The sequence below is a fragment of the Eretmochelys imbricata genome, chromosome 8 (genome assembly GCF_965152235.1).
Source record: "Eretmochelys imbricata isolate rEreImb1 chromosome 8, rEreImb1.hap1, whole genome shotgun sequence".
Lineage (NCBI taxonomy): Eukaryota > Metazoa > Chordata > Testudines > Cheloniidae > Eretmochelys > Eretmochelys imbricata.
Genome location: NC_135579.1, coordinates 84,240,293 through 84,528,650, shown reverse-complemented (window position 1 = coordinate 84,528,650; position 288,358 = coordinate 84,240,293). Strand labels below are relative to the sequence as shown.

General features: G+C 41.6%; 1 protein-coding gene across 2 annotated transcripts; it reads left to right on the top strand.

The window, feature by feature from the left end:
• Positions 1-97,746: 97,746 nt before the first annotated feature.
• Positions 97,747-201,651, top strand: ST6GALNAC3 (ST6 N-acetylgalactosaminide alpha-2,6-sialyltransferase 3). 2 transcript variants are annotated; one of them, XM_077824741.1, is made up of 4 exons: positions 97,747-97,775; positions 98,259-98,660; positions 196,255-196,362; positions 201,465-201,651. In XM_077824741.1, the coding sequence occupies exons 1-4, from the start codon at positions 97,750-97,752 to the stop codon at positions 201,649-201,651; spliced, it is 723 nt and encodes a 240-aa protein (XP_077680867.1). In that variant the 5' UTR covers positions 97,747-97,749. The 2 variants fall into 2 exon arrangements, with proteins under 2 accessions (XP_077680867.1, XP_077680868.1); XM_077824742.1 differs by lacking the exons at positions 97,747-97,775; positions 196,255-196,362 and having other exon boundaries at positions 98,239-98,660.
• The last annotated feature ends 86,707 nt before the right edge of the window (positions 201,652-288,358 follow it).

Here is a 288,358-nt window from a genome sequence, read left to right as displayed (position 1 = left end):
TTTATTCACAAGTCAATGGTATTACTATAAAGCCAGCAGTTCTTGGCCTGGAAAAATGTAAACTCTTACAAATTTGTTTTCCTGCCAAAAAACACCTGGGGGATAGTTCCTAGCAAGATGCAATTATCTGAATAAAGTAACTACAGACTCAGGGCCAAATTCAGCCCTGATAGCGAGGGTTCTACCCATTATTGTAGAACAGACCCAGAATCTGTAGCAACCTGCATGGATCTTAGCGGGAAGAGCCCAGGTTTCAGGAGGGAAAAGTTTAGAGAAGAGCAGGATCGGCTGTAGGCATGAGCAAGGCAAGCACGTGCTTGGGGCGGCACAATTCCAGGGGTGGCATTCCGGACATTCTTCTTTTTTTTTTTTTTTTTTTTGCTTTGGCAGTTGCACTCTTGGAGCTTGGGGTGGCAGAAAACCTAGAGTCGGCCCTGGAGAAGATTCCAGGAAGTCAGTCTGTGTGTGCTGGACCTCTCACAAAAACAAAACCTGAATCTCTTCTGGTTTCTGGCCTGATGTGAAACTCTGACATTTCGGTTTGTAACGAGGCAGATTTTACCTGGTGTGAGAGATTTGCATGGCTCTAGTTACAGGTTGGAAGTGAGGTCCATTTGCAGAGGCTGGGTGTAGTAGTTTGCCCAGAATCTTTCCCTCTGTCTATGGTTTTCTAATGTACACCTCATCATTGTGGTTAAGGACTTGGGGCCAAAAACATATAGGTGCCTAAAGATGCTGTCTGGCACTTAGTGAGATTTTTGAAAAGCACCTGAGCAGGTTAGGGGCTAACTCCCATTGAAGACACTTTGCCTGACTGCTTAGAGCTATGTCTCATTTTCAGGGCCAGATTGTGGAACCCTTCATTGATACTGGTGAGCACTTACTCACAATGGTGAGTGGGGCTATTTTATAAGTATAGGGTTCACAGTCTGGCCCTAAAAGTACTTAAATTAGATAACAAAACAGTGGTGTGGAAAGAGGGCATCTTAAAGTCACAGAGCAAGAGAGCCCCTGTATCTACAGAAAAAAGAAAGGCAGTGCTTGTGGCACCTTAGAGACTAACAAATTTATTTGAGCATAAGCTTTCGTGAGCTACAGCTCACTTCATCAGATGCATCAGTCACTCTGGTAGAACATGAAATGGTCACAGGGTTACCGCCGAGCAGCACTTTGAGGATTTGGTTCAGTCAATCACTTCATTTTATATAAACTCCTTTGCCACACCATAAAAGCAATTCAAAGGTATGTTTCCTTGTGACTTTCTCTCTCTCCCTCCATCTTCCCTGTGGCAGTGTTTAGCGTTGGACCTGTACTGTACAGTGTAAAAAATTTGCAAATAGGAAGGAAAATCTGGCATCTGGCACACTGGGCTGCAGTTCACAATCTCAACATATGTCCTTGATTTAAATCTGGCAGATAGTGTTTCAAGGCATGCAGCCATGCACCATTTGATGTTGTATTATGCCATATATATCATTACATGCCGCATACCTCTTTGATTGCCAGAGTTTGTAAACTAAGAGGATGGAATGGTGTCCCAGTGTATAACAGGCATACAGAGCCCTGACATACTATTTCATATGTACTGGCAGTGTTCACATGCAGAATCCATAATGCATAATATTTTTAATCAAAATCTAAACTCTATGAAAGGAAGCTTTTGAGGGCTAGATGTAATCAATGCAAAAATTGTACTGGTATTCACCTACGGTGCAATGTAAAAGTGTGTATATGCACAGATTTGCTTATTTTATGTGCGTGCACACACAGACACACACTCTGCACTGAGTACTACTACTGTTTTTTTAATCCAGTGGGATCAGAAGCTGAGAGAAGATTTCCAGTATTTTAGCAATGAGAAAAACTGAATGGAGGCTAAGTCATTGAATGGAAATATATTCCTCAGTCCTGGGCAGTAATGGCCTTCTGTGCAGTGCTGGGTCATTCTGCTGAAATAACTCTCTTCAGGCTGTGGAAATGACATTGCACTTCATCTTTATTTGAATTTCCACATTTTTATTTTAGCTCAGATACTCTCCTGTTTCTTGTAATCTACACTGTGCTGTCTGCCACAAGGTAAAGCTGTTTATGCAGGAGACAGACCTTTCTCTGGAATTGGTTCCAGACTGTGGGATGAACTCCCACAGGAACTAAGATCCATCACAATCTTCCCACCTTCCACTCCATGTGCAAAGAGCACTTTGACTGTGCCTTCTGTATTACAAATACAGAGCAGGCATAGTAAAACAAAAAACCCTACCAGAACTTAACACTAATGTGACTCTTCCGCCAGGAGCTTAATGGAAGTAAAAAGGCCTGGTTCAATACATCTAGGGTCCCTCTTGACGAATAATTATACTGTCTCAAGCTGCCACCTAGAAACCGGGGGAAACGAAATGCCTGGACAAGCTGAACTTCCCCACTCACAGGCATTCTGAGACAGTGTACAAACGAGGACATATTTATTAAGGGAAAGGGACATTATCATAAATTAGAAAACCCAGCAACAGACTATATATGCACATAAAGATTAAAATACCTCTCCTGCCCCACAGTAATTTCGGCAGCAGTCCTCTAGCTCCCTTCTTGCCCACTGGTAATAATGGCCCATGGATGATAATAACATAGTCCTTTGGCAGCACCACCTCATCTCCCCACCAAATCCTACTCACGTTTGGGATCAGCATGTGCCGTATCCAAAGCTCTGTTATTGGGTCAGTCTCAAGGGAGCTGCTTCCCTGGAGATGCCACCACCTAACTCAGTTTAGCGACTCACCTTTATAAAAGTGTTGGTAGGTGAGACCTCACCAGAATTCTCTCAGGTGCGCTGCTGTCCTCTGCGCCATCCTTTGCAGCAAGCCCGTCTTGTCTTTCGCAGCAGTCCCTATGGGAGAGGAGCCAAAGGCATGTCGGACCTCTGAACAGAGCCCTGGCCTCTTGAAAATGAGCTCTTTGCCCCCAAAGTAAGAACTCTTTCCCTGGTAGAGGAATTGTGGGTAGGTAGAATATGCAAATGAAGTTCTCCGTGGCAGCATTTTTCCTTTACACCAATGGGGGTAGTAGAGAGCTCTTTCCCACTAGATCTTCTCGCCATAGGGCTTACACTGCACTGGACACACAGTTATACCCCTGGGGAGAAGACAAGTGAGAGAGAAAACAACCCACACATAATGAACTTTTGCCATGTCCGTGAATGCACTACTGGAAGGTGGTAGGATACTAAGGTTCATAAATAGTTTCTAAGGCCAGAAGGGACCATTGTGATTATTTGCTCTGACCTCTTGTATAGCACAGGCCATAGAACTTCCCCTAAATAAGTCCTGCCCTACAGTATATCTTTTAGAGTTTTAAAAATGGTCAGTGATGGAGAATCCACCATGACCCTGGGTAAATTATTTAATGGTTATTTTACTGTTACTGTTAAAAAATGTGGTGATGAGGCTAGTATAAGAACCTGTATAGAATAGAACTAAGCCAAGACAGAGCCTGGGCCTTCTCTCTCTCTCTCTCTCTCTCTTTTTAAATGTTGAAAGCACCTAGGAGATTATGGACATTACCACCAGAATAAATAACAAAAATCCACACAACGGCATCACTCTCAGCCCAGTGAACATAGACTGGGACTGGGAATTGAACCCTGGTGTCCTGCATGAGACAGCTGGGTTGAAATTAATAGCTATGTAATCAAGTCAGCAATTGCTCACTACCATTGATCTAAAGATGCTGCAATGCTGACAAGAAGACCGTTGCACCAGCGTTTGCTGGACTCTGAGACCAGTAAGCTGTAGTGAGTGGGAATCAAACCCAGGGTCTCCTGCATGGACGTTATCTATCCACAAACTCACTGAGTGACATACTAAAATCTGGTAATCTGCAACAAAACGAAAACCACATATTTTCAGAGGAGAGGCAGGATGAAAAAGAGATACTGACTGGTAGAAGAAATAAGCAAAAGAACAAAAATAAGACATGAGAGAACAAGACCAGAAAACATGAAACAAAAGCAGAACCAAATCTACTAATAACTTATGAGAATTGTCAGACAGAAAAAGAGAACAAACATGAGAGTGCAAGAGAGACAGTAATGAGATGAGGAAAATAAGGCTCCAAATGAAATCTGGTAATAAAAAAACTGTCAGACATCAAATGAGCCAACATATGACAGAGAGAGCCAGGAAGAGTAAGAGCAAGGGGATCTTTGAAGGATTAACCTAACGAGATGCTGCCTCCAAAGGCAGTTTGAAGAAAAGTTGATACTTCCCCTGATTTCTAATGACCTATCACATTCTAAGAAAGACCTTTGTAAAACAAGAAGATATTTTTGAAAAATTTAAAAAGCGTGCAAAAGAAATTGATGGAACTCATGTTACCTGCAGGAAAAGGCAGCTAAAAACAATAGGGTGAATGCAAGCAATGAAACTGAGTCTGATGAACACAGGAGGAACATGGTCTAAAGGTTTGAGCACCAGACTGGAAATATCAAAGCTCTGACACTGAGTCCTCCAAAGTCTTGGGCAGATTACTTAACCTTTCTCTGCCTTAGATGCTCCATTTGCAAAAAAAGGGATTATAATACCTACCCCACTGAGCTGGTTTGAGGAAGAATTAGAAAACTGTTGTAAAGCCTTTGACTGTGGAAAGTATATCCTAAGTATTAAGTGTACTGAATAGTGTAACTGGCACTGAAAATTATAGAGGAAATCTCTGAGCTTCTCTTCAAAGATCAAGATAAAAGAATATTGGTGTGAAACTGGGCCATGTGTTGCTCACTTTGCTCACAAGGAGTTCCCTTAGCTCCAAATTATTTGGGATTTGAAAGAAAGAGACCACAAGGTATTTCAGTGGATTAGCTGAAGAAATCCAGAAAAGGCCCTACTGCTCAGATTTCTACAACTTAAAATGAAATAAAACCAGAAAACCCAATAATTCTGCGTAATGTTGGGATTCTAAAAAATCTGTGTTCTTTAAAGGCCCATGCAACAAAAAATTACATGCAGATACTTCCAGTACTACTGGGTACATACTGCTCGCTTCACTACCAAACATGCTCTAGTTTAATGTAAAAAGCAATCATCATGATGATCCCTTCTAAACTGAAGAGACTATTATTGGTGCTATTTATACATCAAAACAAAAACTATTCTAATTTAAGGCCTGATTAAAACCCATTGATGTCTACTGGTGTCTTTCTATTACTTCACTGAGCTTTGGATCAGACATAAAACAGCAGTTCCCTTGATCAAACTCAGGAATTAGCAATATTTTAAAACCGTATATTTTCTTTAATCTGGTTTAATAATTTTAATGGCTTCAAGTCATGTATTGTCAATCAATGTTTTATGTGTTGCAAAATTACCCAGTTAAATTTTGCCTTTTTGTTTTGTTTGGCGACTCATTCATTAAGTTATTCTGATTTTTGATAATGTGTTTGTAGGTATTTTCCAAATAGTTTGGACAAAGATGGCAGGCTTTGGTGGGGTACAAAATAGTTGCCTGGCATATTTGATTAGTTGTGGTGCATGGCTGATTGAATGTTTTCCTCCCGTTGGAGAAGTTTCAGCTATCCAGTCAGGGAGAACAAACACTGACAATGAGTTGAACACACCTGTTTGCATACGGAAATCGTGGCTTCTGTGGTCTTTGTACAAAGGACATGCATGTGAACGAAATTTTGTTTATTTCTGAACATTCCCACAAACTACAAGAGGCTCAGACTCAGGCTAACTAAGCAGCCGTTCAGACTCTGAATCCATGTTCATGAGCATTTTTTCTGGGGTCTGAATTCTATGTGAGTCCTTCTGTTGTCTTCAGTGGGCTTTGAATCAGGCTCCATATATCTCTACTTCTAACCCATATGTTCCAGGTGTATGTAAATTAAAATACAGTTCTAAAATTCCCCCACCCCAAATTTGTTTTTTAAAAAAGACTGGTTTTATACCTGATACAATGTTGTTTAATTTTAATTGTATAGTCCAGCCCTGTGGGGGATATAACTGTACTCCCTAGTAGCCCTGGCAGTAAAGGAAGAATCGCTGCTGATTTGTTCTGCTTCTGCGTCTTGTCAGCTCCCCCAACCCATGCGGAAGGAGGCATGTCCTCCTGCTGACGGCCATCAGGAGAAGCAGTGGTGTCCACTGCTGATGAGCACCTGTATGTGTGGATCCTGATGAGCACCAGTATACACTTCCCAGTGCCATTAGCACCAGAGGCACCTAGCTGAACAGGAGCAGTAATATCTACCTCTTCCCAGCTTCCCTGGTATTTTTTGGATAGGCTGGGAACGAGTCTGATGCCAAAGGATGCAGACTGTGTTTAGTCTTCTGCTACACAAGAAGTTGCCTAAAGCCCCCTGCCAGCAGCACCAAGTCCTTCTGCAGGAACTCTTGACTTCTGCAAACTCTTCCCCTTTTACTCTGAGCATACTTCTGCTCAGCCAAAACACCTTCCCAGCTGCAAGCCATCCCTGATTGAAGCCACATGTCAGCTGACTGCAAAAGCAACAATCTCTCTGCAACACCACCTTGAAGCTGTTGCTATGATCTCGCAACTGTTCCTGTGGCTCCCATTCTTCCTCATTGATGTTCCCATTTGCTGCGCCCCCATTGCTCTTTGGCAACAGCAGTGTGGCTGTCAGCAACCTTTTGAAGTTGTGCCAGATGTGGCTGCCAGACCATATGTGGAGCCTTGTGCCAAGCGCAGAGGTGGTTCCAAAGGATAGTTGTTCGGATGCTGGTGCCCTCTACCTCCAATATGTGGCCACACCACAGACTTCTTGCTCCAGGTCTGAAACATGGTCAGTGTCTTTCTTCTTCTTGAGCATCCCTTGTGTCCTATCTCTTTCTCAGTGCTGCTCATATTGATTGCTCAGTTGAATTTGTTTTGTTTTAATCCCTTGCATCCATACTCCCCCAGCCCCAGCAACCTCTCCCTTTCTCCTAACACCCTCACTCCCATACACACACAGCCAGAGGATGGCCAGGTAAGCGTGTCTGATGCAAATGCTTCCTTTCATGCAGGCTTATTTATAGTCACATGACTGACTCTTGTGAAAAACCCATTGCATAAGTGTCCATGTGTTTTGGATCGAATCGCATTTTGGATTTGGTAAATGTGTTGGCAAATAACCTTTCCCTCACTACACCCAGCTCTGTGAGGATAATGGAGAAGGGTGAACTATATCTATGGAAGGATCAATCATCTATTTTTACAAGAGAAACTAATGCCTTTTCTCTTTCTTGAAACTTAAATGGGAATATGACCAGTAACCACATGTCCCTGGCTATGTGAAAATTACTGGTAATGTGACATTTGGAGAGCTCTTCAGAGGACACTCAGAGTCACAGTGAAGAATGAATAATAGAAGTGAGACTTTCCTCTGACGGATTTATCATAACCCTAGTCATCAGGTATGATGCACTTAAAGTACGTAAAAAGAAAAGGAGTACTTGTGGCACCTTAGAGACTAACAAATGTATTTGAGCACAAGCTTTCATGAGCTACAGCTCACTTCATCGGATGCATCTGATGAAGTGAGCTGTAGCTCACGAAAGCTTATGCTCAGATACATTTGTTAGTCTCTAAGGTGCCACAAGTACTCCTTTTCTTTTTGCGAATACAGATTAACACGGCTACTACTCTGAAACCTGTCATTAAAGTATGTAAATTTTCTCAAGGCACCTTACAATTAGATACTTGTAAGGTAATCTATAAAAACCTTTGAGTCTTTGAATGAATGAGTGATCAGCAGGAGAGAAGAGAATTCCGAAATGTAACCTTACAGCAAGGTCAGAAATATGTTTCCTTCAGATAAATATCTGCTTTTTGTAGTTTTGCTTCCAATTTACAAAGTCTCTTTCTGCCTATTGTGTGCTCTTCAAATGAAAGATCCCTTAGCAACATACATAAAAAGAAGCTGAAATAAAATTATTGAGGAGCTCAAAGATCTGGACGCAAGGCAGCACCCTGATGAAATGCACATCGTATCTGGAGATGACAAAGTTAAAAATGTATGTGACTGTATTGGAATTAAGCCACCCAGGGTGCTGTGTGCTTACAAAGAGTTGAAGATTACTGCCGGCAGAAAGATGCCTTAAGGATTAAACTTTTGATGGTGGCAATAAATAATGTACATAATTCAAATGCTGAGTGCAGAAGAGACTTCAGTCAGCAGAGCCTTGCTGAGACTCCTTTTCACATTGTTCTTTCCATTCACATTCTTTCCGCTGTTATTCATAAAACTAGTGGAGCCTTCTCTAGAGAATTTTATCGAGGAGCCATATGTACACTTTGGTGCAGTTTAAAAGCAAACACTCCACTTCATGGCTAAGTGAAAAACGCAAGAGATACGGAACTGGCAGGGTCAAGTCCCAAGGTGAGCACTAGAGCATTTCACTGAAGAATTTTCACCCTGAGTTATCATGTAAATGATAATACCATTTCTAAAATCCCCGTGGAGTTGAAATCAATAAGGCAAGAGTGGTACTACATGTTTGTGGTTGTTGGGTTTGTTTTTTTTGTAGAAGGTAACTGTTATGCTGCATCTTAATCTACAAATAATTCCACTGTTTAGATATATAGTCTATACAAAAATACTGTATTAAGACAATACTGCAAAGAGAAGCACTCAGAAGTCAAAGAGCGACAAAATTAAGGTGGCCTGTGCAACTTTAACTCTGCCTCCTTGTGTGTTGGCTTTCAAATGCAGCCTATTATTCTATAATGACAAACTGATTTTTCTGCTGAACAGTTGTCTCGTTCAGTGCACAGGATAGATGATGCTTATTAAAGAAGGCGACTGTTCAATATCTACTTTCATCCTGATTGTTCAGTGTGTGGCCCCATACCTTATTACAGTACACTAGCCAACCCCTGCACTTAAGAATTACATTTTTTTTTCCTTATAGAACTCTCATCACCACAGTATCTGACCACTTCACAAAGAACAAGTTCATCCTTGAAATACCCCTGTGAGGTCAGACATTATTATTATCAGCCCCGTTTTACAGAGGCAAAACCGAGGCATGAAGAGATGAAGTGATTTACCCTGGTCATGCAGGAAGATTTAAAAGACAGGGACTGTTCAGCTTGGAAAAGAGGCGACTAAGAGGGGATATGATAGAGGTCTATAAGATCATGAATGTGGTGGAGACAGTGAATAAGGAAGTGTTATTTACCCTTTCACAGAACACAGGAACCACGGGGTCACTCGATGAAATTAATAGGCAACAGGTTTAAAACAATCAAATGGAAGTACTTCACACAACACTGTCAGCCCATGGAACTCATTGCCAGGGGATGTTGTAGAGCTCAAAAGTGTAACTGGGTTCAAAAAAGAATTAAATAAGTTGATGGAGAATAGATTCATCAATGGCTGTTAGCCAAGATGGTCAGGGACATAACCCCATGCTCTGGGTGTCCCTAAGCCTCTGCCAGAAGCTGGGACTGGACAACAGAGGATAGATCCCTCGATACTTGCCCTGTTCTGTTCATTCCGTCTGACGCATATGGCAGTGGCCACTGTTGGAATACAAGGTACTGGTTAGATGGACCTTTCGTCTGATCCACTATGGCTGTTAGTTCTTAAGTGTGTTTCCGAGGTAGGACTGGAACACAGATCTCTCCAAGTCCAGTGCCTTAATCATGAGAACCTTTCCCAGTAGGCCCCTGCCTCATTTGCTTTACACCATTCAATTTCTGCAGGTTGTTCAGGATCCCAGATCAACTGGCTACATCAGCCTGCCTCATTCTTTATCCAATGTACAAACCTGACTGAGGCAGGGGTCCTAAGAATAAAAAATGTAATTGTGCAATAGACAACTACATTCTAATGCGTACACACACTTGGGGATGAGAGAGTTAAAGCTGTATATTTGAACTGCTACCTGTATGGAGGAGGAGTTTTTACAATATTCAAATGTGTGTGTGGCATCTCAAAACACAGATGAGAATACAGAGGGTCTGATTCTCATTTACATTAGTGCTGCTTTACACTGACTGCTCTGGCAGTGTAAATCAGCCTTACAGTGGGTGTAATTCACATTTATGTTTACTCCCCACTTTAAGCCCCTTTACGCTGCCAGAATGGTGTGAAGTGGATTTAGAATGAATGAGAATCAGGCCCATAGCATTTGCTCCAGTTTAAATATGACGAGTAGATGAAGGGGAGGAAGAAGAGGGGCGACAGCAATAAAATCACATGGTTACTAAGTAGGACGCCTGCACCTCATGATGGAGCAATGTTTTTCGTTGAGAGAGAATTGTTGGCCCACATCTTATGGGCATTGTGGAGAAGTGGGTCTGAAAGAGGTTTGAAACGAGAGCAGGTTAATGGCTTGACTAGCCAGTTTAGAGGGGGCCTTCAGTACGTATAGATCACATTTTTAAATAAGTCACTGAAGCAACTGTGGGGGAGGCAGACAAACTGAGCGTTGTTTCCGGTATTATTGGTGGAGCAAAGGGCGTTGTGGTAATATAAGAGTAAAATTTTCAAGAAGTACTACTGACTTTCTTTCAGAGTAGCAGCCGTGTTAGTCTGTATACACAAAAAGAAAAGGAGGACTTGTGGCACCTTAGAGACTAACCAATTTATTTGAGCATGAGCTTTCATGAGCTACAGCTCACTTCATCGGATGCATTCGACTTTCTGTGGGATGTAGACACTCTTGAAATGTTACCCTACGTCTTGCATTTAGGCAGGGACAGAGCTGTGCAAGGGCAAGAATGTAAATGAGCTAGACAAGTAGGAGGCAATGGAGGCATTCAAAGGGAGGGTTGATGTGATCAGGTTGGTAGGCAAGGAAGGTGATTGTAGAAGATGTGGTTTTGGACTGGAAAGGATAGGTGGGTGTTAGGGAGGCCAGAGAAGAGGAAGATAAGAACATGGATGAGAGTTTCAGCTATATGGCCGAAGAAGAGCGCATAAATAGCTCTTTTAAATATGCAAACAGGTTATAGAATTTTTTTTTGCTAGTTTGCAGAATGCTACTCCTAAAACCCCTGGTGACTTATAAACATGTCAGACGTTCAGGAACATTCCCAGCTTAGTCCTTTGGTTTCACTGTAGCCAGTGAACTGGCCATCTCTTCGGTACACGTCTGCTCTGTGATCAGTATATTTGGCAGTCCCTTTACAACTTTAAGGGACAGCTGCACTGAGTAGCTTGAATGATAGAAATGATGCTGTACTTTATTTTTCCAATTTATCTGATCATTCAGTACAGTCGAATACATGTTACTTTATTTGTAGAGTTGGGTGCCTCACTCCACAAATCCACCATAAAATGTAATCGAATTCAGCTATTCTAGTTAGACAGTGAATGGCAGAACATAATGATACTGCATTACCAGGCTAGTACAGTATATTGTAAAGATATTACAGTCTGATCACTAGAATGGATGCTCAATTCCATGGTCTTCCAGGCATTACAACTAAGTCACTTGTAATTCAGTATCACCTGTGACTTTTTTTTCCCCATGTTGTGATTTTATCATCACTATCAAAATCTGACACAAGCCTACATATGTACTTCAGAATCACCAGGGCAGAAAAGTCCAGTGTGCTCACTGTAGAAATCCACCCCAGCATGCAGCAGAGAAGAAAGTGTGTGTGTGTGTGAGAAAGAGAGAGAATGAAATTTTCTCAAAAATCCCCATTAGCGAATTTGAAAATTGTTGGCTCCTATATGGGCCAAATGCCTGATCCAGTGTTCTTGGGTGAGAAAATTACAGCAGGTTATCTTGGCATCTGTGATACTCGTGTGTGGACTCTTCAGAAGCACAGCACAGTTGTTATCGATCAAATTGCTTTATCAAACAGGCCTCCATGGTATCAGAGGAATGCTTTCATGGGAGGTACAGAAAAGAAAAAAAAATTCTGAAATGCTTGGGTTCTTGCTTTGCCGTACAGGTAGGCAGGCATGCTGTATTCATACGTGCAGAGCACTGGAAATGCATATACTGCATCCTCACAAAACACTTTCACTCAACAATGCCCTCCAGCAGCTGTAGAAATCAGAAATGTAAGTCTGTAGGTTGTAATCCTTTAAGACAGCCTTCTCAATATTGTGGGCTAAGGTATAATCAGAAAGCATTTCCAGAATTCACCAAACCAATCGGGAGCTTGCATATCCCTGCACATTAAAGCCTGCTTGTTCAAGATGCTATTGTTACATTCTTCTACTAAAATATGACTTGAACAATGTCAGGCTCTTGCATGTATATATTTTTTTCCTCTTTAGAATAAGTTTAACAATAGGATCATTTTTAAGTTAACTATCAAAGTGTGGGAATGGTTGTCTCCAGTGAATTTGCTGTTTTCTTGATTGATTAAATGTTGAACATTGTAGCATCCTCATTTCTCACGTATTTGAACTGGATCAGCTTCAGTTCAAAAAACATTTCAATTCACCAGTTTTAATCACATAGCTTCCTTGAGGATATATTAAGCACATTGATGGTATAAGGAACATATGTAGCCCTTTCAACATGTGCTGTATGTCTTCAAATTTAGGATTTTTTTCTTCAAAGAGCTTTTTTAAAAATAACCCTCTGCAACAGACATGCCAAACCCACGAAAAAATGCAGAAATTGGGCTTGTTTTTGGCTTAATTGGCTTGTGAGTTGCTTGTTGGCTAGTTTTTGGCTTATAGCTTTGTGATGTTGAACTCTATATGTTTATGAAAATATGCTTAAGTGTAAATATAACATAACTGAAATATGCTTTATGCTAGATATACCTTGTAACATATCTTTGCAAAGGTTATGACCTACTGAATATATTCATTCTATCTGTATGCATATATCATTTTTATATCTGAAGTTATGAGCGTTGGCTCTATGCTTGTATCTGAAGTGTTTGCTGTAGGAAACACATAAGGAAGGTTTGGCCAACATATTGTGAAGGAACTATTCAAATAATTGGAGTACTTAACTCACAGTGGATTTTGGGAGACTCCAATCCAGATCTGAGCTTTCCTGGGAACGTTCAAACTAACATGTAAACAATGGTGTCGGCTTGCAAAAAGCTGAATCATTCATGGACATGTGACTTGCCCAGGTGGCTACAAACTCCATCTTGTTGCTGTGATTTTGCACAGAAGAACAAAGGGGTTTCTGCCCACAAGAGAGAGACTATAAAAGGCCCTGGAAGCCTCTCCATTTTGCCTTCAGCTGGCTCAAGAGATGACCTCTCCACCCCAAAGAGAGGCCTGGAAGAAACTTGAACAAAGGACTGTAACCATGGGCATGTGAGTGGTTGCTGGACCCAGGCCATAAACTACAACGTTGGTCTAAAAAGGATTGTACCTGAGAATATCTAGGGTGAGAAGTTAGTATTTGTAACTAGATACTTAGTGTATTAACAAAAAGAAAAGGAGTACTTGTGGCACCTTAGAGACTAACAAATTTATTTGAGCATAAGCTTTTGTGAGCTACAGCTCACTTCATCAGATGCATGTAGTGGAAAATACAGTGGGGAGATTTTATATACACAGAGAACATGAAACAATTGGTGTTACCATACACACTGTAACGAGTGATCAGGTAAGGTGAGCTATTACCAGCAGGAGAGCGGTGGGGTGGGAGGAGGGGAACCTTTTGTAGTGATAATCAAGTTGGGCCATTTCCAGCAGTTGACAAGAATGTGTGAGGAACAGTAGGGGGGGAAGTAAACATGGGGAAATAGTTTTACTTTGTGTAATGACACATCCACTCCCAGTCTTTATTCAAGCCTAAGTTAATTGTATCCACTCTGCAAATTAATTCCAATTCAGCAGTCTCTCGTTGGAGTCTGTTTTTGAAGCTTTTTTGTTGAAGAATTGCCTCTTTTAGGTCTGTAATCGAGTGACCAAAGAGATTGAAGTGTTCTCCGACTGGCTAGCCTTGCGTATTTTGATTTATTTTACTTAGTAATTTACTTTGTTCTGTCTGTTATTACTTGAAACCACTTAAATCCTACTTTTTATTCTTAATAAAATCACTTTTGTTTATTATTAAACCCAGACTAAGTGATTAATACCTGGGGGAGCAAATCACTCCCCTGTGCATATCTCTCTCTAAGTGTTATAGAGGGCGAACTGTGCATATCTCTCTCTAAGTGTTATAGAGGGTGAACAATTTATGAGTTTACCCTTTATAAGCCTTATACAGAGTAAAACAAATTTATTTAGGGTTTGAATCCTATTGGAAGCTGGGTGTCTGGGTGCTGGAGACAGGAGTTCCTGCTAAGTGGTTTTCAGTTAAAGCCTGCAGCTGTGGGGACGTGGTTCAGACCCTGGGTCTGTGTTGCAGCAGGCTTGCATGTCTGGCTCAACAAGACAGGGTTCTGGAGTCCCAAGCTGACAGGGAAAACAGGCTCAGAAGTAGTGTCAGCACATCAGGTGACAGTCCCAAGGGGGAGAGAGTCAGGGGTGCACAGCAAGCCCACCACAGTCCCAGACTGCATGCTGGGGGGATCTAGTCACATAGAGTGTGGGGGTTCTTAGGGGTTGGCTTGTTTTGGCCTTGTTTGGAAATGGGATTAGCTTGATTTTTGGCTTATTGCGAAAGTCGGGGTGCTTATTTACCACGTGAAAATTGGCAACTGCTCTGCAAGTATCCCCTGCGTTCGTAGTGTGATAGAGTACGGCAGCTCCCTCTTGGTGCTTACATAATTGAATAATCCATATTTGTGCTTAGCTAATATCCATTATAGATCAGTTTGCAACTCTGACCATGGATCCAGAAGAGGATACAGTCCAGTGGGGTTCACACTCTTGAGTGTCTTACAAATTGCTGGGACTTGATATATTTAACTTTTCACTGTTTGGTCTGGGAGATTTTAAAAGTTAGATATTTTTGAAAATTTTCCATCCCCTCCCTGTAAGTTCCTTTTGAGCTGACTTTTTCTCTTTCACACTGATGTAAATAGGAGAGTCTCCATGGAAATCAATGGTATTACATTATGTAAAGCTAATATTTATGAAGGGAGGATAGGCTCTACCTTAGAATTTCACATAGAATAAACTCTCGTGCAATTTTTGTGCTATTTGCTAGCCAATGCCACACAGTTAATAAACATGTGCATTGTTCATGTACGTTACATTACAACTTTTTACTCTAAATTTGCAGTACACTTATCAAATGAATCGCACATTTTGAGTTGCTTGAGCTAAAGATACATACTTTAAGATAATCTGTATGTATATGATAATTATTTGTCACATGAAAATCAAAATATGATTTCAGCATTAAGCTTTTCTGTTTAAAACATTGTTTCCTGTAGTTATTGTCTCCATGTACAGTATTGTAATGAACTAGTAATGATTGTGTACCGTTGCCTGTTAGTAGATGGAATTAGAACTGTATATCATGGACTCTCTGTGGGCAGTAATCCAAGGAAAATCTCCTTTGCCTCAGAAGTTCTATCCTTGTTGTTGTGAAGTGATTTGTGCCTGTGCTGTGCGGTACAGTTAAAACTCTCCATTCCTTTGTGGCCCTGGATTTCTTACAGTATTTAGCAAAGCCAACACAAGGCCAGAATTAGAGCATTACAGCATATTTTACTCAATATGTGTCAAATACATTGTATCACATGTGTCTCAAATACCATGTATATGTTACATGGCACTAAGTAACTACCCCAAGAAAATACATTTGGTTCAGTGGTTAACAAGTTGGTTCGTATTATCTTATTGTTCCTATGGTTTTATAGAGAAATGAAGGCAGCCTAGGAATACTTATAAACAGTTGCTAAGAACATTGCAGCTTAATTTTACTTTCCTGACTCAAAGTTTACTGAAGAATAAATGAGGAAAATCTGTTCCTTAAAAAACTCTTCAGTCTGTCCTCAGTAACGATTCAGATACAAATCATAGTGTTCAAGGGCCCAAGATGGAATTACCTGTGGTGACCTGATCAATGTCCAGTTTTAATAGGAAATGAGATACAAGCAATGGGCAAAAGAAAACTCATCTCTGACCACAGAACTGGAAAAAAACTCCAGGATGATGGCTACAACACTGCTTCATGCCATGGTCTAGGTCCAGTGATCCAAATCCATGAAGTGTGGGGCCAGGTCAGAATGAACGGTTATCACCCATGTAAACTCTGACCTTGACTCCTTAGGGATGCTTCTGATCTTATATAAATAATTGCAAAGGGGTAGGTGGAGAGTCTGAGCCCATGTGCATGCATGCATTTTAGCTCTGGCACTTGTTTCTCTAATTTGTGATCCACCTGGAAATCAAGATGGCATTTAACTTCCATTATTACAATGCTATGTGTAGGTGATACCGAGCGTGGTTATTTTTCCTCTGAGACTTCCCTATTTAAATACTGTGCTTTGTAACTGTCTGAAGGGAAGACACTTTGGTCTGGGTATGAATTTCTGTTCACTCTAAGTCATATCTTCTTCAGGGGTTAAAAAATAAGGTACCCTGTTACTTATGCTTCTAGGAATTCACGTCTCATTTCGTGGGACCATTACTGTATATGAAATTCTTGACCCCCCCCTTTATTCCTTTTGTCAGTGTGTACTAGCCCATTGGACTCCGTATGTATCTACCAAACCGCCTAAAAGACCAACCAGAAAAGCAGCACAATTTTTCCAAAAGGCCAGCAGATCAGAATAAGGGTTGATTGCTTTGTAGAAGTAATGTGCAGCTTTCACAGTAGAGACCTTTTAGTTTTGGGGGGTGGTTGTTCGTCCTGCAACTTCAGAAATGCGGGGGGGGGGTCGTGCCTTTTGTGGCAATCATTTATATTTATACATGTGTCTGGGCGGCCCCGGCTGGTCAAAGCACCAAAGTGCATTGAAAAGGAGTAGTCTGGGCACAAGTCCAAAGAAATGGGGAATGGAGTGGGGGGTGGAAAGTCTTTCCCTGGATTGCAAACCCCTAACTTTTGAGACTTGTTTATATTGTTTTATATCAACCGCTGAGCTTGAGCATAGTGTGTTTCCTATTACAATGGGACCAACAGAAAGACATGATTTGCTTGAGACAGGCAGGTTTAGGCTATTTTTCACGCTTTACAGGAAATGCATTTTTGTTCATTGACCAATATTAGGAGCTGACTTCCAAAGGTGCCTCTGTCAATGCACCCGCAACACTGTGCACGTGCTACTTGGACACTAGAACTTGCACAGGTAGCATATACACATTTCATCTCCCACACACAGATGTTAATGCTCAAAAAGCACTTGAGCAACAAAGAAAGGGTATTTTAAAATGGTTTTGTCCCTCTGTGTGGCATGCTTCCTATTTGTCACTACAGTGCCTCACACTTAATAGCTTTGCTAATAAAGAAGAAAACCAATTTCACTTGGGTAGATTTCCCACAGAGATAGCAAAAGTATTATTTGCTAGACTTGGCAATTACAGCTTTTCCAAGAAAAAACTGCAAACTTTTCAGAAAACCAACCCAAACTACTGCTTGGGAAAAGGATATAAAAACAAGGGCACGTGAAGTAATGAAGAAATAGCAAAGTTACACCACAGTGTTCTTATTAATCTTTCTCTATTGCATATACTTAAATCCAGAGATTGTTAGAAGTTAAATGACTTGCCCAAGGCCACATGATTTGCTAGTAGTTTCTTAGAAATGGCAATAGCATCCAGGAGAGCTGACATTTAATTCCCTGCTCTAATGATTAGGAACACTTCCTTTGAAAACCAGTGCATTCTTTGAGTTACACAATACATTCCTCCATATTTTAATTATCTTCACCTTTTTGTTCCAGAGTTCAATGAATGCATGTAGTTTGTTTATACATCCATTTTTTATTTGTTTAATTAAAACAATCATTTGATTTAGATCTACCCACCACATCACACTTATTTAGTTTGCTGCTGCTCCTTTGAAATGCTCATAGGTGTACTAGAAAACTGATGGATTCCCAATTCGGTCACACCTAGCAGCTGGAAGATCAAGGTTCGCATCTGGTCAAAATAGTGATCCTTGTCATGTTTAAAAGATTATCTGTTAATGACCCTTTCACACAAGATCTGTTGGCATCTATATGGGGAGATGATTTACGCTGCCTAAAAATAATCTAATCACGAGGCAATTTTACTGTTGTACATTTAAAAAAAGATGATGGAAAGCTCAGTGACCATGTCTGTCCATAGTATCATTCTGCATAGAACTGTGTGATCAAATTAAATCTTGGATGAATATTAAAAACTTCTTTGGTGGAACAGTAATTTATTTTTAATCTCATTCCAGTGAAGTTGGAAGGCTCATATTTAGGAAAAAAAGTTTTGAAATTAATTTCTCCCCTGCTATTCATTACAAGGCAATAGCATAAGTTTGACCAATGCACCCTTATTTTCAAGAAATGGCTGGGAGTGGTGATGGGACATTAGATGCGGGGCGGGGTTGGGGGATTGGCTCTAAATTGCTATAGAGAATTATTTCCCAGGTGTCTGGCTGGTACTCTTGCCCACATGCTCAGGGTCTAACTGATCACCATATTTGGGGCCAGGAAAGAATTTTCCCTGCATCAGATTGCCAGAGACTGTGGGGGGTTTTTCACCTTCCTCTGAAACATGGGGATCGGGTCACTTGCATGTTTAAACTAGGGTAAATGGTGGATTCTCTGAAACTTAGTCTTTAAATTATGATTTGAGGACTTCTGTAATAGACCCCTAACCTCTGATTGAGTTACTGGAGTGGGTAGGTGAGGTTCTGTGACCTGCAACGTGCAGGAGGTCAGACTAGATTGTCATAATGGTCCCTTCTGACCTTAAAGTCTATGAGTCTAAGTGTGGCCCATAAATCAAAGTGCAACATTTGTGTAGAGTTACATTCTTTGGTGAATGGCATGCTGTAGCTCTAGCAGGAGGAAGCTCTCATTGCTTGAGTTTTGTTCAATGTGAAGAACTGTGGAAAGGCTGGATTAATTTGTATTTTGAGTAAAATGATTTGCTCTCTGTAGGGTAGGTAGCTATGTACTGAAAGGTGCTGGCTACATTCTTTGTGTGCGAGTGTACATTTTGAATACCCAGGAGATGATTTCTTGCCTGTGTAAAGTGAGCTTCCATTTTGTCTTTCACTCAGATGCAAAATATTAGTGAATCCATGGAGTGCTGTTTCTCTCTCTCCACTACAACAGATGCAGGGGGATTGTGGTACTGTTGCTGGTATTGGTCCCGATCCAAATTCCACTAGTCAGTGGGGGACTTCTCCATTGATTTCTATGGCATTGGATCTGGCTCACAGTATGGAAATTTTGGTTCATGAGAAAAGTTAGTTCCCTTGTGTTTCTGCTGGCGTCTGAGAACCAGAACCATAGACACCAGGGGAAGAAAGGCGGCACATTTTCCCATTAGTGATTATTAATATTTAAACTGATTTTTGTTTCTTTTTATGTCACAAATTCTTTCTTTCTTTTTCTTTAAAGCAATGCATCAGACACTATGTTTTTTTTGTCTTTGTCTTGCTTTTGGGAGATGACTGCGGTTGTGTTCACTAAAAGTTTGGTGAGAAATGGGAAAAAAGGTGTATAATACCAATAGTGTATCTTCCCCAGTAATGCTTTGTACAGTTTCACCTGAGATAATCTCTGGCACAATCTGACAGATAGCGTACAGGATAAATTATTTAGCATGAATATTCCTCTTTTAACAGTATATTTTTGAAGTGGGTTATGTAATGTGACATAACTATAGACCTGGGCTTCTTCCTACCCTGCCTTCAGAGGCTTTCTTTCTCCACAGCTCCTTTGGGGTTGACTCTTGTTCCAAGGCAAGGATCCCAGGGCTTATTCTCTCCCCTAGGTTTCCTCCTCCCTTCCTCTCTGCTCCCAGAGAGTCACTGCATACTCTGTCCCTGCAGCCCTCTTCTTCGAGTGCTTGCTCATGTCGATTCCATTTTAGATGTGTGCGCATCCACATGCACAGTCATCGGAGATTTTTTTGCCTTAGTGGTATCCATAGGGTTGGTTGTGGCACCCCCTTGAGTGCTGCACTCATGCACTGGTATATTCAGCACTGCCAGCCCTATGTCCTCTCAGTTTCTTCTTACTGCCCATGACAGTTGGACAGAGCACCTCCTCTTGCTTTGCAAGAGCATTAGCAATCCTTTACAACCCATTGTTCTGTCTCCTTTGTATATAGTTTGTAGGTACTTAGTTAGACCATTAACTTAAGTGTTAAGTTAGTTTAGTAGTTAGAGTCCTGGCTGGGACTTTGCTCTCCCAGCTTCAAACCATGCTCATCATGCAGCAGACCGATGCCTACCAGTGACCCCCATGAAGCTGTTTGAAGTGCTTGGGAGAGTCCCATATAAAGGACATGTGCAGGATCTGCAAAAACTTTCATCCTAGAACCCAGAAGGAGCAGGATATCTGCTTGAGGGCCCTCCCCATGGAGGCTGCGCTTCGTCCTGCGTCAGAGCCCTCCCAATTGGACTGGGCGGGGAGAAAACCTGGATTTGTGCTGGAAATGGCCCACCTTGATTATCATACACATTGTAAGGAGAGTGATCACTTCAGATAAGCTATTACCAGCAGGAGAGTGGGGTGGGGGGAGAGAAAACCTTTTGTAGTGGTAAACACCCATTTTTTCATGGTTTGTATGTATAAGAACATCTTCTGTATTTTCCACAGTATGCATCCGATGAAGTGAGCTGTAGCTCACGAAAGCTTTTGCTCAAATAAATTGGTTAGTCTCTAAGGTGCCACAAGTCCTCCTTTTCTTTTTGCCAATTGGACTCCATCCCTAGCATCATGGCATCGGTGCGTAGTGTGCCGCTGGCACCGGACCCTGCCTGGCACTGTTCCCCCCTCACTGGTGCCTAATAAGAGGCAAGGAAGAAGGGCTTCTTGGCACCAGAGGGGAAGGGGGCTTCGGACAAAGGACCTATGTCAGGATACGTGCCCGCCCTGGAGCTTCAAGGGAGTACCACTGCGGTCAGACCCCTTATCCCAGACAGGGATCTACCTCTGACTTTTAGGAGCAGTAGGGGACCCCTGCTTCTTCTAGGGCCTTTGCTGCCTGAAGAGGCCCCACCAATTAAAGGACAAGTAGGCTGGCCGGCACTGCAGACACCACGCCAGGTGCCAGACTCAGCTATGGCGCCAACATCCAAGGGCAGGCCGGTCATGGGCCTGCTCCACAAGGCGGTGGAACATCCTCGGTCCCCAGATCACAGGCATCGATCCCCATCACCATGGCCCAGGACCCTGGCATCGCAACCTCCATTTCTGGTCAGAAGATCCTCATCCCTGATACCGTGCTCTCCCCCATGAGGCATGGGACACCGGAGTCAAGGCATCAGTCCTTGTACCCTCAGTACCGGTGAGCCTCCAGCCAGAGATCGCCACAGTGCAGGTCACATTGCCTCGATGGTCTCCTTGGGGTCGATCCCACTTGTGCGGGATTGCTCCTGGTCGTGGCACAGGTCTCCACCTCCTCAGTACCACTCATTGGGCAGGCACTAATCCTCACCCTGTTCCTGCCAGTTGCCGACAAGGGTCAGTCAGCAGACTCAGGCCTCCACAGCTCCATCCTGATCACCGGAGAGGCAATGTTACAAGTCGGAGCAGGAGTTCAGCCCCTCGCCAAGGAAGGGTGAATCACCGCTGACCCACGAGACCGGCACAGCGTCCACGGCGGCAGAGTGACATCAGGGACAGTGCTCTTCTCAATGGCCATACTGGAATCTGTGGGGCATACCCGTCGTGCTGGTCCCATATTCCCACCATTTCTCCCTGCCCGCCTCAGACAAGCGGCCCCCGGCACCACTGGCACCAGAATCAGAGCACGGTGCCGAATCTGGTGTGGGGGCTGCACAGCAGGCTCTGACTCCAACACCTAAGTAGCCATCCTCAGAGAAGGAAGGGGAAGCTGTCCCTCGCCCTGCAGTGCAGTTGTCATCTCCGGACAAAGTGGTGATGGGCCCCTCCCAAACAGGCAGTTCCCCCAATGACATCAAGGAGCACCAGGCCCTCCTTAGAAGGGTGGCTACCAACTGGAACTTGGAGATTGAGGAGTTAGCGAGGAGTCCAATGACCTCTTTCATGTTATTTCCTCTACCCCCCCTGGCCTGGGTCGCGCTGCCCATCCACCCAGGGATCCTTAAAATTGCTATGGTAGACCCCTTCTTCCATTCCGCCTACTTCTAAGAAGGTGGAAAAGAAGTACTACATCCCTGCAAAGGGATTTGAATATCTGTACATGCACCCTCCAGCGGTGTCTTTGGTCATGTCCGCTGTCAATGAGAGGGACAGGCAGGGTCAGATGAGTGGCACATGGAAAAACAAAGACGCCAAGAAACTGGACTTGTTTGGCAGAAAAATTTATTCAGCGGCCAGCCTGCAATTTTGGATGTCTAACCACCAGGCCCTGTTAGGCAGGTACAATTTTAACCTGTGGGACTCCATTAGCAAGTTCAGTGAGGCCCTCCCACAGGACTGAGCCCAGGAGTTCACCACTTTAGTGGAGGAAGGCAGAGCAATAGCGAAAGGTGCCCTCCAAATGGCCTGGGACGTTATGCAGTCAGCGGCCAGGGTGGTTGCTTCTGCAGTGGTGATGATGCGCAGCTTCTGGTTACAGTGATCTGGGTTGTCCCAGGAGATGCAGACCACTATTCAGGACCTCCCATTTGAGGGGGCAGAGCTCTTCTCCGAGCTCACTGATTCAAGTCTCCACAGCCTTAAAGACTCTTGTGCCACCTGCTGCTGCTTGGGCCTTCATACTCCTCAGGAGACGAGGAAGCCATTCCGCCTAGGTCCTGGGGGACTTCCTGGCCAAGAACCTACAGGAAAAAGGACAGAGACAAGGGGTTTAAGCAGTGACACCCTTCATCTTCCCATTCCTCTGCCCAGCCTGGCCCTTCCAGAGGCCTAGGAAGCCATCAGAAGATATTTTAAGGGTGTGCCTGAGTCACTTCCCAGGATCCATCCTCCTGCTCTTTCCTCAATCCCCTGTGCCCTTTCCAGTCAGCCTGGTTGCAGCTGACCTCAGGTTGTTGGGTGCTCAACATAATCTCTTCCGGCTACAGTTGCCGGCAAGAAGGAACTGAGAGGGCATAGGGCTGGCGGCGCCTAATATATTAGCGCATGAGTGTGGCACTTAAGGTCTGCCACAACCGACCCTGTGGATACCGCGAAGGCAGAAAATCACTGACAGCTGCGTATGTGGGAATTCACACACCTAGAATGGAAAGGACACGAGCAACGTATCTCGAAGAACAACAGTTACGAAAAGGTAGGTAACAGATTTTTTCTGCTGCAAACTTCCTGGCTTGGTACCTTATCTAGCTTCTCCGTCACTTGGACATCAGCAGTTAGTAATTTATAAATCTAGCCTGACTCTCCTCCATGTGTGGCCTATATGGTTAGTTGGCCTTATCTGAGCCACCTTAACCCTTTCAGGGCTGGTAGGGGGTGAACATACCACTGCACCTAAATAAAATGGCAGATTTTCAAAAGTGCTTAGGCCCACCAGCTAGAACAATGGGAGCTGCTGGGTGTGAGGGCAGGTTTTCCGAAATATTCTTCCCTTAAGTTACTTACAAAAAAAATCTTGAAAAATAGTGTCTTACAATATCTTAAATCGTTAGAAAATATGTTAAGGGCTGTTATAAGGAGGACTGTGATCAATTGTTCTTCATGTCCTTGAAGGTAAGACAAGAAGTAACAGGCTTAATCTGCAGCAAGGGAGATTTAGGTTAGACATCAAGAAAAACTTGAATTATAAGGGTAGTTAAGCACCAGCATGGGATTCCAAGAGAGGTGGTGGAATTCTTGTCAATGGAGGTTTTTAAGAACAGGTTGGACAAATGCCTGTCGGAAATGGTCTTATGTCTACTTTGGCTGGTGGTTATAGAGTTCTTTTGTTGTTGTTTGTTGTTTTTTATGTCCGTGGGTTGGAACCCAGTGTAGATGGAGGGTCTGGGTTCCTCTACCAGTCACTTGAAAATGGCACAGGAGTGTTGGAGGTTCCACCGGACAGCTTATCCAACGAGACTTTGATATCCCAGAAGGGGAGACCATATACTGACCTAGCAGAGGGTTGAGTCACGGAGAGCATCCTGAGTCCTGGAGAGCAAGAGGGGCCACGGGGTGAGTGGGTAATGGAAGGGGGCACTGGACTGGAGGAGAGCAGATCTCCAGACCCATCCACAAGGGGGAACCCCAGAATTAAGTGAACCCTGTGACAAGTTCCTACATGGGAACTGTTGGGTGCTGAGCTCTTCTGAAAATCTTCCCCAGAAAGTTTTGTGTAGGCTTCACAGTCACTATCTTACCCTTATTATTAGTATCAAATCTACTCAGTTGCTTAAGGCTTCACAGGTGTTTTGGGACATTAAAAACAACAACAAAATAACCTTCTGAAGCAAATTACTGTTCTTAATTAGAGTGAGGCTCTTCAGAGATGCAAAATAAATTAATGATCAACATACTTCCTGCTGTCTGTAGAGGACACTCCATCAGACCTGATTACAACAATGTGTTACATTTTCTTTATATAGCATCTTTAATCCAAACAACTGGGTTTGGGTAACACAAGGTTAAATGTATTAATAGGGCTGCACTGTACAGGCACCAAGTGTACAGATAATAACAGAACACAGAAATAACACATAGCCAAAAGTCAACAACTAGAACAAATAAGTGAACTGGTTGTCTCGAGTAGGAAAGAATGATTGGGTTTACAAGAAGAGGTTAAATAATTCAAAGAAATTGGGTTAAATTGAAGGAAAGGGAATCCTTTCGAAAGGGGACTTAAAACAGAGTGGGTCAGATAAACAGAGAGAGAGAGCGAAGAGGAAATGAAGTTTAGAAATAGTAATAATGGAAGAATGAATTGTAGTGAGTAGATGAAGAGACCAAACAGGAAGGTGGGGAGTAACTGGAAAAGAAAGAGGGACAGAAGCAGTGTGGGTTAAATGAAATAGTGAATGTTTTAAAGCAATAGTACAGATGAGTAAGTAGCCATTGGGGAGACATGTGAATACTGTGGCGAAGCAAAATTGAGAAGTGCCACGTGGTTTTGGAATGATTGGGGGAGCTGTGGAATGGCGGGGGAGAAAAAAAATCTGTCTTTATGCTTTGAGCCAACAGAGAGGGAGCAAAATCAACTGAAACACAAGTGGTAATATTGGTGGCAAAAAAAGAGCTACTTGAAGAAACAAGATAATGCAAAATAGAAAGTAATGGAGTTGTCTCTTTCAACATACAAGTCTGAAATTGCAACTTTTAGCCAAAAAAGCTTGGCAGCAGCCTAACAAAACTAGAGCTGAAGCTACTTAGGCCTATTTTGTGACTCGGGGGGGAGAAGGGGTTGTTACACATGTAAAACCAAAGAAATTGCAAACAGATATTCCGATTGCCAGCATATTCCATTTCTTATTTAGTGAAATAAGGTAAAAAAAAAAGAGATCTAATGAAAAAGGAAGGGCATCATTAATTTTGGAGTTTGAAAGCAAATGAAAAATGATCAGCTGATCGGTGATATGCAATTTGTTCCTTTAACTCTTCCAATAATGTGTGAATGTCACATTACATAATGTTTACAATGATTAAACCTGGAGATGAAATGAGATAGGATAGATCTTGTGTTCCTCCTTTGACTAGCAGACACCTTGTCTCATTAATCTCTCTCAGTATAGCAGACTTAGATTAAACAAACAGCATTATTTGTTGAGATTTATGGCTAAAAGACTTGCAGGCACATGAAGGAAATCTTGCACTACTATTTTCAGAGTGCTGGGGGATAATTTTTATGATTTGTGGTACTAGCAGCTGACCATAAAATACTCTTGTAACTTGTAATGAGTGTACAAACTAGTTCAAAAAATTTAATATTCTGACAGCAAAATTGAAAATGGTAAATGGTTGATGGCCAGCCTCACAGTAACTTAAAGAGCACTCTGCCATTTTTAGATTCATTATCAAGAGTTGCTGTTGCAGCAGCACTGTGACTAAGCCACAGATACACAAATACAAATGAAGATGCTTGGAAAAAATAATTAAAAAAAAGTTCTGCTTCTTAAAGTGGCCAGAAATGGCATTTCCCCATCTGATGTACTTGCTCCATGAGTACCGTCCAGTCAGATGTACTAATGTAACTGACAAAACGTGTTCTGTTTATAGTACTGTAGTGCTTCTACAACTGCAAAGTGTGAGCTGGCTTTGAAGGGAAGATGTTCTTGTGGTTAGAGCACTGGATTGGGCCTCGGGATGTGGGTTCAAATTCTGGCTCTGTTTCAGACTTTCTGTGGAACCTTGGCCAAATTTTGCATCTGCCTGTGCCTCACTCCCCCATCTGTGAAACAAGAATAAAACTCCCTTACCAGAAGGAGGCATTCTGAGGGTAAATTCATTGTCACTTATACTACTGCTTTAGTCAAGAGTGGTGAAAAGGGGCCTGAATGTAAAGGAGACCTGGGGTCCATTACTATTTGTGAGGCATTCTAATACTACAGAGACCATGTAAGTAGATAGAATCTGCCTCCTGAATCTTTAACAAAAGTATACAATTAATGATGAAGCTACCCAAGATCCATAAACCTGGAAATCCTGTATGCCTCATCATCTAGGCATTGGCACCCTGACAGCAGGATTGTCTGGCTCGTAGACTCCCTCCTCAGGCCCTACGCTACCAGCACTCCCAGCTACCTTTGAGACACCACTGACTTCCTGAGGAAACTACAATCCATCGGTGATCTTCCTGACAACACCGTCCTGGCCACTATGGATGTAGAAGCCCTCTACATCAACATTTCACACAAAGATGGACTACAAACCATCAGGAACAGTATCCCCGATAATGTCACAGCAAACCTGGTGCCTGAACTTTGTGATTTTGTCCTCACCCATAACTATTTCACATTTGGGGACAAAGTATATCTTCAAATCAGCAGCACTGCTATGGGTACCTGCATGGCCCCACAGTCTGCCAACATTTTTATGGCTGACTTAGAACAACGCTTCCTCAGCTCTCGTCCCCTAATGCCCCTACTCTATTTGTGCTACATTGATGACATCTTTATCATCTGGACCCATGGAAAAGAAGACCTTGAGGAATTCCACCATGATTTCAACAATTTCCATCCCACCATCAGCCTCAGCCTGGACCAGTTCACACAAGAGATCCACTTCCTGGACACTATGGTGGTAATAAGCAATGGTCACATAAACACCACCCTATACCGGAAACCTACTGACCACTATTCTTACCTACATGCCTCCAGCTTTCATCCAGACCACACCACATGATCCATTGTCTACAGCCAAGCTCTACGATACAACTGCATTTGCTCCAACCCCTCAGACAAAGACAAACGCTTACAAGATCTCTATCAAGCATACTTACAACTACAATACCCACCTGCTGAAGTGAAAAAACAGATTGACAGAGCCAGAAGAGTACCCAGAAGTCACCTACTACAGGACAGGTCCAACAAAGAAAATAACAGAATGCCACTAGCCATCGCCTTCAGCCTCCAACTAAAACCTCTCCAACACATCATCAAGGATCTACAACCTATCCTGAAGGACGACCCATCACTCTCACAGATCTTGAGAGACAGGCCAGTTCTTGCTTACAAACAGCCCCCCAACCTGAAGCAAATACTCACCAGCAACCACACACACCACACAACAGAACCACTAACCCAGGAACCTATCCTTGCAACAAAGCCCGTTGCCAACTGTGTCCACATATCTATTCAAGGGACACCATCATAGGGCCTAATCACATCAGCCACACTATCAGAGGCTCATTCACCTGCACATCTACCTATGTGATATATGCCATCATGTGCCAGCAGTGCCCCTCTGCCATGTACATTGGTCAAACCGGACAGTCTCTACGTAAAAGAATAAATGGACACAAATCAGATGTCAAGAATTATAACATTCAAAAACCAGTTGGAGAACACTTCAATCTCTTTGGTCACTCGATTACAGACCTAAAAGTTGCAATTCTTCCACAAAAAAACTTCAAAAACAGACTCCAACGAGAGACTGCTGAATTGGAATTAATTTGCAGAGTGGATACAATTAACTTAGGCTTGAATAAAGACTGGGAGTGGATGTCATTACACAAAGTAAAACTATTTCCCCATGTTTACTTCCCCCACACTGTTCCTCACACATTCTTGTCAACTGCTGGAAATGGCCCAACTTGATTATCACTACAAAAGGTTCCCCTCCCCCCACCCCCACCGCTCTCCTGCTGGTAGTAGCTCACTTTAAGTGATCACTCTCCTTACAGCGTGTATGGTGACACCCATTGTTTCATGTTCTCTATGTATATAAATCTCCCCTCTGTATTTTCCACTGAACGCATCCAATGAAGTGAACAGTAGCTCATGAAAGCTTATGTTCAAATAAATTTATTAGTCTCTAAGGTGCCACAAGTCCTCCTTTTCTTTTTGCGAATACAGACTAACACGGCTGCTACTCTGAAACCTGATGAAGCTTTATTACTAGTGAGAAAGTAAGGGGCAGAAAAGATGCAGCTTGCTTCTCATATCCTAGAATGAATTTGCACAGCTGGCAGTTAGAAAAAGCCTCTTGTAGCTCAATCCTACAAGATATTGAGTTCCTTTAACTCCTATTGAACTCAACAGGGATTGAGGATGGTCAGAACCTGGTAGGATTAGGCCCATTAACTTCAGTGGGAACGGAAGGAAGCTTGATTTTTAAACTGCCATTAAAAGTCTGTGGGAGTGAATAAATGTGGAATCCCCAGAAGGACATTTTCCCAGTGTCCTTTTCTGAATTTAAGTGCACTTTGAGCCTCATCCTACTTTCATCAAAGTCAGTAGCACAAATACCTTTAAATTCAGTGGGAGCCGAATTGGGCTCTCTGTTTCAGCTAATTTTACAGTAGCTAGACTTGCTGGTGTGGTATTTGTATTCAAAGAGTATCTTATGTCTTTGACTAAAAACTGGTGAAAAAGATTTGTTAGAGCTCCTTGTTGGTTGAAATACCAGCTATGAGTCTCCCGCCACCCTGTTTCTATTGTAGTAAATGGTAAAACCTCCTATAGACTGAGAACAGCTTTGGGCCCTGTTGTAGAAATCTAGCTGTGATGGGGTTCCGGGGGTGCAACCTGGACTGTGGGACCACTGAGCCTTCCAAAACCACGAGCAAGCTTCTGATAGGCATTGCACTTCCAAGACATCCCCAGGCAGGGACACACCCAACTGAGTTACGTGAATGGTCTCCCAGCCACTCGTGAATCAACAATAGAGAAGCTCCAGCCAGTTCTCACCCAGGTCCTGCCCTACACCCCAGAACTGTAACAGCTTGCACTGGTCAGAAGCCTGGCCAGTGTAAGTTCATTACTCAGTTTGCCACTTCTTCATAGGAAAGTGGGCACGCACCAGCCTTTGTAACCTGAGCAGATTTCCTGAGCACTTTAGACAAACTCATTGGTAAAGATAAAACATTAAAATAAGTTTATTAACTACAGAAAGATAAATTTGAAGTGATTATAAGTGGTTGGCATAAAGGACAGAGATAGTTTTAAGAAATAAAAATAGAAACAAGCATTCTAAATCCTAAACTTTTAGTCTAAGCAAGTGTTGAAGCAAACAGCTTTTTCTCACCCTGACAGATGTTACAAGCTGGTTACAGTTCCTCAATACACAGGCTGGGACAACTGTCCAGCCTGGGACCAAACTTCCCCACTTCAAAGTCTTTGTCCTCCAGAGGTTCGTCCAGGTGTTGAAATTGGGGGCGGGGGGGAGGAAGGGGAGAAGAGAAGAGGCCAAGTTATGAAGTCGCTGTCTCTCCTCTATATTTTCTTTGAGCTTGCTGGAAAGACCTTTGCTGTGACATGGGGATCAGGCAGTCCCCATTTATGACTGTCTGCCTGTTGATGGCTACTCCTTTATTGTAACTGAAAGGCTGGTTGTGGGTTCACACCCTCACAACATATTTCAGTAACACATATAGCAATATTTCATAACTTCACATATAATGATAGCACATACAATCCAACAGGATATTAATGTTCAACAGATCAAGACTTTTAAAATGATATCTCACAAGATATACTTTGTACAAAACATATCATTCTAATATGACAGTGGTGAATATGGGGGTTCTAGGGTGCTACTTTGAGGTACAGAGTGACACACTTGCCAAGTGTGATTTCCTTCAAAGTTTGAGCAGTTCCATAAATGAGATGCATTTTCTTTATATCTAGCACTTCTTAGGTTCTAGAATGGATAACTGTCCAAACTGATTTTGAATCAAAACCTTATTAGACAGATTAGTTGTCCAGTATATAGATTTTCCACAGGATTTCACTTCTGCATTAATATATGCAAAGATGCACTTACAAAAGAAATATACATACCTTTTCTAAACTGAAAATACATACAACGAAAATCCAAATCAGTTAAATTGTTTTCACATTAAAATAAAATAAAAGTCTGTCACGTCCAAAAAACCTCTCTGCATGCTATGGTCTGCTTAAAAAATGAAAATCTTAGGTTTGATTAGATTAGCCCTGGAGTAACCTACACCAAATAAATCTGTCTTCCTTTCATGTGATTTGTCAGTGTTTATAGCAGGTTTGTACACACAGCTTTCACCATTATTTTCAAGGCAATAAAAGCAGCCACGCAGAGAAGCCACCCATAAATGTCAGAACCCAGAGATATTTTGTTGCATTCCAAGGGCTTTGAAGGTCGAGTTGAATTCCGTTAGCTTACCCAGAGTCAGAATAGTGTAATATGATGATAGAGTATTTAGGTAGGATATACATGTTAGTATCCCTATACCATTCTATTGAAATAACACCTCAGTGATGGAGTATACTTTACTACATGGAGGAATTTTCCTTGGAAAATTCTGTTAATATTTATGATTTCCTTTTCCCCTATTGAGATGATTTGCTGAAATGATGTATCAGAAATAACAAAATCATGTTTGTACAGTACTTAGCACAGTGAAGCTCTGACCCTGGTCATGGCTTTTCTGTGCTGCTATGTTACAAATAATAATAATAAGGAAAATATGCCCAAATTATCTATATTTAAAAATATCTGAATGTACATTCTGCTGTACAATTGAAACTTTGTTTTGCTTCAGGATGATGATAACCAGTTCATCACTGCTGAATTTTTATATTACTTACTGGGAAATGCTCCAGCCTGTCATTCTGGGCAGTAACTGGCAGTGTATAAATAAGACCACTTATAAACAAACCAGTAATTTAGACTATTTCAGGAAGGTTTCACTGAAGCATTTTCTCTGAAAGAGGCCCAAAGCTTGAGTGTCATGGGATTGGTGGCTCAGTGTTTTGCAGTGTTTTACGTAACTGTATCCTGCCTCCATGTTCTCTTGTGGAGATATTTTTCATTTTCCTTTTTTTCTCAATCATTCTAACTTTAAATTGACCTTTTGAATAGATAAATAAGGTAATCCATACACATTCTGTGGAGTGGAAGGGTATAGTTTCCCTATGAATCAGCTTTAAGTATATGTGGATCAGGGTAATGGCCTAAGAACATCCACCTCTAGATTGGGGACAAGGATTTGGAAGCGACTGCTTCAGAACATCCATATTAGGTTCACCCTGAGCCTAATGCATGCTAGGGTAGGACTTGGGAGCATTGTCAGTGCTATGTGAATGCTTACAAAGAGCAGATTTGATCAATAAAGCTCATAATTAAGGCCCTACTTGAATCATGGGATGGTTGTCCAAAAATTACAACTGAGTTTCAGACAAGTCATGGAAAGTTTCAGAAAAGTAATAATGGACCTTATTATTGGCGGTAATAAGTCCCATTATTACTTTTCTGTGATTTTCCACTGTTGGCCCCACTGGGCTGAGAGCGGGGAAACCAGCTGTCAAAATTGCTGCGGAAGCCTAATATTGTGGGATCCACAATCTCTGCAATATCACGAATTAAGTATGGCCTTACTCATAATTTAATTGAGCCTCATTGCCTGGATTAATGCTTTCATTGAGTCTCAGAACCTTGATTTAAGGAGCTCCCTAGTAAACTGGAATATAAGCCATCAACTTCCCAAATAATATCTGAGCAGTTACTATTTTCTGTAACTACAATACTGTATATTCTTAGCTATCTAGAGTCTCCCTTGTGGTGACTTGTGATAACCTTTAGCTCATACCGTCGGAGAAAAATGAACAAGTAAAGGGAACAAAATTGTGCTCAACAGACCAGACATTTTGCATTTTACATTCCTGCCTCTATGCCAATTTCTTTTGCAATCATATCAGCAAGGACCAGTTAAGCAGGGTGAGGCCATGTCTGTATGCAAAAAGTGAAACCTCTAAAGAACATGGAGGTGCTATAGGAAATGGTACAAGTGATGCAGGAGGTAGTTCTCCCTTATTTGTCAGTACTGAACAAAGTGCTAGGGGTACAGTGTGCTTGTGGATGGGCTCTCTTTCAGGTGACATTTAAACTTAAGTCCTGACTACTTCATTTTATTTATTATTTACTTAGATTGTAAGCTCTATAGGGGCAGAGATGCTGCATGTGCACGTGTATATAGTACCTAGCACAATGGATCTCCAGTCCTTGATTGGGGCCTCCAGGCTCTACGGAAGCATAAATAATATTTATTTGTTGATGTGTACAAGAGAAACAAAGTGTCAGTCCTCAGTTCTAGATGCCTGTGTCCAAAAGTGAAAATATAATCAAATCAAATGTCAGGCTAACAGCTACTACATAACCTCTGAATGGGAAAATAACCTACCAAAATAAAATCAAGCCCAAACAATATCTCCATCCCTACAAACATCAGCCCTTCTTTTGCTCCATTTTCCCACAAGCTTGGCATAGTTAAAAATCCTATCTTCGTCTTTTGTGTGCGTCAGATGTCGATATCTAAATTGTTCAGCCTTCTAACTGCTGCATCATTGAGGGTTGCAGTCAACCTTCCAATCTTGTCATTGTGGGCTCCTCCACCACGTGCTTGACGATCTGCATCACTGCCCCGCAGTCACACTGTGAACATAGGGCTAAGCCAAATTTCTGCATTGTGGCAGCCACTCTGGCTGTTCCAGTGGGCAGTCTGTTAAGCCTAGTCCAGGATTTGCATCGCAGGTTGCAAAGAGGTTGGTGTGACTTAAGGCTTCTGAAGTTCGTCTCTCTATCCCAGAGTTGCTGCCACCCTGTAAGGACATAGCTGCTGGCCCTCATATGCCATTTTTCATCTGAGATTGGCACTGGAACCGGCAGCACTGTATATAAATGCATGAATGACAGCGCAAAAAGATGTTGTGAAGTCAGCTGTGGCAAGTCAGCAAGAATTGCAGTGTATGTGGTTTTGTTGTGGAGGCAGCAGATCATCTTGTCAGAAGTAGGCATTGCTTATTAGCACCTACTGGAACTACTGTCAGTCTTGTGTGCCATAGGTTATTTTAAGTTTTAAGGATGATGACATCTCATCAAACTTTTGGGGGCAGTACATGAGCCAACACATATAAATTAGATGTTAATGTGTCTAAGGCAGCCGCTAATGATACTGATTGTTGTATTCATCTCCGAATCAATACACATGTCAAGTTTAAAATCCCATGACACTGAAGTAATGTGATTTGTGCATCTAAATCCTAGCTTTGGAAATCTCGACCATGGTTCTTAGCTCTGCTGCCTTTGTCAAATTTAAGCTCTGGTGATTATGTTCTTGCTACCTTGATTTCCCCTGCAATTTGAAATTCTACACTTCTTTTGTATAAACTACTGTGCATTGCTTTTGTGCAATAGTTAGAGCTGTCACACACTTCTCAAAAGTGATGGATGAAGTGATCTTGATGTCTCTCTTTTTTATCAGCTTAAGTTTTGCTTAAAACAGCAAGAAGAAATTTTAGGCTCCTTCAAGATGAAAGACGCTAAAATTTTAGAATGATCTATATGAGACAGCATTCTCTTCAATAATATAGACGGCAGGATATACATCATTGGCACAAAAATTGCAACTTCAAACTACACAAGTACCAATCTCAGCTTCAATTTCACTATAATTAGGTCTCACGTTTTTAGAGGCTGTAAATTATTACTTTTGTCCATTGATATTTCAGGCAGATATGCCAGAAGTGAGACGTGCTTTTAGGCAATGAGTGACGAAACATCCACCAGATTTTTTTGCCTGGTGTAATGTTGGTGTAGATTTGTTTTTTAAATAGTACCTTCCCATTTCTAATGAAATATGCCAGCAGGGACTGTTTAAGCATGAGTTAAGCTAGAACAGTTTTTATCCAAAGATGACTTGTTCCAGGATAATTAAATTTGATTGTCTGATGAGGAAAAAATGGCTGTCAATTCTTTTTGAATAATTTTTTGTTATCTTTCTTTTTTTTTCCAAGTGAGATCTGTGACTAAAATCGGATTGTATGTCTCTTCTTCTAGAACAGCTGTTCTCAAACTGTGGGTCGTGACCCCATTTTAATGGAGTCACCAGGGCTGGCTTAGACTTGCTGGGGCTTGGGCTTCACATCACAGCCCTGGGTGGCAGGGTTCACATTACAGGCCCCCTGGCTGGGTCTGAAGTCCTTGGGCTTGGGTTTTGATCCCTTCCCCACCCGGGGCGGTAAGGCTCAGGCTTTGGCTCCCCCACCTGGAGCAGTGGGACTTGGGTGGACTCAGGCTTCGGGCCCCCGTCCTTGGGTCATGTAGTAATTTTTGTTGTCAGAAGGGGGTTGCAGTGCAATGAAGTCTGAGAACCCCTGCTCGAGAACAAGCTGGTAATCTGGTCTGCACTTGAAATTCCTGGGGACGCTGACTGTCTGGACATGGCCTCCTTGAGGTCAAACATGAAAACTGACCACTTGTTTCCTTATTCAGATAGCAGGTGCACCCTCCATGTTGTATTGCTGCAGAGAGTGTGTCCAGAATTAGCTTTCAAAAGTGCTGACTTCCTAAAGTGCAGTGTGGTGCATAACTAGTTTGAAGAGCCAGAACAGGATTCTTGCCAAATAATAGGCAGGGCAAATCCTCCCATTTCTTCCACTGCTGAGTGGCTTTTAAAAAGAAACGGAGGCCAATTTTCATTGTTAGCTTCAAGTCCTACATGGCAGTCAGAGAATAAACCAAAATAGAATATTTCAATGCAGAAAGTGCAAGTTTTCCAGCTGGCAGTATGCGGTAGGTTTCACTTGTCCAGATTTCTGGCTTTACTGTTTCCTTTTATTTTTGCTATAAACTTTCCCCAGCAAGTATAAGTAAGCTGCTGTCAAATGAGGCTTCCCAGCAAAAGGCATTTTCTCACGGATCTACAGCCTATAAACATGGGGCTATGGGAGCATTCCCCCCTGCCCTTTTTGTCCGTCTATAGGTTTATTTGTCCCATATTTACTTTATTCTTCTGAGGTGGAGCGTGTCTGTGCAGAAGCTGGTATATCTGGGGGTTGTGTCTCGGTGCAGTGTTTGGCAGAGCTTCAGATAAGTAGTCAGCATTCATGACCTTGTAAGACTTCATTGCTGTTGCTGTACACATGGAAGCCAGCTAGAACTTCAGTCACAAATGGAGATAGACCTCTCATTCTCTTGTTCCTAGAGCACTGACCTCCTACCAGGTGAGCAAAAGGTGGTCCTTTAGCTGTAGCAGCACTGGGGGTTCATATAAGTACCCAACTGAGCATGTCTGATATTCTATCCAGCACAGCATAGTTGTGCAGAAGCACATTAAGCTTTTAATAACTGCATGATCTCTCTCTTTTTTTGCTACATCCAGCTCTTACCTTTCTGTCTGATCTATTTTGTCTGTGTATTTTTCTTGTCAGACGCCTAAAATTCAGACCCTACCAGTACAGTCATGCAAAGGAAATCTTCCTAGACAATGTACCTGCTAATGTTAGTGGCTATGCGTGGAAGTGAAAAGCATTTTGTTTCCCTGGTTTACATACTGTCAGGCCCATTTCTGGTAGCAGAGTTCAACTTTTTTGAAAGGGAACCTTAATGGAAGTTTCAGCAGAAACAAAATTGCAAGTCAAGCATCTGACAGAGCATATAGAACGGATGTCAATTACTGTAGTTAGTTTGCTCTTAACACAAACTGCCACAAACGCTTACATGTTTCTATCCAGGAATCATGTGGCTCACAAAAATAAGGGATTTCTGGAAAGCTAAGTGTTAAAGCTAAGAGGGAGGCTTTTTTCCTATAAACTGTTTCTCAGCAGGTGAAAAATAGCTACAATTAGGTGGGTCTTCAGTAAGTAGTAGCAACTATTTGCCAGGTTGGAAGAGCCACAAATTCTTGTACCAGCACTTCTATTTACAGGGAATGTTCTTCAACTTGTATGTGTGTCTGAAAGCTTGTCAGACTGTTGATAAGTGGGCACTAATCCAGAGCAAAAGGCAGCTGTGCTGCAGAAGCTATTTTTTTTTAAATAGTACCACAACATCTTGCTTACTGCAGCATCACGTAGAATTCATGTTAATATCTGCGCAAAGTGCATTTATAGTTACTGATCAAGCTTCACCACAGTTCTGCAGGAGCACATCAATTAGTCAACAATAGCAAATTCAGAGAAATCACCCTTAATGAAGGGAATGATCTGATATCAACCTTATTTTATGGAAAACCAGATCTTGTGCATGTATTTCCAGAGCCCAACTTTGAAAATGTGTCTCCCTTTGCCATTTTAATAAGTTAGATGCTAAGTGGTAAACTAATATTTTTTAAGTTACTGGACAGATTCCAGTTACAGATCATCTAAAATGAAATACTAGACCGATAGAAAGACTGTCTTGCTTAAAAGTTCAGGTTGCCCTTCTGGCAATGCAGGTTTGTTTTTTTTTTGTCATGCAGATTCAGTTGTGAAGACTACATATTCATATTATATTTGGGAGGAGACTCTTTGTGTTGTATTTTCATGGGTCAGCAGTATTGATTGACTACTCAAAAGATTGCAAATGCCTACCAGCTGAAGCTAAGGTTCTATGTATGGAAATAACCAGTGACCCTAGAATATGGCAGTGAGCAAAAACAAAGATGGTTGTTGGAGAGCTGGAATGGTTTTTAAGTCTTCGAAGGAGCTATTCATAATAAGACAGGAGTGTGTTGATAAAAAGGTTTTGAATCATATTTAAACAGTGGGTTAATAAGGAAAAAATAGTAATACAGATTAATTCTTAAGAAGACATTGCAGAATTGAGTCTGCTCAGAACCTTCATATGACCTTTCAAATACAGTAGATCTTCCATGTTGTCAGTAGCTACCAGTGTGGTGCTCCATTCTTGTTCGATGATGTTAATAGTCGGCTGTGTGCGTGTTCCCTCTGTGTGCTACCCCAGTTCTGCGCAGATAGCTAACACAGCAGACCCTGAGAGAACCCTCAAAAACCACAGACTCTAGTAAGGTACGAAGGAACCCGAGCCAGGTTTATTGTCAAACAAAGCACAGTAATCGTTCCTTATACACTCTACAGGGCATACTACGAATTTGTGCTCCCTGGCAATGGACACAGCTCAGTCAGTGGTGGCAACGGACACTCCCTGGCAATGGACACTCCACTGCCCCCTAGGCTGGTCAAAGATATGCTTTCCAGGACCTACTTTTATACTGTTGCAGGACCGATTACTCATCATAGTTCAAACGAATCTATCCATCATGTTGTACTTTTGACCCTGTCTTTAAGATGCACCTGCCTGTTCCTTGTTATGTCTACGGAGTGTCTTGCCACCGTCTTGGCACAAGTTTCTCTCATTAGCCCTTATGCGTGTGTGTGTACGTGCCTCTAACAACCTTTTCTTGCCAACATCTGTGCGTAGGACCTGCCTCTGGCTCACAGCCCAGCTTTGCTTATCACTGCCTGGAGGTACTTTGGTTCAGGCTTTACTTTAGTTCAGGCTTCAGGCCTCAGACTGGGCCTCTGATACAAGAATTCATGTTTCAGGGCCTCTGCTTACTACATTCCATTTTATACTTAAGTTGTATTTTCCAGATATCTCTCTTCTATCTACAGTTCTGCTTTAAAATTTCCCAGTTTTCCATTAAATAACTTTATAATATTACTTAAGCATGTATGGTATTTCCTATAGGAATACTGCATGTAACACAATTATCTAGTTATCTAAATGTTGTTTAGTTATTTGGGGCTAAATTTAAATAACAGCAATTATCATACACATAACAATCAAGGCTTTTAAGATTGATCACTGTACATCTTCAGTTCCTTGGACAATGACAAGTATGCCAGTTCTCACTTCTGGGTCCCTGAGTTGTGCACAGTTGAGGCAGATGAGATCAAAAATCATGTCTTTAGAATTGTGTAGAAGCTCAGCAGTGACAGTTTTACTGATTTTTCAATGCCCTCTGCAGAGGTCAATGCTCTTTATTTTGTTTTTTCAGCTGTGCCAGCTGTCATGTTTCTATGATTCCTACTTCTTTGCTTTGCGTGCGTCCATTTATTGGATTTAAACACACTGACCTTTTTTTCCCTCAGCCTCTGCTGGCCAGGTCACCTGCTGCGAGATGGCTCGGTCATGTTGGTCTCATAGATAATGCAAAGATGTGAGGTGCTCTAGCTTCAGCAAGAAAATGTCTTACTTTGTAAAGGAGACCAATACCATTTCTGTCCCAGTTACTTGATACTTCAAGGGACTTTATTTAGTTCAGAGTTAGAAGAGTATTCTGAGGTTGCTGGTCACTCTCAAAGTGAGAGAGGCAGAACCCTGTTTCATGAACGCAGCTGAATTGACAAAAGATAAAACATTTGGCAAGACAGAAGGCAGAGCCTGCTGGGCAAAGCTTTCTTCTTTGAATGTCAAGAGGCTACTGACTCTAGTAGCTCCAAAGGGGTCCTTGCTGCCATGGAGTGTATAAAACTGGTCCCAGTGCACCCTCACTAATGTACAAGTAGTCAGTCTTCAGGCAAGCATCTGACCTGACGTAACAGCTTAAAAACCCCAAGCAAATATCCGAAACCAGTAAGGGCTAGAGAGCTTCCTCCTTCCTTTCCAGATAGTCATCCACAGTCACGAGGCAGGGTCTGACTCCAAGACATCTTTGTTGCAAGATCGCATCCCCAAGGAAATGAAAGAGTAAAGAAGTACTTAGTGCCCTGGCAATCTTTTTTCAGCCAGAGAGTTCAGTATTCTGTTATTTTGTCAATCCATATAGCATTCATTATAGAGATCTCTTATGTATAAAGAACTTTGGAAATGGGGAACTTGTCAACGGAGCAACTCATCATTCCACTGTTCCCAAGAGATTGTTTTGCCATCTTGTTGCTCAAATCCTCCTCATTTGAAGGAAGTGTTGTTTGTTAAAACTGGTGTAAGGAGAGTCATAGATCAAAACTATAAGCAAATAAACCCTCATGCTGCTTTTGTCTTCAGTTATTCGAGGTCCGATATTAGCAAGATGGATAATATCAGCCCTTGTTCCTGCTCCTGCTCTTTTCCAGGCCTGTTTTCATGCTAGCCAGCCCCTGCTTCAGCCTGCATCTTCTCCTGCCTCAGGTGGCCACCTGGTGGATCTGACACTTTCTCAAAGTATTATAAGCTTTACCCAGGGTCTATAGTTGATGATGGCACTTTTGGTAGAAAGGTTCTCCAGGCCATCACGAAGGTCTGGCCAATATTTGTTTTTATCACACAGTTTCTATTTCTGCATAGGTATTATTGGGTATTTCTGCTCCTTAGAATCATAGAATATCAGGGTTGGAAGGGACCTCAGGAGGTCATCTAGTCCAGCCCCCTGCTCAAAGCAGGACCAATCCCCAATTAAATCATCCTAGCCAGGGCTTTGTCAAGCCTGAACTTAAAAACTTCTAAGGAAGGAGATTCTACCACCTCCCTAGGTAACACATTCCAGTGTGTCACCACCCTCCTAGTGAAAAAGGTTTTTCCTAATATCCAACCTAAACCTCTCCCACTGCAACTTGAGACGATTACTCCTTGTCCTGTCCTCTTCTACCACTGAGAATAGTCTAGACCCATCCTCTTTGGAACCCCCTTTCAGGTAGTTGAAAGCAGCTATCAAATCCCCCCTCATTCTTCTCTTCTGCAGACTAAACAATCCCAGTTCCCTCAGCCTCTCCTCATAAGTCATGTGTTCCAGACCCCTAATCATTTTTGTTGCCCTTTGCTGGACTCTCTCCAATTTCTCCACATCCTTCTTGTAGTGTGGGGCCCAAAACTGGACACAGTACTCCAGATGAGGCCTCACCAATGTCGAATAGAGGGGGACGATCACGTCCCTCGATCTGCTCGCTATGCCCCTACTTATACATCCCAAAATGCCATTGGCCTTCTTGGCAACAAGGGCACACTGCTGACTCATATCCAGCTTCTCTTCCACTGTCACCCCTAGGTCCTTTTCCGCAGAACTGCTGCCTAGCCATTCGGTCCCTAGTCTGTAGTGGTGCATTGGGTTCTTTCGTCCTAAGTGCAGGACCCTGCACTTATCCTTATTGAACCTCATCAGATTTCTTTTGGCCCAATCCCCCAATTTGTCTAGGTACCTCTGTATCCTATCCCTGCCCTCCAGCGTATCTACCACTCCTCCTAGTTTAGTATCATCTGCAAATTTGCTGAGAGTGCAATCCACACCATCCTCCAGATCATTTATGAAGATATTGAACAAAACTGTCCCGAGGACCGACCCCTGGGGCAGTCCACTTGACACCGGCTGCCAACTAGACATGGAGCCATTGATCACTACCCGTTGAGCCCGACAATCTAGCCAACTTTCTACCCCCCTTATAGTGCATTCATCCAGCCCATACTTCTTTAACTTGCTGACAAGAATACTGTGGGAGACCATGTCAAAAGCTTTGCTAAAGTCAAGAAACAATACATCCACTGCTTTCCCTTCATCCACAGAACCAGTAATCTCATCATAGAAGGCGATTAGATTAGTCAGGCATGACCTTCCCTTGGTGAATCCGTGCTGACTGTTCCTGATCACTTTCCTCTCATGTAAGTGCTTCAGGATTGATTCTTTGAGGATCTGCTCCATGATTTTTCCGGGGACTGAGGTGAGGCTGACTGGCCTGTAGTTCCCAGGATCCTCCTTCTTCCCTTTTTTAAAGATTGGCACTACATTAGCCTTTTTCCAGTCATCTGGGACTTCCCCCGTTCGCCACGAGTTTTCAAAGATAATGGCCAATGGCTCTGCAATCACAGCCGCCAATTCCTTTAGCACTCTCAGATGCAACACGTCCGGCCCCATGGACTTGTGCACGTCCAGCTTTTTCAAATAGTCCCTAACCACCTCTTTCTCCACAGAGGGCTGGCCATCTACTCCCCATGCTGTGATGTCCAGCGCAGCAGTCTGGGAGCTGACCTTGTTAGTGAAGACAGAGGCAAAAAAAGCATTGAGTACATTAGCTTTTTCCACATCCTCTGTCACTAGGTTGCCTCCCTCATTCATTAAGGGGCCCACACTTTCCTTGGCTTTCTTCTTGTTGCCAACATACCTGAAGAAACCCTTCTTGTTATTCTTGACATCTCTTGCTAGCTGCAGCTCCAGGTGCGATTTGGCCCTCCTGATTTCATTCCTACATGCCCGAGCAATATTTTTATACTCTTCCCTGGTCATTTGTCCAATCTTCCACTTCTTGTAAGCTTCTTTTTTATGTTTAAGATCCGCTAGGATTTCACCGTTAAGCCAAGCTGGTCGCCTGCCATATTTACTATTCTTTCGACACATCGGGATGGTTTGTCCCTGTAACCTCAATAGGGATTCTTTGAAATACAGCCAGCTCTCCTGGACTCCTTTCCCCCTCATGTTATTCCCCCAGGGGATCCTACCCATCCGTTCCCTGAGGGAGTCGAAGTCTGCTTTCCTGAAGTCCAGGGTCCGTATCCTGCTGCTTACCTTTCTTCCCTGTGTCAGGATCCTGAACTCAACCAACTCATGGTCACTGCCTCCCAAATTCCCATCCACTTTTGCTTCCCCCACTAATTCTTCCCGGTTTGTGAGCAGCAGGTCAAGAAAAGCTCCCTCCCTAGTTGGCTCCTCTAGCACTTGCACCAGGAAATTGTCCCCTACGTTTTCCAAAAACTTCCTGGATTGTCTATGCACCGCTGTATTGCTCTCCCAGCAGATATCAGGAAAATTAAAGTCACCCATGAGAACCAGGGCATGCGATCTAGTAGCTTCCGCGAGTTGCCGGAAGAAAGCCTCATCCACCTCATCCCCCTGGTCCGGTGGTCTATAGCAGACTCCCACCACTACATCACTCTTGTTGCTCACACTTCTAAACTTAATCCAGAGACACTCAGGTTTTTCTGCAGTTTCGTACCGGAGCTCTGAGCAGTCGTACTGCTCCCTTACATACAGTGCTACTCCCCCACCATTTCTGCCCTGCCTGTCCTTCCTGAACAGTTTATAACCATCCATGACAGTACTCCAGTCATGTGAGTTATCCCACCAAGTCTCTGTTATTCCAATCACGTCATAATTCCTTGACATCACCAGGACCTCCAGTTCTCTCTGCTTGTTTCCAAGGCTTTGTGCATTTGTATATAAGCACTTGAGATAACCTGCTGATCGCCCCTCATTCTCAGTATGAGGCAGGAGCCCTCCCCTCACAGACGTTCCTGCCTGTGCTTCCTCCCGGTATCCCGCTTTCCCACTTACCTCAGGGCTTTGGTCTCCTTCCCCCGGTGAACCTAGTTTAAAGCCCTCCTCACTAGGTTAGCCAGCCTGCTCGCAAAGATGCTCTTCCCTCTCTTCGTAAGGTGGAGCCCATCTCTGCCCAGCACTCCTCCTTCATGGTACACCATCCCATGGTCAAAGAATCCAAAGCCTTCTCTCCGACACCACCTGCGTAGCCATTCGTTGACTTCCATGATTTGACGGTCCCTACCCAGGCCTTTTCTTTCCACGGGGAGGATGGACGAGAACACCACTTGCGCCACAAACTCCTTTATCCTTCTTCCCAGAGCCACGTAGTCCGCAGTTATCCGCTCAAGGTCATTCTTGGCAGTATCATTAGTGCCCACGTGGAGAAGCAGGAATGGGTAGCGATCCGAGGGCTTGATGAGTCTCAGCAGTCTCTCCGTCACATCGCAAATCTTAGCCCCTGGCAAGCAGCAGACTTCTCAGTTTTTCCGGTCAGGGCGGCAGATAGATGACTCAGTCCCCCGGAGGAGAGAGTCCCCGACCACCACCACCCGCCTCCTTCTCTTGGGAGTGGTAGTCGGGGAACCCCCAACCTCAGGACAGCGCATCTCATGCCTTCCAACCAGTGGAGTCTCCTTCTGCTTTCTCCCCCCAGACGTATCATCTGGTCCACTCTCCGCAATGGTACCTGTGGAGAGAACATGAAAGCGGTTAGTTACCTGTGTCCGCATTGCTGGAACCCGGACATTCCCCCTTCTTCTTCTGGAGGTCACATGTTGCCAAGCTTCTTCACTGGCCTCTTGGCTCCGCTGTGCAACCTGCTCTAAATCTTTAGAGCTTTGTGCCCGTAGAAGCATATCCTGACTTTTGTCCAGAAAATCCTCAGATTCTCGTATGCAACACAGGGTCGTTATCTGTTGCTCCAGACCTTCAATCTTCTCTTCCAATATGGAGACCAGCTTGCACTTTGTACAGACAAAGTCGCTTCTGTCCTGTGGAAGAAAGACAAACATGGCACATCCAGTGCAGGTCACAACAGCTGAACACCCCCCCTTCCATATCACCTTCCTACCTCCTTGCTCCAGTGCTTCCCTGCTGGTCATGTTCCAGGAATAAAGCATGGCAGATATATCCTGGTCCAAAAATACCCTTTCACCTTGTCTTGCTAATTTCTATTCTTAAAAACAGAGCTGTCTGCCAATCTCACCCCATTCTTTTTTCTTCCCAAGGAGTGGAATCAAAAATCCACTAGCCGTCTCATGTTGCTCTTTGAGTGTTTTCAGATGAACTTTCACATCTAGATGCAATGCAAGTAAATCTCCAGCTATAGATTTGTTGCAAGTGGCTTTTGACATGCAAGTATATTTTTTAAAAAATCTCTTTACTAGGTAAGCATTTTTTGTGGTTATGGCATTTGCCAATTTCCAGTGTTACTCCTGTTATACTTTTTAGTAGTTACAGTTGAGATTGTATCTTTGGAGAGTTCGAGAAGAGTAGTCCCTGAATGACCATTAGCAGCTCTAGGCAGCTGTTCTCACAATGCCAAGGAGAGATGGATGCTGGAAGAAAGGACTGGAAAGCAGGTCTGTTTTCAAGAACAGAAATCAGCAAGGAGTGATGAAATATTCTTCTGAAGGAATTTCACTCAGTGGTCTTTTGTGACGGAAAGTGACACTTGAACAAGGTGCTCAAGACTATAAAAGACAAAATAAAATAAATCTGGTTTTACATACAGTAGTTCACAAAATGAAACAAATTCGGTAAATGTAGCCGTTATTGTTTTCAATTGGAGATATACTTGAGTAAAAATCAAATGAAGCTTGAAAACCTGCAGCACTACAATAAAAGTAGTAAAATGTGCAGGAGTATTTTAAAAAAAATCAAGCTCTTCGTTATAGTCATAAAAGTAAGTATTGTGAAACCAGTACAATATTATACCGTATCATGTCATTTAAGAGGCTGTAAACATACATGTTAATCTTTACCTCTCACTTGTCCTTCCAGGCTCACTTTTACCATGTATTCATGAATATAGCGGATAGAAAAAGGTCTATAAAAATCAATTTCTCTACAAAATGTATTATTTTAAACTGCTTTTTGGAGCTTGGAATTGTCTTTTTTAGTGTCTTATACTGCACCAAGCTCACTGTTGGCATTTTACAGATGATAAAATAATACTAATAGCCATCTTGTCAGAAAGCACTGGTCTAGTGCTTAGATTAGGGAACTGGGAGTGAATTTTGTTGCTGATTTGCTGTGTGGCCTTGGGCAAGTCACTTAAGCCTTGGTTTATATATCTGTAAAATGGATAGAATAGCATTTAGCTTTGTACCTCACAGGAATACTATGGGATTTATTATTACTTGTAAAGTGTTTTGAGAGACTTTGCCATATATTGTTCTGCAAGTGACAAATTTTGCTGGTTTAGTATTGGCTCTGGATCTAGGAGTTAGTGTGGGGAACACAGAAAAGCAGATACTACAGACCTTTGTAGAATTTATTACAAGTTGTGACACTGCTTTGTCATAGTGAAAATGCTTTCTTTTTTGTTAAATCTGTAAATCACTACTAGCCCTGTTAGACAACTGTATACAGCACAAAATACTACAGATCCATTTAAATGTGTTACCAATCCAGCAGAAATGATGAAACTGTAAAATGTTGTTGTCACATCGATATTCCTTATCAGATCATAAAAGAAAAACAATTCCACCTCACTCAGAAAACTGTCAAATTCTTGCTAAAATAAAACTAATGAGTCACACCGGTAACTGGTAAATCCCCAAAATGTGGGTAATGCAATGGTTATATATGTTGAACCACATTAGAAACCATACGATCAAATATAGACACACGCAACACACACGTTTCATCATTAATGTTTTATTTCCACAGAGCTTTCCTCAGAATCCTAACCAGCAAAATAGTATGATAGTCCTGTGATTATATAGCAACATATAAAAATTCAAGCCTAGAAGGAATGATTCATCATGTCTACTGCATGATGCTTATTGATTTTGATATACATCCTAGACAGAATGATTCTGATTGCCAAGAAATAACAAACAAAATTGGGATTATATTATGGATATTGAATGAAAAAAAAAAGAAAACGAGAAAGAAAAATGGCTAGTGCCTCAGCAGCTTCCCTGTCTGAGGTAACCACAAGCATTGCATTGCATGTATTCAAATCCCTTCAGTTCATTCAATTTTATCAGAGTAGCCATACACATAAATTTTTCCCTCAGTGAGTATCCGCTTTGGTTACTGAGTGAAGTTAACAAACAAAAGCCTGTTGGCCACTGTAAACGAATATGGTAATTTTCTTCTAGCAACTCCCTGCTAGATTAAAGTCTAGCACTGTTGTAAAAGGAATAAAAGCATCTGAAAATTAATATAGCTTGAAAGTCATTCAGCTATGAATCTGTTAAAAATCTATTATCTGCTATATCTTGCTACGGAACATGTTTAAAACTAGATATTTTTTAATTAAAATGCCAAGTGCATCAAAATGCCTATATTAAATTAGTGAGAAAAGTTTATAGATTGACTGGGATTTTCATATAGGTAACGTTCCTGTCAGAGGAAATAGATTCTAAAAGTTTCCATTGTTAAAGGGCTGTTTGCAACTACCTGAAACGAAAAATAAAGCAGGAACAAGATTTCTCCCTATTGTAATTTGCTAATTTAATTCTGTATTGGTGCGGCAAAATTTCAGATGATTGGTTTTGCAAGTGCTTAAAATTTTGATATGCAGAAGCTTTGAGATTAGCAATTGTGCAGTAAGCTATAAATATGGCTCAATCCATATTTTTAATGACCCAGTGTGACTTAAAAAGCCTTTTAATACAATTCTAAATTGTAAATTTCAGGAAAGGAGAAGTGACAATGTCTCTTTTTTAGCAGGGGGAGTTCACAAGGAACACTACAGGAGGAATACCGATGGAAAAATTTTCCTGAGTGGCTGGAAAAAAGCCTCTTTAGAGGGGTATACTTCTGTTTAAAATGACAGGCAGAGCATTTTTTAGGTATTGATCATGTGCCTGTTTTTTTTTTTTTGCTTCTTAAGAAAGCTAGAAAGTTAGGTCAGTAGGGTCTTTTTCTGCTTGGGTTTTAACCAGAGCCATTCTGAGGGCTGTCAGTTCTGGTCTTCCTTGGTTTCGCTAGCAGACTTGTTGTAAGAGGGTGTGTCTTGGAGAATGGGTGCTTGTGGTTCTCACACCCTAATGAAACAAATGAATATGCTGAATCTTTAGCAAAAAAAAGAAAAGAAAAAAAAAGGAAAAGGAGTACTTGTGGCACCTTAGAGACTAACCAATTTATTTGAGCAGAAGCTTTCGTGAGCTACAGCTCACTTCATCGGATGCATACTGTGGAAAGTGTAGAAGATCTTTTTATACACACAAAGCATGAAAAAATGGGTGTTTACCACTACAAAAGGTTTTCTCTCCCCCAACCCCACTCTCCTGCAATCTTTTTCTTTTTGCAAATACAGACTAACACGGCTGTTACTCTGAAACCTGTCATTTAGCAAAAAAGTTCCTTTCTTCAAAAAGCTAAATAAATATAAATGTGTGTTATCAAAAATAAAATAAATATCCAAATTTAATAGTTTGATTAAAAATCCCTTCACCTCTCTTGTGAGGTCGTCATGGCACTCTTTCTCCAGACATTGTAGAATCTTCTATGTAAAGACATGCTCTGCATTTCTAATGCAGAAAAATTCCTCCCTCTGACTTTTTTTAAAGAAACCTTTTAGTCTTTGTAGGAAAGCCAGCTGGGGGTGATTGCAAATGGTGATAACTTGATTCTCACGACTTGGTTGAACCTTCCACACCCCCTCCAAGGAGTTATTAAAGGTAGTCTCTGACTTTTGTTTTTGCTGGTGGGTTCTCCTCTGCCCCCTCAACACCTGTGTGAGTGGTGGGCAGGGCCTCAGGGGGGAAGAGGCCAAGCTGGGGCAGGGCCTCAGGGTGGAGCATGGGCAGGGTCTCAGGGTAAAGAGGCCAAGCACGGGCAGGGCCTCGGAGCAGAGTGTGGGTGGGACCTTGGATGGAGTGGGGTGGGGCCTTGGGTTGGAGCATGGGTGGGGCCTTGGGCGGAAAGGGCAGAGCGCAGGCGGGGCTTCGGGATGGAGCACTGGGTGGGGCTTTGGTGGAAGAGGCTGAGTGGGGGCAGGGCCTTGGGTGGAGTGCAAGTGGAATGGGGGGTGGGGCCACAGTCTGGCACCAGGGTCAACAAAAGATTAATCCAGCCCTGCGGGTGCTGAGCACCACTGTTTTTTTCGGTTGGTGCTTGAGTCCCAGAGCACCCACAGAGTCAGCGTCTATGATTAAAGGTCTTCAGTAAAGCTGGAAGGTAGACAGCTATCTATTGGTGACATCTGTTGGTGGTGGAATAGAATACAATGCCATGTCTTGTAGCTGTGGTTTTTTTTTTCAAACAAGGCTTACAGATGTAGTGAAAACATGTATTCAAATAAATTCTGGCAATCCCCTTTAAATTGTTGTATTATTTAGTGGGGGGAAAGTCTTAAATGGAGTAAATAATGCAACAAATTTATACCCCCTCATTGCTCCCTGGGTATCACTGTGCTGCACAGCCTGGCCACTCAGAACTGTTAAAAGCTTTCATTTGTAACCTAACAGATCCTATTCCATCTGGAACAGTGGAATGGCACATGTGCCCACACTAGCCAGCTTGTTGCAATATAACGTAAATCTTTTGTAATGCACTTGGTGAGAAGTTCACAGGCTCTTAGGGTTCTGGAAGTTAGATCAGCTATTCTATCATACGCCTATTCTGCACTTCAGACTTGCTTGCTTTAACTTTTTTAACAGTTTATGAATAACTTGCCTCTTATTTTATTCACTAAAACTCATCACTGGAGGGAGCACCTCTCCTGGTTTCCATTCTCCCCTCAATAACCCCATTCTCTCTGATTTCCCATCTCGACCTGTCTTGCCTCCCATTATTCATCAAACTACTGTGTTCCAAGATGTCAAAACAGACAAATCACCTAACTAACCCACCATAACTATACTGCCAACTGCGGTGTATATGGGAATAGGATAGTAGCTCTTTATATAATCTGTGAGCCGTCTAGTGGTGCTCACTGTATTCTGTGTTCAGAAGCCACCAGAACCCTACCAGAGCAGTAGTGTATATATTAAGCTAGTCCTTGCATGTTGTATATATTCAGTAAACATGGTTATTTGGACCCCGCCAAGCTCATGTTGTTCTTTTATATGATGTTTTCTGTGTAAGGAGAAAAACACACAACACCAACATAACCCAGAACTGAATTTTAATTTCTCCAGTCTGTTGAATCAGTATGTAGTCAAATGAAACTCCAGGTGAGGAAAAGATTATATCTTGTGTCCTCTCATTCTTCCATCTCTCCAGCTACCCCTGTACAACAGCTAGCATCCACACATAATAGCCACTGCAGATCTGCGACTTGGGCTAGTTGCAACTATTCTGGATTGCAATTAAATACAGACATTAGCAGTCAGATTTTGATATCCATCATTAAGAGAAAAATGTACTTTAAAGACTGTACCTTCTCAAGGTGCTTGATTTATTTCTTCTTACTGAAGCTCCATTTATATGGCTGTTTACAATGATGGAATTACTTTCAATAGAGTGATTAAATAGAAGCAAACGAGGTAAAGCAATAAACCAGTGGGAGTAATATATAAATACCTCAAGCCTATAAATGGCATATTCCTCCAACAAAACCTTTAAACAATGTTTTCTGTAAACTGTATAGTTCTGTTGTGTCTAAAGTCCTTAGCCACTTGCACTAGCTGGGCATGCTTTTTCCCTAAGTAGTTTGGAAGCAATTTCTCTGCTCTCGTTAAAAGTACAGGACTCATCAAATTATATGTTAAGTCATTATGTTGAAATGTGTCACCATCCTGCAGCTGTAATTAATACTTTTTCCTGGTTAGAAGACTAGGCGGGTTCAGGTCTAGGTGGATTAGAGGTGAAAATCAGGGTTTAAGTGGCCACTCAAGAGACCTTTTAAATTATTAACAATTGAGGTCAACTTGTCCTTGGTAATAAGGGCTCACTTTGTCAATTTGTGAGCCTGGAAAGAAGCAGAAAGTCTGGTCCACTTATTCTAAGGAATGGACGGGTCAGATTCTGATTTCAGTTAGAGTATGTAAATCCAGGGTAACTCCACTGACTTTATTGGAATGATTTAGAATTAACATGTAATAAATGAGATCAGAATCTGTTACGAGAAAGGGACAATCATATATCACTTTAGCCTATACAGATATCATGTGTATTTTCTTTCAGTGCATCAGCTTTGTGCAAAAGTGGGAGGACCAGTCATGTATGCCATGCAGGGGAACTACAGATTGAAACTGTTCAAATTTTGATTTTAAAGTGACATTCCAAGATGGATTTTTCCATTGTTCAGCCAGCTATATAGCTGGTTAATATTTTTGCCATTTTGATTAAAAATGGGATGAATTTTTTCACAAGAAATGTTTTTATTTTTTCAACCAGCCTTAGGCAAAACTCTTAAAGTGACGGAAATTCAAGTTTTAAGATGCAAAATTATTCAGTTGCCTATCTTACTGGGATCTAGCAGCCTTAGCAGTTACGGCTCCCTGCACTAGGCACAAGCAGATAAAGCTTTGAAAAAGGGAAAGACTACTTACCATGGATATTGCATATATAGATTTGTTGTTGTTTGAAACTGATCCTTATATTTTTAGTAAAACGCTCTTTTTTTCCAATTTTAGAGAAAGTCCATTATTGCAGTAAGTTCCGTAGCAGCATTCCTCTTCGTCATCATTTTTCGCCTTACCAATGAAGTAAACTTCCCTTTGATTTTAAACTGCTTTGGACAAACTGATGTGAAATGGATGCCGTTTTCCGACAAACAAAAGCGGCCTCTCAGAACTCACTATGGATATATAAATATAAAAACACAAGAGGTAAGAACTTCTACTAGAGCAATGGCTAGAAAGTATGTAATCAATAAATTTGGTAACTAAATGAAGCATTTAAAAAACAACAGAGCAAACCATGTGCTCAACAAACCCCCATCTCACTGGCCGCAGATAAGAGTTTTAACTGTCCTGACAGAAAATGTCCCACTGAAAAATCTAAGTAGGTAATATTTTTCAAAACCAAAGGAACCTTCTAAAAATTCAGATAGTTTAAACTCTGTAATCTCCATAACCAGAGCTTTAAAAGAACAGTGACCTGAACTCAAAATTCTGGGTAGTTCTTTTCGGGAGATGGCTGGAAAGAAGGGCACCATTCAGCAAAAGTGTATGAATAAGAAAGCCAGCATCAGATTAGTGTTTTGTGTGGTTTAATTTAAATATTGCATTAATACTTAGTATACAGCAAGTCAGCTTATTTTGAAGATTGTTGGATTTTCATTTCCACTTGTGTGTCATATAGTGTTTTAATTTGTGTTATTTCATCATTTGCAAAATGTTTGGTTTGGGTCTTGTTGATAAGCCATCTTGCAAAGATTCCAGTTTACGTCAGCTCCAGTACTTTAAGGACTCTGATGCTATTGGCACTCTTGGAGGTATTTCTGTATTATTATTATTGTTGTTGTTGTTATATTTATTATTTGTTTTTATTTTACTGAAATCTTCTCCACTCTGTCTTCAGAATTTGTTTGCTATTTGTGCATAAGTGCAAATCATTGAAATAAATTCAATAACATTAAAACATGAATCTGTTTTACAAGCTCTTCCTGATAGTTATTCCTTTTTTACACTGGCAAGCAATAAAATGCTTTTACAGTCTTATTGTCTTTGTTTGGTTTATTTTGCTTAAGGAAGTAATAATTATTAGATTCATGTACAGAGTACATTGAATATGTCTTTTTTGAGAATGAAGGTATTTTTTCCCCCACTTCGTGAGTGCAGCTGTTTTTCGTTCAGTTTTCTAACTGCACGGGATAGGTTAATTGTTTCACCATTACAGTGTCAAAGGTGAAAACCAGAGCAAGAAATTGTAGTTTTGTAGGGAGTTACATTTAAAAGCTTTTAACGTTTGTAATGAATGTAGTGTTCATGAAAGATGCAGAATTGAGAGCCCTAGAGTGCATTTGCCTACAGAAATGCACAGGACAAGCAGGAGGAAAGAAGTCTTCCTGAGCCAGTGAGTGAAATCCTGGCCTCATTGAAGTCAGTGGGAGCTATGCCATTGACTTAACTGGGGCCAGGATTTCATCCAGTGTGCCTTAAACCTAAAAGTGATTGAGGAACTCATTGAGGGCGAAAGGGCAGTTAATTCTCCATGCCAGCTAATAAGGTGGGCCTGTCTCCTGACGCTGCCGACTGCCAACTGTGGTGGTGGGTTAGAGATGAGGACACTATGTGAACTGGATGGAGGCCACCAACTTGTGTAAATTAAGCCACCAAAATCATTTGGTCGCTGCCAATCTGAGCTGGATTCAAACCGGCAGCCTTGGAGGAGAAGGGCTTAATATCCTATTGCCATTGCCCTGAACCAGCTCGTTCTCCAAGAGGTTAGGTGTTGGATGCAGAAACACTGGTAGCTCCACGCTTACTGATTGTTTCCTTAATGTATTTCAAAAGTACATTTACCCTGCCGCTGTGAGGTGTCCTTCCCAGTGAGGGTGGAGAGACATGTGCTACCCCTGCTTGAGCTAGTGTGCTGAATATAACCGCGTGGCACAGGCAGCTGCTCAGGCTAGACACCCAAGTATTTACCCTGGGGGGCGGGCAGGATTGTGCTTGGGCAGCTAGCCTGAGCTGCCACTATGGCTACGCTGCTAGTTTTAGCTTGCTAGCCTGCGTGTCTGTGCTGGGAATCCCAGGTAGATGAGCCCATACATCGGAGATGGAACTGAGTGGTCTGATAATCGGTGACTGATTAATCGATTAGCAAGACATTATTCGCAGTGTAGCTGAGGCCACGGAGGATTTTTTTAATTAGTAACTTTAATTGTTTTCCCCCTCAAACATGCAGATTACATTAATATTTGCTAATTAACAGTGATGAGGAGGATACTGAACATGCCTTGCTAATTGTGAATACTCTGCTCTCGAATTAATTATTCCCTGTGTGAGGGAGATTTTTGTGTCGGCTGTGTGAAAAGCTTTCATGCCGCTCGTCTTTGTAGTTCTCACAGCCTTTTTAGACTAATAGTTTTTATTTTAGAGTGATGCATTAGAAGTAAAAATGAATATGTATGTATATGCTGTACCCTATATCTTATAATGATTAGATACCCTTCTGCCTTATTGGTGGAATCCTAAAACAGCAGTTGTCTCATCCAACAAGATGCTGAGTTCAATTCCCTCTAATTTCAGAGTTCAGATGTTCTTGTGGTGTTCTGTGCTGCTAATGTACAACTTCAAGCATTCTATCTGTCTCTGCCCTCCCACATCCCTAGTGCATGCACCCTGTATACTTCCCTGTCTCCTTGTACCCCATCAGATCCCCAGTCTTGTCTGCTGCCATTCTATATTCTCTTCTATGCTCCGCCTTTCTGATAGCTCCTTGCACTTCTTTCATACCCCCCACTCCATTTCCCTTCCCCTTCTCTCCCCCACAGCCTCCCATTCTGAGGCAAGGGAGCATGCTACATACTTCTTTGCATACATCCTCTAGTACCCTGCCGCCCCAGAGTTACTGAAAGGCACTCTTCCTAAGTAAAGCAACAAAACAGAACACATTATGCCATGCCATTTCAGCCATCTGTCAAGACAAAAAGGCGAGAAAAATGTTTAAAGATGAACTACACATACACTTGAAGATATTTTTCCTGATGTTTACCATATTCCCTCGCCCCCCCAAAAAGCTCAACCGTAGGATGAGCTATAGCTGTGAAATTTCAGGCAGTTGGTTTCTTTTGGGGGATAACTGAATGTGATAGGACTTGGAAAATTGGGCATGTTATGAGAAAGTAGTCACTCAGTAATTAAAGTTAAAGCTATCTCTGATGCATAATAGGAAAGTTTATACAATCAGTAAGTGGTGACATAAACATGTCTATCACAAAATAGGTACATTTTAAAGGGTGATGCATGTATATCACTTTGAAATGTGAACATCTAGCAGAATGTGGCAGCAAAAGGGATATTTCTAGTTCATTGTGTGTGGGAATTAGTAACATAATGACATGAAATATTTTTTGCAAAAAATAACAAACATTTTAAGATGAAATATAACTAGATTACATGGGAGTACTTCGATTGTGGTGAGAGATGTGATTTAACTATCCTTAATTAAGGCTGTACATAATACAATATTGTTGCTATGGTTTCCTTGAATTGTAGCTATAGCAACAGCTATAAAAATTTGGTTTTGTGTTCAGTAAACATACTATATTTAATGTAAATCGGATATTAAGTGTTATTGTCCTGACCTGTTATGCTAAGACACACTTTAGTTTTTCTGACTAATGCAATATTTCTAAAATATAAGGTCCCAAGTTTGCATTCAGGGGCTCATGGATTTCAGAGAATTTGCTGCAGCAGCATCCAATCCTTTCCCACTTTAATTCAAAATGGAATGGAATGGAATGTTGCCCTAAGAAACAATCTGAGAAGATCCACTCAGAGATATGTCCCCACACTGGCAGGACCACCTGTGGGAGGCTAGAGCTAGCTGCTTCCACACTGGCTCTGGACCCGGCCCCCAGTTCCTGATAATGACTCCAAATGCAGCTGTCTCCGGTTCCCTGCATGAGACTCGGCAGAAATGTTAATATGATCATGTTATCTTTTTTTTGACTAACTTCTGCTAAGCCCAAAGGAACAATTTGCATCCATCCATTCCAGCCAGTATCTTCCTGTTCACCCCACCTACACCCGAGTCCATGAAGAGAGGCCTCTGGGGGATGCAAGGAGTGGATGAAGACTGTGCTTTGGAGCCGCTAGGCCTGCTTCCTTTGGAGGCCCAAACACTTCGTGTTTATCCTTTCCCCACAGAGCATTTACAGAAAACACACATTTAATTTAAAATTGTATTTACTACTGGAAAAAAGCTCTATGATTAGCCCAGAGAGGAAAATGCACTCTCCACAGAACCAGTGCTGCATGGGCAACAGCACTGCCACTCCCTCCAAACTGATCTGCCACTCTGCCTAAAACCTGACCTGGAGCGTTTACTTATACAGATCAAAGGATAAATTCAGTCTCATGCTCATTTTGAGCCCCATCTTCCTGCCAAGAGAATTGGTATTCATTATAATAATGGTTTCAGTGATGTGATCATCTGTCGACTGTGACCTGCGTGAAGACCACCTACTGTTTACAGCGGCCAACAAGCAGCTCTCAGTTGGTAACCAGTGATGATGGTAACTGTATTCATTCCAATCCCTTGAACCATCTAGTTCCATTACAATTGACTGGGTATTATAAAACTAGACTGGACAAAGCATATGAGTATTCTATCGGGAATGGTCTTCCAGTGACAAGGAGATGGATGGGTTGGATGACCTTATAGGACTTTCCATCTCTAATTTCTTTGATTCTATATCTCAAGCTTTTTTGTGACAATTGTGTTGAAATCTACTTTTTGAGAACCATCTTCTGCCTGTTTGTGAAAATAACCTTTTCTCCTTGCATTTTTATTTTAAATACAGCAAGTATAACTTTAAGATATAGTGCTGCAACACTTACTTAATTGAGGGCTGTTGTCATTCTGATAGCTTCCTCCCCTGCCCCCAAAAGCTCATGTGATCTTACTTGCAGTGTATCATAACCAGGTACAAGAGAAACTGCTCTCAAAAATTGCAACCCCACAAAGAGATCCTGCCAAATTAGTGAACACCATGTATTTAAATAGCAGCTTTATGACCTCAGATTTAAACACATTAACAGTGTGAAGCCTGATGCTAAGCAAGTCTAAAAGTATGTAAAGTCATACGATTGTAAACCCTGAAAAGAGAATTTTGAATAGTTTATTTTATTCCACGATCAGTATTCATGGAGTTTACCATTTTCTTATGGATAGCAAATCTAGAATATAGCCACAATAACACTTTAAACTCATTATAATAAATACATCCAAATACTATACACAGGCTACACAGTGGGGTTGGAAAGGTACATTCTCAGATGGTCTACAAACTCCTACTGTAAACAAAGACTGTGAAAGATTAATGTTGTTGTCCATACAACTACAGTCATAACTCAGAAAGGAAGAGAGTGACTCCTTTGCTTTCAAAGTGCTTTCATGAACTGGACATTGAAAGTATAGAAAACCTGTGTAGAACAGGATAGACTGTAATAGTCATGCTTTTCTTTAAAAAATCCCCAAACAACTAAAATAATCCTTTTTAATAATGCAGTGATGTCTAGTGAACAAATCTGGAATGATGTGCAGTTCCCTAGTGCCTTTTGTCCAAGGATCTCAGAGAAATTTTGGAACATTAAGCAACCCATTTTACGCTCAGGCAAACTGAAGCTAGGGTGACCAGATGTCCTGTTTTTTATAGGGACAGTCCCGATATTTGGGGCTTTGTCTTTTATATAGGCACCTATTATCCCCCACCCCCTTTCCCGATTTTTCACACTTGCTGTGTGGGTCACCCTAACTGAAGCCCAGTGACGTCATAGTTTGCCCAGTGCTTAATTTGTAATGAAAGAGGTGCTCAAGCCTATATTTTACATTCCTAACTGGTGCAGCAAACCCCAAGGGGGTGCTGGTGCTCTGAACTGCCAAGCCTTGAGGTGCTGGGGCTCAGCCCTGGAATAAATTAATCCCTGAGTTTGCCCAAAGCTACACAATGGGGAAGTGTTGGAACCAGGCATGTAGTTCAGAAATCCTGACTCCCAGTGAGTAGAAAGATTCTTAGATTCCAAAAGAAATGCTTGCTTTGCAGGCATGTACCCTAGAGCACCAGTTCTGATCAAATGTTTTACTTTTACTTATTTCAGTGTTTCTTGTTTATCTTATTCCACCACTTTGTCTCCATTTTCTAGTGCTAGATACATACAGAACCGTTTTCTGACATGTAACTGTCCCAGCCGAATGAGTAATGTAATGCTGGAATGATTGATAAATAATAATCTGGAGTTTCACTTTCTGGGTAAAGATGAAAGCAGGAGGGCAGTGCATGGAGTGGTTAGATGAGCTTATATTTGTTGTAAGTATTATGTAGAAGTCAGCAGAGTAAATTCAACTTTCATGTTACAATGTCATTCTGGCTCTCTTGAGAAAGTATTTAGGGGAGTTCATCCCTAAAGCAGCTGAAGAAGCACTCACTGGCTCAGAAGAGGCAATATTATTCTGTATATCAATTAGCTTTTTTTCCTTTCTGTAAAGAGGTTACACTATCTTTTTATAAAAAGAAAAGGAGTACTTGTGGCACCTTAGAGACTAACCAATTTATTTGAGTATAAGCTTTCGTGAGCTACAGCTCACTTCATCGGATGCGTACTGTGGAAAGTATAGAAGATCTTTTTATACACACAAAGCATGAAAAAATGGGTGTTTACCACTACAAAAGGTTTTCTCTCCCCCCACCCCACTCTCCTGCTGGTAATAGCTTATCTAAAATGATCACTCTCCTTACAATGTGTATGATAATCAAGTTGGGCCATTTCAGCACAAATTCAGGTTCCCCGCCCCCCCCCCCCCCCACAGCTCCACTCTCCTGTTGGTAATAACCAGTTGGAGAACACTTCAATCTCTCTGGTCACGCGATTACAGACATGAAAGTTGCGATATTACAACAAAAAAACTTCAAAACCAGACTCCAGCGAGAGACTGTTGAATTGGAATTCATTTGCAAATTGGATACAATTAACTTAGGCTTGAATAGAGACTGGGCGTGGCTAAGTCATTATGCAAAGTAACCTATTTCCCCTTGTTTTTTCCTACTCCCCCTCCACCCAGACGTTCTTGTTAAACCCTGGATTTGTGATGGAAATGGCCCACCTCGATTATCATACACATTGTAAGGAGAGTGATCACTTTAGATAAGCTATTACCAGCAGGAGAGTGGAGTGGGGGGAGAGAAAACCTTTTGTAGTGGTAAACACCCATTTTTTCATGCTTTGTGTGTATAAAAAGATCTTCTATACTTTCCACAGTATGCATCCGATGAAGTGAGCTGTAGCTCACGAAAGCTTCTGCTCAAATAAATTGGTTAGTCTCTAAGGTGCCACAAGTATTCCTTTTCTTTTTGCGAATACAGACTAACACGGCTGTTACTCTGAAACCTATCTTTTTATAAAAAAGGTCACTCAAGGGAACGAGATTATATTAAAATAAGAACATTAGCAGTCAGTAGGTGGTGGGATTCTCTAGAGACTGAGCGTGCTGCAAAAGAATTGCAAAACATCTGATAATGTACTTATCTGACTCTGAAAATAAAGGAGCTGATTCTCAGCTGCTGTAAATTGCTGCAGATCTGCCTTAAGAAGAACATTCTCATACGAGATTTTCCAAGTAAATGGGAAAAGAATTATGTGAACGCAAACCAAATGTAGACTTTTTTTTAAAAATGATAGAAGTCTGTTGACCATGTTCATCCATGGTGTAATTTTATTGACATCAGTGGAGGCACAACAAGTGTGCATTTGGCCCAATATTTACTGTCCAGATGGATATCCCAATAATAAATAACACTAGGAGGCCAGTCCAGATTTCCCACTAGGCACATGCCTAAGAGTGCCGGCATTCTAGGGGTGCCTAATAATTCAAATATTGCTGCTGTCCATCCAGCAGGGGGCAGGGCCGAAGGCAGAGACGGCCCCATGCAGCCCTGTTGGAGCACTCTTCGCTCAGCCCAGCACACAGAATCATCTACCAGCGGGTCCAGTGAATGTGGCTGGGGGGCAGGGCTTGGAAGAGTGGGTCTGTCGGAGGAAGAGTTGTTGGGGGTGCTGGGCAGTGGGAGTGCCCAGTGAGTCTGGGGGCTGGGGTGCTAGAAAGTTGTAGTGGGGCAGCGTGGGGGGTGGTGGGCAGTGGGGGCGGGGAGTGTGTTGCATTGCATTTTAAATGCAAAACTATCTAAGGCAATACGAAAATTGACATAAGAGGTTGGAACACAGGCTATATTGTGTATTTGCCTACCACCTGTGGAGATTCTATCATTTCAGTACCAGAAAGTGCATAGTTATCGAACATATTTCTAAATAATGAGGAGATAATTGGTCCAGTCACAATAGGCTGCATTCCTATAAAAATTCCATAACTAAACGAAGAAATTCACAAAGAAAGTAAGCTCTGTAAGCTTAAAAGTTAGTTTCTTTTTAATGACAGGTTTCAGAGTAGAAGCCGTGTTAGTCTGTATTTGCAAAAAGAAAAGGAGTACTTGTGGCACCTTAGAGACTAACCAATTTATTTGAGCATAAGCTTTCATGAGCTACAGCTCACTAGATACAAATATCACCGCAAATTACAAAAGGGGCTAAAGACATGAAATACCAAAGGAACAGTGGAAACACTAAGGAGTCTTTGAGGAAGATAAAGCACACATCAGGCAGCTGCTACACGATGCAGAAGGCAGTAGCTGTGGAAAGAACCCTGGAGAGTAGCATCAGACTTGGGTTAAATGAAAACACCAGTTTTACAGCAGTGTAGCTCACATGACTTCAGTGGAGTTGTTTCTCATGTGTGCTGGCGTAAGTGAGAAGAATCAGGTCTTCGTGACCTTGCATCATAAAACCCCACATAAACACAACTGACTATCATAGAAAATTGCTTGACCGTTAATATTTCACACATGAATGGCACCCATTCAGTCATTTCTTTCAGGATCTTGTCTTTTGTAACGCCTTAAGAATTGAAGTGATTTTTAAAAACATTTCAATTTATTGTCTCTTCCTTCCCCGCAAATGCTCTTCTGTTTTGTTTATTCTCATCTCACATCTCTTCAGACTCAGTAATTTCCTTATTGCAATAATGGAGACAAAACTACATACTGTACAATGTTCTTCTGAATGTCTTACAAAGTTTCAAAAATAATTTGTTAAGGATCTATAGATGGTTTCAACGTACAATCCACTGTATAGACTGTTTTAATGAAGATCATGCCCAGAGACATTTTCTTTCAGGGGTGGATAAAGTTCATTTGTACTAACTACACGAGCATACCAACCCAAGCCCTGGGAGTCCTTGGTACACTCTTCAAAATAAAATTTATATGTAGGACTCAAACAGTCACCTCTGAGAGCGCAACTGCAGTATTTGTATTCATGTTCATTTGTAACACACATTCAGAGAATCATGGATTCCAAGGCCAGAAGGGCCCAATGTGATCATCTCGTCTGACTTCCTGTCTAACACAGGTCATAGAATGTCCCCAAAATAATCCTTACAGCATCACTTTTAGAAAAGCTTCCAATCTTGATTTAAAAATTGTCAGTGATGGACAGTGAATCGACCACTAATTACTTTCACCACCAAAAATGTACACATTTTCATTTCCACATTTGAATTTGTCTAACGTCCGCTTCGAGCCATTTGATAATGTTATACCTTTGTCTGTTACATTAAAGAGACCAATATAAAATATTTGTTCCCTATGTAGATACTTATAGACTGTAATAAAATCACCCCCTTAACCATCTCTCTTTTAAGCTAAATAGATTGAGCTCTTTGAGCCTATCACATATTTTCTAATCCTTCAATCATTCTGATCGCTCTCCAGTTTATCAACATCCTTCTTGACTTATGGGCACCAGAACTAGACACGGTATTCCAACAGCAGTCGCACCAGTGCCAAAACAGAGGTAAAATAATCTCTCTACTCCTACTCAAGATTCCCCTGTTCATGCATCCCAGGATCACTTCAGCTTTTTGGGCAACAGCATCACACTGAGAGCTCATGTTCAGCTGATTATCCACTCAAGCCCCAAATCTTTTTCAGAGTCACTGAAGATTGTCTCCTGAGTAGTTTTCTAACCATGGTATTTGTGAGAAAATGGCTGGCACTCTGCCTACCTGAAGGAATCAGTATAATTTTTTCCCCAACATTCCCTCCTCGTAAGGGCAAAAGGATAATCTTGAGAGCATGCTGCAAGGACCACCAAAAACACAGGCTGTTATGAACCAATGGAAGGAAGTGAGTTCCAAAGATGTGTCCTCAACAGAAGGCATCCTGCGGGCAGACCCTTTTTCATTTATAGTGACGGAATCTGTGCTGACCACAGCTATGACAGAGTTTCATGAGGAGAAAGCTAGGGTACAGGCCAAATGTCAAATCAACAAATTCAAAAGAGTTAAATTTGATTTACATCAAGTCTGAATTGTGTGGGTCAGGTGGCGGACAGGTTTTTTGTTTTTTTTAAAGAGTAGACGCTACCCCCAGTGAGATCTGTATTGTCAGGTCTTAATTCATCTTTCCCATAAAGAATCTGGGGGGATGGAAATAAGACTTGCCTCCTTAATAACCACAGACTGATGGACTAGATAAGTGTTTTGATTGAGCCTTTGCAGTTGATGCCCAATTACGTTGGAATATGTTTTTGCTGTTCTGACTAGGTTGCATATATTGAGAGTTTCCACAGGGTTTGGTCACCTTTTTGAGATGTTATACAGTTAGCCAATGGAAGATTCATGTATGTCAGAGCATGACCCCTAAAAGTAGTGTGGCCAGTTGTGTTCTCCACCTGATAAGTATGTTGGACAGATCTCCAAATGAGAGAGAATGTGAGAATTGGCTTGAGAGCATTTGGAAATGTCTAGAAAAACAAAGGCCTGGGGCAACTGGTCAGCTCAGAAGAGAGAACTGAAGCGGGGAGACAAAAGGCTTATGTTACAACCATCAGCAGAGAGTATGTTTCTAGCAAAATGGCAGATGTATCATAGAATATCAGGGTTGGAAGGGACCTCAGGAGGTCATCTAGTCCAACCCCCTGCTCAAAGCAGGACCAATCCCCAATTAAATCATCCCAGCCAGGGCTTTGTCAAGCCTGACCTTAAAAACATCTAAGGAAGGAGATTCCACCACCTCCCTAGGTAACGCATTCCAGTGTTTCACCACCCTCCTAGTGAAAAAGTTTTTCCTAATATCCAACCTAAACCTCCCCCACTGCAACTTGAGACCATTACTCCTCTTTCTGTCATCAGCTACCACTGAGAACAGTCTAGAGCCATCCTCTTTGGAACCCCCTTTCAGAAAGTTGAAAGCAGCTATCAAATCCCCCCTCATTCTTCTCTTCCGCAGACTAAACAATCCCAGTTCCCTCAGCCTCTCCTCATAAGTCATATGTTCCAGTCCCCTAATCATTTTTGTTGCCCTTTGCTGGACTCTTTCCAATTTTTCCACATTCTTCTTGTAGTGTGGGGCCCAAAACTGGACACAGTACTCCAGATGAGGCCTCACCAATGTAGAATAGAGGGGAATGATCACGTCCCTCGATCTGCTGGCAATGCCCCTACATATACCTCCCAAAATGCCATTGGCCTTCTTGGCAACAAGGGCACACTGTTGACTCATATCCAGCTTCTCGTCCACTGTAACCCCTAGGTCTTTCTCTGCAGAACTGCTAGTGAGCCATTCGGTCCCTAGTCTGTAGCGGTGCATGGGATTCTTCCATCCTAATTGCAGGACTCTGCACTTGTCCTTGTTGAACCTCATCAGATTTCTTTTGGCCCAATCCTCTAATTTGTCTAGGGCCCTCTGTATCCTATCCCTCCCCTCCAGCGTATCTACCTCTCCTCTCAGTTTAGAGTCATCTGAAAACTTTTTGAGGGTGCAATCCACACCATCCTCCAGGTCCTTTATGAAGATATTGAACAAAACCGGCCCAAGGACTGACCCTTGGGGCACTCCACTTGATACCAGCTGCCAACTAGACATGGAGCCATTGATCACTACCCGTTGAGCCCGACAATCTAGCCAACTTTCTATCCACCTTATGGTCCATTCATCCAGCCCATACTTCTTTAACTTGCTGGCAAGAATACTGTGGGAGACCATGTAAAAAGCTTTGCTGAAGTCAAGGAACACCACGTCCACCGCTTTTCCCTCATCCACAGAGCCAGTTATCTCATCATAGAAGGCAATTAGATTAGTCAGGCATGACTTGCCCTTGGTGAATCCATGCTGACTGTTCCTGATCACTTTCCTCTCCTCTAAGTGCTTCAGAATTGATTCTTTGAGGACCTGTTCCAGGATTTTTCCAGGGATTGAGGTGAGGCTGACTGGCCTGTAGTTCCCAGGATCTTCCCTTTTTTAGGGGAAGTTATAAGGTTATGTAAGGTCCAGAGGAAGCAAGGTGAGTTAACTATAGTCAAAAGAGGAGCAAATGGATTTGGTATAATAACTTCACGAATGAGAACAAAACAGTGGAAGATAAAGATGGGTCTTCTAGACCAATTAGCAGAAGAAGATGAGGCCTAGGTAAACTGATCAGGTCAGTGGGAGGCAGGAGAAGCTGCCTCTAAACTTAAAATGCTTTCACTCTGCATCAGAACAGAATTTTTCTTATTGCATCTAATGAAGTGAGCTATAGCTCACGAAAGCTTATGCTCAAATAAATGTGTTAGTCTCTAAGGTGCCACAAGTCCTCTTTTTCTTATTATGAAGATCATACCTGTTCATAGACACAACTTGGTAATTTAAGGATGATCTGGCTGGCACTGGTGGCAAATAAACATCCTTCTTGGAGTTTCATCGAGTGTTGCTCAGTGGGACTCACAGGTCAGCTGAAACAACAATGTCCCATCATTTGCGAGCTGGACTCCTGCCCATCTTGGCTAGTTTAAAAAAAAACCCCAAAAAAACAGTAGGGTGTGATATTGGATTTTTTATTGACCAAAGCTATTAATGCTTCCTTTCAGGTAGGCAGAGTGCCAGCCACTTTCTCACGCATGCCGTGGTTAGAAAACTGCTCAAGAGGCAATCTCTTGATACTGAAAATCTTGCCAATTATTGTCCAGTTTCAAAGCTGCTGTTTTCTTACTTGAAGGCCCTTCTCTTTGGAATTTGCTGTCGGTGGCCATCTGTCACAGCCGAAGCTTGGTAGCTTGAGATTCTGCTGCCAGGCTCTCTTCTTTAGTCATGCTTTGGTTTAACATTTTGCTTTGGTTTACTTACTGTTCTCTCCATTTTTAGCGATTGGATGTTTTTACCCAGGCAAGGTTTTTATGGTTTTATTTGGTGTTTTGATTGTTTGAAAGATGTCCCTTTAGAGTTCTGTGTGCTTATAACTGCTGAACTGCACCTCGATACTCTTAGGCCAGGTCTGCACGAGGAAGAGTGTGCTGGTCTAGCTATCCCAGCAAAGCCTACTCGTGCAGACAGGTCATACTAGCAAAAAAGTGCTTTTCCCAGGAGGGTTTATACCAGTTCCTCTAGCAAAATAAGCTATTCCAGCAAAAGCACTTACATGTCAGTATAACTGTGACTACACTAGGGCTTTTGAGGGTATAAAAATGTCACAAAACCTCCACCCCTAACTGACATTACTATACCAGCAAAAAGTTTCTGTTGTAGGCTAAGGCTTGTATAACAGATCACAATATGTATGACAGAGATGCATTATATATATAGCATGAGTCCTGGCTCGAGCCACTTACACCCTACTGAGTAAGAGACAAACAGCAGGGTAGAGGGTGAACTCTAGAAAGTGTGCCTGGGTCCCAAAAAATAGCCAGTTCCTGGATTACCTCCTGAGATCAGTGTCGGGGGGAGGTAACACTATTAAATAAAATTCCCAAATCCAGAATACGAAATTACTCCAATCATTTTGGCATTGGCTAGTCACTTAATATCAACAATTCATCCTTCATTCTCTCACCACAGCGGTGCCCCAGACTTAACCTTGTTCACACCAGCCTTCTGTACGCCAATCAAGAATGTTGTTTTTGAATGTGTAGCTTTGCAGACCTGCCTGTAAGGACCTTGGGTTTTGGATTTCAAAGTGATTAAATGCCTCAGGGGGCAGGTCTTGGATCAGTACTTCTCCAGGGGAAAAAAGTTGAACATTATCCTGCTGCTGTGATGTGCTGGAATGGACTGTCACAGGTCCTTTATTAAAATTCCACCACTTAAAGTGGCTTGGTTTGATTTTCCTGGTTCTGGAGCTGACCCCCTTCTCTGGTAATGTTAAACCATTCCTTTCAGATGTGACTTATTCCTAAGATTCAGAGAAATATTGCTAGAGAGCAAGGAGGTTTTTTTGGTCTTTGGAGCTTACTGTGTTGAACCAATGATTATTTTAAACGTTCTGAGCCCAGAATACCTCAGATTCCTCTGAATACTCCCTTCGACGCCACAGTTTTATAAACTCTTCCAATGAAATGCACTTAAATTTTAGAACTGCACATGCAAATCAACTTTAGTGGAAACTATACACATGGATTGGAAGAGAGAACTTGACCCATAGTATAACAATAACCCAAAATTTGGTGACAAAGAAGAAATTATGTAGTTGATCAAAAGCACACTTAATTTACAACCAAATTTATATTTTTCAGTTTGGGACATAGCATCATCTTCACATAACAAATTTCACCTGGCTTCTGATAAAGCTTTGTGTAAGGTCTCCAATTTCTGTCCCATTTCCCTTCACTTCCAAACCAATTTCATGCACTGTCTACAACGATTGCCTTGTTTCTTTCATCAGTTTCCATCTTGGCTCCCCTGCTGTCTGGCTTCCCCCCTCTAACTTCACTGAAACTGTTCTCACCAAGGCTTATTATGACTTCCCCTAAAAATACCATGTAGAATTACACAATCATTAGGACAGATTCTGAAATACTGCACTGATATTCTGGTGGTAAGAAGTTGCGCTTAACAAATGAGCTTCTGCACCAACTTTAGTTTGAGTGATTCCAAGTATAGTCCCAAGTAGAATTAATTACAGTAATCTGGTCTGCCAGTGACAAAGGCATGAACAATTGCAGTAAGAGCGGAATAGGAAAGAAAAGTTTGCAACCAGATGTAAGTGATAATAAGCTATCTTGGCTTTTGCTGAAAGATGATTGTCCAGCAGTAATTAGGAATTTAACTTGACTCTGAGATTGCTAGTCTCAGTGACCAATGGCAGAAACATACCCTCAGTTGGTAGGACACATTTCTTTGCAGTGTCTTTTGGTTGTTTTCTGTAAACATTACCTCTATTTTAACTGGTTTGAGACTCAGCCAGTGTACCCTCAGACACTGGGAAAGGCACACAACAATCTGGATCCAAAGAGAGAAACAAAAAGCTTCTAGAAGACTTCACAGACCATGCTTCCTTACTAATCATCCTAATGGCATCATATATACATTGCCTTAGAGTGGAGACAAGATTGAGCCTTGCATAATCCCAGATGAGAGCACCTTTGAGGTAGAAGCCTTGCATAATCCCATGGGCTCTCCGTCAGAGATAAGAACAAAACCACATAAGAGGAGAAAACAGACTTCCATAGCTATGGAGATTGGTGATAACTGAAAATGAGTAGGCAAAACTGACAAAACAAAAGTATATTAGAAGTCATTTCCAGCTATGGGTAAAAGTGATATTGTACTGTGCTCAGAATGAGGAGTCTCCACTTTGACAGAATGCAAGGTAAATTTTGTGCCAGCTAAAGCTAAAACATTTGCAGTGTTTTGTTTGTTGATTATCACCTAGGAACTAACATCACGGATCTCCTTCCACTTATCATTAAATAGCTTACACTCATTCTAGCAGGTGTTAGCCAGTCTGCTTTTCATTTCCTGAGGAAGGAAAGGCCTTGTAGGAGGTCATTATCTGAATGGTACAAATACCATTTTCTGAAAAAATAACCATGATAACAGAATCCTAAAAAATGATTTGCACATTTCCTGGATTAGTATATATCTTAAGGCCTCTGTTTTTCCTGATTTTTAGTCCCAACCCCTTCTCTGAAATTACACTGTGTCCCCAATATAAATAACATGAGGAATGTATATACCTTTGACAGTTTGTGCTAAATAGTTTTAATGCATACATATGTAAAGAATCTAGAGATAAAGACTGAATAGATCTTCTAGGTCATCTCCCTGCTAATGCATGATTGAGCCATTTTGCACATTTTGAGTATTTTATGCAGTCTAATTTTAAATGTAACAAGCAATGGAGATTCTGCCGCATCTCTTGGAAGATTGTTTCACATGCTAGTAAATCACTTTTTCAGCTTTTCCTGATATTGTAAAATTTCCCTCTCAGTTTTGTCCTATTGCTTCTAGCTACACCCTTTTAAATATATTAAATATTCCTACTCCTTCTCCATTGTCTACACCAATGTTTATAGACTTGTATGCATGCAGTTGTATCCTGACTTCTTGAAAACCAATCCCTTGTATGAAAATTCCAAATTACTAAATTCCAAATATTTCATCTATTGTTTTCCCTTCATCCACTAATTTTGTCATTCTACTAAAAATCAAATTTGTCTCGCAAGGTCTTTATAATCGTATATATATTTGTAATGTCAACAATGCATATCACTGACAAGTGTTTGTACATGTGGGTGCTAGTAATTAGCTAATTTTCTGTGATGCATTTTGGTATTCATTCAAATTAGGAAATTGCTAAAGGATTTAAGAACGCAGCATTTGTGTTTCCTTCTAGTATGAATATCTCATTCCATTGCCATTATTTACCTCTAAATACTGTGAAGTATTTGCATCCCTGGGTGAGCTCCTTAGCTTCCGGAATTTTGTGCTTATGCAGGGTCTGATAATCCTTGGATATCTTTGTCTGAAATAATAGTTGTCATCTATGTACATAGATGATATATAGTCAGCAGCACTAGTGTACATGAGTTTCTAGACTCCTTAGTTTCATCTGCATCCAATAATTTCTGCAAATGACACGCAGCTTCTTCCTAGTCTATGGGGAAAAGTATCCTGGATGTGTCTTGGAAAGGCTCTGTTTCTTTTAAATAGATGTGATGCTTTATCAATTGTAAACCTGAAATCCCATTGATATTGATAGAATGCTTGGTCACAGTCCTTTGAATTTCTGGTTACTGTCTTTCTAGCCTAGGAACAAAGCTGACTCAAACAAGGTGAAGGAAAATTCATTTAAACTGCTGTTACACTGAGTCCTGTGCTTGGTGGTATTTTAAATCTCATATTTGTTTGCCAATAGCTAAACGGTTCAAGTTTATCAGTAATGTTCATGTCTATAGTTAAGCACTTCCAGTAATATGATGGCTAGTTTCACTTTGTATCAGAAAATGAATCTGACATGAGCTTTGGTCCCTATGTAATATCTTCCTGACGTCTTAATGTTACTTTCAGCAAAATGTTTACCTAGGAAATCAGTGCATTTACAGCTATCCAAAAATGCATCCTATTTTGCTAAGATGCAGGTGATCCAAACAAATCTGGATGCTATTTAAAAGTTTCACTCTTAAATCTTCCTTTATGGAAATATTCTGTAGAGGTTAACAGTGATAAAACCAATATGATTCTACAGAAATGAAATAGGGTACCATAGAAATCACTATAAAAAATAAGTGATTTCACTGGAACTAGTCCCATGCTTAAAGTTAAACATATCCATAAATCTTTATAGAAGGTGGCCCTTTATTTGTATACCTCATTGTATACCACTGTCTCCTATGCATATGCACTGTCCCATTTTCAGTCCTATGTATAGATTAGTCAAAGATAACAGTATACTTCATATTTTATTTTGGATTCTTCCATTCCTGTTTTATCTATCACAGCTGTAAATAAAGTAGCTCCTCCTTTGAGACCTGCCCAAGGCTACAGTGGAAACCCTATTTTATCAATACCTGAAATAATGCATATTCTCATGGAAGTCATAAGGGAGTTTCTCTTGAGGAATCCAATGAAAAAACACAAAGCTGGAATTCTTTCCTTATCTGGAAAGCTCTTCTGATTTTCTTTTAAATCAGATTTCCTGCATGAAGGTTTCTTTAGAGGCTGGTGATTTCTGCCCCCTCCCACCCATTCTTTGGTTCAAAAATGGAAAAAAAAAATACTGGTTTAATTGAGGTGAGGGTGGGAGAAAGTCAGTGTTGTCCCTGCTCAAAATGGAGCACTTCCTGGAAACCCCCCAAACTGCACTTACCTGTTCCATGCACTGTATCATTCTTTTATGTCAACCCATGATATAATCCCTCCATTGTTCTTTAAAAAATCATTGCATTTTGAGACATTTAAAAAAACCCGGCATGGCAACTGTGTATAATTGCTCCCTTCTCTCTCTCCATTTGAAATCTTGCCATTTATAGGTTCATGCTGTAGAGACTGAACATGGCTGTTAATTGGATCTCCTTTTTCTAATTAGAATGCTAAGATATAAACAGAGTAGATGGTCCTCCTCTTATTATTTGTATCATTACAAAGCTGTAAACTCCACCACTGCGGTCAGGCTCTTTCACCGTGATGCCAGTAAAAAAAATTGATAATGGTTAGGCTTCTGGTGAGCTGAGATCACTGCCTATTATGTTGACCAGTAGTGTCTTGTTGTTTCCTTGTACTCTCCTGTCTGTATCCATCTGTTGTCTCCTGTCATATACTTAGATTATGAGCTCTTTGGGTTCAGGGACTCTTTTTTTAGTCTGTGTTTGTGCAGTCCCAATAACAATGGGGTCCAAGACCTACTCCTAGGTGATACAGTAATACAAGTAAATAATGATAAGATTGTAACATTTTTCTTCTCTCCACCCCAACTTTTTAGTTTTTGCACTGTGCCTCTCCCCCAGGCAACATGGTGAAGTGTATTTGCAGAAGAGAAAGAGGCTAAGTTAAATTTTCTTGGATAGTTTTGGGTTTTTTTTGTTTTTTTTTTTGTAAATTCCACTTCAGAGTAATAGTACTTTGCAAAGGCAATGTGTTTCTGAACATGCTCAATATTCTCTACACAGGCATTACATATTAATGGTTTCCTCTTGTGCTTATGCCTGTAACTCTAATTATGCCTAGAATTACTGTATACTTTTTGCTAAGTGAGAGTGGTTTGCAAAGTAAGGAGATCAATATCAGTGACATAATTTGGAAAGGTTTCAGAGTTGCAGCCATGTTAGTCTGCATCAACAAAAAGAATGAGGAGGACTTGTGGCATCTTAGAGACTAACAAATTTATTTGAGCATAAGCTTTCGTGGGCTACAACCCACTTCATCGGATGCATGCAGTGGAAAATACAGTAGGAAGATATACACACACACCCATGTAAAAATGGGTGTTGCCATACACACTATAATGAGAGTGATCAATTAAGGTGAGCTATTAGCAGCAGCAGCAAAAAAACTTTTGTAGTGATAATCAGGATGGTCCATTTCCAACAGTTGACAAGAAGGTGAGAGTAAAGTGTGGGCGGAAAAGCAGCATGGGGAAATAGTTTTACTTTGTGTAATGACCCATCCACTCCCAGTCTTTATTCAAGCCTCATTTAATGGTGTCCAGCTTGCAAATTAATTCCAATTGAGCAGTATCTCATTGGAGTGTGTTTTTGAAGTTTTTTTTGTTGTAATATTGTGACTTTTAGGTCTGTAATTGAGTGACCATGGAGATTGAAGTGTTCTCCGACTGGTTGTTGAATGTTATAATTCTTGACATCTGATTTGTGTCCATTTATACTTTTACATAAAGACTGAGGTTTGTCCATTGTACATGGCAGAAGGGCATCGCTGGCACATGATGGCATAGATCGCATTGGTAGATGTGCAAGTGAACGAGCCTCTGATAGTCTGACTGATGTGATTAGGTCCTATGATGGTGTCCCTTGAATAGATATGTGGACACAGTTGGCAACGGGTTTTGTTGCAAGGATAGGTTCCTGGGTTAGGGTTTTTGTTGTGTGGTGTGTGGTTGCTGGTGAGTATTTGCTTCAGGTTGGGGGGCTGTCTGTAAGCAAGGACTGGCCTGTCTCCCAAGATCTGTGAGCGTGAGGGATTGTCCTTCAGGATAGGTTGTAGATCCTTGATGATGCGCTGGAGAGGTTTTAGTTGGGGGCTGAAGGTGACAGCTAGTGGTGTTCTGTTACTTTGTTGGACCTGTCCTGTAGTAGGTGACTTCTGGGTACTCTTCTGGCTCTGTCAATCTGTTTCTTCACTTCAGCAGGTGGGTATTGTAGTTGTAAAAATGCTTGATAGAGATCTTGTAGGTGTTTGTCTTTGTCTGAGAAGTTGGAGCAAATGCGGTTGTATCGTAGAGCTTGGCTGTACACAATGGATCATGTGGTGTGGTCTGGATGAAAGCTGGAGGTATGTAGGTAGGAATAGCGGTCAGTAGGTTTCTGGTATAGGGTGGTGTTTATGTGACCATCGCTTATTAGCACTGTAGTGTCCAGGAAGTGGATCTCTTGTGTGGACTGGTCCAGGCGGAGGTTGTTGGTGGGATGGAAATTGTTGAAATCATGGTGGAATTCTTTTCCATGGGTCCAGATGATGAAGATGTCATCAATGTAGGGCAAGTAGAGTAGGGGCATTAGGGGAGGAGAGCTGAGGAAGCGTTGTTCTAAGTCAGCCATAAAAATGTTGGCATACTGTGGGGCCATGTGGGTGCCCATAGCAGTGCCGCTGCCTTGAAGGTATATATTGTCCCCAAATGTGAATAGTTATGGGTGAGGACAAAGTCACAAAGTTCAGCCACCAGGTTTGCCGTGACATTATCGGGGATAGTGTTCTTGACGGCTTGTAGTCCATCTTTATGTGGAATGTTGGTGTAGAGGGCTTCTACGTCCATAGTGGCCAGGATGGTGTTTTCTGGAAGATCACCAATGGATTGTAGTTTCCTCAGGAAGTCAGTGGTGTCTCGAAGACAGCTAGGAGTGCTGGTAGCATAGGGCCTGAGGAGGGAGTCTACATAGCCAGACAATCCTGCTGTCAGGATGCCAAAGCCTGAGATAATGGGGCATCCAGGATTTCTATGTTTATGGATCTTGGGTAGCAGATAGAATACCCCTGGTTGGGTTTCTAGGGGTGTGTCTGTGCAGATTTGTTCTTGTGCTTTTTCAGGGAGTTTCTTGAGCAGATGGTGTAGTTTCTTTTGGTAACCCTCAGTGGGATCAGAGGGTAATGGCTTGTAGAAAGTGGTGTTGGAGAGCTGCCTAGCAGCCTCTTGTTCCTATTCCAACCTATTCATGATGATGACAGTACATCCTTTGTCAGCCTTTCGTTCCCATGGGTATCTATTATGTGCTTAGCAGTAGCTCCCACTGAGCCAGAGTTATTTGTTAGGATCAAATGTGGTAAGGACATCACAGTTATGCCCTACTCTTTTGAAAATTGCTATAAGATCATTACCTTTTGTGTGGGTGGTCCCCACTGATGGACGCAAATGACCTTCATTTAATGTCTTCTGTGAAGGCAGGCAACTCTAACAGTGCAACAGCATCCCCTAGGCACTCCATTGCAAGGTCAGCATTGGATATGAGCCCATATCTTGGCATGAGATGTGCACCTCTGGGCTTCCAGCACAGAGGCAACGTTGCTGCCAGCTCTGCTATTTTGATAATCGTGGGAGTTGGGTTTGGAATATAGGAGCACAGAAATGGATCTAAACACAGCAGCTTCTGCTCTTAAAAACAAATAAAACCAAATCCTAGTCCTTTAGTAATCAAATCTTGTTTTACAGTTTGGTAGGAATAATTTACTTCATTAATGCAATTTTACAGTACGCTCTAAACCAAATTTTATCCCAGAGCCAGTTCTTTTGGCTGGTTAATAAAACCTTTAAAATACAGTTTACTTCCTAGAAACGCTGCCACAACATTAACTATAGCGATGCTGGTAAGGAATTCTGCAATGTTGCGCGGGTCAGTGCTTGTGAGCTGCATTTTCAAAGCAGCATATGTAGATTTGCATGTGCACAAGTCAGATTAGCACTAAAACGTTAGGTTCGTGTAACTCTCCATGCAGTACTTCGGGAACATAGTGAAGATATTTACTGCTCTGAAGCTCATGTTCGGAAATATGAACAGCTGTGCTGCAAACAGAGAACACACATCTGAAGTAAGACAAGCATACAGAAAATTACGTTCTGGCAGTTAACATTTTTATTTGTACACACTGCTATACAAAGCTGAAAGGAAATATCACTCTTCTAGGATTAATATGTTTTGCAGAGCTAATGGGAAAAATAACCTTTCAACAGAGGAGGTTTTTTGCTCATTATAGGTTTGTTGGTTTTTTTGCTGCTGTTCTTATGATGTTGATCTATAACAAATAAAATTAGTATAGGAAACTATTGTCATTTTGCTAATTATATTTTGCTAGCAGTACAGGTGACCACTTTATACTTTTTCATAACCAAATTAATCTATTAGTCTAGAACATCTATATATAGAGAGAGTGATGGAAATATTTTGTGTTTTACTTTAACACATTTTCAGGGGGCTCCTAATCTTGGTACTTACCGTGCATTAGAGATGTATCTTTCAGTCTGTCTAGGTTATTTTCTTTTCTTTTGCTCATAAATGGTCAGAGTCATAACTCCACTTATTTCTATTTATAGGGAGCAACTGGGGTTTTTACAGTGACATCAAAAGGGGACTCCATAATAATAATACTTGGCCATTATATGTAGCTTTACATCTTCAAATTCTTTACAAACAATAACTGAGTTCTCCCAGTGCTCCCTGGAGGATAAGTAGCATCCTCTCCATTTTCCAGATGGAGGAAAATGAGACAGAGGTTGTGACTTATCCAGAACCATACAACAAATCAGTAGCAGTCTGGATTAGAGTGCAGAACTTCCTGACTTCTAGTCCTGTGCCCTGAACAGTAGACCTGCTACCTCGTTACGCTTAAGTAGGGTCCCTTGTATTAGAGGGGAGCTCCATCTTCTTTAAAAGGAACAGGAGTACTTGTGGCACCTTAGAGATGCATCCGATGAGGTGGGCTGTAGCCCACGAAAGCTTATGCTCGAATAAATTGTTAGTCTCTAAGGTGCCACAAGTACTCCTGTTCTTTTTGCGGATACAGACTAACACGGCGGCTGCTCTGAAATCTTCCTTAAAGTTGATAAACCCTTTCTGTTTAAAGGTTGACTCTTCTAAGTGCTCCAAAATCCTCGGGGTTATTCAGGTTGCATTGAAATGTGGTGTGCTTCATGGGGTATGGTTGATGATCCATACGTGGGGTCATTTGACCCGGGGGTTCCTGAGATACAGCCTCCCCTCTCCCCCAATAAACAGCTTTTCTAATGGTTGGCATATTCTGGCAGGGTTTTCTTGCCCAGACCTAGAGATCAAATCAGGGCTCTGATTCTGGCACAAGGGTTTCACTCTCTAGAGGCTTACCTCCCTGCACCCCCCACCCCCAAGAATGCATGGCTTCTGCTAGCCCTTTGGGGGATCAAAATTCAGAACATTAGCAGCAAAAGAGTTTGGCTCGCCAGTTAGATTCTTAAATAAGGCTCAAGCACCAGATTACACTGAGCATGTGCAGAGAGAGAGGTTGAGATTTGTAGGTGTAAAGCTGTCACTGCATCGGGAGGGCTCAAGGGGTAAGCAGTAAGCCATTGATCCTCAACCCATCCAGCCAGTGACAGTTTAAGTTCCACCTCAGGCAGAAATCTGGAAAAGGTCAGAAATATATTGCTAAAATCTGATTTGGGGAAGGGAATTATTTTGGGGGAATGTATTTGAAATATTTTTGTTTTAAAAAAAATAGACATGCAAATGCTTCCTGGCAAGGGAGGAGCATTTTAGGAGGTGGTGGAGTGGGGGAATAGAGGGATTTGGGGTTGCATCATCATGGGGAAGAGGGATTATGGGGAGTGAGATAAATGGGGGGGATGGATGGTAGAGGAGGGGGGAGGTTTGGGGGCTCAGGTGATGGGGAATGACACTGGGAAGGGGACACGAGGGTGAGTGGCTGGGTGCCTGTCAGCTCCACTTTCTCCCCTTCTCTGTTTGTGCTGGGATATGGGGACTCTCCCCTTCCAGGGGCAGGGTGTGTGTGCTTCCCCCCAACCCCAGTCACATGAGCTGGGTTATAGGAGGGCTTGCTTTTCTGGGGGTGTTTGAGCCTTGCTCTCCACCCCTCTGTGTGTGTGCCAGGATCTGGGGTGGGGGCTGCTCATTTATGGGGGTCTGAAATATTTTGGGTTTTGATTTTTCACTGTAATGGACAGGTGCTACCTGCCCTGTGCTCAGACATGGAGCCTACTCCCTCAGCAGCATTCCACACTTCTACAAGGGGGGGGTCGGCTGCTGGGGAGTAGGCTCCATGTTTGAGTGAGCTATTCTAGTGAAAAGTCAAAACCCAAATATTGTGCTTCTGAAATATTGCCACTCTATGGGAGTTGTCGTTTGGGTGCCTCCTGTTTCCATTCTCCTTTAAAGGCCTGGCTTGCTGGTCAGAGCACATTTTCTCCTCTTGGAGAGGGAAAGTGGTGCATCGTGTTGGTCACATGGCTGTGGTGTATTCTAGGAGATGTCTGGCTGGGGAGCCTGCCCCACAAAGGGAGAATGGGAGCACGAGGCACCCACATTACAATTCCTATGAGACACCATGGTGGCACTTTTTAATAGAAGTGTTTCCATTTTCAGACATTCAGTTTTTCCATACAAAAAAAAAATCAAAAAGCAGACATTTTTCCATGAAAAATTATATAGAAAACCCAATTTTCTGTCAGAAAATGGTTTCAATGGACAATGTCCAATAAGCCCAACCCATTAGCCTTTCATCTCCAGAGACCTGCCTTCAAATCTGATCGTTTCATCAGTGAAAATTAGTTTGATCTAATGTTAGTCTCAAGGGTTCAGTAAAACAGGAAATGATCACAACTGGCATAGCAAATTAGGACTGAGATGTCTTTGCAAAACATTTGGAAAACTTATATTGTCTTTGCCTAGAGCATGTCTGAATTTGTCCACTGCATCACCTTAATTTCATGAGACTTATAGTCACCCAAATCATAGGTGAGCTTGGAAGACCCAGCTTTTATTAAGGATGCCTGACACTTCCCATTAAAAGACCCTGTTTCAGGCTGAATGTTTTGGGAAAGTTTCAGCCAAAATGGTCCAGCCATTTCTGAGAATGGAGTTAGGTAAAAATACATTTTACAATGTTTAAATAATTCTGGTAACCCTACTTTGGAGAGGCTCTAGCGCCCCCTTTTTTGGAGCAGGGACTTGAAATTTGACAGCAGAGTGACCTTTGTCTGGGACGTTCCTTTTGTTGTGAAAATCTGGTCTAAATTTTGCCAAGTTTGGGAAAAAAAGATCTGTTTGCACCTGCTCAGTAAAGTCATTTTTAGAGTTTAGCAGCTAAAATTTCCAAAACTGTAAATGCTGTATATAATGGAAACCACTTCAAGTCCGCACTCCTCACACCTTTAGTTCCAGCACCTATGCTTTTGTTTGTTTTAAACCTGCTGCCTTGTAGCTCACTGTTCCTCGGCTCCTCCTCTGTAAACTGGCGATAATTACCCCCCCACACACATGCACACCTCATGGGGCATTGTGAATATAAATGAATTCATGTTTGTGAAGCACTCTGAAATGACAGTGATGAGCATCATAGAAAAGCCCAGGAGGAAATAAATAATTAAATAATTCTGTCTTCAGAGCTGGATTTGACTAGTGTGCAGTAAATGAGGCTTGGGACCATGCATGGAACAATGAGGATAAAACAAAATATTGAATAGCTGCTCATTAATTGTGCACTATCTATCCTGTGCACTGAGTGAACACTAGCATGTGGTCATGTAATTAAAGACAGTACCATAATGCATTTACTCAAGGGGCCAAACAAAGACTGCACAAGCAACCTTAATTCTGACGTTTCCTAATTTTTCAGTGCTTGACTTTACAATGTTTTTAACATAGTTCTTTTCTGTGTGTAATATATATTGTAAAACAATTCTCCACCTTCCTTCCATGCCATGCTGCCAATTAGATGAGCAGTGTAGTTAGCTGGACAAACAGCGGTATCACAATGGCCCTCAGATAGCTAAATGGAGATTAGCGAACCTGAGGCTCTGACAGTATTGAAGGCCGTGCATCTTTGGGGAGTAATACATCTTATTTGCTTATTATTTCTAAGAGGTTAGTAATTTTTGTAGTGTAATCTTTTCGGTCATTGTTCTTGATCATCCTATTCCAGCATTCCTAATTTTGTTTCTGCATTCATTCATTCTTCATAACTTATTGTTAATGGGGGTGAATAAAATCTCTCTCTACAGTTGAGAGCTACATTCATGAGACTTGTATGACTTCAGCCCAAGTAGGATCTGGCACTGACCCTTGTTTTAGATGATTATTTAATTTAGTTTACATCAAAACACTGTTTGGAATCATGATTTGTTTCCAGAAATCAGCCTTGGAAGAAAGGCATTGCCTTCTTGTGCGATCTTTAAAAATGATTCAGAGTGTTAGCAAAGAACAATAAAGGTGAAATAAGAAGAATAAGGGGAAATTGTGAAAGAGGAAAGCCGGGGGAGTGAAGCACAAGATTAATTTAGGCTGACTGTACTGAACCCATGAACAAAATCACTCCAGAGCTTTCAAACGTAGGCTCCAATCTGACTTCAGTGGAACTACTCACATGAACAAAGCTACACACTGACTGTAGAACTAGTTGTGACTTGGACTACATGTCCATGTGAAGGAGTACGAGCCTCCCTTTTGCCTCTGTGAGGAGTATGTAGACCTTGGAGCTGAGCACGTAGAAATAAGTGGGTATGCCTCACCATCCTCAATGGGTGTAGGTGGCAATATGCAGACATTTGGCTCCCCACCACTCGCTGCTCAGTATAGTTGAACCAAAATGGGTGGGTGTCTTCACTGTTACTGGTATAGGCTAGGGTCCATTCCCCAGCTTCCAAGAGCACAGAGGAAGCAGGTATTGTAACTCAGAGGTCTCTCTCTGAGTCAGGTAATTCCTTGGATGACTTCTCTGTTCTGCAGCTTAAACACCACCCCTTGCTCAGGAATATACTGTGACAAAGTTCCAAGCCTGTAATTGCTGGTCCCATGCTTCTTGGCAGATCCAGGGGCCTCAGAAACTCACTAAGGCCCTTCCTTTCACAGTGTAGTGGCCAGAGTCACAGCCTATTGAGTTACTTTCATCACAGACCAGTATGGGAGATGGAAAGGGGAAAAACCCCACAGTCTGTTGCTCCATAGAGCTCAGTAGGCACAGTTCACCCTCCTGAATGGACTGAGTCTTGATTCCCCTCTCAAGGGGATCTCTGTAGAGTATGGGGGGAGGGGAACCCGGGCCCACCCTCTACTCCAGGTTCCAGCCCAGGGACCCTAAGGATAGCAGCTGTTGGTGGCTTTACCTCCACCGCTAAATGCTGCTTTGATTCCCTGGGCCACTTCCCCCATGGTCCCCTCTTCCTAGCTTCACCCTTACCTCAAGATACAGCAATGCTGCTTCCTCCTCCAGCTCCTTTCACCTGGGCTCTCCTGAGGAGGACTGGAAAGGAGAACTTTTAAGCAGCCTGAGTGAGACCTTGATTGGTTCCACCTGTCTCCATTAGCCTAATTACCTCAATTGGTTAATTGGCATCAGGTGTCTTGATTGACCTGGCGTGACCTTTGTTTGGCTATCCAGGGAACAGGAACCTGCTCATCCTGCGGCTGATATACCTGCCTTCCACCACTCTCTTATACCCTTCTGGTCTGACTCCGTCACAATACCTAATGTCACAGTCTACCCCTAAATGTTCACAAGATCAAGGCCACAGTGTTCAAAAGCTTGATTTTGACACTCTTACCCTCATTAAGTTGTACCTTGAAATTCATGAGGCTACTCATGAAGTAAGGTGATACTCAGCATTAGCGAGAAAATCAGAGTCTGGGCCTAAATGACATGGTCAGTGTCCTTAATTTAACCTTCTGTATCTTCCTCCTCCCCCCCCCCCCCGTAAGCCAATCCTGTTTTCTTGCACAACTCAACTTCCAACTAAAGTCAAAGACTGCAAGAATGAGCACAAGGAATAGTGGGGTAAGGGATCCCTATATCTTGCTTCAAACATTATGCAATGTGTCAATATTTCCTGCTGTTACAATCAACCTCTGTCTACTTAAACACTTAGTACATGGCAAGCCGGAGTGTAAATCTACCGTACATTAGCCCTGCCATGCATAAGTGTCTGTGTGCTCCTGCCGCTGTGCACTAAAAGTGTGCTTTAATTTACTCCCACTCAAAAGAAATTAGATCAAAGTGCACTATGGAACTTTTAGTGTGTGGCAGGTTGGTGCAGAGTAGATTTACACCACACTTGCTGCAAACTAAGTGGTCATGTAGATAAGACCTAGCAAAGCGCTGTTGCGCAGAATGAAGGAAAACATTATTTTTATTTTAAAAGAAAAGTGAATTCTATTTCAATAGAGTATTGGACCCAGTGAAGGGTTAAATAACTTTAAAATTACAAGCAATAATCTGCAAATGTCCTTTTAATGTAATTAATTTACAAATCATTTTAATTTCGGTTTGGATCTGCTCTAATTGTGCTCAGTGTTAATTGCTTTAACATACTGAAATCATGCATTTAAAAATCTCCAAGTTGCATTAACAACTCTTTACAAAATATCCAGAGAGGTAATGAAAATAAATGACTAACTCTGAAGTTATATATTGACTCTTTTATCACTGTTTATATCTGTTCTATCAGACTTTTTAAAAAGATAAGCTTTCTACTTTAGAAAAGCTATGACAATGGAATAAAATCATTTGACAATGAATTACATTATGGCATAGCCTACAATTACTGTTTTATCTCACATGAAGTGAGAAATATTAGTGCCTTACAGTCTTTTTTTAAAAGACTTGCATTGTTAAAGGATCTGACAGTCTTGGAGTAATATGTACGCTACAGAAGCATTATTATTTTGATACACAGAAGTGCTATTTTGAGCTTATGTCTCAATTTCCTGATACATTTTTCACTTTTATAGTTATTAAGGATTTGTGGAATCACATACTCCTGTAACACCCCATTCACATGAATTGGAATTGGAAACGTGTTTGAACTTCACGCAGAGGTTCAGATGGTAACATGCAAGTCAAACTAAAGGACACTGAGGGCTTTGTAGTCTAACCAGCCCTGCTTTTAAAACTTCTGTTTGCCTGTGTTGTTTCTGTTTAGAATGTTAATATCTCAAATTTCTAAGTGGCATCAATCCTTTTTATTTTTCTGAGGATCTTAGCTACAATAATTTAGCTCTGTGGGATCTTACTTGATGTCTTAGATACCCACTGAGCAAAGCACTTAAGCAGCTGCTTAAGTATATTCCGCAAGGGCCTGATCTGGTAGTCCGTGGAAAAATTACCATTGACCTCAGTGGCCTTTGGCTTACTATACATATGCTGAAGTCCTTTGGAATTTTAAGCATGTACATAAAATTAAGGTTGTGCTTAAGCATCTCACTAAAGTGACACCTCCATTCTTAGAGGGAAAAGTTTAGGAGCAGATAGCTTCATTTACACCAGCTGAGGATCTTCCCTCCCTCCGCTCCCACCCCCCCACCCGTTTTGTTACATCTTCTTTCACAACTTAGTTCCACCCTAAAGCCCTCTTAGTGTGGTTGATTTCCTGCAGTATTTTTTCATTCTCCTTAATTTCCTATAATCAGGGAGACAAAGCTACACACTACAGTTTCCTTAATGTGGTCCTGATATTGCCTTACAGTGTCAGAAAATAAGATCTATTGAAAATATCCAGAACAGATGATGCACAGGTGATTTAAATATATAATACATGATCATCCTGGAGTCCTTCCCTTGCTTAGGACACTGTATTGTCCAACGGTCAGACTTTCCTTTCATGGTTTAGTCTATAACATTATTATTGCCCTGCATCTTGGTAGCTTATACTTCTCCCTACTGTTCTACATGAGCTATTAAAGCTATGAGTTTAATCTACCAAAGCAATTGTGAACGTTCTGGGTTTTTATATTTATATGTATGGGAGAGGTGCCCAGAGCATGAGATAAGTACCCATGTGTATACATTCAAAGACAGAAAGCAATAGAGGTCAACTTATATACCAGCGGTGGCTGACCTGTGGCTCCGGAGCCACATGCAACTCTTCAGAAGTTAATATGCGGCTCCTTGGATAGGCACCAACTCCGAGGCTGGAGCTACAGGTGCCCACTTTCCAGTGTGCCAGGGACTGCTCACTGCTCAACCCCGGCTCTGCCACAGGCCCTGCCCCCACTCCACCCCTTCCCACCCCCTCCTCTGAGCCTGCCATGCTCTCACTCCTCCCCCCCCCCAAGCCTCCTGCACGCCATGAAACAGCTGATCGGGAGGTGTGGGGAGGGAGGGGAGGCGCTGATCAGCGGGGCTGCCGGTGGGTGGGAGGCTTGGGGAGCTGATGGGGGGCTGCTGACATATTACTGTGGCTCTTTGGCAATGTACATTGGTAAATTCTGGCTCCTTCTCAGGCTCAGATTGGCCACCCCTGCTATATACACTCATGTCTTGATTCTCCATTTTCTGGGTATACAGTTATACCTGTCCTAAGTGAGTTCAGAGTAGGTGTAAACTACCACTATTATACAATCACTGGAGAAGTCCTAAGTGGTGGTGGTATTCAATCACACTAGTTTTGTTTCATTCCGTCCACAATCATCATTTATTTACATGTTTTGTTGTGATCGTAAGCCTTTTTTGGCCGGGACCTTTTCTGTAACTCTCTGTAAAGTGCCTAGCATTCTAGGCAAATAATAAACACCCATTATAATACATTTAGCAGAAACTATAATATTTAATAAAATGACATTTCTTAGACATGCAAAAAGCTTTCAGATATGAAATATACGGAAGATCATTCATTTAACTGCCTGTTAGAGATCGCAGGAAGCTATGTCACATTCTAGGGCTCTAGGCAATGCCCAGTTGTGATGATAACAGGTTGAAGATCATTTGTTTCACTTATGAAAATATCACAGACATGTTGTACCCCTTATTATTTTCATACTTTTGTGAGGTGCAGTGGTTTTTGGTTTGGGTAATGGTTACATATTATGTAAATTAAGCTAATGTGATTCTAATAGAGAATATTTGGTACTACAGGTTTTCCACATTTAGACTTTGAACTGTTTCTTTTACAGAAATGCTTGCAAAATTATTTATAATCCATTCCGATTGCTTTCTTCCTGAGTGCCATGCTTGCTTTCTTTAGAAATCAATCCGTTGGATGGAACAGAATCAGATCACCTTCTGAAATCCAGATGCATTGTCTACTCTTTCAGTTTTTTTCTACTAGTGCAGTGATTTCAAGCCACTTTGTTGCATGTGATCTTCCTTGGAAGAACCTCTCCTGACTGACCCATGACCCCCTCCCTACTGTACACAGATTTTACAATGTTTTGTCATTCTGGCAGTTGGCAGGAGCAATTGCCACTTGCTTTAGAAAACCTTGTGAGAGGAAAACTCTGTGAGGTTGCACTTATGGAGCTTCCCCTAGAACCCATGGATCCCTCAAGACCCACAGAAGCCACATGGTCTTCCCTATGGAGACCTTCTGCTCCTACAGGAGCTCTGGAGTCTTTGCCCTCTCTCTGGTTCCCAGGCAGCATGGCTACAATCAAGCAATGCTGCCAGGTTCTCCCTTCCTGGAGCTACTCCTGGAAACTCCCCATAAAGGAGGATGAACTTTACACTGTGTGTGTGTGGGGGGGGGTGAACTAGTGCAGTCTTGAATTGTAGGATTCTAATATCCTTACTCCAGTCGAGTTGTAGCTTACTCCAGGAATAGTCCCATAGATTCCAGTGGGTCTGTTCCCAGAGTAAGGTACTATTAACATGCATAAGGATATGAGACTCTGGCCCTCCGAGACCAACAGACAACAAGCTCTACTTCACGTTTGCTAGGTATTTGCTGCTGAAATAGACTCGGGTTGCCAGTTTTGGTTCGACATATTCCTGGAGGTTTCTTCGCATGACATGATCTTTAATTAAAGATTGATCTTTAATTCCTGGAGACTCCAGGCCAATCCTGGAGGGTTGGCAAACTTAGAATAGTCATATTTACATTTTTTTTTAAAACATCAATTGAAATAAAAGAGATTGTAGCGTTCAGCCCCTCTGAAAACCACATCACCTACCTAAAGTGCCTAAAAATTGAATTAGGTGCCTACGTTTAGACTCCCAAGTTTGAAATATTGGCCTATATATTTTTTTCCCTCTTGCTGTGTGAGCATAACCTGTAGGCTGCCGTGGTACTTAATATTTTGAATTATATGATTTTGTCAGAGAGAGATACAGGCAAAAAGAACTGATTTCACCAGTGGTATTTCAGCATCTGCAGAACATTATACCTCCACTAGCAAACAGCATTTCTGCAAGGTCTAATTGCCTATGCATTAATTTACACACAACTTGTAAAATCTGTGTGTAACAGTGCCATGTGGTAGTTGCCAATATTATTACAGGGAAGTGGAAGATTCCTCTCCACCAGGCTGAGGAGTTCCTCCAGAGGTTGCTTCAGCCCAGTAGTGCTACAGGTCCCCTTTGTGGCTCTCCCAAATCCTTACTCCCCTTATGTAGCAGAAACACAGTGGTTCCATTTCCATGAGTTTTTTTATTGCTGCAGAGGGATTAAAAATAGTTTTATATGAAGAGGACGCTGAGAATATGACCCAGATTTTGGAAGCAAAGCGGAGAAGAGTCTAACGGAAATGTGCAAACACATGTACCCATATTTTTGGGTTCAAAACCCACTTGTGTGCACAGACAGGAACCTTGAAATCTGCGTTCAGCACTAGCTAATCACCACTCTAAGGCTGCAGCACAGTCAGATATACTGGGTACTCTTTTAAAAATAAGTAACTTGAGGCTGAGTTAAGCACACCGGAAAGCCTGGGTCTAATTGTTTTTAATTGGCCAGAGCCTAACAGAGGACCAGAATCTGAGATCCTTATTCATGAATGGCACCTTATTCCACAAGTAGTCTTGCTAACTTCAGTGGGATTACTGATGGAGTTGATACTGTTCAGTGTAAGGGTGATAGAATCTCACCCATTGTAAACTGACAGGCAATATAAGTGCACCTCAGTCTTTGAAAGACTGCTATACATCTTCTATTCTAAATTATGAGGCTTCTTAGGTACTGTTGCGTCAACCTATGTGGTAACTGTGTGGTATGGCGTACCCAGGAGGAAGGAGCCCCCCCCATTTATTTATTTAGCTCGATACATTTCAGATCAAAGTTTGAGGGGCTTTTAGATCTGATATTTTGGCCCGGGGTCTTCTGTCATCTTCACCTAAACAAGATTTGAGCAGAGGTCTTCAGAGGTGACAGGCTAACAAATTAACACTCTTCTTGTGCATCAGTCCACTTCTGATTCTGGGTAAAACCTGAAAGTGAGAGGCATATGAAAACATTTAAAAATAAACCAAAAATTACCAAAACATCCTTGACTTCCTAAAAAGTTTGAAGCTTGTTTAAGTTTGATTTGGTTTTGTCTGGATGGAAGGTTGGGTTGGTTGTTATTTCACTGGATTCTGCTTTTCCATCCCTAGTCATGCTGAACATGTATCTTGGCTGTTGAGTGACACACTGCACGGCTCAAAATTAAATCTGAAATGAAATATTAGCCTGGGTAGTGAGCATAGGTGCTATTGGGTACTCTCAAAGTCTAGCACATGTGAAGACTGCTATTGTCCAGGCAGGTATTCTCTTTAGGAAGTTGACTGCATCTATTCATTTCACTAAATGTTCATATATGTCACATGGCCATCAGGATATATAAACTTTTGCAGCTATAGCAATCATTTGTAGAAGCCAAAGGTCATGCTGAGAACTAGATTACAGCATAATGATCTCATTTTGGGAATGTGATTTCCCCTCCCCAGCCTTTGGGGGCTGAGTGTAGAGAGTAGGGGAATGAACTGAAAGCCAAAGTGATGTTTGCTATGGAGAGAATGCTAGAGGAAGAAGGTAGAGAAGGCACACTTGGCTGGAATACCAGGAAAGTGAAAATGGCAATTATTTTTATTTCAAAATGTCTCTGAGACAGAAAGGGAAGAGAAAAGTGGAAATGCAGATAGAGACAGGACAAGATTTCTAAATGCATTTCCCTCCTCCCCTCGCCCCCCAAATAATACTGTTGTAGTAAGAGATGGCTGGCAGGGGATTTTATGCCCCAACCAGCACTTGCAAGTGCTTTTGCTTTTACAAATAACATGTCAGAGACTTAGAAAGGAAGAGCAGGAGACAAGTAAGGTGCCCCAACAGGTCACTTCTAAGTGTTTTTTGTCCCAAAAGTATTCGAAAGACCAAGAGAGAACTTCCCCACCCCTCCCTCAGGTATTTATTTTCTTATGTGATTTGACAGAAACTAAATTGGGACATGAAGGGATGCTCTGGAGAATGTCCTGATTTCCCAAGGTCAAGAGAACAAAAGTCATGTTTCTTTCCCCTCCTTTGGTTTTCATCTGATTTGACAGAGCTGCAGCAAACTTACTTTTGGGAAAGTAAAATAGAACTTTTAAGTGGTATTTCCTCATGTTTTATAATATATTTATATCGGGAAGATAAAAAGGGGAGAAAAGACTTTCATTTTCAATGTAGACCAAATCTCTGTGAACTGTGAATGAAATAAAAGGAATCCAATAAAATTCCGAAAGCAGGGAGGACTATAGTCTCTCTGCAGGACCTGGAACTGAGTGTGAGCTGAAGAGCATCTTACAGTCACTGCTGCTGCTAAGGCCATTACCATAAGAAACTGTTCAGTGACAGAGCATCCTCAGTCAGTGCTGAATTCCAGCTTGACAACAGTCGTTCTCAGACAATAACCCACCACTCAAACCCATTTCCTCGTCTACCTCCTCAGTAATGCTACTTGGACATGATACTAGAAGAAGACCTAATCTTTCCCCCACCCCCATCCCAGTCCTTGAATCCCAGTACATTAAAAATGCATTGAATTTACACTCCAGGGGCAGGAGGAGAGGGGCACCCTAGTCAATCCTCACTGAGGAAATTGCCCTATTACAAAGCAATGTAAATGAAAGCTGCTCTTGGACTGCTCTAATACATGCCAGGCACTAGTCCTGCCTCTGGCTATGCCCAGAATTAGGGGAGGTGTAAAGCTAGCCTAGAATCACCTTTGCCTCCTCCACTCCAGCTGAGTTGAAGATTAAACCTTCTGTTCCTACAGCAGTAGTTTTCAACCTTTTTTCATTTGTGGACCCCTAAACATTTTTGAATGGAGGCACTAACCCCTTTGGAAATCTTAGGCCTAGTCCGTGGACCCCCAGGTTGAAAACCACTGTTCTATGGTAATGACAACTTTTTGTGGACCTCTTAGACGTTAGTCTGCAGACCACAGACTGAAAACCATTGCCCTGCAGTATATGTTTGTCAAGCTGCAAAGTCTCAACACAGGGACTCTGAATCCCTTTGTATTGCAGTCAATCAGTCTGAGCTAGAGTAATCACAGGACAGTTACTGGGAAAGAAAAACAAATGTGCTTCTACAGAAGAGGAAGAGTGGGGAAGGAAATAAGGAGCAGCATCTTACTGGTGTTGGTCTCCCAGGGAAAGACCATTTATACCTAGTAGGGGTGAAAGGCTGATGTGGTGACTTTGCATTTAAAAAGTTTAAAAAGGACAGTGCTAAGCTTGAAATCCAACCTGGCACATTAACGTCAAGGGGTATGTTTCTCTCTTTGACGACAACTACAAAATAGATTGCTCAGGTCAGGTACAAGGTATGGCAAGAAATCCCCTGCAGAGCTAGAATGCTCTTGCAAGACCCGGAGGCACTCATAAACCAAGTGCTCTTATCATGCTGTTCTTATGTTTATGCTTCCTGGCCCTGAATATCAGCAGTACTGTTTGGGATATTGCCCTAAACACAAAGGTGACTGGTGAAGGAAGAGGGTAACGTTGCTCTTGTGGTGAAAGTGCTGGACTAGAAATCTCTATCACAGACTTCCTGTGTCACTTTCTCTTTGTGCCTTAATCCCCCATCTGTAAAATGGGGATAATGCCACACAGAAGTGTATTAGGCTGAATTCATTAATACTTGTAGGTGCTCAGGCACTTTGATGATGGTGTCATAGAGGTATCTATATAGACATTTCTGGCATTCAGAAAAAACAGTGATCTCCTGTCCCTATGAACTATTCCTCTCTGCCACAGAAAAACTTTGAAAAGACTATGTGCTGCTATAGAGCCAACAAAAGCTTTGTACATGTTGAATACTAGCCAAAGGCAGAATATTAGAAAATCTGATATTAGCTTTTAGTGGAGGGGCACTGGGATGGTGGTACCTCTAGTCTGAGTAGTGACTCATGCTCTGGAGGAGCAGGATTAGTCTGAAATTGAACTCTCATCAGTCATATAGCTAAATGTTATTCTCTCTCTCTCTCTCTCTCCATCAACAGAAAATGCTGTGTGCCAATGGCTTTACTTAGGGCAGGGAGTCAGAATCAAAAGTTTTCAAGGCAATTATGAAACTATTTTCTTTTCCGTGTCTTCTCTCCTCCTCGAGATAGTCATCTAGATTCGGATACTGATGTCAGCTGTGGCATTCAAGTAGTATCCAGCAAATAAAAAATGAGTTACAATCATGGGATGAGAACTTTCACACTTGGTCAAGGTTGTCGGGTGCAACTGAATGACAGAACAATTTGGCAGAAAATGAGAACTTTGAATCTGAACACTCCTGAACCTGGAGAAAGTTCACTTTCAGATACAAACCTCACAGCTTAGGCCTATGCCCATCTCAAAATTTCTGCAATGGTTGCATAAGAGTGGGATGCTACACAGCTGGGCACCATGAGAAAGACTCAGCAAGCAAAGGAAAGCATTTTGAACAGTGTAGCAGTAATATCAAACATTTGACCAAAGAGATTCTTTTGCTAGAAGGTGGTTGGGATCCCATGCTGCTTCACTGCAGTTTTCAGACCTTGCCTTTGATATTCTGTGCCTACCATTAGTGATGACTAGCATCAGACACATGTGGTTTCACCTAAACTGCTGCTTGATCAGCCAAGTTAGAGAAATGGCCTAATAATTCCTTGAGCTTGTCCCCATGAAGGGCATAGTCCTTAAATAGAGGATGTTTCAGACATCAAATTTAACTATGCTGTTACTATTTCTTAATTCTCTTGGGGTGGAGAGGTTCTCCCTCGCTGTGAAGTATCGTTAGCTTTAATGAAGCTTTCCTAGGATCCTGAGAGCTTGGAAAACTTTTTATGGTTTGTTTGTTCTCAAGCAAACTTTCTCTCCCAGACAGGTTTTTTTGAAGCTCTCCCAGCTGCTGAGAGCATTTGCCATGGCACTGGCTGCTGCTTGAAACTGAATTTGTTTTGGCAATGAAATAAAACAAAGCATTAAACTGTTGTGTTTCAGCAGTGAAACTGGTGCTAAATGAATAAGTGTAAAAATAAAGAAATTATCAGACATGCGGGCATCTGGAATTAATTTGTGAGGTATATTGGCTATCTCGGCAGTTAATTACATTTTGATTTAAAATACACGAGTGGGAGTAAACCATGATGTGTTTAATAGTTTGTCACTATATCTAGGAAGCCCAAGCTGCATTTAATCCACTTCATGTCAAATGGTTGCCAGTAAAAGGTGTCATGGGAATATCCAGTCTTGGCAAGATAACTACCATGCTATTTCCCTTTTACTTATTAATCCATATGTAAGAAGGAGAAATGGTCAGCTATCCATGAACAGCAGCCAGATGCTTTGCCCTTTTCAAATGTACTCCAAATGAGAATGAAACCATACTTCTTGTTGTGCCCATTAGATAGCATTATCTCCATAGAATGCCAATTCATATCTCCGTGTGCTATGTGTGGTTCTTACATATGGGATTTTAATAACCTTCATGCTGTGCTAAGAATTCATAAGCAGGGTTGATCGAGGAAAGAGCACCACAGGACTTTGTTTTTCAAAACAGCAATAATGAAAAAATGGGGTCTGCAGCATTTCTGTAAGGATCTTGTGACAGAATTAGCAATGTGTCTGCTGCTAAAGTGTAGTTGTTACTAGGGCAGGGGATAAATACAGTACTTAGTTGCTAGATATCTTTTCAGAATCAATTTTTCTCATCCCACATTTAGCAGCTTCCATAACTTTCTACTGTGTTATAGGTCCAGATTTGCTGATCTGATTGCATAGGATGTCCCCCTATTTTTCCAGAATTTAATGCATGTTGTATTCTGATTTCTTATTACACATCCCTATAGATATGACTTTATGTTCTCCCCAGCTAATGAGCTACAGTTTATGCTAAATGACCCCTGGCTTGTTGCAGTGCCTTTGGGTTATAAGTTAGAAAAGAATTCATCACGCTGGACTAGTTCTTTTCAAACTGCTTTTTATCTCATCTACCGTAAATTCAATGTCCATTGACTTGACGTGTGCAACCACAAATGCATCAGCCAACACTAGTGCAAGCACAGCGATTACCAAATGGCATGTAATAGCAGCACAGTCATGCCCTCTTTCCCCAGGCACTACACGGGTTGCTTTCAGTGCTGGAGGCCCCTGGATCAATCCCCGATGAGTTGGCTGAGATGTTGGCCATCACATAAACGCTTCATTTTCACACTGCAGTCAGTATGAACCAGCCTCAGAAATAAGGATCACAAGAATGAGTCCCACCCAGAGTTTCCATGTGGCCCTATGCTACACTACTGCATGGAGCACACTGTGTGGCAGGTACTGAACCCCAGCTGTAGAACCCAGCATTGTGACTGGACAGAACAGAGTTTCAGTTAACAGTATGATTTATTTAATGTAGGCCCTTTGGAAGATTGGAAGTCTGATGTTCAGTCTAAACAAGCAACTTTCAGAATGTTTGGGACAGGCACAAACTATTTGCCTGTCTGGCAAGGTTTCAGATATTTGAAGTAGAGATTCATTTGCTTCATGGAGTTCCCTGGCACATTTTTCATGTCCACCGGGGGCCCTCAATATTTTTCTTTGCTACCAAATTTTATCATCCACTGGTGTGCTTTTTGTTTAACCGACTTTCCTCTGTAATGCTCTCCTGTGTGTGTGTGTGATTGTGGCAGGCAGAAAAAGTAAAAAGGAGCACACAAGGAGAAAGACACACTTTAGGTTTCATTAACTATTCAACTCTCACTCATTCACAATTTCAAAATGGACTCTGAGTAAGAAAGGGAACATTTTAAAAGTATCAAAGCCAGCTAAATGACTTGGAAATATATTGAAGATGATAAAGGGGTTTATATTTTCGCACTTCTAATCAGTAATGTATAAAATTAAACATTATATTAGTCAGATTAGTGATTGCTGGGCAGAGTTAAGGTTATTTAAGTTATCATGACTTCATATTTTCCAATATTTTGTTGGTTTTTAAATTTTTGTCATCACTTAACATTTCCAAACTTTCAGTGTTTGTTTGTTTGTTTTAAAAAATTCAGCGTTCCTTTATTTTTTTGTGGTTTTGTTTTTTGTTTTGTTAACCCCTTTAAGAAATTGTTGTCTTTGTGACTTACTTTGGTGTAATTTTTTTTATGTTGGTCTGGGGTAATATGTTTATATATTTATTTTGATTTGTATCTTTATGAAAATATGCCTCTCCCAGACTCAAGCAGTGTGTGTGTGTTTATGTACACACTCATGGTCATAGTGGCAGCTGGATTCCAGAAATGTTGCTGGTGAGGCTAAAGGTAGAAAGATCCCTTTCTGCACACAAATATTCCCGGTATAATATTGAGGGTAAGAGAAAAGTTTATGGCCAGCAGCAAACATGTATTTCCTTGTTAGATAAGGTGTCCAGCAATTAAAACTCTGGACTCAGAAAGCTTGTTAAGGTTTATTTTGTCAAATGAAAAATGGTATTGGTTTAACAACTGTTGTAATAAACCTTATTGTTATTCTTAGCATAGATTTTTTTAATTTCAGAAAAATGGATAATTAGCATTTTAGCTTATCACTTTCTCTCCATGCATCCAAATAATTTGATAGATGGACCACCAAGAGTGACTAAATTAAATAATGGATCTAGACAGCATGGTACTGAAATAAATTAGAGATGAGGCTTCTAGCCTGTTAGCTGGATTTCCACTTTTTGAAAATAATGGGAATACAATCTAGTTCTTTCTTGAGTTTTTGTTGCTCAGTCTAATATCACTTTCTCAGCTCAAGGCACAAATAAATTGACCTGAAATAAAGTGAAAACTTCATTTTAGAAGTCGTATAATTTGCTGGTGGAAAATTTTCAGACCTATTCAGATGGGAGACATAACAGCCAGTCACCCTCCTGCATCTGTAATTTGGCAAACTAAATTCCTAGATAATGGCCCATTATTAATGACAAGTACTGCTAATAGGAAGTTATTAGAGGAAAGTGAAATCAGAACAGATCTTCTGCATATATTATATATTTTAGTGCTATCTGTGGGCATTTACTATAAATACAAATTAAAACCAGTAGTTGCAAAATAATCTCCCCTACTCTCCACCAGTATTTTAAATATGGGTCAATGTCTTTCTGAGCCATAGTCAAATAAAATTTCCGGGTTTTTCCCCCCTGATAATTGACTTTGTTCCACAGAGTGACAGTGAATTCTTTGTGCAGATATTTATTGCTAGGAGGTTGGTCTTCAGAGGAATCAAAGAGCTGTTATGGAGAGTCATCTTGGCCTTGGTTGTCTTCAAAAACCTCATTCTATAGTACACTCTGTAAGGGAGGATTATGTGCTATGTGTTACTTTAAATTGTACTGGGCTACAATGTGAGATATCAGATGTGAGAAATTATTTTTGGTCCTCTGATATTGTGATTCATTCACAATTCAGTCCATGCACTAACAGTATGTTCCTTCACACTCTGTATCCTTGAGCTGTAACTGACATTTTACCTCCTGGTGCTTTGTACTGTTTTTCTAGCAAATATCCCTGTATAAAGAAGAAAGAAATGTTCATATCTGCCTGATAAGTAAAACATATTTAATTTTATCACTAGTATCTCATGAAAAAATCAAAGAGTTACAGTGCAAAGGATAACTTTATAAGACAACTAAAATTGTGGCATTAATTGAAAGGAGGCTCTAGCTCCAACCTGTTTCACCAGTACCATGTATTCTTTGGACAGTATTGTTGCAAACATTGTAGAATGTTGCAAAAGAGCTTTAAGCAGTTTTTTGACAGATGCCATTGCATGTTGAAAATTGATTATTTTATGTTTAGAGTTGTTAATGCAATTTGTTGTAACAACTTCTTACTTAAATTGTGTAGTATTGTTACCTTTATTCAGCACAAGACCCAACCAGTCCTGCAATGCTAATGAGGGCAAATAAGCAACATAGTGGGTGTTAACATGAATGAGTTATTGGCTTCAGCATGCACCAAGAAAGCATTTGTCTGGAACAATTCCTGGCTTTTGATATCACAGCCCTATGATATTCCAAAGGCTGTATATTTGCAAATGAGTGATAGATGGAGTTGGGCAAGCATTTTGGTTATTTACAGCCATAAGCTAGAACATTTGAATGAAATTAGGCATGTTCTAGAAAAGAAATTTGTTGGGTTTTGCTGGATGAAAAGTTCAGCTTTCTATGCAATAGTCATTTTAATGCTGTAACTTACTAAGTGTCTCTGGTTTTTGTTGGCCCTTTTACCTTTTCCTGGCTCCACTCCACTTTTTCTGACTTTCCTATAGAACATTTATTTCTTTGCCTGTTTCATTTTAAGTGTCTGCTCCCTCTATTTTTCCCCTTCCCTTATATTCCATCCCTTTATATCTCTTTGTCTTTCTAGCCCTACATTGTACTGTATACTCTACATTCTCCTTTATATATTTTCTCCCAGTTCTTGCCTAAAAGTCTCTCTCTCTCTCTTTCTCTCTCTCTCTCACACATAAACCCTGTTTCCATCAGTCATCCACCAACACACTTACCTATAATCATACCAACACCGCCTTGCCCTCAGATATAGGGCTAGAAAGGGTTATCAGCTACCTAACAACCAGGGGACCAAGCTAAGAAGATGATCCTACTGACCAGGGAAAAAAAACAGTTAATAGTTCCAGTGCCTATCCCAGCTGCTGCTCAGAGCTTTCTCAAGCTCTAACAGAGTGAAATTTACCTGATTCTTATCAGTTTCAAAGCCGTCCATGCTGTTCCCAAGGGCAGTGGCAGACACTGATGACATTCCTGTCAGCTGCTGTTAGGAAAGCTGTAAGCAGCCGCAGAGGAACTGGAGCCGTCTGTCTGCAGACTCAGAAAGATGCTACTGTTTACACTGTGGTTTTCATTTGGAAGGTTTTCTTCATAATCACAAGGGTAAAAATGGTAATTTTTTTAAAACAAAAGGCTTATATTCTACAGAAGATAATGGCATTCATGGGGAAAGCATCAAGTGTGTTCCGAGCCCTGAGGCTGCCTGCCCTGTACAATGGCAGCGTAGCTGTAATAAAGTCATGCTGCCAGGTTTGCCCACAAAACACAGCAACAATCCATAAAATACCAGTGCCCTCTTCTAGCCAAAGTAAAGGGGATGATTTGGCCCTTTTAGGGTATGTCCACACGGCAATTAAAAACCTGCAGTTGGCCCTTGCCAGCTGGTTCAGGCTCAGGGGCTTTTTAATTGTTGTGTGGACATTCAGACTCGGGCCAGAGCCTGGGCTCTAGGACCCTGCAAGGTTGGAGGGTCGCCCGAGCCCGAACATCTGCACTGCAATTAAACAGCCCCTTAGCCTGAGCCCCACAAGCCCGAGGCAGCTGACATGGGCCAGCTGCAGGTGTCTAATTGCAGTGTAGACATACCCTTAAAGAACTGTTATCCATGAATAATAGTCCTGTGGCAGCTAGATCCATGTCTGGAACAAGAACCTTGTGATCCTTCTTTATTCAGCCCTTTGTTGAAAGACTATTCCCATTAGGAAACTGTTTTACCTCTCGCCTCCAACTCATACAGTTCAAATAAAAACTTCCTCTTGCACATGTAGTAACTATGCAAGTACAATTGACAGAGACACACACCTAAATAAAATACCCTAGTCGCTTGTGTCTCAGGAACAGCATTATAACAAAGGGAACATTATGTTCTATATCATTTAGAAACTGAGACACATGTTGACACATGGCTTATTTCAAAATACTGTCCAAATGTTAAAATGTTTATGAATTTTAATATTACATTTTATGAAGACACAGACACAGCAATGCCCTGAGCTAGGAGCCAAATCAACTGCTGGAGTTTTAAAAAAAAAAGCAGGAGGAAAAGGGGAACAACCATGCAACCACAGTATAATCAGATCTGGGGCTGCTTATTATTATTTGATGTTAGTTATAGATTATTATTTTTATATGGTGCTCCTGAGAGCTATCAAATTGAAAATTCTGGTTTGTGAACACGCAAGCAAATTGAGCATTGCCTCTCTTTCTTTCCTTTAAATGTGCTGAGTATTCTCTAGGAGAACCCTGGAAATTCTTTGCTCCCAGACGTCTGCAGAAAGTGACTCAGCATAGATTAAAAACAGCTTAGTTAATCATTATTGAAATATGGGAAAAATTAAAATACATTTTTTGCTTGTAAAGCACAGAAAAGCAATAAAAACAATGCCAGACGGTTAATGCCTCTTTTGTACCTTTCATTTGAAAGACCTCAAAAGAACATCAAAATGAATAAAGGCAAAATCTATTCCCTATTGGCATCATTATACATGTTTGTATCCTTTAAAACTAAAACTCTAAAGACATCCATGAAGAGTAGAGGAATAAATGGCTCTGAAATGAGAAATGTATCTCTGGAGCTTTGTTCAACTGGCTTTGTTAGAATTCACTCAAATTGGACGATTACAAGAAAAGATCTCATTTGTTTCAGCATTGGGGGAATAAATTAATATGTGGTGAACTGCTAATAATTGTCCCTTTATATTTTACATGTGTATTGTCTCCAAATTACAAAATTACTTTCTCATTATTAAAATAACAATGGAAAAAATAAATCTGCATTTCCTTAACATCATTAGTAATTGAGTCAGGAGGCTGACAGAGTAAAGCACAGAGGAGAGGTTGAGTAGTACACTGTGGTACACTCAGAGTCAGGGATGTTTTTGCATATCTTGGGCCAAATTCAGCTTCATGCCAGTGGGAACTACATCTGCTTAGCTCCAGGGCTACATTTGGTCCCATCCGTGAGTAAATTTGGCTGCATCTCGTCAGCTGTAGTTAAGATTGCTCATGACCTTTTTTCTAATTCTCCTTGTTTCATTATTTAATGACTTGACCTTTGATTCTGTGGAGCCACTTCAGTGCTAAGTACAAAGATTTAATAACTAGAACTGGCTGATAAGTGACCTTTATTACACAGACATTTCTCTTTGTTAGAGAAACAACACTGTTTTGCAAGTTTTAATTCACAGTTTTAATTATCTTTTCTATTGTCTGTAAGCTTGCACAGAAAATTGAAAGGTCAAACATTTCATTTTCCTTACTGATTAAAATGCAAGTGCTCCTCAACTGTTACAATGTATCATTCAAAAAAGATGGGACAATTTGTCAGAATCATGCCCAGCTAACATTGCTGAGGAGTTTTATATAGTTCTGGGAAACAGCACAATGAATCATTTTTACAGAGGCAAAGCAAATTATTGAAGATAATAGCTCAGAGAGACACAGAGACAACAGTGTTTAGGGACTACAGAAGTATCTAAATAGAGAGGGTGAGAAGAAAAGGTGAGTGGTTGTCTGTGGTCATTTGTTTTCTTTAAGTAATATAGTATCTAGATATTATGTAAATGTATTTAGGATTTGTGGAAGTTGCCAGATTATACCTTTGATTTAAGTCTTTTAACTAAAGAATATATACAGTATCGGTGCAGGCTTCTACGCACTGTCCTGCCAATGTACCTCAGCCCTGACATGGGATGACCAGCTCTAAAGGTGAAGAGGGCATTTTGTTCTCCATTCAGTTCAGTTCTTATCTTCTCTGCTAAGGTTGCCGACAAGCTAGTGTTTAATCATGATAGTATTTTTTGGGATGTAGACACCTATACATAGTCACTGCTAAGTGTAGAAAGGTCATCAATGGGGTAGGTTTTTGTAATTCTCTCATCTCCATCTCCCCCTACTCTCCCTCCCCATTTTCATGCACCTGTAACTAGAAATGCTGTCCCTGCTTCTTTCTTCTCTTTGTGCATATGACACCCTGGAGTTTTGCCACTGAGTTTAATGGAAAGAGGATTGGTTTCATATAGCTCTTGGAGGGTTAGTAAAACACAGGAATGGTAATATAGCATATTGAACCAGAAAAAGAGTTATAGAGCAGCTGTACAAGAATTGTTGAAACCATCATTCTAAAAGGTGACAATTATAAATCAGGACAACAGGTTACTGGGATACTTCCACAGAGGGCTACAATATACAATGAGTGAAAACTGATGCATATTCTGTAGTTAGACCACAGAGGGTCTGATTCCAAGCTATTGAAGTTGATTGAAAGATGTCCATTGATTTGGATCAGGTCCACATGGAGTGCTGAGTTAAGTTTTCATTGACTTTCCGTGGAGCTGATTGCTTTTAGAAAAGATGCAAATTAGAACAGCTCAGGCAATTCCATCTTTTAAAAATATTCGTTCTGAGAAAGGCTAAAGAGACTAAGCCTCTTCCTGTTGAAAGAAAGCAGATTGCAAGGTAACCTACTAGATAAGCACTCCGAATTATGAAAGGATTTGATAAAATGGAACACGATAAATGGATCACAACAAAAAGGTTAGAAAACTGAGGGACACCATTGCAAGTATAAGTGTATGACTTTTATTGAGGCAGAACAGTGAATAGAAAACATGGAATAAATTTCCAAGTGAGACCATCAAATCAAACAATTTAAATGAGTTTGAGAGCGCTATACATTTTAATGAAGAAGGAAGGACACTGCGAGAAAGCAATAGCATGAGGCTGAGACAGTTTTAAACAGGACTAGATTCTTGAGCCAAGTGATCTTTTCCCCTCCAGCAATTCCTTGTTCATTAGTTGTTAGTTTGAACTTTCATCCTAAAAAATATAAATTAATCTACCGAGACTGCAACAGTCATTTCATGCTCGTATATGGGTTATGCTTATAGATTTCTTTAGTTCATCCATCCATGTACTCTCAAAGTATTTTAGGGACGATTTCTGTAACTAAGTGGTAAACAGAAAGGTGGTTGTGTTCAGCTGCATCTCCTGGGATTTCATTCATGCTGCCAGAGAGCTATTCAGGACAGCTCCCAAAGACTACAAAATGTACAGCATTTTCTAAAGAAAATATTGTTGATACTTTTGTGTGCAGTCAAGCATCCTTCACTCCTAGTGAAATGAAGAAAAGACATTTTAAAAAACAGCCAGAGCACACCAATCATTCCAGCACAAGCCTTTACATCTGTGTTTAAGATTACTTCAGGGGCCCGGTGGGTAGAACCTTTGTTAAGTTACGTATTTGTTACACATAGGAGGCACTGTTATTGTTATCATTTGGCCCTCTCCTAACCTGTTTGTCAACTTCTGACCTCACCATTTTCACATCTATGGCATTACAGTTCGTTGTCACAGAACAGATTGTGACGTCTTAGTTGGTTTCTTTCCAAGTCTGCAATTGTCAAATGTGGCTGGGACACGGATTCACATCACTGAAGTGAAAGGCTCCCACTCTGCTGCTAGCCATCCTTTAGAGGGGCAGGTAGCATGCCATAAGGCTGATGGCTCAATACTCACTGGTGTAAGAAGGCAATGGAGACATTGACTGCCAGCAGAGAGGAAAAGAAGAGATCAGGTCACTGATCAAAGATAAAGTTGGAGAGGATCCATAACCTTGGCTATGGGATGGATGAAGGACTAACATCAGCCCGGGTTCACTAAGCATCTGTAGACCTGGCCAATTCTTGTAGAACTGGTCTGCATTCAGGTGGATTTAGGATTCTAGATTCACATGTCACATGCTTGAATTACATATAGTGCTTTTCGTCTTCTAGCTGTTTATAAATATTTAGGGCTCAATTCTACTCCTCTTGGGCATCAGGGGATTGTCTCACATGAGTCAGGCAAACAGTATGTGAAACAGACTAATTCCCCCCAACAGTATGTGAAACAGGCTAATTCCTCCTGTGAGGTAGGAACCTATTGCTATTCCCATTTCATGCAGAGAAGCAGAGTCAGAGAATGTGCTCAGGTCCACAAAGAGAGTCTGTGAGAACCAGCATTAGAAGGACTCGGGTGTTCTTGGTTTGGGATCTGAACCTGCACTATTGAATTGAATGGAAATTTTGCCATTGACTTCAGTAGGCATAGATCAAGCCTCTAGCTCACAGGTCCATAGTCAACTTGTATCTCATTGGCTCTTTCATGGGACATAAGTGTCCTCGGAAGAGAACCTGTATACATATAATAATGTGCTCCAGACATAAGGAGCTGTTTTATAAGGGCACAGGCACATTTTCCCATATATTCATAGGCTCAAGCTACAGTAGAATGCCTGCTGGAGAGCCACTTCAGAGCTGACTTTTATCACAGATTAAATATCCATTCATCCAAACCTATCGATGAAATATGCAATCCGTGCACAACTACATTTCCTTCATTCTTTTTTCTGTTTTTAAATCTACTACTGACAACAATCTCTTACAAGGGAACAAAACATCCATCTAACTATTATTTACATGTTTCTTATTTCAAATTCTTTTTAATTGAAAGGAAAAAATATATAGTGGAAGACACATGATTACTTTCCAGTTGATTTTGAAATGAGGAGAATAGAAGCAGAAGATTAGTGTGTGCTAATTCGTTTGGTAGAAAAGGATCTCATTCAGGGCTTAGTAACTATAGACTTTACTGCCCGCTCCTCTACACAGGAATTGATGTGCTTTGAGAGAAATCTTGCTCCCAATTTGTTGGACTATTTACTTCTTTTAACTAAATTTTCCATCTCAATGTGTAAGACCTGTCATCTGTTTTGTTCTCTCTCTCTTTCAGCCTCTCCAGCTAGACTGTGATGTCTGTGCCATTGTTTCGAACTCAGGTCAGATGGCTGGTCAGAAAGTGGGAATTGAGATTGACCAGTCTTCCTGTATATGGAGAATGAACAATGCTCCCACCAAGGGTTATGAGGAGGATGTTGGGAAGAAGACGACCATACGAGTGGTCTCACATACCAGTGTTCCCCTACTGCTCAAGAATCCTGAGTACTTTTTCAAGGAAGCCAATAGCACGGTCTATGTCATCTGGGGGCCTTTTCGAAACATGAGGAAAGATGGCAATGGCATTGTGTACAACATGCTGAAGAAAGCTGTTGACAGCTACCCCAATGCCAAAATCTATGTGACAACAGAAAAGCGCATGAGTTACTGTGATGGGGTATTTAAGGAGGAAACTGGAAAAGATCGGTAAGTCCTGCCTGTGAAGAGGTACTCTGATGTTAATGACAAAAGATAGGCAAGAGAAGGCCATCTTGCATGCCAGCTCTTCAGTGAGCCCCCAGATATGTTTTTAATGGATTCATATATGTTTTTGACTGTTCCGGGCACTTGATGAGGTAGCAGACAGGCCCCATTTATCCCACCTTTGCTACCTTCTGTTATTTCCGTTTTTGTTGGCCTGGATCCCAAAAAATATTGGATACCTTCCTAAAGCCTTTTCAGAGCTGTGTGTGTTGTTTTCAGCTCAATTTAATATTGATTAAATTGACATGTTATTCAAAGAGGGGAGGCCTACACATCATTCCTACACATACAACCTCAGGACAAAGGGAAGAAGAGGTCGTATATTTACCTCTCTTGTCAAGATACTCTGTCAAGCTTTACCTCAAATCCAAATAATTCTGTTTCAGTTAAAATAGATGATCAGGCATATCACCAAATGGCTAGTGTTTCTAGTAAAATTATACTAAAGTTATATACCACTGGCTTGTGGAGAACCATATGTGTGATTATGCTGCTCCAAGAGGGTGCTATATGCATGATGGAAGGTCAGTGAATTCCCCGTGTAGAGTAGAGAGTGAGCTCTACAGAGGCCATCTGCACAGCAGCATGTGGTGCTGGGGCTAGAGAGGGCTGAGGTAAGATTGGGGCTGGAGGATCTGCCAGGATCTATCCCCATCCCATCCATGGAACTGTGTGCTGGGGGAAAGGCTTCTTTAGTCCTTCACCCTGCACTTCCTGCATCCCCCAACCACATACGCATTAGCAATCAAGTAACATCCCTATGTCACCACAAAAATTGTTTCCTATTATTACTTTTCCACGTAAAACTATTAATTAAATGTATCGTTAGCTTCATTTAATGTGATTTGCCGGGGGAAAAACAAGGAAAGCAAGCATCATGTCACCAGCTGGGACTCCTTGTACCCCAAGACAACACTCTACAAACCACTGGTGGTCTGCGGCCCACAGTTTGGGAACTACTGACATGCATCATCATTTAAATCCTCAATACGTGTTTTGTTGTGCTGCTTCATTCAGGGGTCTGGGTATGATAATGAAGGCTATTTGGGATCTGTTCTGCTTACTGAAGCAGCAAAGAGCAACAGCTCCCTGGATGAGAAAAAAATGGCTTCATGTATCATGTCAAACTATTACGATGTTGATACAGACTCTTTCAGGTACCTCAGCCAAATATTCCTTCAGTTCCTAGGAGAAACATCAGCGCTTGCTTCCAATATTAGTTTAAACAGTGCTCAGTTTTTACCATGTTCCAAACAAGAAATTTGGAGGGAAACCAAGTTCTGCTCAACTTTAAAAATATACAGCGTGAGTTGTAACTGGATTTATTTTGGGTTTAATCCTAAAGTACTGCCTTTACGTATGGTGTACATTCCCAGTGCATAGTAAGATTACAACAGATTTCTAGTTTGTTAATCTTTTAGTGAGCTTTCTGTTTCTATATTCTGTTGATGTAACGTCTCTTGAGGAAATTAATGGGACTTTAAATGTTCTCACCATAATAGTGCTCGCATTCTATTCTCAGAGTTATGAAAAGTATCAAACAGGCATGGTGTAGCCACTTATAGGCAAATAGATTCTGCTCCTGCACCACAGAAGTTAGTGGGAGCTTTGCCATTGATTTCAATAGGCATGGGATCAAGCCCATAATTTGTCTGTTTACAGTTCAGTTATTGGTCAATGGAAGAAATGGGGCTAGACCCATTATGGATTAATAGCAAACAACCTTCCTATTTTCAAAATGAAGTAATTTTTGTTCTACAGGGACAGCATAATATCTTCTTGAAATTGGCTTCCTGGATCTGGAGATTGGTCTTGACACACAGTATTGTGAATTTGGGCAGAGGCTTGGTCATTCAGGGTGGTGTGAGAGTTCATCCACTCTGAGTAATTGTTGTATATAAATAATATACATTGGCAGACATTCACAGTTTTGTATTAATGCATTTTAGTGGCACTGCCCTCTGTAGTGCTGTAAATCTGACAGTTTCTCGCAATACTTTACTGCACTTTCCTATATTATGTACATAGAGTCAGATGAAAGGAGAATTTGAAGCACATTTGAAGAAATGCCAGCCAATAACTAAATTTTACATCATTATATTCATTTGAATCCAGGTGAGTAGTTATAAAGGCAGTTATAACTTTCCCTGTACTTTAGAAATGTAAGGGAAAACCTTATAAACTTCACTTAAGGTAATAATAGAGAAAACTGTAGTCTCCATTAAAGCAACAGAGTCAATTTTGGTCTGATAAAGTGCACTGAGCAGCTCTAAATAGGTTTTAATTAGCTGCTGCCAAAGCTGCACCACCCTCAGGGATGGGTACAATTAATGAAAACTAGCAGCAAATAGATCAATGTTACCAGATGTTATTGCCTTAGGTGAAGGTGATGAGGAGGAAGGGAGTGTCTTTTAAGGATCATTTAGAAAACAGTCTGCACTGAAAGTCACTTTCAGAAAGCAATAATATAATGAATCCTGAGTTTGCTAATATCACCTAGATCAGTCTAATGTGAACTCCATTTCTATCTATACTGCAAACAGCTCAGATTAACAACTCAGTGTGGTGCATATTGTATAGTGCCTTCAGCAAGATGAGTTCCGCAATCTGGGGCCAGCAATGCTGCAATAGTGTTCCTGTTCAATTACACACACAACCATGGGACCATCAAATGGAGTGGCTGCACAGTCAATGATGCACACCAGTGGTGATATTGGTTACTACTGGTATGAAATTTTTTAAGAGAGAAACCTAAACTAAGCACAGCTTAACCTGGTGGTTTTATTCATGGTTTATACATGTAACAACATAAAAAGCTCCATGATCCCAGATAGAAAACGTATTTCAGTGTCCTGAAATTCTCATTAAAAGTCACAAAATAAGAGGACTCTAAAACCTGGCCTGTTTTGTATGCAATTGACTTCCCATACACACCACCTGAACTCTCTATTACACTCATACCCACACAATTCAGTTCAGTGACACTCTATTGGCATGATTAGCTATGCAAGTGTCCCTAAAAAAGATCCAATGGTCCATGTTTTCAGCCAGGGAATGCAAATAAAACAACTGCCCCCACCCTGCCAAAAAAAAACCAACAAACCCTCTGCTCCTTAGTTTGAAGGGTTGTTTTTTGTTTGGTTGTTCGTTTGGATATCTTGGGTAACCCCTAAAGCAACTAAATGGCTTTTGTGCTTCACTTTCAGAAGTTCTCAGCCGCCTCTGTGCTTGTGCCAGATGGTGCTGCATATTAGGTTGTGAGAAAGCTGTTTTATCATTTGTGGCAGAGAGACGGATCATTCTGCTCACTTACTTCTGAATCTTGATTCAGAATTTGGGTGGGGTGTTCAACCTGCTATTTTGTGCAGTTACTTGTTAATTATTTATTATCTTGGCAATATATGAGCCTTTTATTATAACGCTGTCATTTAGCTCTCTCAAATTATATTCATTTACTGTTCAGATTGACACTGTTAGATAACTGCAGTCATCACAGCTCACCTCAACTAATATGTGGTTCTCCATGTGTCTGATTAATCTATACAAAGCCTGAGCTAGTGAGGATATCACTGAAATTAAGCAACAAAAGTACATCATGTTGCTGCCACTTATATTGTTTACTTCATATAACAGTCTCGCCAAAGTAATGAAGCTAGTAGTGGGCAAATATCAGTGCTTTAAACAATTTCCCTGGATGTTGGCTTGAATCAAATACTGGATTGCTTGGAGCGTGTTTGTGCCCCTTTTGTATTTGCTTTCCACAGATACACTAGTTTACCATCAGGAATTGTCAAGGTTCCTTCCCCACTTTGAACGCTAGGGTACAGATGTGGGGACCTGCATGAAAAACCTCCTAAGCTTATCTTTACCAGCTTAGGTCAAAACTTCCCCAAGGTACAAAATATTCCACCCTTTGTCCTTGGATTGGCCGCTACCACCACCAAACAAATACTGGTTACTGGGGAAGAGCTGTTTGGAAACGTCTTTCCCCCCAAAATACTTCCCAAAACCTTGCACCCCACTTCCTGGACAAGGTTTGGTAAAAAGCCTCACCAATTTGCCTAGGTGACTACAGACCCAGACCCTTGGATCTTAAGAACAATGAACAATCCTCCCAACACTTGCACCCCCCCTTTCCTGGGGAATGTTGGATAAAAAGCCTCACCAATTTGCATAGGTGACCACAGACCCAAACCCTTGGATCTGAGAACAATGAAAAAGCATTCAATTTTCTTACAAGAAGACTTTTAATAGAGATAGAAGTAAAGAAATCCCCCCTGTGACATCAGGATGGTAGATAACTTACAGGGTAATTAGATTTAAAACATAGAGAACCCCTCTAGGCAAAACCTTAAGTTATAAAAAGATACACAGACAGAAATAGTTATTCTCTTCAGCACAATTCTTTTCTCAGCCATTTAAAGAAATCATAATCTAACGCATACCTAGCTAGATTACTTACTAAAAGTTCTAAGACTCCATTCCTGGTCTATCCCCGGCAAAGCCGCATATAGACAGACAGACCAGACCCTTTGTTTCTCTCCCTCCTCCCAGCTTTTGAAAGTATCTTGTCTCCTCATTGGTCATTTTGGTCAGGTGCCAGTGAGGTTACCTTTAGCTTCTTAACCCTTTACAGGTGAGAGGATTTTTTTCTCTGGCCAGGAGGGATTTTAAAGGGGTTTACCCTTCCCTTTATATTTATGACAGGAATACTTGTGGAAATAGAATATGTTAGGCCAGAGTTACAAGAATCGCTTTCTGAATATTCTGTATGTGAAGTTGTGAATATTGCTACTGGAAACCTGGTTCTAAGAGCTGGAGTCTGCAACTCAGGGAGTACAAACAATAACTCGTGACCTATGTGTATGAAGTAATATATTCTAGATGGATTTTAAAAGAAGGTTTTTTTGTGTTCTGTGTGCATCTCCTCATAACAAAAACTGTAAGGAAGGTGAAAAATTAAGTTACCTCCTTCTTCTGTTTTGAATGTGAGGGGATTGTTTTAAGAGAATGTTATTTTTTTACAGAACCAGGTAGACGTTTTATTAGATAGTGGAAGATGCCTACAGATCATAACTAAATAGAAAATATACAAATGTTTGAGTAAACATTTTTTTTTGGGGGGAGGAGTTTTTGTGGCTTTTGTTCAAGTATATTCATATCCTCCAGACCTAGGCCCTGAGCCTGTATCATTAAAGCCAATGGGAACTTTGCCATTGACTTCAGTGAACATAGAAGCTTCTAACCATGTTCCTTTCTACAGTGCCAGTGTTCCAGACACATGTCTCTGAACCTGTCCTGAACCATTCCTTGGCCCCTCCATCCTTTTGTTTTATAAAGGAATTTCTTCAAAAAAGATTAATGGCTTTGTCCATCTTAATTCATATAGTGACTAACAGTTTCATTGTCAGTTAAGACTCCTTTATTACCTGAAAAAAGCAAGGTTATAAAGCATGAAAGCTTAATGAAATAAATGGATTGTTCATTATAAAACACTTAAATCTCAACCCGTATCACTGGTTGTGGTCAATCACAGGCCTGGTAACAACTGTTCAGGAGTTTTATGCTCTCTGTATTTACTCCACCATGAACTGATAAGATGCCATTTGCTTCTGAATATGCTAGATTTATTCCCTGTAGCCCATTAATAGCTGCATTTATGTTTCTTTATGAAGATTTTCCTAATTAAGATAAACATTTTTCTCTATTAGGCAGATGGAACACAATTGAAGGAGCTCCTTTTTTATGAACGTGCCAGTAAATCTGTAAATACTACATAAAGCAATAGCAATTGCATTAAGAAACACAGCAATCACTGCATATACCAATTATGTAGTAAAGCTAAATTTTCTAACAAAAAGTTGATCAGAAATAGCTAATATTTTTGTGATAAAACTGTGGTAGGGAACGGATTTGTGTGTGTGTGTGAGAGAATGTACTGATTTTGTAATTATTGTTGACCCGAGCCATAAAATTATTTGTTGTTACCTGATGATGTAAGCCAAGCATTATATCATAAGTAGATACTTGATCTTCCTCTGTGCATTTTCCCCTTTCCTTTGAATGTATCTGTTGATTTCTGAAGAACAAAATACCACTTAATCTACTTTTCTGGTTGCTCTCTTGGTTTTGGCAAGCCAAATATTAAATCCTTATTGCAGTATGGTTCATTCTCTTATCTACATGTGCCTTCCTCCCACAGCACCCAAATTTTCTATCACTGATACCATAAATTCAGCTCTGCTGGTCATAGCAACATCGGGAGTGCTAGCATGGAGAAGGTCCTGTCTGCAGTTTTGCCGACTCTGAGAAAGGTTAGACAATATAGTGGTAAATATGCCAGCAGCCCTAGTAGCCGTGTGTACTCTAGCTCTCCCACCATTGCTTCTACTGGTGGAGCTAAGTGATAGTAGTAATTGTAGGAAATTTGGGAGGAAAAAGGTTAGTATAGGCACAGCTTATATGGAATTTTTGATATAATTTGTTGAAACTTCGCTGGACCGACTCCCATAATATTTCATGACTTTGCAGCTCACCATGGCGAAAATGATTTTCCTTTTTAAGGTGCCTAAATTAGAGCCATAGGAGTTGTTTAAAAAAAAGGGATAAATTCAGATCTTTCTCAAGAACATAACTTTGTTGCCAGGTGAAATGCAAGTGTCCTAAAACCGTAGTCGTTGTTGAAAGTCTTCGCTTATCATAATACATAATACACCATGATACAATAGCTGAGATACACTACTTAGACTAGAAGTTAAATGCAATATCACAATTACCTTGGTGTGATAACTGTTGGTTATTGTGGGCTTCTTAATGGCAGTCACCTGAAGTGCACTGAGTCACATGTAGCATTTATGCTTCTATAGCAACAACTTCATTCATCTACAGGATTTGTTAAAAGAAAACTCACTGCAATCAAACAAACTGCTGAGACTCACATAAGGAATATTTGTTACAGAAATGCCATTCAGGCCTTGAAGGCAGCCCATCATGGGAGCAGGAAAAACTGACAGAAAAGTGTAGCTCTAGATAGAAAAGGTTGTGTTTGATCTGACCACTCATTAATCAATCAGGTTCATTCCCCAACAACCAGTCAGGCTTGTGTGTACACCACAGAAACTTTCAGTGATGATGTGAATAAGGGCTAAAAGTGACCTAACTCCAACGTTTTTGGGGGATGTACCTGTTGTACCAAATCTACAGAGGATCCACCTCTCTACCAATCTTTGTGTAGACAGGCAATGGTTGAGAAGAAAGATTGCTCAACAACGAAAGCTAGAACTGCCAAGGAAATAGGTTAGCCAGAGCCCAATTCAGACTTTCTTTTAAATTCAGACTTTCAATTTAAAAATGTCTGAAGAGAAACTAAACAAAACTACACTGAAAAATCAATGGGCATAAAAACTAATCCTGTGTGAAACTTCACACTTATTGTCCACCTATTTCTGGAGAAAAACAAGAATTTATGCTCCATTTTAGAATGCAGCCCTAACTGTGAAGCTGCTATCAGTATACCTCTGTGATGTATTTCTGTCTTAATATAGGCAAAAAGATTAGTTTTTCATGGGTTAAATATCTATTCCATACAAAGAATATATGATACAGTTTCAGAACAGTGACACTAATGTGTGCATGTGTTTATGCTGTAGATGGTATATACAACTACACTTTCCGGGATATACAACTACACTTCTCCCCTTGATGTTCTTTTGGGATATAATACAACTTGAAGTGAGACAAATTTAACTGAATTACAGTAATGTTTCTTCTGGTTAGATAATCAAATTATCTAAGCTTGTAAAGGCGGGCATAGTTATGGATAGTGTGCACAAGAGGTACCAGGTGTAGCGTTACTCAAGTATTAATGTCTTCAGGAGATTTTGGAAGTTGCAACAGTTTGAGAAATATGACTTCTTCTGCAGGGACTTGGTCTGCACTAGCAATTTCTGTTAGTACAACTATGTTGCTCAGGGGTGTGGAAAATCTACACCCCTGAGCCACACAGTTATACAGACCTAACTCTCTTTCCCATCAGCATAGGTAGCGTCTTCACTGAAGTGCTGCAGTGGCACAGCTGTATCAGTGCAGTTGCATCAGTGTGAACTGCACTGCTGGAGCCTTTTAAACGTAGACAAGCCACTAGTATGAGTCTTCAGAAGTGTCCACAAACTGTCGGCGTGCTGTCTCAGATATTGATCAGTATATCAGGTGATCTGGGTGACAGTGCATGTGAACGTGAAACATCATGGACTCATCCCAAGCAGTTCTTGTTTATAATACCATTAAGTATGATTCATACCCCGCACTGTGCATTAATATCAAGTAAAAATACAACTGCAATCAAGGAAAATGTTCCTAAATGCCCATATTTTTTTTATTTTTGTAAGGTTACTCTGGTTATCCTGCCTGATCCTTGGAGACTCCTTTTTCTTTATTTTTATGTTATGGAAGAGTCATCCTATAAACATCTCCTTTATGCTACTGATACATAGGTTAAAGAGAGAGAGAGACATTATTTACCTGTCCAATAACTTTCTCTAAATGATTCATTTAAATAAAAAATAATCAAGTGATGCTTGATGCAAAACATTCGTAGATAGCTGTAGAAATTACCATGATGCCACAACTAGAGGATTATCACATCAGGATGAAAATAAGCGGCAAGAGTAGATGAATGCATTAGAAACAACGAGTCTATCCCTAATTACAGAAATCTCCTTAGCTTTAAAAAATAAGGAAAAATAAATTTCAAAAATAGTTGCTAAGTACTGAAGTGTTTCTTCATAAATTGTTTCACAGTTTTCATAAGAACATAAAAATGGCCACTCTGAGTCAGCCTAATGGTCCGTATAGCCTAATATCCTGTCTTCCAACAGTGACCGGTACCAGACACATCAGGGGGAATGAACAGAACAGGGCAATTATTGAGTTATCCAGTCCCAGCTTCTGGCAGTCAGAGGCTTAGGGACACCCAGAGCATGGGACTGTGTCCCTGACCGTCTTGGGTAATAGCCATTGATGGACGTATCCTCCATAAACTTATCTAATTTTTTTTTTGAACCCAGTTCTACTTTTGGCCTTCACAACATCCCCTGGCAACAGGTTCCACAGGCAATGAGTTTCCATGAGGTATTGGCTGCAGTTTACATTCACAACATATTCTGAAGCTCCTGTCTCCTAAAGGTATTCCACAAATCTTCCATTTGAGTATTTCCAAGCACTTTACAGACATTAGTTGTTTAAACCTCAAAACATCCCTATGTGTCAGGGAAGTATTTATCCCCTTTTTACAGAGAAAGAAACTGAGGCTTAGAAAGATTAATCAATTTTCCCTGAGAAAAGGGACTCCAGGAAAGCAGTGGCTACTACTGCTTAGAAATTCACGCAAAAAAGCCTTTTTGAATTTTGCGTGTGTCACCATGACAACTTCTCAGTCTTCTGCTATTTCATGAACAACCAAAATTTCAGAGGAACAAAATCACCTGAAAAGTACTGGCAAAATGGTTTTCTTGTTCAATAAATGATAGTCACCAAATTTGTTCACTTCTATTATTGTGTTCTATGTAGATTTCTGTACTGTGTTGATCACTGTAGCTTTTGTGCACCTAACAGGAGTGCATTAAGCAATATAACTAACATCTATCATGTGTGATTTATTCCCTCATCCTCTCCGCAGAGGAACAATTGTGTGTTCTGGGTTTTTGGGGAGGTTGTTTGGGTTTTGGGGATTGGGTTTTTTGGTTTTTGTCCACACACTCTATGAATATATTCGAGAAGGCAGGGATGAGAAAGTGCACCTTGAATTCGGAGCAGAAGGTGATGACATATGTGAGGGTTCTTAGTTCCTGGGGGAGTTCATTCCATAGTCTCAGACGAAGTACTGAGCGAGCTTTGTCTCCTGCCCACATGAGCTCCACCCTTTTGGTGGATCTTTCCACTGTGCCGGAGGAACAGAGTTGTTGATCACTGTCTTCATCTCAGTACTTTAGGCGATATTGTAGGCCTGCTGGGTCCAGACCATTCAGCACCTTGAAGTTAAGGACTGAGACTCTCAACTTGATTTAATATTCTATGGAAAGACAGTGGAGAGACCGGAGGACAGGTTTGATGTGTGTGCAGTGTCCTGGGCTGGTGAGGAGAGGCACTACAGCTTTCTGTTCTAAGGGCTGATGGCTTCATGCCCAGATATATTGCATTGCTGTAGTCCAGACAAGAGATGACAAAGGCATGTATAACTGAGGACACATAATTGTTCACAGGGTGGGACAGAGTGTCCTAGTCAACCAGAGATGAAAGAAAGCATTATTTATGTGCTGTTATTTGAGAGGTGAGACATTATAGTCGGTGTGTTAGGCGCACAAAGAGTTCAAATGATTTGTTCAAAATCACTCAGTTACTTAATGGCAGATGAAGAAATACATCCCCAGGAGGACTTGCTCTTAATCCCCCTTTACTCTGAACACTAGGTAACATTTCTGTTAAAGGAATAATTTTAAGAGTTAGGAACTTCCCACACCCCCTTATACTTTTGATGGACAGAATGCAGAGTGTAGGGCTGCTTATTATTTTTACTAACTGTTAATGTATTGAGTGTAATGAGTGGACAGGACTGGGATTATACATCAAACTATTAGAATGTTCATTTCCCTTTGATCCAGACATCCTTAAAGAGGAAGTTTGGATCCAATTCCAAAAGTTATGTCTTGAGTGTGTCTTTATTCTCCATTTTTGAAATTTCATCAATAGGCTTGACCCATGTTAGACTAAATTCAGAGTGGTATGAGCAGCAGTAGATCGAAAGATCTCAGCTGAGTTGCTCCTTGCTTGCACATATTAGGACTGAGATTGGCCAATTGCTTATATGTTTTCTTCATTGTTATTTTACAATTCTCCCTGTGGCTGTAATATTGATTTTGAAACTGTGGCCGTCATTATAGTAAAATGGAGGCATTAATAATTTGATCTCTATGGGTGGATTATAATAAAAGGCATTATAAATAATTGCCCACTAATGTGAAAAGTGGAAATACATTCAGTATTATATTACTCATAATGTAATCATTAAAATAACAATTATGTGATAATGAAAGGACTCATTATGCTTTAGTTTATCTTTACATAATGTTAATAGCTAATGAAAATGTGAAGATTATATCTAATTAAATTTAGCAGTATCTACTGCAATAGTTGCAAAGAGATGATCTTTCACAGAAACAGTGGATTCATATATACTAGTGAATCTCAAGTCCATTTTCAGATATTCAGAAATGTGACCACTTTATAATCAAAACTGTAACTGATTTTATTTCTGTTAAATGAACTGGAAATGTGTAACCTTCATGAACCTTAATTTATTAAGGGTCCTTGAAATTACATTGATGTGAAGTTCTGAATAAAGGAGAACAAGAATCCTGTAGAATCAATTGTACTGAATCAATCAGTGAACAAAACAAATTCAAGTAATTTTTCTTAGTCTAGAAGATTACCACTGATATGCAAGAGGAATAGAGAAAATAGCCTAGCAATGTGTGAGTTCGTGGGATTTGTGGTCTCTTTCTGTTGGTGAGAGAAAAATTAATTGAATTAAATTTTAAGGGTTACATGCACGTATTTGCAGAACTATAGTGACTTTGTTTTAGTATTGGTACAACTAGTTGTTATTCAGTTTTTCTGTTGTAAACCCCTAAATCTGTAAACAAGCTCTGCACTTGAAATTTATTTTTTCTTCTATATTCACAGAATCATATTCCTAGACAAAACTGCTGTGTTAGGATAGAGAGTACATATCAGTAATTTAGGGTCAGATCATTAAAAGGATATTAAATTATCCCCAATATTATAACTCAGGAAATTCAGAGTTAAGGTTAAATTTAAAAGAAATCTGAACATGTTAAAATATGGAAATGCACAGTTTGGGCACCCAAACAACCTTAACTCTGCCACATAGTGCCCATGCAATAATCACTGGTTATGAATAAGACATTTTTGGGTTTGTGATCCCTATTAGAAGAAAATGATTATTAGATGCATTAGATTTCCCCTTCCCTTTTCTCTTCCCCTTCCCCTTGTGTCACTACAGGTGACATATTGTGTTTCATACATAACAAAGAGGTTGAAACCTTGTTATAAGTGCAAAGCTCAACTCAGCCTTAACTATGGACCAGCGACTGGCACCTCCAGAATAAATTAGAGATGGAAATGGCATATTAGGTCACCTAATCTATTCCCCCTCAAAAAAGAAGAATTTGTCCATATTATTGAAGCTATTTGAGCTAGGGGTTTAAACATTTTATTTTACTGATTTTTGTAGTTTTTTCCCCCACTGATACTAATGGAAAATGTCTTCAGTGTAACACTGGAAATTCCATTCGCTCTTATTGTCATCTTTGAGAGGCAGATGTTCTTTCTTTCTTTCTTTCTTTCTTTCTTTCTTTCTTTCTTTCTTTCTTTCTTTCTTTCTTTCTTTCTTTCTTTCTTTCTTTCTTTCTTTCTTTCTTTCATTTTAGTCTTTTACTGATGATCTTTTGTCATTCTTTCTGCCTCCTTCTCTCCCCAGTGCACATACACACCCAGGAGAGTCTTTAGAATTGTGGGAAACTACCAACCAAGTAGCCCCTTCTCTGCTGCAGTTATACAGCAACCTGGCATCCCCTTCAAAGGCCAAAGAAAGAGATAGAGGAGCCTCTCCAACCCAGAAGAAAAATGAGGAAGAGGACCAAGAACCACCAGCTTCACTCCACATCACATCTCACGACATTCCAAAAGATAAGACTGGCAGGAGGTCTTGAGGGTGATTGGGAAGGAAATAGAGACAGAGAAGAGCAGCTTCTGCTTGGGGCTGCTCCTGGGATGTTCCCCATGGAGGTTTGGGTTCTTTGTTTCAAATTGCCGTGCTTACTTGCAGGGGTTGTTTTCCACTTTAAGTTCCTGTAGGTGAGGTTCTGTGAGAAATAGAATCTGAGTCAGTGAGGTGCGGGATGGCTGACGCCTTCATGCTCCTACCCAGCAGCCATGATAGGTCTATGTGCATTAACATGTAAACCCTGAAGCAAGTTCTAGTCCACCAAGTTCTGCTGAGACTAGGTCATCCAGCTGTATACATAGGTGACTTCAACAGCCACTATCCTGACTGGGATCATCTAACAATGATCTTGCCCTCATCCATGATGCAAAGCAGGAGTGCCCCTTCCACTCCACAAGATGGTCTCGTGAATACTCTCCTGGTTTGTGCTTGGTGTCTCTCCTGTATCACGTCAAGTCTTGGAAGACATTCCACACAGCCAACACAAATCTTCTATTACCCACATCTGCTGATAAATCCCCGTCATTAGAACCTTTAACAAACCAAGATGGAACTTCAGGAAGAAGTTCACAGATGCTCTAGAAAAAAGTGTCATCTGCATACTACCGCACATCATCCCAGTCAAGCTTTCATTCAATTCCAAAGAGCCATCTTCAAAGCCGTTTGCATATCTGTACCACACAACAGCTGTCCAGTCTACACACCATGCCTTGATGCTGAATGTGCTAAACTTCTCAGTCAGTATGAATTCTCTGATGATGCAGATTTGCTGGTCCTCTGACTGAGTCACTGGATGCTGCTAGAAGGCACAATTGGAAGAGACGACTTGGAATCTAGATGTCACTCACTCAAGTCAGAAATGCTGGAATTTAATTCGTTGTCTCAGCACAGCTCAGCAACCATCGGCCTAAGCCAACCAGCTGTTACACCAAACCAACCTGCCAGCCATCTGCTGAATGTGTCAAAGACCCCAGATGAGAACATGTCAGATGACAAGTCCATGATGAATGGTGTCAGCTCCATCGGAGAAATGACTCTCTGCAACTCACGGAGCTGTTCCCAGCCACAGACTTAGACAAAATTCTGAGTGATATTAGAATCATAGAATCATAGAATATCAGGGTTGGAAGGGACCCCTGAAGGTCATCTAGTCCAACCCCCTGCTCGAAGCAGGACCAATTCCCAGTTAAATCATCCCAGCCAGGGCTTTGTCAAGCCTGACCTTAAAAAATATTAGGAGCAGCACTGCTGCTGGCTATGACAATATATTGTTTGTGTTCTTAACACATCTCAGGACTTGTGCTCGTAAGCAGCTGGCACAGCTCTGCACATGATTGGTCAATGAAGAGCAACTTTTGAAGACCTGGTGAATGTCAAAAGTCATTGCTCTCCTGAAACCACAGAAAGACCCACATAGTGATGCAAGCTATCAACTGATATCTCTGTTGTCTGTGTCATTCAAAGTGCTGACGCATCTCATTCTTCTATGCATCGCCCCAGAAATGGAGTCAGTAGACCGAGTCAAGCAAGCGGGCTTTCGGAGAGGATGGAGCACTGTGATGAAGTGCTATTGACAACATTAATCAAAAATGGCTTTCTGAAAAACCCGAAGGCAAGAGCAGTATTTCTGGACCTGACAGCCGCGCATGACTAAGTCTGGCTCATGGTCTGGCTCTCGTTCAGGAGCACTCCCATCGTGGCTAGTCAACGTCACTGACTTTCTCCTCCACAACAGACGTTTCCAAGTACACACGGGAGACAAAGTTAGCGCCTGGAAAAGGCAACAAATCAATCTACCCAAGGTTCCGTGCTGGCACCAACACTTTTCAACCTACACACAAATGAGCTTCTGCTTATCCAGTCCTGCAAGTTCACACACACAAATGATATTTACTTAGGCATGCAAACATAGTCACTCCAAGAACTTGAAGATGCCCTCAATGCCAACTTGATTAACATGGCCAAATCCTGTAGTCAGCGGCATTTGCAACCAAATATGACCAAATCAGATTTGAATGTGTTCCATCTTTACAATGCCAGAGCAGACCAAGAACTGAATATCTTTCTCAGTGGACCTGTCTTGAAACACAAATCCTACCCAGTCTACTTCGGAGCAACCCAAGATAGATCTCTCATATCTTTATCATACAAGGAAAACTGCAGCTAAGGCTCAATCGCATAACAACCTTCTAATCAAATTGGCCAGCACTTCATGGCGAGCAAATATGCAAACTCTCCAGTCATCTCGTTTAGCCATCTGTTACTCTTCAGCAGAATATTGTGCACCAGTCTGGCTCCGTTTGTCTCACATCAAGTTGGTTGAGACACAACTGTATTCAACCATGCCTACTGTAACTGGGATGATTTGACCCACACCAGTACTGTGGCTCCCCACGTTAAACAACATCACTCCTCCACATATCTGTCATGAGGATGCTACAGCCAAAATGGTTGAGAAGAACAGAGCAAGCCCGAGCCTACCACTATACACATTCCTCTTCGACCATCCAGGAGCGCACTTGTGGTTAAGCACCCATTGTGGGCACATTTGCCTTGCCCAGATTTCTCTGTGATGTTTGTGGCATGAAGAGGGGTCTGCAGCTGATGTCAGTAACCAGTTTCTTATAACTGACCCGCGATGTTCCCTCTAATTTTTTCCATCCGTGTGTGGAATAAATTTTGTTATGTGTACCGAGGTATGTGCCTATGTGCGCGACCAGTAGAAACAAAACACCTAGATATAATATATATTTTTTAAAAGTTACCACAGAGATAATTACTTCAGCCAGGACAGGTTAGGCATTTTAGAACTCACTACTCAAAGAATTAAATTTAAGTGTAAGAGAAATAAAAATTATGAAATGCATAGACCAGTCAAAACACTAAAATAAGACACTTTGAAAGAATAAAATTACAGAGACTATATGTGCATTGCAGGAAGTACCAAGAAGTAATAACAACAATAATACAGGTATGTGTTGGGAAGTGTGTGAAAGGGACAGAGACTCTCTCTCTGTGTGTGTGTGTGTGTGTGTGAGAGAGAGAGAGAGACTGTGTGTGTGTTGGCTGCTGGGGAAAGCCGTGCACTGTCTCTTTAAGACACTCACTGAAAGCTCTCCTGCTCTGTCCTGAGCCCTGTTGTCTCCCCTCCCCTGCTCTGTGGAGATGGGGTACAGGGGGAAGGGGAAATAGAAAGAGAGACTGTGTGAGCTGGCTGTTGGGGAAATCTCAGAAACAGTGCATTCACTATCTCTTTAAGAAAGGCACTCAACCACTCACCATTCAGACACCAGACCGCAGCAGCTCCAAGTCCTTCTCAGCCAGGCTGTCCCCTCTGCCCTGCTCTGCGGAGATGGGGTACAGGAGTGGGGAGAGGGGGACACCCTGACATTAATACACACCCCCGCACAGTCAGCAGGAGGGTTCCAGCTCTCAGGAGCAGCTGCAGGATGGACCAACGTGGTGGGAGGGGCACCTGAACACATGCTGCCGGCTGTGGGTGCTCTGCTAATGAGCTGGGCGGCACTTAAATCTCTCCTGTGCAGCCACCCAAGCTCGCAGCTTACAGGGAACACAGCTGACCCAACCACATGTGTACCTGGCTTTGATTTGCGACACTGTTCATGAGCCCTTCTGAACAGATTTTGAATGGGCCGGAGTCAATGTACAGCCAGTCTTCACACCTGGGGCCAACAAGATGACCCCACATGTGGCTGTGGCTAAAGACAGACAATTTCTCACATCACTGACAACTGCCCTCTGGCCAGGTTTGATAATGGTCTGAGGGCGCTGCACTTTGCTGATGAGGCAGCCATAAATTGGCTTGACAAGCTCCACATTTGGTAAGAAGACATAAGCCCAGTGGAGACAAACATCACAGGAAGTTCCACCGTGGAAGGTAGGCTTACAGCTTCCCTCAGAGTCTGCCTGGACCAATTACGGGCTATTTAAACCCAGGAGGAGTTCCAGGAAGCATTGGATGCAACAAGGTGGGACTGCCCTGCTAGTTATAGTGATGGATGTGCTGCATGGTTTGCTCTTGAACTCCTGACCCCAGCTCTGGCTCCTGGTTCTTTGCCCGGCTCTGACCTTCAACACTGTTCCTGGCCTCTGACCATGACTGCTCTGAACACTAGGCCTGGCCACCCAAGCATGGTTGTGGCACTGTGAACCAAACGACAGCGTAGGGTTTGTGAGTCAAACCATGCAGGGTTGCACATCCCTAATCAAAACATAGTTATTTTGTCTCTGAGTCTTTTGTTGTTGTTTGGGAGTCTGGAGAGCTCAATAGCTAGCTTAGATGTGTTTGTCAGGAACCCTGAGGTCTGGCTTCCAGCAATCCCTACAGCTTTTCCACTCTTGTGCCTCTCCCTCTTTGTACCTTGTCTGTTCCTTTTGGGCTGGTTGACTCTAGTCACAATGTGTAATGTTGTCCGTGTTCTTTGCCTGGTAATGGCCTCTTCCTTGTTTATATTTCTATTTTCATGGGCCCATTGTGCTTGTTTGGTTTGCCATGTTTCTTGGGGTTTTCTTTAATCTTTATTTCCTTTTGGAGTCCTTTGTTTTATTGATATTTTCTACATTTTTTCCTTTGATTTCCTTCGCCGTTGTTTGTTTTTAGCCCTGCTTTATGTCTTTCTTGATGTCTGCGCACTCCCCTTTCTCTTTGATACATGTTGCCTCTGGTTCACTGACCGTTCTCAGCACACACTCTCTAAAGTGGCTCACTGAGTGGGAGCTGCATGGCAGCTGATGAGGAACATAACAGTGACTGAGTTATTGGGATGGAGCTGCCTTGCTCTGTGCAATCCAAGCTTTTTCACTTGAATCATAGGGAACTGGATTCCTCTCAGTGGCTTACACAGGTTGGTTCTGAGAGAGCAGGCATGAGAGCCCTGATCTAGAACTGGACATCTATAGTTACTTGAGCTGGGGTGGAGAACAAGCGAGGAAGAGAGAGAATTTTGTAGTGGGATGTGGAAGCTGTGACACTGTGGACCAACTTACATTATTTAAAATTATTTAATCGTGGTTGTTGATAGGATGAATTAAAGGAGCAGGGAGCTTGAATGTTGATCAGAAGGCAACTGTATGTCCATGCTCATTTTTATAATAAAAAAAAAATGAAAATTGAGCAAAATTTAAGTTCATTTTGGTCATGCTACAAAGCCCTAAGCTTTGCCATTTCAAGGCATTTCAAGTACTAAATGTGTATACCTAATATTGTCCTCTCACACTCTGTGTCTTTGGTGTGTAGCACAGTAAATGCAGTCACGGAAATACAATTTGAGACTTGGGTATGTCTAAACTGCAAAGCATATACAAAAGCAAAAACCCACAGCAGCAGGTCTCTGAGCCTGGGTCAAATGACTCAGGCTCACAGGGCTTACCCTATGGGGCTAAAAATAGCAGTGTAGACATTCCCACTTGGGCTGGACCAAAGGCTCTGAGACCCATTATTCATTCCCGTTGCCCAGCAAGCTGTGTGTACCGTTTACAGCCTAAACTCAAACATGCAGATTCTAAGTTAGATGTAGAAGGCAGGAAGGGAAATACAACCTAGAGGGAGCCACTATAAGGTGGATGCATAACTGGTTGGAAAACTGTTCCCAGAGAGTAGGTATCAGTGGTTCACAGTCATGCTGGAAGGGCATAATGAGTGGGGTCCCGAAGGGATCAGTTCTGGGTCTGGTTCTGTTCAAGATCTTCATCAATGATTTAGATAATGGCACAGAGAGTACGCTTATCAAGTTTGCGGACAATACCAAGCTGAGAGGGGTTGCATGTGCTTTTGGACAAACTGGAGAAATGGTCTGAAGTAAATAGGAAGAAATTCAATAAGGACAAATGCAAAATACTCCATTTAGGAAGAAACAGTCAGTTGCACACATACAAAATGGGAAATGACTGCCTAGGAAGGAGTAGTGTGGAAAAGGATCTGGAGGTCATAGTGGACCACAAGCTAAATATGAGTCAACAGTGTAACACTGTTGCAAAAAAAGCAACCATCTTTCTGGGATGTATTAGCAGGAGCGTTGTAAGCAAGACACAAGAAATAATTCTTCTGCTCTACTCCGCGCTGATTAGGCCTCAACTGGAGTATTATGTCCAGTTCTGGGCAAGTTTCAGAAAGATGTGGACAAATTGGAGAAAGTCCAGAGAAGAGCAACAAAAAATGATTAAAGGTCTAGAAAAAACATGACCTATGAGGGAAGATTGAAAAAAATGGGTTTGTTTAGTCTGGAAAAGAGAAGACTGAAAGGGGACATGATAACAGTTTTCAAGTACATAAAAGGATGTTACAAGGAGGAGGGAGAAAAATTGTTCTTCTTAACCTCAGGGTAGGACAAGAAGCAATGGGCTTAAATTGCAGCAAGGGAGGTTTAGGTTGGACATAAGGAAAAACTTCCTGTCAGGGTGGTTAAGAACTGGAATAAATTGCCTAGGGAGATTTTGGAATCTCATCATTGACTCACTTGCTCTTAAAAATCTCCAAACACCTGTCAGGGATGGTCTAGATAATACTTAGTCCTGCCATGCATGCAGGGGACTGGACTAGATGACTTCTTGAGGTCCCTTCCAGTCCTATGATTGTATGATTCCTAAATTTCAGATTGGGAAGAGCAGTACTCTAGACTGTCAAAGATTCTAAAGCCTAATAGGAAAAGCTCCAAAATTAAGATTAAATAATCTCCTGTCGCTGAAATGGTTTAGTGTGTGTGACTATGAACATCTGTTTGATCCAATGATTTTTGCCTCCAATGTGTTTGCCTCCTCCAGGCTTTGAATACTGCAAAGCATTCTAGATGCGTCAGCCAATCCAAAGCACATCACCCCTATCTGAGTGAGGTGAGCTATCATGGGTACATCACACCTTTGCTCAGATACACTGGATGCCGGATCAAGTTTTGGTTCCAGTCTTAAAACCTGAACAGTCTGGGAACCTGTTGTTGGCATTCAGCTGGAACACTTTTGCTGTCAGTTTCTAGTTCCAGTAGAGGGCACTCTCTTGTGTTCCATAGAGCCTGATGTTGGCAGTGAGTCTTCACTGCAGGGCATGATGCAAGTCAAATTGGGTTTGTTTGGCTTTTTTTAATGCTTCTAAATTATGACATTCTGAGGACAAACAGTTTGTGGCAGTGGCTTTTATAGTTACCCTTCATGTAACTATAGATATAATTTATTTGGTTTTAATTTTTGCAACACCGCACGACTACTAAGAGAATTAATGTTTAAGTAAAGTCTAAATAATTGATGACTGCTTTATTAATCAGGTGTCTTCGGCATAGCTGAAAATGATCTGATGGCACAGCCTCTAGCAATGGGGGGAAAAGGATTTCCTTGTGATTATTATCATTATAATACACCATAACTGAAAGATTACAAAATTGATACTTTTAAAAATTAATGTAGCATGAGTGAGTGGGCTCTCTAGCATTCATATATTTCACTGGTACTTGTGGGAAAATGGTTTGTTTTACTTCCTGGCAGAAAACTGCTGATTTTCTAACAATCATATTAGAGAACACAGTCCCAGAACGGACCTTTATCCTTATGCTTTACCCTTTCCTGATGCATTCGGAGAGGAGCCAGAAACAAAAGAAAGCTGCATTCATTACTGAAAGCGCCTCGGGAAAATCTGTTTGGCCAAGCAATTTTGCATGAAGCCAATGGGAAAATATTTGACTGCAAAGACCATATACTCTTTCCATCAATATGCAATTTTCTGGATCCATTTATCCAAATGATCATTAAGAAATTAGTAAATCTGTCATGCTTTACATCTTCAAAGTGCTGCAAGTTAAATAAATAAGACTATTTTAAAGAGACCCAACTTAAGTTATAAGGCAGTTTAAAGTGCAATGTATTGAAAACAGCAGGAAACCTCAAGATAACAGTCATACAGCTTCATCCACCCCACACAGGAAAGTGGAACCTGCAAATTTAAAATCATGTAATTTCCTCTAAATTTTTCCTTGGAAGACAGATTGCTCTGCACATCCTTGTGGAAAAAGCTAGGCGTTCCATCCACCTTGTCCCACTCACCCCACGAATCTCAGCACTCCAGTGTCTCCATTTAAAGTCATCCCTATAGTGGAAAATAGTTTGTGCAAAAATGTGTTGAAATATTTTTGCCAAAATGTTGGAGTTCAGGAAACTCAAAAGCAAGCCAGTTTGATTGAGGGACTCTTTTTATGACAATGATCTCACCCCGCTCCAGAAAAGACTCTACTGTATAAGTTGCTTAAAATTCTCTAGCCTTAATTTGGCTGCATATCCTCAGGTACTCATAATGACCTTATTGATGCGCTTATTAACTTAAACCCACTGTGCCTCACTTTTTACTATTGCCATCTAGTGCAAATAGCTGTTTTACCCTGTAAGCATTTAATAATGTACCATAAGGGCCACATAGAGGCAGTCAAGTTTTGCCCTGCATTTGGGCGGTGTCGCCGAGCACTATACTACCCCAATGAGAGCATAAGCTGGTGTTGAATCTCCCTGAAGTACAATGTCTCCTGGAGCCACATGGTGCACAGGGGCGCATACCTGCTTCACCATACTCCTACAGTGCAGCATGTCCTCCATTCTGGGCAGTGCTGGGTGTGCGGTCACGGACCCTCTTCCTCCCTGCCCCACTTGGGTATAATTTGCACCACGGGACGTCTAACAGCTCCTGTGATCTGCTATCGAAGGCTGTGCTCAGCTTTGCAATCAGTAGGGTTGCAAGCAACCTAATTGCCCTGAAGAGACTAGCTTGCCCTGGACTTTCCAGACCACACCCTTCCTCCCCAGTATAAGGTTAAAAGCCTCTCCATCCTGTCTTGAAAAAGCAATGGGCCTGGCAAATTGAATGTTGGAATATCCAGGGGGGTTTCTCCCCTAAAGAGGCCCAATATTATTTTTATTATCAATTCCCATTTGTAATTCAGATGTTTATCTCTTGTATTATCCAACAATGTCGTCAGTCTCTCCTGGAGTTTGCTATCCTGTAATACACAGTAAATTTATCATCTACTGTATTCCCCTTGTCTTCAGGCTCAATTGTTATGTCAAAAAGGTGACAAATCTCTGCTGGCTGTTATGCAATGCTTTCCTCTACACCAGATCTTCAGAAATAGATTGCCTTACTGTGTGTTCATTTGTTTAACTTGGGCAAGAAGTCAGGAAAATAGGTTGATCGCTTTCCAGGTCCTGTCTTTCCTTTCATAGTATTCTTCCTTGAATTAGATTCTAACACTGTTTAGGACTTTTGCCAGGCTTTTCGTCCATGAACTTCAAAGCACGTGCAAAGGTGGATCATAGTTATCTTCTGCATCCTACCGGTATTAAAACTTAAGCACAGAGATATTAACCAAGTTATCCAAGGTCACATAGCAAGTCAAATGGCAGAGCCAGCAATGCATCCCAGAACTAAGATTTGCAAATATAGGAGCTTAAAGTTAGACATCTAAATACAGATTTTAAAAGTACTGAACATTCAACAACCCCTGTTAAATATACCAAATTGATGAAATTGTAAAATCTGAAATATATTCTATAGACTCCATAATATGTAGTAAGCCCAATACTGCATTCCTTGCCCACCCAAATTCACATTGACCTTAGCGGGAGTTTTGGGAGGATCAGGCCAATTAAAAGTACATTTTTATAAACAGTGAACAGCGGAATTCTCTTCCAGTTCGTTGGAGATCGCACATATTCTAAATAACTGGTGACTCTAAACAGCCCTTGCTTCTCTATTTCAATGCCAAAATAGACTTTTTATAATCATTTCCACCTTTTTGCTTGTTTACTATTGCCTATTTGCCTATTTACTTGTTTCAGGCTCATGCTTTTCAGGGAAGAAATATACCCCAGGATTTGCAGAGAAAACTCACAAAGAAAAGTCAAAGTAGCATGGCTGTATCCCAGGTGTTGCATTTCTGCAAGTTTCCAGTCATCAGTGTTGCCTATCCAAGAAAATTGCTAAATAGCTCTGCTACATCATTCCTCATTTGCATTAGAAATTGCTCTAAGCAATAACAAAATTATCTCCAAAAAGTGGAAGCATTTTATCATGCAGGTATGTGATTTAATATACAGCAGTACCTACGTGAAACTGCACTTAACTTTTCTTGAGCTCATCATAAAAATCATTCTGAATGGAAGCATTTAAGGTGATGATGATTCAGATTAATTCCTTTAGAATAACATGACTGGAATCAGATACCATATTTCTCTTTTCATTAGGCATTTTTGATGGATGAGGCAAGAAAATACAAGCTGTTGTAAGTGATCCTATAGCATGAGATGAGTGAAAGTAGCTGAAAAAAAGCCTGATGAAGATGGTTCACAATTGTGTTGCTATTCTGTTGTGGCACAATGTACAATGATCTCAATGAAAACAGACATCTATCTATTCTGTTAAATCAGCATTCTAACAGTAGCAAAATGGGGTTATTAGAACTGGTTCTCAACCACACCAAATTCATCGATTTATATAGAGTTGCTAGATGGACTTTTGGATTTAGACCAGGTTCCTTCCCCCCCGCACCACCATATATTGTTGGTATTCAATTGTTTGTGTGTGGTACTGAATGTAGTCTCTCGTTTTACCAATTCTTTATTTTTCATTGTATTTATCAGCAGTATAGTATAGACAGTAGAAAAGGCACAAACATAAGGGGTAACATTTTCAGAAGTGCTTAAGTCATTTCTGAAAATGAGACTTAAGTGACTTTAAGCTTAGGCACTTCTGAAATTTTTCCCCATGGTGTAGTTAGCTAGTAGTAATTATAAGGCTGATCTCCGATGGCTTCTTTGCTTGGAAGTACAGAGAACTTCCACCAAAAGCAATTGGGTCTGCCTGAAACTGTTGCTAATGTTTTTAATAAATGTGATTATGGTATCACTCTATATTGCAGGTAAGACAGTTTTGTAAAACTCCAGTGGGTAAACGTAAAACGGATATAGCATGGACACAGTGATAATGCAAGCCCTGCTAATGTGCCTTCCCTTGACCACAGCTGGAAGTGTTATCATGGTGATGGGTGTACTAAATTACCTAGATCCTATACATAACATAGAAGGCATTGCCTCAAGAAGCTCATGGTGGGATTCACAAGGGGGACTTTTGCTGTGACTAACCTTGCTGCCTAGAGGAACTCACAGCCTGAGTTAGGCACCTCAGCTCCCTATACAATGCATGGAGAAAGTTAGGTGCCTAAGAATGGGACTCCAAAGCCAGAGTGCTGAGCAAGGAGCTGCCTAACCTAACCAATAAGAAATGCTGAGCAGAAAGGTGTGGCTTAAGCCCCACCCCTCAAGGGGAATTAGGTGCTTCAGCCCTGGTCTACACTTAAAATTTATATCAATCTGACTACATCGCTCAGAGGTGTGAAAAATTCATACCCCCGAGTACCACAGTTAAGCTGATCTAATCCTCAGTGTGGAATTTTCTTCTGTCAATTTAGCTGCCATCACTCGAAGAGGTGGATTATCTACAGCAGTGGAAAAAACACTTCTATCAGTGTGGGAACCATCTACGTGGCAGCATGGTGGAGGCATAGCTGCAGCTATGCTGTTGTAGAGCCCATAGTGAAGACATAACCTAAGTCTGGGACCAAGGGATCCGCCTTTCCCCACTCGGAATTCACAGCTGTGAACACTCTCCTGGAGTTAGGCACCTAAAGCAGGTCATTCCTTTTGCAAGAAAAACAGTGGAGGTGGTGCATCCTTCTCCTCTCCCCTGCCCATCACTAGCCCCGTAATTAGAGCGCTCGTTCAGAATGGGGGAGGCTTATGCAGGAGTTAGGCTTTAAGCCATTCTCAGGGCTTAGGCAGCTGTGCACATGTCTAAGCATCTCAGGGATTTTAACTGCGGGATTTGTGGTGGCAGCTGTGCAGGGGTTTTGTGAATATCAGTGGCACCTAATTGTTGGACTTGGGTGCCTAAAGCGGCAGCTAGGCTCCTAAGTCCCTTTGTGAATCCTGTCCTCAATCTCCATGCCCATTCTTTCCTTGGTTTCTCTGATTAGGCTACCAAAAAGGGTATTATCTGTGGGATGATAGTTTTGTGATAAGGACACACCATCTGCTATAAACCACCCATTTATCTCACATGGACTATAGAACTGACATTCAGTGGTGGTAACTTTCTGTCAGTGTAGACTTTTGTGTTAGATTCCTGATCAACTTTGAAGAGCTATGTCTTTCTCTCTCTTTAAACATCTTATTTTAAAGTAGCTTGATTCATTTTAGTGGTCATGAAAGTGATGGCCTAATAGCACTGACTAAGGTATATACCTTTCCCAGGTATATTCTGGGAAAGGAGTTGGGTGAGCTACCCTTTAGACCTGATCTACTATAACCCTGCTGTTCTGGTCTTTGGCTTCTCTCCTGAGCAAAGACTGCTGAGCAGAATAAATTAAAGAGTACTTTTATTATGTGACTGAACCATCACTAGGGATTGCTGAAACTGTCAAATTACAGCATTTCATTTAGTCTAGATTTGACTGAAAGTCTCCCCAGGTAAAGGGCTAGTTTAAGTGCTTCTACATTTAAACATTTCAGATAAAACATACAGTAGCAATGTGTACAAGTCACTAAATATTTTAAAAAGCAAAGACTGCAAAACATAACCCACAAAATGTGATATGCAAAAGCAATGAAGTGAAGAGAGCAGGGAGGGAAGCCAATGAGCCAGTACTATTGGTTTCAAATTTAAGGTTTACATGAAAGTAATATCTGAAGTGTTTAATATGCAGTCATTGATTCTTCTAATTCCTGGGGCAGCATTTGCTGTTTTCAGTACAATTTAACTTCAAATTGTCTTACAGCTTCACAATTTAAAATGTCATATCAGTCTAGCACTGAACAGGTCTGAGAGGTTGCAGGCTTAGAGCGAATGTTTAGGCTTTTTTCAGTAACATCTTTCTCACTGAATACATACAAAATTGCCTGGCCGTAGACTTTCTTAAGGTATTCCATGCAATGAATAAAATGTTCCCATTTCCCTGGCTTGTTTCTGAAACAGCAGAAGAGGGCAAATCATAATGGTACAAATTTGTTGGAGCAGTCTAAGTTTGTGCTCTCTAATTTGATGGAAAATCAGCGGTTATCTGATGGGAAATAGAACAACCTATTTTTTCATTGCCATTTAAGTAAACATTGAAAAAATCTGAATTCTACAGGGACCATTAGCGTATATATCAGTGCAAAGCATTTTTATGATCCTTTGTATAAAGGATGATATATAAAAATTGTAACCAATCAAATATTTTTCTGGTTGTGAATTATAAAAATACTGGCCTCAGAGAAATAACTTTTTTCCCATTTTTAGTGTCCAGAACATTAAGTTTCAGCTCTACGTAAGACTTCTGCTAAAACTAAAGAACTGGCTGGTTCTATAACAACTGCTTTGTTAGATTCACTGTTATAAACCGTCTTTTACTCAGGAGAGACATTTGGGCAGGAATGTCTCAATGAATGGCCAGTGCTATTATCATGACTACATACTCATAGCCATCAATGTTTAAACCACTGACAAAGTGTATAAATGCAACATAGACCATAAGACATGGAGTTTTTAATGGTGAGCAACTCTGAATGATCCATTGTATGATCTGTAGCTAGGGTGACCAGATGTCCCAATTTTATAGGGACAGTCCCAATTTTGGGGGCTTTTTGTTATATAGGCACCTATTACCCCCCACCCTCTGTCCCAATTTTTCACACTTGCCCTCTGGTCACCCTATCTGTAGCATTGGTGTAGTTGCTTTGATATTAGTGCTACAGTCATAAAAATATTAGCCCCTTGATGTCATACGTTTCTTGACACAGAGCACTAATGCAAAATGCATTAGCTCTTGAAAGCAAGAGCTCCAAACCCACTGAGTACCCAGGGCTTGTATTAAATGTGGTTAAGAGACTAGGGTAGCATACTTATTTTAAATATAAAATATAGATACACTAAGAGAAAACTACATTAAAATAACATCAAGGTTGAGACACAAAACCACCAGTGCAAATCCATTCTCAATTTAGGCTGCCATAGCAACTTAAATTGGCCACTTAGTACCTACTGGCTAGTCACTGCAAAACATAGTTTCTAACAAGTGTGTGTGTCATTGTTTAGCATATTTTTGTATATAACCCAAGTTTCTTTGCCAATAGTGTATCGGAGAGACATTATTTTTCACACTATTAGAACATGAGTACGTTCTTCTATTATGCCATGTTAGCCCTTGTCTGGTCAACCATTGATTTTTGCGGATTAATAATTTTTGGTGAATTGCAATTATATAAAACTGGATTTTCAACTGAGTGGCACACTACACCGGGGAGAAAATAACGTATCAGTTTTGCAAAGAAAGTGCTGTACAAAATAGGAATATCATCCTGTAGAAGTTTGCCCAAACATCTAGATAATTTGTTCCTATTATGGTGATGATTACATGTGAATCTCCCTGGAATTAACCACAATGAGTAATATCAAGAGGGTTTTTTTTAATGTTAATACAAAATTCCCACAAATGTGGTATCTAAGGTTACTAAATTTCAGTAATTGGTTACCAGGATCTAGAAAAAGCTTTTTACATGGAATAGTGAGATTATTGTTGTATATGAGGGCACGTTGGGCAGATATGGTATAAGAAATTTGTTGAGAAATGGACGAAAATGCATTTCACTAATTATGTGGCAGTTGAGGTCATCTGGCATTCTAGCTAACACCCCTGATTTTTAAACATGTAACCACTGCTGGCTGAGCATTCAACTCTCAACTCTAGAATTGACTTCCCCACACTGGTCTGAGAGCACCTGACTTGGTCAGCTTCTTAGGACCAAATGCAAGGCGCAGCTCTTTCACCAAGCTCTCACTTGTGGCAGTGGTGGGGCTACTTGGAGGTGTGGTGGTGCTGTGTGTTTGCGTCCAGGAATGTCTTTTTCTTTTCAGCTAGTGGTGTTGACTAATGTTCCTGTGCCCTCAGGTATGTGTGTTGCTCACTTGAAAAATCAAACTAATGTTCACTCTTGTTATGCTATTAGATCAGCTGTTCAGCAACTGAGGGGAGCTAGACTGGGCTGAACCTTTCCCTCGGTGCTGTTGGTTCTGTTCTTGGAAATGTTGTCTACTGAACCTACAGAACCCCAGCAGGTTAAGTAAGAGTATCAGTATACAGAAAAATGTGGGTGGGTGAGCAAAGTTGTGTCATTATATAGAGCATTATATGTGATAAATTTATATCCTTCAAAGTTGGTGGTGTGGGGGGAGTGGAGCATATAGACCTATGAAAGTTGGAGCATAAACTGAAGTCTAGGAGGTCAGCTGCCCCCTTATGCCATAGCAAATTATGCCCCTGAGGTTAAGAATATGGCTGGAGATGTGTTAGTCTTACATTCAGACTGTAGTTTAAATGCAGCTAACACTGGAAAGGGTGAAATAACTGCTCACTAAATGGCTCCTCATGCAGCAGCTGAGCACAGACCCCAAGTAGAGGCATTCTGTTAGCACCCTTGGGAGTGCTAGGTACCTCAGAGGTGTAGTGGGTGCTTGAATCACGGTCCTGCTCTCCCCTCCATACCAGCCAACAGCGTAGCTTCACGGGCACTTCCCCTGTACTTGTGGAAGCTCACAGTGGCATTGTGCCACCACTGAACCCATAGGATCACACACTCTGATCCAATAAGGCAGCTTTGTGCTGCTACAGCTCTGTAGAGCTGCTCTAAAGATGATTTACCTGGCACCTGAAGGATCATCCCAACATATGGATATTCATGGGTGCCACAGCCACTATGGCGTGGTACGTGAAGACTGTGTAGGGTGCGAGTGCAAGAGAATGGAGACGTGGCTAGGTCACCTTGGCATTCTCAGGCTGCCGGAATGGCCTCGAGTCCACAGGAAGCCAGAGCGACTTTGAGCTCAGATCGACCCCGGACTTGAGGAGCACAAAGGTACACCTTCCTGCCTGCACAGCACTGAGCATTCCTCAGCGGCAGCTCAGGATCTGGGTCAGAACATTTTGCCTGTTTTTCTCTGAGTGGAGGAAACATTGCTTTAAATTAACCTTTATAATAATTAATTAGTTCCAGCTGGCTTTGAGGATGAGGCGTGGGGTCTCTCTCTTACTTCTCTGAAACATTATATCCTTCTTGCCAAGCTGCTTTATGGTAGAATAGCTGCAGTCAGAGGCAGATTCTAAATACAGAGATTTGGAATTGTGTGTTCATTGGTCTTTTCCACAGAGACTGTCATGGTCTCATAGATCTGGCTGCTGTCTAAAGAAATTAAGTCCAACTTTATTTTGTTTAAAGACGCACACTATATGCATGGCCAGAACTGCTGATATAGGATATCCAGAAAGCTGTGTCCATCTGTCCTTTTTTTCTTTTATCAGTAAACCTGATTCTATGGGGAATGCATTTTTACACAGCAGAGAGAAGGGAATATGTTTCCGCATTGCTCTCATTGATCTGGGACACCAGATGTCTTTTGAACAGGCCCAGAATAACATGTTGTCATCTCCAAGTCACTTTTATGTCTGTATTTATTGTAGGTGTGTGATCGAAAGCACTCCTGTATTCACACCCTATGCACTATTGCTATAATCCCTGTGCAAAATATACCTTGCGAGATATCGAACACACTGATCATTAATATTCTTGTGTAATGTATGTACAAAATGAGTATTAAGCATTATGACCATAAGCTGAAATTATGACCAATATGTGTTTACCAGACAAGTCTGGGGAGGGGGTATACAGGTTTCCCAAAGACAAAGGACAAGCTGACACCTCTAGTCAGGTGTCATCAAAGATGATGCACAATCACTAAGGCTACGTTTATGTCATGGGCATTTTTAATAAAAGTCATGGACAGGTCACGGGCAGTAAACAAAAATTCACCTGTCCATGACTTGTACTATATACCCCTGACTAAATCTTTGGTGCTCTGGGACAGAGGGTGGCCCAGGGTCGCCAAGGGGTGCTCTGGGGTGGAAGGAGGCCGAGCAGCATGCGTGGCCCAGGACCCCCGCTGCTGCTGTGGGGGACACAGTGGCCCGAGACTGCCCCAGCAGCGGCCGGTACAGCTGGCCATGGGGCTGCCCAAGCTGCTCGAATGGTCTTCAGGTCAGCTGCACAAGTCACGGAATCCATGACGTTCATGACAGACTCGCAGCCTTAGCAATCATCTGTCAAGTGGCCATGCTTTGGCAACAAAATGGAGGCAGAAGCAGGTGGATCTGCATTTTAGCAAATAACAACATGGAACTTCTTTCACCATGAGATTTCTGTCTCCAACCTCACCACTGGAATGAACTTTATATAGGGGTAATCTTCAGGAAAATGCATTTCAAAGGATGACTGCTATGAAACTGAAGGACAAAAACACCCCAGGTTGTCTCTCTCTCTCTCGTTCACTTAAGGTGACAAAGAAACCAGCCTTTTGACTTTAGGAGGGTTTCTGAGCTGATAATTTGGTCATCCCTGTTGCTTGGAACATGTGGTAAGGATTTAACCTTGAACCAAGACTAGCTTTTAAAGTTTTAGCTGCTAGGAAGCATTTTATCTTTCTTTATTTTTCTTGTAGCTATTTCTGACTTTAGTACCTTAAACTTGTACTCACTTAAAACCTCTGTCTTGTAGTTAAATAAATTTGTTTTATTTTTAATCTAAATGAATCCAGTGTTGAGTTTAAACTGAACTGTTTGGTGACGTCTGTTAAAATAGAAGACTGTTGAATATTGACCCTTTACAGGGGCAACAGACCATTTAATATGTGAACTGAACAGGAGAGGGCTGGACAGTGCAGAACAGACATTTGGGAAAAATTCGGGACTGGGAGTGTGTTGGGGTCACCCTTCAGGTAGTAACCAAGGCTGCTGGAAGGCAGAGTGCGACTGGAGTATTGTTGACAGGCTGCTGGGGTAGAGTTGCTGGACCAGAGCTATAGCTATACAGAGACACTCAGGGTTTAACCTGCATGCTGTTAGGCTGTGGCTCTGGCTGGGAACTAAAACAGCAAAGCATTTTGAGGCACACCAGGTTGCGGCGCAGGCAGTGACAGAACCACTCTCTGGTCTGGACTGCACCCCAGAATGTGCCATCATGACTAGTAACTCTTGACCCAAAGACATAATCCTAGTGAAACTAATACATATTTGCCCTCTTTCTATAAGAAAGATGAGTTTGATTTTATGGAAGAGAAGGGTTGGGAAATTAGATGGCATTACTTGATATCTTTCACTGCATTTGTGTATAACAAATCTTAATGATTAATCTTAATCTTGATGGGCTTTTTTTTTCTTTTAAATGAAATTTAGATGTAAGATTAATGTTACTATGAACCCACAATCAAATGCAGCCACCTCTGCAATGAAACACAGAAGCTGTTTAACAGCACACAAGCATTTAAGAATGAAAGTGAAGAAAAACCATACTATTGAAACTGCAGGGAAAGCATAGATCTGAAGGATGTAGTTACTACAGCTGGTTGAAAAATGGGGATTTTTTTCATGAACTTTTTTTATGGAAAGTTAGTCCCTGTTTTTTACTAAAAATTTTCCAATTTTTTGGGGGGGGGACATCTCTAGTAGTTACGCAAATGTGAACTGGGTCAGCAAACTGGGACTAACATCTCTACTCATGCAAGAAGCCCCTGACTTCTTTAATGGCCCCAAGATGGCAAAATCTTGATTTTATGGGAGATATCTCCAAAAGACAGCAGGCCTAATTCTTCTTTAACTTACACCAGTGTTATGCTGATGTAACCTGATTGACTTCATTGGACTAACTGCTGACTTATACCAGGTTAATGAAGAGAGAGTAGACTCAGCCACAGAACCTCTAATAGCACAAAGAAAAGGAGTACTTGTGGCACCTTAGAGACTAACAAATTTATTTGAGCATAAGCTTTTGTGGGCTAAAACCCACTTCATCGGATGGATGCAGTGGAAAATACAGTAGGAAGATAGATAGATAGATATATATACACACACAGAGAATATGAAAAAATGGGTGTTGCCATACCCACTATAATGAGAGTGATCAGTTAAGGTGAGCTATTATCAATAGGAGAAAAAAAACCTTTTGTAGTGATACTCAGGATGGCCCATTTCCAACTGTTGACAAAAACGTGCAAGTAACGAGGGGGAAAAATAAGCATGGGGAAATAGTTTTACTTTGTGTAATGACCCATCCACTCCCAGTCTTTATTCAGGCCTAATTTAATGGTGTCCAGTTTGCAAATTAATTCCAATTCAGCAGTCTCTTGTTGGAGTCTGTTTTTGAAGTTTTTTTGTTGTAGTACTGCCACTTTTAGGTCTGTAATTGAGTGACTAGGGAGATTGAACTGTTCTCCGTCTGGCTTTTGAATGTTATAATTCTTGATGTCTGATTTGTGTCCATTTATTCTTTTACGTAGAGACTGTCCGGTTTGGCCAACGTACATGGCTGAGGAGCATTGCTGGCACATGATGGCATATATCACATTGGTAGATGTGCAGGTGAACGAGCCTCTGATAGTGTGGCTGATGTGATTAGGTCCTATGATCGTGTCCCTTGAATAGATATGTGTTCAGAGTTGGCAACCGGGTTTGTTGCACGGATTAGTTCCTGGATTAGTGTTTTTGTCGTGTGGTTGCTGGTGAGTATTTGCTTCAGGTTGGGGGAATGTCTGTAAGTGAGGACTGGCCTGTCTCCCAAGTTCTGTAAGAGTGAGGGATCATCCTTCAGGATAGGTTGTAGATCCTTGATGATGCACTGGAGAGGTTTTAGTTGGAGGCTGAAGGTGACAGCTAGTGGTGTTCTGTTACTTTCTTTGTTGCGTCTATCTTGTAGTAGGTGACTTCTGGGTACTCTTCTGGCTCTGTCAATGTGTTTCTTCACTTCAGCAGGTGGGTATTGTAGTTGTAAGAATGCTTGATAGAGATCTTGTAGGTGTTTGTCTCTGTCTGAGGGGCTGGAGCAAATGCGGTTGAATCTTAGAGCTTGGCTGTAGACAATGGATGGTGTGGTGTGTCCTGGATGAAAGCTGGAGGTATGTAAGTAAGTGTAACAGTCAGTAGGTTTCCGGTATAGGTTGGTGTTTATGTGACCATCGCTTATTAGCACTGTAGTATCCAGGAAGTGGATCTCTTGTGTGGACTGGTCCAGGCTGAGGCTGATGGTGGGATGGAAATTGTTGAAATCATGGTGGAATTCCTCCAGGGCTTCTTTTCCATGGGTCCAGATGATGAAGATGTCATCAATGTAGCATAAGTAGAGTAGGGGCATTAGGGGACAAGAGCTGAGGAAGCGTTGTTCTAAGTCAGCCATAAAAATGTTGACATACTGTGGGGCCATGCAGTGCCGCTGACTTGTCCCCAAATGTGAAATAGTTATGGGTGAGGACAAAGTCACAAAGTTAAGCCACCAGGTTTGCTGTGACATTATCGGGGATACTGTTCCTGACGGCTTGTAGTCCATCTTTGTGTGATGTATGCCATCCTGTGCCACCAGTGCCCTTCTGCCATGTACATTGGCCAAACTGGACAGTCTCTACATAAAAGACTAAATGGACACAAATCAGACGTCAAGAATTATAACATCCAAAAACCAGTTGGAGAACACTGTAATCTCCCTGGTCACTCAATTCCAGACCTAAAAGTGGCAATACTACAACAGAAAAAATTCAAAAACAGACTCCAATGAGAAACTGCTGAATTGGAATTAATCTGCAAACTGGACACCATTAAATTAGGCTTGAATAAAGACTGGGAGTGGATGAGTCATTACACAAAGTAAAACTATTTCCCCATGCTTATTTTTCCCCCTCATTACTTGCACGTTTTTGTCAACCATTGGAAATGGGCCATCCTGATTATCACTACAAAAGTTTTTTTTCTCCTGCTGATAATCGCCCACCTTAACTGATCATTCTCGTTATAGTGGGTATGGCAACACGCATATTTTCATGTTCTGTGTGTGTGTGTGTGTGTGTATTTATATATGTTCCTACTGTATTTTCTACTGCATGCATCCAGCGAAGTGGGTTTTAGCCCAAAAAAGCTTATGCTCAAATAAATTTGTTCATCTCTAAGGTGCCACAGGTACTCCTTGTTCTTTCTGCTGATACAGACTAACACGGCTGCCACTCTGAAACCTGTCTAACAGCACAGTGTGCCAGTGCTGGGATTCTGACCCAGATGGTAGAGTGCCACCTACTAAATTATTATCAGCACCATTTCTTGTAAGTTCTGGGAATGGAGAAGTAAGAAAGAGGCTGGCTGGCCGTTGATGAATGCTCTGTCTGTGTGGAGATTATTTGAAAGCTCCAGTTAAACCTTTTATATATCGAGAGAGAGAGAGAGGAATATTGCAAAGATCACTTTGCCAAAATAAAAAATAGAAATATCCAAGGGATGGCTGCTCTATTACAAATGTCACAGTTAGGAGACAGTGTATACAAAATAGGAAATGTTCTATCAAGCTCAGCAAGTGGTTTATCAGTGATAGCAGTAGACACATTCATTATAGTGCCCACTGAGATATGCGCACATAAAACCCCCTTTGCTTGAGTTAGGGTACTAAACTTAAATATTATATGCCAATTCACATAAACTATTGTTACAAAATCGATACACATTCAATCAGTACTAACATATATACTGACTGAAAGATAAGGGGGAGACTGTCAGTTTTCGGAAATTGAAAAAGGCAGCAGTATCTTCATATCGTTGATTAAATGTGTGAAACTAACTAAGAAAATAATCTGTAAAGAAAGATGATGTGATACGGTCATGTTGTGTCATCAATTTGTATTAAATCCCAAGGGAGCGAGAGACTTTGAAGATTTGCTTTTCATTATTGTATGAATTAATGCTCAGCAACTGAACTGAAAGAGGTGTGCATAAGAGTTAGTTCTCTCGCTAACCATTTGGAATTTTATTCTATACAGAGAAATTAGATTTTAGAGTGATTATATGAAAGACTTTCTTCTGTGAAGCAAGACTATAATGCCAGTGTTATCCCTTCTTACTGGGTTTTTAGATTAGGTGGGATTCTTACATATTGCTTAATTTATCTAAATTTATCATCTAAAATTATTTTCAAATGACAAACTGAATTAATCCTTTGTTAAATGCAAGAAACTGTTGATGCAATATTATGGTTGAGGCTTCAATTGCTTATAAAGTTGTAGCTCATACAGCAAGTGTACATATGCCAAAGATGGCTCACTTCCAAGTATTATTTATTTCAGTTTATAAAAGTACACTAATCCAGTGCACTAGGCATATACACGGTTACTTACTTACAAAAATACAATCTTACCCCATGTCACCAAAAAAACCTTCTGAATCCAGAAACTTGCAACTTCTGAACTCATGTCTGCCACATCCTCCACACACACACTCACACTCTCACTCACTCACTCTCTCCCACTCCCACTCAACCCATTCCTTTGGGAAAAAATCCTGTATAAATAGATGGGCTTTGCAGTGTGCTCTGAACATAGCACACTCACCCCCTGTTACATTAAAGTGGGAGAATTTGTTCCAAAACCACAGGCCTTCTACTTCCTCCCACCATTCTCCAGATGAATTCACCTAGTCCCAAAGTGTGGTGGTGGTGATTGGATGTGGGCTTTTTGATATAGTACAGTCAGCAAAATCAGATGTTACAGGAGAGTCTCTACTCAGAACCGGCACATGCCCTCATCATCAAGTCTCCATTGATACATACCAGGGAGTGGCTACTCAGAATCCAGACATGCATTCCGGGCCTGATGCAAAAATCCTTTAAACTGTCAATGGAAGGTGTTGGTATTGCCAACCCCAAGCATTCAAAAACTGAGTCAGCACCACCACCCCGAATTCATAAGATAGGACTAAATATGAGATTTAAAAAAATACGTTTGGGGGTCTTTTAATTTGCCTTCTGGTTTTTGAGCCTTTAGGGTTGATATTTTCCACTTTTTCTGTGAAAGCATGAGGGCCAGAAAATTCCTTTTGTTTTAATGAAAGCTGAGATCCTAAGGTAATCAGATGACGCCAGGAGCTGGGGCTTTAAGAATAACACCAAACATTGCAAGGCTCACAATAAAATTATGAGCATTGACAACACTGGAGTCTTGCCGTTGCCGTCAAAGGACTTTGGACGAGGCCATCAAGCAGTAAGTGAAGTCATGCTGCAGTAAAGATAGAGTTTTTGTGGAGGGAGAGCTATCATACCTGTGACAGGGTTGGGCCAGATGGCTATAGGAGAGTGATAGAAGGCAGATATATTAGTCTCAGGTTAAGTAGGTCCCTTTTCCCTGGGTAAGGTAACAGGGAAGGTTCCAGAACAATCAGGAACCTTCTGGAAACAAGACAGGCAGGCTGATTAGAACACCTGCAGCCAATCAAGAAGTTGCTATAATCAATTAAGGCAGGCTAATCAGGACACCTGGGTTTAAAAAGCTCACTTCAGTTTGTGGTGCGCGTGTAAGGAGCTGGGAGCAAGAGGCACTAGGAGCTGAGAGTGAGAATGCATACTGTTGGAGGACTGAGGAGTACAAGCATTATCAGACACCAGGAGGAAGGTCCTATGGTGAGGATAAAGCAGGTGTTGGGAGGAGGCCATGGGGAAGTAGCCCAGGGAGTTGTAGCTGTCGCACAGCTGTTCCAGGAGGCACTCTAGACCGCTGCATTCCACAGGACCCTGGCTGGAACTTGGAGTAGAGGGTGGGCCTGGGTTCCCCCCAAACCTCCCAACTCCTGGTCAGACACAGGAGAAGTTAACCTGGACTGTGGGTTCATGAAAGTGGCCAAACTGAGGGCTGCCGTGACTCTCCAAGGCGAGCAAATCTGCCAATAAGTGCAAGACCCACCAAGGTAGAGGAGGAACTTTGTCACATACCATTTTGTGGTAGAATTATAGAGGGCTTTCCTATACCATACAGCATTGAAAAGCCTGGAAAATGTACCTCAGTTTTTTCACATCAAACTCCCAGTATTGATCTGGCTTTCATGCTATTTTGGGTTTGAAGTCAAAGGAGGCAGATGAGTTAGCTTTTCTTTTTGCCCGTCCTAGGAATATCCAACAGAGAAGCTGAAATAGGTCAGGGGTTTGGTCATTCAGGGATCAGTTAAATGTTCAGCTCCCCCCAGCCTCTAGATGTGATTTTGCTAATAAACTTGTGATTCCTACAAAACTCCTCACGCTCCAAAGCTGGCATTCCTCACATTTCAACGGTAGCCTCTTGGACTATTTTCTTGTGGCACGCAGCCAGCATCACTTCCTGTGTGTCTGAGGAAGGGGTTTCAAAGGCAATATAGAAAAGCAAAGCACTTCAGTCTGAACAGTGTGAATGTCCTCCATAAATGTTCTTTTAATAACCCTAGCAGAACCATTCTCTCTCCCCTGCCCACACCACTTACCAGGGACAATAGCAACTGATGAATTTATTAACAGAGTTCAGCCAACAGTACATTTCACCACTAGTAGCCTATTGCTTATATCAATTCTGCCATATTTAATGGCTTTGTCCTCAGATGATGATTTAAGTGCTGTTAGACGGTCTCTGTTGGATTATCATCCCGACAACTGACAACAGAGAAACAAGAGTGTTAAACCTTAGAGCACCATATATATGCAGGTGTACACATTCAAAACTGCACTACATGGCACTGACACCCTGCCAGGGAAAATAACCATAAACAAACGTGAAACACACCTCATTATTTTTCACAGACTCTGCTGAGTGAAATGTAAAGGCCTGTATAAGAGGCTTTTAAAAAATCCTATTATTTCCTGACAATCTTCCGATGGTCCCTTTGTGATAGTCTTGCTGAGATACTCAGTTGGCAGTGTCACTTTGGCATTAGTAACGTAGCTTGAGGGAACTCTTGCTCACTGATGCCAATGTAAACTGGCATTTCAAAATCCTTACCGGTAACATTGGTGTCTAATCCTCAGCCTGCCTCCACCTTTAGATTATTTGAAAGCAAACTTCTTAGAGGGAGCAAACATACCTGATCCTGCCATGTCTGCAATCCAACCCCCCAATCATGCCCTCTACCTGTAATGCTATTAATACCTTTGTGTTTGTATCATTATACATCAAAGCCAAGGTATAAAAATGGATGCCTGAAGTTAGGTTCCTAAATCCATATATAGGGTCTTAAATACATGGCCTGATTTTTCCAAACCAGAAACTCCTTGTTCTTGTTAAACTTGGCCACTATTTTTTTTCTTTTTATGCCATTCAAAAATTAAACTATGATGAAGCTAATGATACAATAGAAAATACTGATCACCAGTTCCCCACTAGACAATTAAAAGAAATGCGCTTTAAATATCAAGGCAATTAATTTTGAGAACTCATTTTGTTTGTGCAGAACCTTCCTGCAAACTGATTTGAATGCCAGGACTAGGTACATTGTTTTAAATGTAATAGTGTCCTCCACTGGATATGCAGAGTATGTGATTTTTCAGATACTCACAGGTTTGTTATTTCTAAATCAAATGACTTCAGGTATCTCAAAGGCGCTAGCCTCAAGGAGTAAATCCATGGCAAGTTTGCAATTTTAAACCTAAAAATCTGAGGTGCCTGGCTCTCACATGGGTGGGTGAGGTGGAAAGGGTGGAAGGCACTAATAGCCTTCTCCCACCTTCTGTGCAGGGGTCAAGCATAGCTGCACTCCCTCTCCCCTACCAGTGCTGGGACTTCTTCCTGCCAGTGCTAGCTAGGTGTACCTCCTATATACTTACTCTGCTCCTCGGCAAGTTCACTCTTGCGCTGGGGTGATCCCCCCTCAGTTAGGTTTTATAACTAAACTGGACTGGGGCTTGTGGCACAAAGTGGCTGCCCTCAAAGATCTGGCCCCTTAACTTCCTTAAAGTTTAATAGGTTTGCAAGCTTTCAAGAGTCATGTTTCTCTTTGGACATGCATGAGCACAATGTCCCATCTCCTAAAATCAGACCTGCATTTTGAACACTTCCAAACTTGAGTGTGTTTACATCTCCAGTTTAGGTTCAAAATTCTGTTTTCTGCTACTCTGGTGTGAATCTGATAATGGGATTGCTCTGGAATTTACACAGTTGCAACTGAAAGTGAATTGTGCTACTTTCAGGGTCAGATTTCACTCTTCTCTTCCCCAAAAATATGTCTGGAGTGCTTGGATCTGGAGTTCTGCCTTATCTTTAATTGTTGCAATTAGCTGTTCTATTGTGTGCATGATAAAGAGCCTGTAATTTAGGAGGTACGCACCTTCTGTGCAGCCCCACTTGTTAGAAGCTAGCACAACGGAGAATGAAGAGTGTAACATCACTAATCTCTACAATTAAAATGTGTTTGGAGAGGGCATTAGCACACAAATGGTGAGGAGGTTTTTTACCTATAGTAAAATACGTCACTTCCCAGCTTAATTAATCAGTTAAGATTAGTGCACTTTGTAATCAATTCCAAGAGTGATTGATGCATGCCATACTAATTGCAACAGTCACATGAAGCATGTCATATACACAGTCATTGTACAGCTGAGTCTCACGTTGGGTTGCTCATAAGGACTTAATGGCAGAAATATTTTAGAATTGCAATCAGGGAAATTGTGTCTCACAATATGCTTTATATCTTGCACATCTTGGTTAGACGATACCTCCCTCCATTTCTGATCCCTCCTTCTGTTCCTCCCCTCTGGTTCAATAGTTGGCAAAGTAGCCCATTTCCAAAGGTTTTCTGTTGCTGTGGAACAAGAGGTATAATTAAATTGTGTCCCAGTAGTGAAGGTTTCTAAATGATGATGAGCCAAAACTAATTGTATTGATTTGTTTATTACTGGCTTAGGAAGCTCATCAAACAAATGGACTGAAAACTATTTCCATATTCTTATCTGGTTGGTAAACGAGAAACAAATAACACTTCCATATGTCTGTTTCATGGTGTCACTGCATTAATGCTAATACTGATGACAGACTCTAGCAAAAGAAGAGAGATTATCCACCCTACATTTTTTTTTCCTATCAGGCCTGTGCCATGTTGCTTTCCTCACTGTGGCCCTAGGAGGAGCAAAATGAAATTGATATTGTTTGTTTCTTTTAAAAATGTTCCTATCATTGAAAGTTGCAAAACTGTCAGCACTGGAAAGGTAACTCTTCTACGAACCAGGTACATTATATGCAGCAGTGGGGCAGGCTCCTCATGGTAACCAGACAATGGGCCTCAACACTAATTTAAGGGGACCATCTTTAAAGGGGCATCTCCATGCACATTCATTCTTTGCAAAATAAATACTCCTGTTAATAATAATTTTTCATTTTAAAATGAATTTGCTTCAGAATCCCATGTCCATTCTCTGCAAAGATTTGGGCAATCAAATCGGGTACAAATATCTGCAAAAAGTGAATGTCAAAGTTGGATGCATGAGTGTTCTCAGGAGCGGAGTTTTAAATTTGAATCTGCAAGTAGTCGTGGTGGAAATGCTCATCCCGTTGTGGAACATGCACAATTCCATGTGATTAATCACAGCTAGCAGCACAGTTGAAATTTTGGTGATCAAGTACCCCGATCAGACCACAGAACAGAAAAACTAGGAAAGGTATTCATCAAATAAACTCCAGTATGACCTTATCTAAAGACCATAGAAGTCAGAGCTCTTTCCATTAACTGTAGTGGGGTTTGGATTAGGCCTCTAATAAAGATATTTGAGGTAATCCACAAGCAGACAAAAGGCTAAATTTTTTGAATAAATTATTTATTGTGAATTTATAGATGAATTGTAATGTGTGTGACGTGGTGGCCTGCCTATTTAAGAGTCAGGAGACCTGGGTTAGCCATCCCTGTTCAGTCAGCCCTGCCTAAGCCATAAAAACCTGCTTCACCACCTAAGGGGGCTGGACTAATTGGGGTAGGTGGGGTCAGGTGACAGCCTGAAACACCTGGACTTCATAAAAGGACTGAGAAAGCCCAGTTTGGGAGAGGAACTACAGGAAGTGAGCTGGGCTCCTGTGGTGGACCCTGAAGCAGAGAATGGAAGGACTCCAGGGAAAGCAGCCTGAAGATATTCGAAGACTTGAGCTCTTTGTTTTATGCTCTCCTATTGTCTCTGAAAAGACTCAGCAGTAGATCTTTTTAACTGCTTATATACAGTCTGAGCTTGCAAGGTGTTGAGTTCCTCGTCTTCAGGCTGATATGTCTACCTGCAGATCGAAGCGTGCTTCCCAGCCTGGGTAGACAGACCTGCACTAGCTGTGCTTGAACTAGCAAGCTAAAAATCGCAGAGTGGCCGCAGCAGCATGGACAGCTGCTCAGCCTCACTTGCCCAACCCCTTGGATACGCAGTTAGGTGGCTAGCCCGAGCCACCTCCACGGTGCTGTGGCCACGCTGCTATTTTCAGCATGCTAGCTTGAGCGGAGTTAGCAGATGTCTGTCTACCAGCACTGGGAAGCACACTCCCAGCTGCTGTGTAGATGTTCCAGGAGTGTCAGTGCTCTATCCCAGAGCAGGGAAGACTGAAAGGTAAGCCAGAAAGGCTGAGACTGTGAGGGACTGCAGGGAAGGAGCCCAGGAATCAGGGCTCTGTCCCAAAAGGGACTGGGAACCAAGCCTGGGCTGCAGAGGAGCCCAAGCAGGACAGAAGAACATTTTTGTTTGTTTGGGGCATTTGTTACCCCAGAAGGGGATTGAACTCTGAGAATGACCCAGCTAGAGAGCTGAGCCACATGAACCCCTGGGCAAGAGAGGAGGGGAAATTGAGACAGGGAGTGCCTGCAGTGTCACGCTTGGCCAGCAGAGGGTGCTGCAGGGCAGGCACGCCCTATGGCATGGTTTATTTTGAGGATGTGCATTCCTGGGCACAAGGGATTTGAGAGCAGGCTCTACTTCCTTGAGCAGTCGGGGGCTGTACCCAACCAAGCAATTACAAATACTGTAACATTAGTTAAGTCTGTTATTTATTTACATGGTGTGGAATTATCCCATTCATTTTCAGAAATATAGCCTCCTTTTGCCCCTAACGAGGCAGATGAAATTATAAGTGTTAACCTTGACATCAAATCTTGTATATACTGTAGAGCACAATATATTGTGGCAGCTTAGGCTCAACTAGCAGGTTTTGCTCTAGAGAGGATTCAATACAACTTGGAGGCAGAATTACCCTTACATCCCTTGAGAAGCTGATCCTGTCAGCTTGGCAGAGCACTGCTCAAACTGCTGCAGTGCATATTATGTCTAGACTGTGGAAAAGTTAATAACGCTGGAAGGTAGAGGGAATTATGTGCTACAGTTATTAAACTTTCACCTTTATGATGCTTTAAAAATCATAAAACACATTTTAAACTATGTATGCTACATACAGGATAGTATTACTGTGTGGAAAGCTACTTTTTAGTATCATGCATAGCACAGATGTCAGCACCTCTCTTCGTATTCTGTGATGCAACAACAGCAGCTGAGGAATGGCAGTTTACCATTCCCTTTATTTAACTTAACTGTGAGAATGTTGTCATTGACTTCACTGGAAGCAGGATAGGGCCTTTTGCAACGTGGTACCATTTGTGATGATAAACCATCCCCACCCCTCTTACATTGCACTGTATAGTGTCTTCAATGATAGCTGCAGTGCTTTATAAACATTCATGCCTTTAGCCTTGCAATTCCCCTGTGAGGTGTATTATCCCACTTTGTAGATGAAGGAATGGAGACACTGACATTGACTTGTCCGAGTTCATACAAAGTTGATGACAGTGAGAAACAGAACCCGTCTCCTCACTGCATCTGGTGGTTTAATTATAAGGCAACCTTTCCTCCCTATTAGCTGTACTGTCATAATGCTAAAAGAACAGGAGTACTTGTGGCATCTTAGAGACTAACAATTTTATTAGAGCATAAGCTTTCGGGGGCTACAGCCCACTTCGTCGGGTGCATAGAATGGAACATATAGTAAGAAGAGAGATATATACATACAGATAAGTTGGAAGTTGCCATACAAACTGTGATTGTAGCTAATTAGTTAAGATGAGCTATTATCAGCAGGAGAAAAAAAAACTTTTGTAGTGATAATCAAGATGGACCACTTAGACAGTTGACAAGAAGGTGTGAGGATACTTAATTTAGGGAAATAGATTCAATACACGTAATGACCCAGCCACTCCCAGTCTCTATTCAAACCCAACTTAATGGTATCTAGTTTGCGTCTTAATTCAAGCTCAGCAGTTACTTGTTGGAGTCTGTTTTTGAAGCTTTTCTGTTGCAAAATTGCCACCCTTAAATCTTTTACTGAGTGGCCAGAGAGGTTGTAGTGTTCTCCGACTGGTTTTTGAATGTTATTATTCCTGATGTCCGATTTGTGTCCATTTATTCTTTTGCGTAGAGACTGTCCGGTTTGGCCAATGTACATGGCAGAGGGGAATTGCTGGCACATGATGGCATATATCACATTGGTAGATGTGCAGGTGAATGAGCCCCTGATGTGGTTAATGTGATTAGGTCCTATGATGGTGTCACTTGAATAAATGTGGATAAAATTGGCATCGGGCTTTGTTGCAAGGATAGGTTCCTGGGTTAGTGTTTCTGTTGTGTGGTGCGTGATTGCTGGAGAGTATTTGCTTCAGGTTGTCTAAGCGAGAACTGGTCGGTCTCCCCAGATTTACAGGATAGGTTGTAAATCTTTGATGATGCACTGGAGAGGTTTTAGTTGGGGGCTGAAGGTGACAGCTAGTGGCGTTCTGTTACTTTCTTTGTTGGGCCTGTCCTGTAGTAGGTGATTTCTGGGTACTCCTCAGGCTCTGTCAGTCTGTTTTTTTCTCTTCAGCAGGTGGGTATTGTAGCTGTAAGAATGCTTGATAGATATCTTGTAGGGGTTTGTCTCTGTCTGAGGGATTGGAGCAAATGCGGTTATATCGTAGAGCTTGGCTGTAGACAATGGATTGTGTGGTGTGTCCTGGATGAAAGCTGGAGCCATGGAGGTAAGTATAGCGGTCAACAGGTTTCCGGTATAGGGTGGTGTTTATGTGACCATCGCTTATTAGCACAGTAGTGTCCAGGAAGTGGACCGCTTGTGTGGACTGGTCATATTGCTGCCACAGGGACAGTAGAACAGGAGTATTAAAACCAGCTGTATGGCTCAAGAAGCAAAACTCTGAGTTGATTCCAGGTTTTAACAAAACACCTCAAAATTTGAGGATTTTCAGAGCCCGGATTTACATTTGGTCCATTTTAAAGATAAGGGCTCTTTGAAAAGTTTCAGTCTGTTTCCTGGTTCAAATTATTTATACCTCTAAAATATATAAGCACATACTGACTTCTGGTATGGTGATCATCAAAATCCACCACCATATCTACTACATTTTCATGTTCACAGAAAAATAATGACATTGTCAGTTATTTCTAATGAAAGCATTCTGAATATCTGTAACAATGAACAATCTGTCTATTATGGCCATGAATTTTTATCATATAACATCTTAAAAACTTTTTAAAACCCTCACATTTAAAATGGTAGATGAAGTCAGAGCTCCAGGAGAAACTATTATTGATCTCCCATGAGCCAATCCAGAAGCAGCGATTTCCATATGGCATGTGATTTGGCTGCCCCTTGAGTTCAGATAAAACTGAACTCTCAGCCATTTAGCATGCAGACATTTGCATATGTAATCTAATTTGGTTAGCAGTGCTGCATAACTCAACTCTGTGGCCACTGTAGAGGTTAGCAATACAGTCTCAATGTCTGTTCTCATCTCATCGTGAGCCACTATCTTTTCCTTCAGGGAATGATAGTAAAATAAATATATAAATATATGTATAAATTGAGTTCAATCCTGCAACAAGCTGAGTGCCTCCTCTGAGCTGCCAAATGCACTCATATCCAAAAACAATAGGAGTCGGGGGTTCTCGGCGCCCAGCAGGAGGAACTCAGCACGTTGCAAGCTCAGACTGTACCTACACAGTTAAAAAGATCTACTGTCATGTCTTTTCAGAGACAATAGGAGAGTATAAAACAAAGAGCTCAAGTCTTTGAATAATGGCTTTTCATTTTTGTTTGCTCTTGTTCACATTGCAACAGGTGCAAATGAGTAGTGTGCAAGGCCGTAGAGAGCCAGATGCATTATCTGAAGTCTATGTGGGTATTCACTCTACCTACTGTACCTGAGAACAGAAGTTAAGTAGTGGTTACGTTTTCTTCAAAGATCAAGGGGCAAGGAAGGCCATGATTTGGTACCTTTCTGAATAACTCAGAAATGAAGGTTGTGCAGTAGAGATGAAATCTCTGTTCTCTGGTTCCACAGGCAGCAGCAGTTTCTTTAGGGAGATGCCATTCCTGCACAGCAGACATCATCCCATGGCTAAAATAAGGACTTCTTGTGATGCTTCAACTTTCTGAAAACATTCTTGTGAAGAAAACTCAAGCTGGGATTTTCAAAAGGCCTAGATCTGCTCCTACTGATGTCAGAGGGAGTTTTACCATTAACTACGATGGGAGCAGGGTACGCCAACACAGAACGCTTCTGGAAATCTCATCCTTTGTCAGCAGAATGTGTTTGACTATGCAAACAAAAAGGGAGGGGAATAGTAGTGAAGGGAATCAGCAATGTATTTTTCTGTATTTGCCCAGCTTTTTCAGTGACATCAAGGGACAAGTTGACTCAACTGTAGAGTTTCTAACAAACCAGGCAAAATTCTAACGTAGTGCCCAACAGAATTTGGCCTGTTAAATTTCACTTAGGTTGACAGAATGAGCAGGGAAAAAAACTTGAGTATCGAGCACAATTTTAACTGAGAACAGTTGTGCTGGAAGATTAGATATGTATGAAAAGTAAAACACCTTAAGTTCATGGAAAGTCTTTCAGATGAGAAACCAAAGACTAAAAAACCAATATTTTATAAGGGATTTTAAAAGTTTAGTATTATCTAAAGGAGAGCATTACAAAAAATCTAATTTCCTACCTCATCCTTCCTAGGTTTGCCCTTATTGGTAACTCAAAAACAATAATTGAGCCTGGCTGTTCCTAGGGTTCTAGAACCAATGCTGTCTTTTGGCCCAAAGAGACTCTTCCTCACCCCCTTTAGTCAAAGCTAATTGGACCTACCTGTGAGCATGACCCAGCAGTAATGATCCTGAATTTTCTGCAGGGGTTGGTTGACTGAACAAAAGAGCCATGTATTCCTACATAGCAGGGGTTGGCAACCTTTCAGAACTGGTGTGCCGAGTCTTCATTTATTCACTCTAATTTAAGGTTTTGCATGCCAGTAATACATTTTAACGTTTTTAGAATGTCTCTTTCTATACGTCTTTAATATATAACTAAACTATTGTTGTAAGTAAAGTAAATAAGGTTTTTAAAATGTTTAAGAAGGTTCATTTAAAATTAAATTAAAATGCAGAGCTCCCCGGACCGGTGACCAGGACCCGGGCAGTGTGAGTGCCACAGAAAATCAGCCCGCGTGCCATAGGTTGCCTACCCCTGCTATATAGGGTCTTCGAGTAAGTCATCCTGTCACAGTAACATATAGATTTAATGAATGACTCTGGAGGAAAAGGTCAATAGTCAATTAAGGAGAACCACAAAGATTAAGCAAATGATCTAGAAGATAGAGGAATTTACAATTCTCAGCTCCCTTTCTTAGGGTTATGAAGACATCTTTCATGAGAAGAAAGAGAAACAGAGAAACTGCAAAATTCTTAAAGATTGAATAAAATAGTAAGTTCAGTGATATATAAACAGGTCTATAGACAAAAATTCTGTAGGCAGAAACTGTCCACTGTCATGCTAAGTTTTCCACTGTTAAGTGATATGGGTCTTGGGAGAATTGTAATTTCTATTGGAGGCTAACAGACCTAAAATGAGACAGAATACACAAATCAACTGAAGATGCTGAAAGACCAAATGGGGTGGAAAATAAGAAAGCTTTTTCTTGCCAACTTAAAAAGTGCATACCATAGCAATTTCACTGTCTTCCAGTCAATGGAAGGCAGGACTCTGAATGAAAAGAAATCTAATGGGTTTGTTTCTCTGCTGCCTTGCACCTTGTGTTGTCATAAACCTCTGTGCAAAGAGGACGTACAATGGTGCTATTCTGGTTTGTTGGTATATGCACCATAGCACAGATGGATGGTCTGGAAATGTGAGAAATATTTAGACACATTAAAAATGGAGCAGTAACTTGTCCTTTATATAAGCAAACAATACACTATTTCTGACATTTGGGGAAGGAAGGTCTGGCAGAAGGAAAGGTTTTACATTGCTTTTGGAGACTGTGGTACTTTGACCAGGACAAATGAAGGGCATATACAGGTTTCATCTCAGAGTATTTAGGCAATCAGCATGAACCTGTATTGTCCCTTCTAGATCTTTGCATGAGGGGAAACCTTTCACAAGCAGATTCTTCTTCTCTGCAGCACTTTTCCAATTCTTCCTCCAGATCCTGTTTCGGAGACTCTATGGGTTTATAGCCTGGGGGGTAGGGGGGCTAAAGGAAGGAGGAGGAGATTGGGCAAGTGGGGGTGGGGTGGGGAAGAGTGGACAATCTAGGCGAGAAGATGCAGATCACCCTCCTCCCTCCCCTGCCCCCCAAGTCATGGGGAACTTATTCAGAAACCTTTCTGCAGCCTCATTAGCCCCACCATGCAGGTCCCAGAGGCACCTGTGGCTGGGGACAGATCCTGTGGAAAGGCACCTGGGTCTAAAGTTGATGCATAGATACAGGTCTCTGTGAAGCTGACCCTAGCCGCCTTCAAATTCTTGGAGTCACCAGCTTTGGGGGCAGACCCTACAGCCTGTTCACACAGAGACAAAGCCTGCTTCCCTGTTGAATAAGTTGGGAAACAAACTCCACAAGGGACTCCTTGCTGAGATTCCCTCCTCAGAACGGTCTCCCATAGGCTTTACCATAGGAAGGGATGGAGTGGGCCTTTGAAAGGATCATTTCACATTTCTGTACACCAGGACCCCTAATACATATGTATTGTAATAATATGCATTTTCCCCATCAGCCCTCACACTCTGTCTCTAGCCACACCTTCTGTTGGCAACTGCAAAAACAATTTCTTGTGACTCACTGGCAGGATTTGCATTCACTTACAAAGCTCAATTCTGTAATAAACATTTGGGGATCTGAGTGCTTTCTTCACCTTTCCCTACCAAGGGAAGCATTTGGCCTCAGGCCATATCCTCAGAGCATTTTTCTTTCTCTTTTTGTTTCAGTCTTGCCTAGTCTCTTCTTGTAGACCATCCACATTTCCTGTTCTACGATGAATAATTCAGGTGAATGAACAATGAACTGAAACATGTGGACAATGTTCCAGGACTTGTCCACTTAAGTTATGCACGAATTGTCTTGAAATAAGACTTGGGCTCTGAATCTTAGGTGCTTACAATGTCAAGTAGTGTTGCAACATGATAGTGAGCAGCTGTGTTCAGTTCCAAATACTCAGGCATGAAATACATTAATAACTTTTTCCTTGACATATAATTGAAGATGAAGTCTCTAATTTGAAGTGGTATATTGGCCTAATGCTAATGAGTCGTGTCATTACTCTAGATTCTTTTAAGTTGAATTTTCTTACATTGGCTCAGCACAGTAGAAATTAGTAGCAGCTCCCATTAGTTCCATCTGTGATTCTACAAGCAGCAGCAGTTACCGGTTTCAGGTTTCTACAAGCCATTCATTTGGCTGGAAGTATCAGAGTCACTACTTCATTTTTAAAAGCATCCCTACTTTTCAAAATAAGCTGCTTTCCCCCAAAGTTCCATCAATAACATCTTAAAAATTCATTTGCGATTTAAATTTCTCATAAGTATAATCCCTCCTGCTGTGTTCCAGAACACTTCCTTCATATTTAATTGCTATAGACACTTTAGTTACTAATTAAAGTGTATTGTTTATGATGATGCATTTCATTAATAGCAGTGATAAAAAATGTATGTTCTAGCAGAAACTCTGCATGTTAATTGCAGCCTTGGGGCAGAACTCACCATTAATATAAGAGGGTACATTTCCACAGACTGTGGGGTTGCTCTCCTAGATTCCTGCAGTGAATTTGCCCCTCACTCATAATCTGGAAAAACAGGTGCAGGTTTGGAAAGAAACACCATTAGTCAAAAGAACCTTGGGCTCTGGAGTGCTGAACTGAAGTAAAACTTTCCTGACTTGTAATGAACAGGAAGGCTAGCTTTAGAAACACCATCCTAGTCATTTGCAGAAGACAACTTTGTGTAAAGCAAAAACAAAGAATTGATTGATCAAAGAGGTTTTAATCACAGATGTGAACCATTGCACCAGAGACTGAGAGACTACCAAACTTATTGCCCATTCCACAGAGTAAAAAAGATGCAGGCAAACACTGAGCTACAGTACCTCCTCCCATGGAGTAACTCCTGGGGTGAGGACAGAAAACACCGCAGAGGACCAAAGAATGAGCAGCATTTAGCACAGATTCTAAGGACCTGAAGGTGAATGATAGCCTGAATAGAAATTGACACCTTCCAATCCCATGGATCTTGAAGAAAGGAGCTCCTAGATCTACAGAGGCTAGAACCATCCTGCATGGACAGCTGTCCCTCCCTCCTACTCTCGAGTCCAGCAACAGCCTCAAAGAAGAGTCCTCTAGGGTTAATACTGCTTCAAGTGGCATTGAGACCTTGTCTACCCTGGGGCTTTTTGAAACAACTTAACTGCAGCTGTGTGTTTGTTTCACATTGGAGTAAGCTGCACTGGCACAAGTCACTTTTTACAGCAGTGCACCCCATCTATACCAGGAGTTTGCCCTGGTGCAGCTCCACTATGTGTTGACAAAACCCACACAAAGTCTAACTCCCTCTTGGATTTCCAGACACATCTTCAAGGAGGAAAGCACTGAGAGCAGAGGGTTGTCTTATGTGCTCCTTCCCACCTTTAAGCCCCATGGAGAAGCCTCTACAGATCCCAAAGTTAAGGGAACAGTAATGAACAGGTTGCATTCTCCCTCTTCTGCACTCCCAAGTGGTTTTTCACATGTGCACCTCCACTTGCATAAACAGATGTGGTGATGTGAGCTTCCATTTCTTGCTGGCAGTACATGCCTGCACAAGGTTTGTTCTGCCCCCACTGAAACCAGATGGAATCTTTCTCCTCACTTGTCTGAAGGATTTGATAAAGTGAGCCATTTAATGTCATGCAGTCATTCATTCGATATAGCCACAAACCGAACCTACACTGTACTAACATATATAATGCAGTTGGCAATGTGCTAAATAATGACTGCAGTCTTAATGAGGAGTTTCTTTGGAAACTGAGAATTATTCTCCCAGGTTAAAGCTGTATTGAACTGATAGGGTAAGCAAACCAGCCCAGTACTGGGCAATGTGCCAACCTGCAATGTGCAGACTACAGTATCTGTCCTAAACAATACTTCCACCAATGGTGCTCACCTCCTCATCTCTCACAATGCAGCCCTTTCAGCTTGGAAGGAAACGTTGGTCTCCTGGTGGCTGGCAAGTCTAAGTTGGCCTTGTGAGTAAGAACTGTTTCTTTTGTGCCTTGGCAGAGAAAGAATTCAAATAGATGTGATAATGGCGTTGCATTCAGCATATAAAGATCATTGGATATAAACATGGAACAGAATGTATTTCTGTTTCACAGACAATTGCATTTAAAACTTGTTACTTTGTTGCTATTGTAATGCTTCAACCTCAGACCCTGCATTTCAACATAAATGTTGGCATTTCACACAAAGAATTCTAAGAACATCTATTATCTGCCAATAGCTGAGGAATTCAGCAGAGTGCAGTAAGACATGATGGTATTCTTCCACACATGGCTCTACAGAGAAGTCACAAAAGAGATTATTTTAGAAGAATTTATTGGGTTTTTATTTTAAAAAAGGTCCATTTTATTAAAAGATTTTGTCATGGGCTGTGACACACTCAGGAAGGGCTACCAAACGTGTATAGGAAGGCACAGAGATCTCATCTATATTGAAGACATACTAAATCTTGGATTAGAAGCTCTGGATTCAAATATTACCCAACAGTTTTGCCAAATGTCATCATAAATTAAATATTACTAAACAGTTTTGAGCAACAGTGTAGCTTATTCACTAGAAATGTAGGCCAAGATTTACAAACATGGGTATCTAAAATTAAGCGCCTAAAGCCATATTTAGGTATTTAAACGAAGACTTTTAAAGGTTCAACTAACAGATGCAGCCACTTCCAATGGGATTTCGGCAAATTAGGTGACAAACTGCTAATTGTGCCTTTGAAAAGCTCCCCCTTAATAAATGGCCTGATTTTCAAAAGTGCTGAGATCCAAGAGCTTCTATTGGACGATAATGGGTATTCATCACTTATGGAAAATTAGGCCATTTAGGGTATGTCTATACTGCAATTAAAAACCCACAGCTGGCCCTTGCCAGCTGGCTCGAGCTGGCGGAGCTGGGGCTGCGGGGCTGTTTAATTGGATAGACATTTGGGTTTGGGCTGCAGTCAGAGCTCTGGGCCTTTCCCACCTTCCAGGGTCCTAGAGCTTGAGCACCAGCTTGCACTCGTAAGTCTACACTGCACTTAAACTTCTCCTTAGCCCGAGTCCCATGAGCCTGACACAGCTGGCATAGGCCAGCTCTGGGTTTTTAATGCAGTGTAGACATACCCTTATATAGGCACCTAGATAAGTATTTAGGAGCCTGAACTTGAGACCCCTACTTTTGAAAATCTTGGCTATAGCATTCTAGTGGCCAAGGTTTTATTTTTTGATACATAGCATAGACCATATCCTAGAAAATCAGACTTCTGTCTTGTGTGTTCTGTTCAAATTGTGGCTGTAATTCTAGGATGGAGTTAGTGTCTTTGTTTTGCTATGAAGGCTTACACAAATTTTGAATACATCTACATGTTATTTAAAATAGCAAAAATCAGCTTTCGTTTTAATTCATAGATCTCTCAGGTTTTCCACTATGTAGCAGCTGTTGTAGTACGAATCTTTCCACACTGAATGTAATTAACAAAGCAGCAGGACGAAACATTCTTTTCAGGGTGAGTTCCTAACGGGAATGTTTTGTTCTCCAGTCCAAGCCAGAGATGATATTCCATCTTTGAAGACGTATTGGATGAGTTTGAGCTATAGCAGATCCCTGATTTATCATCATTTCTGCTTTCATCAGTTCAAACCCACTCTTTATCCACACAAATTCCAGCCTTGCAGTCCTGTTTCTCTTTGTCTTCTCCCCTTGCTTAGAGAGTTACACAGTAATGATTATCCTACAACTTCTAGGAGGGGATCTTGTGAGATACAGACTGAGCCCATTGAGCACCTTTTATCCCTGTGCTGGGGACTAAATGCTGCTTCTTCATGCTCCAAACTCCCACTATCTATTGTCCTATTATACCTCCCAAACACAGCTTGTACAGTCTGACTGGGTTAGCGTGAGTAGCTGAGCCGTTAGACTGACAGCAGAAAACAGTCTTTTGTTTATACAGTACAGCATGACAAGTGTGAAATGATACACTGTGACCTCCTGAATGCAAATGTGTGACATTTTAGTTGTTGCTGTTTTCTGAGCCAGTAGCTACCCAGGGCATTGTAATGAATTGGTGAACACCACACTGAAATTCATCCACAGAGCTCAGTGGCAAGGTGCTAATGCAATCCTCCTTACTATGTTTGCTCACATGCTATCAGTAGGGATGCTGTATGGCAAAAGCAATCCTATTTCTAATTCAAACCAAACAACTGTGTTTTTTAGTCTAATCTATGAAAACAAATAAAGGCCACTGAAAAGGTAATTTAACTTCTGGTTTTCAATTCTTATGCACCATACAAAAATTGGATTATAATGAAGTTATTCACATTTTCTTGTGTCACATAATGACCTCTATATCAAAGAATGAAGTCTGCATAATTGAGAAGATGGACCCACTTACAATAATGTGAGAATCCATTAACAGGAGGCTAGAATAATGCTAAAATGATAGCATTTGATGTCACCTATTTAAACTAAAGTACTAGACTGTTTCTTCAGATTCTGGTAAAGGTATTATATGCACAACGTGGAATATAAATGTTCATTTGCCAGCTGCAATAGCACAATGATCAGGGGCCGTCCAATAACATTTTATATAATAAATAGGAGTTATTCTACTCTAGATATACAATAACTTACAAATATCCCTAAAGTGCATGCTACTTGAATGAATAAATTATCTATTGTAATAAATCTAGTTATTTTTATGCTAGGATCTCTGCAATAATTAAAAATACCATAAATAATAACCACAAATACATTAACTGCCTTTGCAAAATAATTGCCCACCATAATTATCTGTTGATCTTTGAGCCTATCAAATAACTATTGGCATGTTTTAAAGCTCATAAATAATTGTATTCCTAGCAACAAACGCATTGCACAGTGTCGGTAATTCAGCTACCATTGCAGTACAAGTCAGCCCTGGACTGCAGCATGTCTCCCCCTTAGAGGTATAGCAGTTGTATCCATTGCCACTTTGTTAAAATACACATTTACGAATGACAGCTGAATACCAAATGCTGTCCCAGCCAGTCAGAATATTTTTTGGAATGCAGTTATCTAGCACTATATTGCGGGCAGTTATTGCTTTCATCCTGCATTTTGTCTTTACCATGACTACAGATGGAAATTTTACATGAATTCAGGGAATCCAAACCTGAGCTGGAAAAAGGAAAAAACTCTTATCTGAAACCTGCAGGTAGTAAAACCTACTTCAGTGCATTTGCTTAAAATGAGAGAGCGCTGCAAGCTCAATGGTAATGTAAGCATGAGAATACAAAAAACAATCTAAAAATGACAAAACAGTCCTGCTTACCTTCACTGAGTTATAAGTATCCATGTATGGATGTGTGTAATGTATTTTTATGGGCCTTGGAACAAATTTACAAACCACTGCTCACAGCAGAATTTCCAAAGCTTTTGCCTATACATGAGTGGTAGCTCTAGCTACAGCATAGCCAGCTGACTGGAACTTTAAATCTTACTAATTCTGCTACAGTATCCAGACCAGAGAGATGTAATTTCTTGAAGCTTTATATCAGACGTGGGGCCGAGCACTACAAGAAATACAGTGTTGTGGCAAGGGTTAGCGTCCTGTCTTTCATAAGATCTTGCATGGTTTTCCTGCCAACGTTAATTTCCATTGGGAATGGTAACTTTGCAGCTGCAGTAATGTGTGGCACACCAGTGGCAAATTCTTGTCTTTGGAGGTTTACGCAAGTCATTATTTCAGAATAGATACTCAGGAGTCACAGCTGGCTAATTAATGTAGTACTAAGGAAAGCTAGGTTTCAGAGTAACAGCCGTGTTAGTCTGTATTCACAAAAAGAAAAGGAGTACTTGTGGCACCTTAGAGACTAACCAATTTATTCGAGCATGAGCTTTCGTGAGCTACAGCTCACTTCATCAGATACATACCGTGGAAACTGCAGCAGACTTTATATATACACAGAGAATATGAAACAATACCTCCTCCCACCCCACTGTCCTGCTGGTAATAGCTTATCTAAAGTAATCGTCAGGTTAGGCCATTTCCAGCACAAATCCAGGTTTTCTCACCCTCCACCCCCCCACACAAATTCACTCTCCTGCTGGTGATAGCCCATCCAAAGTGACAACTCTTTACACAATGTGCATGATAATGAAGTTAGGCCATTTCCTGCACAAATCCAGGTTCTCTCACTCCCTCACCCCCCTCCAAAAACCCACCCCCATACACACACAGACTCTCTCTCCTGCTGGTAATAGCTCGTCCAAACTGACCACTCTCCAAGTTTAAATCCAAGTTAAACCAGAACATCTGGGGGGGGGGGAAGGAAAAAACAAGAGGAAATAGGCTACCTTGCATAATGACTTAGCCACTCCAAGTCATTATGCAAGGTAGCCTATTTCCTCTTGTTTTTTCCTCCCCTCCCCCCCCCAGATGTTCTGGTTTAACTTGGATTTAAACTTGGAGAGTGGTCAGTTTGGACGAGCTATTACCAGCAGGAGAGTGAGTTTGTGTGTGTATGGGGGTGGGTTTTTGGAGGGGGGTGAGGGAGTGAGAGAACCTGGATTTGTGCAGGAAATGGCCTAACTTCATTATCATGCACATTGTGTAAAGAGTTGTCACTTTGGATGGGCTATCACCAGCAGGAGAGTGAATTTGTGTGGGGGGGTGGAGGGTGAGAAAACCTGGATTTGTGCTGGAAATGGCCTAACCTGACGATTACTTTAGATAAGCTATTACCAGCAGGACAGTGGGGTGGGAGGAGGTATTGTTTCATATTCTCTGTGTATATATAAAGTCTGCTGCAGTTTCCATGGTATGTATCTGATGAAGTGAGCTGTAGCTCACGAAAGCTCATGCTCGAATAAATTGGTTAGTCTCTAAGGTGCCACAAGTACTCCTTTTCTTTAAGGAAAGCTAGAAAGTGACCCCCTTAACAGCTTTCAGGAACCCACTGTTACAATTCAGCAAACTTTTCAAATTGCAGTCCCAATAAAATTGGGACTTTTTTTTTTTTGCTGATCAAAATATATTCAAGAAATAGAAGCCTCTTGCCATAAGAATCTGCCTTCTCATTTCTGACACAGGTTTTCAAATAACTGTGCTGGCCTAGATACCAAAATACCCAATGTGCACATGCTGTTAAGGTATTTACACATACACGTGCCAGGCAGGTATGTTATTGTCCACGTATGTGCTGAAATACCTGACTTACACACATACATTTGGTATTTGCATGAAAATAATTGCATATGCCTAAGTGAAAACCTGGCCTTGACTGATACCAAGGTGCAGTGTTTGTGGCTTTATGCTTCACTTCCATTAAGTTTGTTGTAACATCACAATTATGAATGTCCCAACTCGTGCTCCCTGCCGCAGCCCCACGCCAGAGGAGTTCAGTGCCCCCGCTGATTATTGGGGGGGGGGACCTGTGCCCCTGCTTACCCCCCCCCTTGTGTAGGCCCCTATCCCTTCTTAACTAAACCCACCCAAACCAAAAAAAAAACATCACAGAAGTAGCATGCCATCTTCCATCATCACATGGTTCATGCTGTGTGTTAGATCCCTTTCCTTACCCTCACTTAGTCTTGTCTAGTGATATTGTAATTCTTCAGGCAGGGACCATCAACTACTGTGTTCGCACAGCACCTAGCAGTGTGGATTCACTTTTGTTTGAACTTTAGGCCTTACCATAAACAAACATACATGATCAATAAATATTTAAACATATGGTGCAGTAGTTAGGATACTACATCAAACTGGTTCTCTTCCCGGCTCTGCTAGCTGCCTCACTATACAATCTTGGGCAAGTCACTTAAACTCTCTGCACTCAGTTTCCACATCTGTAAAATGGGGATGAAAAAGCTGGCTCACCTTTGCAAGGTGCTTTCAGGGCTGTTGATGAAATCTGTAGTAATTATTTGTATTTATTTTTTAGCATAAAGGAAATGTGAACATGCACATCTGTAGAGGGAGAAAGAGCTAACGGCTGCTTGGCTCAGTGTGTAGTTCTAATGTGTATCAGGTGATAGTTGCCTTGTCTGTGTCCTTATTAAGGGCTTGATCCAGTGCCCATTGATGTCAGTAGAAAAACTCCCCTTGACTGCAAGTGGGATTTGGATCAGGCCTTCCTTAGAGTGCAAAACAAACAGCTGTAACCTTGCCATCTGTCCCTTTGCTATGTCAGTATTTCCGCCACACCCATGTTTCATTCTCTCATATACCTGTGCACCTTGATGGCAATTTTTAGTCATGAATTCATCACATTTTTTCTTCATCTGGTCTCCTGTGGAAAATTCTATGCAGATGTTGGCTAACAACAATACCTGGGTTTATTTAATGAGTTCAGTTGTAATGACAAATGTTTTCTAAATGTGGTGGAGCAAACTGGAAATCTTGTCATTCCTACCGTGCTAAAGGTAGTAGTGAGACGCTGCTGGTTGTAGAGCACTGGCTGATATAGTGCTGTTTTATAGCAGCCATTTTTCTGTCTTTTCTGTGATATTCTGCCTTTATGTATACACCCACACCCCTATATACTTTTTGATGGAGATGAAGTACAAAACAGACACACAGTGGCAAATACTCTGCACAGTAATAGTAGCCAGGAAGAGAATTACTTATTCTTCTTGATATTATTGAAACAGCCCCTTTTTGACAGGTACTGTGCAGCCCTGTCTTAGTAAATCTGAGGCAAGATTTGCAAGGATATAAACGTAAAGCACCAAGAAATTACTTCAAAAAGTACCTGTGCATAAATATTGGCATTAATAATTAACAACAATGTCTTGGTCTGTTGAGTTGAAATCATATAATAAAAAAATAATTAAAACATTAAAACTTTTGTTCTTTCAATGGCATGTAATGAATTGAGAACCTCATTCTGCAAGTGGATAAAGAATGCTTAGAGTCACCTTTAGTTTCTTTCTTCATGCAAAACACGGAGATAAAAGATACAAGAAACCTCTCCGGGGTTCTCTTCTTGATTAAGTAGGACCTAATCAACACAGAAAAACAGCAACAGTTCATATAGCTGGTAATTAATTTCCACCTTTGTGGCTTACATTTACCGACTGTCTCCATATTTGCCAGATAAAGTGCCTCTTTGAACATTAAGCTTCTTTGGTTAGAGCCAAGGTATGAAACCAGATTTAAAGATGTGCATCTTCCTATGACTTCTGCTTGCAAAAAAAGAAAAGCCAATTAAGTGTGAGGATTAAGCAAGCAAAAATATTTGCCCTGGGATTTACACAGGTAACAGAGTTGGAAAGAGGGGAGTTTGTGTGACTCTTTTCATCATTAGATAGGGAATTTGTTTTTCACTAGTTGCTCACTCTTTGCAGAGCACTCTTCCTGCTTTTATGCACAGGACCGTCTCATATTCTGGGTCATCTTTTGCCTCCAGACAGTAAGGTCCTGATCCTGAGAAGTGCTGAACGTCTTCCAAGAGGAGCTGAGTGCTGTCAGTGGGCATTAAGGCTGCCCCTCAACATGTCATGGGCTCAGCACCTTATGGGATCAGAAAAACAACTCATAGAATAGTCAACAAGTCCTGTGACTGGGATGAAGTGTCAAAACATTCCTCCTAATAGAGGGGGAAAGTATTCTTCTTCGTGTTGTGTTGTGTCTATGCATCTGAAAGGTCTTGATGAAGAATTTTACAGGCAAAACCCTCCTATCTGACCTGCATGGCAGAATACTGATCTGCAAGGGGAAAACTTGTCCCCCTCTGACCTGCCCTGCAGAACTAGACTTTGTCCACAGAGCATCTCTCTTCCATATTCTGCAGTGTCTGCAAGTACAATATGTACCAATGACCTCTAATGCAGATCAGAGGAGAATTTTGCCTTCAGTGAGGATAAGCCAATGTGTTGCCTTTCTGCATTTGATTTTAAAAACAGAAATAAATTGGAGAGGTTTCCCATTTAGATCCATCTGATGGGTAGCTACATGGCACAATTTAATAAAAAACCATCAGGAATGTGGATTCAGACAGCTGTATTCATAACATGGTTGTGCTTGTCAGAAGCAACTTAATAAAGTTGGATTTGGCAGAGGAAATAAAGCTCCCCCCCCCCTTAAGCATTAATGTGCTTTTGTTTTGAACTTGTCAGTTTGATTTGCCTGGGAGCTTGGTTTTGATTTTCCTTGAAGATTTCTAGTAGCAATAACTGTTTCGAACAGGAAGATTCATGTGAACTGACTGCCATTTTAGACTTCAAATCCTACAAAATGAAAGGAGACTGTATCTCGGATGTGAGAAGAAAGGGCTGATGCTTCTGTGTGATGCACATCAGTTCTAACAAATACATTTTCAAGATTAATAAAAAGAGTGGTTGCCTGTGTGTGTGTGTGCGTTAGGGGTTTATTGATAATTTCTTCTCAGTATTCTGGGGAGATGCTGTCAATACTCCTGACATTCTGCTTAATCAAGATGTGACCCTCCCATGCAACCACACAGTGTGTTTACATTATAGACAGGCTTTTTTGAGAATTTCATTAAATATTTAACAAATGCCACTAAATAATATACTGTGACCAACAGTGCTGTTGGCTATGAAGAGGAAATCAATCAATTTGTTCTCTAGTTCAGCAGCCTTCAATCTAAAGCCAGGCATGTGAGCTGTGTATATAAGGGGGGAAACAAACTGCACCTTGAACAATAGATAAAAATCAGATCAATAATAGTATGTTCAGTTTTGTTTCTAAATTGCTGTTGCTTGGAATGTGCCAATGGGCAAGTTCAATAACAGAACTCTGGGCTTGGAACAAGAGGTTCTCAAGCTTCCCCATCATGTTTGCAAATCAGTAAATACTTTGAATCTGTAAGTATTGCACATCAAAAAGCCAACCTGCTGTAGCAGAGGCTCTTCAGGATAGGCTGGGAAGACTATGCTTATTGTCAAATATAGACTTTAACCCAACGATTTTTACAAGCTTTATGGTAGTAGCCATTCTTCACTGGTTCAAGAGACAAGATGGGTGAGGTGTTGTGTTTTATTGTCCCAACTTCTGTTGGTGAGAGAGAAGCACTTGAAAAACGTGTCTCTCAACAAAAGTTGATCCAATTAAATATATTACCTCACCTCCCTTGTCTCTGTAATATCTAGGAACCATCATGGCTACATGAATGCTGCATTCACTGGTTCAAAGCATTCCTTTTCCTTTTCATGCTATGGTAATTCGTGCCCTATAAATACTTAAGCAATTAAGATAGATTAGGGATGGGACCAAATTTTGGCCTTAGTTACAATCATTACATCCATTGGGAATTGCTTGGAGCTGTCTGGGTATAACTGAGGGGAGAAGTTGGCCCATTGACTGCAGTAGATATTTCTTGAACATGCTATCTAGGTGTCAGGGAGAAATCCAATCTGAAGCACACACAGTAGCTCCGCTGAATGCTGGGAATGTCTATAGGTGGGAGAGGAGGAGTGGGAACCTCTGCAAAGCATTAAATGAATCTGACTGAAGTTTGTGTTTGTAGCTAAACCCCAAATGTGGTGAGTTTTCACATAACTTCAAGTTCTACTGCAAACATTTCATGCAGCTCTAGACAGAATGCATCTGACAACTCTTTACAGCTTTTAACCCAAACATATTGCCTTTGTGATTTTTCCAGGTGTGATACAGTAAACTACATAGATAAAGGATCCATGCATGCTGTTTGTTGACATGTATATAAGGAGAGGTCAAAGATAGATGGAAAAAAGCAGAGGGAAGAACCAGTCCTTAGAAAATAAAAATATTTTAGTGTGAGTCCCAGCAAGGTGAAACATCTCACTTCCAAAGACGTCCTGAGCCGGGAAGTGAGAGATCACCTTATACTGTACCAGCCACATTATCCTACAAATTAAAATCTAACAACACACATTGGGAACAATTACACACATTTTTGAGGTCTTTACACAATAAGTTTATATAATCTGTCCACCTAGCAGCAATTCTTGCAGACACATGATAAAATTTATATTTTCCCCCCTTTGATACCACAAAGACTGCTTAATCAGCCATGTTGAGCAAACAAAATTAAGTCCTCCTGGTGCCTTTTGCTGTCTACGGATGGATGGAAAGGAATTACTGAGGCTCTCTCTTTAGGAGCCAATTTCTTTAGATAGTATATATATATCCTCTTAAGACAAAGTTGTAAAGTGCACGCAGATTAACAGCCACTACAGTATACTCTTTTAATGGACTTTTAAAAAAGATTTTAAAACCCATTTAAATTACATTAAAATATGTTCATATCCCTATAAGCATGTACAGTCAAGACTGGTCCTAGGGTTGTATGACCCACACAGTTAACTGACACCCTCTTGTCCTTGGCAGCTAAGGTGCTGGAATGGTGACAATAGAATCCTTTTTTCCCCCTCCCAAAAAATAAGAGGAGGATGGAAGTGGTGAGAGCTTTTATGGGAGCTCAAGGACCCGTGATAGAATGAGGGGAGGAGGGATGGCTGAATAACCCACTCCTTCACCCCAACCAAAGCAATTCTCCACCTTCCTCTAAAGAAAAGTAAGATGAGCATGGTGTGCAGTTGGAAGAGTTATTCAGACCATGTAGTATAAGTTTGTTGCTCTATTTTGTGTATTTAGTTCCTCAGACTATCTCCATCCCAGCATGAGAGTTGTCCATAAACTCACTGCAATCACATCATAATTTGGAATCTCTGCAGGAGACCGAACTCACGTCACCAGAGTGCATCATGTCTACGCATGTATCAATGCACAGCTACACATGCATGCAGCTGTTCCTGGCCCACACTGAGATTTTTCAACGTAATATATTAATAAGAGCACTGGGATTTTTTAAACATATACAGGAGGGAAAAAAGCATTACAATGAGGTTAGGAAACCCAGCAGAACACTGACACAGAAGTACATTACTTAGTGTGCAGTTGCATTAATGAACCATTACTTCAAATCCCAGGTTTGCCAATTGTGTCACTGTTCGTTTATCAAGGCAGAATCATCTTGGATGTGAATAGAATGCCTGTATAATAGATAACTGCTCAATCCTCCTGTACCAAATATTTCCTTGAGCCCATTACAAAAGATTTATTTTTAAATTGGATTTTGTTTTACAGCTGGACAGAGCAAGACAGTGTTTGTAGAACAAATGGTGTTAAAACCCCCCAAGGGGCTGGCTGACTTCAATAGCAACCAAGACTACTGCTTGAGCCCACTGATGCTCTTTTAATGAGTACTGCTTGTCAGAGGATCATATCTACAAGTTGCTGTATAAAATAAGTTTTCCATGAGTTTATAAAGCAGTCTGTCTTTTGAAATGGATAAGGCACCGTACTAATCTCTGCTGCACAAAATAGACACTGGTTTGAACTAAGGGGGGGCACATGACAACCCAAAGTGTGAGACGGTTTTTCTTCTCTTTATTTTTCAAGTTATTTCCCTCTTCCATGAGGGACTGTGTTGTGTTTGTACACAACAAGCTCAATAAATTCAAGGAGAAAAATGCTGAAATATGCATTTCAAAATTACCAGCAGGACAGTGGGGTGGGAGGAGGTATTGTTTCATATTCTCTGTGTATATATAAAGTCTGCTGCAGTTTCCACGGTATGCATCCGATGAAGTGAGTGTAGCTCACGAAAGCTCATGCTCAAATAAACTGGTTAGTCTCTAAGGTGCCACAAGTACTCCTTTTCTTTTTGCGAATACAGACTAACACGGCTGTTACTCTGAAACCTTGGTATGAGTGAATTAACAGAAGTATGACAGGTTGCTTATTTAGCAAACGGGGTGGACAGTAAGATAAAACCTTCTTATGTGACAAAACATACCAAAAAGTCTGTTTGTCTCTCGTAAACTATTCAAGATAAATTGAGAAGGCTCCCAGGCAAATCAAAATGACAAGTTCAGAACAAAAACATGTTAACTTTCTTTTTTTGTAAAAAAAAAAAAAAATTTAAAAAAATGCCTTCCCTTTACCAAATCCAGTTTCGTTAATGTTGCTTCTGACAAGCACAACCACTTTATGAATACTGCTGTCTGAGTCTGCAGACCTGATTACTTTTAAATAAAACTCTTCCGAGTAACTACTCTTTAGATGGATCTGGACCTGAGATCACAATAAAAGGACAGCATTTAGGAGCCTTGCCATCAGTCTATTCTTTTCACTATATAAAAATTATTGCAGTTTAGGTTATACCTTTGAAAATCACATTTCTCACCAGAAACAGCATTGAGTAATTGAGTACTGCAGAATTTAATGTTCAATACTGAGTTGTTTGATTAGACCCACATTTTATCACTCATACTATTAGCATCAGTGATTTTTAAGCCACAAGAATATATGCTTGGATTTGATGTATGGAAAATTGGAGAAATCAGGTTCAAAACACTTACTTTTCTCTTCAAGTATCAATGTCCCATGCATATCAAAACAGCTCAAATCACTGAACGTTCTGGTTAAAAACTGTAGACAAACTTCATCCGCTCTATAAAAATGAACTACCAAAGTTAATACAGATTTGTTCAGAGCTTTGAACAATATAAGTCATGAGTCTTTTACACAAATTCAGACAGAACAGAAATAGAAGCCACTTAAATGTTACCATTGGTTGTGTTGGGAACACTGGGGCATGGCCACTAGGTAACTCAAGCTGTTGTTCAGCCTCTCGGCACTGGGTGCCGGCAACAGTTGGACTCAATCTTACCAACCTGGATAGGTCTGAAATACCAACTCGCAGTGGATGAGGCCTACAAAGCCTAATTTGACCCTAATAAAGAGAGGTTATGACATTTGCTTTTGTCTATTCAATTAAACGTTTGTATTCACTTTTTTCTCTGACCAAAATCATAAATGTGCAATTCTGTTTTGCTCTGAAAGTCAGTTTCAAATATGGCAGCTCTTTTTCGCAATGTACAGATCTTACATCCATGCTGATAAAATCATGAACTAAGGATAATAACCAGAGAACTCTGACACAAAAATGTGTTTTGTTAGACATCTGGGTTGAATGCTTCACCTCTATTAACCTGTATTCCAAACCAGCGGAGGGCTGGAAATGTTTATTTACCATATAAATGCAAACCAAGCAGCTTTTTCCTGAGAGCAAAAATGCTGTCAAACTTTGTTTGCAAGTAGAAAGTCTCATGTAGTTTGCTACATATAATTTGCCAAAGTTACTTACCTTTCTACATGCTGGGCAGACAGTAAGTCAGAGTTCCCTCAGGTATATCATCAATTGCTGAAAAACTGATATTCTACTGTGGTCATTTTTGGGGGGATTCATAGTTAACTTTTTTTTTTTTACAAAGTCTGAAGTTTGTCCCAGATTTTAATACTGTATGTAACCAGCTCTTTTCTGATGCCGTCTTACATATGATATAGAATATGCTATTGCTAAACTTTCCCGTTAGCAGCCTTTAACATATTATCTGCATGTTTCAGCTGAAGTAAAACAGGAAAATGTTTTTTTAAAAATAAGTTTTCACTTTCATCTTTCCTAGCTTGTAGTATATACGTTATCAGCCTACTCCTACCCCCATATAAAAAGAGGGTGAGATACAGAAGAAAAATTTTCCTTTAATATCTGACTGAAATACCAGGAAAAGCTCTCAACAAATAGACTCAGACTTCAAATCCTGAAGGGACCATCATGATTTGACCTAGTCTGACCTCTTGAACATTGCAGGCCACAGAACTTCACCCACCCAACAAGAGCGTTGCTTGTCAGGTGACTCTTTGCTAACATTATACAAGGTATTTTAGTAGAACAGGAAGCAATATTGTCCCTAAAGTTTATCTCTCTCCGCTTCACTGTGGAGCTTCTGCCTAAAACTTCCCGCTGGCTCCTTGCTGCATTTGTCAAGAAGCAATATACATAACCTTACAGCTTCAATTCTGATGAAATTGAGAGTAAAATATTAGAAGCAGCATTCAAAACAATCTTATCAGCCTATACATCATCATTAGCCTGGGACAAGGAACAGAAGGTATGAGAAAAGGATAGATTCAGTAAATATGGAGTGGGTGGCTAGTTAGGCCAAGCATGGAGACCTGAGGTAGCGGGACCAGTAAATAATGATAAATGGAACGTTCTTTTCTGAGGTATTTCGAGCATGGACAGAGAGAATGGAGTTATCAGCTTTTGGCAACCAGTCTCCATATGTGCTTTGGAAAAAAAACATCCATGCCGGTTGGTTTATTTTGTTGCGTCCGTTTGGTTTGGTTTGGTTTTGCTTTCAGACATTCAGTGTAAGACTTTAGCATCCCCAATTCACATAGTGGTAGCCTGGCATTAGTTGTGGGAGGTGTCCATCATACCAATCACTGAAACCCTGGTGAGACACCATAGAGAAGGGGATAAAGTCATTGCTGTCATCTCATGAGCCCTGTGTTCTCAGGCAACTGACTAGAGATAGGGAAGTTTAAGTTTCTTTTGAATTATGTGCTGCAAAGTTAATTTTTTATGCAAGTCTCTAATTGATGGTTTACTTTCCTTTCTGCAGTTACAGTATCTGATAGCATAAGGCTCTGAGAGCCAGACATAAATGGAGAATTCACCAATAGAAACTGAAATATTAGTCTCCCAAGACTCCCAATGTACAGATTTCTTTGGCTTATAAAAGAGACATCAGTCATGCCTCCACTCAGAACCACCTCCAGCTGATTTCTTAGACTTAGTCATAGGCAGCTGGTAATAACTCCAGTGTGCAGATCATATGTTACAAGGGAGATGCCAGGGTGTATGCAAGGATTAGTTCAACTGACCTTTTTTTGGCAGATGTCACAAAAGATGTAAAATGACTCAGCAAATTCCACAGAGATAGATCTAGCTGTTACATTCCTTCTTCTCTACTAATTCCTTTTCTCATTCTCTTCTCTCAGTAACTCTGGTATAATCTATTCCAACAATAAACAATTGAGTAATATTGTAGTGTATCAATGTTTAAAAACTTTTCCTAGCTTTCTTTTTTAATGCTTGCCCTAGTACAGTTTGCCTCTGTCCCATCTATAGGGTAATGGTATCACAGGGTACCACTGGCCTGTTAAGAGATAAGGAGGCCAGTGCAGCTGTGACTCTGACTTCCCAGTTGGGTTTTAAGAGACAGCATCTGAGCTACAGACATGGAAGATCCCAACAAAAGGGAGAGTCAGTCACGGAAGGGTAGGTGAGCACTGCCTGCGAATGAGCGATCAGCAGGTGATGGCTGCCAGAAACCAGAAAGTCCCAGAGAGAAGCTGTGGGTGGTTCCTGGGGGAAGGTTGAAGGCAGGAAATCAGTAGAGGGGTTTGCCGAGTCACTTCCCCAAGCTAGAGAGCCAGGGCTGTCGGCCAGAGAATAGCAGAGGGGCATCTCCACACTGGAGAGCTGGAGACAGAGAAACAATGAGACAGCCAGGGGACTGAACGATGCTCCACTGGTGAGAATAATCTCCCCGAAGAGTGGCTGTGGGGATTTCTGCTGGGAAGAGTAAGCTTGCAACTCCAGCTGGAATGGCTGGGGCTGTCCTGGTAAAAGGATAGGAGAGGACTCAAGAAGAGCCCAGGTGGATGGAAGATGCTAGAGTGTGGTATGTGGGGATGTCATAGATTCACAGGGTCTGGGCTATGCCCCAGCCTGGAACCAGTCCCTTGGGAGTGACCCCATTAGTAGGCCGGTCCACAAGGATTCTCAGGGTTCCACAGGGGCAGGCCTGTGGCCTCCTTGACTCCAAAAACTGGGCCTTCAGGCACCAGAGATTCCTGTCTCTCTCCAGGTCTCTCTGCAGCCAGCCCAGCCAAGCCAGATTCCTTCAGGAAACTTGTTCCTCCTTCTGGGTGCAGTGCTCCAAGTAATTGCAGCAACACCAAGCAGCCTTTCCAAAACAAGGTAACCTTTTATTAGCCTCCTGGCATACGGAATCTAAAAATCCTTAAGTTAGCGCAGAGAAAGAATCAAGGCTTAAGACAGAATTCAGACTAGCCTATGCCAGGGCTTCACCCAACCAACCTGCTGTAGATTCCATCTTGGCTTTCTTTCTCTGTCTCTCTTCCTTTATCTTAGTCCCAGTTCAGAGCCTTATGTCTCTGAGAGCTCAGTTCTAAAGACAGCCACCAGACACCTCTCCCATTGGTTCTCCAGCTTGGGGCCTATGTTGTGCATCCTGCAGAGCAGTGGGGGAAATCTCCTTCCTGTTGGTAGCTAGGTATGAATATCCCAGCCATTGGGATTTCCATAGTCTCTTCAGGCTCCTCCATTCTCATAAGTAGACTTTATTCAGTTTGTTAATGACTCCAGTCTCCACCCAGGCTGCTACGTGAGTCAAACACTTCATCCCTTCCCTTTACACTCAGTGCCTAGCAACACAAAGCCCAGAGGGAAACTGAGGCACACATATGAATCCTAAAAATATTAACAGTATTCCCACATTCAAACACAGGGGCATTGAGGGGACTAGACATTGTGAGGTTTTAAAGGGTTACATGTACCAAACATGATAAATGGACTATATTTGGGGACTTTTGTTATGGACTGCTTTGCACTATGTTTTGTAATAAACTGGCCCCAAGGCAGGAGAACCTGATATGGTGTTACTGGGGGCTCTGAAGGAGGAAAACTGAAGCAGACATGCCTGTTCTGGCACTCCGGGTGGTGCTGCCCTATACAAATAGCTCTAGTTTAAAAAAAAATTTTTTCAGAAGTATTAACAGTGAAGCTATAAAAGAATTTCTGCTTGATGCCAAAGTAATATTAGCATTGTTAGATTAACCAGTTCTTCACTCAGTCTTATGTTTTAGTGGAGCTGGAATATGAACCTAGTTCTTTCAATGGAACTTCATGTATGACAGCTAAGCTTGAGGTAATCGTGACTCATTAATTCAAGTCATGTTGGCCAAAATTATAAGGTTAATATTTCATAGATATAATCCCATGTATAAATCATATAATGAAAAATGTTCATTTTCCTTTGGACCTTGAAATGTGATCACTTTACCTTCTTACAGCAGTTGCTTTGACTAGCTCTGAATTTCATTCTTCATTGAAAGTGAAATTTCAGAAAAGTTAGAGGACGTGAAGTTGTGACTGGACAACACGCTGGGGAATGCGCTATAGATTTATTGTAGTAAATGTTTCATTGGCTTGGAGGAGGGAGTGGAAGATCTAATAGGTCTTTTCCATGTCTTAGTTCTAGGATTCTGTGATATCTGACAACCCTGGCTTTTGAAAAGTGTGTTTTTTTAATAGACACACACATAACATCAGTGAGAGCTAGACACGTGCCTGGCTGAGAAAATAGACCTCTATAGAATTGTGTCAATGAAGCATACTATTCTGAGTGATCATTTCCCCCATGTTTCAAACCCTCATTCAGTTGAAGCTGAGAGCTGGGTCTCTTTGGGAAACCAGCTGGATAGATCACAGTGAAGCACAATGAAAGAGGATGTACTTTTATTTAATCTTGTTTGAAATTCTTGACTTTGAAAGCTTCACAGTACATTCAGGAGAAGGTGAAGGTTTTTCACTGCACCCAAAGAATTAACAATCCATATCTCATATGTTTGAACATAGTTGTTCCTCTTCAGACAATGTGTTAACCATTGTTTAAATTCTGTAAATAATTTGCAAGATTAATATCCATTTTAACTGTTAATCTGCAAGTCTGTGACAAACCATGAACTATATTTTTCCCATTAGAGAACCATCACATATATGAACTTTGATGTTTCAGGGGTCTCTGTGTTGCCTATTGTACTGTGGAACTTGACAAAGTGCATTTGCAAACTGCATTTCACTCTCATACTGTAGATATTATATTTTACACTTCAGACAAACTACTTTAATATGATGTACATTGGCAAATGGATTGTCTTGTAGTTAATACAATGGATCTCCTGAGTCAGGAGATATAACTTCTGCTTTGCCAACCACTTTAGGTCTGATTCTATGCCACAAAAGTCAGTAAGAGTATTGCTGTTGATTTCAACGGCAGCAGGACAGGATTTATGGACAAGCTTCTCTTTGCTTCAGTTTTCTCATCTGTGAATTGGGTAACAATACCTAATTAGTGACAGATGTGTTGTGTCAGGGGCTCTGGAACAGGGGGGGACCAAGGGGCTATGCCCTTCCACTTTTTACCAGCCATAAGGGCCAGCAATGGGGGGAGTCTGGGGGGGGGGGAAGAGGTGTGTGGGGGCAGGGCTTTGGGAAGAAGGGGCGGCACAAGGGTGGGGCCTCAGGGGAAGGGGTGATGCAGGGTTGGGCCTGAGGGAAAGTGCGGCACGGAGGGTGTACTACAGTTTGGGTGCCAGCAGGCCCCCCTCCCACAAACTTTTAGGGACCTTCCACCACTCCTGTGTTGTATATTCATTTGAGTTCGGAAAGCAGTTTGAGAAGTTTGGATGGAAAGTGTGACAGAAATGTAAAGATTACTATACATTTTAGAGTATTGCAAAACAATATGAAAGTAACTTAAAACAATTCAGCCTGACTCACAGTAGACAGCACTTGAAACTTCGGAGGCTGTGGGCATCTATTCATGCGGTCATACAGTCGTGTATATATAATGGTACTAATTTAATACCAGCCCAAATTGGGTTGCTTGGGAGGATATATAAAATAAATTTTCTCAGACATTAATTTTGTCTGGCATTTTGGAAAAAGTAGAACTTAATGAAAACAATGGCTCACTTTCTAAAAGACCATCTCCAGGAGTGCATCTATTATCAGCCTATTATCAACTCTTGCAGCAGAGTAGACATCCATGGTAATATTAACCTCCAGCTATTAACTGTGGTGCCGGATATCTTTCCTCCCTCATCCCACTATTGACTTTTAGCCAGGTTAAAAGTCTCAGGAAAAGTACTGAAAAGCTATCGCCATTATTTTCTTAGGGAGGAATGGTTCCTTATTAGCAGCTCTCTTGTGTTGGCTATTGTGTTCCATAGTGTTGTACAGTATTTGCCTCGTGGGATATCATAGAGACCGTTCTTTTTAAGATGAATACAGTTACACATATAAACTATGGATGGGTGAACGGTATAACATCCTTATGCAGCTGATCATGCCCTACCTGCTACTCGTGCTTCTGGGATAGACTTCTAGTATGCTGGTATTGTAAAGTGGATTACAGTGACATATTGCACCATGGTAGCAAGTGTGCTGAACCCAAACTTGCAAAAAGGACCAAAGAGGACCAACTAGGACAGGCTCAAATTGTTTTTGAAACCATTTGCCCAAGGATAATTAAAATAGCCAACTTTCTGCTTTCCTTTCCCAGACTCGCTCATAGAAAGAAAATTGCAGGAAGCAGCCACTTGAAAAGAGTTTTCCGCCATTTGAAGAAATGATGCCTTTTAAGGCATCCTATCTGAGCTGCAATATATTAACCTATCCCACTGACCAGGGATAGAATGGAACCGAAACCAGTGCTTATTAGCTGTAAGCCTGGCTTTGCAACTGATTTCCGTGTGCGGCCTTAGGAAAACAGAGACAGAGAAGGTTAACATAGTAACCCATATGTTAACTGGCAATAATCATCCTTAGATATTTATGTGGCCTTAGGAAGATTGTTCAAGTCAGTGTTTGTAAGCTGCTGAGAAGGAGGTATTTCAGCAAAGGATGTCCCAACTTTGGCCCATAGAATGCTGAGCAAGATCCCATTTTAACTTTGTGAATTTTCACAAACACAAACTGATGCTTTTACTAGTGAAATAAGCTGTTTAACAGGAAAGTGGAAACATTTTGTATTTATGATCTCTTTTCCTAGGAAGGTAAGTAAAAATGTTTCCTGGGAAGAAGGGGAGAGCTTCACACACATCTTCTGACTCTTACCTGATCCTTCTCCACAGTGGTTGGGGACCTAGTGAGTTGACCTTTGGCATCGTCTCAGCCAATGGTCTGTACCAAATGCTTTTACTCCAGCTTCCAGCAGCCACTTAAAACTCCATTGGCTTTGAATAAGTAGTTTGTGCATTGCGACAACTGCAAGTCATTCCCAAGTGAGTGAAAATAAATGACATTTCAAATTAATCCTTTGTGTATGCTATTTTTTCACAACCTCATTGCAAGGCCTAGAGGAGAGTTATCCTCTAGAGTTAACAGCTATCTAGCTGTTCATGTTAAAAGTCGATGAACCTTACCATCAGTCTTACTATCTTGATTGAAAAAGCCACCTCTAAATTTAGCTGGTATCAGTTACTTTTGAGGCTCCCAACAATTGCTGGAATTTGTTGAGTTATCGTTTTAAACAATGATTCTCTTAAAATTGTTCCATTTGCATCTCATCTTCTCCTTGGTAAATTTCTTAAATCCGTTTAGCTACCAAACTGAAGCATGACAATACTACAATGTTGCCATTTAAAAATTCAGCATTTCCCAAAGTGACACCACAGTATCAGTTGTTAGCCCCATTTAACAGGTGGGGAATTGAGGCACAGATTTTTCCCTTTTTTTAAAAACCTGGTATTTAAGCTTTAATTTAATAGCTCTTCAAAGCAGTGCATTGGCAGTATTTACAGTGGAAAAGCAATATGAAACCCTTTTAATACTATTTCCTAACCTTTTCCCACCCTTGCCCACGTGCACCCATCACACACATACACACTAACTACTCTATTGTGTTATAAACCCACAGGTTTAAACATGTTCAGTGAAATCGAACACTGGCCTAAGGAGATTGACTAGTGTCCTCCCCAACACTGCCTATACACACAAGCTGCAAAGTGCATTTGGTATTATGGAATGTGACAGGGTTGGGACTCACCACCGCAGCGCCTCCTGTTGGTACCTCCTGGGAATTAGCTCAGTCCATGTGGAGTGCCCTCCGCTGGTGGTGTCCCATCCATCTCTCGCCCTCTGTTGGCATTTGGACCCGAGTTGCTTCCTTCTCGCAGCATCCTCTTCAGGACACTGCCCTCCGGCAGTGCCCCCCTAGTCCATGCTCACCCCCTTGCGGGGAGGCAGGGATTAACAGAAGTCCTTCTGCTTCGCCCCAGCCACCATGGCCAACTACACCCCCAAAGTCTAACCCCTTCTGTCAGGGGCCGGGTGCAGTCCGCTATGGCCACTTCTAATGGCCGGGTGTAATACAAGGGGGAAAAGGGAGACTCAGGCCGGCCCTCTACTCTGGGTCCCAGCCGAGGGACCCTCTGGTGGCAGCCTCCCTATCCTCCTTCACTCCCCTTGTCGGCCTCTCCTCCCTGGGCCGCTTCCCCTTCAGCCCCTTTGCACCTTGTGGGCCCTTCTATCAGGGCCTGCAGCCTGGCAGGTACCGGACTGGAGTTCCCTTCTTCTCCCCTGCGCTGCGCTGTCAGAGGTGCTGGTCTCCTCACTCAGGAGACAGACCTTCCCCTTTGAAAGTCTGGGAGCAACTGCCTGCCTCTCGCCTGGGCAGCCTTTATAGCCTAGCCTGGCCCTGATTGGCTGCCTCTTGCTCAGCCCTGATTGGCTCCCCGCAGGCCCTCTCTGACTGGCTGCCTGTTTGCGCAGCCGCTCTGGCCTGCTGTAGCCCAATCTGGCCTGGGGGTGGGGCCAATGTTCCCTCTAATTTTTAACAGGCCGTGTGCGCAAAAATTTCTTCTGTGCTGCCGCCGAAGCAAAAAAATAAATAAATAAAAGCCACCGCCAAAGCCGGAGTGCATGCAGTGTTTGGCCATGTGCGTGGGGTTTAAGATCTGTGTGCGTGCACACACGCACACAGCTTAGAGGGAACAGTGGGTGGGGCACCGCCCCACCACATGGAACATCAATATTTTTAGGGAAAGTGAAGTCTTAAATCAGAACAAAGTATTCTGATATGAAAAAGGAGATTAAATTACAGTTTGTGTGAGTCTGAATTTTTATTTGAAAACAAAGGGCTGTAAAGTAATCCATCATTCACTCTTCCAGGAGGAACATCTGATGCAATTAACTTAGAAGTCGCCTTCTTTCCTGCTATTGTAACTTCCCCAGATTAACTTTCTCCATCAAATAAAAAACAAAATATTTCTGCTGCCTACCTTTATAATTTTTAATGAGCCAGCCACACTTACGATCGTTGCTGGGATCACAAAGCTAGCTCTCAGTGTTACTATCAGTGGGTCTCTTATGCAATACTGAGTGGGACACATTCCACTCAAATAGCTCCACACCACCACTACTCCCTAAATCAGCTCCCCTCAGATTTTCTGTACATAGGAGGCAAACACCCTTAGCATCTGAACTAGTTCCACTTCTCCTTGCCTCCCCCAACTCCATCTTTTTGGGAGGATAGCCCTACCAGTCATTGACTTAGCTCCTGCTCCCCTTTCATTGACTGCCCACTCTCACCAACAGGAAGCAACAGATGCGGGAGATTAATTTAAAAGGTAGTTTAACTCACCTGTCTTTTGGAGATTCGGGCTGTACCCAGAATAAAAATCCTTCCTCCTTTTACCGGATAGTGCAGGTTCAATGGTATTCTTTGGCATCCAGGAGAGATTGGATTTTCTGTAGTGTCTCTTCAATAATGTGCAAGTGTCCAACAGCATCTGGAAGAGGGCAACATGACATTTCTCTAAACCAGAATTCCATAACCCTCCGAAGTGACCAGGGTCAACACTGGTAAAAGGGCGCTGGTCTCCTTTCCACAGAGAGATCCTCCAACCAAGGTGGGCAGAAGCTGACTACTGGCTATATCTTTGTAACCTTTTAAAGCCCCAGAGGTTTTTCTGTTTGTGCACAGTGCTCCCAAATAGGACCCTCTGCTTTCAGGAAAGGGAGCTGAATGCTCAAATCCTGTCTGTTATGAGCTGGCCTAGAGTGATACACTGGCCTTTTGGTTGGTGTCTTTCTTTGTGGAAGAAAGCTGTAGAGCTCTGCATTAAAGGATTTCTGGAATAAGTGGTGTCTTTCAGAGTTTTGGGGCTGGTGGCATTAGCTTTCATCTTCAGCCACAGTTACACAGCAGGGCCTTAAGTTTCTGTTTCCTGATGAATGCCAGGTGCTTACAGCCATGTGTGCAAGCATCTATCCTGGAGGTGGCTACTCTATTGCTCATTTGACAGAAAGAGGTACTAAGAAGGACATGGCAAGGAAACACAGCTTTTTCTTTCAAAAATTCATTGAGCAGACACTGAGGGAAGGTGTGCTGCAGCGAACAACCAAGAGGCACATAGTGATCCCAGGGAGGAACTGATGGCTTCTCTACAGGAGCACAGAACTATACCTCCCATTATAGCCAACATCGAGCTATTTCCTGTTCGTATGAGGTGTATGGAACCCAGGGGAGAATCTCTTACAACTGGGACCTTGGAGAAAATCTTGATACAGTTCTTAACAGCTGATTAGAACAGTAGTAAAGTTTTCTATAAGTGTATTTTTATGGCTTGACTGCCATTGATTGAAGTACAGAATCAGTGCATTTTCTGAGGCAGTTAGAATCCCTGTTTTTGATAATAGTAAATTCAAGAATTATCAGTCTAATCATCTAGACTGTACACTGTCAGTGTAAGCCAATATAGTGATGGATTCATTTAGTTTAAATGGTTTGACATTTCAAATGAAACAAAGTGATTACATTACTCTGTTCTAACAGGAGAATGGTCTTTCACTTCAAAAATAAATGCCCCAATTTCCCCTCTACATGTTATATTCCTTTCACTGACATTATCTCTTCAGTAATTCTCAAACTAAGCTAGACACGGTTTGGATTTGTTGTCATGAAAGTCCTTATGTAAGTAGCTCTTTAGAAGGCATGACCCATATACCTGATACACAATTGAACACTTGTCAAAGGATGCAGAGCTGTTTCTGGACATCAAAGTTACAATAACTCATTTCTATTTGATTTGTTTTAAATTCCTTTATGCATATTAACAAACTTAGGCATTTAAAAAAATTGTTTGTGGGCACTTTGTTATAAGGCAGACCACTCAAGAGTATGAAATATCTTTTAAATATCTTTTCAGGCAAACTGTAGAATTCAAAAGTGCTAACTGTGCCAAAAATTTATCCTCTTGCTGCAGAGAACCCCAGGTAAGCATGAATAGCTACACTGCTATAAGGGATACCAGATTAAAAATTAACAATTCAATTGCATGGAATATTGAAGATAGCATCACAATTAGCTTTATAAAACGGCACCATCCTTTATGAAGCTTTTTCTTTGGCTCTTAATGCTATTTGTCTGATAACCACTTGCCAACAAAGACATTATATGAATTACAATGAGTTATACAAAGCATCGGACAACTGTAATATTCTATTGATTTCCCCTTAAAAAATATCCTTCATTTTGTGCCCCAAATACATAGCTAAAGAAGTGGAAGACCTAGACTATAGGCTTAGTCCAGATTTGTGTGTATATATTCACAAGAAATCCAAATTAAACTACGGACATTACAGTGGTTTTCTGGGAAAATAAATACAGAGCAAGTGTGTTCCATTACAGATATTTTTGTACAACTCAGTTCATTTGCCCCCAAGCAGACATTTCTGAGGTCCAAAGCTAAGATCTGATCTTCTCCCCAATAAGGTCTTGCAGCCAAGAGGTTTTTCCAGTAGTAATTCATAAAATATGCCTAGACTATAATAGAAGTCTGCATATAGCTATTTTTCTTGCAGTATTAAGGTTCTCTTTACCATGTCCTCATTTTATCTAATCTACAGTCTACATCCATTCTGAAGAGATGAAATAATGAAAAGCAATAAGTTAAACATTTGACACACATGGCAATTCAGTGCAGTGATTCATTTTATAACATTATCTAAGCTCTGATAGAAATGACTCAGGGATCTTCCTGGTTTGGCTACTTTTGAATTAATTCTAATCACCTCTCTTATACCCTCCTCCCCCGAGGACCACCCAGTTGTGCACAGCGACGAGTGCCTCCTGTAGGGTACTGAACATCCTCAACTCCTGTGAGTGCCATAGGTGCTCAGATAGATGTCAGCAGTGATGGGTATGGCTTAAGAACTTGAGGGAACAGAATTCAGCACTCAGTACTTTACAGAAACCCACAGTACCGTACAAGATTGGGTCCCAAGCTCCTAGCAAAATGGGCTAGTCCTGAAGTCCTTACACAGCTCAGGTTCCCATGGAAGACACCAAGAAATATTTAGATGTACTTAGGCACAAACAGCTTATCTGGTGCAGCGACTGTGTGGTGCCCTCTCAGGCCTTGTTATATCCCCAGTCTCTGGAGCTCCACTGCCTTTGAGCATAACATCAGTGCAGAATATTAACCCTTCTGAAAATCCGTGTAATGCAGACAAACAATGGCAGCTGCCAGTTTAGACACAGCATAAACTTTCTGAATCTACGAGACTGAGTTGGTGTATCTATATAATACCATTTACCACTATGCTAACCACTTGGCTTTTAAATAGTCTTCAGTCTTTCCAAGAGGGGGCACAGCACTTAGGCAAACCACATTTCCATATTCCTTTTTGGTCTGCAAGTCAGCATTATCTAATTAGGTCTACTTCCTGTGGCTTGTTCAGTCTCACTTATTAGACATAGTGGAAAATATTTCTAATAATAATCCACCAGAAATCTGCCTCAATATCTAGTGTTGGTCTGCATATAACAGAAATCTTTTCATTTTAGTTTTAAAGTATTGCTTCATTCAACAAGCTGGCTGCTGGCTGACATACAATCTAACCTAAAGGCTATGGATCAGCAGGTAAATGCAGAAATTCCATTAGTGTTCAGACCTGGGGTTTATGCCTTTCCTTTCAAATGAAATCAAAATCCTACACATGAATAGGTAAAGCACAGAATATAGATCCTTTCTTAAAACCATCTGGTTACCTATTGCGTGAGTCCGAAAAGAAAGTAGTTTCTGCATCTTGTAGATACGGTGTATCTTGTGCTCAATGTCTCTGACAAGGATAGTAAATAGCAGACATTAAAGAGATCCATTTTGAGGAAAAATTAAAACTGTGACTAATGTTATATAAGAAAAAGTGAAATCCTGCTCGGGTGCAAAGACAGAGAAATTCAGATATGTTTAGTATTAATAAAAACCACTCCAAGCTTGTATAATTCTGAATTCCTTACGTAAACCTGAATTTAAAGTCATAGGCTAACTTGCGGTGCTTAATCTCTGCCAGGGCTTGCAAGGCTAAGCCCTGGCAACTCCAGGCTTGGCAGTGCATAGCCTGGGCATGTCTGAGCTTGTCACATCTGTTATGAATGTAAAAATATTGCGTGAGCCCCGGCACCTCTTTCATTACAAATTAAACACTGCTAACTTGTCAAGGCTTTAGAGGTTCTGGCACGAACATCCTCATTTATTGCCAGGGTGAGGAATTATATAGGCATAGTGAGATACTGCATATTGCAAAATGTTCAGAATGTTTAGGAAAACAATTTCCTTTCTAAACAGAAAGATAAAACAGTAATAAAGGGAAATTTCATTCCCTTATTACAGAAGTATAGATGTTTGATCAGTAATCATACTGCCTACCCAGCTTTATATATAAAGACAAAAGATTTATGAATGAACATGATACCTGAAACTGTAAAGTTACTGTTTGCTACAAAGAAATGTATTAATGTGAAGTACTTCTAAACACTTACATCCATATTTTGACATAGCATATGTAGCAAATCTCAAAACTGATAGTGAATGGACCTTCGCAATTGGTTTGAACAGAAAGAAAAAACAAAACATGGGTGAATATATACATTCTTGTATGTATTAGACATGGGCCTAATCCAAAACCCCACATACAAGCAACCCCAAATTTGTGGCATGTTCAAATCTGCATCCAAATTTTGTGGCTCAATCCCTTTTCTAGTATGTGTATATATTACTCTAGAATTCTCCCACATTGTGTTTTGATCCAAAGTGTGGGGCTATTGTGTGGTTGTCTTTTCAGTATAGCAAAGGATTCTCACTGAGCAAGGGGAGGAAAATTAATTGTGATTAGATATTGTGTTCCCACTAATAGATATGGTTTTGTCTGTCGCCTTAAGACTCATTTCTGTCAATTCAGCTGGGGAAAGTGTTTCACTTCTTTGTCATTTATTCAGTGTAATTTTTCCCTCGTAGACCAGCTCAATTTTTGTCATTGCAGTGAGACATTATACAGGAGTGAAAGTTATTCATTTGGTGAGCCTTCTATTTTCATGCAAGTATAAAGCATCTCTTTCATTTGACTTTTGAATTTCCTATTTTTCTTTGGCTGTGGGTTTGACAGCCTCTGGGTTCATTTCGTACTAATGTTATGTGGTAACATTTATGCTTATCTGGGAGCTTGCTGCCCCTCCTTTGATTCCTATCTAATGCTGTTGTGTCCTGATAGGTGGTGGGTTTCTGGTTTTCCCAATAGAAATGTATCACAGTTGCCATAGGGAATACAATAGACGCAGCTGTCCACATAGTGTGATAGGATTTTGCCACTTTGCCTTATTTGTTCAGAACAGTAGATGTTACACCAGTTGACTCTGAGCAGACAAGTTAATAAATTGAAGCCATAAAATGCCTCACTAAAGTCATAGCAATACTGTGATTGGCTAAGACCCTAAGACAAAATCAAAATGACCATGGTCTTTCCTATGTTCTCACAGCACTCAGCAGCTGGAAGACTGGCTTAACTGGCCCCATCAATATTCCCCTGGAGTAAGAGGATCTTTGGGTGGTATACAGCAAGCCTGGTGGCTCTATGATGGCCCTTCTCCTGCCCCTGGAAGAAGGGCTGTAGCCAAAGAAAAGAGAGTGTGGCTAGACTGGATTCTCCCTGTCCCCAGCTGCCAGAAAAGCTACCCTAAATTGTGCTTGGTGACTGACCTAGTGCTGAGAAAGGCCAGGATCAGGAATGCATAAAGGTGATTTAGACCGGTGTTTCTCAATCGGGTACAGAGAGGTCTTCAAGGGGTTCATCAGTTCATCTAGATATTTGCTGAATTTTACAACAGGCTACATAAACACTAGCGAAGTCAGTACAAACTAAAATTTCATACAGACAATGACTTGTTTATACTGCTGTATATACTTTACACTGAAATGTAAGTACAATATTTATATTCCAATTGATTTATTTTATAATTACATGTTAAAAATGAGAAAGTAAGCAATTTTTCAGTGTGCTGTGATACTTTTGTATTTTTATGTCTGATTTTGTAAGCAAGTAGTTGTTAAGTGAGATGAAACTTGCACTATACAAGACAATCAGACTCCTGAAAGGGGCACAGTAGTCTGGAAAGGTTGAGAGCCACTAATTTAGACCACATTTGCCCACACCCCACTGAGTTGCAGGTTGCAGATCCAGTAAATCCCAGCATCAGCATGGCCAGATGTCTTGGTTTATGTAGCACCTTTTTATCAAATTGCTTTACAAACTACACGGGTGCATGAATCCTTTCACATGCTATGGAGATGTGGCCACTTCAGGGGTGGAATGTGGAAGCTGTTTGGCAGCACAATAACAAGGTGCGGCAGCATAGGGGAAGTGAAGAATACTGTACTTAGTTGAGCACCTCCAACATCATTTGGGGACATTGATTCAGTGCCAACATACAGAGGAGAATTCTCCTACTGAACCATTTCCTAAAGCATCCTGGATTTTCCTTAAAGGTCTCTTATCCAAGTATTGACCAGAACTGACACTTCTTAGCTTGCAAGAGCTGATGAGATAATAATTCAAGATGGCACGACTGCAGGTGTGTGATAAGGAGTTACAGTGTTAAGAAGAAACAGGCACTACCTTGTACAGAAAATTAAAAACACTCAACAGACATTAGTCAGTGTATAAACATACTCCTTTTCGATACAGACACATTACAATGTATATTTAACTCTCTATAGAGTATACGTAAGTATAGATGCAATAGATCATGGTATGTGGAGGTATGAAGGATTTATTGGCCCGCATTTAGGTTGACCTGCATTGTTCATAGCCTTGCTATTTGTGAGTAGTGTCATCATCCCAACGCATGCTAATAAAATCTTCATACCATATCACCAGGGGTGAAAATAATATTAAATTCTTGCTGGAAGGGGCGGGGCCTTAGGTGAAAGGGGCAGGGCCTTGGGCGAAAGGGGTGGGGCTGGCAGTCAGCCTCCCCCAGCCAAACCATCCGCACTTGGCCTTGCCCGCATCACCCAGGCTCCGGCAGGGATTTCAAAGGGCCCGTGGCTCCGGTGGCTAGGTGTAAATCAGTGTAGCTCCATCAGCTGAGGATCTGACCCAAAGGCTTCAGTCTCCCTTCCCCTAACTTGATCGATCAAGATCGGAGTACAGTTTCACTCTGGCCTTTCTCCCATATTCAATGTAGAAAATTACAAAATACATTTTTAGTAGTCTCCATTGCCAAGCAGCAGACACATGCTGCGTCCCTTTTGGAATTTGTCTCCTATTCACTTTTTCTGTTTTTGTTTTGTTTTTAATTAAAATGGTTTGTGGGGAATTATTTATTAAAAATACACGTTACTTTCAGCCAAGGGTAGATAAATGCTGTTCAGTATCTTGTCTTGACAAGGTAAGAGCTAATCGGGGAATTTCTCTTGTGTTCACCAACAGTAGATTTCTCTAAAGCACACAGCTAGGAGTACTAAGTATTGTAATACTGAAAGAAAAGGGTGGGAAAACCTATCAAATGAATTCACTCTGGGGATGCTGGATTAACTGGAGCTCTGTTTGTTTTACATCCTCCTTGGAGAAAGAATGTGCAGCATAAAAACGTCAGGTGTGTGGTTTCAGTGTATTTTAAGAGAAGTATTTTATTTGTGTCAATACACTATTCTTTTTCAACTTTGCACATTTTTGAGCTTAGGTTCTTTTTTAGTTATGAAAAGGGAGAGCCTCAACCCTGTTCCAGCCCCTTTCTGCCATATAAAAGGACCCCAGCAAAGTAAAGAAACCCACAAATCCCCTGGGGCAGAAACTGCAAAAGTCAGCCATAAGGCGCCTTCCAAGGAGGCTTGCACAAGCCCTGGTGAAGGGGGCATGTCAGGGGCAGGGCTGGGGGCAAGAGAAGCATGGTAGGGGGTGATTGTAAGTACAGGGTACAGGACAGAGCAGTGCAAGAGATTGCAGGCAGGGCTGCAGCCCATAGGTCAGACTAAGGAGGCTGCCATAACTTAGGGTATGTCTACACTGCAATCAGAGATGTGTCTGCAGCACAAATAGACATACCTGAGCAGTTTAGGATTACCACCTTCAAGAGTCAGAAAAACTAGCCACTGGCCACTCCCACCACTCCCCACCAACTGAAAGAATCCCAGCATTGACTATAGCTAATTATTACTAATATGTTTTAGAGATCCGTTTTACACAAAAATAAGAAAGAAACTGTGTATTTTTATATTATTTTGTCACTTTTCTTACCTTGTCCTAAGATAAAAGTTTGCAAACTTTGCACATCATACCACCCCTTAAGTCTTTTTGAATGTGTATTTGATTTTGCTGGTGCCAGCAAATTCTTATTTTTAGTGGCGATGTCACAGAATTCCAGCAATGAGTACTTGAGGTTGCATCTAATGCAAAGGCTGAGGCATCTAATGCAAGAGGCCCAGCCAGGGAATTATGGGTGCTAAGGGGGCGGTGCCAGGAGCTCTGTAAAGGGCTGTGGGTGATCAATGCCTGAGGAGAGCTGATAGGTGCTGGGTGTGTGGGGTTTGAGGATAGCGTGTGCCTATGAGACGCAGGTGGATTGTGCAGAAGGCAGGGGGTGCTGGGTGTCTGGGAAATGCAGGGAATAAGTGTTGGGTGCCTGCAGGAGGTGGGAAGGCGGGGCATCTGCAACTCTCACCCCTTCCCCAAGCACACCAGGAGAGGATACCAGCCAGCCACCTCTACCTCTTACCTGCTGAGCCCAATGGAAGACTGTTTGCAGCCAGGAGACTTCTCTGCGCTGCTGCTTCCTGACAATCCCGTGCCTCCAAATATGGTGCCCCTGTCTGGTGCATCAAGCACTGGTGCCTCCCCAAGCAAGGTTGCCCAGTGCCTGTCAGCCAACCTGAACTCAAGAAGACCCCTCCCCAAGTCCTCTACCTCTTCCACTTCTGGTTACTGAGCCTCCATCACTCCTTCCAGAGCAGGGAGCTTAACTGCGCTTTACTATCCAGTGGGGAAAAAACAGCGTTCAGCACATATTTGCCAGCAACGGGCAAGGCAGTACAAAAACTGGTCAGGCTGGCTAAAAACGAGCCACCCTGGCAACTATACATTCAGCCAGCTTAGATCTAGCTAACTCAAATAATAGCAGTGAATGCCATCACAGCGGTGGTGGTACAACCTTGCATGGGACCCTGGGGATATACTCAAGTGGCTAGTCTGTGCTACTGCAACTGAACACCTATCTTTATTCTAGCTAGCTAGATCAAAGCGAGTCAGGTATGTCTATATGTGCTGCAGTGACACCTGATTGTTGTGTAGACATACCCTTAGACAGGCCACGAATGTCTGTTCAACCACTAGGTGAACATTATGTATAAAATATGGTATTGAGACAAACCTCAGCCATACCTGCCAGAGTTTTAAAGGATCTTATGATGAATACATCTCGTGCATATAAACCTCTGTAGCTAGTCCATATCTGGTACAGGACCATGATGTGGTGTCAGGAGTAAACTACAAAAAGAAACAGAAGAAACAAAGCACGAAGGATTGCTGGATCTCAACATGCCACTCTTCAATGCCTCAGAGATCTTCAGCTTTGCCGAAACCTTTGGAATGGACAGAGGGGAAACAATATTTTGCAAGCAGTATTTTTCAAGATTGTTGCCAAGCTCCACAAGGAAACTGTTGATATACAGGTATCTTCTTTAATTTATGCTATGGGCAAGCAGGCAGAGCTCCTTTGATTTTACTGAAGACCATCACAGAGATTATCATGAAAGGGTTCTGGTTATGCTCGTTGCATACTTTGTACCTCAGAGAAGTGTGATTTATTAAAAAGCATGTTTTCACCAGCGAATTATAGAGCCAGGAGAAAATGTTGAATGTTTTATAAGAGCTCTGCATACATTGGCTGAAATTGATTTGGGGAATGCAAAATATGAAAATATTAGAGACAAGCTGGTTATTGGGTTAACAGATGAAAACCTTTCACAGCAGCTAAAATTGAAGAGGGATTTGACCCTAGCCACAGCTACACAGAGAGCAAAGCAATCTGAGCTGATGAGATAGCAAAACCTATAACAACTTGACAAGCTTGAAAAACCTGAAACAAGTGGAGAAATGATGAACAGACACTTGAGTGTTAAAAGTCATTATCATAAAACCCCTGATGCAAGGAGAGAGAACTTCCAGGGGGCTAAGAGGGACAAATTCCAGCCTACATCATCCACAAGGTGTGGAAAAAGTCATATCCTAAGAGATGATGCATGTGCAGTCAGAGGCAGATAGTGTAATACATGCATGGAATATGGACATTTTGCGGCTGTATGCCATACCAAAAAAGTCAAGGAGTTGACTCATATTACAGAAAATCAAGAGCCATTGTTTCTGGGATCTATCACTTGTGGTGAAATAGATCCTGCCTGGAGAGTGAAACTGAATATTCATGACAAGACTATTATTGACTTTAAAATTGACTCAGAAGCTGATGTCACAGTCATCTCAAAAGGAATTTACAATCACATTCAACCACTTCCAGAGCTCAAGTCACCTGCCTCATCTCTGACTAGCCCTGGAGGTATGTGACCAAAGGATTAAAGACCAACAACCCTCTCAGCTGCAGTTTGGCAGCCACGATGGGGGTAGTGAGAAGGGAGGAAGTACTCAATGGAGGATTTGATGATACTGAACTTTATAAAGGAGATTTAATATGAATCAACTTAAGAGACAACACTAACCATATAGTGTACAAATATCCCAATCAGAGGGACCTTGGAAGAGACTAGCTGCAGATTTATGCAGATTCACAGGACATCATTACCTGATCGTCCTGGACTATTTTTCCATGTATATAGAAATTGTACTTGAAAATACATAACATATTGCAGTGTTATTCAGAAACTGAAATGTACTTTTGCTCACTTCAGTATTCCAGAACAACACTGCTGCAGAATTTAAATCATTCTGAATGAAATGTGATTTTGATCATATTACTAACAGTCCACATTATCCACAAGCAAATGGAGAGGCTGAGAGGGCTGTTCAGATAGCCAAGAAAATCCTACAGCAGAAAGATTCATTCCTTGCTCTTCTGAGTTATAGATCAACACCAATAGCAGCATCTGGGTATAGTTCAGCACAACTCCTTATGGGAAGACAACTCAGAACTACTGTTCCAGCTTTGGAAAATAACCTATTTCCAAAGAGGCCGGACTTGAAGCGATTAGTCAAATCAGGTAAAAGGGCTAAAAGAGCTTGTGAACAGATGTCACTCAGAGAACTGCCAGGTAAAGAAATTGTGGTAAAGAAAAAGAAATCAGCAACCAGAATGATCTGAATATGAATGTGATCATGACCAACAGTAAACATTTCAACAGAAACCATCGACATCTACAACTTGTTCCTCAGAAAGAACAATCAACAGAGCAAACTCAGCAGATGCAGAACAAGAAGAAGACTCAAGGATTCCAAACTGGCCATAGCCAGTTGTTACAACTAAAGGACAGCCTGATAACCAAGTTGTTATGCATTCAGGTTGTATAATTAGAAAACCAGTATGATTCAGAGATGCTTAACAGACTGATATGTATTGAACCTCAAGACAACATGATAGTGTAAGTATTGTAAAGGTTAGGAATGTAGAACTCAAAGGGGGAGATGGAATGGAAAGCTAAATTGTATTATACTGTTCAGTCGCTATCTGGCACTGTGGACAAAACACCATATTTAAACAAACCTCAGCCATACCTGGCAGAGCATTAAAGGGTCTCATGATGAACACATCTGGTATGCATAAGCAAGCTCTGCAGCCAGGCCACATCTGGCACAGAAGAACATGACAAACACTGTCTAAGTTATGCCAGGGACCTCTTCAACATCCTGAGTAGCCCAGGATTTGGAGGGTGCAAAGGTGAATTAAAGTCACTTTATCACCACCACCCCCGAGGGCTGCACGTCTTAGAGATGCAGCACAGAATTTCAAACTAAATCTTCAGTGATGACAACAGTTGTTGAGGGTACAACAACTGTAATTTTCTTACAACAGTGTAAAAGGAGGGGGTGTCAGACATTCGAGAAAAGGGAATGGTACAGAGTTGAGACAATAGAGGTTATTCTTATTATACCAATATTAATCCGTGGGGGTTTTCCAATCATTTTACACTACTTTAGCCAGTCACAAGATTTCTAAACAAGTTCTTTGTTAATTTCACTAAATCAGGATCCTTTCTTTACCGCTGTTACCAGAATTTTTTCTCTTTTTGGGCGTGGGGGGAGGTGATGAGAGGGAGGGCAAAATCTGTTCCTGAAATAACTTCTATTAGTTTTTCCCTGCATCAGGTCAGAAGCTTTTCAGTTTGAAACAATCCTAGAAGATGTGAAGGTGATTCCCTAGAACATGCCATTCCCTCCAGCATTATGTTGTGAACTTTAGGCCACGTTCAGTGCAGCTGCTTTGAGCCAAACAGTCAGTGCTGCAGCTGCAAAGCCAGGTTAATCCATGTGCAAGGGGATCCTTTGCTGGCGCAGAGCCTCTTACATTACTCTCCCTCCCCACTGCTGGCAAAGCAGGGAAAAGTGGACATAGCCAAAACAGAGAGCATGGCCTTTTGTGACCACCTCACACCCCCAAATTGGTGGCTTCCAACCCTGGGGGCCACTTGCAGCTGCAATATATTTGAGTCACTTAAATCACTTATTTTAGAGTAAACTGGGTCACAGCTTCCTGATGCTTCAAATTACGCCCTGTAAAATGGGGGAAACAATACTTACCAACTTAACGGGGGAAGCTTTGTGAAGCACTTTGAAATAATGAGTGAGCCTCACATGCAGAATTTATAAGTGATCTGCACTCAGAGTGTACGATAATGTGTGGTACAAGCACATAGACAGATGTGAGATCCTTGAATGAAAGTTGCTATACATGCAACAGCATAAATTAGCATTTATAATTAGTGGTGTCTGTAAACTGATAGGATTTGTTCAAGATATAAATGATATATTCTTTCTTAGAGCACATTAATACGTGGCATCTATTAAATGGTGCGATTTGCCCCTAGTGTGGAAGGCTTTGCTACACAGCTGCAGGTGCTACCAGAGAAACAGGGTTGTGTGTCCTTTGTTCTCCTGGAGTGGGTCATTGACCCAGCCAACACAGAGTGGGCCTAACACATGGGGTTGCAGCCAACTCTCAGGCTTGAGCAGTATCCTGGGAGGGATGGAGCAAATTTCACACCACCTTTCACAAATTTCACAACACTTCCTCAGTTCTCATCCCCTAATGCCCCTACTTTACTTGCACTACATTGATGACATCTTCATCATCTAGACCCATGGAAAAGAAGACCTTGAGGAATTCCACCATGATTTCAACAATTTCTATTCCACCATCAATCTCAGCCTGGACCAGTCCACAGAAGAGATCCACTTCCTGGACACTACAGTGCTAATAAGTGAAGGTCACATAAACACCACCCTATACCGGAAGCCTACTGACCACTGTACTTACCTACATGCCTTCAGCTTTCATCCAAACTACATCACCTGATCCATTGTCTACAGCCAAGCTCTAAGATACAACCAAATTGCTCCAATCCCTCAGACAAACACCTATAAGATCTCTATCAAGTGTTCTTAAAACTACAGTACCCACCTACTGAAGTGAAGAAACAGACTGACAGAGCCAGAAGAGTACCCAGAAGTCACCTACTACAGTACAGGCCCAACAAAGAAAGTAACAGAAAGCCACTAGCCGTCACTTTCAGCCCCCAACTAAAACCTCTCCAGCTCATCATCCAGGATCTACAACCTATCCTGAAGGATGATCCCTCACTCTCACAGATCTTGGGAAACAGGCCAGTCCTCACTTACAGACAGCCCCCCAACCTGAAGCAAATACTCACCAGCAACCACACAACAAAACCACTAACCGAGGAACCTATCTTTGCAACAAAGCCCGTTGCCAACTTTGTCCACTATCTATTCAAGGGAGACCATCATAGGACCTAATCACATCAGCCACACCATCAAGGGCTCGTTCACCTGTACATCTACCAATGTGATATATGCTGTCATGTGCCAGCAATGCCCCTCATTGGCCAAACCGGGCAGTCTCTACGCAAAAGAATAAATGGACACAAATCAGACATCAAGAATTATAACATTAAAAAACCAGGCAGAGAACACAACCTCCCTGGACACTCCATTACAGATCTAAAAGTCGCAATATTACAACAAAAAAAACTTCAAAAACAGATTCCAGTGAGAAACTGCTGAATTGGAATTAATTTGCAAACTGGACACTGTTAAATTAGGCTTGAATAAAGACTGGGAGTGGATGAGTCATTACACAAACTAAAAACTATTTCCCCATGCTAATTTTTCCCCTACTGTTACTCACACCTTCTTGTCAACTGTTTGAAATGGGCCATCCTGATTATCACTACAAAAGTTTTTTTTCTTCTGCTGATAACAGCCCATCTTAACTGATTAGTCTCATTAGAGTTGAAATTGCAACACCCATTTTTTCATGTTCTCTGTACATATATATATATATATATCTTCCTACTGAATTTTCCACTGCATGCATCCGATGAAGTGGGTTTTAGCCCACAAAACGTATGCCCAAATAAATTTGTTCGTCTCTAAGGTGCCACAAGTACTCCTTGTTCTTTTTGCTGGTACAGGCTAACACGGCTAACACTCTGAAACCTGACACCACCTTTTGTTCACTTCAACTACTTAGAGCCCAATTATTCATGTTTTGGGCTGGATCCTAAACTGGTGTAAATCAGCAGAGTTCCACCAGCTGAAAATAGGGTCCTTTATGTGGGTGAAGTGACTCTCACACAGGTGCTTTATGATCAGAAAAAAATTACACAAAAAATGGTGCCGCCTTATCCCTCAAATCTATTCCCTGTGTGCATTTAGGGGCCCTTCTGCCTCAGTTGTTCTGAGACAGTAGCGATTGTCACGGGTGTAGTATAGCAACCTAGAAAGAATAGGAAAAAAATGTTCCCAATCTACAATTTTTTTACCGCTCTTAGCACTGCAGAGTCAAGACAGCTGTGGGAGATTTTTTATTGATTAGTGCATCCACAGAAATGTTAAGCAAGTTCCAAATGCCAAATCTTTACTAATGTATATACACTAAAGAACTGCAGATGTCAATTTCATCTACTGTATAATACACCTCCATTGGGTCAGGGTTATTGGTAATCATAAGCAGCATGACTTTTAGATCCCAGGTGAAATTTGCAAGATGGGAGCTTGGAAAAAATATCATTGTATGTATGAACTGCGTAAACATTGTTCTCAGGGTCCTCTGGGACCAGGATTTGCACCTGGGACGCAGAACTGATAGCAAGGGATTCAAAAGAACATGTGTATTTCTGGGGAGGGTAAAATTACAATGAATAATGGAAAAATGGGATTGGAGTCAAGATAAACCATGTGGAACTTTTCTTTTTCTTTTTCTCGCCCAAAATCTAATATTCTTTTGTATCTTGGAATATAATCTTCCATACTGAGCATATCTGAGATACTGTTCATATCTGAACAGGCAGTGTAAACTGCAAAGGCCGTGCGGCTGTAAGAAGCTACAGAAGTCAAGTTGGAAACTCCCTATCTCTATAGGGGTTACCCTCTGACATGAAAAGATTAAGTACCATGAATTTTCCTGTACAAAAGTCAACATTAAAACTATATTGTCTGTGGCAGTGTTTACGATTGTAATTATCCCTTTAGTTTGGTTCTTCTGCTTGTGCTTTGCAGTGAGCCAGGCCTGCATGATCACTCTTGGTAAGCAAGATTGCTCTTTTTCTCCTCTGAGCCCAGCAGCACAGTCCTTCAAAGCAGCCCACTGTGCTTGGATGAAATAACTTCTTTCTCTTGTCACTTGAGTTCACAGCTGAGCAGGAATGCATCAAAGTCAGATCAAGGAACCAGAAATGAGGAAACCACAAAACCATGGATAGCAGAAGTTGGTTCTTTTAAGATGCCTTTTTTCCCTCACTCGCTCTCCTCCAGGTTCCCATGTGTAACAGCACATGAAGAAAAGATTGTACAAATGTAAGCCCTGGAATTATATATACAAAGACATGCTATCGATTCCAGTAAATGCAGTAACTTGCTCATAGTTATTTTAAATTTTATTTTTAAATTTGTTGCCAAAAATTACAGATATTAGGTCAGATCTTTGTGTTTATTGTAAAGAAACTGCAGACAGTCACAAATTAATGCAACATCAACATTCTTTGCTCCTTTCTTTTGGTCAGCCAAGGAGCATCCTCGCTGTCTCCTCTAGGCTGGTCACACACACATTATTCAGAGCCCCTTAGAGTTGTTGCTTCTTGTCTTCAATGAGATGGTCTTTACAGCACCCAACACAAATGAGGCCCAATCCTGATTCTGGCCTATAGGTGCTACTGTCATACAAATGGTAAATAATAAAAATATTATAACAGAACAGTGAGTCATAATAAGAATGGATGCCCAGGTGCTCTGCAGGTAGACTGGGTGGTATATGCAAAAATGTGTAGATTTGTGCAATGTCACTGTTGTTTTGAATGTGGCTTTATGGTTCAGTGTTTGGCAAATCTGTTTAATGAAAACTCAGTGGTTTTGGGGGATCCATCATTTGAGCACAAAATATGCCTTACTATTCCCCTCTTGGATACATCTATTCAGGCATACTCACAGCCTGAATCCAGAATTTGGTCCACATTGCTCGTAACACATTCCACTTGCTTAATCTTTTCATGAAACCCTACACAATGGATAATAAAACATCTGTCAATACACAAATGTTTCACTTTACAGAATGACCTGCAGCACCATGTGGGGTTTTGAATGTGGGAAACAGTCTGCTTGCTGCTTGAGGGGCAAGGGCTGGTTATTATTAGATGTCCTATATTGTTACAGAGCATACAGTGGGCCTGCACATGCATGCACACACAAATGACTGAATAATTATGGTAAACAACTACCTAACAGATATCCCAGTACAAAAGAAAAATATAAACCTTTTTTATAAAGCAAAATCAATTCTCTGTGTTTGTGCCTTGTTCACAGCCCTTCTTATGCCACTTCTTTCTCTGCAGAAAGCATGCATTAATATAAAAACTATTAGCAACAAACCTTAGAAGTATAATGAATAACAACAGTTGCCTTTGATTTACAGAGAACAAAATCAAACCTGAACTATTCTTAATGCTCTTTAGCTCTTTGGAGTCTTTCTCCTGAGCCAGACTGCCTTCCCTAATTCCGGCCAAGCCAACAACTTGCTGAGTTCAGACCCAAATGCTCCCCTCCCACGAGACAGGCACACAAAGTGGATTTTTCCACTGTCCAAAAGGGTGGGGTTCTACCTACCACAAGAAGAGAAGGATTTGGCCCATAGCTGCCTGGGGGCAAACCTTGTTGTTTACTCTGGAAGACAAAGGTGATGTGTAGTTGATGTACCTATCACTGGAAGATGCTACCTCAGCAAGGGAGAGCTCTTTAATGCAATAATTCTCTGGTTGTCTGGACAATCTGGTGAGCGCAGAAATAACCACTGGGACATCTGTCTGAGCAACTGAGTTTTGAGAAAGTGGCAAGTATTTTTGGTAGGATACAGAAACGAAACGTATGGATATTTAACAATAAACCAAAGCCTGGTTTGTCTGGGACAAAAAAAAATCCATTATCTCAAAGCAGGGAACGTTCACATACCCTCTGAGAACAACTGGATGTAATTTATGAAATATGCTTTTCATATGTGGGCAAATCTGGCCTTTGAAAGTCTTTTTGCAGCAGCCAAGACTTCTCCGTGCCTGGGCTGAGCAGCAGGCTCAACAAGGCTCTACAGGCCAGATTTTCCTGGTCCTTATGCAAACGTATTTGGGGAAGACGCAAGGATTCTTCCCTGGTTCCATGTCCCGCTCGGGGGCAAGATAGTGGAGCTCGAGAGTTCTTCTGCTGGGGCAGAAGTCACCCCACAGAGGGAGAGGAAGAGAAGAAGCAGGGCCTCCCCACTGTCCAGGAGAGTTGGCCCAACACCTGATTAGAACATGCGGCACCCTCCCTGGGAGAAGATGCAGTATAGACACAGACACTGAATTCTGAGGTGTTCCAGGGGCACTGTGCCTCTTTAAGACAAAATACCTCTCAGAGCTCACTGAGGGCGTGTGTGCTCCATGCTAGCTGTAACACAGACCCAAGCTTTAAAAGCACAGTTTGGTCTCAGATATTGAACAGCTCACAGAAAACTCTGATCATGTTGGAAGGACCCTAGACGATATGAAACCTCCTGCTTCATGGATCGTAGCTGGGAATTCATTTAAGCCAATAGACTTAAGTACATCTACTTAATTTATCAAGGGATCAATCCTGATCCAGCAGGAGTCAATGGGAAAATGTCTGCTGATTTCAGTGCTGCAGTGTCAGGATGAAATGAGAGAGAGCACCTTCAGAAACAAGTGTATTACGTTTTTCATCTGCCCCTCCTGCTCAGGAAGTTCTAGTATTTTAAACTGTCAATGTTGAGTTTGTTCAATTGTTTTAAAAATATATATTTTTTAATGAAGCAAAAAATGGATATCTGGTTAGTTATACTGGCCAAATACTCTCTGTACTAATACGCAGTGCAAGCCTAAATGCTGGAACAATTTGTATAGTGGGGGTGCTGAGAGCTATTGAACGAAAGTGTAAACCCTGCATATAATGGAATCCATTTCAAGCCAGGGGGTGCAGCAGCACCCCTACTTCCAGCACCTATGCCCCACCCATTGATTTCTCCAAATCAGGAATTAAAACAAGGGGAGAAAAAATTGCTGTCCTGACTGAGATTGATAGCCTAATTTGTCATGCTCGTTATCTCATCCAGGAATCAGAAACTGGCACATCAAAGGCTGTTTAAAAAAAAAGTTAAATATTCACTGCAGAACTGCCCATTGGAAAGGATCGTCCACCCAACCATGGGATTATCCACTTATTTAAAAATTGAAGAGCTAGATTTAAAAGTGCCTGTAAAATTATGAAACAATTGAATTTGTGCGTGAACAAAGAAAAGAGCTTCCTGGGATTTTTCTATTAGAAGCAGAACTTTGATGACGCTCGAACTTTTACCTAATTTGAACGCACTTCAGCCTTAATCTTTAAAAAAATGATTTGATGCCGTCTGTTTTCCCCTGATTAGAGAGAAATCCAATTTTTTCTTTGTTTAGCCTATACCAGAACATATTAATAGGTGTCAAAGATTGTTTTTTGTTTTCTAGCCAAGCATGAAACATACTACTCTTTTCTTTACCAAGTTTCATAAGTTTTCCCACCTTTTAAACAGCTTTGTAGCATACTATGAAGCTCGAGGAAAAGACATCTGTCTGATTGTCTTATATTTTAAGATAATCAAATATAAGGTTTTACGTATCACATATTGCAGTAGCAGCAGAGACATGCCATTATTGGACAAAGCCAAATATGGTAAGGTATATTTAACAGCTCATAAAACTGCCGGAAAGTGAAAGTCTAAGAGCTAACTCTTGTCCCTGTCTGCGCAGTCTTAAGCAGATCCTGATCAAGCCACTGTCCCCTCAGTGGGGGATATGTACTGCTTGCAAAGCAACCCCAGCAGTGGAGTCCGTTACTTCATACCCTTAAGAACTGGAGAGTGATTTTTTAAAAAGGCAGCTTTGTAAAGAAAGAGCACCTCCCCAAAGCTGCAGTAGCATGTTATCACAGGTAACAAGCCTCATGGATAGGGGGAAAGCAGTAGATATGATATATCTCAACTCTACTAAGGCTTTTTATACTGTCTCATGTGACCTTCTTATAATCAAACTGGAGAAATATAGCCTAGATCAGGGGTGGGCAAACTTTTTGGCCTGAGGGCCACATCTGGTTGCCAAACTGTATAGAGTGCTGGGTAGGGAAGGCTGTGCCTCCCCAAACAGCTTGCCCTCATCCCCCCCGCAGAACTCCTGACCCATCCAACCCCCCCTGCTTCTTGTCCCCTGACTGCCCCGTCTCAGGACTCCTCCACCCCTAACCGCTCCCCTGGGGCTCCACCCCGTATCCAATGCCCCCTGCTCCCTGTCCCCTGACTACTCCGACCCCTGTCCACACCCCCGCCCCCTGACAGCCTCCCTGGGACTCCCATGCCAATCCAACCCCCACTGTTCCCAGTCCCCTGACCGCCTCCCCAAAAACCTCCACCGCATCCAACCGCTCCCTGTCCCCTGACTGCCCACCGGGACTCCCTGCCCCTTATCCAACCTCCCCCTGCTCCCTGCCCCCTTACCATGCCGCTCAGAGCGGCAGAACTGGAAGCGCCGGAGTGTTGCCCGCGCAGCGAGCTGAGGCTGCGGGTGAGGGGGGACAATGGGGGAGGGGCCAGGGGCTAGCCTCCCCGGCTGGGAGCTCAAGGACTGGGCAGGATGGTCCCGACGTGTTTGCCGGAGTTGGCCCACCTCTGGCCTAGATGAACCGACTATAAAGTGGGTGTACAACTGGCTGGAAAACCGTACTCACAGAACAGTTCTCAATGGTTCACAATCAAGCTGGAAGGGCATATCAAGTGGAGTCCCTCAGGGTTCTCTCCTGTGTCCAGTTCTATTAAATATTATCATAAATGATTTAGATAATGGCATGAAAGTACACTTATAAAAGTTGTAGACAATACAAAGCTGGGAGGGGCGGCAAGAACTTTGGCAGACAGCATTAAAACTCGAAATGATCTTGACAAACTGGAGAAATGGTTTGAATTAAAAAGGATGTAATTAAATCAGAACAAATACAAAGGAAGGAATAATCAATTGTACAAATACAAAATGGGAAATGACTGACTAGAAAGGAGAACTGCAGAAAAGGATCTGGGATAGTGGATCACAAACTAAATATGAGTATTGTTTGGAGTAGACACTGAGCATGCAGACAGTTGGTTTTCTGAATGAAATCACTTCAAGGGTTTTAATTTTCAAATCTAAAATATTTAAAGTCTGTATGCTGAGAGGTTCTGGGCACCTTCCACTCATTCCATTTTCAGTGGAAGTGGAGACTATTAAGCACATCAGGATTAGGCCTTAAAGTGCTGGTTCATTTTGCTCACGGGTATGTAATAGCATGCACAATGTAAGATGTTTTTGTGTCTGTGTGCACGCTAAAATATGAACATATTAAAAGAAAAAAATCTGCAAAGATGGGATTTGGCATGATCCAGTGGGTAGAACACTGGGCTGGTCAGCAAGATAGCTGGGTTGTTTTCATACCTTTAACACTTGTGTGACCTGGGCCAAGTCATTTCATCTTTTTGTGCCTCAGTTTTTCCATAAAATGGATATAGTGCTATTTACAAAAACTGGTCAAAATATTTGACAGAACATTTTTTCCACTGAAAAATGGAGTTTCATCAAAAGTGACATTTTCCATGGGAAATATCATTTTTCAACTTTTCAAAGATTGATCGGGAAAGTAAAAAAAAGTTTAAATTTAAAATTAAATTAAAACAAAATTAAAATTTCAATTTGAAATTAAAGTTCTCCCCCATCTCCTTTTTTCTTTGTGACACAGAATACAATGAAACAGATGATGTAAAGGGTTTTTTTCTTTTCCCTTTCCATTAACTCTTTAAAGTTTCTTCACTTTAGAAAAGTTACATACGGGCAGAGTTTCTGGTTTTTCTTTTGGGATTCTGTAACTTTTCAAAGCTTCCCAAAGTAGGAGAAGATACATTGGGGAAAAGGGAAAAAGTGGGAGTGAGGGGGGCTTGGGAAACCCTGGTTGTTTTTCATTTTATTGGACTCAGTGGCAAAAAGAGGGCCAGGGGAGAAAAATGAAAATGTGATGTTTTCCAAAAAAGTAATTTGCAAAAACTTTTTAAATGAAAAATTGTTCTATTTTGAACCCTGAGAAACACGAACTTAGACATTTTTAATTTTTTTCCAAAATTGTTTTTGTGTGTGTTGACCACGTCTAATATTTACCCACCTGTGTGAAAAACGTATTAAGATCTATAGATGAAAAGCACTCTCTAGACCTGATGCTGCTCTATCAATGTCTATGGAAGCTGAGTCATTATTGCATACCACTTGAATCTGTGCTCAGTTTGAGCTAAACATTCAGATTAGTGTTTCTTGTTAAGGTTTTGAGGCAAAGAGTATTTTTTAATAAATGAAAAAAGCCCTTTGAGCAAAAGGAACCAGATGGAAATCAGAGGTTAAGAACATGTGTATTTTCTCTAGTGTTACTTGAATGCCAACCCAGATTTCTGTTTATATGTTATCTAAGCTTTTTCCCAGATACCTAATTTGCCATTTGATGTGCAAATTCTTAACAAATTATTAGTTCTCTACATTTTGTACGGAACTATCATCAATCTTTTCTAGCTCAGTTATAGAAAAATCCCATAAATATAAAACTGCAGTGTTTTGAAACTTGAGATTTGCAAATAACTTTTAAACTCATTCATTTTTTTAAAAATTGAAGTGAGTGATATTTTAAACAGACACAGTCACATCTAAGGCCCCAGTTCAGCAAGATACTTAAGTATGTGCCCAGTTTTAAGCATGTTAGTCCTATTGGCTCCATTTGAACTACTTGTGCTTAAAGTTAAGGACATACTTAAATACCTTGCTGAATCGGGGCCTGACTTAGGAGCGTGAATTAAATCCCAATAACTAACATTTCTCTGAAGCCCTAATCCTAGGAGATTAGGCAAAATAAGATTTTAATTTACAAGATAAATAGACCAAATAACTTTTGCTGACCATTGCCTTGTTTTCACATTTTCTGTATTGCTTTTATTAATATGTCAAAAATATGTTTATAGTATCAATAGGTGTTACATTTCATCCAGAACTCCCTTTATTTTTAATTGTTTTCCTTCATTAGCCACATATCTTCAGAAAGAAGAAAGAAAAGAAATGTTTTGTTTTAAAGAACATACTCTGTATTCTGTCACGTACTCCATCTCCCAGGGAAGGTATCTGGAAACTTACTCTGCTATTTTTATTTATCCTGTCAGTGTAGTATATTGATGAGAGGACTAAAGTCCAGTGGTGTTAAAACAAGACATGAAATATTGATTAATTCTTTTTAAGATTCCTTTTTACTCCTGAGCATAGCAGATTTCAGATGCTACTGTCAATATAGGACTGTCCAATAAGCCTCTGTTATCGGAAAGGTCCTGATCTTCATAGTGCTCTGATAAATGGTTCTTATGATCTTAAATGGTTAGCCCAAGGTTAGTGTGCTTCTGCTGCTAGAGCAGGAAGCTTGTTAGAAGCGGTGCAGTACTCCAAATTAACTGCTTTTGAATACCCACTTCAGTTCCCCATGATTTGATTGGGAATTGTGGAAAGCTTGCATATTTCTCCATAGTAGGCAATAGGAAAAACTTCTGCCTAGAATAACTGGAGAAACTGGGCGGGGGGGGGAGAAGGAGAAGACAGATAAAGAGATTTAGAGAGAGTGGAAAAAGTGAGCCAACATCCAAAGTGGGTAATAAAGAGCACTAAGAAAATGCACAAACTAGTAGAAGCAATTTACCTGTGGCAGTTGCAGCATGTAGCAGCATTTCAAAGTGTAAAAGGAAATAGGAGTGTAGAAAACCAAAAGGAATAATATGCTTTGAAAAGGCATATAAGTGGCTCATAGCTTACATTTCATTGTTAATAAACTGGCTGAAAGGTCATATTTTAAATTGTATGTCTGTATGCCTATTTAACGTCACAGAACTGATAGCACCATTCCTCTGAGAGAAGAGCAAGTAAAATTAAGCAGTTTCTGACTATAAGTACATCAGTTACCAAAGTACAACACTATTCAGAGCCAGTCTGGTGAAAGATTGATAGCTTTCACTTGTCACCCTCCCTTATTTGCACATGGATACTTTCTTCAGCACTAACTTATAATATTATGACACTGATTCTGGTTTCCCTGGTGATCTCTTTGGTGCACAAAGGCAGCTGAATCAGATATCTGGCATTTCTCCTGGTAAAAGAGAATTTTCTATGTGGTGTAAAGCTGAATGGCTCTACACTGCCCCCAACATATAGATATTTTGGGGAGTTCCAGGAGAAGAAGCAGTGTAGCCAAAGCACCTCTTGCCACAGCAAGTCCCTTTGGGAGGGCCTTTGCACCCAAACTTAATTTAGAGCAATCCTTAGGCTGCTTTAGCTTGTGATGGAGAACAGACAGGTCGCTGGCTGTGCCCGGAATCTGGGGGCTACAAAGGTGGCATACAGCCATCTTGCCCCCTCTCCTTCTCCTCACCCCACATCTTCCTGAACTGAGCTTAGTCTTAGGGCTACATTTAGCTAGCTTTGTGACTTGATGTAAACATTTACCACATGGATTTTTATTATTAATATTTAGTTAATCTCACTAGAATGGAAAGGCACATACTTTCTCTAAGAAAAGCTGGACATTAACCAGTTTGTAGGCAGGATAGGATTCACAAAGGTATTTAAATGGGAGTTAGGCACCTAAGTATGTTTGTGAATCCCACCTTTAGTGCCTAGCATATTCCTTTTTATTAGAGATATTAAAGCAACATCTCTTGCTTGCTCTATTCACGTGGGAAGTTCTGTTGACTCCCAGTAGTGCTGCTTGTGTGAATAATGTGAAGAGGATTTGACCTTTATTAAAGAATATATGTTTTCTCAAATAGGAGCCATTTGGAAACTGTGGGCCAGATCCTTATTTATGTGATTAGTTCTCATTCATGCAAGTTGTCCTATTGCTTTCAATGGAACTAGTTGCATGAGTAAAGGTTCCCAAACCAGACCATATTCCCTTACACCTCCCTCCCTGATACAAGTATGTCATCTCAGTGAATGACACAGAGTTTTATTTTTCAAAGCAGCCTTCAATTCTACCAGGTGATTGTCAACACAACCTTAAAAGTTGCATTTTGTGTGTAAACTTACAATATTCATTTAACATACATGACATTATAGTAATAATTCTTGTGTACATGAAGATGTGTGTATATATAGGTGGGTACACACATCCCTTTTAATTTGACTTCTGGCAGTGATTGTTATTTTTCATCTATTATGCTACATTAATTTGGCTTTCAAATGTACAAATAAATGATTCCCCACCTTACGGGACATGAGTTATTTGACTTCAGATATTTATTTAGCATATGGTTTTTCTTCTGTGGGCTGTAGCCTGAGGCCCCAACCTGGAAAGAATGAGAGAACACCTATAACATTTCAAAATAATTGTATATTTTTGACAGATTGTCAAGTTGCTTAATGCCTTTTGGCCCAGGTAACAGTGATATTTCTTTGATAAAGTGTTAGTAATTTCTCATTGCAATTTGTTGTGTTTGATGCTGTATTTTTACAGAGTCCAGTCAGGTTCATATCTCAGCACTGGGTGGTTTACCTTAATTCTGGCTATGGACGCCTGCTATGGAATTCATGTCTATGGGATGATAAATGACACCTACTGCAAGTAAGATCACAGGAAATTATTTTCATGCATCTACAATTCTGATACCTTGTCCAAAAATTCACAATTCATTTTAACATAATAAATCTGAGGAATCCTTTTCCCAGTGTTTTGCATTGATGTGATGCTATGTTGTCAGTGTATTTAGTTCTGATATGGTATTTGTTGATAAAATAAAAAACATTTATAAAACTTGAATGTCAAATGTTATAAGGAACTTTTTTAATCAAAGACTTTCAGCAGTCTTGGAGTTCGCTGGGAAACGGAGAATATTTTTGCTCTTTTGACAAAGTGTGCTTGTTTTCACCGCTCAAAAATGTCTATACAAGAAATATTAATCTATTAGCTCACAGAATACCAAATGCTCTTGGAAATGCGGAACTGATTATCTCAGGATGGTTACCCGAAACTATATTTCATCACTAAATGAGCAACCTGTCTGAACTTTATTTCTAGATATATATTTGGTCGGCTTTGAGTAGCTGGGGGGTTTCTCATTGGAAAACAAAACAAGGAGCTTTATCAGCATAGTGTGACATAAATTCCTACCAACAACTGTTGGTGATCTAGCATTGTCATACATCATATCCTATTATCATAAGTGCAACCACCATCTTAAAAATCCAAATCAGATATTTTTACTCTATAGCATAAAGATAATGGAATATATAGTAGACACGTTGCTTATTCACAAAAGCAGGAAATTTAGTCAAGTGATGTAAAATAATAAAGCAAGCCACATTTTATGTTAGCAGGGCTAGTTCAAGCAAATCTGGAGCCTCTGTAACCATTTGATTGGACGCCTCAGCTCCCAGGGTAAAGTGTACAACTTCTACCTCTGCCCACACCCTTGCCATTCTCTCTCCTCCATACTGGACAGCTCAGTGCTCATTGCCGCCAGGACATGGAGAAAGGAGTTAATGCTCTAAACTTGGCTCTTTAAAGTTAGGCACCTACATAAGAGGATGATTTTCAGAACTCAGCTCCTGGTAAATGACCTAAACAACCTTGTGGAAGGTTGGACTCTTAGCCAGCAAGCCCCCTCTGGACTGGGCATAGCATAGCAGCTCTTTCCTGTCTAGCATCCCCTGCCAAAGGTTGATCTGGTCCTACGGTGGTTCACTGCTTCTTGCAACTCAGCCCTCTGGCCAGATCACTCTAAAGTCTGTCCCCTTCCGGAGTAACAGAAGGTACAACTAGAAGTCCAGAAACAGCCCAACACAAATACTTCTGCCCCCTCTTGGGCTATTACTCAGTCCATCCTTGAAACTGTCTTGCCCTCAGAGCAACCTTGGACTTAGTCATCCTTACATTGGGCTTATACACCCCTTACTCAGGGCTGGCATCGGAATGCAGGCTCACCCTCTGCTCTGGGTTCTAGCCCTAGGACCCTGTATTAAGCAACTAGGTCTGCTCCTTTAGACATACTGCCGTTTTCCTGGGCCACTTCTTACCTCTGAGCCCCTTGTGCTGCTTCCATGTAGCCTGTGCTTAAAGCAGTCTCTCAGGCCTCTGGCTTCTCCCTAAGTCCTTCCAGCTTCTTTTTTCTTCTACTGGAACACTGACCCCTCAGGACTCCCTCTCTGTACCTTTCCCCCTTTCCAGGGCTCATCACAGCAATTGATGCTGTCTCCAAGCCCTTCTTCTGTCTCCCTGCCTCAGGCCCTTCCCAGAGAGAGGAAATTCCTTATCTCCTCTCTCTTGGGTTTCTCTGTCCTGAGTCCCTCAACAAGACCTCACTTCCTCCTTTTATGAAGAAGACCTAGCTCCTTCCCAGCTGGAGCTAATAACAAATCAAGTCTGACACACCATGCAGATGCAGCAAAGTGGGCTAATTGGCTGTCAGATTCCTGTTAACCTTTGATTCAGCTGTGTAGTAGACACCCCAGACTGAAAGGAGATGTGTTGTTATTTGGAAAACATTACAAAGGCCATGAGAAAAGGAGAGACATAGCTCAAGTTTTTCATAGATTCCAAGGCCAGAAGGCACCATTGTGATCATCTAGTTGGACTTACTGTATAGCACAGGCCATAGACTTCCTCAAAATAATTCCCGAGAGCAGATCGTTTAGAAAAACTTACAGTCTTGATTTTAAAATGGTCAGTGATGGGGAATCCACCATAACTCTTCGTAAATTGTTCCAATGGTTCATTACTCTCACATTTCCACCTTAGTTCCAGTCTGAATTTGTCTAGCTTCAACTTCCAGCCATTGGATCATGTTATACCTTTCTTTGTTAGATTAGAAAGCCCATTATTAAATATTTGTTCCCCATGTAGATACTTATAGACAGTAATCAAGTCACCCTATTAACCTTCTCTTTGTTAAGCTAAATAGATTGAGCTCTCTGAGTCTAGCAATATAAGCCATGTTTTCTAATCCTTTAATCATTCTTGTGGCTCTTCTCTGAACCCTCTTCAATTTATCAACATCCTTCTTCAATTGTGGACACCAGAACTGGACAAAGTATTCCAGTGTGGTCACACCTGTGTCAAATACAGAGGTCAAATAACCTCTGTACTCCTATTGAAGACTCCCCTGTTTACGCATCTGAGGATCACATTAGGTCTTTTGGCCACAGCATCACATTGGGAGCTCATGTTCAGCTAAATATTCACCAGGACCCCCAAATCTTTTTCAGAGTATTGATTCCTAGGATAGAGTCCCCCATTCTGTAAGCATGGCCTACATTCTTTGTTCCTAGTTGTATACATTTACATTTAGCCATACAAAATGCATATTATTTGTTTGCACCCAGTTTACCAAGAGATCCAGATCGCCCTGTATCTGTGACCTGCCCTCCTCATTATTTACCACTCCACCAATTTTTGTATCATCTGAAAACTTTATCAGTGATGATTTTGTTTTCTTCTAGGTCATTGATTCATTGATAAAAATGTTTGAGCGTTGGGCCAAGAAAGGATCACTGCAGCACCCTATTGAACAAAGACCCACTCAGTAACAATTCCCCATTTACTGTTACATTTTGAGACCCATATGTTAGCCAGTTTTTAGTCCATTTAATGTGTGCCATGTTAATTTTATATCGTTCTAGTTTTTAATCAGAATGTTGTGCGGTACCATGTCAAATGCCAACATACTGACGTATAGTATATCAATACTATTATCTTTAATAGGCAGCAGGTTTAAAACAAACAAAAGGAAGTATTTCTTCATACAACGCCAGTCAACCTGTGGAACTCTTTGCCAGAGGATGTTGTGTAGGCCAAGACAATAACAGTGTTCAAAAAAGAGCTAGATAAATCCACGGAGGATAGCCCATCAATGGCTATTAGCCAGGGTGGGCAGGGATGGTGTCCCTAGCCTCTGTTAGCCAGAAGCTCGGAATGGACGATGGGATGGATCACTTGATGATTGCCTGTTCTGTTCATTCCCTCTGAGGCACCTGGCATTGGCCACTCTTGGAGGACAGGATAGTGAGCTAGATGGACCTTTGGTCTAACCCAGTATGGCCGTTTTTCTGTTCTTCATATGTTCTTTATCCACCAAACTTGTAATCTCATTAAAGAAAGATATCAAGTTAGTTCGACAGGATTAGTTTTCCTTAAACCCTGTTGATTGGCATTAATTACATTACAATCCTTTAATTCTTTATTAATTGATTCCCATATCAGCCACTCTATTATCTTGTCTGGGATCAATGTCAGGGTGACTGGATCAATGTCAGGCCTATAATTGCCAGGGTCATCCTGTTTGCCCTTTAAAAATTTGGCCCAACATTAGTTTTCTTCCAGTCTTGTGGAATTTCCCTAGTGCTCCAAGACTTATTGAAAATCAGCATTTATGGTCCAGTGAACTCCTCAGCAAGTTCTTTTAAAACTCTTGGATGCAAGTTATCTGAACCTGCTGATTTAAAAATATCTGACTTTAGTAGCTTCTGTTTAATATCCTCCAAAGGTACTAGTGGAATGTAAAAAGTGTTATTATCACCATATGGTGAGACTGTATCATCTGTTTTTCCCTAAATATAGAACAGAAATATTTACTGAACACATCTGCCTTTTCTACATTATTATTGGTAATTGTACCATTTCCATCTAGTAATGGACCGATACTATTGTCAGGATTCTTTTTGTTCCTAATTGTATGTAAAAATGTATTTTGAAATCTTCTTATTGTCTTTAACTCTGCTGGCCATAGAGTTCTCCTTGTATCCCTTTACTTCCCTTATCAATTTTCTAGACATCCTAACTTCTGATTTATATTCATTACTATCAACTTCCCCTTTCTTCTATTTGTTGTATATTATGTTTTTATTATTTCTTACAGCTGCCTTCACTTCCCGTCTAAATAAATTTGTCCCCATAGAGCTCAGGCAGTGTTCCTCACTACACAGCCCTGACATAGAATCAGTAAACAACACAATAACATTTCACCGTGTCCCTGATAGGTGCAGTTGTGGCTGCATTGCCTGATTAGAAGATATTTTGTTTGTTTTAGCTTAATCACTTGCTAGGAACAACAGAGCAAGAAAGATCCCCCTCCTCTTTTGCTTGCTGATATCACTGCCCTGTGCCCTAGTCAGCCAACCAAGGGCCTGTTGCGGGGACTAGGACTACCCAATGAGAGCCTTCCATTTAGAGATACTGACACATTGGCTAACTTTTGCAGTAGGACAACCCAGGGGGAGTGCCCTCTAGGCCCTGACCATAATCCTATGCTAATTAGTAAGGCCAGTGAATCTTAAGGACCTGTATTTATTTATTTGATCTATTAAAATGCACACAAACCATACTGTGCATATACTATAATGGAAAGATTTCTTACACGATAGACACATGGATGGGATTCCAATGAATACAATTACAGTGTAATATAATAAAAAGAAAAGGAGTACTTGTGGCACCTTAGAGACTAACAAATTTATTTGAGCATAAGCTTTCGTGAGCTACAGCTCACTTTATCAGATGCATACGAAAGCTTATGCTCAAATAAATTTGTTAGTCTCTAAGGTGCCACAAGTACTCCTTTTCTTTTTGCGGATACAGACTAACACGGCTGCTACTCTGAAACCTGTCAGTGTATATAATGGATTTCCTGGAAAATGTATTAACGTGTATCTGTGTTTTGTTTTCTTTCCCAGGTCAGAAGCCTTTCGAAAGGTCCCTTACCATTATTATGAGCCAGGAAGAGATGAATGTGATGAGTACTTTCTGCATGAAAATGCTCCCTATGGAGGTCATAGATTTATCACAGAAAAGAAAGTATTTGCTAAATGGGCCAAGAAGCACACAATAATATTTACACACCCCAACTGGACACTGTCTTGATGTTGGTTCTTTAGTAGCATACTATTACAAAAATGCCTCAATTTACAATGATCTTGCTTACATCTGATGGACGTTCTCACACACTAGATAAACTAAACTAAAACTCGATGATAGAGAAGTTGATGGTTCAGCTGTTAAGAAAAACTTACCAATTTGTGGAAGGCAGATGAGTTGCTTATTTTATCACTAAGGGTTATATACCACATAATGCACTTTACATTTTCACTGCATTTTAATTCAAGACAACAGTCGTTTCCAGATAGTAGTGATTTCATGTTATATACAAGCATGCCCACAGAGTGGTGGCCCTTAGAAACTTTCCAGTTGCCTTAGGTAATTAAAATGACTATTTGCATTTATGACAGGTTTCAGAGTAGCAGCCGTGTTAGTCGGTATTCGCAAAAAGAAAAGGAGTACTTGTGGCACCTTAGAGACTAACAAATTTATTTGAGCATAAGCTTTCGTGAGCTACGTGCATCCGTGTAGCAAACGAAAGCTTATGCTCAAATAAATTTGTTAGTCTCTAAGGTCCCACAAGTACTCCTTTTCTATTTTCAGTTATTTAACCTCAAGATTTGCCGTACTAAAGGTAACTTCCTACAGGCAAATACAAAGATAGTAGATTCTGAGGTAACTATATCTATTTATCTTACATACAGCTGGATAAATGTTAAGGACCACCAATGTGGCAGTATGTATATACTTTCCCATGTATCCACACTGGGTGTGCTAAAATTAGAGATGGGGTAAATAATGATTCCTGAACTGAAGGTAACTCCCCTGTGCAAAGATATTCAGAGCTCAAAGGCCCATAGGTAACACAGAAGCTCCGGTTACCTACTTACTTCCATATCGGTTGGCCTCCATCATCTTGAATGATGTAATTCATCTGGACACTATCTCAAATTGCAGTATTTTTGGAGGATGACATTCCAGCATCCACCAACATTAGTTCACTTTTTTATGACATCACCCTAAATTGTACCTGCTTTTTGAAACAATAGCTCTACAAATGGTGTAAAAACATGTTGGTGGGGGAGGCTTAGGGATACAAAGACAGGACTTGGAGCACAAAACTCCTGAGTTCTGATCCGAGTTTTAACACTGAATCCCTTGCAACCTTGGACAATTTGTTTCACCTTTCCGCCTCAGTTTTTCCACCTTTAAAAATGGGGATAATATTTATCTACCTCACAAAGGTCTTGTGAGGATTAATTAATGTCCATCAAGTGTTTTGAAGGTGAAAAATGGTATATAAGCATTTATTAGTATGGCAACACCTATGGCACTTGGCATACATTCTTCTATGTTGGCTGTTTGAGGAAAGTGGCAGCCATGTCAGGGTCTGATCCTGCATGATGCTGTGCCCCACCTTTTATACTGTGTGTTCTTCCTAATGCTGAGCTCCCTCCACTTTCAGTCGGAGTTGAGGGTTCTCAGTGCCTCACAGGATTATCGCATCAATGGGGCAGTTCTTGAGTTTTAATACTTGCCCATCTCTAATTCAAATACACTGTTCAAAGTGAACCATCATTTATTTCAACTGCAGCAGAACCATTTTTGATTGGAAAATAATTCAGCTAAACATGTGACCTTTTTTACTGTATTTAAATTAATGTTTAAGTCTCTTTCAGTTCAAAACATTTCCTAAGAACGTTTTAGCACCTGGAATGTCAGCTTCAACACTGTAAAAGCCAATACTGTGAAACTTGAAAGAAGTGTGTGTGGAATGTTGCACACAGGTGCACTCACACTATTAAACAGGAAACTTTGTATGCTTTTGTAAATCATGAAAAGGGGAAAGGAAAAACCTATTTTTACATGTTTGCAGTGTTGTTATAGCCGTGCTGGTCCCAGGATATGAGAGAGACAATTACCTCACCTTTCTTGTCTCTCTATTTTTACATGTAAATATTTGTATACTGACTGAATTGCCTAATGTATATTTGTATATGTAAATCTATATTTGATATGTCCAGAGCGTATATATTCTTTTTCATCATCATTAAGTGCCACTCTTCACTCAACCCTTTGTTATTGAGAGTGATGTCCGTGTTTCTTCTCCATTTCCCTTGGACTATGCCACTAGCTTTTTCCATTGAAGCATCTTCCTGATGGTTTTTAAAATACATGAGCTTTCTCCTCTTATTACCTATTGTGTGCCATAGATGTGCCTGGTTCATAGTAGGCACAACCCTGATGGGCTTGTGGTTAAGGCACTGGACTAAGCCTTGGGTGATTTAGGTTCAATGCCTGGTTCTGTCGCAGGTCACTTGATCTCTCTCTGCCTTAGTTCCCCATTTGCAGAATGAGAATTATCACATTTCCTTACCCCATCCTTTGTCTTTTTCTTTGACTGCAAGCTTGTCAAGCCAGATACTGTCATGCACAATGTGTCTGTACAGCGCCTTGCACAATGGGGCCCCAATCTCAATTCGGGCCTGTAGGCACTTACATAATATACAAATAATAAAAATAACTCTTAAAATGCCTCCTCCCCCAAGAGTTTAAAATCAGCAAGGACTGAAATAAAGCAAGGATGGGGAAAGGGTAATGGAAGGATGAAGGTTGCAGCTGTGAGCCCATGAGCTAATTTGCTATGTGCATACATATCTTGTCAATTTGATTGAATAGATAGAAAGTTAATAAAAGGAGCTGCAATGAGGGATTTAAAGGAAGAACAAAGGATGTAGGGCACACTGCGCTACGGGGGATGTTCTCTGCATATTGTGAAGGGCAACATGGGGAATTGTATGAAGTCATTGTGGGGAAAGGAACCCAAAGGGTGAACATCAGGAGAGACAAGGTGGCAGAATTAAAGGGGTTAATGGAGAAGAAGGGGTGACTAGTGATGAGATATGGGCAGAAATTGTGTATGTGGGTGAGAGGAGCCTTCATGTGAGAGAAAATCTTGCATGATTCCTCAAATCTATAGCCTACAATTCTACAATATACACTTTAACAAAATGCTCTCCATCCCCTCTCTCAAAAATAGCAGTTTTTTTCCCACAATAAGGACAGAATAAAGACCTCAGGTGATCCTTTATCCACATGTTGAAAGGACAATATTTCAATGTCATTCCAGCATAAAGGCAAGATAGTTTCAAGATAATTGGAACTTGTTCAGATCAACATAGATCTGATGTAAAGTGTGTGAAGCCTTATTCTGAAAAATAAACAGAGCCAATGCAAATATTTAATACAATTATACAACATCCTCCAAGAGTAATCAGGACATCCCACTCACAAATCCACAAATGGTGTTTTACATTAATATAAAAAACAGGAGACCTAAACTGGTTTAAAATTTGCAATGTGTGTTTACAGATAGTGGTTAATACACATTCTGCTAAAGAAGGCCAATCTTTTGTATGTATTCAGTTCTGACTTTGCATTCTGTTCAGCATTTAGAGTATATTATATGGGGGAAAAGTGCAGCATGGCTTAGTGGATAAGGCACTGGATTGGGACACAGGAGAGGAGGGTCTAACCACTGCGGTGCTATTGGCTGGATGTGTGACCTTAGGCTAGTCACCACTCTATGCCTCAGTTTCCCCATCTGGAAGAGAAGGATCAAGATACTGACCTTTATACAGCACTTTGAGATCTACTGATGACAAGTGCTATGTAAGAACTAGGTGGTATTATTATTTCTTTAAGGACTATAGAGTTTCTACGTAAATGTTCACTGATATTCCCCTATCCCTGTACGAATGGGAACTAAGGCAAATCATTTCAGTGTGTTCTTGCTGAATAGGGATGGAGTTAAGAACAGGCTTATGTCCCACTGAAGTCATGCATGTGCTTTGCTCATTAGGAATCAACTGCTGAATTGGGGCCTAAATGGGAGAGTTTGGAGAGCCTAAGGCTACCAATCAGTTTCTCCCTAAAAATTATTACTACTTTCTCTGCTATCACTGGAAAATACACCACAAATGTTTTTAATCTGTATTTTTAAAAAAACTTTTCTAAATAGGAAATTATTCTAAAGTTAATGCAATCTATTGTAGCTCTTTATGGAATACTTACATGCTGTATGGAATGGCTCATCAGACTTCATCATGTGCAATGTCCAGTTAGATAAATACATCTCTAGCAGCAGCTAAATGTGTAGTAGAATTGCAAACCTCATTAGACTGCAGTTGTCACAAAGCAAACTTGGAAGTGTTGCTACCTGCTTGTAGTAGGATCCTTGAATTTGCAGGTTGAGAAAAACCACATTGAAACCACATTAGAAACATTGCATCAAGCTTCATGCACACCAGAGTAAATGAATATCACTTCCTTTATTTAAATTAGCCTGTCTTTAGCATAAACTAAATGCAATTTTCCATTATTTTTATTATATGGGTAAGGAACTGTGACCACTGCGTTAAAGATGACTGTGTTAGAAATCAGCACTGCAGTATGGAAGAAAGAATTTTGTTGTGTGACTGTGTTAAGAGACCTTGATCAGTTACCTTCTGAGAGCAGTTAGGAGGGCAGTTCAGAAACATTTATTCTTTTAAGTAAGGGCTACTACAAATTAACTGACCTTAATTAGATGCTATTTGCTTACTTTATTTGAGGACCCCTATTTTAATCAACTGCTCGTGTGAGTAAAGAAAGCAAGCAGTTGACCTGTAGACTTCAAATAGTTCTCCTCGTTATATTTGGTAGACTGATATTCCCAAATAATTTGGCAATGTTTTTGCCATCTGTCATCAAATAAGTGAAACACAAATATTTGTATCTTAATTCAGTCAGCTCTTAGATAGTTAAATATTTGTCAAATGTATTATTTGTGAATATTTTTTATTCATGTCAAATAGGTAAATTTTCATTCATTGTCTGACCAGCTATAGTCCTGACCTAGATAAAGGGTTAAAATATAGGACACATTTATTTTGCATACTTTGTATGTGGCCTGTAGAGCTGGTTAACCATTTTCAAAAATGCTGATGTTGTCTTGGAAAGAATTGGGGCAAAAATTTTCACAAAATGTTTTCCATTTTGCATGTTACATAGCTACAGGTATGTAACTTTGATACATTTAGATGATGTTGCAATTGCATGTGAAGTTGTATGTCAAGCTGAATTATGTTTTCCAGTCAGCCTCTGGAAATTGGCCCTGCCCTGCCCACTCCTCCCCTCCCACCTGCCAAGGCTCCTACTCTGCTGCTTGCAGAGGAGTGCGCAAGGTACAGAGGAGAGAGGAGATGGTTCCGTAAAGGCAGCTGAGCCCCTTTCCCCATGCAGGATGAGGAGATATGCACACAGAGGGCTCCATATGCAGACAGATCCAAAGGGGGTGGTCCAGGTTCTTTGTCTTAGATGCCTGGCTTGTGTGTCTTGTTCACATGTTCAGGATCTAACTGCTTTCTAGATTTGGGGTTGGGAAGGAATTTTCCCCAAGGTGCGATGTAGATCACCTACTAGGATTCTCTGGGCATATCTTACCTAATGAGTTCACGGCCATTGCAGGGGCCTTGGGCACTGGTGACACCTCAGTCTCTCATGTTCTCTGTCTGAGACACAAAACAGTTTACTCTCCTGAGGACTAAAATGCTTTAATTTAACTGAAGCCATTGGGCTCAGCATAGGGTATTTGCATGAAATGTAATGGTCTGTGTTATACAGGAGGTCAGACTAGATGATCTAATAGTCCCTTCTGGCCTTCAACTCTTTGAAACTTATGAAACTCTGAAAGGTCATAACAGACTGAAGGAGTTTGAGCAGGAGCAGACTGTGTTCAGGAGAGGTCAATCTAGCTATCGCTTCAATATTCATAGAGTGCTCATTGCTATGGTATAGGCCCTGGGTAGTCACTGAGGGCCCAATCCAAAGCCCAGTGAAGTCAGTGGAGGTATCTCCAATGACTTCAATGGGCTTTGAATCAGGCACAGAACACCCAACACTATAAAAATAAAATCTTGGCAGTCAGATTAACTGAGGTAAGCAGTCTTGTGTAGCAAGTACCAGGTGCACTATTGCATTGTATAAATAGTAATAGTAATGTCAAGGGAGAGCAAGTTTAGCACTGTTGGGGCTGTCCCAACCAATGCTCTATCACCAGATGTACAATGCTGGAACCCTTCTCAGGACAGCTGAGGTCAGAGCACAGATGCTCACCCAGAAAACATGTCAATTAAAGCAAAGAACATTGATCCTTGAATTATAAATGTTTATTGCCCTGAGACAATGGAAAAATAGAGGCACTTTACACATTCATGCTCGTGTTTGGTTGCAAATCATCTCTGACTGTATTTCAGAAATAGCATATGCCTCTAGTGGTGCTGGAACTAGTCTAGTACTTATTTTTGATGAACCTTAGAGTAACCACAAGAGTAAAATTCCATATCAGTTTCCAAAGCATCAACTTAGAGCTGTCCTTGGGCAATGGTACATACCGAGTACAACAGATAGTTGTGTTTTTTGTTGTTGTTGTTTCCTGACTTGGCATGGTTAGCTCTTTTGAGCAGAAAAGGTTTCATTTTCAGCAGATGTGTCTCTTTCTGTTCCTTTATTCTTTGGAGGATACAGAGAAATGTGACTTAAACATGCAGAGGTGAAGGATGCCTTGGTGAATAAATAGCCAAAATCCAAATGTACCTTCTTGAGTACTGATGTGTTTCTGTTCAAAGCTTCAGGAAACAACATGTTGTTTGTTTACGCCGTGTTACATAACCCACAGAATATTCATGTCCATGGACTGGATTGGTGCTCCCTTGGTGAAATCTGCAAGAGGAGACTAATGGGGGAGGAATGAAATCCTCCTCCATAAGATCTGTCCAAAATAGGGATTCCCAGGAGGCCAGAGCCATCTGTTTGGTGTCCCAGTGCTTCACTTCCAACTTTGGCCCCCAAACCTGCCCTAGTCCCACAGCTCCATTAGATTATATGCATCCTCTACCCCACACAGGGCTGTTCATGACCTGCTTGTAGCCTGCCCAATTCTTTCCCTTTCCCCTCCCCCACACAACCTGTTCCCACAGACCATCATTTGAGGACTCTTGGGAAGAGGAATCCTCATCCCCTTTAGCACTCGGAGATATAGTGTCGTAATCTAGCCCCAGGTATGACTGGTGTGAGTGTCCAGGTCTTAGAGGACGGGGCAGTTCAGCTGAAATGCCATTGAGTTATGGTACTGTCAGTATGTTTTAAGCTTAACTCACTTGCAAAGGGCAATGAGTTCATGGACTCTTCCAACATTTGATTTTGAATGTATCACTGGCTGCTACTATAATAAGTCCTGTAGAAATGAGGGTGTTAGTAGGTTAATATGATCTAGTACCGTTCTGATTTACCGGCCCTAAAAAAAATTGTAACTTGAACTAATACATGTTCTTACCATGTAGTATGCATGATAGCATGTTATGTATTATTTTATTCTCATACTGTAATAGATAATGGAAGTTATGTGCATATTGTAAACAATAGTAGCTCTTTCTCTTTAATATTGTATGACGTTGAGTTGTAGTGGTTTGCTTCAAATCTATAACAGTGCCATTAGCGGACTGTGGCATATAAACTAGTGAAGCCAGTCAGGAAACGTTTACTAAACTTGACATTTTTCACTTGAATATCAGACATAGATAAACATGTTTTTGTGAACCTACCCTGGGGCTCAGCTATCATTTCTGTGCCCTTCTATAAGGAAAGCCCACATTTGGGTATAACCTCAGGAATGACTTTCTTGACACAGGCGGTGTCAAATACATTATGTTGTTAGGGCAGCATTTTACAATTGTTTGACTCCTGTGCAAGTACCTTATTTTTTGCATGATTTCTGTATGTGACAGGATGAATGTGGTAGCTGCATAGTTTGTTCATGTTGAAATTCCTGACACTAACATTTCTGAGGCTGGGGGAAAAATGTCCTATGCTGACTGCTGTCAGGGCCTCCCATCTCGCTCGTCCTCAGCATGTGCACATGCAGCTGATAGCACAAGAAGCATTTTTCCAGATATTACCAAATAAGAATGAGGAAAACCAATATTTCTTATAGAGGGAACTAGTAAATGCAGAACTATTTGTTGCTTTATGTTCACTAAAGTCCTGGTACATTCTCAAAGTGACCTATTAGAATTCTACAATACCAGGAAGAGTAACTTCTGTTCACCCCATTTAGCAACACAATCTTTTTGCTAAACAGAAACTCCAGTGTTGGGTCTTTCCTCCCTACTTCTTGGCCTCAGCTCATTCCTTTCATAGCTCTGCCCTTTTCAGATCTGAACCCTTTCATCTCAGCTCATATGGGCTGGGGGGGGGGCGGGTCTCAGCACCTAACAGGACCGTGCCCTAAATTTGCTCCACAAGTCAGAAATGTGATGCAGTAGAGTATAATCCAACATGTGCACAATATGGAAAGTGTCTGTTTTGATCAGATTAATTTTCATTCCATTTACTCAAAATAGGCATTTTTATTGTGTACATACTTGTTACTAATATTGCTCTGCTAATGCATCCATTGTTTTTATATAGTATATAATACACATCTTCCCATTCATCTTTTTACAGGGACAATTTTTGTTCTTCTCCTTGCATACCAGTAGGTTCCTGTATATATCTGTGTGTGTGTGTGTATACATGATATACAAGTGTCCTCCTGTTTTTATGAAGTTGCTATTACATATTACTAAAATGAAGTTAATTAGAAGTTTCAAATATTATTACATTTCTTTATTTGCTTTTTTCAGTGCTAGATTGAAGAGTCTTTTGTACTGTTAAAATGTATTTGAGATATTTTGCGTTTTGTCAGGTTTCCTACTGTGCGCTGCTTACGTTTCACTCCCATTCGGATTATTTTTATGTGCTTTCTCTGTATTTGCAAAATTGTGCCTGGCCTATTTTAAAGTCTGAACAATAAATGTGTACCATTTCCAGTCTCTGTTAGAGAATATTTTTATGTTACATCATTTGTGCACATCTTTGTGCCTGACAAATATTATTTATTTATACACAGCTTCAAATGTACATGATAGCTCACAAAACCCAGAGTCCCTGCCCCACAGAAAGTTTACTACCTGCTTCGGAGAAATGATACATGAATTGTGCTTGAATTGTTACTCTTATTGATATTAGAAGACATTGGTATCTGATGACATTACATAAATATGGCCCTGATCCTGCAAACACTCACATGAGCTTAACTTTAAGTATGTGGGCAGTACTATTCACTTCAATGGGTCTACTTTTGGGAGTAAAGTTAAGCAGCTGTGTAAGTGTTTGCAGTATTGCGGCCTAAATAAGCGCATTAGTTCCCTCCAGTAACGAGTTCATAGCTCCCATCCACTCTCCCAGAGAGTGAAGTCACTTAGGAAGTGAATGGATATGAAGGAAGTAAGAGAGTGTGTTCAGCATTTAGAAAGAGAGAGCGCACTTCAAACACAGAGGGTTGTTTGAAAGCTCATGTCTTATGATAACGGGTGAGTATTTGCTTCTTTTATTGCCCAGCTAGTAGAGTCATCGATGTCCAACATGCTTCTGGATACACAATTTAACTTGACATGACATGTCTATTAGCTAAGCACATATAGACCAACTGGGCTTGTGAGAAGATTCCAGATTTCAGGTGTGTAGGTCAAGGCTGTGATAAATAATACAGCCTCTGTATCAGCTAATTTAGGGCCAGATTCTGGTACCTGATCTGACCTGTGGAAAACAGGAGTGCTGGATAAAAGGACTTGCTTCCTGTCCCTTGCTGTGGCATGCTGACTGTGGTGTCAAGAAGAAGAAGGAAGAGTGGGATTTCTGTGGTAAAATGACTATTAAATAAAGGAAAGAAATGGCATTCCCAGGCTGAGCTCTGAGGGTCTTTCAAATTGGATACTGGTGTATCCTGCCAAGGGACTTGTTAGGAATTTGTGTGTTATTTTTCAAACATACTTACTGGATACACATTAATGTTCCCTTCAGAGCCATTAGAGCGTGAGATGCACATGCATACTAATAACATGATGAAATATGGATTCATTTAATCCCCTTTGTCCATACAGCTCTGTTAGTTTTGTAGATTATTTTTGATCTGCGTTCACACTCACCTGCGTTCACACTCAACTGCAGTGGCATAGCGTATGAATGCAAATTCATTCAATTATACATTGTGGATCCGTGTGTGGTTATGTAATAAAATCTAATTACTGAAATATTTTAATGTCATGAAAAAGACAAGAGCCTTGATACATGCCCAGTGGTTCACATATTAAAACAGACACTTTGGGCCATTTTTGAGCACATCTGAGCCCACAATCATATTATGAGCTAAGGCCCTGATCCCACAAGCAGCTTTATGCGAGCAGACCCTCGTTCTCTGACACAGCCCCATTGACAGGAGTGTGCCTGCAGCTTTGATGCATTGAAGCCAAAGAGATTTAAATATTGATTTACCTGAAATAAGGTCTATTTTTTAAAAAAAATCAAATCTCTCCTTAGACCACCTTGTTAATATTTGAAGGTACTTTGATGAAGAAAAAAATCTATATGTTTTATTTTTATGCTGATTAATTTAGTTCAGGTTAGTCATTTTGGCTTAGTTTGCAGCAAGGGAGATTTATGGTAGATGTTATGAAAATATTTCTAACTGTAAAGGATAGTTAAACAGCCCAGGCTACCCAGCTGGTTGTAGAATCCCCATCGTTGGAGGTTTTTAAGAATAGGTTGGACAAACACTTGTCAGAGGTATATTTAATCCTGCTTCAGTTTAGTGAGGTCACTTCTTGAGGTTCCCCCCAATCCCACATTTCTGTGATTTCTGTATGATTTTTTAATCTTGTGTTAAGTTACAGAAGTACCAACAAGTATCTGGTATCTGAAAACATCTAAACCTTGCAAACGCCAATCCAGAGTATGACTCTATACTTCTCTCAGTGCTCCACAATCTAACCTTCAATTTTAAAAAGAGAAGTCCTCAACTTCAAACTGCGTTCTGAGAGTTTCAGAGGAGCTGAGTCAAGTGACATACTCAATTTCCACTCAGTCAGATTTGGGCACCCAACTCCCTACAGCTCCTTTGAAAAGCTCAGTTTATATACTGTGACAGGGTCAGCCTGCTTCCCGGTCCTTTTACCCTCCCCCATATGGGCCCTTGCAGCCCAGAGGATCTGACGAAAGTCCCCCCATTGCTGGAGAGCAAGCTGTACCTTGTTGCGGGAGCCACGGACGTCTTCTAAAAACTCCCGCAGCTGCTCTCGCAGCGCATGGGGTGGGGGGTGGGATTACTGTCTCCTGGTCATCCCCTGATGGGGCCCTTGGTACAGCCCTGTGGCCCACCAAGACAGGCAGGCAAGGTGCGGACCTCCGACGTGGCGCCTGATGGGCTGGCGCCACGTGGCCCAACTCGAACCCTGGGGCAATAGGGTGTGGCGGAAGGAAGATAGCAGCCCCTAGTGGGTCGGGACAGCGAAACACAAAAGCCATTTTGTGGGGGTCATTTGCCAGAAATGGGAAGGAGACAGCCCCAGGGGCGGCAATAACATCGCGGGAGGTGGAAGGAATAGGGACAGGGTCGGCATCAGGGGTAGGGATGGGGTCAGGGACGGGGTAGGGGCAGAGGCAAGATTCTGGGCTTCAGAAGCCAAGCAGCTGGGTGGTGGCACCTCCCGATCAGGCTCAAGGGTTGGGGGAGTGGGAAGGGGGCTCTCAGCGATGTTGGGCACAAGCTCTATGGTGGGTTTGGCAGCCACGGCATCGGGAGGTGGACTGTCCTCTGTAGTGCCCCCACCCAGGAAAGAGGTTGATTGCTCCACACCAATGAGGGGTGCACCTAACTCGGGTCCCAGCCATGTGGCACTGGCCATCGCCTCAACAGGCTCGGTGGCCGTCAGCAGGGTGCCTTCTGTGGCCAGGTTCATTGAGGAGTCCAGGGGCTCCTCAGAAGTGGGAGCGGAAGCAACGGTTAGGGGGAGGGAGCATGGGGACAGGGGGGACGGAGTGAGGTCGCCCAGATCGAGGCCTGCTGGCAAAGGGTCATCCTCCACCTGGGTGACCGGGGTCAGACCCAGGGCCTCAATTTCCTCGTAAATGGAGGGGCGATCGCTTTCCGCCACCCCGGGGTTCTCCCTGCCGGCACCTGAAGCGACGGTCACCTCAGGGCTCATAGGGGCTTCAGATGGTAACAGGGTAGGAGGGGCTTCCTTGGGGGCCTCAGAGGGGAGGGACTCCTGTGGAGGGGAGATACTACCTTCCGGTGCTGCCATGTCTTCCCCAGCCGGCACTGGTGGATGGAACGCACCCATGGGCAAGGCAGAAGGCTCGGCATTGGTGCCCCCCTTTCTGGTTTACCGGGGGGCCTCCACATCGGATGGGAGGAGCGGACCTCGAGCCTTCTGCTTGCCCCGCTTCCCCTATACTAGGGCCCAGCCCTCCATGGCATCATCTGGAGGCTGGCTAGCAGGGGTTGGGTCAGGGGGCGGAGGCAATGGCTCAGGGATTTGGGGGGGGTAATGGTGGGGCAGCATGAGGGAGGGAAGATTCCCCCTGAGGTGGGCCCTCTCCCATGCCCGGTGGTGTCCCTGTCACACCCTCCTCCACAGGTCCCGCCAGATTGCATGCAGCAGAGGCGGGGCTCTCCCGCTCGTCTGGGCATAGTGGGGGCAATGCCCCTTGGGCCAGAGTGGGAGCTGTGGTGGGCTGGGAAGGAGGAGGGGTGGCTTCGGGGGCCAGGCAGCTAGGGGCGCTGGTGATGACGGGGCTGGCGCCTTGCCAGGGCTCGGGGGTCCCGGATGCCTCTCCTTGCCGGGCCAAGGGGCAGTCCCTCCGGACATGCCCCATCGCCCAGCAGAGGTAGCACCGGGCCTCCCCCATGGAGTAGTGCACCCGGTAATGGGCCCGCTGGTAGGGGACCAGGAAGGACCCCTCAAGCGCCTCTCCACCACGCGCCGCCAGCGGCAGTTGAAGCTGCACCTGCCGGCGGAACAAGAGGACGTGACGGAGGGCGGGGTCTTTGCAGCCCAGTGGGAGAGGGCTGACCACGGAGATGGGTTTCCCCAGGGTAGAGAGGGCAGGTAATAGGGCATCATTGGGAAGAAAGTGAGGGACAGAGATCAGAACCAGACGGACGCCCAGGTCCTCTAGCAGCTCCATGGGGACGAACACGCCCCCCACTACCAGGCCCTTCTCCACCACCTCCTGGGCGGTGGCCTCCGATGCTAAGATGATAACAACCTTCCCGTACATTTTGGAGGCAGCCACAATGGCCATGGGCCCCACCAGTCTCACCAATGCCCACACGTAGATCTCCAAGGATGCTGTGCTTCCTGGTCAAGGTCAGGAAGGGGCCCTGGCCACTATATATGGTAGCAGAGGCGGTGGGCAGGAGAGATGATGTAGCTGAGGCGGGGGGGGCTGCCGCCACCTGAGTATACGCCCTGGGGGCCGGGGGAGGGACACCTGTGGAGCTGGTGCAGGGAACAGTGGGGAGGGACATCGTGGCCGGTGGTGGGGCCGCAGCAGTGTGGGCAGCCCTTGCCATGGAGGGCTTGGTCTTTTTTGCAGGGCCCTTACCCTTCTTTTTACCCTGGCCCTTCCTGCTGGCTGGGGGGCTTCCCCAGGGTCGGAGGGGGCGAGGGACGTGGCAGGAGCAGAGGTCGTTCCGGTGTCCACCACTGCCAGTGCCCCAGCGGGGTCAGTAGCAGGTGGTTCAGCTGCGGCAGCGGAGGTAGAGGCTTGGGGGGGAGGGGGCAACGGGGCAGCAGGTGGGGGAGGGGCAGTGGGGTTTTCTGGAGTAGCCCCACCCATCTCGTCTCCCACCATCATAAGCAGGGAGGGAAGGGGAGACACCAGAAGGAGGAGGGGAAAAGGGAAGCAGGTTGACCACTCCTCCCCGGTGGTCTGCAAAGTCTCTAGGTGCTCCCCCACTGGTAGATGGTCCTCTCCTTCTCCTTCTCCTCCTTGGGGCTTCAGCAGCTCCAGGCAGCAAACTCCGCAACAGCAGCTCCAGGAACTCCAGGTGGTGGTTCAGGCAGGCAGAAAGGACCCCTCTCAGATGGTGGTGGTGGTGGTAGCAGCAACGGCTGGGGCTGGGGTCCCTCACCCCCCCCTTCTGGGGAGCGGGCCAGCAGGCTCCCCCCCCAAGCGGCTGCAGTTAGAGCAGTAGCGGCACCCAAGAGTGGGGGGTCCAGCAGCCAGCCAGCAACCAGGTAACAGAAAAGGTGGGTGGTCCCTGGCCCAGCCAGGGGAGCAGCTGGAGCAGCAGTAGCAGCAGGGAGAGCCCAGGGCCTAACAGCAGCAGCGGGAGCAGCAGCCCGCTTTCTTCCTTCTCCCTCCAGGCCAGAGGGCTACAGGAGAGTGATCCTATTGGGATCTGGGAAGTGGGCGGGCAAAGCCTGTCCACTGCTAAAGGATCTCCCCCCCCAGCCTAAGAGGGGGATCCACAGGACCTGGACGCCAAATAAATCCGGGGGACAACTAATGAAATAACAGGGACAGGAGTGTGGTCAAGGGATCAAATGAAAGGAGCCGGACGGGGACACCGAGCAGAGAACCCCGGACAGTGCCCACTGCTCCTCAAAGGTGTCAAGGGAGTCAGTGGATGCCGCCCAGAGGAACTCTGCCCAGATACGTGAACAGACTGAGGATCGGAAATAGGCCCCACAGTCATGGGAGACTCCATCGGCCAACCTCCTCACCCTGGTTTTATAGATGGCCATTTTAGTTAGGGCCAGGAGGAGGCTGACCAGGAGATCCCATGACTTTGTGGGGCCATGGATAGGGAGTGCATAAATAAGAAGGTGAGGGGAAAAGTGCAACCAAAAACGTAATAAAATATTTGTGAGGAGCCGGAATAGGGGCTGCAGCCTGGCACACTCCAGATATATCTGTGCCACGGTTTCCCTCACGCCGCAAAAGGGGCAGGTGTCTGGGATAGAGGTGAACCGTGCCAAGAACAAGCCCATGCTCATGGCTCCATGAAGGAGCCGCCAACTGATATCACCAGTGGGCCTCGGGACCAAGGTGGAATATAGGCCGGCCCACCGTGGCGCCTCACCCCCCAAAGGTGGCAGGAGGTCCCGCCATTTGGTATCAGGGCGGGACACGAGGGTGAGGGCGTGAAGGGTGTGGAGCACAAGCGTGTATAGATGTTTCCTTGGCGCGATTTGGAAGCAGACCGGCTGCATCTCGTGCAGCCATCTCACGGTGAAGTGGTGAGGGGGTCGGTTAAGTCCACAGGGCAGGCCCAATTAAAAGGGCCGGTGGGCCTGGGGTAGAGGGTGGGCGGGGCGCATCCTCGTGCAGGACCCGGTCGAGATAAACCCGAGCAGCAGGTGGCAAAGCAGCCTTCACCTCCTGAAGTACGCGCCGGGGAGTATGAGGTCTGGAGAGCCCCATGCACTGAGTGAGCATCAGGGGATCCAGCCAGTCTCCCCGGTCGTAGTCCAGGAGGTCTCTGACTTTTGTGACTTCTGTCAGGACCAACCTCTGGCGCACCGAGGGGGACTCCGCCACCTGCACGCGAAGCTGGGGGTTGTGTAGCAGGGGCTCTGCAAGGAGACCTGCCCCCTCGGTGGCCGCCACGGACCTGGTCATTGAAAGCAGTTTCCAGGTCCGGAGGAGGTCCTGGTAGAAGACCGGCAGCCCGGAGAGGTCTCGCGGAAGACCTCTCGGATGGAGATAAAGGAGCTGCTGGTCGTATCGGAGCCCTCGGAAGTGGTGTAGGAAGGCATGCACCAGTATGCTCCACGCCGGACTACCTGCACTGTAAAGGAGCTGGTCTCGGTCATCCACGCTGACCGTAGGGAGCTCCTCCCAGAGCACTCTGCGTTAGGATCGGTCGGATCCGGGGAGAAAAGGCTTGCATAGAAGGCTCTCGCCCTCCCGTACATCTCCACTGGATCCATGAGGGGGGTGCCATCTTCTGCCAGAAGGCAGGTGATGTGTTTCTTGGCCCCCCTCCTTTTCTCCAGGGCGTAGAAGAAGCGAGAGCTGCGATCCATCTCCCAAAGGAGGCGGATGCGGGATCGAACAAAGGCACCCCGGGCCTGATGGTCCTCGAGGGCCCGGAGCTCCTCCCGCTTCTCCTGGCACGCTCCACAGAGGGGCGGATCCTCGGGGTTGGCGGCCAGACGCCTCTCCAGCTCTAAGACCTTCTGTTCCAACTGCTCTATAGCCGCATCTCTCCGTTGGCGCCCCGGGTGTAGTCACGGCAGAAGAGCCGGGCGCGCACCTTCGCCAGGTCCCACCACCGCCGCACCAAGGGAAAGGCATGCCGCTGCCCTCGCCAGGCCAGCCAGAACTCCCAGAAGGACGTCACGAAGCCCACATCCTCCAACAAGCTGTTGTTGAAATGCCTACAAAGTGATTGATCGTCTTCAGTACAAGACTTCCACCCCTTTGGCTCTAGTCACTGATCTCCTACATCAGTTGTCACAAATCCTCCATAAGCCACGGTGACCTCTAAGGATAAAGGTGAGGAAGAGGATGCCTTAAAGTAACCCTAGTGAACGTCAAAGACAAAGGACCGCTGTAAAGTCCTACCAACCCATTAATAGTGTGGCTTGTGAGAAACAACATTCTCCCTCACACAACTCTGGAAAAAAATCACTCCAGTTTTATTAACCTACAGGGCTCTTGCCAGGAGAGTTCTGTTCCCACCTCAGTGCACAGGAAGTAAGGATCTGTTTATGACACATCATAGTAGGTTTCCCCAGTTTTTTAATTACAATGAAAAGGTCTTAAGCCATCATTGTGAACCCATTAGCACCATCACTACTGCTTGGTCTGTAGTGTACTACACTATATGGCAGAAGCCTCATACTTTTAGTGTGCTACCTGGAGCAGAGATAGCTCAGCTGCTGTGTAGACATAGTGACCGTGACTGAAATTTAGCCAGTCTGCTCTTGAATGTCTGTATTTCATCAGCCCAGGCCCTTCAGGTTTATTTCTTTCAGCTAAGGCATCCATTTGGCCCCCAACTGTTTTCTATATATATCATCACACCTGAGAGACAGATGCCCGATTGTTGACACTGCCTTATTCCAATGCTCTACAAGTTGCACTTCTCCATCTTCTCAGTGATTTTTGACTGGTGAAAGGCACGTAATGTATGGTGGTGTCATCTGTCCTGAAACCTGGTGGTTTCCTTGCCTGACCATAGCTCTGCTTAGTTGGGAACAGAACTATGTTAATATGTATCCCCATCTCCTGTAGAAAATGAAAATAGGTGGTTTGCCAGTGGTAGCATTTGTGGTACTAACAATGGCAAAACCTAGGTTTCCAGACTGAAAAAAAAAAATCTCTGATTCCATTTCTTCCTAGTGTAGAAAGTGCAGTCTAGTTACCTGGGACTCTAGAGACCTGAAAAATTTGAGCTCAGCAATAAACTTCCACTGTGTTATTGGGAAACTCACTAAATCTACGCTGTGCCTTATATCCCCATCTGTAAAATGGGGATGATAGTACTGCCCTACCTCACGGGGCGTTGAAGCTAAAATCCATTAATGGTAGTAAGGTGCTCAGATTGTCTGCTGATGAGAGCCTTGTAAGTACCTCGACAGATATATTTTCCTTTCCTAGCATGAAAAACTACCAAAGGCCTTAAAAAGGCATCTCTACCCTGATGGTGTCCAGCCATAGCTAGGGCGCTACCTTATGATGTAAAAAAAAAATGAATAAAGAATTAAAGGAGGGTAATATCAACATGGGATTATGAAAAATAGATTCTGCAAAACTAACTTGATTTTTTAATGAGATTACAAATTTGGTTGATAAAGGTAATAGTTTCAGAGTAACAGCCGTGTTAGTCTGTATTCGCAAAAAGAAAAGGAGTACTTGTGGCACCTTAGAGACTAACCAATTTATTTGAGCATGAGCTTTCGTGAGCTACAGCTCACTTCATCGGATGCATACCGTGGAAACTGCAGCAGACTTTATATATACACAGAGCCAACATTTTTATGGCTGATTTAGAACAACGCTTCCTCAGCTCTCGTCCCCTAAAGGCCCTACTCTACTTGCGCTATATTGATGACATCTTCATCATCTGGACCCATGGAAAAGAAGCCCTTGAGGAATTCCACCATGATTTCAACAATTTCCATCCCACCACCAACCTCAGCCTGGTCCAGTCCACACAAGAGATCCACTTCCTGGACACTGCAGTGCTAATGAACAATGGTCACATAAACACCACCCTACACCGGAAACCTACTGACCGCTATTCCTACCTGCATGCCTCCAGCTTTCACCCTGACCACACCACACGATCCATCGTCTACAGCCAAGCTCTGCGATACAACCGCATTTGCTCCAACCCCTCAGACAGAGACAAACACCTACAAGGTCTCTGTCAAGCTTTCTTACAACTACAATACCCACCTGCAGAAGTAAAGAAACAGATTGATAGAGCCAGAAGAGTTCCCAGAAGTTACCTACTACAGGACAGGCCTAACAAAGAAAATAACAGAACGCCACTAGCCGTCACCTTCAGCCCCCAACTAAAACCCCTCCAACGCATTATTAAGGATCTACAACCTATCCTAAAGGATGACCCAACACTCTCACAAATCTTGGGAGACAGGCCAGTCCTTGCCTACAGACAGCCCCGCAACCTGAAGCAAATACTCACCAACAACCACATACCACACAACAGAACCACTAACCCAGGAACTTATCCTTGCAACAAAGCCCGTTGCCAATTGTGCCCACATATCTATTCAGGGGACACCATCACAGGGCCTAATAACATCAGCCACACTATCAGAGGCTCGTTCACCTGCACATCCACCAATGTGATATATGCCATCATGTGCCAGCAATGCCCTTCTGCCATGTACATTGGTCAAACTGGACAGTCTTTACGTAAAAGAATAAATGGACACAAATCAGATGTCAAGAATTATAACATTCATAAACCAGTTGGAGAACACTTCAATCTCTCTGGTCACGCAATCACAGACATGAAGGTCGCTATCTTAAAACAAAAAAACTTCAAATCCAGACTCCAGCGAGAAACTGCTGAATTTGGAATTCATTTGCAAATTGGATACTATTAATTTAGGCTTAAATAGAGACTGGGAGTGGCTAAGTCATTATGCAAGGTAGCCTATTTCCTCTTGTTTTTTCCAACCCCCCCCCCAGATGTTCTGGTTTAACTTGGATTTAAACTTGGAGAGTGGTCAGTTTGGATGAGCTATTACCAGCAGGAGAGTGAGTTTGTGTGTGTATGGGGGTGGGTTTTTGGAGGGGGGTGAGGGAGTGAGAGAACCTGGATTTGTGCAGGAAATGGCCCAACTTGATTATCATGCACATTGTGTAAAGAGTTGTCACTTTGGATGGGCTATCACCAGCAGGAGAGTGAATTTGTGTGGGGGGGTGGAGGGTGAGAAAACCTGGATTTGTGCTGGAAATGGCCTAACCTGATGATCACTTTAGATAAGCTATTACCAGCAGGACAGTGGGGTGGGAGGAGGTATTGTTTCATATTCTCTGTGTGTATATAAAGTCTGCTGCAGTTTCCACGGTATGCATCCGATGAAGTGAGCTGTAGCTCACGAAAGCTCATGCTCAAATAAATTGGTTAGTCTCTAAGGTGCCACAAGTACTCCTTTTCTTTTTGCAAAGGTAATAGTGTTGATGTAACATACTTAGAAATGCTTAATTAGTAATGAAAAAGGTGCCGGGGCTCAGACAATTTTTTTTCTTTCATAACTGATGCAGCAAGACCAGAGGTGCTGGGTTTATGAATTGCCAAGCCCAGCGGAGCAGAGGCTTTGGCCTGGCAAGACCTGACAGAAATTAAGCACTGATATTTAGACTGCTGTAAAGCTTTTGACTTGGTACCAGACAATATTTTGATTAAAAACTAGAACAATATAAAATTAACATTAAATAGATTTAAAAACTGGCTAATTGACAGATATCAGAATGTAATTGTAAACAGGGAATCAGCATTGAGTGGGTGTGTTTCTAGTGGGGTCTCACAGGGACAGATTTTTGGGCTTACACTATTTAACATTTTTATAAATGACCTGGAAGAAAACACAAAATCAACACTGATAAAGTTTGCAGATGACACAAAAATTGAGGGAGTAGTAAATGATGAAGAGGCCAAAGTAACTAATAACAGAGAGATCTGAATTTCTTAGCAAGTTGGGCGTAAGCAAATAATATGCATTTTAAAAGTGCAAAATGTAAATGTGTGCACCTAGGATCAAACAATTCTGGGAACCAGTGACTTTGAAAAAGATTTGTGGTCATGGTAGATAATCAGCTGCACATGAACTCCCAGTGTGATGCTGTGGTCAACAGAGCTAATGCGATCCTTGGATGCATAAACTGGAATTTTGAATAGGAGTAGAGCGGATATTTGACCTCTATATTTGGCACTGGTGCGATCCCTGCTGAAATACTGTGTCTAGTTCAGGTGTCCACAGTTCAAGAAGGATGTTGATAAATTGAAGAGGTTTCAGAGAAGAGCCATGAGAATGATGAAAGGATTAGAAAACATGCCTTATGGTAGCCTGCAGGAGCTGAATCTATTTAGCTTAACAAAGGAAAGGTTAAGGAGGGACTTGATTATAGTCTACAAGTATCTGTCATGCACCGAGGTGTAGGTGACTGGGGCCTGGTGGTCGGAGTATAATCAGAGGGAAAAACCAGAGTCGTGGTCAGGAGACAAGTCAATGGTTGGAGCCAAGAATTATGAATCAGGAGTTCAGAGGTAGGCAGGTACTAGGGCTGGAGCAGAGCAGGCAAGGGATGAAGCAAGGACTGGACAGGAAGCAAGTCTGACACAATTACAGGCCTGGAACGCACTGAGCAGACACTATGCTGCTATTGCTACAGGGCTTAAATTGTGATCTGTTGGCTCTTCTGACCAGGGAGCACAGTCACTTAGTGAGCGTTTATTGGGTCCACAAGCTCACTGAGTTGCTAGGCAACCCAGCCCAGAGGCATTTGAACTCCTGACAGTATCTACATGGGGAACAACTATTTAATGATGGGCTCTTCAATCTGGCAGACAAAGGTATAACCCCGTGGATTGGCCGAAAGTTGAAACTAGATAAATTCAGACTGGAAATAAGGTGTAGTTTTTTAACAGTGAGGGTAATTAACCATTGAAGCAATTTACCTGGGGTTGTGGTGGAGTCTCTATCAATGACCATTTTAAAATGAAGATTGGATGTTTTTCTAACAGCTACACTTTAGTTAGTATTATTTTGGGAAAGTTGTATGGGCCCGTGCTATTCAGGAGGTCAGGCTAAATGATCACAGTGATACTTTCTGGCCTTTGAATCTATGAATCAATGAAAAGTTTTCTTGAATGAATGGACTAGTCGTATAAGTTTCACTCAGCTGCCTATCCAGGCCTGGTGATACTGAGCACTTTCTCTTTAGCAGAGAATCTTAGAAGTTATAAATAAGCTTAGTCCCATTTCTAAAACTGCAGATGCAATTTTGCTTGCCTCCCTTTTGTGCATTAAAAAACAGATTTATGCACACACATTGCATTTTTGGATGCAAATAGGGCTGTGATTAAGTAAATGTTTTTTAGTAGTCTCCAAGGGAAAAGAGGAAAGTGCATCCCTGGTGGTATTCAAACTGAAACTAGACAAAACTCTAGAAAATAATTGGTATGGAACAGCCCTTTAATGGCAGGTGGAGAGAATAGATGATATAGTATTGATAGATCTTTTAAGTTTATAATTTCTAAGGGTCTGCAGCTACTGAGGACAATAGGTCTGGAGAAATCTGGGATCGCGAATCATGATTTTATGTGTTCTGTTGCCTGGAAGATTAATATACACACAAAACCAGCACACTCACGAGGGCCATATGGCAAACCCTACATTCCACTCTCTGTTAGTGAGTGTGTGTCCCATAATCAGAGCACTTGGCTGTTATTTCATTCTGATAGAGGACTATGAGGTGAGGATAAGATTGTATAGTTAACACGTGCATAGTTAATGACAGGTTGATATAGATACAGTAAGTAAACTAGACAATCAAAATACATTGGAGGGAATTACAGTGAGCACTACAGGGAGTTTTTGGGGGGTTAATGTGTAATTCCTATTTTTATCTTAATCAGTATTTTTTCACTACTAGGAATAAATTGTCCCAAAGATTAATTCCAACAACCATAAACCAGTGAGCACTACTGACATAAGAAATATTGAAAGCAAAGTCTGAATTATTCTGAGGGAGATATGGGAATTGGAGAAATGCAAAGAGAGTAAATATTTAAATTAAGGACTTTGGGCCATATCATGCCATCTAGTATAAGTTGAACTTCTCACTGAAATCAGTGGGGGTGTCTACTTGTGGCTTAATATGGAACATGGGGTTTTGCAACTTCATATGAGCTAATGACAGTGGAGCACAAAAAGAAGCAAGAAACAAAATCGAACCACTGTCTATGGTGCTGACCCCCAATTGACTATGTAGGGGAATTTTTTTTTACCTCTCAGGGTACTTGAAATGGTAAACTATCCCACCAGCAGGCCACGTGAGTGTAAGACTTCACTTCTAAGAAAAGAAGGAGGGCAAGAATGTCAAACTGCATCAGAGACATCCTTGGGAGTTTAAAAATGTGGATACTAAAGCTTTAATTTGAGTCTATAGCTAGCAAATATGATGCTTTAATAGCTCTTTCCACTCTGAAGTGTTTCTTTCCCTGAACAGATTATTAGACAGCAAGGACTGAGGATACCAACCTTGGATCTTGAAAATGTGTCTCTATACCGAAGAAGTGTTATAATGAAATTATAAACATTTGTAATAGTTTAGGATCCAACGGGCTCAAGACCTTTGCTTTTAAAAACATGGTTTAGAATGTTATCACTCTACAGCAGCATTTTCTCTACTCTTTATTTTCTAAATGCTTTTGGACACACAGACCATGGGATTAATTATACATGTGAGCAACAATTCATGAATATTTAACATATTCATTTATACTTAATGAATACATTTGCATTTTGACAGTTTAATATGTTTTAAGGAAATACTGCTCATTACCTTTCAATTTTGTAGCTCAGTAGAATGTAATTGGAATGATAAGGTGAGATAGATATAGCATTATTTACTGTAATTATTCTTAGAGTTTTGTCTTTTAAACATCTGTATTTGTTTTATTTTTATGACGTTTCCGTCTCTCTCAACCGTTTCACCTTGGTTCTTATTTTAAAACAAGTATCTCAGAGGCAAGAATATCTAATGCAATTTAAAGAATCAAGTGTTATGTTTTAGGACACCGAGTTCCCCTCTGAACAACAACAAAGAGAATGCCCGCTCACAATTGCCACTAACTGGCATCTTAGTTGACTGTTTCAAGAGACGTGCCACGGTCTGAACAGGCATAACAAAAAAATATTTTTACTCTTGGAGACAGTTTTTCTTCATATTAGAGTTTTGGGCAGACCTGAAAAGAACTGTGTGGGGAAGCCGGCACTGCACCTCTTCTGTAAATGTTGCTGTTTGTAGGCCACAATTTTCAAACCTGAGTGCCTAAATCAGAGGTGGCCAGCCCATAGCTCCGGAGCCACATGCAGCTCTTCAGAAGTTAATATGCGGCTCCTTGGATAGGCGCTGACTCCGGGGCTGGAGCCACAGGCGCCAACTTTCCAATGGGCCAGGGGTGCTCACTAATCAACCCTTGGCTCTGCCACAGGCCCTGCCCCCACTCCACCCCTTCCCGTCCCCTCCCCTGAGCCTGCAGTATCCTCACTCCTCCTCCTCCCTCCCCCTGAGCCTCCTGCATGCCACGAAACAGCTGATCAGGAGGTGCGGGGAGGGAAGGAGGCAGCGGGGCGGCCGGTGGGTGGGAGGCGCTGGTAGTGTGGGATCTGATGGGGGGCTGCTGACGTATTACTATGGCTCTTTGGCAATGTACATTGGTAAATTCTGGCTCCTTCACAGGCTCAGGTTGGCCACCCCTGGCCTAAATTAAGTTTTAAATCCATATTTTCAAAGGTGCTGAAGAATGACATCTCCAAAGCTTCAATGGGTCTTGTGGGTGCTCAGCACCTTTGAAAACAGGCTACTTGTGCAGCGTTCCCAATTCTCATTATATCAGTGCAAGTCTTGTAATACTTGGTGTCCTTCTCAAAGCCCCAGCTCCTAGATTCCTATTATTATATGCCAATCACAACTTGCATTTTTTTAAAAAAATTCATTTCTAGCTCTTACGGTTATAGAGAAAAACTATATAAAGTAATCTCAGTGTACTCTAGAGACTCAAAAGCCAGAAGGCAAAGAAAAAAAGGCTCCAAAATGTTTTTAAGACAATCTCATGGATTTTTGGAGCCTGACTCATCACTTCCAGATGTTTAGGGGAGATAATACTGCCGGTGTGAAATCCTGATTGAAGTCAATGAGAGTTTAGCTTTTGATTTCAATGAGGCCAGGATTTCACCCCTTATATTTAGTGCATAAATATAGGTTTGGAAGTCTAAATTATGCCAATTCAATTTTGACAATTTTGGCCTTAGTGCCAACAATGTACTAGGCACTTTGCAGATAAATATGGATATAAAGAGCTTCAATAAAAAGAGGCAAAAGGAAGAGTTCAGTCTCCAGGAGCTGGTGACCTTGCACTCTTTACATTCACAAATATCAATTTTAAAGATGTAGCAGGCAAATAAACAAAAATATCTCATAGGATTCCCATGCTAACTACTGAGGAAAACATTTCTCATAAAAGAGTCTTTAGAATTGCTTATCTACAAATTGGTTCTTTAACATATAATTTCTATTTGTTAATATGAAGTACCATATGGTGGCAGATAGAAATCCACAATAGCTGTTACCATAGTGCTACTCTGGTCATGATTGAAAACAACATAATTGCCGAAATGGAGACTTGACCTTTCATTCAGTTTTAATAGACTGGTTTCTGAATACAGTTCTGATTCAAAAGAATTGCATGAAATCTAAGTTAGTTCTGTCAAACTTAGATAGCATTGTCAAATCCTCAGGCCAGGAGCAGGCCTCGCTATGGGTTCATTCAGCACCTGGAATGATGAGGTTTAATCTTGACTGGGAAGTACTAGAATACAGGTAAATAACAATGTCAATACTAAACAAAATCTAACATGGTCACTTCACACACATACCCACACCCTGAGTTTCGATTTGGTGCGTAAACAAAACTGATTTATCTTGTATGCCTCATATATTTTTAATTGGAGATGTACACAAGCTGCAAATTTGGATCTGTATTTTGAAACTATACACCCTCAAATTTGTGAGTTTAAGGATTTCAGGTTTGGTTTTGGCCATTGTTACACAGGGGCCAGACAGGATTTGGATCCAGATTTCAAATACAAACACACAGACATTGTGGAAGCAGCGTGGGCCGAAGGGATGTACTGGTCGCTGCTTCCAGCAGCTCCCATTGGCCTGGAGCAACGAACGGCGGCTACTGGGAGCTGCAATTGGCCGAACCTGTGGACGCGGCAGGTAAACAAACTGGCCCGGCCCGCCAGGGGCTTTCCCTGCACAAGCGATGGAACAAGTTTGGGAACCACTGCCTTAAGGGATAAAGAGACTAGAACAGGATTTTGGTGGAGAGTTAGCTAGGGAGGGAAATATGAGTTAGTTTTGATTGGGTAGCTTATGGTGTGGGGACCCAGGAGAAGCTCCAAGGAGCCTAGGAAGGAGATCCCAAGATAGTGTGACTGCAGATGTTGATTTATCTATTTTGGATGTGGGACTCTGATATCCCGAAAAGGGAATGACAGTATGTGGCCTGGCCAGAGGGCTAATAGGTCAAATGACAGCAGGCAAGCTTGACTGGCAGAAACTGGGTTTAGGCATACCTGAATACTACGGGGTGCCCCAACAGTGGGTTGCTCCCTATTCCCCATGGACAGCCTATTTCTGAATGTCATGCATTTGTCTGTAATAAATCAGAAGGCTGAATCCAGAATGGGCTCCACAGAAGGACTCCAAATACATCTCCTGTAGCAGCCTACTCATGCACCATTTGTGGTGAGAAAGCAGGCCACCTGTTATAGCAGTGGCTGCATGTGGCACTGGGATGCACACCATCTATTTGCTATTTCCTGCAGAACAGAAAAGGTATGGTGGAGACAGAGGTGTGATAACTCCCCAGTCAGTTGGCTCTTATGTTAAACATGCAGTCATGTTGTATGCCTGCATTTAGTTCTGATGGGAGGTGCAATGTACTTGTATATGCAGATACAAGCCAAGCTGCAAAACTGAAGTCACCTCCCAACAGGAAAAAGTTTTCTTTGGTTCTAGTGGTGTGGCAAGGTACCTCCTTCTCCTTGGCAGCCTCAGCCTTTCTCCCTCTGACAGTGGGAGGCCTGGAGAAAATCAGTCCCACTCCAGAGGTTTTTAATTCTTTGCTTTGGTTTATTTTTTTCAATATTTACAAGGTAGGCCTGGTGGTTCTCTTAAGCAAAAACAAACTCACAACACAAAGGAAATAAATTTTAGTGCCCCCTCACTGGGCCATTGACTTATGTTGGCATATGGTTGCCAGCCCTTCCCCAAACAGAAGTGAACTCGAATGTTTCCCCTATAGCAAGGAGAGCAACCTTCCATATAGGAGAAGTCTTTTCTCCCTATTGTCCCTCACCCTGCTGCACCTTGTTTCTCATCCCGCCTCACTCACTCTCACCGGCAAAGGGGGCTTTTAAAGGTCATCAGCAGTTCTTAATTGGGCTCAGGTGTCTCTAATTAACTTGAGGTAACCTCTTTTCAGTTTAGAGGGAAAAGGGCCTTCACAATTCCAGGGCTGATATACCTGTGTTCCACTATTCTCTTATAGCTGTGAGGTCTGATTTTGTCACACTGGTTACTGATCACTTTTCCTGCACTTGGTAAAAATTATTTATCAAATATTAAGGAAAATGTCCTGACTATATCAGTTAAACCAAATAAACTAAAACTCTCACATTTTGGGGTAAAACCTTTTGCACGTGTGCTACACCCTTGGTACTAGCTCAGCCTTTGGATTGTAGTATCCCATATGTAGGACTCAGAGGTGAAAGTAGGCCGGTGTGTACCTATAAGAAGTGGCTGGTGGTACCGGCCCGTACACAGCCCACGTTAAAGCATTTAACATCACTGCTCCTTTTGCCCCCACCCCAGGGCCACCTACATGGAGTGGGGAAGGGGCAGCTTCCCTGGGGGCCGTCAATTTAAAAGAGTCTGGAGCTCCCAGCTGCTGCTACTGCAGCAGGGGCCGGAGCTCCAGGCCCTTTAAATCGCCACCGGAGCCCTGGGTTGCACAGGTCAGGCAGCATGGAAAGGCTGGCTGGGGAAGGCTGACCCCTAGTCCCGCCCCTTCTGCCTGAGGCCTCACCCCTTCCAGGGACCCGGAGCCAGGACCCTGTACTGATAAGTATTTTACCTTACTTTCACCCCTGGGAGGACTGCACATTTAGAGCAGCCCCACAGCTCTCCTCCATCCTGTCTAAGATGCACAATAGTCTTGGGCTAAACAGAGTGCTTGAAATATTTCCTACATGCAACAGTAAATCCTAAGATTTAAGAAACCAGTAGGATCAGGCCCTAAGTATGTTTCCCAGGATATTTGTTGCTGACTCCATGTGCTGCTTGCTTCCATTTTGATAAGGGATGAAAGCAATAAAAGTCCAATCTTAAGACTTTTGCCATGGGGAAATCTTGAATTTGTGAATATCGTGACTGATTATATGCATCACAAAACAAAAATCCATAATTAAACAGCAGCAACTCTCTAAAAATAGCCTATTCCTATTCCAAACAGTTGAAGGCTCCAGAGTGACGACTCACCCAATAATAAAACTTTCTCATTCTGGGTACCATAGCTAATATCTTTTATCTAAAGCTATGAAGACATGAAAGAAACCATTTAATCCATCCAGTGCTACACCTCTATGTCCGGCTAGAGTCATGTTTTATAAAAGTATTACCAGCACAGGCTCAGAAGACAACTGAATACACGGCATGCAGCCCCCTTGTGCATTTTGCTGAATATACATTCTTTTAAGACATTAAAGGCTTAATCTTGTAGGAACACAAAGGGAAGTTTCAAGAAAGATTAAGCTTGTCTTACTGATTAGTCACTTTGATGCTCCAAAGTGTACCTGCACACCTTTGATCCTTCTTCTTTGAAAACGTGGAGAAAGATGCATTCCAACAGGTAGATTAAAATGTGAGCATCCCAAATCTTTCCCTGCATTTATCACACTCCTTCCTGTCTCCATGAAATTGAAGTGCACAAATCTCATTCAAACAAGCACGGAATAAGTTTGACATTTAGTTTGTTTTCCCAAAGCCCTGGCATACATACATTACATATTGTAATTATGTAAATTACATAATGGCAATGCACCCACACCATTATAGCTTATGTTACAGATGGATCTGTTCACATCTGAACCCTAGGATGAAGTGGTGTTTTATATAGAATAAAATAATTTAAGTGTTGTCACTTAAATGTATGAGTTTTTGTTTAATAAACTTGGTTTGCTTTCACTATAAACCAGTACAGTGCTGTGATTGAAATGGGTGGTTGCTAAACACTGGTTAAACAAATGAGCTGAAGTGTATTGACTCTTTAAAGAAGCAATGAACTTAATAACTTCTGTGAGTGTTCCAGGAGAGGGCTGAACCCTGCAGAGGCAGACAGTTTGGGGAAACATTGGCACTGGGAGGTGTTGCAGTCACTCTGCAAAAAGTAACTGTGTGGTGGAAGCCAGGGTGTGACCTGCATGATTGTCTGATGGCTGTTGGTGTCAAGTCTATGAGCCACAGCAGCATAGCATTTAAGGTATCCAGAGTTGCAGGTCAGATAATGACACTACCCCCTACTGGTCTGGGTTGAACCCCAAAGCCTCACAGGGACCTACCTACCTAAGAGAGCCCTTTTCTCTTTTCCCCCTATAAGTCTGCCACAGGCTTGTGCTGTGAAGGCAACTGAGCTAGACCTCCATTGGTATTGAAGAAAAAATGGTGGGAAGGGCAAGGTTGTTATCAGAGTGTTCACCATTAGGCCCAGTGCCTTTGGAATTCACTTCCCCCTGAGCTAAGGTTACCAACAGTCCCTTATTACAAGGAACGCTCTTATTTTTTCATCTCTGTATAATAAGATCGGGAGTGTTGCAAAAAGGAGCAAGAAATACCCCTGGTGAATGTAGGTGAATGCTGCTTAGTGTTATTATTTTATTTTTATTCTTTTATTATTAATGATAATGATAATAGTATTGGGAGGGGAAGTGGGTTGGGGGTTCTAAGAAAATAGTTCCTTATTTTTGAAGTAGAATGTTGGCAACCTTACCCTCATTCCATAATACCGCATGTTTGTTAACCTTTTCTTTTTCCCAAGCCCGTAAGAAGATGGGCTAGAAAGCAGTGTGAGGGAGAGTTGTGGGAGAGTCTGTTGGGGGCTTACATTAAATTTTGTTCTGTGGTGTTGGTGTCTTGGTATCTGATCTGGGAGTAGCAGGCAGAGTCATCTTATTTTAATAGTGTCTTCTTTAACAGATTAACTAGGGTGCCCACAGTCTGGGCTGGAGCTCTTTTACTGCAGAGTAGCAGAAACATAAATAAATAATAGGTGTGAATGGGAGCAAAGAGAAGATCAATGATGGAACGCTGGGATGGGGCACATGCCCCATAGTGGGCTCTAAAGGGTTAATAGAGCCCTAGGGAGGCTGCACAGGAGTCAGCCAATCAGAGAAGGGCTGAAGGGAGCAGCCAATCAAGGCCAAGCAGGCCCATATAAAAATGGAGCTGCAAGGCAGAGGAAGGTAGTTCTCTGCTAGAAGCCCAGGGAGGAAGGACTGTGTTTCTGGAGAGCTGAGAGAACTGCCAGCACTCTTGACAGAGTAGTGCTGCTAGCAGGGACCAGGGGAGTGAGAGAGAGCTCCTGGCTGGCTGCTAGGTTTTGCAGGCTGAGGCAAGGACAAAGAGGATGCAGGTGCCAGGAGGAAGTGGCCAGACAATTTGCTGCAGTAGCCATTAAGGGAAGTGGCTGAACAGCAGACTGCAGGTCGCCTGGAATGTTGGGGCAGGCACAGTGTGTGGTATGGCCGGAGGGCTGTGTCACTGAAGAGGATGCCGCGGTCATTGGAGAAATGTGGGTCCTAGAGCAGGAGTGATGGCAGCAAGGTACCACCCAAAGAGGGCGCACTAGTACACAGAGCTAATTCCCAAGACAGCCAGCAGGAGGCACCAGAGTGGTGAGTGAACCCCGGTTACAAATGCCAACCAGAGAAAATTGGAGGGGCTGGAACTGGACTGCCAAGGCTGGACCATCATAGATTCCAAGACCAAAGGGAACATTGTGATCAGCTTGTCTGACCTCCTGCATAACACAGGCCAAAGGCCTGGAGAAGGTGAGAAGACTGTGGCCTAATCTTCCCTTGCTGCCCATCCTGCTGGCAGTAGGCATGAGGAGTGAGGCAATAATGGTATTCCCTGCTCTTGGAAAAGGCTACAGAAGAAAAGGGACCACCAGGATTCTGCTGCTGCAGAATATTCAATTAAAATTTGCTGCCCCACAATCCAATAATTTGTTTTTGAGTTGGAGCCAGGAAAAAAGTCATTCTAGTTAGTGTTCATTTTACAAAGTTAAATGTAATTACTAAAATGTTTAAAAGTTAATGAAGAATATATGATCTGAAAGTGGATTCTCATGAAAGGCAATCCTCTCACACATACTTTTGCTGTCAAAATCTTATTATGCATTATGTATGTAACAGCTCAGTGTAGATGCTAATAAAATACCATAAGTAATGGGGTAGAAGGAGTGCCATAACACGTCTAGAAGTCCCTATAGAGATTCATCTTTAAAGTAATGAAGGCTCTCTATAGACACACACACTAAAATACAGTACTGAATTCTATTTTTTCTATTTTTCTATTGCCACTCGTATCTATGACTTCAACACATCAGACAATAAACCAGAGGGAACATGGTGATGTTGTGAAAAGAGAAACTAGCATATAAATACTTGTTCTTATTTTGAACTACTGCCATTAGGGAGGAGAGGGCTAGCTTGGGATAATGCCCAAGGAAAATCCAAGAGGGCTATAGTTCTGCGATTTGTCTAATCATCTACAAAATATCACCAGTGCTCCACAGAGATCCAAATGACAGAGCATTTATCTAGCAGTTAAATACTTGACACTTGAAGAAAAAAGTTAGGAAATTACATTTTTGGGTGCTATTTATATCTCTAGGGGAAAAGCTCTGCAATGAAACTGAAACTCAGTAATATAGAGTATGATATTGCTCCCTTACTCTGTGAAATTTCAGCATCTTCATCTCTACAGGGCAACGCAGGGAATATTTGTGTGTGGGAGACACACTGGAAAAGCAGTGGGTAGGGAAGGTTCTCAAATTTGAACACTCCAATGGTCTGTGGAGACTAAAACAAAAACTCTTAAGCCTGGAGGCTGAGGCAGAGCCCATTGTGTTGAATTATATGGCTTTTAAACACACATTTGTCAAGTGAAAAGATTTGCTTAAATATAAAGGAGCTTTAAATTAGAGAGGAGACAGACCTATTAAAGAAAGATTTGGGTGTAGTTCCACAGCACAGCAGAAGGACAGATGCTGTGTGGGTGTAAATCACCATTGCTCCATTGCAGTCAAGTAGAAGCTGAGGATCTAGCCAAAAATGTTCAAAGTCCTGCAGGGAGGCAGGCTAATTTCTTACCCAGACTTAAACCTTCTAGCTGCCTACAGGCTGGTTGGTTGCTTATTAGGCCTCTGTCCCTCATTAGAGTCTAAATATTATCACCTCAAATCTGGCTCCTTTTTTCAACAAATATTCATGGAAAATAATTATAGGCTATTGTCATGTTGGGGTCTGAACACAAGTAATATCTAGATAGGATTCAACAGACCTACAGTATGAGCCCATATAGTTATGAATATACCGAAAATACCCAGGGAAAGAGCATCCCATGCTATTTTGCTTCATGACTTAGATAGACAAAGGTATTTTTTGGAAGGGACTGCAGAATGAGAGGGTTTTTTGGGTGGCGGTAGTGGAGAGAGAGAAACAAAAAGATTATAGTTAGAACTATGGTATCTCTTCTTGCAGAACAAGCCCATAGGAGAAGCTCCGAGACCTCACTGTTACAAAGAGAAGCAGCCCCACTTCCCCTACCCCTGATCTCCACTTCACCTACCCCTGATCTCCCTGAAGACACTGGAAGGCAAAACAGACCTGCCATCTTCTCCTGAAGATACTGGAGAGGGTCAGTGGGCACTGGGACTATCTTCAAGACAATTGCAGGTCTAGGGAGCCTATCAAGGAAGAAGGGTTGTTTAGAGACAGAGCATCATGGAGCCTTGTGACATGGCACCTTCTTAGGTTCAAATGAACATTTATGAGGCTCTGGTCATTGACATTAGTACTAGGAGTCAGTCTTATATTTACTCTCCAACAGCAGTGCCCTACTAGACTCTCGGCTTATTTAACCCTCCCCAGAAACATTTTTAAAATGTTCCCAACTGAAGTGGGAATCCCAGTGTACATTTTAGGGAGGCCAACTGCTTCAAAAGTGCTTGGTGTGGATTTGTCATAAGGAGATCTTTCACCTTAGGCACTAGGGTGACCAGATGTCCTGATGTTATCAAGACTGTCCCAATATTAGGGACTTTGTCTTATATATGCAACTATATGCCCCTCTCCCACTCCCCCACCACTGCTGGAAAAAAAGTGTCCCAATTATTCATACTTGCTATCTGGTCACCCTAGTAGGCACTAGGACCTGAGTCTCATTTAACTAAGGCCCTTTTACACAAAGTGGTTCAAATGTGACCTTAGTTTAAATCAGAATCAGCTCCTTCTATGCTTACTGACCACCGCCTTCAGTAGGAACAGGATTGAACCTTTAATAAGTTATCTCATTATAGAAGCTGCTACTTATGCTCTCCATGAACTCCCAGCATTCTGTAACTTTTGTCTTTGACTAAGGGTCTATGAGGCTATAGACACTGCCTCTATGATATTAGACAGAAAACTCCAAACCGTTTTAAAAGGCACCTTCATAAATCATTAAACTGCTAAAGGAAGGGGAGCGTTTTTGTTCATGTATGGTGATGGGGACTTCAGGAGAAGAGTGGTATATGAGTAATATGTCTCTGTCAATTGGCTCCAGTTAGCTGCCTGGAGGCTAGGCGGCAACTGAGGGAGAAAGAACAAAAGATTAGAATCCTTTCATTATGATTATTATGTTTGATAGTTTTCTTGTGGGCTTTAATTTGTGAGACTCTGTTAGTGGCAGGATTTTCAGGCAGTGTGTTTTTCTCTCTTGATTTCAGTAAACTCAGCTTTGAGCGGCTAATAGTTCACATCAAAGTCTGTGCTGACCTTCTGCTGGGCCGGGGTTTTGAACTGATCATTTTATCAAGTCATTTGGGTGGGACATGAAACTGGGAAAATACTTTATAGGGAACAATGATTTGTTGAATTTAACCCTTTTGGTGGTGGTGGTGGTGGTGGTTCACACATCAGCTACAAATACATCACTAATGTAACAAATTTGACTGTGGTTTGCTCATGAACTGGTTGCTGTGACTCTTTCATACTTGAGCTGTGTGAGTGGGTGGGTGCCTAGGGCTCATGGTATTGTTTCTGTTAATAGACTGGATGTCCATAATATTTATAAACAGGAGAAGTGCCTGACTGAGTTGCTAAGGCTTTGATTGTCTCAAGGAGAGAGTGAGGGCATCTTATGGGAGTGGTAGCAAGAGATGTGCAGGCCTAAAAAACGTTAGGAAATGTAAAACCTCTTTCTTTCCTTGCTCCCACAAGATCATTATATTCTGCCCATGCATGCCTAGATGTTAGAAAATAAAATAAAAATAAATAAAATAAAAATATTTGGAGCACCCGGTCTAGATTCTCTCCCCCTCATTGCTGCATGGCATCGCACCATTGTATTTAATAATTTTTAGATAACCACTCACTTTCTCTCCTCAGCCTCGCACGGCCTCCTACTCCCTCACTCCCAAACCCACAGAGAGTAGCTCAGATAAATATGAGAGCCCTTCTGACACAAGTGCATGGATGCACTTACATGTATCCTTACCAACAGGAGTGCTCCCTCCCTGAACATGTGTGTGAGTGAAACCTCACTTGCACATGCTTGCAGAAAACTAATAGTCATGCGGGAACACAGCTGAACCCAATTCAATGGCAGGCTCAGCAAAAATGTTTCCACTGTTCACTACATCTAGTTAAAAATAATCCTTCAAGGATTTCTACTCCCTCCCCCACCTCCTAACAGGAGAAGGTTTCATTATCACTAAACCATCCTTTTCTTCTTTAGGTAATTTCAAATAAAACTGAAGCTCTCGGAGTTGGTGTTTTTGTTTTCACTAGCTTTTTGAATGTCTCCGGGAGCCACCTGTGGGCCAAAATCATACAGTCTGGTGGTCATGTCCAGATTGCTTATTATTTTGGCTCTTTAATTGGTTTTCTGAGGCATTAAAAAAGCCAGTGAAAAACAGACACACGACACACAAATACAAATACCAGATCCTATGTACAACACTGCATTGCATAAATATGCCTCTGATTAATCCTGAGCTCTCTTAAAACATTTTGTACTCCTCTTAGAAATGTAGGCAGCATTTCTACATTCAAATTAGTGTCAGTATAGTTCACTTAGTAGCACTCTGCGTCCTACTCATCCTCCAGCTACTTTGAACCTCTCTATTGATTTCTCCCATTGTCCCCTTTGCTCACTCCCATTTCTTATGCCTGGAACAGCCTCCAGATGAACATACACCCAGTTCCCTCACTCTCCTATTCTCATAAGCTCAAGTCAGCCTACCTGTTCCATGAAGACTTCTTGTTATTAGGACTACATGCCACTCTGTGTTTGTGTTGTATCTGTTGTATATGGCATTGTAATTCCCTGGATCCATTGGTGTGCCTTTGGAGCAGTCCACACTATAACTGAGACAAAAGACTAAGTTACAACTCAGTTAAAAGTTATTGTGTAAATGAGATTTAGTCCTGTAAGTGGGCTTGATTCTGGATTGTCCAAGGCGTTAGGCCAGACACTAGGACAGGTATAAGTCTTGTCTGCTTTTTACCAAGTTGTAGCTGGTTCCCTTTTATGGTTATACTGTGGAGCCTAAATTCTTTAAGACAAAGATGGTATATTTTGTTTGGCATTTATGTACTGAAAAGCACTATGTATATACAGGTATGGTGTTATAACCAATAGACACCAGAGCCTGGATTCAAGACCGTGACCTGAAGTTAAGCTCATGTTCCCTGTTAGTGCTGCATTGTTAGAGGTACAGGAGATGATAAATTCAGATTCCTTCTTCCTGACTCTGCCTATTCAAGTAGAAGTTAGATATCTAGTTGCACTTTTTATATAAAAGAGAGGTAATAATCCTCTCTCCATAAAAAAGTCTGCTGTCCAGTGCTGTGTTTTGTCTACTAATGAGGGCACAATGGTTGTTCCATATGTCTATGCCGTGGTAGCACTGCCATTTTACTCCTTAGTGATAAAGCACTTTGGGATACCTTGAGTATGAAAGAGTCTTTAAAAATGAAACTCAGCTGTATGGCCCCATTTCCCAGTATTAGCTACATTGCACTGGTGTGTTCAGCACATTTTCCTTTGTACTTTGAATGGATTGTCATTTCAAACAATGACAAATTCTTTATACAAATTTGAAGAATAACAAACTCTATGTAGCTTTTATATTCAAATTTGTTTACAGCATGATATTTGCAAATAGCTTTTTCAGTCACACTATTTTATTTAAGAAAAAAACCATTGATGATGGAGGCAGTAGTTTGTTCTGTGGTATCCTCAGTGCTGGGAGGTGCCTTTCTTCCATGATATTAATTATTCACCAGGGCTTTGTAGTTGTTTCTCGGCTACGCAAATCAGCTATTGAAATGTTTCATTAGCTTCTCCCTTCCCTATAGTATAATTTCACAAAATACAGGAAGAGGCTGATATATGAGTTTATACATATCATTTTTAAATACCAAGGTATCATAGAATCATAAGACTGGGAGGGATCTCAAGAGTACCATCTTGTAAGGTAAGATCATCAGATTTCAGAATTTAAGCAGACTATTTATTTATTTACCATTTGTATTGCAGTAGCATCTACTGGACAGGCGATGTCCCAACAAAGTCCAAATGCTTGAAGAAGTGTTGATGGTGGCCAAATACTGCTGGTGGCACTCTTGCCCATGTGGCAGTATTGAACCAATGACCCATGATAATAGCTCGGTTGTAGTTATTCTGTCTTCCAGGTGAGATATCAAAATGGGGGTCTTGACCTCCAAGTTCATAAGTGATCCCTTGGCTAGTTTTGGAAGAATACGTATAGGGATGTTAACCCTAATATCCTGGTCAAATTCTGATCTGGGTAAGTAACCTAAATCTCCTCCTCTAGTTTTAACAATTTAAATTATTCTTCACTTCCCCTTATACAAACATTGGTGTAGTGGGTCTGGCATTGAAAACATCCACGTTTCCACCCTAGAATACATTAAGGTTCAATGGTGAGTGAAACAACCCCTGTACATAAAGGGTTAAATCACTATAGGATCTTTTGGGGTGTAAAGTGCTACACAAATGTGAGGCATTTACAACGTTTTCTGTCAAAACTGACATTTATTTTGGACTCAGCAGGTTAGAATTTTCTCAGAGCCACTGTCTTTTGCTGTGGAAGGTGTGATTGCAATGCAATAGTGAATGCATGTGAAGTTACATGGCAAGAAGCTTGTGATTATGCTGGACAACATAACTGGAAAACAATGGTCTCGGCAATGATTATTGTTAAAGCAAATTACAGACAGTGGGAAGTGCTATAACCAGTCGATTACATTCATGTAGTAGTGCATTAGCTTAACGTATTCAAGGTAAAGAAGCCTGCATCTCAGTAGCATGAAACTAGAAACCTTCAAATTATATCAGCCAGCAACAAGTGTCAGGATTGATTCTTGTTGTGGAATTAATCTGTTCAACTGTGGCTGGAGTAACTATTCCTGTACAGCAGATAGGTGGCACAGCACACAATTGGAGACCTGAGGTCAAGTCTCCTTATGTGGTTTATTTCTTAAGTGCCACTGATCCTCTAGAGATGGGTGTAATAACTTCCACTTATCTGTGTTTGCCTTGGTGAGACCATTATTAAAATTCAAAATAAAGAAAAGGAGCAGACAAGCTGAATGCTGATGGATAGGACTTTGTTGTCTCATATGAATTCTCATTCCATCCATATTATTTTGTAGACTGATCTTAATTTGCGGTAATGTTTGTTTTGCAAACAATGCTGCTGCTGCTGCAGCAGCTGCCATTTACTTTGGCAAATGTGCCACTGGTGAACTTTGGGGAGTGCCACTCACATGTTTGTCTCAAAGACTGGCATGGGTCAGAGAAACTTTTAGGAAAAACTTTTTCACTAAGAGGGTGGTAAAACACTGGAATGCGTTGCCTAGGGAGGTGGTGGAATCTCCTTCCTTGGAAGTTTTTAAGGTCAGGCTTGACAAAGCCCTGGCTGGGATGATTTAACTGGGAATTGGTCCTGCTTCAAGCAGGGGGTTGGACTAGATGACCTTCAGGGGTCCCTTCCAACCCTGATATTCTATGATTCTATGATTAAACTGCTTCAATACCACTTAACACATTCCAGGGCTGGGAAAACATCACAGGGTCTAGACACGTGCTCTGGATTTCATGACCACAACAGCTTATCTGCTATTTTACATGTAGTCTCCTGTAATTTGCTAGGCTACTCTTAAATGATGCTGAATTTCTTTTGTTAGCATGTTAACTGGAAAACTGTGAGAAGCAAGAAGAGCCTGTACAAGGAGGCATATGGGCCTGTTAAGTCTATTTTGTGCTAGTCTCCCAGTGGAAAGCAGATTTAAACCTGGCAGATCCAGCTGGTGGTAGATCCCCCGAGTAGGAGAATCCTACAGTACAGAGCTAGATGGGAAAAAATGGAAAATGTTCAAGTAATTTTCCTTCTGTGGGTTTTGAAAAGGAATGTGTTTTTTTTTTTTCATTTGTTTTCAAATGTTTGGTTTTCTTAGTTGGGGCAGGGGGTTCAGTTTTCTTCCCCTCCCTTTTGTCCTTTTTCCAGTTTGCTGCTGAAAAAGGGGTGAAAGCGTATATAAAAGAGGGAGGAGGTTGGATGTGATGGGTTGGACCCTTTGGGAAGCCACCTGATGTGCTGAAATACCACTGAGTCTACCTGTTCTCCCATCATGGGCCCCCTTTAACCTGTCTTGCTGAGCCAGGGTCTTAAAACCTCCTTTAACACACACATAGGCAGGGCTGCACCCAGCTGCAGCTCAGCTCTGGGAAGACTCAGTTTAAGGGATTGCTCCAGCACTCAAATGTCCACCTCCCTTGGAGTGCAAATCCAAAGATATATTATGAAATCCGCCCCCTCCCTCAATGTGGAGAGATGCGTGCACACTTCTTACACACAGTTACAAATGACAGAAACTAGGTTTAATAATAAACAAAACAAATTTTATTAACTATAAAAGGCAGATTTTAAGTGGTAAAAGGGGTAACAAACAGAACAAATCAGATTACTAAGCAAATGAAATCAAACATGCAAACTATACTAGTTTCACTAAAGAAATTGGTTACAAATAGTATTTCTCACCCTAGATTTTGTTGCAGGTAGTTTGCAAAGTTTCTGTGGTTCAGAATTTCAGTTATATTCCTTTTCAGACTGGACCCCTCTCTCAGTCTGGACTCCCCCCTTGCCTTCCCTTTTGCAGTCTTTCTCCTTGGGCAGACAGGCCTGGAGAGGAGGAGTCCTGTTTGCCTTCCTCCCCACCCTTAAATAGGATTTACATAAGGCAGGATCCTTTGTTTCCCAAACTTGACCCTCCTTCCCTTACAGTGGAAAATTATAAGAAGTCCCAGGTAATGTTTTAGTATCAGGTGACAAGACCACCTGACCCTGTAGTATCAAAGCGTCCATGAGTCAGTGGCAGTATGGAGTATCCACAGGAAGGCCAAGCTTTTCACAGTCTATTGTCCTTGCTGATGGGCCATCTGCCTTGTCTGGCTTTTCCATTGTTGTACCTGAAATGTTCGCAGTGGGCATCACCCAAAGTAGCACAGTTGAAATACAGATACATAGTCAATATTTCTAACTCCAGATACAGGCATACAAATTGGATAATCGCATTCAGTAAATCATAACCTTTCCAATGATATCTCACATGAGCCATCTTGCTTAAAGTATATCTCAGTTATGTCATATTCATATCATAAGCATATTTTCATAAAGATTATTTGGAATGACACATCACACCTAAGATGTACAAAATCCAGGTAATGTATGACATCTAGGATGCATGACATCAAGGTAATCCCCAGCTGCATAAAATGACTCTTGAAACCATAGGCAGCTGGTGTAGCTTAGAGCAGCCCTGAAGTGAGTCTATACTACACCAGAGACTATTTCACAACACAAATGGCTCCAGGATCAGTGGGTCACTATGGGTTCTTTTGCACCCCTCTTCTCAGCTACATGCAACATTCCTTCAGCACAGCTGAGAATCTGGTCCATTGTTTAGTGATCTGAGCCCAGGACTGGGGGCCACAGACTTCTGAGTCATAAACAAAGTACAGACAGCAACCCCATCTGCAGTTTTGGCCACCATCATTTAAGGGCTGTTCTTGTCTCCCACTGATGTAAGGAGCAAATCCATCTATGTCAATGAAGTTACATCAGTGTAACTATGGTGTAAGGGAGAAGAGAATTGGGCTATCTGCCTCCGTTTCCCCATCTGTAAAACAGGTTGTTGTGAGGTACTGCTTGTGTTTTTGAACACAGCACGAATTATTAAGGATTGGTAACAAATATAATAAATCTTAGTATGATTATAATCCAGTGGATTGTGTTTTAATATGTAGCAGATTGCAATAAGTATTAGTATGATTACATTCCCCAAGTGCAGAAGGGTATGGAAGCCACATGGGGAAGAGACAATACATTGAGATACTATGGTGATGGGTGTTACAACCAGGCCTGGTCCTGCTCTGTGGACAGACTCCAGTCTGTTATGAGTGGATCCAACTGCTGAATCCTCCATGCTTCTCAGTGACCAGTCACTGCTCCTTGCTCTGGGTCTCTCGGACACATTCCCAAGTATAGACCCCCTTCTTGACCTCACGGTCCAGCCACCTAGATTCAGAACCAGAGCCTTAGTCCCCCCGAGCCTCAGTTGCTTAGATATGTACCCCCATAAACCACTTGGCTGTGGGAGCTCTGGTCTAGTTAAATCCTTCAGAGGCAATGTGTCAGTAAAGCCAGGAACACAGGCTTAGTAAATGAATTTCTTAACTACAGATACTTTTATTCTTGAAAGAACTAGAGAGTTGTATTACTTAGGAAAACAACAAACTCCTGAATGAATCTGCCAGATCTCACCCCACCTGTGAGTCCTGGCTCTGGTCAGCATCCTTGTGATGTAGAGGCTCTGCTACCATCACTTTCTCCAACGAGTTCTGCTTGCCAGTCACAACGAATGGCTCCTCCCTCACAGACAGTCACCGCCTTAAATAAAGTCTCTCCTCTTTAGTCAGGTGGTCAGTTGGAGAAACTGCCACTCTCCCAACCGTGTGTGTAGGCTGCGGGGTTCCAGCCCTCTCCTCCCAGACGGGTTTTTGTATAGAGAGTTCATTCAAAGTCAATGGCCTCTACGGGCAGCAAACCCATTGTTCCAGTAGGGAAGAGCCATTCAGAGTTGAGTGCCTTGATGGCTCTCTCATTTACGTAGTTGTCCACTCCCAGCACAAAAGGGGTGTTCTAATCCCAAAATCGAGACTGCAGTACAACATGACAAAACAAAGTGGAATTCACCATCCAATACAGACATATCCACCGATCTGTCATAATGGGTACATCAGAAATGTCTGAGCTAGACAGGTATCTTAATATCATGCCACTTCCAAATGTACAAGGCATTGTCATGTTGTTTTCTATAATTCACAGCTCTTCTCCCACATTACTTTCTCATTAGTGATGCCACATTATCAGAAAGCTATAATGTGAAAACCTGGCCTAGCTGCCAGCAAGGCCATTGGTACCAGGTCATTTATATGGCGATAGATGGAGAACCACACACAATAAATATAGTACACTTTTAGTACATGCCTGGTAACTACGTTGTGTGTATAAACCTCTGCCTACCGTCATGCTATTTATTTCTTAGTTGTCCTTGAGCTGAATTGAGATAGAGAAGCATGGAGCTGAATTCTTACCTGGGTTTGGGAAATATGTTGGCTGATGTGGATTTTTCAATCCTCTCTTTTAGCAACGGCAAGTGTACAATATAGGAAATGATGGTTAAGAAGTAATATATCCAGTTATATTTCTAATTACATTCATTAATTACCTTGAAGATATACAATAAAAAAGTCCTCCTAGAATGACCATTTAAAGGAGACAGAAATTTTTAAAAATTCTACTTTTAACTCAGGGGATGGTGCAATGCTGGATACTTAGTGCATTAATTTTTTATAACATAGCGGTGCTTAAAAGGGTATTTGCAAGCTGTATAAACTAGATAGAAATATGCAACTGTCAGGCATTATGACAGCCTGCACTAGGATGGAAGAACATAATGATAGTGGAGATCACTTCAAGGATCATGTTGAATCCTTAAAATGAGGACATCAGGCAGCATGAAAAAAAATATGATTTTTTTTTCCTCACTGCAAACTTTCTCTCTGATCTTCCCATATTCTTCCTCCTTGCAGCAGCTATTTGCGCTCACTTTTTATATCCCAGAAACCATCTTTCTTCTTCTCTCATAATGTACTGCCTAACACAGCTAACGCATTTCCCCTCCTGACCACTAGAGACTCCAGTTTCAGATCCACACTTGCCCAAACAGGAGAAGCTAATGCAACCCACATGCTTGCAGTGTACTATTTTGTGGTGATCTTAGCGTATGCGCAACGTGCCTCAGGTGACACACGACCAGGATTCATCACTGAATGTGGTCAACTGGTGGGATCATGTAGCTTCCCCGGCCTGGGCCAAGTACTGACAGGGAGTGTAAGGTGAATGCTGATTCATGACCCCCTATTTTGTCTTCTAAATAAGGGAAGAAACAGTGGAAGGATATATAGTTTTTGTGTTTGTTTTGGGAGACTCTGTGTACCTGCATATTTGCCATAGCCTGAAGAGGTGACTCTGTTGGATGGGCCAGAATCATCCAGAAACTAGGTGCGGTGGCACTAGCCAGGCTTATTAGCTATTTGAAGCTCCTTGGGTGATTTCAACTGTAGGCAAGCAGCTTGGCAGTACTCACCCCAAGTCACTCTCTGAGATTGGAACCAATGGAAACTCCAGGGGAGGGGGAGGAGTTTATAAATAGGAGTGGGAGGCAGACAGGGGAGAATTCAGCTGCAGAGCAGCAGTGCAAGGACCAGAAAGGTCTGCTATAAGGATTGTATTCCAGGGACTTTGCCAGTTTTGTTGGATTAGAAGGCACTGTAGAAGAAGAAGAGGACTGAAATTGTTGCAGGCTATGCACATTGCAGACTGTCTTTGCAAAGACCTCAGGGGAGTCTGAGATTGTGGGACTATCACTTGTTTCCCACACTTTAAGGATCTGACGTGCCCTATAGAGCGTTTGGATGCCATTTCACAGAGGCTGAGAAGTGTCACTCTTCCCAGAGCAGAGCCAGAGGGGAATGTATGTATCTGGATTTATAACCGTAACAAGTATCATCTTTAAATAAGAGTTGTTGACAATATTCACAATTGTTTCAGAAGTTTATAAGCAAACTATATGCATATACAGTAGAGATGTAGATATGTCAGTCCCCGGATACTAGAGAGAGAGAAGATGGATGAGGTGATATCTTTTACTGGACCAACTTCTTCTGTGTGGCTCAAAAGCTTGTCTCTCTCACCAACAGAAGTTGCTCCAATAAAAGATATTACCTCACCCACATTGTCTCTCTAATATATTCATATATACACAGATATTGAGTAAATGTTTTTCCTTTAGAGATTTTGTATTACTCTCCTATCAGAGATTTAACTGTAATATATATGTATATATAATATAAAGTGTGTGTGTGTGTACACAACATCTTGAACAGACTGGTCTGCACCACAGCAGAGAAATAAGCTGAGGTAAAGGAAGGAAAGATACATACTATACCTATCAGCATAGTGTATTCTCCAAGCTTGTTACACTAAAAAAATTCTCGGTCACACCCTGTAACAGGGACGGACCCTCCACTCTTAACTGAACATGAAGACTGCAACACCTGCCTCCATTTTTCACCATTCAGTAGCAATTGAGTGACTCGTGCCTTCTAATAGAGATCTCATGACATTTGATCTTATACAAACTTGAACTCTTTCTACGCAAATTTGCAAATTTAGTTCAAGTTCATTAATCTTTGGGGGATTAGTTTCCCCCAATAATTATTTGGGAGGGGTTGTTAAAAACGTGATTTTTCTAGCTCAAGGAAAGCCCGTGCTGGCTACTGGGGATAGAAAAACATTCCTCAAAAGCTAGGCTCGCACAGGTGGATGTTACATAGCAATATATAGCAGCCTTGTAGCATTGTCATGAAAATCTTCCAGCCCAGACACAGTCTACCCACTGGCCATTTGCAGTAAACAAATTATATTTTTCTCACCCATCCAGCATGTAAAACAAGAGACTCACACTGGGCAAGCAGCTTTGAACAAGGCTGGTATATATATTTGTATTTTATTAGGATTTTTTATTTCCCTCTCCTCCATTTTCCATTTAATTTTGTTATGGTATTTTTTTCTTATATCCTCCTATATGTGCCTTATTTCAGTCTTTCCTAAGTGGAACATGTGCCAGACTTTTGAATGTACTAGAGATCAAAGTTAATTTCCATAATGATTTACATTTGGGTTTAGGATTTAAGTAGGGGGAAGCATTGAGTACCCTGGTTTTCCAGACTCAGTTTATGTCCTCTCAGAAAAGTCATGTCACAAGGGTATCATGATTTGACTGATTAACTTAATAATAAGCTGTACCCTTATTGGTTATTGGCTGAGGAAGAGTGAGGACCTGAGTGCAAATTCTGAAGGGACTGTAGTTGAAGAAGCATATTCACAGCGAGCTTTGGAAAGCAGATAGTTTCTTTGCTGTCATAGAGGGAAAAACTATATTTTGGATGTAGGTCCATATGTTCTTGGCTAAGGGAGCAATCCTGGCCTCATTGAAGTTAATAGGAATTTTGCTATTGACTTAATTGGGGCCTAGATTTCACCCCCAGGAGATTTATAAAGAAGGAAAGCAGAACTTTTTTGTCAAGGGGAAGAGAATATTTTCCTCCTGAATGGAAACTGTAAAGGAAACCAGAGTAAATCCTTGCTTAGCAAACACTCAAGTGCTTCTAAAATATTTAGTTTAACAGGTTACTGTAGAGGGAAGACACTTTGTAAGCAACCTAACAAGCCATAAAACCTTATTTGAAGCAGGCAAATGCAGTTAAATGACAACCTAGAGGTCATTGGAAAAGGTTTGATGAAAAATAGGCCTGAAACAAAATCTTGAACAAAAGAAGGAACCTTTCTTACTGGATGATAGTTGAATTGGGAGTGTGACACTAAGCTACTTTCTGCCTGACTGGGAAATTCTTGGGTTCAGGAAATCTACCATTACATCATAGTGATCAAGGAGGTTCAGAATTACCCAAGACAGCTTCACTCATCCCCGTAACTAATTCCACACAAGTACTTATAAATTAGTTTTCAGCAAAGAATGAAAGATGCCAAAACTGTACAAAGCACACATGTTCTACCAGCGTAGGGAGAGCATAAGTGATTTCTGTCAGTGTATTTGAAAGAGCCAGAACATAGAGACCCTGATGATATTGCACAGTTTATAGAAATAAAGTTACAGACCCCTCAGAGAGTGCTAAAGAACAAGGAAGTTAACAAGGAAGGGAGATTTAGATATAAACAGAGTGTCTTACTCATACAAAAGCTGAATCCTAGCAATTAAAACATTTAAAAGATGGTGCTGCATGCTAATTCTGCTTCAAAGATGCAGCCTATTCTTTTCCAGTCTCACGTAATGTGCTTCAACTCAGAGAAGCCGGGGAGCTTGAAGGGAAGTCTTCAAAATAGTGTCTTTCTTCCTAATGCTATGAATCCTTCCTTCAAGTGATATTTAACTAATACCTTCTATTAGCCATAAACCAGAAGATAGCCTAAATCTGATTATAGTAGTGATGCACTTTTTCGTAGATATCATTTCAAAGTAGAGAACCTGAGGGTATGTTTATTTACTGCTTTGAGAACAAATGTATTCCCAGACGATGACAACTGAGGATAACATCTTGCCTTAACTGCAATTTTTCATGGCATAGTTTCCTTTCAAATTGCCTTATTATTCACCTTCTTGGATTTTCTGTTTGTTACTAGTTTCTGTTGCACGCATCATTACTAATCAAACAGGTTATGTCCCTAAAGAACACGTAGGGCTACATTTTTAAACAGTCCTCTCTGGGCTGAATGTATAAAAAGGTCCTGTATCCAGCCAGAAAAACCAAAGGAGCTTGATTCATTGGCAACGAAAAGAATGGTATAATGATCTAGGTGCAGGCAAAATAGTGCAAGTGAGTTGTAAGTACAATTTGCATGCTGGTGTAATTTTTCCTTCGTGTAACTATAGTCTAAATCCCCACAGCTGATCCCTGTAGTCAGGGCAGAGGAGTGGAGTACAGTCAGAGAAAGAGGCAGCTTTTGTAGTAAGTATTGTGTCCACCCCTTCTGGCAGTCACACTCAAGCAATGGTGGTATAACTTCAGTGTCCAAATTAAGTAGTGAGTGGGAAAAAAAGTCTATCATTTTCTGTGGAATAATTATTACAATTGTATTTACACAGCACAAACAAAGTAGATATGTGGCAATAAACACTTAAGTGTAGTGGCCCTCTGTTAAATATTATGGAGGGCCTGATTCTTATCTAATGTTGGTGTAAAACAGGAATAACTACGTTAGTGAGCCAAATCCTCAGCAGGAGAAAATGTGTACTCAGCACAGCTAAGGAGAGCAGAATGCAGCCGTAAGCCTTTCTGCACCCCTGTTCCTGGGCCAAGTGCCAAATTGGCCAATAGGGTAACTTAGAGCAACCTACAACCTGTCTCCTCTGTTAGGGGGAATCATTGACTGCAGTTTTCCGACTGCTTTGTGAAGCTAAAGTTGGAACTGAGGCCAAGGACTGATCCTAATGCACCCGATATTGCTCTTATTTAGGCCAAAGTAAATCAGGAGTGACTCCATTGAAGGACATATTGGTTTTACTGTGTAGGTAAGATCAGAGTCAGGCCTTGATGGTTAAGGAGTTTGCTGCTGCATAACAACCCCTTGATTACTCTGGTTCCTAGCCTCTGTAAATCTTGGCTCTGTTTGGTATCTCCCGTGACCCCTGAGATTTTCTCTTTTTAGGGGAAGGATCCAGTTCCTTCTGGGAATCTGCCCCAGGATGAGTTGCATCGGTGAGATATGCAGTCTGAGGGCCCTGTCCAGTGGCTGCTCTGCCATCCACATTGAGATCAGGGTTAATGGTTGAATCCTCTTTTTCTTGCACAAATGAGTTGCAACATGTTTAATATGTCCCTTATGAAACAGTAAATGAACTGGAAGGCCTAGGCAAGTTGATTATTAGTGAGCCTTGTGATGCTGGTAAACCAAGTGCCAGCACTGGCCAAGGCCGTAGGCATTAGCTAAGACTGACAAGCTTCATAGCTGGAAACCAAACCAGCTCACGTGCATGTTGTTTTTTTCAAAATAGGTATTAGTCTTATAAGAATGTATTTAGTGTTTAGACTTCTTGAAAGGCCCATAAGTTGCTACATGCATTAATTTCACTTGTACTGTCTGTATTCCATGCTGTAAGGAAATATGTAAGTTTTGCTTCATAACTTTGAAAATTTTTGCTCTGGACTTGTGAACCCAGGCATGGGATTCATTGCCCCCCCACCCCTGATCCACTCAGGGCCACTAAGGAACATCACGATACCAAGGGTTGGTGGATGGCCCTATCACACCTTGGAAATGCTGTGTGCAAGGGAGCTCCTCTCATGGACTGGAAGGCTAAATGTAAAAGATAAAACGGGGTCACAAGAAAGCTTTTTCATCTCTTTTTCTGTTTGAACTCTCACAGGGCAGACACACTAACCTAAGGCAGAGATCCCCAGGGGTTGTCCCTGGGTCCATCCTGAAAGACATTTTGAATTGACACTACATCTCTAACATCTTTAAGAACAAGAGATGGTAACTTATTTTTGTGTATATGCTTGCTTGCTTTAACCTGTAAATAACTCTCTCTTGTTTCTTTTTTCTAGTTAATAAACCTTTATGTAGTTTATTACAGGATTGGCTACAAATGTTGTCTTTGGTGTGAGAGCTGAGATATAAATTGATCTGACGTAGGTGACTGGTCCCTTGGGACTGGAAGTATCCTGAGTATTTTGTGATCTTTGATATAGGTGACCAATTATCACTATGTCCAGCTTGCCTAGGTGGCAATATAGACTGGAGAGCCTATGGGAACTGTCCATGGTAAGACTGTTACAGTGATCCAGGAGTTCACATTTGTGACTGGGTTGGTGAAATCTAATTATAGAGCCTACCACCAGTTTGGGGTGTCCCCCCTGTTTTTGACAGTCTGCCCTAAGATCGTGAGCCACTCCAGACAGCATGGCAAGGCTAATGAAATACATTTTAGAAACACTGCAATTATATTGTGGCATGGTGTTTAACCTAGGCAAAGATTCAGGTCCTAGAGCTGAGCATGGTTGAAACCTATGGATTTTCTTCATATTCTCTTTATTTGCTAATTGTATTCTGTACATCCCTGTGGACAATGGACACATTGTTCATCATGTGCTAACTTCTTCCTAGACTTTGCACCCTGGTGGACTGACTGTTTATCCATGGGAAATAGTGTAGCCATGTATGATGCTTTCTTTAGAGTACACTGTGGCTTTCTTTTCTAGCTGTCCTTGCTGTAGATGTCTTGTGTTTCATTTCATCCAGTCTCTTAAAATGTCATTTGGATTTGTACATCTTAAAAATTTAGTAGGCCAAATAAATCATATTTGGATTCCTACTGAGGAGATTTTGTAGGCTGTGTAATGGTTATGGAAGCTAATCTTTCCTGATCTGAGACAACTAACACTTATTTCCATTTGCAACGAGCAGCCACTTGGACCATTTGGAGGTTACCTTAAATTTCTTCATGCTATTTGTTTTGCATTTATGTTTTAGACATTATCCTTTGGCTGTCTGAGTGTATGCTTGTAAATCTAGTTCTTATAGTCTTAGTGTAGGCATCATTTATACTTAGAAAGGCATATCTGAAAATACATTACCTTTAAATAGTAGGATCCATCACATCTGAGCTCCCATGTCTGATAACCAGAAAGCCCCATTTCATTTCAGAAGAAAAATCGCTTCTGTCAGGGTAAACAGAATGCATTATCCCCCTTTAATAACCATTTTTAAGTATGCTTCTGTATTACTTTCTCACAGCTGTATTGCAATAAGCCTTAGAGTAATTGCCAGTTCTCCTGTCTAATAGGTTCATTATTCTTTTGCCATAATTGCAGCCATTAAACGTCCAATTGTGATATTTCCACTCCTACATTTACTTAGTGTTACACTATATAATGGGGTAGATCATTACGGCACCCCAGTGGCCATGGCTGTTGTTCAAAGCGTTTCTAAACGTCAATGAGATTCATTCAAAATATGTCTGTATTTTTGATTTCCACAAAATCTCTCCAGCCCCCTGCATGTGTCTCCTTTTTTCAGCCCTCCAAAGATAGCTGCTGCATTTAGGTAGCTTTTGCTGAAAGTTTAAGAACCTGACTTATTCAGGAAGACATAAAGCTATAACTTTAATATTTCTAGAGCACCACTTTCTCACTTTTATGTAATGATTCATAAATAACAAGGTGATAGAGCAAAGATTTAACTACAGAAATTAACACTTATGGCTTAATGGCTTTTCGAGGACTGTGATTTATCTTTTGTCGTGTTAAATTTGTTGGGCTTTTTCCTTGTTGTAAAAGAAGCCTACCCTAGGTGTTAGTTACAGTGATGGTAATAAAATTGTCCATTTAATGCCCTTAACCTTGCTATTTGACATTTCTAGAAAAGTTAAATAACTATGCCAGGATTACCTCTTCTGGTGCTATTGAAGATTGTAGATTTTAAAATGGTATATTTGAACATAAATATAATGTAAATATTTTTATTAAAATATATAGAGGCCCTTAAGATTATCACTCTGTTTATAGTCAGCATATCTTCTTGTTTCATAAGAGACTCCAGATCTACAGTCTGCTTGTACTACCTGGTCTCAATTATTTTTGCTGTAATGACACTAAAAATGGGTTTGGCCTATCTACACTAGCACTTAAAACCAGTTTCAGCACCAGATAAGAGATTGTGGTAAAGCGCTGGAGAATCATTGCTATCAAGCATTGTCAACACAGAGGTCTTTGCTAATGTAGATGGAACCTCAGGCTCAATAACGTTCCTTGGGAGGTCATGTAACCTTTTTATAAGTTTGGATGTAGCTTCTTGTCATTTTAAAATGCTGATTTACAGGATTTAATTCCTATTACTTAGGTTCCCCAATTTACTATAAATGTTAGATTAAAATTACATTTGAAATGTATATCACTTAAGATTTTATATGCAACAGTTAAATTCATGTCCTCATTATGCTATAAATATTTGAGTAGTTAAACTAGCCTTGTAGATCACACTTTAAAAATAATGAATCAGCATTTAATATTTTCTACATCATGCATAATGACAAAGACAATAAAATGGGACAACAATATATATGATCTAGTGGTATGGACGCAATTTGATTTGCAGAAAATAAATCTTTTTTTGTTAAAATATATTTTAAAGAAATTATAATGAATTTATTTTCTGAGGTCCAAGTTGCTTCACATATAAAACACAAAGAAAATACAGAACTGGAAAGAGGAAGGCTCAGGTATAGAAAAACTGGTTTCCTAGTTGTCTAGCTGTGCTGATTGTCTTTCTATAGAAGACAAGAGGAGTCAAGGTAGCTTTTCATCACTAGGTCACAAGTTCAATTACTGGTCAGTAGAGAGCAGACGGTTATTACGTTTTTCCTTTGGTTAACTGTATAAACTGAATTTGCTGGTCTCAGTCCCATTTCCAGAGCACAGGTGTCTATCTCTCAGAAATGACTGCAACATTTGGCTTCAATTGGTGTCCTGATGGTAGTTTCAGGAATAATTTCAAGGACTACATGTTCCACTGCCTGCTAGAGGTGGTCCCTTCAGTTCAAGATAGAGACATGTAAATAGGATGGTGTGGGCAGACTTCCAGTGCCTGGTTTACATTTTGCAGTTCTGTTAATCCAGCACCTTTCATATTTACTAAATTCATACACACACAAATGCAGAGGGGGAAAAAAACCCATAGTAAATATATAGTTGGAAGAGGACTTGCCCATTTACAAAGTGATTATTATTAGTATCAAGAAAATAATTAGCAATAACGCATACAGTGAATTTCACCTTTTAAGTTTTGCCATGAACAGACTGCAAAATGCTCAGAATTATTCTTTATTCAAAAACTGTCCCAAATTTTTTCACTAAATAATTGTCAGTCTGCAGATCAATCCAGTTGTTCATTGCAAATATCACAATAAAATATACTATTCGCATACAATGCATGAGTCATTCTATTAGTCAAATAATTAACTTAACTACAAACAGAGCTCAGATTTGAAGCTCAATAGTAATATCTGCCATTTGGACTTCATAGTGCATGGGTTACAGAAAACATCCAGTCTAGTTATGTGATTAATCAATATAGCATTAACGGAGAATGGTTAATTTTACAATTTTTAAAAAACAAAAGATGCTTTAGGCTTTCAGTCTAAATTTACTGCAGTCAATGGAAGTCTTCCCATCTACTGGGCTTTGGATCAAACCCTTAGCAAATATTTGTTAGTTTTAGCTAAAAATCTCATTTTGGGGAGTATTTGCACCAGTAAAAATTGAGCACCTGAACATTTGCAGAAAGTGAGCAGGAAATGTTTGCACACTAGAACTGAGCAAAATGTTTCTGCTGAAACTATTTAAATAAAAAAATGCAGATTCGGTGAAATATTTTGTGAATTCATGTGGGTTTTGCCAAATTTTTGTTTAAAAAAACCCAAACAAACAAAGCAAAACCCAAATACTCTGAAAAAATTGGAACTTTTTGTTTTGACATTTTCCAAATGAAACATTCTGAGTTTTAATTCAAAATTACTTTGTTTTGAAAGATCCTTTAAATTTATTATAAAAAAATTAAAAACATTAAAGTGCTCTAAAAGGAAACAAAAATTTAGTTGTGGGTTCAACAAACTGTTTCATTTGACCCAAAATAATTTTTGATTCACAGAAAACTAAAAAAAAAAATTTCATTTTTGGATCAACTGAAAACTTATCAGTGAAACAAAAAATCAGTTATTTGCACAGCTCTGTGGCAAGCATGACTGAATCAAAATTCACCATCAGTAATTAATTTCTTTCTTGTGGTGTCCAAAATTTTGTTAGTCTGCTATTGGCATTAAAAATCAAAGCTAAACTAAAAAAAACTTCTCTTCATAGGAAAACAACTTGGTACAAGAAGACCTGGGAGAATGCAGTCATGGGAAAAAAGACTTTCCAAATAAAGGGACTAGGACAACAGAAGATAAACCAATATTAGATGTAGTTTCAATTTGGGTATATAATAGAGAAAACACTTTGCTGAATCAAAACCAAAGCACTTGCACAATTTTTTAAAATTATTTAAATGTGTAAATAATATTTGGATAAAGTTAATTACAATGATGACACCTGCAGCGCTAGATGAACAAGACTGAAAATGTGTTTCATGTAGCGGTATAGAAAAAAGAGAGAAGGTGGTTACATGCTTGATTCAAAGTTCAGTGAAATCAGTGATAAAATTCCTACCAGGCCCCATATATTAAGATTCAAAGACTTTATGCAACATGCTTTAGAGATAGTGGCCCCAACCCTTGGCTGCATTCCAGCTGCTTTGCACTACCCTGCTGCTTTATAGTAGTCCTGAACAAGTATAGTAAGCCTAGTTTGGGGGGAATATTCTGGTGGCATAAAGTCAGGTTAGTTCCTCCTACCTTGGGGCTATTACTGAAAAGTGTTATTTAGAGCAGTCATAAAGCTGCTTTAACTTATGCTAGGGTACTGGCCTGGCACAAAGCCAGCTCAGGATTGGGGGAGCACAAAGCTGGTTTAAAGCCACTTTTGTACCTAACCCACTCCTGAGTTGTGCTGTGCATTCCTCAACAGAACCATATTGTATTTTGCTTACCTGATTAATACCATTGCCTATATAATATTAACATAGAGTTATATGTAAAGGGGAATGGGGGAATTACTGTTAATAAGTAATTTAAAATAAGGAAAACGTGTTTTTTAAAAGAAAATATTTGTTTCCCCATTCAAGCAAGTATATATGGAACATTTATTTAAGTTTTATTTATGTAAGGATATATGGAACAAGTTTTTATGGAACTGGGGGAGGTTTAGGTTGGTTGTTAGGAAAAACTTTTTCACTAGGAGGGTGGTGAAGCACTGGAATCGGTTACCTAGGGAGGTGGTGGAATCTCCATCCTTAGAGGTTTTTAAGGCCCAGCTTGACAAAGCCCTAGCTGGGATGATTTAGTTGGGGTTGGTCCTGCTTTGAGCAGGGGGTTGGACTAGATGACCTCCTGAGGTCCCTTCCAACCCTAATATTCTATGATTTCTCCTTCCCCATCCTCCCCATTCACTCAGCCCTGATTATTATTATTTGGACTTAGTGAAAGAATGATAAACATGAGCCTAACACTGTTGTATGCCTTCGAGATAGAGTTTAATGAATGAGTTAATGGAAACAATACATTTGCAGTTCCATTTCTAATCAGCTCCTGTTCCAATGAGAAGGAAAGTGAGGGCATGCCCACATAAAAAATATATAGTCCAAGATTCATCACCATAACGTATTTATTACGTACAAAAGACAGCAAGCCCTTGTCAAATCCCTGATTTTTGGCTACAGTAACAAGCATTCTGGGAAGCTGTTTAAACCAAGCTTCTTGAATGTCATTACTTACTGAAAGATTTCCTAGAGAACAGAGCATGTCCTTCCTTTGCTCCTCAGTAAAGGGTGTGTTACTTAAAGCTTCCCCCTACTTCCTTACTGCAATATTTTTATTAGACTCTAATCGCAGGACTGCTAAGTGCTATAAAATATAGAAGAGCTTAGACATTAAGAAAATCTTAGAACTTTATATAAGGAGGACTCTGCTGAGTGGGGAGAAAAGAAAGGAGATCCAGGTGTTAACATACTGTCTCAGCTGAAAGCCAAGAAAGAAGTGTTTCTAGGAGGTCAAACCTATCTTGTAACTGCTCTGAAGACATTCAAATCACACACAATCACAATGTGCTTTATTGCTTCTCCCCCCTCTCTCCCCATGATAGAGACATTTCACTTTGACCCTATAGATTAAACTCATGGTTTAACTTTTGGTGGTTATATCTGGATTGTAAAGAAAGAGGAAGGTCTAACCCACTTGCAAGCCTTTTCATCTTCCATCAGCTTTCTCTGGTTTTGGATGAGATACAGCAGAAGTGCTCTGAACTTCTCCAGAAACAAATGTTTTCTTGCAAAAAGCAGCCTCTCCAAAGATAATTATACAAGTTTGTTTGTCTGCAGAATGCCAAGTGTTAGATTCAGTAGGAAACCTGTACCGTAAGCTACGTGGGATAGCTGACTTGGTAGATCACAGAATCGCACACTGGGGCAGTAATCCTTTAGATAACTTTACTAATTTTCTGTGCTGTTTTATATGTAAAAAATCCTTTCTATATACAAATGTCCAATGACTGGACACGAAGTATCTGAGTTATTTTAAAAGGCACATCAATACCCATAAATACAAATATAGCTTATGCCACTAAATTGAGATGTTTGTTTTATTGGGCAGTCTCCCACAGAAGCTGTTTAACCTAATGATAGTGAGTTGTGACTGCTGCTTAACTGGGGCGTTTACCACCAATTCCATGCAGTGGGGACACATCTTGTTAGTATCAAGTGGTTAAGTGGTGCTAAACCAGGTGGTAAACAGGTGTGAAATTTTATGCTTCTGCCTTTTTAACACAAAATTTGCCAAATAAGGATTAACAGAAGAAAGAAAGATCAGGCAAAATTAAAGTACAGGGAATATCATGTTTTCAGCCTTTTATTTATTTTGGGTATTCATCTTGCAGCCTTTACTCAGATAAGTAGCCCATGTGAATGAGGGCTTCAGGGTCAGGCCCTTAATTCAGATGACAAGTTATCCATTAAGCTGTCATAAGTAAGAGCATTTCAACATATAGACATTAAATGTCTGTCTCTTTCCAAGGGGAATGCTGCAGTAATAAATGCATTGATTATCTTACCATTTAGGGCAGGATTTGGATAAGTGACGTTGGTTTGAACAAATGAAATTTGTTTTTATACATGTCAGATCCAGGGGACATGTATGAATTTCAAATAATGAAATGTATGAAATTCAGATAACTCAGATTTTCTTTCTCGGTTGTGGCTAGGAACAGTCCCCTTCCTGTCCCACTTGCACTTAGGACTTACAACTGCAGACTTGTATTTGATCCAGTTCTTTCTTCTAAAGTACATAAAATAGATTTCAATATATTATAAAATATTCATAAGTGACCACCCAAAGGACTACAAATATTGTTCGCCAAGAAAAGACTGTCTTTATAGGTCAAACAGAATTGTTCTGGAAATCTTAGTGTCGCTCTCAAGTTGTCATTGAAAATTGGAGGCTGCATACTGGAGGTGGCCAAGAGTGCAGGTTTAACTGCATTGCAATTGTAGCACCCAGCATGGAACTTGGAGGGGAAAGCACATTTGTTGCAGCAGGGGGAAGAGTTTGAAGGTGGCACCTGGAAGTCAGTCTGTAGTGTATGCATATGGCAAGACTGCCAAATACAATTACAGCCCCTCTGTAAATAGTTCTCTTGATAAAAAGCCAGGTTAGTTTTATAACCCTGGAGTCCTTTCATGTTATTATCCAGCCCCTGGTATGTGAAACTCCTCTTGTAAAAGGTTTTAGAGTAGCAGCCGTGTTAGTCTGTATTCGCAAAAAGAAAGGAGTACTTGTGGCACTTTGGTTCCTTCCCCACTTTGAACTCTAGGGTACAGATGTGGGGAGCTGCATGAAAAACCCCCTAAGCTTATTTTTACCAGCTTAGGTTTAAACTTCCCCAAGGTACAAACTATTTTACCTTTTGTCCCTGGACCTTATTGCTGCCACCACCAAGCGTCTAACAAATATGACCGGGAAAGAGCCGACTTGGAAACGTCTTTCCCTCCAAAATCCCCCCAAACCCTATACCCTCTTTCCTGGGGAAGGCTTGATAAAAATCCTCACCAATTTGCATAGGTGAACACAGACCCAAACCCTTGGATCTTAAGAACAAGGAAAAAGCAATCAGGTTCTGAAAAGAAGAATTTTAATTGAAGAAAAAGTAAAAGAATCCCCTCTGTAAAATCAGGGTGGTAAATACCTTACAGGGTAATCAGATTCAAAACATAGAGAACCCCTCTAGGCAAAACCTTAAGTTACAAAAAGACACAAAAACAGGAATATACATTCCATTCAGTACAACTTATTTTATCAGCCATTTAAACAAAACAGAATCTAACGCATATCTAACTAGATTGCTTATTAGCAAATTTGTTAGTCTCTAAGGTGCCACAAGTACTCCTTTTCTTTTTTCCTCTTGTAAAAGTGTCTTTGATTGCATCCTATGCTCTGTCACACACTTGTGTTCATTACCTCTCATTTGTATTACTGGAGTTACCTCCCTCTGGTTTTCCTGCAGTTTACACAGAGGTTTTCAGCTTTCTCCATGTTCTCCCTGTCTTTTATGAGACCTGGGTCACAAGAAGGTCCAGGGAGAGTTGCAACCATGCTGTCTTCCTTTATGGCGAGATGGGAGGGGATAAGAAGAGGAGGTCCCAAAAATTTTTTTATATTGTAAGATGGGGCATAAAAGAATGAGAACCCCTGCCCTAGTTGCTTATTTGGCTCAATCCTGTTTTGAGGGAGCTTCATTGATTTCCCCATAAACAATATCTTGCTGCTCACTAGGGTTGCCAACTTTGTAATATGTAAAAACCTGATGCTCCAGCAGGAGTGCTGGAACCTCCCCTGCCCCACCCCTTCTCCCCCAAGGCCCCGTCCCTGCCTTGCCTGTTCACCCCGAGGCCCTGCTCCTACTCTGCCCTTCCGCCGAGGCCCTGCTCCCCCGTTTGCTCCTCTTTCCCCCTTTCCCCATCGCTCAGTGCTTTTCCCCTCTCCCCATTCCCCTCTGCCCAGGTCAGGAGGGACTCACCTGCAGAGCCAAGGCTGGGAGCTGCAACCACCTGACACAGGTAGGAGGCAGCCTGAGCTCAGTAGGCACTGGTGCAGGTGATGGCCCGGTGCCCCCTGCTTGTAGTAACTGGACTTTGGGTGTCCAGTCAGTAGATCTGACTGGACACTGTCAGGTCCCCTTTTCAACCAGATTTTCCGGTCGAAACCCAAACACCTGGCCATAAGGCACTACCCAGCTATGTCCTGCATTATTTATATAGGTACCTACTTTAGGATTGAAGCCTACAGCACATTTTTGTGCCCCTGTTCCCAACACCCACCACATTAGGATTTCCATGCTGTGCTCCTCACCTGCGTAGGACTCAGCACTAGTACATGATCATTAGCTCCAGATCCTTACAAAGATTTACAGCTCTTGAAAAGCAACTGTCATCAAGTGGTTAGAGAGCCTGTTCTTCATCCACCTTGCCAGCAGGCCTCTGAGCATGAAAACTGTTTCCACAGGCTTGTTCCACCGTGTCCCAGCCACAGAATAGTTTTTTAAGCCACCCCTGGTTGCTTTCCTGCAAGAGGTGAGGGATGGGTCAGAAATCAGGAGAAGCTGGGACAAAGCAGGAAACAATAAAGGTGAGGGTACGGCGGTTCCTGATCAAGAAAGGTGGATCTAGCTAGAACTGTCTCTAAAGTATGCAATAATGTAGCTGTATTGGTCCCAGAATATTAGAGAGACAAGGTGGGTGAGGTAATATGTTGTATTGGACCAGCTTCTGTTGGTGAGAGAGATGAGTTTAAAAGATGTTGTCTTCATGTCTTGAAAGCTTGTCTCTCTCACTAACAGAAGTTGGTCCAATACAAGATATTACCACACCCACCTTGTCTCTCTACATAAAAGTCACAGCTTGGCCCCTCTTTCCTCTAGCTGAACATCCTCCCTGGCATAGTGCTTATTACAGACCTCCTCTAGTTCCAAGAAACTGTCTAGTCCTGAAGGGGTTAACACTTGTTGTCCCTAATTAAAAATCTCTATGCAATATGTTGAATTACATGCTTTTACTAGAGACTGTAAGATGCTCTGGGTAAAATGCAATTTTTTTTATTTTAATTTTTTACTTCCAGCATAATCTAGAAAGCATAGATGGGCTTTTACAGTGTTTTTTAACGTGCTGTTCGTAATGAAGGGCTCACTCCTGTAGAGTGTTGACCATTCTAACCCTGATCCAGCAAAGCACTTAAGCACATTCTGCTGAAGGGAATGGCACCACTCCTAAGCTTAAAGTTTAGCACAAGCTTAAGCACTTTGCTGGATCAGGGTCAGTGTGCTTAGCATGTTGCAGGATCAAGCCCTAAATACATGGGTTGAAATATCAGTACCCTTGACGTGCTAGGAAAGTGACTATGTAAGGGTTTTATTGTGGCTGGTCTCTGTGTAGGTGGCTGGGGACTTCTGTGTATACAACAAGCCTTTTTCCTTCATGCCCCCTGCAGAGAGGCTGACAATCTTTATGCTTTCCTGAGAGCATGGATTCTTCCTGGCTAATGCAATAGCCCATCTAAAAGGGATGAGGAAAGACCAGGTGTGAAAGATGAAGGGTGTAGCAGCTGGTTTGCTCTCCCTGCATTCACTTTTTCTAACACATTATCCATTCCCTGTGTAAGTGTTAGTTATTTGTTCACTGTCAGAAATACATTTTGGCTTGTCAACACTGCAGAGCCAATCCAGCAATGGAACAATACGGTAGATTCGGTCCTGAAAATGCAGCAACACTATCTACTACATTCCAGTTGAAAATCTTCATTAGTGGTGGTGGAGATGAGGATGATGGAAGAGATGGAAAGAACAGAGCTTAACTATTTATGGATCCTGTTTCCACTGCGTTCAGTGGGAGCAAGATTGGTCCCTGTGTTCTCAAGTCTGCCAGCTGGAAAAAAATCCTCTTGTGGCTTGTAAACCGAATGACTTTGATCTGGTATCATTGGAGTAGAATATATAACCCCACTGTGGGTGTGCGCCTGTTTATAGTGAAGTCACACCTCTGTCACTGCAGTGACTTTTCTGACTGTGAATGTGCTTTCTCTGTTGCTATTGTATCTTTTTTCTCCCCACAGTGCACCAACGTATCAGCTTAAGCTTGAAATAAGAATAAGGTTTTAGATGGTTTATGACACAGCCTTAACCTTCTTTAATAGCAGTTTTATGTATTCAATATTCAGCTGCTCTACTTCGCATGCACGCTTTCAGAAGCAGTGGTCACTAAATAAAATCAAGTTCATGTTTATTGCTACATGTCATCTAAGAGCAATCATTCAAAACAAGAATTATAAGATCTTCTAGAGAGGAAAATGTTTTTGTGATGGAAGTTGGCAAGGCCAATCCGTTAGTGTGAGGCACAGAGGAGAAAGGCCAGTGTTGCTGACGTTTGCTGAGTGCACTTATTTTCTTTTTGCAATTTTCATTATAGCAGATTGCTTGACCCAGAAGAGATTTCTTTTCAAGGCTAGGATCTTATTGTTTTGCTAGTATAATTCCATCACAATCAACAATGGATGTAAACGAAAGATGAAAAAATGAAGCGGAAAAGTACAGTAGTAAAGGATGGCATGTTTTCAGATCAGTTATCAGTGTCTGTTTAAAGCAATAGAGGAAAATATGGAATGAGCTGCCTTGACTCTGTTTTATTAAGGTGAAGTGAAGTTTTATTATTGGTGTTATGATCAAGTGAAAGAAAACGAGTGGTGAGAGCTACACATAGGAGAATAAAAGCAGGCAACTAAAAATCAATCATGTTAACCTAACAGATCTTGACATTTGGGGGCGGGGGGAGAGATAGCTCAGTGGTTTGAGCATTGGCCTGCTAAACCCAGGGTTGTGAGTTCAATCCTTGAGGGGGCCATTTGGGATCTGGGGCAAAAACTGGGGATTGGTCCTGCTTTGAGCAGGGGGCTGGACTAGATGACCTCCTGAGGTCCCTTCCAACCCTGATATTCTATGATTTGGTGAAGGCACTGAAATGTGATTCTTCACTGAAAGCTAAAAAGTTTCTATGTTAATATTAGTTAACAAAAAAACAACCAAAGTGCTGTGAGTTATGCACATAGGTCTGTGTTTTTCAATGAGATGGTGCTTCTGAGGGAAAGATGCAACTTTAGGAAACAAGACCTTAGAAAAGAAATAGTTGTTTGCATCGTGAACTTCCCAATAAGAATGGGAAAATTTTAAATACAAACTGGCAGCACCCCTGTCTTTCCCAATACAAGCATTTGTTTTTCACCTGATTCATAAAATCACTATAGTTACATGTTACATGAACATACTAGTTCTTATTGTTTTTGCATATTACCAGTTTTTAATTTAATGAAAACATTATATTTTCATCTCCCTGTGTAAATTAAGAGAAGATCCCTTGCAGGCAAGGAGTTACTCCAATGTAAAACTAGTCGGAAAGGAGAATTAGCTCCTTCTAATTTATATTATATTTATAGCTTATTAACCAGTTGCCAGATTCAACCATAGTACAGTTTCACTGACTGAAGGAAAACAGAGAGACAAGGTAGGTGAGGTAGTATCTTTTATTGGACCATGTTCTGTTGGTAAAAGAGACAAGCTTTCAAGCTACACAGTGTTCTCCTTAAGGAAAATAAATAGTTTTTGTTGATAGTGTGTTAACTAAGTGCTTGAGCCACTATTATGGAATGGTCCTGAGCATGTGAATATTATCACTGACGTCAATTGAACTAAGTAAGTAACTAAGAAGAAAAGGAGTACTTGTGGCACCTTAGAGACTAACAAATTTATTTGAGCATAAGCTTTCGTGAGCTACAGAGCTGTAGCTCACGAAAGCTTATGCTCAAATAAATTTATTGGTCTCTAAGGTGCCACAAGTCCTCCTTTTCTTTTTGCGGATACAGACTAACACAGCTGCTACTCTGAAACTTGTCTAAGTAAGAACTACTTGTGAGTGTTTGCACGTTCAAGTCATAATAAATAGCCTTTATTCTTCTGTTATTTTCCTCATTTCATAAGAAATCTGACTGTCTAGGTACTTCTTGAATAGCAAAACAAAATCTTTGCATTTAATGTTTTCTATCAAACTACAAAAATAGCCTACAGATTTGGCTTTCTGTGGTACCAAATGGCAACTATATTATAACATTTGCATTTTTAAAGGGTTTCTGGGCTGTTTTCATTGTTTTATAAACACGTATCCTCTTGTATCATAGAATATCAGGGTTGGAAGAGACCTCAGAAGGTCATCTAGTCCAACCCCCATGTTTGCATGCATTCAAAACACCAGAATTCTTACATCAAAATGTATGGTGGCATTCTGTTTCTGAATTAAAATTATCTGATATAAATTTCCATCCATTATTATTATTGGGCCCGATTCTCATCTATACTGAGGCCCCTTGACAGCAGTCTAGCAGGGTAGAGAGACTTTAAACTGGGTATAAATATAATTTACACCCACTTATTCCCACTGTCAGAGCAGTGTAAAGTGGTTTAGTGTAAATGAGAACCAGGCCCATTTCTTTGTAATTTATATGAAGTTTTGGGTCTTAAATAGCATGAGCTGGCAGCACTGCGGGTATAAATGACTACATGAACAGCAAGGCAGTGGAGAATATATATAAAACTTGTACTTTCTATGGACATAGGTCTAAGGACTTGAATGATATGCATACCCCACACCACTGCCTTCCATGGGTCGATGAAGGGGGCAGCTTTAATCAATAGCCATGGTTCTATAGGAATCCTGGCTATGGGACTGCACAGCAGATGCATATCCACCTTTGCCAGATCCATTCAACAACTAGCACCACGCACTATTTTTGGAGTGTTGCTGGTTGACTCTTGCTCCTCCCTCCACCACCCCTCTGCCCCCACACACACACCAGAGCATTAGATGGAGAGCACGCTCCAGGTAGACTTTCCATCCCCAAGGAAGGTACCCTGAGAGATGCTGATAGAAGCTAACCTGTCCTAGGGCTGAATCAAGCCCTTAGTTTTAATTTAGTATGGTATTGTCTAAGCTGGAGGTGTAGCAAACATTTGGTTTATTACTCAAGAAATGAGCCTTGCACAGGCAATGTTTATCTGCCTTGCCTTGTGCTAGGATTTTCAGACTACTACAAGCCAGGAAAACAGCAAGAAAATATTGGTGTGATCCCACCTGTTTTATTTATTTTAACTATTTCTACATAAGAAATGGCTGATGATAAAATTGAAGTCGTCTTCTTCTTAGCGTATGCTCAACGTGCCTCAGGTGGCATGTGATCAGGATTCATCACTGAATTTGGCCCGCTGGTTGGATCACTTGCTTCCCCGGCTTGGGCCAGGTACCGAAGGGGAGTGCAACATGAACGCTGATCCATGCCCCGCATAGGTGAGGGTGCTGTCTATCAATCAGGAAAGATTGAATAGAATAGAGCTATTTTGTCCAATCACTGTTTGCCAAAATACTCATAAATACTATACGAAATACAAAATGTGATCTGTTTGTCAAAATACTTTTAGATTTTACCTAAGTAAAGTAAATATTAGTTTATTTCTAATCTGCTTTACTACAGAGAACATGAGAACTCTAATGGGTGGCTAGTTGGAGTGTTTCAGTGGAACTCATTCACTTTTGTCTTTGTTTCAAAAAGTTATCTTGCAGCATTTAAAGCTGTTATAAGAATAATAGCATCTTCCCTAGACAGGTTTTCTTTCCCTCTTTTCATTTTGGAGCAGCCCTTTGTAGAAGTTGCTGATGGGTTTTTGTTTGAGATGATGGCAAATTTACCCATTTCACCATGTAGATCACTTTTTTAAAACTTCCAGCTGAATGTTGTGAATTACAAGTTGACTCAGTCTTTTATTCTCTTTCATTTTAAAGATGTTTTGATGATGATGACTCATTTGAAAAAGCACTTCTGTGTATAAGTAGTTGCTGGAATTGTTAATTACACTCAGCAATGACTTGCATAGTGTTGGTTAGATTTGTCACTGATGGAGAGGTTTTGTAAGGACTGCTGTTCTGTGGGTATTCAATTCAGGTAGACAGGGAAGTCTGTTGCCATGATTACATCAGTTTTTCTTCCAAAAGTTTGGTAAAATTGCTAGACTTTTGTCAGGGCTGATTCCCCACTCTGGCACTTTGAGTGCAGAAGGTGGGGGCCCGCAAGGATTCTAAAAATCAATCCTGGCCACTCCAGGCTGGTATTAAACTCCCAAGGTCACAGTTTCTCTCTGACCTTAGATGGGTAGATGCTGCCACCAAGTGCAAAAAAAACCCCAAAAAACATTGAGACCCAGGAAGGCCCACTTGGGAATTTCTTCCTATGGGGTACCCTCAAGCCTTTTCACTCTCCCTCCGGGGAAGAGCTGAGAAAGAAAACAAAGGAAATTAGCTGTTGCCCACAGCTAATTAAACAACATATGCACAAACTGCTTAGGACACTAAAAATCCAATCCTGTTCTTAAAAAAGGTAAATTTTATTAAAAACAAAAAAGAAAATACATCTGGAATTTAGGATTTTGCTAGATTTAAAAAACCCACTTACAAACATTAAACATCAAGAATAACCTTCTTGAGGTCCAGCTTAAAGGTTACAAGGAAAACAAAAAAGCATTTGGGGTTAGCACAGAGGAGTCCACAAGCCAATAAGACATAAACAGAAATAAACCTAATCGCATCTTTCTAAACATTCCTGATCTACTTACATATCTGGGTCATTAAATAATTAGTTCTAGATATGATCTGAGTGTTTTCATATCTGGCCTTCAGCTTCTCACAGCATAACTGCTCCCTGTTCCCCCCTTTCCTGGAGAAGAACAACAGCACACAAAGGGAAAGCTTTTTTCCCAATTTTAAAAAGTTTTAGCCTCCCCATTGGCTCTTTTGGTCAGGTGCCCACTCCCTTCCTTTTACGTGGACTTTTTTAACCCTTTACAGGTAAAGCAAGTGGAGAACAGCTACTAAGAGGAATTTTATAGCTAACTGACTGGCTGGGAGTCCATAAAAGGGAACTACCCCCACCCTTCATTTATCACAACTTTATCATCAGAATATGAACTAAAGCTCATTGGAAAACTTAGATTAAATGAAATGTAGACATTTCCCCCCCCTCACACTTTTCTGATCAGCTCTAGTTTTAATGGCTTCTCTTGGTATCCAGGTCTTGTTAGAAAAATCACTTGTCAGTTACAGATCAAAAATAACTGATTATATTTTCAGGTACATTGGTTTAACTCAGTGGAGCTAATCCTGATACTGAAATCACTTACGCACATAGGCCCTAATCCAGCAGTTCACTGATGTTCAGTAAAGTGCTTAAAGTCACTAGGGCTACCTGCATGCTTAAAGTTAAGTGTGTGCCTAAGTGTTTGGAGGATGGGGGCCAAACACTGCTGTAAGATCCAGATTCAAAAGCACTTGAATAGTCCCATTCATTTCAGTGGCATTACTCACATGCTTAAAATAGGCACTGCTTAAGTATCTTGCTGAATTGGGTCCTTAGGGAGAGCAGAATAAAGCCCACTGGTTCTTCGGGGTTCATGAGTCTTGCTCCAGAAGAAAATGGGGGCATATGTTTGTCAAAAGCTAAATAATGTCCTTTGTCATTTTGTAATTGCTATCACTAGATATGTGAGCAGCATGTTTGCCTGCTAAGTCACTTACCAATTCTAAATGTTTATATGTGAGACCAGATAAAGGAGTGAAAGTACATCCAATCTCTAAAACTAGTGCCTGAAATAAATTATTAATCAGTTACTGACAAGAATTGGTTGAGTATTTTAGAGGGAAATATATTATTGAATTCAATAGTTAACTATGGGGTCCTCTAGATCTGACTCTGTATTCAAGTTCACATGCTGATATTTATTTTAAGAGTGTAGGATAGGTTTCAATTATTGCACACTTCTGATAAGCCCCCCTAGTGAAGTATATCCTTGAAACCTCAAGAAGTGGATTCAGCCCAAACTTTCTTTAAAAATTCAAGAACCCTATTATAAGTCTGCAGTAAGGTAATAAATGCATATGTTTGAGAGACCATTTTAAATACAATTCCAGTCTTTGGGAAAGGATAGAACTTATGTCCACAATAACTCAATTTCCAAAGTATTGATAATATAGTGTGTCTAGTATGTGGATGACAAAACAATAGTCTCTGGTTTCTATTTAAGTTACTGCTGAGAACAGATGAACTGTCACATGTTTGAGCTACACAAGTCACCTCTACACAACTGAGATTCCAATTAGCCAACTTTGAGCACAGTCCATTTGTCAGATTTTGAGTATCTAGCTTTGCTGCTTGCTGGAAGCAATAGACACGTCTCTACAGGGAAAGCTATTATTGGCATAACACAGGAAAATATTCATTGTTCTCTACAAGCTATATCAGCAAGTATGGCAGAAAACCTGGCCAGGTTTCCTGCCTAGCAAGTGTTTGCACACCATTCTTTCATCTGATTTTGATAGCATAGTCAGAGCTAGGTAGCATTGTCTGGCTTTTGACATTGCCAATGTAGTATAACTGAATGAAATCTCTTAAAACAGATTAAATGTCTTTTAAATTACATCTTTTAAAGATTTCTTGATGTTCTCTATGACTATCCCAATGGCACTATATAAATAACAGTAATAGTATACAAGGCAAAGCTAATCTGTCTGCCAAATATACAATTCCTATTCTGTATCTCTGGTCTTCTCAGCTCTTTTATATCTTTGCAGTGATTGACTAAGTCCATGAACTAAAATATATTTATTTTTTCTCTCTATCTAGGTTTTTATAAAGTTGTCTGTCACCACGGTATATGAACTTCCATAGAACTAGAGTTGGACAAGGTGCTTAAAAAAATCTAGGGAATCTCTTCTAAAAAGTACTAAATATAGCCTCCATTTAGTACTTTTCCTAAGTGGCGGCTAAAAGTGGATTCAGGCAGAATTACTTTCTCTAAATGGCACAGTAAAAAGGGAACACAGTAAAGAAGATATGGAAAAATTTCCACAAAAAATTATTAGAATTTTTGTAGAAGGGAGAATTCAGGTGCACTGGGAAAAAGTAGGAAAGTGGGGTTAAGATGCATTTGAAACCCGGCAGGGATGTTGGGCTAGATGACCTTCTTCCATTGCTAATTTGTCTTATGCTTTGTGTTCCATTGCACATACGTTCTCTGAACCTCAGTTTCTGAGTGCTCCCTCTGTTTTTTCAGTGATTGGTTCATTCACTAGTTATGGGCCAGATCTTCAGAGGTGCTGAACATCTGCAAGTCCCATGATATCAGTGGGAACTACAAATGCTCAGTCCATTAGGATTTGGCTTTATGACTGATCCTCGTGAGTAGAAATTGTACCAGTGCCACCATTAGCAAAAACATGCTAATACGAAATATGTTAATTTACAACATTTCTCCTCCTGCCCGCACTGTTATTGAGCAGGAACTGGGCTGAGTTGGCTCTGCTGTATTACATTGGATGCATCACTTCTCTTCCCATTAACTTAGTGTTAGCACCACAGGCTGCTTCACCAGGGATCTTGTTAACACTTGTAACTTATTTGGATTGTCAGTTCTTCAGGGCTTGTCTCCTTACTTGTTTGTAAGCCCTTAACACACTTTGGGCACTATATGCTGAAAATAATTTAAAGCATACTGGACATCAGTGGAGCAGCGCAGCCTTACCCTCCAGCTGAGGATCTAGCCCAGTAATAATAAGAGAGAATCATTTTAAGGCTGGGGAAAGGAAGCAGGGCATAGCCTCAAAACTGGCTTGCTTATTTATATGAGGTTTTCATTTTATTTATTTCAAGCTGTAGCAGTAGCAAACTTCCTTGGTACCAGCATGGCCCTGGGATGGCCAACAGTCACACTGGGATTGTCTGGAATGAGAACCCTCTTGTTTATTTTGCTTCAGTTGAAATGTACCAATCGCAGCTTTCAGTTCAAGTGAATGTTTCATGTGCAAACTGTATAATATTATATGTGAAAGTCCCTGTGGTTTTAATTTCTATTAACACGGGGTGCTGTTTCATGTGCAAACTGTATAATATTATATGTAAAAGTCCCTGTGGTTTTAATTTCTATTAACACGGGGTGCTGTTTAGTGAGGTACAAATTGTAGGTCCATGGACTAATTGGCCTTTTTCATCACTAACTTCTGTGGGATCTTTCAGACAGTGCAGAGTTGCTTTCTACAGTTTATTTTTTAGTAATATGTTCACTCTAACAGGGCTGCTGTCATTGAGAACTAAGCAATACTCAGGACCCAGCCTGAGGTGGGACCTATCAGGTGAAGGAGATTGGTGTCCCCAGAATTCCCAGTTCTCTAGTCTATTATATGTCTAATCTACCTATCTATTTTCTGCTCAGGACAGTAGCCATGCATCTGTGTCATAGTAGCTCCTTCCCTTGCCAATCAGCTGTTCATCCAAGAGTGAAAGTAATGTCTCATTTATTGCTTACCGTATTATAATTCCTTGCTACTGTTTAGCTCTGAAGTCACCTTTACAAAAGCCCTAGTGTGACATTTTGGGGATTCACCCAGACCAGTAAGGGGGTTTTGTTCCCACCTGCCCTGTAACCCTGAGTGCTTCTGTGCTGTGCAGCTTTGGCTCAGAGCCCTGACACTAGCAGCATGCTCTCTGGCATGATGACCTCATCCTGGCTTCCACCAGCCTGCTTACTTCTTGCCAGGTGACACCAACAGCCCTTACAGTTCTGAGTTTCCCCCAAACCACTTCCCCTGCAGTGTCCAGTTCCTCTTTCACAGGAGAGAAGTTTGCTGCCTCCAAAGAGACCAGGTACACACCAGCCTGCAAGATTAGCTGAGGATTTTACCCCTTTAGTTTAATAGACAGCCCTGAGATGGTTCTGTAAAGTAAAACAAGTTTATTAACAGAACCTAGATTTAAGTGACATCACAGAGAGGGAATAGGGATAGGAATGGTTACAGAAAAAAGTAAATGTGCACTTCTAATACTAAAATCTAATGTCACAACTAGAGTCTTTTCTCACCACTGTCACTCTTGCAGCATGCCTGGCCAGTCTTTAGTGAGAATCCAACATGGAGCCCAACATGCTTGGTTTCTTTGACTCCTCAGGTGAAGGATAAAGGACAACCCAAAAAACTTTTCCAGTTCCATACATTTCCCCAAGTTCATTGTCCTTGTGTCAAGAGCCAGGAAGGTCCCCTGGGGCCTGGGGGATTCAGTTTCCTGTCTCCTCCAGAGGGGTGATTCTATCTTGAGCAAAGTGTCCCATCCTGCTGAGTTCCCATGTGATGTTTCTTGCTGCAATTTTACAATGCAAATGAAGTCTTCCCCCCTGCCTGTGAGCTAATTGCTTTGTTTACTGCTGATAGAAATTCCCCATTGTCCATGGCTCTCAAGATAAATTTTTTTCTAAAAAAACCCTGTTTATCAACTTTTTCTGACCTCCCTGTCTTAAACACATTTTAGTCCCGTATTTTCAGCACATCTGTATTGTTTTTTGCACGTTAACTGTATATACATCACACAGGGCTATTAATCATCAGAGAGTTACTAGTTTTCATAAGAACATAAGAATGGCCATACTGGGTCAGATCAAAGGTCCATCCAGCCCCGTATCCTGTCTGCCAACAGTGGCCAATGCCAGGTGCCCCAGAGGGAGTGAACCTAACAGGTAATGATCTAGTGATCTCTCTCCTGCCATCCATCTCCACCCTCTGACAAACAGAGGCTAGGGACACCATTCCTTACCCATCCTGGCTAATAGCCATTAATGGACTTAACCTCCATGAATTTATCCAGTTCTCTTTTAAACCCTGTTATAGACCTAGCCTTCACAACCTCCTCAGGCAAGGAGTTCCACAGGCTGACTGTGTGCCGAGTGAAGAAGAACTTCCTTTTATTTGTTTTAAACCTGCTACCCATTAATTTCATTTGGTGCCCCCTAGTTCTTATATTATGGGAACAAGTAAATAACTTTTCCTTATTCGCTTTCTCCACACCACTCATGATGTTATATACCTCTATCAGATCCCCCCTTAGTCTCCTCTTTTCCAAGCTGAAAAGTCCTAGCCTCTTTAATCTCTCCTCATATGGGACCCCTTCCAAACCCCTAATCATTTTAGTTGCCCTTTTCTGAACCTTTTATAATGCCAGTATATCTTTTTTGAGATGAGGGGACCACATCTGTAGGCAGTAATCAAGATGTGGGCTGTCATAAATATAAAGGGAAGGGTAAACACCTTTAAATCCTTCCTGGCCAGAGGAAAAACCCTTTCACCTGTAAAGGGTTAAGAAGCTAAGACAACCTCGCTGGCACCTGACCAAAATGACCAATGAGGAGACAAAATACTTTCAAAGCTGGAGGGGGTGGGGGGAACAAAAGGTAACTTAAGGTTTTGCCTAGAGGGATTCTCTATGTTTTGAATCTGATTACCCTGTAAGGTATTTACCACCCTGATTTTACAGAGGGGATTCTTTTACTTTTTCTTCAATTAAAATTCTTATTTTCAGAACCTGATTGCTTTTTCCTTGTTCTTAAGATCCAAGGGTTTGGGTCTGTGTTCATCTATGCAAATTGGTGAGGATTTTTATCAAGCCTTCCCCAGGAAAGGGGGTATAGGGTTTGGGGGGATTTTGGAGGGAAAGACGTTTTCAAGTGGGTTCTTTCCTGGTTATATTTGTTAGACGCTTGGTGGTGGCAGCAATAAGGTCCAGGGACAAAAGGTAAAATAGTTTGTACCTTGGGGAAGTTTAATCCTAAACTGGTAAAAATAAGCTTAGGGGGTTTTTCATGCAGCTCCCCACATCTGTACCCTAGAGTTCAGTGTGGGGAAGGAACCTTGACATGGGCGTACTATGGATTTATATAAGGGCAATAAGATATTCTCCCTCTTTATTCTCTATCCCTTTTTTAATGAGTCCTAACATCCTGTTTGCTTTTTTGACTGCCACTGCACGCTGCATGGATGTCTTCAGAGAACTATCCACGATGACTCCAAGATCTTTCTCCTGATTAGTTGTAGCTAAATTAGCCCTAATCATATTGTATGTATAATTGGGGTTATTTTTTCCAATGTGCATTGCTTTACATTTATCCACATTAAATTTCATTTGCCATTTTGTTGCCCAAACACTTAGTTTTGTGAGATCTTTTTGAAGTTCTTCACAGTCTGCTTTGGTCTTAACTATCTTGAGCAGTTTAGTATCATCTGCAAACTTTGCCACCTTGCTGTTTATCCCTTTCTCCAGATCATTTATGAATGGGTTGAATAGGATTGGTCCTAGGACTGACCCTTGGGGAACACCACTAGTTACCCCTCTTCATTCTGAAAGTTTACCATTTATTCCTACCCTTTGTTCCGTATCTTTGAACCAGTTCTCAATCCATGAAAGGATCTTCCCTCTTATCCCATGACAACTTAATTTACATAAGAGCCTCTGGTGAGGGACCTTGTCAAAGGCTTTCTGGAAATCTAAGTACACTATGTCCACTGGATCCCCCTTGTCCACATGTTTGTTGACCCCCTCAAAGAACTCTAATAGATTAGTAAGACATGATCTCCCTTTACAGAAACTTCAAATCCAGACTCCAGCGAGAAACTGCTGAATTGGAATTCATTTGCAAATTGGATACTATTAATTTAGGCTTAAATAGAGACTGGGAGTGGCTAAGTCATTATGCAAGGTAGCCTATTTCCTCTTGTTTTTTCCTACCCCCCCCCCCCAGATGTTCTGGTTTAACTTGGTTTTAAACTTGGAGAGTGGTCAGTTTGGATGAGCTATTACCAGCAGGAGAGTGAGTCTGTGTGTGTATGGGGGTGGGTTTTTGGAGGGGGGTGAGGGAGTGAGAGAACCTGGATTTGTGCAGGAAATGGCCTAACTTCATTATCATGCACATTGTGTAAAGAGTTGTCACTTTGGATGGGCTATCACCAGCAGGAGAGTGAATTTGTGTGGGGGGGTGGAGGGTGAGAAAACCTGGATTTGTGCTGGAAATGGCCTAACCTGTTGCTCACTTTAGATAAGCTATTACCAGCAGGACAGTGGGGTGGGAGGAGGTATTGTTTCATATTCTCTGTGTATATATAAAGTCTGCTGCAGTTTCCACGGTATGCATCTGATGAAGTGAGCTGTAGCTCACGAAAGCTCATGCTCAAATAAATTGGTTAGTCTCTAAGGTGCCACAAGGATTCCTTTTCTTTTTGCGAATACAGACTAACACGGCTGTTACTCTGAAACCTTACAGAAACTATGTTGACCTTTGTGCAACAATTTATGTTCTTCTACGTGTCTGACAATTTTATTCTTTACTATTGTTTCAACTAATTTGCCCGGTACTGATGTTAAACTTACCAGTCTGCAATTGCCAGGATCACCTCTAGAGCCCTTCTTAAATATTGGCATTACATTAGCTATCTTCCAGTCACTGGGTACAGTAGCTGATTTAAAGGACAGGTTACAAACCATAGTTAATAGTTCCACAATTTCACATTTGAGTTCTTTCAGAACTCTTGGGTGAATGCCATCTGGTCCCGGTGACTTGTTACTGTTAAGTTTCTCAATTAATTCCAAAACCTCCTCTAGTGTCACTTCAATCTGTGACAATTCCTCAGATATGTCACCTACAAAAGACAGTTCAGGTTTGGGAATCTCCCTAACATCGTCATCCGTGAAGACTGAAGCAAAGAATTAATTTAGTTTCTCCACGATGACTTTCCAATGTTACTTTGCAAGACACCTTTTAAATAAATATCATGACAACAGCATGGGGGTGGGGCACTGAGCTGATCAGGCCTGCTGAGACTCTCAGCAGCATACCAGGGAGCCCCTTGCCCTCTGGCATTGGGGTGCTCTTAAAGTCACACATAGCCACCTCTCACTGCCTCCCTGGACCTCCTTTAGATCTACGGGGAGACCCCATTCTACCAGACGCTAGTTGCGGTCCTGTGCCTAGTTTTAAATACGATAAGCAATTGGCAGGACTAGCTGAAAGCCATATAGAAACTTCTGACACCTTCCAAAAGTTCATGAAACACTTCCACATCCTGGCTCCCACAGGGGTACCCAAGCAATTGTGTATTTAGGGCTGATGCTGACAATAGGGCTTTCATTAGTTTCCAAGACACATTTTCTAAAGTCTAACCTTGACCACAAAGCTAGGAAACTTCCCCGATATCCTGTTTCAGAGTAACAGCCGTGTTAGTCTGTATTCGCAAAAAGAAAAGGAGTACTTGTGGCACCTTAGACACTAACCAATTTATCTGAGCATAAGCTTTCGTGAGCTGCAGCTCACTTCATCGGATGCAAGTGAGCTGTAGCTCATGAAAGCTTATGCTCAAATAAATTGGTTAGTCTCTAAGGTGCCACAAGTACTCCTTTTCTTTTTTCCTGATATCCTGATTACATTTTCCTTTTCTTACTTTCGTTCTATTACCACTAGTTATAAACCATTGTACAATTCTAACCAATTTTGATTCTTCCATGAATCAAATATTTGTAGATGTTTATAAAATCCCTCTTTACTCAATCTAGGCATGTTTAGCTATTTAATCCTTCCTCATAAATCACCCCTCTAATCCATTTGTTATTTTTATGCTTTTCTCTGATTTACTTCTGGTTTGTCGATACCTTTCTGGTATTTCAATGGCCAAAGCTGAATGCAGTATTTTAGGTGCAGTATCACCAGAGCCAAATGGAGAAGGGCTAACTCCTCTGTGGTCAGTGTCTCCATGTATGAAACCCCAAATCACACAAGCTATTTTGACTGCAATAGCTCTTTACTGTAAACTCTAATCATCTGTGGGAGCCCTGGCCCAACAGGCATCCTGACCCTGAACTCATCTATTCAGGTCCTTGTCTTGACATGCTGCAAATGAGGCCCACCACACTCAAGAGAAACAGATGGAGGGTGGTGGTGGTCAGGGCCTCCCTTTTGAGGGGGATGGAAGCATCCATCTGCCAACTTGATGTGACATCCCAGGAGGTGTGCTGACTGCCAGAGCAGACATCCCAAAGTCACGGAAAGGTTTCTGAGGCTCTTCCATCTCTCTGACCATTACCCCATGCTGGTTACCCACCTGGACACTAATGATATTGCCAAATATGACCCTGAGCAGAGAGATCATCAGCTGCTTTGGGAGTGAGGATGAAGGAGTCAGGGACACAAGTGGTGTTCTCATCCACTCTCTCTGTTGAGGATAAGATCCCAGGAAAGGGGACATGGAGATGAATGCGTGGCTATGTAGATGGTATTAATGGGAGGGCTTTGGCTTCCTCAACAATGGGATGCTGTTCTGGGAAGGAGGAATGCTGGGGAGAGACGGGGTCCACCTGACCAAGACGTGGAAGAGCATCTTTGGACTCCAATTTGCCAATCCGATAAGGAGGGCTTTACACTAGATTCAAAGAGGACAGGAGACAAATTTTTGAGAGAAGAAGATTGAGGGGGGACCTGACAAGTTTTCAAATATGTTAAGGGCTGTTATAAAAAGGACAGTGATTAACTGCTCTGCATGTCCACTGAAGGTACGACAAAAAGACAATGGGCTTAATCTGTAGCAAAGGAGATTTAGACCAGATAATGGGAATATCTTTCTAACTATGAGGAAAGTTAAGCATTGGAATAGGCTTCCAAGAGAGGTTGTAGAATCCCTGACATTGGAGGTTTTTAGAACAGATAAAAAAAACACCTGTCAGGGAGAGTTTATCCTGCCTCAGCATAAGGGGCTGGACTAGATGACCTCCCAAGTTGCCTTCTAGCTCTACATTTCTATGATTCTAAATTCCTATTAATTTGATTTTCAAGGAAGAATCACATTTTGTTACTGTTTGCTTTTATTTTGAACCTCAATGTAGAGTCCTTTGTATGATTTCTCTGTCCATCCCTGGAGTTTGCAACACCTCCCAAATAAGTACCAGTTGTTGTGCTGTTTATTTCTTCTTTCAGATCATTAAATTTTAGATAGAACTGGGCCTGGACAACTCCCCCAACATGATACATTGCCATTTATTGTTTGTTGTCCTTCAGCCAGTTTCCAGTCTCAGTGGAAGTGTTCGTATGCAAGCTAATTTGTATTAATTTTTCAAGTAAGATTTTTTTGACTTGCTTGTAAGAGATGCTTTGCTAAAGCCCAGCTAGCTTATCTATGATGTACTGCATTCCCATCAGCCACTAATTTTGGAACTGAATCAATAAAAACTTAAATTTGTCTGACATGTTAACCCTTCTCTCTTATTATTTTATCTCTATTAAACTAGTGCCTAGACCCCCCCACAGACATCAGAGCCCCATTATGCTGTATAAACATGTACCCTAAAGAGCTAACAACCTACACAGGATAGTATCATTACCCCCTCCATTTCACAGATGGAGAACTGAAGCACAGAGGCCCAGATTCTCAAAGGTATTTATATGCCTACCTCCCGCTGATTTATGTGGGAGTGAAATGCCTAAATATCTCCATGGATCTGGGCTAGATGAAGTGGTTTGCCCACGATCACACAAGAAACTTAATTCAGAGCTGGGAATTGAACCCAGCTTAATCCAAAGTGCCAGTCTATTGCTTTAATCCATAGCCCATCCTTCCTCTCTTAAATCCAGAGTGTATGTTAGTTACTCAGAGTTCTTTTATCCCTGATATGTTCATAGATTTTTTTTCTTAAAATTTGTCCCAATATTTCATGAGGGACTGAAGTTGGATGGTATTTGCGAAGACTTTTCCTGTTTTAAAACAAAAACAAAACACAAATGACTGGTCAGATTTGTTTGCTCTTTGTCATCTGGAGGCTCTTCAGTTCTCTGTATCTTTTCAGAAATAATTGTCAGGGTTCAGTCAGTTCATCAGCTTTCTCCCAGAAGATCTTAAAATGAATATCATCTGGACTGACTGATTGGTATTTAATAAGGTTTTAAAGACTTCCCTTCTCTTTATTTTATCAGCAGACATATTTGACAGTCTTCATTACTATTTAACTGTCCATATCGCTTGTCTTTATTTCTCTTGTTACAACCAGATTTTTAAAAATGCAGGTAACTCAGCCATTTTTGAGTCATTAGTAAGTTAATATCCTTTCTCATTTATTAGCAGGCCTAGTTTCTCATTAGTGTATCTCTTAATATATTTGTGATCAATCTTATTATTCCCCTAATTTCTTTGACTAGAATTAATGCATTTCACTTTTTGGTGGCCCTTATCTTTTCTGCACTCTGCACATTTCTATTTGGTACTCTCTTCTCCATTTCCAGAACATATTATTTTTGCTTTCAATCTTTCAGCAATCACTTAGGAAGCTAAATAGTTTGCTTCCTTTCCTTGGCACTTTTTTTTTCATTTTCAGCAAAATTACAGTTGATTGTACCTTAATTCTGTTGTCTTTCAAAATTCTCCAACCTTCCATAACTCATGGATTTTAATACTTCCTGCCATTGAACCCAACTATCTGAGTTTCATAATCCCGCAGATTAGCATCTTTGAACTCTAATACTGGTGTTTTATGAGCTCATGGTGTAGCATTCTTCAAAGAACTCCAGGCTGCTACCAGAGAGCACCCCTATTATTCTTAATCAGTTGTTCACAAGTAACGAAAATTAGCTCTGGGATGACCTTTATTTGACTGAAATCCGTACTTTCTAGCTCATTAAATTTTCCTCTACAGAATTTAATTTTTTGATTCAGAGTTAAACTCCATGAGCTCAATTCCTCATTTGTGTCATGGTGCCAGTACGAAGGCCCCATAATCCCTGGGGAACCAGCCCTAAGGGAATTCCCCTCTACATAGAGGGAATCGCTCAGTGACAGGTGCCTAAATGCACTGCAGGTATTCCTGGCTGCCCAGCCCTATTGGGACATAGGTAATTGGGCTCAAGTTAGAGCAACCTGAGGAAATAGTCTCTGGCTGGCCCTAGAGTAGGGGAACTGCAAAGTCACCTTCACACCTCCCACTCTGTTTCTGCAATGAGCAGCACTTGGTTTGAATGGAGAACTGGGGGTTCATGTTTATATTTGTATCTGTCACTCCCCAAAATTTTGGGCTAGTTAGAGCTCTTGTACATATAGTTCCTATTGTGTCATATGCTTTTGGTCACTGTAGCTTGCGTCAGTGTTGTGAATTCTACCTATCTTTCTTACATATTTATGTGGTGTAGTATCTGAGTATCACAACCTTTAGTGGATTTATCCCAGTGAGGTAGGGTAGTGCTATTATCTGCATTTTACAGATGGGGAATTGAGCACAGAGAGACTAAGTGACTTGCCCAAAGTCACACAGGAAGTCTACGGCAGAATAGGGAATCGAACCTGGGACTTCTGAGTCCTAGGCTAGCACCTAAGCCACTGTCCTTCCTCTCCAACTGTCATTTTTATGAACACATCTGACTTTACTTTCAAACTGCTGAGAGTCCCAACTCCATGGAGACAGAATCGGATTTGTTACCATTGTGTACAGCAGACTCACTTGTGAAGTGAGCGTGTCAGGTCTAGCCCGTTCTTCTCCCCCACTTCTTCTTATAACTGTCCAAACAAACTGAAAATTGAAAGACAACTGTCAAATTGACAGGCTCAATGTGCATCTCTTCTGCCCACTTTTATTGTAAAAATTCCTCCCTTATTGCGGATGATACTAAACTGGGAGGAGTGGTTGATACGCTGGAGGGCAGGGATAGGATACAGAGGGACCTAGACAAATTGGAGGATTGGGCCAAAAGAAATCTGATGAGGGTCAATAAGGATAAGTGCAGGGTCCTGCACTTAGGATGGAAGAACCCAATGCACAGCTACAGACTAGGGACCGAATGGCTAGGAAGCAGTTCTGCGGAAAAGGACCTAGGGGTGACAGTGGACGAGAAGCTGGATATGAGTCAGCAGTGTGCCCTTGTTGCCAAGAAGGCCAATGGCATTTTGGGATGTATAAGGAGGGGCATAGCGAGCAGATTGAGGGATGTGATCGTTCCCCTCTATTCGACATTGGTGAGGCCTCATCTGGAGTACTGTGTCCAGTTTTGGGCCCCGCACTACAAGAAGGATGTGGATAAATTGGAGAGAGTCCAGCGAAGGGCAACAAAAATGATTAGGGGTCTGGAACACATGACTTATGAGGAGAGGCTGAGAGAACTGGGATTGTTTAGTCTGCAGAAGAGAAGAATGAGAGGGGATTTGATAGCTGCTTTCAACTACCTGAGAGGTGGTTCCAAAGAGGATGGTTCTAGACTATTCTCAGTGGTAGAAGAGGACAGGACAAGGAGTAATGGTCTCAAGTTGCAGTGGGGGAGGTTTAGGTTGGATATTAGGAAAAACTTCTTCACTAGGAGGGTGGTGAAACACTGGAATGCATTACCTAGGGAGGTGGTAGAATCTCCTTCATTAGAAGTTTTTAAGGTCAGGCTTGACAAAGCCCTGGCTGGGATGATTTAATTGGGGATTGGTCCTGCTTCGAGCAGGGGGTTGGACTAGATGACCTCCTGAGGTCCCTTCCAACCCTGATATTCTATGATTCTATGATTCTATGGCCCCTCTAAAGGAACATTTATCAGCTCTGCAAGAGAAGGGCTATAGCAGTGTAGCATCCCCGCTGCTAATCTCGGGAGTCTGTTGGGACTGTAGCCACGTGGGTGTGCAACTGAGCCCTTCAGAGAGCAAAGTTCTTGCTTGTTTTAGTGCCCTGGAGACTCAGAAGAAGACAGAGGGCAGAGAAAGAAGTGGAATGCACAGGTGTGTGTCTGCAGGCTCAGCAAACCTAATGCTGCTCGGAGTTGGGATTTTAGCACTGACACAGCCCTCGCGTTGCAATGTTTTTATTATCAAAGGAATGTTTTCAAACAGAAAACATCCTTTTTAAGAGAGGAGCCAATTTTTGAGCCTGTCAGCCTTGAAAATGTCCCTTCCGCCCTTTGATTTATGAAAGTTTCACACTAAGCGATAAAAATGTAAATAAGGGGTGGGGGGAACTCTGAAGATTTTTAAATGTAAGAAAGAAAGACTGAACAAATGACAAGGAGTATTTATAGTGCTCTATGTGGTTGGGGTGTGGGAGGGAAACAGATATTGTAGTACTCCTGTCATCCCCTTTTTAAACCAGCCTCTTGAGAAACATGTTGCAGATAATTCAGCCAGAGAGGCTATGTAGATGGGAAGATAGTGAGCAAAAGCTGACAAATTCGGTTCATAAGCCATGACATCCAGTGTTCAGAGAACAAAGCTGAGGATGGAAAATACAATCAGACAGTTGGGGAAGACAACAAAGGGAAAGAGCATGTTAAAGAACTAGACAGAGAGGGGAGATGTATTTGCAACAGTGAATAGTGCTGAGATTTTGTGATCCCATAAAATCACCTCCTCCTTCCCCAGATTGTGTTACTTTAGCAGGCAACTGATAACCATGTGTGCGTGTGTGTGAGAGAGAGAGAGAGAGAGAGAGAGAGAAATATCTGTATTATATGTTTTTGGTGGCACAGCAAGGAAAGAATAGGCTCTGACATTATTTAATTAAATTAATTTATTTATTATTAGTATTACAGTAGCACGTAGAAGTCCCTGTCACTGATTGGAATGTCATTGTGCTAGGCATTAGAAAGTAGACTGATAATAGTGGCAAAGAGTCCTGTGGCACCTTATAGACTAACAGACATATTGGAGCATAAGCTTTCGTGGGTGAATACCCACTTCTCATGCATCCGACGAAGTGGGTATTCACCCACAAAAGCTTATGCTCCAATACATCTGTTAGTCTATAAAGTGCCACAGGACTCTTTGTTGCTTTTACAGATCCAAACTAACATGGCTACCCCTGTGATACTAGACTGATAATGGTACAATAAGCAAGCAGCTTTTCACTACCTCATGTTATGTCTTTTCAGTCACAGACATATTATGTGCCTGGAGATGGGAAGTGATTCTTTGTATATTGTATATTCAGAATTGTTGTTAAGGTTGAACTTGAAGCATATTAGTTAGGTTATTTCATAATTGTAATGGTATTTGTTATATTAACTTTGTATGGTAATACAGGGTCCCTGCTTGAAGGGCCCACTCCATTTCACATTTGAATGGTGGTGGGATGTAGAGACATGAAGTGACCCAGTTCCAAACACTGAATGTAGTTTATGAATGATGCCATGGGGCCCTATGCAGGTTACTTCAGTCCAGGAGCTGGGAAACTCAGTGAGTTTGCATGGAATTCCTCCCTCCTCCTCCTGGTGTGTGGTTTGCCACCTCTGGGGAAGTGTCGGGGGTTTGGCTGCTAAAACCTGCAGATCATCGTGGATATGAGTATGTGGAGACCCTGTGCTTTCACACTGCCTCCTAGTCCCTTATCCCTCTGGCTCCATTCCGATCATGACTTATTGGCACGCACATCCTGTTGGTCAAGCCCTAAGCACAATCGTTAGGCCAACCTAACCCCTGGTGTAGACGCAGCTAGGTCAATGGAAGAATTCTTCCATCAACCTAGCTACTAGCTCTCAGAGAGGTGGATTAACTACATTGACAGAAAAAAAACCCTTCCATTGGTCTACACTAGAGCAGCACAGCTCCTCTGTCATAGCTGTGTTGTGTGATGGGCCGTTCACACCATCCTGACAGGGAAGGGGTTAATAGAGCCCTAGGGAGGCTGCACAGGAAGCAGCCAACAGGAGAGAGGCTGCAAGGAGTAGCCAATCAGGGCCCAGTGGGCACACATAGAAGGGTCTGCAGGGCCAGAGTCAGTCAGTCGCTGCTGGAAGCTTGAGGAGAGAAGACTGTGTCTTGAGTAGGCTGCAACCCTTTAGCACCTTGGACAAAGTAGTGCAGGCAGAGGCCTGGGAGTAGAGAAGACACTCCAGACAGGCTGCTGAGACTGCAGGGAAGTGGCCCAGGGAAATGCGGTGATAGTCGAGGTAAAGGAACACAGTAGGAGACTAGGTGACCCAAGCACTGGGTGGGCCTGGGTTCCCCCACACCCACCCACCCACTCGCCATTGGGAAAGTGGCTGGATAGTTGGACTGCAGTACTATCACCTCGAAGAGGGGAGCACTGATGGTGAAATGGCCGGAGGGCTGTGTCACGAAGAGGACACCATGGTCCTTGGAGTGATGTGTGTCCGAGAGCAGACGTGACTGTGAGCGAGGCACCATCAGCAGAGGGCATACTGTCCTGCGGACCTAATCTCCAATACAGCCAGCAGAAGGCACTATTGTGTTAAGTCACGCCTCATCACATGCTGCTGTAGTCGTTCTAGTGTAGACATACCCTTACTCACAAAATTGAAGACAGTTCAAAGTCAAGTCTTTAAGGGGCTAACATCTGCAGCCCTTACAAAGATTTTACTCTGACAAAAATCCAGTTTTCTTGACTATGTCAGGATAGTAGGATTTTGTCTTAAATCTCCTAAAATAATTATGCATTGTTAGTTATTTATGATGTCCTTAACTAGAATAGGTTCAAAACCCATTATTTATCCTTTATTTCTTTGCCAAGACTTGTGTCCTGAGAATTCAGGGTTTGGCAAAGAAATAAAGAAAAACTTATTTTTCAAATATTTTGATTTATTAAAAATGTATTTATATTTCTAGGCCAAATTATTAAAAGGGGATTCAACCTATTCACTAGTATTCCAGTCCTATAAAGTCTTACATGTGTGTAACTTTATAAAGACAAGTGGCTCCATTGATGTAAATGGGATTAGTCACATGTGTAAAGTTAAGCGTGCACATTAGTCTTTAAGTCCCTGACCTTGCAAACCAGGGATGAAATTTTGAAGATGACTTTGAAGATGTTGTACATGCACATTTTCACAAAACAACTTCTGGGCATCCAAGTTCTTGGCTGCTAAAATTGTATGTGCAAAAGTGTGGGCATACAACATTAGGTTCACAGTTGTCTAGGTTTTTTTTTTTTAATGTTTGCTTTGTAAGGACAAGAATCCCCTCTCCCCTGCACTTTATGCAGTCACCCGATAAAATACTAGACAATCAGAATGGTAACATTTTCCTCTCTCAACACAGGTGTAAATGGCTACACCAGGTCCAAGGCAGAGGAGCAGGTCCTAAGTCTGCCCATACATTCTATTAATGATTTTGGAGTATCAGGAGTTTTATTTATTATGTAATTGTTTTACAAGAACTTTGCAATCCATCTTTAAGTACCAAGAGCAATTAACTCACAGCATCTGCTAATTGCAGGAAACTTTTCTGTTTTAAACAGAGCTGTAGGAGCAAAAAGAGCATCTGAAACAAACTGGGCAACAGATTAAAAACTGACAAAAATTCTGCATCTGTGGGGCCATCTTCAATCATTTTTAAGCACGTTGTTAATGCTTAGTTATAAATCCCTAGAAATAGGTGTTTCTAATGGAGCTGCTGATAGGCCCTGAACCACAGTGGCACAAATAGCACACTATAATTAGACAAGGGGGGGGGGGTTCGAAATGAATCTGATGTTCTGCCAAAGCTCATTAAAGCAGGTCATGCACTCCAGTGCACAGAATATTGCTGATGACTGGTAACAGAGGAGTGTGCTACTTGTTTGGTAGGAAGGAGAACATAAAATCACTGTTTGAAAATCTGAGAGCAATACTGGGGTGGGGGGGATGAAAGAAGAGAGAGCTTTGATTTCAAGTGTTGACAAGAATTGGATGCTCCTTACTAGACCTTGCTAAAGCAAATTATAGTGTCCTTTGCCATATAGTTACCAAGGTAGATCTCTACTGTCAAAGATTGCAAGGCCAAAGTCAATGTCTATGTAGCCTCCCTTTTCTGATTGGCACTTGTTTGGCAGGGTGCTCAAATATCTTGGCAGATCTGGTTTGCCCCCTTGCTAATCATAGACTACACATTTCTCTGCTTTTGTGCTTGACAGTAGCATAAAAAGATGTGTGTGGAGCCTGGAGCTGCCATTTCTTATTAATGCTGATACGGTTTATGAAGCAGTTGACTTTGGGGTATTCTTTCTCTTCCTCACTTTTCAAAGGCAACCTTTTGATCTTCTTAACGTGGCCAGTTAACACACACACTGCCTGCCATCTCACCATTTGCAGTGATGCCAAATGAAACACACATTGCTAACTGGCAATCTTGGCTCTTTAATTCGCTTGGCCAAGATAACCACCGTCCATGGGAGAGCTCAAGACAGAAAAAAATGTTGTTAAAGGCCACAATTCACCCATGAAGCTTTCTCTAAATACAAACATACTATCGTCCATGGAGAGATTAAAAAAAATCAGTGAAGCAGGGCCATTTAAATAGAAAGCAAGATAGCCTGAGTTGGTACAGATACTTTAAAAGAATAGTAATAGGAAGCAAATACTGAATAAAACATTAGAAATAGCTGTAGGCGAGGGCAGAGAGGCACTTTATGTAAAGGTTTAAGGTAAAGCAGTTGGTAATCAACTGAAAGAATGGGTTTGGATGCATGGTGGGGCTGTATAGTGAAAAGAGGGGGGGAACCTCACCCTCCTGCAGAGGAACCCACAAGAGACAGTTCTGGGGAGGAGCACTCATGAGACTCCCTCACATCACTTCATGGGAGCGCAGAGGTCTAAGATTTGTGCCTCTGTACAGAACAAGTCCAGATCTCAGTGGATTTTCTCCATGCAGAGAGCAGCTGAGTGTGCAAAGGCGCCAGAGTCAACTGTAGGACAAGGCTCTAAAAGGTCTAGCTTTATCTGTCCTAGGTACTTATATGGCCCTTGTTACCAACATCCCTGTCACTAATGGATTTTATCCTCACAAGGTCCCTGGGACGAATGGAAGTATTGTCCCTGGTTTACACAGGGTAGATTAAGTGTCTTGCCCAAGATCATACAGCAAGTCTATAGCTGAGCTAGGAATTGAACCAAAGTTTCTCAAATCCCGGTTCAGCTCCCTCTCCATTAAATTATCCTTCTTCCCAGCTTGGTTTAGGTGCCAGTGTTTGAAAATTGGGCCCAAAGTGTGTCAACAGTATATTATTATCATTGCTATTAATTAGTTTATGGCCCTTTACAGAGATGATTAACATACCTGCAACCAGTTTCTGCTTTCAGCTGCAACTGTACAAATCCAAGGTAACTATAATAAAGTCAGTGAGTATTTCAGGACTGGCACTGATGGAATTCAGACCTGAGCCTGGCCCGTCATTCCTAACCCAATGAGTTTATAAACTACCTCAGACTGGTGTACAAATTTATGACAAACTATGCACTACAGTGAAGAGCTGAGAGGGAAAGTTAACAAAAAAAAAATAAGTGTACTTTGTTTCTTGGAAGCCGGAGAGTGAGATTGTCAGCTGGTGTAAATCAGTGTAGCCCTACTGAAATCAGTGAAGCTATGCCATCTGCGAGTCTGGCCAAAAGGTTCTTCTGTAGTTAGTAATTTGGAAGGCTTGCTGAAGGTTACAAGCCAAGAGACCATGGAAATCATGGTGGTTTGGAAATGACAGAAAACACAATAGGTTTATCAGTGTCTCTGCTTCTAACTGCTTTGATGTGTTTTCTGCAGCAGTCTTATCTGCTTTTCTCTCCTGTATAAACGATTGGGCATTCCATGAAAAATCCTTCATGATAAAATCCAGAGGAATTTCCTAGCAAATATGAATTTACAGGGTCTATTGCATGTACACCTGGTGAAATGGAGCAGTTAGCTGTGTTATTGAGAGCTCTGGACTAAAAGGTTGTGAAGGTTGTGTGATGAGTAGCATTAAGGAAAATGAAGATGTATAATAAGAGCTTTGGATAACTGGATTTCATGAGTTGGACAGGAATTAGTGACACCTGCAGTCATTTTGTAAATGGGAACAATGCAAATTATTATCAAAAACTGGAGGTATGTATTTCCACCTTCAAACACACACAGTCAATTTTTATAAGTGGATGAGCAGGTGTTTAGATGGGGGAATATGGGAGCGTAGAGAGCATTCATTACTGGCTTATTGTGTTGATACTTTGGGAAAGTAAAGCAGAAGGAAGGCAAACAGCAAAGTCCCCACCCCTGAAGCCATAATTATATAGGTCAGGGCAGCTTGGGGGGGGGGGGGTGGCGGCAAGGAAATGAGCTATAAACAGCATTAGCATTCTGCTGCTCCTGTGGTAGGAGAGGGAGTAGCCTGCTCCCGGTATAACTTGCAGAAGCCAGGGTCTTCAAAGTTACAGCCTGCTATCCACAGCCCCAAAGGTCATTCTTGCAGACAGGAATGTTCTGGTCACATCCCCTTTTTCTGGAAAATACCCCGTCTTCTGGGGGTTTGGAGAGGGTAGTGCAGTGCTGTTATGTCAGGTCTTAGACTTTGCCACCTGAGGATTGCCGTTACATAGGAGGAACCTGCAGGGAACCTGCTAAGCCAGCTTTACAGCTGCTTTGTGCTACAGGAACAGCACAAACCAGAACACATTTGGACACAGTACATGTCATGCGTCAGCTGAATGGGGTCAGGATTTCACCCATTGTATAGAAGGGTGAGCCACAGCCCCCACTGGTGTCTTCTTCTACCTCTCAGTCATTTTTATGATCTTAGTTATATCACATGATGCTTTCAGAAGTGAACTGACATGTCCAAAGGAGCAACATTCTGAGTAGCAATTACATTATTGCCTTCCCTCCTGTGTATTCCAGGCTATACACCCTCTCCCCTGCCTGTTGGTCTTGGATCCTGTTCAACTGCTTCTGTTCCAATCCTAGGTGCTGTCAGTTCACAGTAAGTGGAACTTGTGTGACAATGAACCCTGTGATTCTGGCACTGAACGGACAATGTGGTGAGCTGGTAGGTTGCCTGATACTGGAGTTTGATGGTGACATCACCAGCATATATGAGACGTCTTTGTGATTGCAAGATTTTGTGATGAGCTCATTTGATATCTATGACATATGCCAAATAAATATATTAACAGAACAAAAAGGAGGAGAGAGATGTCAAAAGAGATGGCTGAATTGAAACCAGATACTGATGGGAACAAAATCTTATCTCAGGATCCAGGAGTTGACATCCCATGCTGCCAACACACACACTGTTTTATAAAAAGTCTTCTCTTCTTCTTCGGCTATCCCTCGATAAGAGGATGATGTCTGCCAAGGGGGTTCAACCCATGCACCCACCCACATGCCACTGTTACTGAAAGTCAAACAGCAGGGAAGAAAACAAATAATAGATTGTTCCAGAGATATGGTCCGGTGTCAGCCATGGAGCCTTTGAAATGACCATGGTTTGTCTTGTGTAAATGGATGTATTAATCTTTTAGAACTGAACCACTGAAACAAACCAACTGAACAAGAGAACAGCAGAACAAAAAGCTGTGCTGTCTTCCACTGCCTACAGCAATATGCCGTTGATAGATGAATCTTCTGCTCATTTCCATTCTAAACTAAACCCAGTCTCCAAAGCCATCAATATCATCAGTGTCATTACTGCAACTGCAGCCTCAACTTGATGCAATAACTATTAATTAGCCCACTCTGTCCTTCTGCAACAGCAGCATGAGCCCCGCAGTCCCAACTGGAGTTTATTTTATTTTGGGTTATCATAGGCACCTTTCCAAGTTCTCAAGTGCCTGTAAAATTATCAAAAGTACAACAAAGGATAGATAATACCTTTAGCAGAACAGATTTTACCACCCTAATCTGCTTCACAACATAAACCATCAGCAGCATAAAAAAACAAGTTGACATAAAAATAATGACTCTCAATCATTCACTCCAAAACCCTTCACTCCTCCTCTCCCAGAACAAATTCATGATAACAAAAGAATGGCCATACTGGGTCAGACCAAAGGTCCAGTATCCTGTCTTCCGACAGTGGCTAATGCCCGGTGCCCCAGAGGGAATGAACCGGTAATCACCAAGTGATCCATTCCCTGTTGCTCATTCCCAGCTTCTGGCAAACATTGATGGACCTATCCTCCATGAATTTATCTTGTTCTTTTTTGAACCCTGTCGTAGTCTTGGCCTTCACAACATCGTCTGGCAAAGAATTCCACAGGTTGACTGTGCATTGTGTGAAGAAATACTTCCTTTTGTTTGTTTTAAACCTGCTGCCTATTAATTTCATTTGGTGCCCCCTAGTTCTTATGTATGAAAATACACTTCCTTATTTATTTTCTCCACACCAGTAATGATTTTATAGACCTCTATCATATCCCCCCTTCGTCATCTTTTTTCCAAGCTGAAAAGTCCCTGTTTTATTAATCCCTCCCCACTATGGCGGCCATTCCATACCCCTAATAATTTTTGTTGCCCTTTTCTGAACCTTTTCCAATTCCAGTAGATCTTTTTTGAGATGGGGCAACCACATCTGCACGCAGTATTCAAGATGGGAGTACCATGGATTTATATAGAGGCAATATGATATCTTCAGTCTTATTATCTATCCCTTTCTAAATGGCTCCCAACATTCTGTTCGCTTTTTTGACTGCCGCTGCACATTGAGTGGATGTTTTCAGAGAACTATCCACCATGACTCCAAGATCTCTTTCTTGAGTGGTAACAGCTAATTTAGACCCCATTGTTTTATATCTATAGTTGGGATTATGTTTTCCAATGTGCATTACTTTGCATTTATCAACAGCATGCCCTAAAGGTCAACAGATCTAGACTCTATCAGATCAAGAGGAGAAAGTGGGTTCCAGAGTTAGTGACCCTTTGGCCTGAAGTCCCTGCAGCAGCTCTCTCTTTTAAACCAAATCTCTGAAATCTTAAATACCTACAGTATGTCATTGTTTTCCCAGTCTGTAGCAATGTTTAGCATTTGATGTAAACTGAAGGGTTTAGATCCTTGGATCATTGGAACAATGGTAAACCCTAAGGACACACCCAGAGTCAAGCCCTTAACTGGTGTATGAGCTCAGGTGGCTGCTTGCATCGCTGGATAGAGGAAATAATGGAGCATCTGCTCATACTGTGGCTCTGCCTCCCTGTAGTTTCAGAGAAGTCTACTACTAATTTGGGGTAGAAGGTGGTACACTCTCCTCCTCCCCTTTTTACCTACCTCACCTGTCTCTGCTGCTGCTTTGCTCTTTTCCCATACCTGTCTCTGTCTGAACGTCCCTTCTCTGCACCAGCAAAATGAAATAAAATAAACACTCTGGTCAGTTATTCTCCTGGACGCCTGAAGCTTTCTTCAGTTCACTGAAAAGACCCCATATCTCCCCATCTGGGCTCAGAATTAGGGAACTGGAACTGACTTTTTGCCAGCTCCCCAAAACATAAATTAATTGATGTCTGTAATTTTGGTGGGGTTGGCTGGATTGCTGTTGGGCACGGCCGTTGCATTTCCCCCTGCCACTGTACCTGAGTCTACATTGCTCACTGAAGATAAGCATCCCAAAATATGGGATCTGAACTCATTGAGGCAGCAATAGTGTGCAAGAAGCAGCTTTCCCATGCGATTGCTACTGCTTCCTGCTTCTGATTGCACCAGAAATACTTTGAAAACACTGTCACACT

What these genes read in the sequence shown, in the direction of transcription:
- ST6GALNAC3 (XM_077824741.1), top strand. Translation starts at nt 97,750, where the DNA reads ATGCCTGCTGGAGAGCCACTTCAGAG. An exon ending in GCTGGAGAGCCACTTCAGAG is followed by an intron (nt 97,776 to 98,258) that starts CTGACTTTTATC and finishes TCAGCCTCTCCA; the next exon opens with GCTAGACTGTGATGTCTGTG. An exon ending in GAGGAAACTGGAAAAGATCG is followed by an intron (nt 98,661 to 196,254) that starts GTAAGTCCTGCC and finishes GTATTTTTACAG; the next exon opens with AGTCCAGTCAGGTTCATATC.